Here is a 283,002-nt window from a genome sequence, read left to right on the forward strand (position 1 = left end):
GTCTCTGCCTCTCTCTGTGGGTCTCTCATGAATAAAAATCTTTAAAAAAAGCAAGTTCAGTAAGGAACAGTTTCCTTCTCAGGATGAGGCCAGACTTCCACCCACGAGGTGTGTGTGTGTGTGTGTGTACCACAATTGCTACACTAGTTCCTATATTTTGTGAGGGTAAGGCAGCAGTGTGTCAGGTTGATATAATCTCTGGATCGGTTCCGTCCCAGTTTCTGCCTTCAGCTCCAGTGGAACCCTCTGGACCCCATTCCCCAGGGAAACTGCTAGTAGCTCCAATCCTTCTGCCTGTGAAGAAATGCTTCTGGTCATTTCCTCCTGCACCCAGGCAGGTGGTGCCCTTCTTTTGACATCATTGTTGGACTCAGGGAAACAAAGAGGTGTCAAACAGAAGCAGAGATGGATGAAGACCACCTTTCCTTCCTACTCTCCCAGAGGGCGAGCCTGGAAGACTGTGGGAGCAAGCAGCCCTGCAGCTGTGTGACCTGACGAGAGCCCCCGCCCCCCCCCCCCCCCCCCCCCCGCTGAGCCTCAGAGGCTTTTCTGTAAGATGGGGGAAATAGGGAAACGCTCTCCCAAGGAGATGCACTGGGGAAAGGGGTCAGTTATTAATGCCATGCACAGTGGGATCCCCAGTTGGGAGATGCTGATCCCACCTCCTCCAAGGCTGACACCCAGGGTCACAGGCACCAGCATCAGTCTTTGGGGCCCTGGTTCCTCAGCCTTGGTTCTTGGCTGACCCCTTGGTGGCCCTGCCAGAGACCCTAAGCTGAGGCCCCCCTAAAAAGGAGGTTCCCTCCCCTGCTGGAACACTTATCTGCAGTCATTGCAGGATCCCAGACAGAAGAGAGAGGAGGGACAGGTATATTTGAGTTTCCCTTGGTTGTGCTTTTACTTCTAAAGTATTATCTTTCTTTTTTTTTTTTCTATGAACATTTTAATGAGTTGAACATAAGATAGAAAAATAATGTTCTGGTCAATTTTTTTTTTTTTAAGAGGCAGGCTTTTCTTGTGACTTTCATACAAGGCAATGGATGAGGAAAATCCTAAAGAAACTCCCAGAGAAAATGCATACTGAGCACAGAAAAAGGCACTTCTCCAAACACCATCGTGGTCACTGACAACTCCTGTCAGACTCTCATGGGCTGCTTGTTCGGTTTTCTTTGGGCTCAGTTTAGACTTAAGCCCTGCTCTTCTCAGAGGCTAGGGGACACCTGGGGACTGCCGTCAGTTACCCACAGTGACGCCTGGAGCAAGTGCTGCTCATGGAGATGAGGAGGGGTGCTGGAGGTAGGGTCCCAGTGCTTGCTTCTCCTCTGGTGGGGTGTGGGTGGCCAGAGGCCACTACCCCGGTGGGAGCCTTGCTCACTCTCCATGGAAGGAAAGGTGATCCAGGAGGTGGGCTGGGACCAGGCCCCTGTGACCACCTGACTCCCCATAATAGAATCCCTTTTCATCCACAGGCCCGTAGACCGTGACCACATCCCCTGCCCTCAGTGACAGCTTGCCCTTCACCCTGCCCCCTGCACACCCATCCTTGGGGTCATAGTCCAAAGCCGCCATCATAGTTGTTGGAGTCCACAGTGGTGACATCCTCGGGTTCCCTTGGGGTATAGGAAAGGAGCCCTGGGGGCTGGTGAGCTCCCCAAAGTCGTCGAGGTGGGCCACAGGTGGCAGGTACTCTTGCACTGGCAAATGCCATCTCCCATCAGTCTGCTCTGTGCCCACCTTCACCTCGGCCACCAGGTGGCCAGGTATGTTGCCCACTTGCCCATTGCATTCACCGTGGTAGAAGCCACAAGGGTCCTGAGAGCCCCACACTCTCAGCAACTGCCCTTTCTGGAAGGCCAGCTCGTCCTCTGCAACCTCGGGGTTGGCAGACATCACCAGAGGGTCATAATCAAAGAGGGCCACGAAGACCCTGACCAGAGTGTCCACCCCTGTCCCCAGTGGTGAGGGGGCACCCCTGGAAATCTTAATGACTTTGCTGGACGGAGCTGGACAAAGGGCTGGGCTGGACTTCGGGAGCTGGCACTCTCTCTTGCCCCCCAGAGCCTGACCTCTCCCATTCTGAGTCTTAAACTCCTTTCTCTGCTCTCGCCTCTCTGTGCCCCATAGACTGAAGCACACCGCCGCCTCCTCCTCCTTCTGCAAAATGTCATGGAAATCTGACACATATGGTTGGCTGGTGTCCAGTTGGGGAGGGATGAACACTTGGGGATCTTGCTTTTGCCTAAGGATCTTCTCAAGGGCAGGCTTTTCCGGATACAGTTCTTTTTTGAGCCTACACTCTGGAAACAGATGAATGACTCCAGAAGCAGGGCTTTGTCTGGTGCCCGTGTGCCAGTAGTGGTCTTCTTCTTTCCTAGACTGGCCACTGGGCAGAGGTGGTCTGTGGTTTGGGGAACTCTGCTGGAAGAGCAGGTCCTTTCTGCAGACCTCCTGGGCCTCTGTAAGCCCCTGGGCTTGGCTGGCAGACCCTGCACTTGCACATTCTCTTTCTGGACTCAGGCTGGGCCCTGGGGACTGCCTCTTTGGGGGCTCTTCAGTGAAAGCTTCTAGAAACTTGGCCTGGGGCTCCCCGCAGCTTCCAGGAGTATGGGAGCTGGTTTTGGCATTCACAGGAGCCAGCGCCAGCCTCTGAGAACAGACGGGGACAGTGACTCTGCAGATAGATGGGTCACCACAGGTGTAGTTAAAGGAAGAAGTCTCTGGCAGCTGGTGACAAGTGAAGCAGTCCTGAGGGATCTGGGCCGGCACTGAATCCAGGGACTCTCCCCAAAGTGACATGGTTCTCACAGAGACATTCTGGGACATCATGGGCAGCTGGACCTGGGAAAGTTCCAGCAGGATGCTCCCGGCAGTGGCATCAGCAACCTCCGCAACCTTGAGCCCGTCAGCATACACAGAGTAGCCAGTGACCTGGACGCCATTGGATGACCCAGCAGAGTCGATGGTTACGGGGAGCCAGCTGACCACCAGGAGGCCTGGTGAGGCATGGCGCTCCACCAGCACATCCAGGGGAGGGTCAGGGGGTCCTGCCAGGGGCGTGTTGAAGGTGATGGTAGAGGACATTGTTTCCCAGTGCACCTGCAGCAAGTCCCAAGGCAGCTGCACCTCCACCCGTGCCTCGTACCGCTCACCAGGACGCAGGCTGTGGAAGGTGTAGCAGCTCACACCTGCTGGGGTCAGGGCATGCTCCTGGTCATTGAGATACACCATGTGGATGTAGCTGCTGCTGCTGTGCACCCAGGTAATCTTGGCCGATGTGGCTGCAACACTTTGCAGGTGTAGTTGCGTGGGGGCCATGCAAAGAACCCCTCGGGGTCCCAGGAGGGGTCTGGAGAAGCCCTTCTCCTCCACACACCGCAGCAAGCCCAGCCAGCTGTCTTCTATCATGGCATCTGAGATCTCTGTTGCCACTTCTGCCTGGGAGCCTGCCCTCACCATCTGGCATGGCCCCTTGTCCATAGCCTCCTGGGCTTTCCAAGGCAATAAGCTGTGACCAGTGTCCTCCTTCAAACGCGTGCCCTGTCCAGGTGGGAGTCGAGTGGGGCCAAAGTCAGAGGATTTGGAGTGCAGGCAGCCCAGGATGTCACTGTCTGGAATCTGCTCCACCAGGTTGGAGGGCACCAGCCCCCGTTGGCCATCCTCAAGCTCCCCTTCATAAAAACCGTCTTCATCCATGTCCCCAAAGATATATACATAGTCCCCAGCTGTCAGGGGCAGCTCACTCTCTGGATGCTCATTAGGGCCCTTAAAAGGATTGTAGCTATACCGAGCCAGGAAGATCTTGAGCTTGGGAGCCAGGGGGGCCTCTGGGTCCCCCCTTTCCAAGGTGGAGGACACACTGTCAGGCTCGAGATCCTCCACCTCGCTGGCTGTGTCCATATCCAGAGTAGGACAAGATGGCACTGTGGCCCACACGGACTCCACCTCAGAGGAAGAGTTCGACTGGGAGCTAGCTTTCTTAGCCTGGGACCTGGAGTCCAGAGGTCGATTGGCTGGGACTTTGTCTGGCCCTTGAGGGTCACTGCCTGGCTCCCCGACGGCAACTGGGCTTTCCAGCGGAGAAGCTTCCAGACTCTCCCGCTTGTCTCTGCTGCGCTGTGAGGATGCTTGGTCTTCAGGCCCCGGCTGGAGCTCGGTCCTTCCGCTCTCTCTAACTTGAACCTCGGGGGCTTGCGGGGCCTCTGGGGCTTCCTGGAGAGGGCGCCCAGGCTGACCGTGAAGCGCTAGCATCTCCTCGCGAGCAGCCTGGAGATCGTGCAGGGCCTTCTGCAGGTCGTGCTGCAGCTGTTGCTGCCTGTCCTGCCCGCGCGCCGCCTGCTGCAGCAGCTGCTCCGCCAGCATGCCGGCGGCGTCGCGCTCCTGGCACGCGCGGCCCAGCTGCCCGCGCACGTCGTTGTTCTCGGCCGCCACCTTCCGCGTCCAGTCGGCCTGGGCCTGCAACCGCGCGTTCTCCTGGGCCAGCCGGGCCCCCTCGCGGAGCGCCGCCTGCAGCTGCGTCTCGGCCTCCTCGCTGCGCCGCCGCGCCGCTGCCGCCTGGGCGCCCAGCTCCTCACAGTCGCGCCGCCGCGCGCCCAGCTCCAGCTCCAGCGCCTGCACCTGGCGCCGCGCCTCCTCGCACGGTGCGCCCTGGCCGTCCGCCTCGGCTCGGGCGCTGCTGGTGGCCTGCTGCCGCGTCAACTGTCTCTGCAGGCGCAGCACCTCCCGCTGGGACTCGCGCTGCAGCCGGTCCAACTCGCTGATGTTGAGCCACTGGGCTTGGGCTTGGGCGGCACCCCCGCCAGGGCGCAGGCCACTGCCGAAGCCCGAGGCGACGCTTGCCTGCAGCAAGTGGCACTCCTGTCGCAGCTCTTCGATCTCCTTGTCCTTGGCCAGCAGCGCGCTCGCCTGCTCCGACAAGTCCCGGGCGCGCTGGCGGGAAAAGGCCTGGCACAGCTCCAGGCCAGCGAGGCTCTCGCCCGGCACCGGCGCGCTCACAGCCCGCAGGTTGGTTTCTTGCAGCTTTCGGGCTCGGTCCTCCAGGCGCCGCGCGAGGCCTGTAAGCTCCGCGTGCTTCACCTTGAGCCGCTTCACCTTGTCCGACTTGTCCTGGAAGCCTGCGCGCCGCAGCTGCGTGTTCTCCTCCCGCAGGCTGGAGCAGCGGCGTGCCAGCACCTGCAACGCCTCGGACAGCTCCGAGTTCCGCTTCAGCAGCTCCTGGTAGTCCAGGCCCGGCGGCGAGGGGGTCCCGGCTTCGCAGGGCTGGCTCCCGGAATCTTCTCCCGGCGGATCGCTAGGTCTCCTGTGCTCGGATGGCGGCGGCGGCGGCGGCGGCGGCGGACTCGGGGAGCCTACGATGGAGGCGCCTGGCGAGGAGGCCTGCTCCTCGGATTCCTTGGGGCAACTGAGGGTGCTGTCGAGAGAGCGGGAACGCGCTGGTGCCAAGGAATCCAGAGAGCCGGCGCGCGCGTGGAGCAGGCCGTCTGGGGAGGTGGAGCACCCGGCGGGCACCACGTCTAGGGAGCGGGAGCGCACGCGGACGCCAGAGCTCAGGCTGTCAGCATCCAGGGATTCGAGTCCACAGACGGACTTTGGGGGCCCGTGGGCGTCGCCGGCGGTATGGGGGGGCGACTCTTCCGAAGCGTGCGAGGCTTGCGGATCGTGGGAGCCGGGCAAAGCGGGATGCCAGCGGAAGTGCTCTAGGATGTACTTGAGGAAGAGCTGGCGCTCCACGTCCAGCGCCGCCTGCAGGTGTCGGATACGTGAAGCCTGCTCGCCGTCGGTGTCCCAGCGGAGCTGTGCCAGCACTTCCTGAAGGCGACAGCTGCACTGAGCAGCAGCGACCTCGGGCGCCCCCGCGCGGCCACAGTAGCCACGGTTCACCAACTCCTCGGCCAGCTGGCGCTGCAGCTCCCGGGCCTGGCGCAGGACGCCGTCGCGCTCGCGGTGCAGCAGCTGCCGCAGCTGCCGCATCTCGGCCTCTTTCCAGCGCAGCAGCTGCCGGATCTCGGCCTCGCGCTCCCGCAGCACGTCCTCCTGCAGCTGCCGCAGCTCCCGGCCGCGCTGAGCCTCCCACTTGGAGCGCAGATGGTCGACCAGCTGCTGCCGCTCCCGCTCGGCCGCCTCCCGCAGCTGGCGCGCCTGGGACGCGAAGCGCTGCCTCTCCGCCCGCCCGCGCGCCCGCTCGGCCTCCAGCTCCGCCCGCAGCTTCTCCAGCTCCCGCCTTTGCTCCTCCAGCACCGCCGCCGACGGACCCGGACTACTCGGCTTCTTGGGTGTCGCGCGGCCGCCGCCCGAAGGGCTGGGCGAGTCTTTGGTCATGGTGGCCACGGCCCGGCCAGACGCCTGACTTCGCCTGGCCCAGGCCGCCGCTAGCCAACGGCCACCGCCCCCGCTGCGGCCAACCGCCCCGCGCGCCCCTTCCGGCGCCCCTGGGGGTCTCCGCGCGCCCCTTCCGCCTCTGAGCGCGTTCCCCCACCCTCTGCTGCGGGGGTACTAGCCTGAGCTCCTCTCCTGGCTGCCCACGCGGGAGCTGGGCTCCAGACACCCTTGCTCAACGCAGCCCGTGTCCTTCTGGGAGGCACAGGGGTGGCTTTGATCCTAGGCCCTTCCGTGTTCCTGGTGTCATGTCCTTCGTGACCCGCTGGGGGATACTCTCCCAGGCACTGTACAATCCCTTTCAGGCCAACTTGCGACAGGGCAAGCGCTGGCCACTGCTCTGGGCCTGTAGGGAGGGGCTCCCTGTGTGGGTCAGGATCAGGATGGGGGGTGAGCAAATCCCGTCGGGCCCTGGCACGGTTCAGGTGGCCTGTTTGGCCTAAGTGGCTGGGAACCACAATAGAATACCCACCAAACCTTCTAGGGGAGGGTGCATCTGGTGCCTACCCTTCCGCGGACCCCTGAGGAGCTGGGCACTTGCATGCATTATCTATTTAAACTTACTATGCCCTTTTTACAGATGAGAAGTCTTGAGCACACAGTCTGGGCATGGTGCCCGCTGAGATAACAGAGGTAGCCTCCTTGGAGAACCAAAGTCTTGGGCTATGTTTTCTTGGTTCATTGTTAGGATCATCTTGCAAGGACACTCTGAGAAATAAGGACCTCTTTATGGTCACACCTCCTGGAAGTAGCTTAGTGGGGAGTCACACCTTGAAAATTCTTAAAAAAAAAAAAAGAAAATTCTTTTTTTTTTTTAAGATTTATTTATTTATTCATGAGACAGAGAAAGAGAAGCAGAAACGTAGGCAGAGGGAGAAGCAGGCTCCCCACAGGGAGCCCGATGCAGGTCACAATCCAGGATCCCAGGATCACACCCTGAGCCAAAGGCAGATGTTCAACCGCTGAGCCACCCAGGTGTCCCTCACTTGAAAGTTCTGCCTTCAGAGTCTATGGGCACTCTGAGTCCATCTGCCCTAACTCAGAGTTGCAGCTGAGAAGACCACTCCCCAGTCTTTCTCCCAGTGGGGGGTCTCACACTTTGTATCTTCAGGAGAGAAGATCAAGTAGAACCCAGAGTGGGGGGGCTGGCCAGGAAGGAAGGTTAGAGAATGAGGACCCCATGGGGGCCCAGCTCCCCCTTTGTCTGGCCCAGAAGTGCCCAGGGTTTCTTGCTTCTCCAAAAAGGTGAAGTCATAGACCGTTAGGAGCCCAGCTTGTTCCCTACACCACCTCCCTGGAGGCAGCAAGGCCTGAGAACTTTCTATTGGCTCTCCAAGGGGCAAGTGGTCAGATAGGGTTGGTGTGTCTTTGGAACCAAACAATCCTTCAGCTTCTTGTGCCACTTCCATGTCCTCATCTGTAAAATGGGCTAACAACGCAGCCTCTTTCTATGCTGTGGGACCCCCCCAGAGTACCCTGACCTCTCCGAACATCCATTTCTTCCGTTTGTGAGGTTTCGATAAAGTGAGGGCACACGGTGCCTACACCAGAGTAAGGCTCTGGTTGGCAGCTCCCTGATTTTAATCCCAGTCCCTTTTTTTTTGCAGCTAGAGAAACTGAGGTCTGCAAGCAGAGATTTGGCTGAGGCCAGTCAGGGCTGCTGTGATAGAGGCAACACAGGTAGCCTTTGTGCTCCCTGGGACTCACTCCGGATGACTCATGGCAGATGGGAAGCCTCAGAGACCTGGGTGTCCGTCCAGGCTCTGCCACTTTTTGGCTGAGTGACCATGGCTGGTTGCTTCACCTCTCCTGGCCTCTACACGATGGATGTATTGATAACCCCAGCCTTCCATGATTAGAGAGAGAGACACCAGGACTCTGTCAACTGATGGCCAGGTGTGCAATAGGAGCTGCATCGAGGTCTGTGTAAGTTCCCATATTCCCATCTAGGGCTTGGCCTAGACTCTCACAAGCTTCTTCCCGGGAATCTAAAAATCCTCCTTCCTCGAAGCCCTCTGAACCTTTGCATGTGTTGTTCCCCCTGCCTGGGATGCCTACCTTGCCCAACACAAAAATAACAATGCCCCCTGCAGACCAAGAACCTGCTATGTGCTGCGCTCAGTGCTAAATGCTTGCCATTCATTATTTACACCACCCATTTTACAGATGAGAAGTCTCAGGCCCCTGTGGAGCAAGAGTTTTTGTCCACTTAACTAGTGCTAACCTTGTCTTGTCCATTAGCCTCAGCTTAGCAGTTCCTCCTCCAAGAAGCCTTCCCTGATTCTCCAGGCTGGATCCGGGCCCCCTAGAACCCTAAAGCCCTGATTACTCTACCTGGCACCCCCTCCATTTGTTTTTTTTATTTTTTTTTATTTTTTATTTTTAAAGATTTTATTTATTTATTCATAGAGGCACAGAGAGAGAGAGAGAGACACAGAGACACAGGCAGAGGGAGAAGCAGGCTCCATGCAACAAGCCTGATGTGGGACTCGATCCCGGGTCTCCAGGACCACACCCTGGGCTGCAGGCGGCGCTAAACCGCTGCGCCACCAGAGCTGCCCCCCCCTCCATTTGGAATATGGATGTATCTGATATATATTAGTGTCCCTGCCTGGAGTGGTTTCAGAGAAGGAATAAGTGAAAATTCCCTCCCCAGAAAGGAGGGATTGGGCCCTAGGGATAGGCAGGCAGGAAGGGCACAGAGGTCCCTGTCCAACCTGGCCACTCAGCCTGCCTACTTCCCACACTCAGGTACCACCTGGCATCAACTGAAGCCCCTGGCTGAAGCTCCTGGCTTTGGGTTGCTGTAACAAGGCCTTGGACAGATGCCTTAGGGCTGGAGTGAGGGTCAGGCCTCATTAGAGATGTTGGCGAGGTCCAAAGCTGTGTAACACACATACATACACACGCTCATGGCCTCTCTAGGCCTGGCTGCCAGTGTGGCTGGGGAGCCCAGGAGTCTCCTTAAATCGGGCTCCTCCCTGTTTTTCCTGTCCAGCACTAAGTGGCTCCTGGCAGATGCAGATGGACATCCGATACCTTGCTATTTGCATCTAGACCTTCATGTTGTGGTCACATTAGAGACCCCTTTGCTTCTCTATCTGTGGTCTATGGCTTCTCTATGTTTCAGGCCCTCTCACTTACACAGTCACTTCCCTAGCCAGGTGGGCAGGTGACCTCAGCACCATCTCAGATGGGGAAACAGAGGCTCAGAGAAACACATGTTGTGTTCATTCAATATGTGACTCTATGGGCTCCACCCTTTCTACTGTATTCACGTTTTTCAAACCTGGTTCCCTTGAACCACTGGTGTGCCATGGGAGGTGGATGCCTTTGGGGCATGATGTGTAACAGGAACACAGGGAATTGTGGCTTCCCATGTTCTCTGGGAAAGGCGATGTGGATGTAGGGGGGTGGGGGTGATGCAGGAACGGCCTTAGCCTTGAGCTGGTGTTGGGCCACTGGATATGGTAGCCGCAGGCAGAGTATCTTCGTGGAATACTCATGTCAGCTCTATTCGACAGAGGAGAACCGGAGGCTTGGCAGGAGCAGGTGGCTTGCCAGGGCACTTGGGCGGCTGCGGCAGAAGTGGATTGTCACTTCAGGGCAGTGGGTGGGGCTCCAGAGCCTGGATGCCTGCTGCAGCCTCTAGAGGGACCTCCAGCCATCAGGTTGGGAGGGCAGGCTGCTGTCAAGGAAAAGGCCCCTGGGATGAGCCTCTGGGAACCCCACAGTCACCATCCAGCTGCCGCTTGGGCTGGCACTACCTGTGGCATGTCAGGGGCATTCTGCAACATGGTTGAGTGGATGTGCAAACCAGGGCTTCCCTCGTGCCAGGTTTCTTCCACTCCCACACTTATCACACTGTGCAGTGATTGTCAATGACCTGCCTGTCACCCCCATGTACTCTGAGCTCAGGGAGAGCATAGGCCATAGAGATGTGTTCTCTGGGTCTTGACTTACTTGCTTATGATATGGAAGATGGGTTACATGAGTAATTCTCAAACTGGGTTCCTTAAAGCCCCAGCGTTCCTGAGAAATATTGTAGGATTGTTGAGGGTCCGGGAATGTGCCTGGGGCTGAAAGGGAAACACTGCCCCAACCTGCTTCAACAGAGCATGTCCACCTGTTAGTGTCATTCTTTAGGTTCTTTTTTTTTTTTTCAAATATTTTATTTATTTATTCATGAGAGACACAGGGAGAGAGAGAAAGAGAGAGGCAGAGACACAGGCAGAGGGAGAAGCAGGCTCCACGCAGGAAGCCCGACGTGGGACTTGATCCCGGGACTCCAGGATCACGCCCTGGGCCGAAGGCAGGCGCCAAACCGCTGAGCCACCCAAGGATCCCCCATTCTTTAGGTTCTAAGGAAGACTCTGACTTAATAAAGAGGTATACTGCTAGAAGCAAGTTTGGAAACCTCTGGGTTAGAGACCCTCCTGTCTATTATGCACAAACCGACTTCTCCCTGACACTCAGAGATTCCACTGACCTGGAGAGAAGGCACCTGGGCCTCTCATGTCTTAGTTCACCCCACACCACCAAGCTTGTACTCCATGCTGCTTCTCCCCCCAGCACCAGTCTGTGACCTTCGGACCATGTGGTCATGGGATATGGGATCCTGGGCAATCTGGCTCAACCCTTCCTCTGCCAGTCTGGCCTGGTCCTGTCTCAGATCTGTCACCCATGCCTGGAACTTTGCAAAACTTGCCTGGTCTTAGTGAGATGTGAAGGCTCCGTCCAGAGAGCCCACTGAAGGGTTTTACCCTTCCAGACAGACCCCTGTAGCTCTGGTTTCCACTCCACATCCCTTATTTTTGCTCAACGTGTTTTCTTTTCTACTTTTTTTTTTTTTTTTTTACAAAGGGTTTTCTTTACCTTTTTTTGAAGTTTATTTTTTTTAGGTAATAAGTTTATTTATTTAAGTAATCTCTACACCCAACATGGGTCTCCAACTCATGACACTGAGATGAAGAGTTGCTTGCTTGGAGTGCCTGGGTGGCTCAGTCGGTTAAGCATCTGCCTTTGGCTCAGGTCATGATCCCAGGGATCAAGCCCCACATTGAGCTTCCTGCTGAGCAGGGAGCCTGCTTCTCCCTCTCCCCCTGCCTGCCCTTCCCCTGCTTGTGCTCTCTCTCTTTCTCTGTCAAATACATAAATAAAATCTTAAGAAACAACAAAAGAGGGATCCCTGGGTGGCGCAGCGGTTTGGCGCCTGCCTTTGGCCCAGGGCGCGATCCTGGAGACCCGGGATCAAATCCCACATCAGGCACCCGGTGCATGGAGCCTGCTTCTCCCTCTGCCTATGTCTCTGCCTCTCTCTCTCTCTCTCTCTCTGTGACTATCATAAATAAATAAAAATTAAAAAAAAAGAAAAGAAAAGAAACAACAAAAGAGAGTTGCATGCTCTTCCAACTGAACTAGCTGGGCATACCTGGGCCAATGTGTTTTCTATCTGTTCTCTGATGTGTCTGCTCAGCATCTAGAACAGTACCTAGCATGTAGTAGCTATTCAATAAATACATGACTGAGGAAGACAGAGGCATATAAGCCAGATGTGGTCTCTGTCCTCATGGAATTTTTTTTTTTTTTTTTTTTTGTCCTCATGGAATTTATTGTCCAAGGGAGGACACAGAGGTTAACCACAGACATGGCAAAGGAATATAATAAACTCGAATCATGGGCAGGGGTTGTGAGTGTGGGGTATGGTGCCGATGGAAGCGAATAGCCTTGTCAGAGCAGGTTTCCCTGAGAGCCAAAGCAGGCTAGGGCATGAGGGCTGCCCAGAGCTGAGATCAGATTTCAAGCAGCAAGACCTGCCAAGCCCCCAGCCCTCTGTGGCCTGGCTGTCTGCCGCCACTGGCTCCCATGCTCACCCCACCCAGGGCACACCCACCAGTGTCTGGCATTGATTCTTAGTGATTATATCCCAGTCCTCAGTTGCCTGAAGAGAAACTGGAGCTCAGAGAGGAAGAAGGTTCACTCAGCAGGGGCCTGACCAGGTCTTCTTCTTTTTTTTTTTTTAGATTTTATGTATTTATTCATGAGAGATGAGAGATGAGAGATGAGAGAGAGAGAGAGAGAGAGAGAGAGAGGAGAAGACACAGGCAGAGGGAGAAGCAGGCTCCATGCAGCGAACCTGATGTGGGACTCGATCCCGGGTCTCCAGGATCACGCCCTGGGCTGAAGGCGGCGCTAAACCATTGAGCCACCTGGGCTGCCCCTGACCAGGTCTTCTAAGTCATGGGTAGGCCTGGAACCCCCAGCACTGCTCCTTCCTGGATGGGGCTGGGCACCTGGAGAGAGCCATACTATTGTTTGTCTCTACCCCCCAGGCCCTGAGGCCGTGTCTGGCCTATTCCATGCCTTCTTGGGCAGGGAAGGACAAGTGTGTGCCAGCTTTTAGCTCTCTGCTAGAACTCCCCGGCCTGCTGGGCTGGCCTTTCACCCTGGCAACCCTGGCCCAGCTCATCAGGCAGATGCCCCTTTGGGTGGCACATTACAGGCCTTATCCTGGAATCCTCACTACAGCCAAGGAGGCTTGCTTTTTCTTCTCCAGAGAACCAAACTGCTCAGGGTCGCACAGGGACTGGTGCCCAGGCCTGTGTGACCCAAGTCTGGGCTCTGAACTGGTGCCAGTATAGCCTGGCCCACTGGCTCCGGCAGTCTGAGTGTAACTGTAATCCCCAAGTCTTCAGACAAATGACTGCACCTTCCTGAGGACCCTGCTGCTGTCGGAATCATCAGCGTTTTCAGCTATCCACTATTTCCAGGACAGACCTATCTTCCATCTTCTGGCATCTCCACTTCTTTCTCCTCTGGACCTATTCCATTTGCCCTCCTTCTTCTGCAGCCTGGAGCACAAGACCTGATCTACCTTCTTCTCATTAACACCAGTGGCAATACCTTTTCTCCAGTCTTTTTTTTTTTTTAATTTTTATTTATTTATGATAGTCACAGAGAGAGAGAGAGAGAGAGAGAGAGAGAGGCAGAGACATAGGCAGAGGGAGGAGCAGGCTCCATGCACCGGGAACCCGATGTAGGATTCGATCCCAGGTCTCCAGGATCGCACCCTGGGCCAAAGGCAGGCGCCAAACCGCTGCGCCACCCAGGGATCCCCTCTCCAGTCTTTTGGCCATTGGTCTAGGAGGTCAGGGACAGTCTTTCTTTCTTTCTTTCTTTCTTTCTTTCTTTCTTTCTTTCTTTCTTTTTTTTTTTTGACTTATTTATTTGAGAGAGAGAGTGTGAGAGCAGCAGGAGGGGCAGAGGGAGAAACGGAGTCTCAAGCAGACTCCCCACTGAACATGAAGCCTGATGCAGGGATCGATCTCATGACCCTGAGATCTTGACCTGAACTGAAGTCAAGAAGTGGACACACAACTGACTGAGCCACCAAGGTGCCTCTGTGGGTCAGTCCTTCACCAACTGTTTGTTGAGCACCCAATCTAGTCAGGGTAGGGTGGCCGGGCACCATGTGAATTTCCTCATTCACTAAACCCCCAATGGGATTTGTTGAAGGAAGAATGGAAGGAAAGAGGGATGTTCGGAGGGAGGATAGAAGGGAAAGAAGGAGCCCTTTAGGGCACGTGGCCTCCCAGACCTTGGTTTCCCCTCACAGTCGAGGAGCAGACTTGGGTTTGAGCCTTTGACCAGCTGGGTGGCTGAAAAGTTGATTGACCCCTTGAGCCTCAGTTTCTTCCTTTGTAAATGGGGTTGATAACAGTTCTGAGCTCAGAGGACCAGTGGGGGAGTCAACAGAACACTTTTGCATTTGCATTCATGGGAACCACACAGCACATAGCACATAGCAGGCTGTCAGTTCAACCAAGTGAGCCAGCGCAGTAAGCGGAGTCTTTAAGAATTATTAGCACTCAGGGCACCTGGGTGGCTCAGTTGGACTCTTGATCTCAGCTCAGGTCTTGATCTCTGGGTTGTGATTTCAAGACTGTGTTGGGCTTTATGCTGGGCATGGAGCCTACTTTAAAAAAAGGAGAAGGAGGAGGAGGAGAATTAGCATTTGCCAGATGGATAAGGTGGTGTCCACAGACAAAAAGAGCAGCAAGGACAGAGGCAGGGGGTGTGCTGTGGCAGGAGCACTGGACTTGGGAAAGGAGAGATGTAGGATGTGAGGCTTTGGGCCAGCAGAAGGAGGTTAGGCAGAGCTTTACCAGCATGAACCAGGTCAGGGTCTAAGTTCTGGAGCTCTCTTCCTAGCTGGGTGATGAAGGGCAAGTTACCACTTTCAGGGCCTCAGTTTCCTCACCTGCAGAATAGAACATTTTAACACTGCTCTGCGGTGCCACTGAAGTTGGTGGTGGGTGTAAATGTGCAGTGCCCAGTGCCAGGCACACAGTCACCCTACTGGGGAGCAACTTCCATCCCAGGTCCCTCCCTTGGCCACTGTCAGGCCTCTCTGGGCTCCCACACCTCACCAAACCATTGCCACATCCTGGCATTCTCCTTGGTGCCTTCTCAGGATGCTGCAAGCTGCTTGAGGGCAGGTGCCACCTTTGTAGCTCCTTCTCTGAACCTAGCAAGTGAGCACCCAGGTCACTGTGTGGACTGTGAGAAGAAGAAACACGTGGTAAGTTCTAGCCAAAGGGCCTGGATTCTAGGAGGAGGAGGAAGAGTGAAAGAAGAGGAGGAAGAGGCCACTTTTAACAGAAGGCTCAGGGAAGTGGCACACAACGGTCAGGTGCAAATGAACATGGTTTGTCTGAGTGGAAGGAGGATGGTGTAACCAGAAGCCAGGCTTGCCCTGGGGAGCAGTAAAAGTTTTAGAGCAGGAGAGGGGCTGCAGAGACCAGGGATCTTTTCTACTTGGACTGGGTACATTTTCTCTATGCTTGTCTAACAACGGGACTCTGCTGCTCAGAGCCTTTGTCCCTCATCTACAAGGATGCCATGTTGCAGGGTGATGGTAAGGGCATAGGAAGATGCCATGGCAAAGGCTGGTTCTTGGCACTTGGCCTCTTCTCACCTCACCTTCTATTTCTAGTTTCACGTGTCCAGGTTAAGGGTATGCGCTGTGCTTCCTCATTTGGTTTGGAATTCTTCAGGGCAGGGCTCCCTTTCCCTCTGTGGGTCTCTCTGTAGGGGGAGGCAGCTCTCAATAAAGCTGTGTTCTTTCTCTGACCTGGGCCTATGTAGCACCAGGTTCATGGTACATAGTATAGGAGCAGGGAAGCCAGTCTCTAGGCCAGACTTCCAAGTTCCCCATGCCTCTAGGGATCTAGCTAACAGAGTCCCTCACACATTTGCTGAATGTTTATTGAACACCTACTGCATGCCAGACCTGGGGGGGAGGAGATCAAGGGCAGATGGAACCTTGATTGCATGAGGCTTGTCATCTAGCTCTCCTCACAACCCATGTCAAGCCTGGGCTCCAGGACACTGTTTGGAAGGCCAGCCCCATTCCAGGCTATATAATCTCCAGTTCTCTTTTCTTCTTTCCTTTTGTAGGAAGCTCTCTTCTGTCAGGATGGAGAAGAACCCTTTCACGAGGCCTAAATGTGTTCTGAAGCTGTACTCTTCTCTTTGCCTGTACGGCTATGCAATGTCCAAACCACCATCAGTTTTGCCTGATTGGCTACAACTAGCTTCTGAATGGCCCCTATTCTCCTGCTTATCCCCCTCTACTCCCCAATCATAGTACTTTCCTTAAACATGCACATCTGACTATGCGGCTGCTACACACATCCATTGAAGGTCTCTCACTGAGTATAGAAAAAAAGCCAAATCCCTCCTGTTCTTCTTCTTTTTTTTTTTTTTTTTTAATAGATTTTATTTATTTACTGATGAGAGACACACAGAGAGGCAGAGACACAGGCAGAGTTGGAGAAGCAGGCTCGCCGCAGAGAGCCCCACTTGGGACTCCATCCCAGGACCTGGGGATCACCACCAGAGCCAAAGGCCGACGCTCAACCACTGAGCCAGCCACCCAGGTGCCCCAAACCTCTCCTGTTCTTCTAAGGCTTTCCCAGTCTGTCACTTACTTACTACCTCCCTTGCTCCCTCTAATACTTCTTACACCTTTCTGGCCATCCAGAAAGCCTCATGGCCTCATGGCCTTTGCCAGCATCTTTCTTCTTGTTTTGAAACAATCTCCCCTCAGCCTCCCAGCTGCTCCATCCCATCCTTCAGGTCCCAGAGTTGGCCCTGAAGCCAGCGGCTCAGTCTCTGTTCCCAGCTGGCTGCGTGAACTTGGGCAAATCATTGGCCTTCTCTGTGCTTCTGTTCGCTGTGAGATGGGCTATTGATGGTAGCCATCTCTTAGAGTGGTTTCAAAGATTAAAGAAAAAAAGAAAGATTAAGGAAAATAGGACACTGGAGGGGGGAGCTGGCCTCTGAGGTTCCAGTGTTAGCTGTTATTATAAAATGTCCTCAGTGAGGCTTCCCTGACTTGCCAATGAAAAGTAGGTCCCCGCAGTCACTTCCCCATCACCCACTTTTCTTTTCTTTACAGCACTTCTCAGCGTCCCAAATAATCTTGGTTATTCAATGATCTTATGCAACCAATATTTGTTGTGCACCTACTAAGTGCCGGGCACTCTGTAATCGCCGTCGAGGTGCACGTCCCGCAGAGGCAGGCCGTCTGCCGGGCCCGTGCATCCGAATCCGCCCGGCACGGAGCGGGCACATAGTAGGCGCTTCGCGCGGCGGCGAGCGCCCCGCCCGCCCCTCCCCCGCTCCAGGAAGTGCGGGGGCTCCAGCCGCCCGGCCGGCCGCGAAGCATTCTGGGAAAGCAGCAGCACCAGATCCAAGATGGCGGCCAGCAGGAGGCTGATGAAGGTAAAAGCCATTCTCCGGCGCCGGCCGGGCAGGGGGGGGCGGCGTCCCGGGCCCGGGGCCCCCGCGGCGGGCCGGGACTCCTCGGGGCGCCGCCGCTCGGTCTCCCGGCCCTGTGTGGCCCCACCGCTCCTCTGACCGCACGCGGGCTGAGGGAGGTAACGGGGCCGCCTAGGCCGCAGCCTGGGCGGGAGCGCCAGGCCGCGCTGGGAGCTGCCGCTGGCCCCTCCGCCCGGCCCGGGGCGTCCGCGCCGCCCTCTGCCCGGAACCGGGCCAGGTCTCCCTCGCGGCGGCCGCCTCCGGGGCCGGGGGCGGCGTCGATGTAGGGGCCCGACCGGGAGGTCCCAAACCGGGCGCCCGCGGCGAAGGCCCGAGCGCCGGAGCCCCGGCCGGGAGCCCGCGCCGCCGAGCCGCCCCGCCCTGGGCCGCAGCGCGCCGGGCTTAGAGCCCCGGAGGCCGGGAGGTTGGGAGGCTCGGGCTGGGGAAGGAAGGAGCAGGCCAGGCAACAAAAGTTAGGTCAGTTTGTTGGTGGGTCGTTTGGAATTGCTCTGGGTCCCAGCAAACTGTCGCCTTGTGACTGCAGAGTCACACAGCGGGCAAGTTCCAACTCCAGGAAGGCGTGGGGTCGGCCGCGTTCGCGGCGCTGTTCTCCTTCCCGGCCCCCTTTTCGACGTACCACTTAAAATCCTCCGGATCTCCTTTCCCTGCTGAAGCAAAAGTGCCATTATTGGGGGGTGGGGTGGGGGTTGGCTTCAGTCGTTCGAACCCAAACCGGCCAAAGTTTATAAAAATAACTTGGTACTTTGTATTTTGCATGCAGCGGGGGTGCCTTCTTGCTAAGTGGCTCCTTCGGCGAGGAATACAGATGCTAAACTGGCTCGGTTCTTTCCCGAGTATGTTTGCCGGCGGTCGCCGGAGCAGACCTGGCCCAAGATTTGTGAGTCCGCGCCCGGAGAGTGCTGCCGGGTTGCACCGGGCCGGAAATAAAAAGGCCCAGGAGCTGATTTCCTGAGAGGAGATAAAGAGCTGAGGTTCCTCTTGGGCAGAGAGCGGTGCTTGGTGGAACTAGACATTGAACTTGGGAGTCACGGCCTCTGGGCCCTCCCTCCCTCCCTGCGAACGTTTCCTTTCTTTTGTTCGCTAAGGGCTGGAGACGACATTTAACTTCATAAAACTGGATTGGAAGTGAGCACAAAAGAACAGTCAGCAGATTCCAGACATCTCTTCGTCTTTTTTCTGCCGGTGACACCACCATTCACCCACCAGTCATCTAGATGAGAGGACTGTTATTTACTTATTTCCGTACTCTGCTCCTCAAATGCAGTCACCCATCAAGACTTGTAGATTTTACTTTAGAGAGACTTCTTGAGTGTGCTTTCCTTCCTAGTCTTACTGAAATTACCGGAATCCGTACTCTCATCTCTCAGATGCCTTTGCAAGTTTTCCTTTTCTCTGATTCCCCTTTCTGGACACCAAAGTTCTTTTGCTAAAGCAACTATTTAATCCTTTGACTCCTGTTGAGACCTCTGTGATCTTATTGTCCTCAGCAGTTAATCCTAACTTATTTGGCATGCAAGACCTTTCTTAGGCTGATTGAAAGTAATCTGTTTAGCCTCATCTCCTTCCCCTTGTTTTCCCACTACCCTTGTAAATCATAGTAGCTGCTTTTTAAAAAAGCTGTTACTTTGAGCAGCCCAGTACTTCACATTCATGATCATGTTTAATCTTCCCTGAAAAGTAGACATTATTCCCATTTTGTAGGTGGGAAAACGGAATGCTGAGAGATTTGTTGGGTTGCCCTAGTTTTTCCTAACTAGGGAGAGTGGGATGTGATCTCACTCACTTCTATTTGACCCCAGAGTCCCCTGCTCTTACTCAGTTGCTATGTGGTCTTCCTTTCCACATGCTGTTTGATCTTCCAGAGAAAGGCTGCCTTCCCCTTTCCTCTCCTCAATTCTAATACCAGCTACTCTGTGAGGCCTTCACCCCCATCCTCCTTCAGAATAAGTTGTTTCCTCCTTTGTGTGACGACGGCATTTTATGTTTCTATTTGAGATTTTGTCTCAATCAGATTTGTGTTAGACTTGCCTTTCCTACTGGGTTTTGAGTTCCTTAAGGACAGGAATTTTGACCTAATTTATCCTTGTATGGTATCCCCTAGTCTACCCTAGGTGACCTAGTTTGGGGTTCCCAGACTTCCAGGGGTCTGAGAGGGGAGTTACTGTGGTTTTTAAATTATTAATTCTTTTTTTAATTTATTCATGAGAGACACACAGTAGAGAGGCAGAGACATAGCCAGAGAGAGAAGCAGGCTCCCTGTGGGGAGCCCCATGGGGGACTCCATCTGGGGACTCCAGGATCATGCCCCCGCTGAAGGCAGGCACTAAACCACTTATCCACCCTGGCATCCCTGGTTTTTAAATTGTTTTTGTGTTTCCAAAAATTGGACCTTAGAAAAATGTAACATTAACAGTATTTTTAAGTGCTAGGTCATTTGCATTAATTCTTTTCAATAAAACTTAGAGTTAGCATATTGCCATTGTTATTTTACGGATGAGAGAGAATTGTGAGGCTTAGATAGGTTGGATATTACCTAAGATGGGGTAGCAAGCAGACCAGCGTGGGGAGAGATAAGATGTTAAATCTCTCTAGCTTCAAATGCCAAGATCAAGTCCCCTTTTTTTACCTAAGGATGCTTGGAAGACTATGTATGTAGTTTCTTGAGTTGTGGTTGGAAATTCTTTCTTTTTTGGAAATTCTTTCAATTCAGTAGAGGAATCCTGATTACATGATGCAAATCCTTGGCTCTGAGAAATCAGAGTTTAAGCTGGTTAGTTTTAAAAAATAACATACTGGGGCAGCCCCGGTGGCGCAGCGGTTTAGCGCTGCCTGCAGCCCAGGGCATGATCCTGGAGACCCTGGATCGAGTCCCACATCAGGCTTTCTGCGTGGAGCCTGCTTCTCCCTCTGCCTGTGTCTCTGCCTCTCTCTCTGTGTTTCTCTCATGAATAAATAAATACAATCTTAAAAAAAAAAAAAATAACATACTGGAGGATCCCTGGGTGGCTCAGCGGCTTAGCTCCTGCCTTTGGCCCCAGGGACGTGATCCTGGAGCCCCGGTCGAGTCCGTGTTGGGCTCCTGGCATGGGGCCTGCTTCTCCCTCTGCCTGTCTCTCCCTCTCTCTCTCTCTCTATCATGAATGAATAAAAAAAATCTTAAAAAAAATAACATCCGAAATTATTGATGCATGTCGATCAATACATGGAGTGAAAATAATACAAGGTGTTGTGGATGATGAAAGAAACATGCTGAGGGGCACTTGGGTGGCTCACTTGATTGGCATCTGTCTTGGGCTCTGGAGTCCTGGGATCCAGCCCTGAGTGTCCACTTCTTCTGCCCCTCCCCTGCTTGTACGAAGCCCTTCCTCTGCTTGTATGCTCTGTCTCTCACATAAAATCTTAAAGAAACATGTTGAATAATCAAATGAATTACATCTCCTAAAGGACTTTCCATTTCCTCAAAAACTATTATCCAAGACACTCACAGTCAAAGATTTCTTTGTAACAATGGACTGTTTGCAGATAGCACAAGATACATTATTAGAAGTAGAGTGATTTGCATATACTGGGCTGAGAAGTTATTTTAGACAAAGTGAGTATGATAAAGTCTTTAATTTAAAAAACATTTGCCAAAAGGATTAGCCTTTTTCAGAACCCCTTTTAGGAATTACAATGTTAATAAAACGCTAAATACATTTTAATTTGCAGGCAGCAAATTCAGCATTGATGGCAACAATGCAAATGTAACCATTGCTTCTATCAGGAAGGGAAATAGCTACAAAAGTGAAACCTGTAGGTGTGGCTAAGGAAATTAACTGCAGTCTGATCATTTCTTTTCAGCCTCTAATTGTACACCTCTACACATCTCCCCTGAGGACCCTCCAGCTGAGTATCTTCCCAGAATGCCTTTTCCAAGTGGGGAAAATTGTGAATTTAAGGAGGTGGGGTGACATTTTATTAGTTGTTATGGTATAACTGTTGAGATAAGGAATTGAGATTTGTAGCAACCTTTTAATGCTGTGTTAATAATGTTCAGTCAGAGGGGCTCCCTGGGTGGCTCAGCGGTTTGGCGCCTGCCTTTGGCTCAGGGCGTGATCCTGGAGTCCCGGGATCAAGTCCCACGTCAGACTCCTTGCATGGAGCCTGTTTCTCCCTCTGCCTGTGTCTCTGCCTCTCTCTCTCTCTCTCTCTCTCTCTGTTTCTCTCATGAATAAATGAATAAAATCTTAAAAAAAAAATGTTCAGTCGAGGTGCCTGGGTTGCTCAGTCGCCATCCAAATAGTGATTTCGGCTCAGGTCGTGATCTCATGGGTCATGGGACTCAGCCCCTGTGGCAGCTCTGCCCTTAGCAGGGAGTTTGCTTGGGATGCTCTCCCCCTGCCCCTCCCCCACTCACACTTGTGCTTTTTTTTATAAAATAAGGAAATCTTTTTTTAAAAAATTATTTATTTATTCATGAGAGACACACACACAGAGAGGCAGAGACACACAAAGGGAAAAGCAGGCTCCATGCAGGGAGCCTGATGTGAGCCTCAATCCCAGGACTCCAGGATGACGCCCTGGGCTGAAGGTGGCGCTAAACCGCTGAACCACCTGGGGTGCCCTAAAATAAATATATCTAAAAAATAAATAAATAATGTTCAGACAAAACTCCATATTGTACTTTCTCACAGTCCATAATTACACATGAATAAGTAAAAGGAGTCACTAAATAACAGTTCTTTCCTTGGTTTGCAATAAACTGGTTTGCTTTTGAGTACCAGTTAATGTTCTCTGAAGTTGGGTGATTAACACAATAGAGCAGTGAGCATGTCTGGTAGATGTGTTGTGTGTGTCAGAAGGTGAGGGGAGTTTTCCAGATGATGTTATGCCAATATAAGTGTCCTGAATCCACTGAATTTTGGGGAATTCAGAAAAGCATTGTATTTTTTTAAAAATCCTAAATGTAAAATCCCAGTAAGTTGTGACTATTTCAGCCTCTCTTAATGACATTCATTGTAAATATTTCTCCATTAAAAGAAAATTGGGACAGGCCCTGGAAAAGAGTGTACTCAGTTGTTGCAGCATTTGTGACCTTTCTTAAGGTCTATACTAGAACAAAAACATTTGTTTCAGGGTGTTTGGGCCTATTCTGATTTTGTTACAACTCTATCAAGAATTTGTCAAATTAGCATTGTATTGTACCAAGTCACTTGGACGTATTCTGATTCCATTGAAAAGTATCACTAGGGATCCCTGGGTGGCACAGCGGTGTAGCGCCTGCCTTTGGCCCAGGGCGTGATCCTGGAGACCCGGGATCGAATCCCACGTCGGGCTCCCGGTGCATGGAGCCTGCTTCTCCCTCTGCCTATGTCTCTGCCTCTCTCTCTCTCTCTTTCTCTCTCTCTCCCCCTCTGTGACTATCATAAATTAAAAAAAAAAAAAAGAAAGAAAAGTATCACTAAATGTTCAAGACTTTTCTGTTTTCTTTCCTGTAATACTAAGGGATTAAACTTAGAGAACCCCAGGATATCTCTCAGGAGCCTAGACTTTGTATTTAACTACCTTAAGAGCTTCCCTTTGAATGGCACATAAACCTGTAGCTGTCCACGCACTTCCTGTGCCCCATGCCTCTCCTGTTTTACCTTCCTTAATGATCCATTAGTCTACTCAGTGACCCAAGGAAGAACCTGGGGAAGCCCTCCTTGCCCCATCATTCCACATCTAGCCACTTGCCAGGTACTGGTGAAGGAGGCCTTTATCTCTGGTCTCCGCAAGTTTTTTCTCCATACCCACTACCGCTCCCTTAGTTCAGGCCATCCATTGTGGTAGGACACCTGCATCGGATTCCTCAGTGGCTTCCTCTTATTCCTCACTAGTCTATCCTCAGTCCCACATGATTTCTAATCAGTAGTTCATCAGAGAGAAGTGCATATGCTCAGGGCTCAGGCCCTGTTCTCAGAGATTGGAACCAAAATCAGGAGGTCAGGACTGTTTTGTTGTTTTTTTTTTGTTTTGTTTTGTTTTTTTTAGGGCTGTGTATTTAAAAACCCACATTCCTTAGCATGTTCCTTCAAGGTCTGATCTCATCATTCTCTTTCCCTGCTTGCCCATGGGATTCCCCCCTAAACATGCTTTGCACTCCTGGGTCTCTTAGTGGACATCCCTGCCTCTTCTCTGCATCAGGGTAATTTTTTGTCCTTTAAGATTCAGCTCAGGGGGACGCTTGGGTGGCTCAGCAGTTGAGCAACGCCTTCGGCTCAGGGCGTGATCCTGGAGTCCCGGTATCGAGTCCCAAACTGGCCCCCTGCATGGAGCCTGCTTCTCCCTTTGCCTATATCTCTGCCTCTCTCTCTCTCTCTCTCTCTCTCTCTCTCTCTGTCTCTCATAAATAAATAAAATCTCTAAGAAGAAAAAAAAAAACTCGTCTCACAGGGCACCTCCTCTTGGCTCTGCACTCAAGAGCTCAGTGAGGGAGAAAGATGGCATATGTCTAGAACAAAGAAATCCTGGTCTGTCCACTGTATGCTGGATGTATGCCAGCTGAATAATGGAGTATAGGGGAGGGAAAGATCCTCTGACATTGAGAAGGTGGAACTTGGTCTGGCTCTTGAAGAATAAGCAAGGATTTGGGTTTTCGAAGAGAGGAGGGGCCCGGCAGGCAGTGAGGTTGAGTAGCTTTCATCCCTCAAAGTGGGTGTGGGCAGTGGCTACAAGAGATAACCTGAGGAACCCTGATGACAGTTCACCTACCTCCCAGTATGGCTACCTGCTTCTGACTTTGTGCTGTCCCTTTCTTAGGTTTTAGTTAGCTCAAGCCTGAGGAATTTTCTAGAAGCACTGGGTAAGTGGGCTGGTTTTACCCTAGGTTGGTATATCCAGTGCACCTCGCCCTCCAGAACTATGAGCCTTTCCTTCCTCCCTCTACCCTGGCAGGGCTAAGTTCTCTGGCTGTCTACTGGAAGTCTAGTCTCTCCATGAAGGGGTGTCTCGGAGAGTGACGCTGATTGGTTTAAGGACAGGTGGCAAAGAAATGCCTGGGCCTTTCAGTTGAGGGGGTCAGACATATCCTTAGCTTCAGGATCCAGGAGAAGCAGCAAGCTGCTCACATGTGAGAGCTTTTACCTCCAGGCTTCCTGTAGCCAGCCTTGCTCTGTCTGTTCTTAAGGGCATGGATAAACCTAATCTTCATCCCAATAAAAAGGGAGGAGGAAAGGGTCTTTCATTTAGGACAAAGCTTTTAGAGGGAGAATACAGTATACTGGTTAAGAGCTGGGGTTTTGGAACTTGCATGTCCTGGGCCTGCCACATCTTAGTTGGAAGAACTTGGGCAAGTTATACTCTATGCATTAGTATACTTCATCTGTATGTGAAGGTGAAATAAGTTAACATATATCACATGTTCTGGAGAGTGTTTAGCACATTCTCAGTGTGAGATATGTGTAGATTATTATTGTCATCTGGAGTCAACAAGACACGGCCCAGGGCAGTGAGGAGAGCAGCCTAGCAGGAGGGGAGGGCCTGGTGCTGAAATGTGGGTTGGGTCAGGTAGGGGCAACATTCCTGGACATGACCTCACTATAGGTAGAGCCCATTCTCTTTCCCTCCCTACTCTTCTGCCTCTCGAAATAACCTGTTTTTTAGGGTTAGCAAAAAATGTCTTAAGACAGTTGTGTGAATGTGTCTTTGTTTAAAAATATACACTTTTTCCCATCAATATTGAAAAGCTCTTGAAGGGACACCTGGGTGGCTCAGCAGTTGATTGTCTGCCTTTGACTCAGGGTGTGATCCCAGGGTCCAGAATCAAGTCCCACGTCAGGCTCCCCTCAGGAAGCCTGCTTCTCCCTCTGCCTATGTCTCTGCCTCTCTCTCTGTGTCTCTCATGAATAAATAAATAAAATCTTTTTTAAAAAAAGCTCTTGAATTCAAAATTTGTCTTCAGACTCTCCCTGTATTACATCTTTCAGTCCTGCATGGATTTGCAGTGCAGTGACTGTCACTGTGTCCAAAGATGAGGCCTGGGTGCTGTAGAAGGCACTGAAAGGTGCTGAGCTGGGAGTAGGAGGTAGGAATTTGAAGGGAACTTTTTTTTTTTTTTTTAAGAGTTTTTAATTTTTTTATTTAAGAGAGAACACACATAAATGCGCAAGAGAGGGAGAGAAAGGGAGAGAATCCCAGGCAGACTCGGCCCTGAGTGTAGAGCCCAACACTGGGCCGATCCCACAACCCTGAGATCATGACCTGAGTGGAAACCAAGAGTTGTATGCTCAGTCCACTGAGCTGCCCTGAAGGAAACTCTGGAAGTAGTTACAACCCCAGAAATAATACTATTGCTTTTTGTCTTCTTTTTCAGCCCAGAAGCACAAAGTTAAGAAAGGTTACTTCGGGTGGCGATTCCGTTTTTCCTCTTAGCCCTTGCCACAGTCTCTTTAGAATTCCGGAGCTGTGAGGAGCCGCCCCCTGACAGACGGGAGGCTGAGGCTTGGGGGGCACCTCCCACAGGCTTACAGTAGAGCCAGCCACACTCACTGCCCCGGCCCCCCTGCTCTCAGGGTCTCTCTCCTGCTCTTCACAGGCCGCTTTTGGCTTTTTAAGGAAGGACACAGTAGAGAGGAGGAGAATTCATTTCAGGTTAGGTGGTGGTTTGGGTTTTGTTCAGTTTTTAACATTTCCAGGTCTGTGTTGATTATAGTTTTCTGTACTTCATGATCTTGTCAGATTTTTTCCCCCAGTTCTTTACCAGCATAGTTAAACAGAGGAGTGAAATACTGTTTTGACAGCCCCTGGCCCAGCAGGCACGTGTGCAAGCAAAGCAATCAGTAATGTCCAATCCAGTGCTCATGGTGGTGCTGGCTTTCTGAGAAGGAGTGCTGCCTGATTCTATCACAGGAATGGAGAGTGGGTACAGCTCAGAAGTTGAACAGCCTGAGTCCTTTCTGACATGGTTTGTAAAATATCTCCTTCACACCAGTGTACCTCTTGTTAAGAAAACTCAGCACAGGAAAGCTAAGCTTACAGAAGGAGACCTGCCACATGTTTTACACATGGGAATCACATTCCAGTCACTCATGCTGGGGCGCTGGACCCTGGAGTATGTGATGTAGGTCAAGAATGCCAGACACAACCCTCTTCTGATGGGGACAGAAACATATTCCAGGGGCAAGGCCCACATCCAGAAGCTGACTGTGTGTGGAGCTGGCATGAGAGCCCACTTGGCTGGGGTCCGGGCCACACCTGCCCAAAGGTGTGTGGGCAATGCCTTTCTATAAGGCTGTTCTGAATCCTCTTCAGCCTTATCCTCTTAGATGACCTCTTGACAAGTGCTCACCACCCTGGAGCAATGTGCTGTGGTCGAATAACAGGGACTGGTGTTCAGATTGTAACCTCTGCTACGGACTTTGTGTTGTCACCTTGAGCCTCAGTGTCCTGATTCTGTAATGGGGTAATGAAACTACTTTGTAGAGTTATAATAGTAGTTAAGTGTATTAGTTGTGATAATAACTAAGGGTAAGATGGTATACTGATGACCCATGGAAGGGGTGATGTGTTATTGTGGGTTCTGCCCCCTTTGCTAAGTATTAATTGAAATAAGGGAACCATGTTTGGGGTGCTCTGAAACCTTATGTTTCGATGTATAGCATTTTGAATCATATTAAAGTCATGATTTGGTGTCATTGCCACTGGTTGTTTGTGCAAGCATGGAAAAGCACATTTCTGGGATGCCTGGGTGGCGTAGAGGTTGAGTGTCTGCCTTTGGCTCAGGGTGTGATCCTGGAGTCCCGGGATTGAGTCCTACATTGGGCTTCCCGCATGGAGCCTGCTTCTCCTTCTGCCTATGTCTCTGCCTCCCTCTCTCTGTGTCTCTCATGAATAAATAAATAAAATCTTTTTTTAAATTTTTTTATTATTTTTTAATAAAATCTTAAAAAAAAACAAAACCGTGCATTTCTGTCAAAATTAGTTACTTGGCTCCCGTCACACAAAAAAGTAGGAAGTAGCTTTTTCAAATGATTGATGGCCTACAAATTGTGTAGCTGGTACTTGAGAGTCATACTGTATTTAGATTTAAGGCAGGTTTGTGTAACTTTCCCATAGACATCTAGCTTCATCTGCTAGGTTTCATTTTGCCTGGACAAAGAAGAGCCTAGAAACATTCCTTGCACAACATAAACAGTTAATGACTGGCTGTGAACGGCTAGGGCAAATGCTGCATATGCTCATGCTTTTGTCAGTATGAATCTGGGGAAGTGCTATTCCACAGCAAGCTAAGCCTTCCCAAGGTCCTGCTCAGGAAATAGGAGCCCCTGTGCCGCCTGTTTCTAGGGGAAGTCTTCCCATGCTCACCTGCTGGTTTGTATGGCTGAGAGAGATTTTCCTTCTGTCTCTGGCCATACCCTGTAGAAGGTGACTTGGGCCTTTCTGAATTTCAGTTTTACCAGTTGTAAGGTGAAGCCAGTATGCCTGACCTGCCTGTCTCCAAGGGTGTCTTGAGCTTCAATCCTATTCTATGTGCTGTTGATTTTAAAAACTGCAGAGTGTTGTTGTAACCAACCACCTCTGACGCTTCTCTCAGGGTCTTGCTCTTGCTTTTCACAGGGCTACTTTGGGTGCATATCTCATGCATCAAAGGTACGTGCCTTCCCTAGCATCTTCATTTCTGGAGATTGCCTCCAGAAATAACTGGCTCTTTCCTAGAGGACCACCTCTTCCCTAGCATCTCTCCATTTTTGTGTGTTTTTTGTTTTGTTTTTCCATTTCTGTTTTTTTTTTTTTTTTTTTTTATGGGATTTTGAAGGTGATGACACTAATCCTTGCCCTCCAAAGGGGAGTGTGGTGGTGATGTATTCTTAGCAACTCCTCTGCCTTATGTTTGTCTTTCTTTCTTTGTTTCTTTCATTGAGATATAGTTGATCAGGTCATTTCTGGAAAAGCTTTGTGCCAAAAACTATAAACATTCATTTCTTTTTTTTAAACATGACAAGCTTTTTTTTTTTTTTTTTTTTAAGATTATTTATTTATTTGAGGATAGAGTGAGCGAGCACACAAGTGGGAGAGGGAGAAGCAGACTCCCTGCTGAGCAGGGAGCCTGGTGCTGGAGCTCAATCCCAGGACTCTGAGACCATGACCTAAGCTGAAGGCACATGCTTAACTGACTGAGCCACCCAAGCACCCCTATATTCATTTCTAATTTAAGGCCTTGTGAGTTCTGTTCATAGGCTGTGAACGCCATATCGTGGCTATTCCCTGTTATGTAGAGTAGGGAATATATGTTGGTGCCTTGACACTGTCTTGGATTTTAAGAACTATGGTGATACAATTACGGAAGGGAATGAAACTAACATTTATTTATTTATTTTTTTTTAATTTATTTTTATTTTATGATAGTCACAGAGAGAGAGAGAGAGGCAGAGACACAGGCAGAGGGAGAAGCAGGCTCCATGCACCGGGAGCCCGATGTGGGGATTCGATCCCGGGTCTCCAGGATCGCGCCCTGGGCCAAAGGCCGGCGTCAAACCGCTGCGCCACCCAGGGATCCCGAAACTAACATTTATTGAATATCTACGAGGGGTGCTAAGTGTTAAGCACTGTATAAAGTTTCTCGTAATTCTCAGTAGAGCCCTGTGAAGTTGGTTTCCTATTTTTCAGGTAAGACAGTAGACTTGGAGCTTCGGGTAGTATGAAGGGTGGGGCCTGGGTTTAAGCCCATGCCTGTTTGGCTCAAGAGGCCTCTGCTCTTTCTAGTTTCTAGCTTTCAAACTGACAGTTTGACAGCTGTTGAAGCAACCACTTGTCAAATCAGAACATTGTTTCTCTGTATAATATATAAAAGTAGTGTTGAAGAGAATGATTGGGGATTGCAATATAGTGATTGTTTGTCTATAGGAATCTTCAGAGCAGAGAACAGTAAAATAAAACAATGAGTCATAGTAAGCATTCATTTTTTTAAAAAAGTTCAGAACGATTTCCAGGTTTCTGTTACCACAGACTTGTTGCAGTAAAAAGGATTCCTTACTTGCTTCTGTGTGCCTGGCACAGTGGGAGGTGTTAGCTCTTTTAAGGAGCTTATTTCTAGTCATGGAAATGACACTGAATTAATCAGGGCCTCAGTATCTTCCTTTCTAAAAGACTGGATTGGATGAGCATAGTGGTTCTTAAGCAGGGGTGCACCTCACTGTCACTGGGGTGGGGATCCCCTGGCACAGGTGCCTAAGCCTTACTCTAGAGATTCTGATTCTGCAGGTCTAGAATGAGGCCTAGGCATGAGATAGGCTTTCTCCCTCAACCCTCCCTCTCTGCCCCACCTCTCTCTACATGAGTGTTGAATAACTCCCCTGGGGCCTTCGGGTGTACTCTCTGAGAGTCCTCCAACATTAGTTAACACTCCAGCCAAATTTGGCTCCCAGCTGCTTCCCAAAAACACCTGGTGATTTCTTCCTTCCACGGCTCTGCATACGTTTCTTACATGCGAGCACACCTGTTCTCTTCTCTCTTCTCTGCACTGGTTTGGCTTTTCCCCATCCTTCAAGGCCTGTCTGACCTCCTCTGTTCGTCTCTTCCGTGAACTGACTGCCCTCTGCTATTGCCTGCTGGGTCTCCCTTGCTCTGACCGCCATGTTCCTAGAGTAGTGCTTCTTTGCTCTTCTAATCTCCTCTCAGGAGCCAAGAAGATGGTGCTCAGCTTTACTTTCTGTGTTTCCTTTATAGGGGTACAGTGTGCTTTTTTCCATTCAACAAATGTAAAATTATAGGGTGCTATCAAATATGCTTTTTTAAATTATATAAGCACCCCCTACCTTGAGACTTGTCCATAGTGTTGATTTGACATCTGAAGCAGCCCTAGCTTCCACAACTGATTTTTCCTTTGTATATCTATCTGGATTTCTTAAAGAGGACCGTGGCCACAGGCTACTTAATCACGGGCTCCTGAAGGGTTCTTAGGCCCTGTGTGAGGCTTGTCTGGGAGATTTTGAACGGTTGCCTTTCTTTTTTTCAAAGAAGAAAAAAAGATTTTATTAAATACTTTGCCCAACCTCGGATGTATACACTGGTGTTGTGTAACAGAGAGCTCACTGTATATAGCTGTCTCCTGTTCTCTCAGGGATGAGGTAAGGCTTCCATGCAGGATGTGGAGCAATCCACTCCTGTTGGGGTCATGGCTGTCTCCTGTTATTGGGCAGCAATCTGTTTCTGGAACTTGCCACACTCTTGCCTGGCATGGTCATCAGGCTCTCTAGGCTGGAGCCTAGGCAGTGGGCTCCCCTCCCCCCCTTTTTAAACAATTTTATTTATTTATTTATTTATGAGAGACACAGAGAGACAGATACACAGGCAGAGGGAGAAGCAGGCTCTTGCAGGGAGCCCAATGTGGGGACTCCATCCTGGGACTCCAGGATCACGCCCTGGCACCCATGGATCCCTGGGCTTTCCCCTTTTGAAGAGCTGGGCAGCACACCCATGCTCTTTTGGGTTCCATCAATATACTGAGATCCACCTCTGGGCTCAGAAACAGACCTCATTTTGAGAAGCATTGCTGTCTTTCTCCCTCACTGCTTACCCTGGCTGGGAAGCCTGCTACCCCCCTGCCGGGAGAAGGAATGAGCTAGTTGGCTCCTTCTGCTTTCCCTCATGCTCTTCTTTTGATTTGTCAGTATGGCGCCATCAGCCTGGAGCAGCTGACCCAGGACAGCTTCTTGCTCTGAGCAGAACTGAAACAAACCTTTGTGGGCATATTTTGTAAGCTCCTGTCGTTCTTGGCTGTGGTCTTCCTGTGTTCTAGAGCTGGTCCACTCTCACAGTTTTCTTTTGTCAGGTCCCTCTTTTACCATCATTTTTAATAATATCCTTTTGAATTTGAACTCTGAATTTACATTGGTTTATTTTTATTTTTTAAAGATTTTATCTATTCATGAGAGAGAGAGAGAGAGAGATGCAGAGACATAGGCAGAGAGAGAAGCAGGCTCCATGCAAGGAGCCTGATGTGGGACTTGATCCTAGGACTCCAGGACCATGCCCTGGCCCGAAGGCAGGGACTAAACCACCGAGCCATCCAAGGATTCTCTACATTGGTTTCTTTAAATTCCATCCGCAGTTCTTCTCAGCATCATTCTGTTATAGGGGTGCACTTTTGCTTGAAGATTTGTCAAGCCTCTTGAGTCATCTTGCCTTTTCCAGTCTCAGACCTTCATATGAATCTGTCTTTTCTCTGAATGACTTGAATTCATCTTTTTTTTTTTTTTTTAAGATTTTATTTATTCATGATAGAGAGAGAGAGAGAGAGAGAGAGAGAGGCAGAGAGGCAGAGACCGGCAGAGGGAGAAGCAGGCTCCATGCAGAGAGCCCAATGCGGGACTCAATCCCGGGACTCCAGGATCACGCTCCGGGCCAAAGGCAGGCACTAAACCGCTGAGCCACCCAGGAATCCCCTGAATTCATCTTCTTCAGGCTCTCCTTGGTGGAAGGAAGTGTGATTGGCATTTTAGGCCAAAGAGTTCTTGACTGGAGGACCTGCTTGTGCAATGCAGGACTTTTAGTGTCCTAGCCCCTTATGGTGCCAGTGGTTCTTGGGAGCTGGGGCTCTAGAGGATGTTGGGAAATCAGGGTGGGGTGGTGTCACAATGCTTGGCATGTATTGGGCAGGGCTCAGGATGCTCAAGTGCAGAGTCCTGCCTGAATACCGGAGCCACCCTGTTGAGAAATGCTCTCCTAGGGCTGCCCAACATTCCCTGGAGATTATAGGGTTTGCTTGCTTGTTTGTTTATCTTGGTTTCTCTCACTTCTGCCTTATAATCACTTCTTCCTTGTTGGTTAGGATTATGCAAAGGAGTTTGCCTCTTCCGCTCTTTGGTGAGTTTAACTTGATGGCAAGGTAAGTTGAGAGTTTATCTGATGACTAGCAATTGATAACCGAACTTTGGAGTCCTTGAGGCTCCCAGTTCTGCCAACATTAGCGTCACACTTCTTCTCTGGTAGGTGTCAGGAGGGATGGCATTCTCTCCCACAGTCTGGCTTTTATCTCTGTGCATGTACCTCTCTCTTTCTCTCATAAGTCTCCATGCCCAGTGTGGGGCTTGAATTCATGAGCCCGAGATTGGGTTGTGTTTTCTACCAGCCGAGCCAGTCAGGGGCCCCAGTGTTCATGTATCTATCTCTTGATATCAGAGTACCAGTAGGTGCCCTCTCTGCACCTCTGCCCACAGTGCCCACTCCTTCCTTTTTCTTGAGCAAGATGCAGGTTTTCACTGTCATCTTACAGTTGAGTCTCATCTTGCCATATTTTTGCAACTCTTTTGAAATTTACATTCTTGTGTTTATTCCTAATACTTTCTATCATTAGTATGTGGATTTCTGAAGCCATATAGTATATGTACAGATTATTTTAAAATTCATTTCCTCCCATGAAAATTGAATATAATCTCATTGGTTGTCTAATTTCAAAGTTCTATCTGGAATTGTTTCCCTGTCCATATTTGGTTTAAAATATTTCTGATAGGGGGATGCCTGGGTGGCTCAGCGGTTTAGCACCTGCCTTTGGCCTGGGGTGTGATCGTGGAGCCCCAGGATTGAGTCCCACATTGGGCTCCCTGCATGGAGCCTGCTTCTCCCTCTGCCTGTGTGTCTGCCCCTCTCTCTGTGTCTCTCATGAATGAATAAATAAAATCTTTAAAAAATAAAATAGGGGATCCCTGGGTGGCGCAGCGGTTTAGCGCCTGCCTTTGGCCCAGGGCGCGATCCTGGAGACCCGGGATCGAATCCCATGTTGGGCTCCCGGTGCATGGAGCCTGCTTCTCCCTCTGCCTGTGTCTCTGCCTCTCTCTTTCTCTGTGTGACTATCATAAATAAAATAAAATAAAATAAATAAAATAAAATATTTCTGATAGCTTGGTAGGTTCAGCTCTTAAGTGACATCATATCTTCTGTCTCTAGCCAGGAATCTTAACACTAGTATCTTACAGCAGGGACCAGAAAATCAAATACATGGAGAGCCTTTCCTATCCCAGAGCCCTTTTTTTTCCCTCCCCAGTCCCCTGCCTCCCGTCCCTTCACTATCCTGACAATTAAGCAAGTATTTGAGCATGCCCATGAGCTCTGGGGGCTTTTAGATCCCTGCCCTTGAGCTTGCCCACATGGAACTTGTATGCTGTTTGGGGAGTGGGGCAGAGTGGTAGAATGAGATTTATTTATTCTCATCCTAAAGGCTTCATTGTCCCCAGGAGAGAGTTTCTGGTGAGTCCTGGGCATTAGCAGGAGGACCAGATGGCAGTTGGCAGGTTGAGTAGTCTCTCAGTTTCCATGCTGTTCCTTCTGCAGCCTCAGGAAGAGGGACCAGACCACCCCTTCCCCACTCCAGGGACCGCAAGCGTTGCAACTAGCTTCTTTATGGAAGCTGAGTGTTACTTAGAAGTGGAGCTCATCTCTCAGTGGCAGTGGCTCTCTCCTGTCACTGTGTAGCTTGTTAAAAATTCCCATTTCAGACTACCCCACAGTTGCTGGACCAGAATTTCCAGGGCCGGGGCCTAAGCCCAGATGGTTGTGGTGGGCAGCTAGGGTTGACAAGCAGCAGCACCCTGTGGGAAGAAACTCGGTCGGGGGTGTCGCCTGCCATGAAGCACCAGCATGTCCCAATGGCTTGTTTTGCATGTTCATTTGATACACTGTCCTTCTCAGCCCACTCCATGCCAGGCACACCACACATCCTCCAACTTAGAACCTGTAACACCGGCTCACCTCCTACTTCCTCTGGAATTGTTCCCCCAGGGGGCCTTGTAAACTTGGCCCTTGCCTATGCAATGGGAATGTGGGGGTACAAAGGATCTTTTGGGCTCGAAGTAGAGGCTGGTTTAGAGCCTCTGTGCCATTGTGAGCCACAGCACCACACAAAGAGGGGCTTCTCAGTTGCAAAAGGGTTCGTAGGCTGGACCAACAAGGAGGAAGCCAGGGCCATTGAGGAAGCTGTCCTCCCTGCTCAGCTGAGTGGTGTTCTGGTGATGCAGAAAAAGGTACCCAAGAGATGTGGAGGAAGCTTTTGTACCAAGACAAGAGAACAGGTTGGGACATTAGAGGGATTGTGTCACTGCAGGTATCTGAGAATGGAAGAATATTGGGAATGTGAGCAGGCCAGCACACATTGGGTCTTGGGTCATCATGCCTGTCAGGTGTTGACTTGAGTTGTTGGAGAAGCAGTGATGCACAATTGGAAAACCAGTGACCGTTGATTATAGACTAAAGACCTCTCAGGCAGGGCTCTGACGTAGTTAAGACACAGTGGTAATGCTTTCTGGACAAAATGACATTTGCCACATGGACTGTTTATATAGTAACCCTTCATTTGCAAAGGATTCTGTTGTGCACAATAGAGTTTCCCCTTTGCTTTGTTCAACTCTGGGTCTTACTGCCCCTGTTTTGAAGCCGAGGAAGTGGAGGCCCAGTGAAAGGCTCCTGTCCCCCAACCCATCCCAGACTGGAGAGTTGTTCTCTTCACTGAGTGTCCTTGCTGAGGCAGAGCTCTGAAATCAAGCTTACAGTCCTGGGTAGAAAATGTGGTGCGTACGTGTTTGCTCCTAGTCCCCAGTTTTATCTTCATATCCTCAGCATCTGGCCCACAGCTTAATAAACCTTGGTTGGGAGAAGTCAAATCTATAGTACCTTTCTTGTGCCCCTGCTGCATGGCTGCCCTGTGCAGGGGCCCGAGGGTGTATAAAGAGAGGTCTGGTGATTAGCCCAAAGAGGAGGTGATGTGCCTGCAGAAGGCAGTTGTTTGTTCCGCTGAGCTCTGAGGGGTCACCAAGGTGGGGGCTTATCTCGGTCTGGGGCACGGGTTGAAGGGACCACTGTGGCTCCAGGCCTCTTTACTGGACTGGGTGTGGTTTGGTCCACACTCTGAAATTTGGTCATCGGTGGTGTTGGCACTCGCTTTAATTTGAGGGAGTCAGGAGGGATCTTAATGTGTGGTGCTTTCCCCTGTTTGACACCCCTTTATGCTTTGTTAATCAACAGGAGCTTGAAGAAATCCGCAAATGTGGAATGAAAAACTTCCGTAACATCCAGGTTGATGAAGCTAATTTATTGACTTGGCAAGGGCTTATTGTTCCTGTGAGTATTGAACACTTCCACTTCTTACCAGATTATTCTTCAAGGTGATATGTGTGTTGGGCTTACCTCTCCACTCCCAAGTAGTCTGTTAGGTAAGAAATCAACAGACGCACCGAAGTGGGCTGTTACTCTAGGATATAATAAGGCAGGGACCTTAGCCTCGGGTGCCTGAGTAGAATCCCGTCTTTGCACTGGTTTTGTGACATTCTGGGGTGCCCGAGCTTTCCACATCTGTGGTTATTGCCTCAGGAAAGGAGTGTATGTTTGTGTTCCTGTCTTCCCCGACTTCTCTGTGCCTGGCCCTGTTTGTCCAGACGGGGCTGCCTTCTCTGACCTCTTGGGAGATGGTGGCCATTCCCATCTAGATCTTTTCTTTGCTTCCCTGCCTGGTTTTGCATCTGTGTGTCTAACCCTCTGGACACATGCATTCCGGGGCTTCATTCCTGGTAGCCTCCACTGTATGCTTTCTGTTGGTTTCCAGTCCCTTTACCTAATGGCCCACCTGGTGCCCTTACCCAGTGTCTTGTTTGGGGCTTCTGCCTCTACTCTGTGACACCCACAGCTCCTGCTCCCTCTGCCTCACAGACTTCTACCTTCAGATGGGCCCAGGCTTACTCTTACAACGGCCTTCTTGTGGCCTTCCTGTTCTCTTGATTTAGGGTCTCTCTTTCTCCATCCTTTCATCTCCTCACCCCTTGAGAGCCTCGTCCTGTACTAACTCATTCACAATCCCAGTTTCTTCTACCCTTCTGGAACTACCTCACACTGAGCCCCAGGTCTCTCCTCTGTCCTCAGGCCTCAAACTTGGCAGCCCTAGAACCCACTGGCCTCTTGAGCCTTTGGACCCTGTGCAGTGTCCCAGCCCCAGGTTCTGTGACCTTGTGCCACTCAGTCCTGTCTGCTGCTACTCCCCTGAGCTCTTAGGCATGGACCCTGTTTAGTTTCCTGCCCTTCTCTCACGCTGTTTCTTGGGGCCTCTGCTGCTGCCAGCATCCTAGATTACTAGATGATTGCTATAAGTGAAGGAGTCCTGTCCCTGTTTCTCTTCCTGCCCTTTCCCACAGAGCCATACCATGTGTCCATGCGGTGGCCTCACTTGGACACCGTGTGCTTCTAGTCTCCTTGGTTCACAACTGGGACTTCTCCATGAGTGCTCCCTTCCTCCCTGTTCTTCTGTACTCACTGCCTCCTCTTTTCATCCCCACTTTCCCTCTGAACCTCAGCCTGTCCATACTCTATATTATTGTGCAGAATCTTTCCTTAAGGGCAGATTGGCTACTTTGCCAAAGCAGAATACGGAACGTGCTTACTGTAGATGCTTTCTTCTTAATGCTGGTTATAGGTCGTGCCTTTTTTTTAAAAGTCCTTGCAACTTGAATAGCAGATACTGGATTCATGATTTATTTTCATGATCACTTGGATAATGAAGGAAAGATACACTTTTTTTTTTTAAGATTTATTTATTCATCTATGATAGGCATAGAGAGAGAGAGAGGCAGAGACACAGGAGGAGGGAGAAGCAGGCTCCATGCCGGGAGCCCGATGCGGGACTCGATCCTGGGACTCCAGAATCGCACCCTGGGCCAAAGGCAGGCGCTAAACCGCTGAGCCACTCAGGGATCCCCAGAAAGATACACTTTTGTAGTATTTCAGTACACATTGAAAAATTTTAAATCTGGGAGTATCCAGTCTGGTTTTGAGGATGAGTTATTGAGATTCCTCCAGGCTTGGAGATGGTAGGGCTCAGGGTACAGTGTGTAGATGATATGGGAGCCCTGACTGGGAAGGTTCAGCTGGTGACCCCAGGCCTTGCCTACTGAATTGTTAGGTGCTAAGTGGAAGGTTGGCCAGTACCATCTGGCCCTGTCCCTTTTCTTTCTTTCTTTTTTTCTTTTTTTAAAGATTTTATTTATTTATTCATGAGAGACACAGAGACAGAGATAGAGAGGCAGGGAGAAGCAGGCTCCATGCAGGGAGCCCGACGTGAGACTCGATCCCGGGTGTCCAAGATCACACCCTGGACTAAAGGCAGCGCCAAACCGCTGAGCCACCCGGGCTGCCCGCCTGTCCCTTTTCTAATTGAGGTTTTGTATACTACTGATAAAAGAAGTAAAGACTTATTCCATGGATCTTTTGAAAAATGATGAGAATGAATGGAATCAGTTTTGAGCAGTCAGGCTTGGGCAATCTATCCCATGTTCTCAGAGGCATGAGAATGCAGGCCAGCTCCAAGGCTAGGTAGCTGTCATCAGGCTTTGCCCAGAACATCCCCAAGGCCTCCCTCTGTCACATTGGTGGAACCCGTAGAATGGTCTGTGGTTTTATAAGTTCAAGGTGGAGACCAGCTGATAGAATGCAATGTACTTCAGTCAAGGCTCTGGGTGGGGAGTGTCCAGACCAAAGCCAAACCTTCCATTTAGGGGAAGCTGGGCCCAGAGACAGTAGGCCACAGCCGCTCTCTCCCCATTCCACTGCCTCTTCCTATTTCTCTTGTGTCCTTACTACAGTGACTGCCCAGGGCCCCTGGCTTGCTATGAGAAGCATTTCAAGGAAGCAGTGACAGTGCTTTTGGCAACTGACCCTTCCATGGTCCTCACTAGTACCCCACACCTGGAGCTGAGATCTTCCTGCACCATAGGGGCTGAGTCAGTGTGGGCACTCTCCTCCTCAGACTCACCTGGGGTCCACCCAGCTGGAATGAAAGCAGGCCCATGCTGATAAAGGCATAGTAGTCCAGAAGCATGCCTTGAGCACCTGGTACTGGCCCTCAGGGAGCAGCTTAGTAAATACGACCTCATTGTATGTAGGTCAGAGAAGGAGCAGACCCAGACTCTTCAGAGATGGAAGATGGGAGTGAACCAATGGGGTGCTTCCTTGAGACATTTCATTGTTACCATTGCACTTCAGGCTTATTTCCTTTAAACATTTTTTTTTTAAAGATTTATTTATTTATTTATTCATAGAGACACAGGCAGAGGGAGAAGCAGACTCCATGCAGGGATTCCGGGTCTCCGGGATCACACCCTGGACTGAAGGTGGCGCTAAACCGCTGAGCCACCCAGGCTGCCCGCCTTTAAACATTTTTATATAATTTTTTTCATTCAAAATTCAGAGGTGATAGTTATGGGAGAAAATGATCTCATAATCCTATCATGAAGAAAATCAGTATGTTTTTGGGCACCTGCCCTTCAGGAACTAGAGGATGGTGGTGAGCCTTCTCAAATTTCTCACCCAATGAACATGTTCATGTTTGCTCTTAACCGTTAGCATATTCCTCCCAGCCTTTTTACATGCAATTTTTAATGGACCATATGATACCTTCGTAATTATCACATGCTTTCATCATTTAGTCATTGTCTTGAAACTTTATGAATGTGATTTTTGATAACTGTACAGTATCCCATAATATTTGTGCTATCATTTATTCAGTCATTCCTTTAAGTTTGGCCATTTGGATTGTTGTTTTTCCATTTTTAAATAATTTATCCATGAACATCTGAATGTGAAAATCTTAGTGTATTAGTGTACCTCTTTGTTTATTTTAGGTTTGATTTTTTTTTAAGAATTTACTTAGTTTTGGGATCCCTGGGTGGCGCAGCGGTTTGGTGCCTGCCTTTGGCCCAGGGCGCGATCCTGGAGACCCGGGATCGAGTCCCACGTCGGGCTCCCGGTGCATGGAGCCTGCTTCTCCCTCTGCCTATGTCTCTGCCTTTCTCTCTCTCTCTCTCTCTGTGATTATCATAAATAAATAAAAAAATTAAAAAAAAAAGAATTTATTTAGTTTTAAAGATTTTATTTATTTATGCATGAAAGACACACAGAGAGAGGCAGAGACACAAGCAGAGGGAGAAGCAGGCTGGGAGGCTGATGTGTGACTTGATCCCAGGACCAGGATCATGCCCTGAGCCAAAGGCAGACGTTCAACCCCTGAGCCACTCGGGCATCCCAAGATTCTATTTATTTTTTTAAAGTATCTCCATATTCAACATGGGGCTTGAACTCTCAACCCTGAGATCAAGAGTCACACACTCTGATGACTGAGCCAACCAGGTGCCCCTATTTTAGGTTTGATCTTGAGCTACAGTAGTCTGATCAGGAGGATGACAGTTGTGCCAGCTTATACTCTTATGGGCACTGTCGGCACCATCCCTGCATATGTCCTTGTCAGTCATAGAAGCAGCTGGGTGTTATTAAAGGGGGTTCTGAATGGCAGTATTTCAGCATCCAGGCTGTGGGGGTACGTTTGCCCCAGGGTGAGAGAACCGTGGCCTTTCTTCAACTGGTTTGAGATCTCGGGCACATTAAGCAGCTTGTCTCGGTATCCTCACATATAAAAGGAGTACTCATCTCTCTGGTTGTTGTAAAAGTTCAGTAAGTGCATGTGTGTGAAGTTCTTAGGCTCGCTTTTATTATTAAAAGCCTTTGTGGGGCTCCACAAAATTATTTGGGAGTATGTAGCAAAGAGCCCATGAAACCAGCATACAGAAAGAAGTCATTGTTTCCAGTGTGATAGGTGCAAAAGTACTCAATTGGATTTAGTCCCATTCATCCATTCAGGCTGTTAATAACAAAATACCAGATACTGGTTAGTTTATAGCAACAGAAATTTATTTCTCGCTGTTCTGGAGGCTGGAAGTTGAAGATCAGAGTGCCAGTTCTGGGGATGGCCTTGTTCTTGGTCACAGTCTTCCCCTGTATCCTGATACAGCAGAAGGAGCAAGCTAGCTCTCTGGGGCCTGTTACAAGGCACTAATCTCATTCACGAGGGCTCTTCCCTAATGATCTAGTCACTTCCCAAAGATCCTACCTCATAACACTAATACTCTGGGCATTAAGTTTTCAATGTATGAATTTTGGGCCTGCACAAACATAGTAATGTGCATTTTTAATGTTATTTTAGTTGAAGGCTTTCTAAAATTTATTGACTGTTTATATTTCCGCAATATCAATCATAGTTTAAGTATGCTTCTTTGTTGAATTGTAGGAATTCTGTATATTAGTCCTTTGTGTTTGGGAAAAATATTTTTCAGCTGTTTTCTTTCTTTTTTTGTTTATTCAAGAATTGTTAACTTGAAAGTTTCTCTTAAAATTTAAAAATTGTTTTGCTTCATTAATTTTTATTGTAAAATACACTTAACATAAAATTTGCCATTTGTAAGCCTACAATTCAGTGACCTTAATTTTTTTTTAAATATTTTTTTTCTTTATTTATTTATGATAGTCACAGAGAGAGAGAGAGAGAGAGGCAGAGACACAGGCAGAGGGAGAAGCAGGCTCCATGCACCGGGAGCCCGACGTGGGATTCGATCCCGGGTCTCCAGGATCACGCCCTGGGCCAAAGGCAGGCGCCAAACTACTGCGCCACCCAGGGATCCCCATCAGTGACCTTAATTATGTTCAAAATGTTGAACAACCACCACTGTCTTATTTCCAAATTTTTTCATCACTCAAACAGAACCTGTGTATCCATTCAGTAACACCCTACTACCCCAAACCTCTCAACCCTTGGGAACCTCTAATCTACTGTCTTTATGAATTTACCTATTGTAGATATTTCATATAAATCATATAATATTTGTCTTTTTGATCTGGCTTATTTCACTTAGCATAATTTTTTTAGGGTTATCATCTATATGGTACCACAAACCAGAACATAATTCCTTTTAATGGATGAACAGTGTTCCATTTTGTTTTTATTTTTGTTTATCTACTCATCTCTTGATGGAAAGTAGGGTGGTTTTCACCTTCTGGCTATTGTGAACATTGGCATACAAATGCCTGCTTGAGTCCCTGGCCATTTTTTTTTTTTTTTTTTTGTTAAGATTTATTTATTCAGAGAGAGAGAGAGGCAGAAACACAGGCAGAGGGAGAAGCAGGCTCCACGCAGGAAGCCCGACGTGGGTCTCCAGGATCACACCCCGGGCTGCAGGCGGCGCTAAACCGCTGTGCCACCAGGGCTGCCTGAGTTCCTGGCCATTTGTATATTGTCTCTGAGGAAATGTTAATTCAAGCAAGGCCTCCTTTCCTTTCCTTTCCTTTCCTTTCCTTTCCTTTCCTTTCCTTTCCTTTCCTTTCCTTTCCTTTCCTTTCCTTTCCTTTTTCCTTCTTCCTTTTTCCTTTTTCCTTTTTCCTTTCCTTTTCATTTCAAGCTCAGTGTGGAGCCCAACAGGGGCTTAACCCTGAGATCAAGACCTGAGTTGAGATCAAGAGTCAGACACTTAACTGAGCCACTCAGGTGCACCAAGACTTAAGTTCTTTAGAGCAGTTTTAGGTTCACAGTAACATTAAGAGAAAGGGATAGAGATTTCTTACATACTCCCTAGCCCCACACATCTCTAACTTCCCCCATTATGGACATTCCCTACCAGAGTGGTGTATTTTTTACAATTGATGGACCTGCATTGACACATCATAATCACTAAACCCATTAGGGTTAATCCTTGGTAGCATATATTCTGTGAGTTTGGAAAAATGTATAACGGCACGTATCCATTATCATAATATCATATAGAGTATTTCCACTGCCCTGAGATCCTCTGTATTCTACTTTTGCAATCCACCCCCCCAACCCCCAACCCCTTACCTGCCCCCAGCAACCACTAACCTTTTTCCTGTCTTCATAGGTTGGCTTTTTCTAGAATGTCATTTAGTTGGAATCATACAGTATGTAGGGTTTTTTTTATTTTTTTTTCAGATTGGCTTCTTTTATTTTTTTTTATTTTTTATTTATTTTATTTTATTTATTTATGATAGTCACATAGAGAGAGAGAGAGAGAGGCAGAGACATAGGCAGAGGGAGAAGCAGGCTCCATGCACCGGGAGCCTGACGTGGGATTCGATCCGGGGTCTCCAGGATCGTGCCCTGGGCCAAAGGCAGGCGCCAAACCGCTGCGCCACCCAGGGATCCCCAGATTGGCTTCTTTTAGTTATAATAATATACATTTAAGTTTCCTCCATATTGCTTCATGGCTTGGTAGCTGCTTTCTTTTTAGCATTGAATACTGTTCCATTGTTTGGATAAACCACAGTTTAACTGTTCACCTAAAGGGCATCTTGTTTGCTTCCAAGTTTTGGCAATTATGAATAAGTGGCAATAAACTTTTTTTTTTTTTTTTTTGAGAGAGAGCGCAGAGCCAGAGAGAAAACACAAGGGGGGAGAGGGGACAGAGGGAAAAGAAGGGGGCTCCCTGCTCAAGGACACAGGGCTCCCAATGTGGGGCTTGATCCCAGGACCCTGGGATCATGACCTGAGCTGAAGGCAGATGCTTAACCGATTGAGCCACCCAGGTGCCCTGGCTATAAACTTTTTTTTTTTTAATTTTTATTTATTTATTTATGATAGTCACACACAGAGAGAGAGAGAGGCAGAGACACAGGCAGAGGGAGAAGCAGGCTCCATGCAGGGAGCCCGACGTGGGATTCGATCTCGGGTCTTCGGGATCGCGCCCTGGGCCAAAGGCAGGCGCCAAACCACTGCGCCACCCAGGGATCCCAAACTTTTTTTTTTTTTTTTAAAGATTTTATTTATTTATTCATGAGAGACACAGGCAGAGACACAGGCAGAGAGAGAAGCAGGCTCCATACAGGGAGCCTGATGTGGGACTCCATCCCAGGACTCAGGATCACACCCTGAGCCAAAGGCAGACGCTCAACCGCCGAGCCACCCAGGTGTCCCTATAAACATTTTTAGTTGGGTGTTTGTGTTCTCCTTGTCTTTGAGTTGTAGGAGTCCTTTATTTACTTATTTATATATATATATATATTTAAAGATTTTATTTATTTATTCATGAGAATACACAGAGAGGAGAGAGAGGCAGAGACACAGGCAGAGGGAGAAGCAGGCCCCATGCAGGGAGCCTGACGTGGAACTTGATCCAGGGTCTCCAGGATCACACCCTGGGCTGCAGGCGGCGCTAAACTGCTGAGCCACCGGGGCTGCCCTATATAAATATTTTTAAAGATTTTATTTATTCATGAGAGACACAGAGGAGAGAGAGGCAGAGACACAGGCAGAGGGAGAAGCAGGCCCCATGCAGGGAGCCTGACGTGGGACTCGATCTCGGGACTCCAAGACCATGCCCTGGGCCAAAGGCAGGCACTAAACCGCTGAGCCACCCAGGCTTCCCTATATTTTGTAGATATTAAGCCCTTATTAGATATATAATTTGCAAATACTTTGTCCCATTCTGTGGGCTGTACTTTCACGGTTTTTGGTAGTTAATTAAAAAAAAAATTCAGAGCAGCCCCGGTGGCGCAGCAGTTTAGCGCCACCTGCAGCCCGGAGTGTGATCCTGGAGACCCGGGATTGAGTCCCATGTCAGGCTGCCGCATGGAGCCTGCTTTTCCCTCTGCCTGTGTCTCTGCCTCTCTCTCTCTCTCTCTCTCTCTCTTTCTCTGAATAAATAAATAAGTAAATCTTTAAAAAATTTTTAAAAAGATTCATGTGTTGTTGACACACAATGTTACATTAGTCGGGTAGTGTTCTTTGATGCACAAAAGTTTTTAATTTTAGTGAAGTACATTTTATGCCTTTTTCTTTTGTGGCCTGTGCTTTTGGTAAGATATTTAAGAAACCATTGTCAAATCCAGATCATACAGGTCTTCCCCTGTTTTTGTTTTCTTTTTAAGTAAGCTCTACATCCATTGTGGGGCTCAGGCTCACAACCCTGAGAGCAAGAGCTACATTCTCTACGCAGCGCTCCAACCAGCCTCCACTCTTATTTTCTTCTAAGAATGTTTATAGGGATACCTGGGTGGCTCAGTTGGTTAGGCATCTACCTTTGGCACAGATAGTGATCCCAGGGTTCTGGGATTGAGTCCCATATCAGGCTCCCTGCTCAGTGGGGAGCCTGCTTCTCCCTCTCCTGCTCCCCCTGCTTGTGCTCTCTCTCCCCACACTCTGAAATTAATAAATAAGTAAAAATTAAGAAGAAAGAATGTTTATAGTTTAGCTCTTAAATTTTTGTCTTTGATGCATTTTTTAAAAAAGATTTATTCATTTATTCATGAGAGACAGAGAGAGAGAGGCAGAAACACAGGCAGAGGGAGAAGCAGGCTCCATGCAGGGAGCCAGATGTGGAACTCAATTACGGGACTTCAGGATCACGCCCTGAGCCGAAGGTAGGCAGCGCTAAACCGCTGAGCCACCAGGGCTGCCCTCTTGATCTATTTTAAGTAAATTTTTGTATATGGTGAAAGGAAAGGGTCCGTTTTTGTTATTTTGTGTGTGGATATCCAGTTTTCCCAGACCATTTGTTTAAGAGACTGCTCTTGATCTTGGCATCTTTCTCGAAAATCAGTTTAGTACCTATGTGGGGGGTTATTTCTGGGCTCTGAGTTCTATTTCATTGGTCCATATATCTGTCTTTTTGCCAGTCACACTGTTTTGGTTACTGTAGCTTTGTAATAAGTTTTATTTTATTTTATTTTTTTAAAGATTTTGTTTATTTATTCATGAGGGACACACACAGAGAGAAGCAGAGACACAGGTAAAGGGAGAAGCAGGCTCCATCCAGGGAGCCGGATGTGGGACTTGATCCCAGGACCCAGGATCACGCCCTGGGCCAAAGGCAGTGCTAAACCCCTGAGCCACCCAGGCTGCCCTTCACTTTTTTTAAAAAGTAAACTATACCTGCAGTGTGGGGCTCAAACTCACAAGCCGAAGATCAAGTTGCAAGCACTACCAACTGAGCCAGTCAGGTTCCCCTTTGATCTTCTTTTTCAAGATTGTTTTGGCTATTCAGAGTTCTTTGAGATACCATATGAATTTTAGGATGGGTTTTTCCGTTTTGCAAGGTTAACTACTTGGGATTTTAGTAGACCTAACATTGAATCTTGAGATCACTTTGGGTGGTATTATCATTAGACTATTAAGTCTTCCAAATCAAGAACCCAGGATGTCTTTTCATTTTTTTTTTTTTAAAGATTTTATTTATTTATTCATGATAGAGAGAGAGAGAGAGAGAGAGAGAGAGGCAGAGACACAGGCAGAGGGAGAAGCAGGCTCCATGCACCGGGAGCCCGACGTGGGATCCGATCCCGGGTCTCCAGGATCGTGCCCTGGGCCAAAGGCAGGCACCAAACCGCTGCGCCACCCAGGGATCCCAGGATGTCTTTTCATATATTTAGGTCTTTAATTTCTCTCAGCAGTGTTTTGTATTGTTCAGTGTGTAAGTCTTAGGCCTCTGTATTATTTAGCTCAGACTGCCATAATAAAACGCCATAGGGACACCTGGGTTGCTCAGTGGTTAAGTGTCTACCTTTGGTTCAGGGTGTTGATCCTGGGATGGGCAGATCAAGTCCTGTGTCAAGATCCCCACAGGGAGCCTGCTTCTCCCTCTGCCTATGTCTCTGCTTCTCTCTGTCTCTCTCATGAAAAAAAATAAAATCTAAAAAAACAAAAACAAAAAACAAAAAAACCCCACAACACCCAAAACCACCATAGACTAGGTGGCTTAAACAACATAAATTAATTTTTCATACTTCTAGAGGCTAGATGTCCTAGATCACAGTCTGGCAGGGTCACTTTCTGGTGAGAACTCTTCCTGGTTTGCAAATGGCTACCACATGGAGAAATGGGCAAAGGAGCTCTTCTTGTAAGTGTAGTAGGTCCTCCCCACCCCAATCCGTGGTTTCAGTTACCCTTAATCAACAATGATCCCAAAGCAGATGATCTTCCTTCCGACATATCTTCAGGTCAGGAGTAGCCTAATGCTACATTACCATGCCTACATGATTCACCTCACTTCATCTCATCACGTAGGCATTTTATTATCTCACATCATCACTAGAAGAAGGGTGAATACAGTGCCATAAGATATTTTGAGAGACCACATTCATTTAACTTTTATTACAGTATATTATAATTGTTCTATGTTTTATTTAAAAAATTTTTAAAGATTTTTTTTTTTAAGATTTTATTTATTCACGATAGACATAGAGAGAGAGAGGGGCAGAGACACAGGCAGAGGGAAAAGCAGGCTCCATGCTGGGAGCCTGACGCGGGACTCCATCCTGGGACTTCAGGATCGCGCCCTGGGCCAAAGGCAGGCGCTAAACCGCTGAGCCACCCAGGGATCCCCCGTGTTCTATTTTTTAATTGTCAATCTGTTGGTGTGCCTAATTTATAAATTAAACTTCGTCATAGGTATGTATGCATAGGAAAAAACATAGTGTATGTGGAGTTTGGTACTATCTGTGGTTTCAGATATCCACTGTGGATCTTAGAAAGTATACTGTGTTGATAAAGGGAGACTACTGTTCATTAATCCTATTGGATCAGGGCTCTCTACCTTATGACCTCATCTAACCTTAGTTGCTTGCTTACTCCAAATACAGTGATCCTGGGGATTGGGGCTTCAATAGCATATGAATTTGGAAGGAAAACATTGTCTGTAACAGCCTTCTTGGTTAAATTTGTTTCTAGGTATTTTATTCTTTTCAATGTTATTACTTTTTTAAGATTTTACTTTATTTATTCATGAAAAACACACAGAGAGGCAGAGACATAGGCAGAAGGAGAAAAGCAGGCTCTCTCCATGGGAGCCTGATGTGGGACTGAGATCTCAGGACCCCAGGATCACACCCTGAGCCAAGCCAGACGGACGCTCAACCGCTGAGCCACCCAGGCAGCCCTCATTTATTAGTTTTAACTGTATGTGTGTGTAATCTTTAAAGTTTTGTTTTGTTTTGTTTTAAGATTTTATTTATTTATTCATGAGAGACACACACAGAGAGGCAGAGACACAGGCAGAGGGAGAAGCAGGCTCCATGCAGGGAGCCCGACGTGGGACTCGATCCCTGGTCTCCAGGATCACACCCTGGGCCAAAGGCAGTGCTAAACTGCTGAGCCTCCCAGGCTGCCCTCTTTTTTAAGTTTTTCTATTTATAAGATCAAAGTCCTTTGAGTAGAAGTAGTTTTATGCCTTCATTCCAATTTGGATATCTTTTACTTCTTTTTCCTGCCTAATTGTCCTGGCTAGGAGCACCAATACTTTGTCAAATAGAAGTGGCAAAAGTAAGCATCGATGTCTTATTCCTGATTTTAGAGGAAAAACGTTTATACTTTCACCATTGAGTGTGATGTTGGTTGTAGCTTTTTCAAATACAGCTTTTGTGGTGTTCTCTACCTAGTTTATAAAGTGTTTTTATCATGAAAGTGTGTTAAGTTTGCATCACTTGAAATGATTGTTTTTTTCCTTTATTAATGTGGTATACTACAGTGATTTTTGTATATTTAGGCATCCTTGCATTCCTGGAATAAATCCCACTTGGTCATGGTGTATAATCATTTTAATATGCTTCTGAATTCATTTTGCTAGTGTTTTGTTGAAGATTTTGGCTCAAATCTCATAAGGGATTTTGTAAATTTTCATGTAGTGTCTTTGGGTTCAGTATTAGGGTGATGCTGGGCTCATAGAATGAGTTATGAAGTGTTTCCTCTTCAGAAGAGTTCTAGAAGAATCCGTGCCAATTCTTTACACAGTTGGTACAATTCATCAGTAAAACCATCTGATTCAGGACTCTTTTGTTAGGAGGTTTTTGATTGCTGATTCAACCTCCTTAGTCATTAGAGGTCTATTTCTCTTTTCTTTTTCTTGATTCAGTTTTAGTAGATTGAGTATTCCTGGGAGTTTGTGCATCTCCTCTAAGTTATCTAATTTGTTGATATACACAACTGTTTATAGTGCTCTCTTATGATCTGTTTTATTTCTGTAAAATTGGGAGTAATGCCTTCACTTTCATTTCTGATTTTAGTAATGTGTGAGTCTCTTCTCTTTTACTTAGTCAGCCTAGCCAAATGTTTATCAGTTTCGTTGATCTTTTAAAAGAACCAGCTTTTGGTTTCACTGCTGTATCTTTATTGTTTTTATACATTCTGTTTATCTCCTCTGTAATTGTTATTGATTTCTTTCTGCTAGCTTCAGGTTTAGTTTGCTTTTTCCTTCATTTCTTAAAGTGTCCTGTTAGGTTATTGACTAGAGATCTTTACTGTTATTGGTGTTTACAGCTGTAAATTTCCCTCTGAGCACTACTTCTGCCCCATCCCTAAAGGTTTGGTTTGTTGTGTTTTAATTTTCATTCATCTAAGGATGCCTGGGTGGCTCAACGGTCAGACCTCTGGTTGAGCCTCTGGTTGAACTTCTGCCTTCTGCTCAGGGTGTGATCCTGGGGTCCCCACATGGGGCTCTCCACAGGGAGCCTGCTTCCCCCTCTGCCTATGTCTCTGCCTCAGTGTCTCTCATGAATAAATAAATAAAATCTTTAAAAAATTTGTTTCATTCATCTAAAGATATTTCCTAATTTCCCTTGTGATTTTTTTCCTTGACCTGTTTTTTTAAGAATGTATTTAATTTCCACGCATTTGTGAGTTTTCCAGTTTTCTTTTCGTTATTGACTTCTAGTTGCATTCCACAATGGCCAGAAACTCTATTTTGTGTGATTTCAGTCTTTAAAAATTTATTTAAAGACTTCTTATGTGGCCTAACATGTGGTTTATTGTGGAGGATGTTTCATGAGCACTTGAGAAGAATGTATATTCTGCTACTTTCAGATAGAGTGTTCTGTATATGTTAGGTCTAACTGGTTGTTCAAGTACCGTATTTCCTTGTTGATTTTCTGTCTTGTTCTTTTATTAAAATCCCCAAAGATTATTTTATAACTTGTATTTCTTACCTTTCTACCTTTACTTCTGTCAATTTTGCTGTATGTATTTTGGTTCATATGTTTGTTGTGTTCAGGTTTATAATTATTATATCTTCTTGTTGAATTGAACTTTTGTTGATATATAATGTCCTTTGTTAAAATATTTTTTACTTAAAATCTATCTTGTCTGATAGTAATCTTGTAACTGGAGCTCTTTTTTGTTGTTGTTATAATTGCATGGAATATCTTTTTTCTATCTTTTTCTTCTGACTTCTTTATGTCTTTGTAAAGTGAGTCTCTTCAATCAGCATATAGATGGATGGCATCTTCTTATCCATTCTGGCAATCTCAGTCTTTTATTAAGTGGAGAGAGTATGCATTTACAATTCAAATAATTACTGATAAGAAAGGATTTACTCTGTTATTTATCTGTTTTCTGGGTGTCTTATGCATTTTGTTCCTAAATACCTCCATTATTGCCATATATATATATATATATATATATATATATATATAGTTGATTTTTTTGGTAGCATATAATTTTGATTCCCCTCTTTCCTTTTATATATACTTACAGTAATTTTCTTAGAGGTTACCTTGGGGATTACAGTCAACATCTTAATCTTTTAACAACTTAATTTGAATACTACTAACTTAATTTCAATAGTATTTAAATACTCTGCTCTTATATGTCTCCATTATCTACTACTTTTACATTGTTACCGTCACAAAGAGCAGTTACAAACCCAAAGTACACTAATCTATATACTAGCTTTTATATTTTTCTGTGTAGTTAAATTTATTATTCTTTGTATCTGTATATGCCTTTTAAGTTACTGTCCTTTCATTTAGCTTGTTGGACTCCTATTTGTATTTCTTATAGGGAAAGTGATGATTCAGTTTGTTTTGTTTTGTTTTTAATGATTTTATTTATTTATTCATAGAGACACACAGAGAGAGGGAGAGAGGCAGAGGCACAGGCAGAGGGAGAAGCAAGCTCCATGCAGGGAGCCTGATGTGGGACTCGATCCAGGGTCCTCAGGATCAAACCCCCGGCTGCAGGCGGCGCTAAACCGCTGCGCCACTGGGGCTGCCCAGTTTGTTTTTTTTTAATCTAGGAATTTAAGAAAAAAGATTTTATTTATTTATTCATGAGAGACAGAGAGAGAGAGAAGCAGAGACACAGGCAGAGGGAGAAGCAAGCTCCACGGAGGGAGCCTGATGTGGGACTCGATCCTGGGTGTCCAGAATCATGCCCTGGGCCAAAGGCAGGTGCCAAATTGCTGAGCCACCCAGGCGTCCCTAAATCTGGGAATATTTTATTTTATTTTATTTTATTTTATTTTATTTATGTATTTAAAGATTTTATTTATTTATTTGACAGAGAGAGAGAGAGCACGAGCAGTGGGGAGGAGCAGAGTGAAAAGCAGACTCTCCACTGAGCAGGGAGCCCAATGCAATGCAAGCCTTGATCCTATGGCCTTTGGGGAGACTTGATCCTTTGACCTTTGGGTCCTGACCTGATCTGAAGACAGATGCTTAACCAAGCCTGAGCTACCCAAGTTCCCATCTGGGAATATTTTGATTTCTCATTGATTTTGAGGAGATAGCTTTTGCTGATGTCTTTTTCTTTCAGCGCCTTGAATATGTCATTCTACTGCCTTCTGGCTTCCATGGTTTCTTTTTTTTTTTTTTTTTTTTAATTTTTATTTATTTATGATAGTCACAGAGAGAGAGAGAGAGAGAGAGAGAGAGAGAGGCAGAGACACAGGCAGAGGGAGAAGCAGGCTCCATGCACCGGGAGCCCGATGTGGGATTCGATCCCAGGTCTCCAGGATCGCGCCCTGGGCCAAAGGCAGGCGCCAAACTGCTGCGCCACCCAGGGATCCCTCTTCCATGGTTTCTAATGAGAAATCATTTGTCTTATTTTTTTTTTAAGATTTCATTCATTCATTCATTCATTCATTCATTCATGACAGACACACAGAAACAGGCAGGGAAAAACAGGCTCCTCACAGGGAGGCTGTTGTGGGACTCAATCCCTGAACCACGATCACGGCCTGAGCTGAAGGCAGACACTTAACTACTGAGCCACCCAGGCGTCCTGTTTTTGTCTTATTGAGGATCCCGAAAAATCACTTCTCTTTTATGGCTTTCAAGATTGTCTCTTTGGGATGCCTGGGTGGCTCAGCTGGTTCAGGGGATTCTTTCTGATTCTTCTGCTTGCTCAAACCTACTGTCAAACCACTCTACTGTGGTTTTCATTTCAGTTATTGTGTTTTTCAGCTCCAAAATTTGTTTCCTTTTTATGATTTCTGTCTATTGGTATTCTCATTTTGCTCAGAAATCATTTTCCTGGTTTCATTTAGGTCTTGGTCCATGATTTCCTTTATCTCTTTGAGCATGTTTAAGACTATGATTTTAGGAGTGGCCCAGTCAGAAGAGCATGTGACTCTTGATCTTGGAGTTGTGAGTTCAACCCTCATGTTTAGGGTGTAATAAAACTTTTTTTAAAAAGACCGTTAATTTTAATTCTTTGTCCAGTGAGACCACTGTTAAAACTTCCTTAGGGGGGGATCCCTGGGTGGCGCAGCGGTTTGGCGCCTGCCTTTGGCCCAGGGCGCGATCCTGGAGACCCGGGATCAAATCCACTTCGGGCTTCCGGTGCATGGAGCCTGCTTCTCCCTCTGCCTATGTCTCTGCCTCTCTCTCTCTCTCTCTGTGACTATCATGAATAAATAAATAAAATCTTAAAAAAAAAAAAAAAAAAAAAACTTCCTCAGGGATGGTTTCTGTTGATTTGTTTTATTCCTTTAAGTTAGTCATACTTCTCGGTTTCTTTTTTTTTTAATTTTTTAAATTTATTTATGATAGTCACAGAGAGAGAAAGAGAGAGAGGCAGAGACACAGGCAGAGAGAGAGGCAGGCTCCATGCACCGGGAGCCCGATGTGGGATTCGATCCCAGGTCTCCAGGATCGCGCCCTGGGCCAAAGGCAGGCGCCAAACCGCTGCGCCACCCAGGGATCCCTACTTCTCTTTTTCTTGCTTTCCTTTTTCTTTTTCCTTTTTTTTAAAGATTTCATTTTTGGGGTTAATTGTCTGACTTATTTTTTTAAGATTTTATTTATTTATTCATGAGAGACATACAGAGACACAGGCAGAGGGAGAAGCAGGCTCCCTATGGGGAGCCTGATGTGGGACTCGATCCCAGGACCCCAGGATCACAACCTGAACCAAAGGCAGACACTCAACCTCTGAGCCACCCAGGCATCCCAGTTGTCTGACTCTTGATCTCAGCTCAGGTCTTGATCTCAGGGTCATAGTTAAAGCCTTAAGTTGTGCTCCATGCTGGGCATGGAACCTACTTAAAATTTAAAAAAAAATTATTTAAAGATTGATTGATTGATTGATTGATTCATTCATTCATTCATTCGAGACTGGGCAGGGGGTGGGCAGAGACACAGGCAAGGGGAGAAGCAGGCTCCATGCAGGGTGCCCGATGTGGGACTCAATCCCAGGTCTGATCACACCCTGGAGTGAAGGCAGCACTAAACCGCTGAGCCACCCAGGCTGCCCTATTTATTTATTTTTAAAGATTTATTTATTTGAGGGAGAGAGCAGGGGCAGTAGTTTGGGGGAGAGGCAAAGGGAGAGGGGAAGCAGACTCCGTGCTGACAACCCTGAGCTCATGGCCCGGCCTGAAACCAGGAGTCGGACACTTAACTGACTGAGCCACCCAGGAGCCCTTGTTTTTTTAGTTTTTTAAAGATTTATTTATTTGAGAGAGAGAGAGAGCAAGCACACACATGGGCAGGGGGAGGGGCAGAGGGAGCGAGAGAATCTCTAGCATTCTCCCTCACACACACACTAAGTGTGGAGCCTGACCTGGGGCTCAATCTCACAACACTGAAATTGTGACCTGAGCCGAAATCAAGAGTCAGTCCTTCAACCAACAGAGCCACCCAGGTGTCCCAAGATTTTATTTTTATTTTTATTTATTTTTATTTATTTATTTTTTTTAAAGATTTATTTATTTATTTATGATAGACACAGAGAGAGAGAGAGAGAGGCAGAGACACAGGCAGAGGGAGAAGCAGGCTCCATGCCGGGAGCCCGATGCGGAACTCGATCCCGGGACTCCAGGATCACGCCCTGGGCCAAAGGCAGGCGCCAAACCGCTGAGCCACCCAGGGATTCCCCAAGATTTTATTTTTAAATTTCTGTACACCCAACATGGGGCTTAAACTTACAAATCCAAGGTTGCATCAGACTGAGCCAACCAGGCACCCCCCCTTTTCTTTGTGTGCTTTGTGATTTTTGTTGTTTTTGAAAACTGGACATTTGAATATTATGATGTGGAATCAGATTCTTCCCCCAGCTCAGGGTTTGCTGGGGTTTTTTGTTTTGTTTTAAGTAATCTCTACACCCAAGGTGGGGCTTGAACTCATAACAACAAGAGCAATAGTCACATGTTTTAGTGACTGAGCCAACCAGGTGCCCTGGGGTTTGCTGTTCTTGATTGTTAAGGCTTCACTTGTGTTCTACCAGTGTTTTGGCTGAAATATCCTCGAATGTCGGAAGCTTACGAAAAAAAAAGTCTCTCTCCGTCTGTGCACATTGACTCTGTACTGGGGTCCTACTTACTTAGTGCGTAGCCAGCCAGGTTGTTGCAGTTTTCCCATAGCCTTTACTTGTTGCTTGCATTTAGGCTATGGTTAGCCAGTGGTGAAAGGTTTAGGTGTTCACCACTCACTTTTCTGAGCACGTAGCCTGTCCTGGGCATATGCATGGCTTTCTCAGTTCCCCGGTATACTTGGGCACTTTTTTTTTTTAAATTTTTTTTTAATTTTTATTTATTTATGATAGTCACAGAGAGAGAGAGAGGCAGAGACACAGGCAGAGGGAGAAGCAGGCTCCAAGCACCGGGAGCCCGACGTGGGACTCGATCCCGGGTCTCCAGGATCGCGCCCTGGGCCAAAGGCAGGCGCCAAACCACTGCGCCACCCAGGGATCCCACTTGGGCACTTTTGAATGTTTAATTTCCCCAGGTTTGTCCTTGGCTTCTCCTCCTCTGCTTTAGAAAGTCTATTATATGTCTCAATTGCTATCTTTTTTTATTCCAGGCGGCTGTGGGCTTTTCATTGCCTGTTTTTGAGCAGTGCCTGCAATTTTCCACCCTTGTGTGCATTCTGAGTTAGGCAAAACCGAGACAAGCACCTCATGTCGGCCCCTCTGGTACCCCTAAGACAGGTTACAACAGACACACGCAGTAGCGATTCGCAAGTAAGGTCTGTTTTGCTCCCTCTGGGACCAGGGACCAGGGCCCCACACGAAATAGAGGCTGCTTTCTGCAGGACTGTGTGCTGCCCAGCCACGGAGGAGGTGGAATACGAGTGAAGAGAATTGCCACAAAGCTTTCCCGCCAGTTTTCAGTTGCCATTTTCTTGATTCTGCATTCATTTGGCTGCTCTTGGACTGTTTTCCTGATTTCATACAGAGTTCTGACAGTTTGTGGGATTTTTTTAAAATTTTGTTTTGTTTTATGTTTCTGTGGAGAGAGGAGTTTGGAGCTGCTTGCTTTGCCCTTTTGCTGATGTTGCTCTCTAAATCTTTAAATTTTAATCAGGAATGAGTGGATTTCGTTAAAGGGCCACATTACTGTCAATTAAATTTTATGATATGAGTTTTCAAAGTGGCCTGTTAATTAAACCTCTTTTCCCTTTCTGGATTAACCCTTCCTTCATCCTGGATTATTTAAAAATACTCCATTGTAGGAAAATCAGTTGAGCATTGACTCTTAATTTCAGCTTGGGTTGTGATCTTGGGTCCTGGATCGAGCCCTGTGTGGGGCCCCCGCTCATCTGGGAGTCTGTTTCTGCCCCTCTCCCCCACTTGTATGCGTGCATGGTTCTCTCTCTCTCTCATAAATAAATAGATCTTCAAAATGCCTTTTATTTTATTTTTTTAAATTGATTGATTGATTGATTATGACAGACACGGGGAGGGGGGGTGGCAGAGACACAGGCAGAGGGAGAAGCAGGCTCCATGCAGGGAGCCGGACATGGGACACGATCCTGGGTCTCCAGGATCACACCCCAGGCCGAAGGTGGCGCCAAACCGCTGGGCCACCAGGGCTGCCCTCAAAATGCTTTTTAAAAAAAATTAAAGTAAAAGGGATGCCTGGGTGGCTCAGCGGTTGAGCGTCTGCCTTTGGCTCAGATCATGATCTTTTTTTTTTTTTTCTTTCTTTCTGTCTTTAATATTTTATTTATTTAATCATAGAGACACAGAGAGAAAGAGAGAGGCAGAGATACAGGCAGAGGGAGAAGCAGGCTCCATGCAGGGAGCCCGACGTGGGACTCGATCCCGGGTCTCCAGGATCACACCCCAGGCTGCGGGCGACGCTAAACCGCTGCGCCACAATGGATCTTGGAGTCCCGGGATTGAGTCCCTCATCAGGCTTCCTACATGGAGCCTGCTTCTCCCTCTGCCTGTGTCCCTGCCTCTCTCTCTCTCTGTCTCTCGTGAATACATACAATTAAAAAAAAATTTAAATAAATTTAAAAAATACTAATAAATAAAGTAAAAAAATAATACTAATCTTCAGTGTTTTTGTCCCTGTTCATATGTGAGATTGGACTGTGTTTTCTCTGTGCTAGTGGATTTGGATACATGTTAGATTCATGTATCATGAAGAAACAATTTCAATCTTTTCCTGTGTTGTGAGTAGTAATTTCTGCTTTTATGTTATGAGGTCTTCCTTGGTGTTACTTTTTGTCCTTTTCTAATTTTGTGACTTGAGTGCTTCCTTCTTTATTATTATTAATATTATTTTTAAAGGTTTTATTTATTTATGAGACCCAGAAAGAGGCAGAGACATAGGCAGACGGAGAAACAGGCTCCCCAAGGGAAACCCAATGCGGGACTCTATCCCAGGACTCAGGAATCACACCCTGAGCCTAAGGCAGACACTTAACCACTGAGGCACCCAGGTGCCCCAAGCGCTTTCTTCTTTAAAGCAGGAATTCATTCCATCTTTATTATTTTTTTTTTCATCATTCCATCTTTAAAAAATAAAGGGGGAGGGGGGATCCCTGGGTGGAGCAGCGGTTTGGCGCCTGCCTTTGGCCCAGGGTGCGATCCTGGAGACCCGGGATCGAATCCCACTTTGGGCTCCCGGTGCATGGAGCCTGCTTCTCCCTCTGCCTATGTCTCTGCCTCTCTCTCTCTCTCTCTCTCTGTGTGACTATCATAAATAAATAAAAATAAAAATAAAAAAGATATCAATTATTTATTTATTTGAGAGAGAGAGGAAGAATGGAGGGAGGAGGAGCAGAGGGAGAGGGAGAAGTAGACTTTGACTTTGTACCAAGCAGGGAGACCCATATGGGGCTGATCTCACGATCATGACCTGAACTGGAAACCAAGAGTTGGATGCTCAACTGACAGTCACCCAGGCACCCCAGCAATTCATTCCATCTTGAGTTCCTTTCTTGCCTGGGGTACTCCTCGTCTCATTGTCACCCTGAACTTGTGGTGCTGCTGCTAATTTTACGTCTTATTGAGAAGGTAAAACATGCCCAAATGGAAACATTCCAACAATGACAATAAATCTTCCTTCAACCGCACGTCAGTTCCTCATTTGTAAAATGGAGTTAATAAGTGCCTGGCTCTCACAGTGGGCAGGGGACTAAATAAGTTGACAGTGCTCCTGGGCCAGGCACAGAGCAAGTGTTTACTTCAGCTAATGGTGTGGTTAATGCTCCAGTCAGCTGCCCTGGATGCCTTTGCCTTTGGGCTTCAGAATCACAGACTTGTGAGTCATCTTTGTATCCCTGAGGCCTTGTATATCAAGGCTGCCTCCAGAATTGTTTTTAAAATGAAATGAAGGCCCTCTGGAGAGCCCTTGTACTTCCTTGCAGTTCACCCCACCAGCTGTTTAGAGAGGTAGAGTCTCTGACACTGCATAGTTTCTCTGGCCTCCATACTGGCTCCTGGGCTCATGCTCTCCTTTCAGGGCCCACATACACCAGGTTCTGGTGAACCCCTCCAGAAATTGTTTGGGGATGGCCATTAGTTGCACTGATAATGTCATCTTTCAAAAACTGGAAGTACGTTTGTCTCTGTAGGCTTTTCCATTTCAGAAGTTCTTTGCAGCACCTCACAGGCTCATCATCAGATCTCCCCCACCTGGGCTGGATACCAATGTTTTTTTGTTTGTTTGTTAAGATTTTATTTATTTATTCATGAGAGATAGAGAGAGGCAGAGACACAGGCAGAGGGGAGAAGCAGGCTCCACACAAGGAACCCGATGTGGGACTCAGTCCCAGGACCCCACCATCACACCCTGAGCCCAACGCAGACAGACGCTCAACCACTGAGCCACCCAGGCGTCCCACCAACCTCCTTGGAATCTCTTTGCTCCCTTGTCACATGAGCTGCAGGTCAGTGCCCTCCACCAGCTGACTCTGAGTTGGACTGTGGCTAGGGTATTGAAAACTAGTTGTTGAGTGAAATTCCTAGTGATGAACTTTGAAGGAGAGACATCACATTTTCTCAGGAACACCTCTTCCTGCTCAGGAAACCACGCCTACCTTTTCTCCTTGGAACACCTCTCCTCCTCCTCCTGAGTCTTCTCTGAAACTCCTTATCCCCGAATCACACCCTTCTGTGTTTTCTCCAGTCACCATTCATAGTGGTGAGGTCACTTATGACTACAAGTAAGGAAACTCTCCAATTCAGCTTTGCTTCGAAAAGGGAAAGTTACTGCACCTGACAAAAAGTCCTGTGGGGGATCCCTGGGTGGTGCAGCGGTTTGGCGCCTGCCTTTGGCCCGGGGCGCGATCCTGGAGACCCGGGATCGAATCCCACGTTGGGCTCCCGGTGCATGGAGCCTGCTTCTCCCTCTGCCTGTGTCTCTGCCTCTCTCTCTCTCTCTCTTTCTCTGTGACTATCATGAATAAATAAAGATTAAAAAAAAAAAAAGTCCTGTGGTGGGCAGCCCAGGTGGCTCAGCGGTTTAGTGCCACCTTCAGCCTAGGGCCTGATCCTGGAGACCCGGGATTGAGCCCCACATCAGGCTCCCTGCATGGAGCCTGCTTCTCCCTCCGCCTGTGTCTCTGCCTCTCTCTCTGTCTCTCTGTCTCTCTCTGTCTCAGGGATAAATAAATAAAATCTTAAAAAAAAAAAAAAAAGTCCTGTGGTGTGTGCTCTGGGCTGGTTAATCCAGTGCTCAGTGATGTGAGCAAGGACCTAAAATTCTTCCTGTCGCTCTTTTCCCATCCTTGGGTCCATTCAGCCTGGTTTTCACCCGTCATCACATAGCTGCTGCAGTTCTGGAGTCTGCTGCAGGGCCCCAGTGGCCAGGGTAGGAAGAAGACCTTCTGTTCCTTTTACTTCTCCTCTGTCTCTTTGAACTGTTTGAGATAATCATAGATTCTCATGCAGTCTATTACAATAATATAGACAGATTGGCAGTACCCTTCACTTGTTGAAAATCAACAGTGATACAGTCCAATGACCTTATTCAGATTTTTCTAGTTTTAACATGTGTACGTTTATGTCTGTGCAGTTTTACCATATGTGTAGTTTGGTGTGACGAAGAACAAGGACACCTATCCCAGAAGCTGCACACAGGCTCCCACGTATCATTATCCAGAACCAGGATACAGGGCTTACCCCTGCCGCCACCCCTATCTATCACTGGCTGAGGTAGGGAAGTACACAATGGGTAGTGCCCTCCAATAGGGATATATGGTGAGCCACAACTGTGCTTTTAAGTTTTCTAGTAGTCCCACTGAAATTTAAAGAAATTCATTTTGGAGTTTACTTTATAAAATAGTTATGTAATGCAGTGTATTAAAAATCTTGCTCGGGGGATCCCTGGGTGGCGCCACGGTTTGGCGCCTGCCTTTGGCCCAGGGCGCGATCCTGGAGACCCGGGATCGAATCCCACGTTGGGCTCCCGGTGCATGGAGCCTGCTTCTCCCTCTGCCTGTGTCTCTGCGCCTCTCTCTCTCTCTCTGTGACTATCATAAATAAATAAAAATTAAAAAAATATTTAAAAATCTTGCTCGGGATCCCTGGGTGGCGCAATGGTTTGGCACCTGCCTTTGGCCCAGGGCGCGGTCCTGGAGACCCGGGATTGAATCCCACATCGGGCTCCCAGTGCATGGAGCCTGCTTCTCCCTCTGCCTGTGTCTCTGCCTCTCTCTCTTTCTCTCTCTGTGACTATCATAAATAAATTAAAAAAAAAAAAAAAAACTTGCTCAACGCATGTTCAATATCAGTAACAGTTATTGAAATATTTTACATTCTTTTTTTTTTTTTTTGTAAAGGGTCTCTAAAATCCAGGTGGTAGGGATCCCTGGGTGGCGCAACGGTTTAGCGCCTGCCTTTGGCCCAGGGCGCGATCCTGGAGACCCGGGATCGAATCCCATATCGGGCTCCTGGTGCATGGAGCCTGCTTCTCTCTCTGCCAATGTCTCCGCCTCTCTCTCTCTCTCTCTCTCTGTGACTATCATAAATAAATAAAAATTAAAAAAAAAAAAATCCAGGTGGTATTTTGCACTTGTAGCACATCTCAACTCAGAAGAGTAACATTTATTTTCTTTCTTTTTTTTTTTTTAATTTTTTTCTTAATTTTTATTTATTTATTCATGAGAGACAGAGAAAGAAGCAGAGACACAGGTAGAGGGAGAAGCAGGCTCCATGCAGGGAGCCGACATGGGACTTGATCCCAGGTCTCCAGGATCCCACCCTGGGCTGAAGGCAGTGCTAAACCGCTAAGCCACCGGGTCTGCCCAAGTATATTTTTTAAAGACTATTTTTTCATGAGAGAGGCAGAGATCTAGGCAGAGGGAGACGCAGGCTTCCCGCAAAGAGCCCAGTGAGGGACTCAATCTCAGGACCCCGGGATCATGCCTTGAGCTGAAGGCAGATGCTCAAACCCTGAGCCACTCAGGCGTCCCTCTTTTTTTTTTTAGTAGGCTCCACACCCTGTGTGGAGTCCATTGCGGGGCTTGAACTCATGACCCTGATATCAGGACCTGACCTGAGATCAAGAGTCACATGCTGAACTGACTGAACCACCCAGGCATCCCAGAAGAGTCACATTTCAAGTGTGCAATAGCCAACAGCTTGTGGCTGTTTTGTTGGACAGGTTTAGACCAGTCAGGATTTAACCCTGGGTCACAATGAGGGAGCATCGTAACCACATACAAAACTGGGGTTTTGCCAGCCCAGAAACGAGGAAATACTTGGTGGCTGGACAGCTAGTTGGGGTCTGGTGTGACCCACCCCCCATCATAGGGCCCCCTCTTTTTGGGCTCTTCTCACAGTGACTTTTGCTTTATTGTGATATGAATATTTATCTCAGTGAGTTCTGGGTCAGGTAGAGAAGCCTATGGCAGTTTCCCTTCCACTTCTTTTCCTTAGCACCTCACAGTTTGTAAATTGAATTTGTAATTATCCTAAAGCAGTATTTCTCAATGTGATTGTGTTGTAAACTGCACTTTGGTGTGTGCATGTGGATTATTTGTGTAGAATTTTCCTGTTTTTCATTCATTAGATACCAGTGGCTAACTTTATCATTGGGACATTGTAAGGACACCCTCAGGCATTTCTAAACCTGTGTGGGAGGGACAACACTGCCCTTGGTGGAGAACCACTGTTTCTGTGTTAGCTTTAATTTTTTAAAAATTATTATTATTATTATTATTATTATTTTTATTTATGATAGTCACAGAGAGAGAGAGAGAGAGGCAGAGACACAGGCAGAGGGAGAAGCAGGCTCCATGCACCGGGAGCCCGATGTGGGATTCCATCCTGGGTCTCCAGGATCGCGCCCTGGGCCAAAGGCAGGCGCCAAACTGCTGCACCACCCAGGGATTCCCTAATTTTTTTTTTAACTCTATTTATTTGAGGGAGAGTGAGACAGAGTGCACGTGCACACACGTGCACAAGCAGGGAAAGACAGAGGGAGAGAGAGAAAAAATCTCAAGCAGACTTCTGCCAAATGCAGAGTCTAGTGTAGGCCTTGGTCCCAGGACCCTGAGATCATGACCTGAGCCTAAACCAAGAGTTACTCAACCAGCTGAGCCACCCAAATGTCCTGACTTTTTTTAAACCTGTTTTATTGAGATTCACAAACCATGCATTTCATCCTTTTACTTATTTATTTATTTATATTTATTTATTCACGAGAGACACAGAGGCAGAGACACAGGCAGAGGGAGAAGCAGGCTCCATGCAGAAAGCCTGACATGGGACTCGATCCTGGATCTCCAGGATCAGGTCATGGGCCGAAGGCGGCACTTTAATTCTTGTTTGTTTGTTTGTTTAAAGATTTTATTTATTTATTCATGAGAGACACAGAGAAAGAGAGGCAGAGACACAGGCAGAGGTAGAAGCAGGCCCCATGCAGAAAGCCCGATGCGGGACTCGATCTGGGTCTCCAGGATCACACCCTGGGCTGAAGGCAGCGCTAAACTGCTGAGCCACCCGGGCTGCCCTAATTCTTTTTTTAAAAAAATATCTTATTTATTTATTCATGAGAGACTGGGTGGGGGGGAGGCAGAGATAGAGGGAGAAGCAAGCTCCCCACTGAGCAGGGAGCTTGATGTGGGGCTCAATCCCAGGACCCCAGGATCATATCCTGAGCAGAAGGCATAGACGTTTAACTGACGGAGTCACCCAGGTGCCTTTCTTTTTTTAAATTCAGTTGTAATTAGCTTAAAAAAAAAAAAAAAAGGCAGTAATATCAGTTTTTCTTTCCTAACAAGGACTTGTTTTATTTCGTGTGAATGACCTGGAATTGACTCTGCTTCCTAGATTGGCTGTGAGACTCTCATACTTCTGCTTTATTAGCTAGTGTAAGCTGTGACTGGTGCCTGGTGCCTGGAATATCCAGAGTTGTGGAAATGTTATCTGTGTACAGGTTCCAAGCTAGTTCTAGCTTCTGGGATCATTGTGTTTCAGGTATATTAAACCATTATTCTGAGATCCGACATTCCTGGCCATATTCAAAAGAATAACATAAACCCTAGCATTGACGATTTTATAACCAAGAAGAGAATCTGTGAGTTAGGCAATTCATTTAGGAAATATTTGAGGCTTCCTTCTGAGGCTATCTTGGGTCCCTGTCCTCAGGTATCTCCTAGACCAATGGGAAAGACAGGTCATCAAAGTGCAGCTATCCGAATGCTATAAGGAGCCCACCAGAACAGCAAGGCTCTTTGCCACCACTTCCTTCTCTCTTAGGTAAACCCAGAGTTCTTCCTTATATGAATACATCATTGGGGCACTGGAGTGGCTCAGTCAGTTAAGTGTCCGACTCTTGGTTTTGGCTCACGTCCTGACCTCAGGGCTGTGGGATTGAGCCCACCCCACCCCCTCCGTGCTTAACAGGGAGTCTGCTTCAGATTCTCTCCCTCTGCCCCTCCCTCCCATGAGTGTGCTCTCTCTCTCTCTCTCTAAAACAAATGAGTAAATATTTAAAAATATATTTTTGCTGATCCTATGGCTTTCCAGAGTGGGTGCTGCTACCATGTCCTCATGGCTCCTTGTATTCTTGACAGCTCTGCTTTCCTGTGTCAATCTGGGGCGCTGGCCAGTGGTTTTGGGAATTTGTGATGGCTTTGTTTTTTTTTTTTTTAATAAAAAAAAGTATGTTGGATCTTTAATACTCCCACAGACACTTGTTATCAGACACTATTGATATCATCTTTACAAATGAAATGGAGTTTGTGCCCTCCTGTGGGGTAGTGGTAAAGAAACTATGGTACATCTGGATGGTAGAATATGCTGCAACCATTACAAAGATTGAGGAGATAAAAAAAAAAAGATTGAGGAGATAAGTATGCGTGGATGATGAGGGTAATTAATGTCAGTAGCAAACTGCGAGGTAAATCAAAATAAAATTGGTTATGGTACTGTGCGCACAAATCCCCAGCATGGAGGATCCCTGGGTGGCGCAGCGGTTTGGCGCCTGCCTTTGGCCCAGGGCGCGATCCTGGAGACCCGGGATCGAATCCCACGTCGGGCTCCCGGTGCATGGAGCCTGCTTCTTCCTCTGCCTATGTCTCTGCCTCTCTCTCTCTGTGTGTGACTATCATAAATAAATTAAAAACAAACAAACAAATCCCCAGCATGTGAGAGTGTGTGTGCTAATATATATGTTCGCCTAAAATAAAAGGGGCAGGAGTGCCATCTGCCAGGGTGCTGGCCCCATTTCGCCGTCAGGGATGGGAGACTAGGGTTGTGTGTTTTCTACAACAAACACAGATTTCTGTCTCTGATAGTAATGATTTTTTTTTTTTTTTTAAGCCACTCTAGAGGCCAGATTGTAGAAAGCAGTGTGTGTTCGTTCTCGGCTTGCCTGCCCTCAGCCTGAGGGTCCCTCCTTCAACCTTGAGCTCTTCTCCTCTCCCTCCTGGGAGAAGTTAGCCACTCCTGGCCCGGCTCCCTCAGCCTCCACTGAAGCAAAAATAATTTATTGAACAAAGTTTTATTGCATCAATTTTCTGTTTGTTACTTAATGGATGCAGAGTGTTTGAAGGCAAAGGAAGTCTTGAAATTCGAGAGGCAGTTGTACAACATTATGAATTCACTAAATACCACCAAATCATATGTCCCAAAACAGTTAATTGTATGTTATGTGAATTTCGCCTTGATTAAAAAACTTCTCTTCCCACTTGTGACGAAACCTAAAATCTTGGGAAGCTAGTAGAGTATTTGGATATCTGTGACACAGGAACCCTTTCCTTCCTTTTTTCTTCTGTTGCCCTCTGGTGATTGGTATAGTGTCCGTTTGAGGCTTTGCTTTCCTTGTTTCACCTTTGTGTTGCTACATTTGTAGTTCCAGTCTCTCACCTTCCTTTCTGGGTTCTTACTCACGTTCTAGCCCATTTCACTGGAAAGCCTCACCTGCCAGACTCCTTCCTGCTGATTCTCCTGCAACTTCTTCTTTCCGACTTGCTGTAGCTGTAATGGTTGAAGCCAAATGAGGGGAGCCCTGGTTTCTGACCCAGAGCCATACACAAAATATAATTTTGTCACCAACCTCAGATTATACTGGGGATGTTTTTAGGGGGAAGAGCATGCTTTCACGTTGATGGGAACTGTTGAGCTCTTGTCAAAGCCAGCCACAGGCTTTGTGGACAAAAGCCATAGGGGCACTGCCCTCCACGGTCTCTTTAACACCGAGTGTTGCTCCTCCTGCAAGGTGCTATGGCCTAACAGAAGTGGGAAACATCTGGATTGCAGAGCAGAAGACAATGTATAGCAACATGAACAGAAGTACTAAAGAATATAGACAATATGATTCCAGTTTTATAAATACTTGTAAGTAATATGTGCAGATGTCCAAAATAAAAACGCCTTTATTTACACTATATATGCATAGAGAACATACCAGGGCCATGCATCAGGTGACTAACAGCTGTTATCCTGCAAGATGGAATGTTAAATACACTCTTTTTGGTACGAATGTTAGCTTATCTACTTCTACTTAAGGGGAAAGTGGATTATGGTGTGAGAAGTTTGAATGAATTCAGGGGAGAGAAAGTTCCCTTTTGAATTCAGTTAATGGAGATTGTGATTTTTAAAGTTAGATATAATTCAGAGGATAGTTTATTCGTAAGAGACTGTAAAATCAGTTCTAAAAATACTTACTCCTACTAATACTCTTAATATGATGGAATTCTGTAATGTCAGATATTCATTGACAAAGACCTATACTGTTAAAAGCCGTGCAAACCAAATGGTTGGAAATAATACAAATGACTCCTGTTCAGAAAGCAACATTAGCACAGATTGAGCAAAATTAGTGCAAAAACTGGGCAGATTTTGTGATTCAGGCAACCAGGAAGTGTATTTTCAGAATATATACAAAAGAATAAATACTTGACAATTTACAAAGGATAAGAAGACATCATCTGAGTTCAGAAGACCCATGAGCTTGTCTCAGCCTTTGACAAGATTCTAGAGTGGACCCTGAAGGCATTAGAGTAGGAAAGCTCCCCTTTAACAAAACAGTTCAACTCTGAGGGACAGGTGGCCAGTGGGGCAGGTCTGGGCTTAACAGCCTAGTGGTAGTGAATCTCGAGCTTTGTTAACTTGCTAGGTGAGGCGTAGGGAAAGGATGCTGCTGAGGAGTCCTCACCAAAGTGGACCGAAGTGGGTGCAATGTACAGGGCCTTTATTCTATCTGACTCTTAAAGAAGGGACAGTGTGTTCATTAGATCTAAACCAGGATCCTCCGTTTGCATCAAGTCAGCCATGAGTCCTGCATGTGGTGTCAGACAGTTAGCTGTGCACACACTATAGGGGCATGCCATGTGGCAGTAATCCGTATCAGGGAGTGGGAGGATGGGCCTGACTTCCTCTAGCTGCCAGAGTGCTATGTGGTGTCCTTATGCATCACAGAGAAAGAGTCACAGTGGTGACCCAAACTGACTTCTGTGGGATAATTGAAGGAATTGGTCTTCACTCGAGGAAGGGAAGACATGAAATGCAATGGAGTCTTGAGATTCTTGAAGGATTGCCTTGGGAAGAAAGATTAGGTTTGGCCACAGGGTTAGGACATGTGGGTAAAAGGTCCCAGGTGGTTTGGTGCCATGTGTGGAGGGGCTTCTTAGTCTCAGTTGCCACAGAATGGCTTTGTGCCTTGCAAAGCTGGTATCAAGAACTGTGGAGGATCTCAAGTTGTTACCCTCCTTGCAAGCTAACAAGGTAGCCTACCACAGCTTAGGGTGTCACCAGGAGACACAGACTTCTCATACAGAGACGGAGTTAATGACTCATGGCACAGCAGGCAGCGTGAGCCTCAGCACATTCTCTATCAATTCCCCTGGCCTGCAGGTCCCCCAGAAGTGATGAGAATGGGCCCAGATGGATGCCTGCAAATGCAGTGAATTGTGTTACAGGAGAGGAAGTCTGAGTTTAGGTTCTTCAGGTGATTGCTCAACTTCAACCTCACTTGTCTCATTTCCAGATGTGGGTGATGACAGCATCTGCCTGAGGTTACTGTTGGGGAAGGTAAATTGGAGATAAGACAGAAAAGCAGCTAGCATGTACTAAGTCCTTGGTAAAGAGTGGTCAAATCTTTACATGCATATATATCATGACTAGAAGCAAATGCAGAAAAGTGGATTCTTAGCACAAGAGCAGTACCAAAGTTATTTTTCTTTTTCCATTTCTCTTCATCCATACTGTTTATAAAATAAACAGTAAATACTTTAAAATCAGCCACTTATATACAGAGAGAGTGGATATATGTTGGCCTAATCACCTATAGTGTCTTCAAGAGAGAGAAAAAGAAATGTTCAAGTCTGTGCACTAAATTGAGAGTGTAAAATTATCAGAAGAAATTAATTTTACATCTAAAAACATTCCTTAGGGGATCCCTGGGTGGCGCAGCGGTTTAGCGCCTGCCTTTGGCCCAGGGTGCGATCCTGGAGACCCAGGATCGAATCCCACGTCGGGCTCCCGGTGCATGGAGCCTGCTTCTCCCTCTGCCTGTGTCTCTGCCTCTCTCTCTCTCTCTCTCTCTGTGACTACCATAAATAAATAAAAATTAAAAAAAAAATTAAAAACATTCCTTAGAAAAAATAAAAATAAAAACATTCCTTGGGACGCCTGGTGGCTTAGTGGTTGAGCATCTGCCTTTGGCTCAGGACGTGATCCTGGAGTCCCGGAAGCAAGTCCCACATCAGGATCCTTGTATGGAGCCTGCTTCTCCCTCTGCCTGTGTCTTTGTCTCTGTCTGTCTGTCTCTCTGTCTCTCTCTCTGTCTCTCATGAATAAATAAATAAAATCTTTTTAAAAATTAAAAAAAAAAACATTCCTTGAGGGGATGTTTTTCCTCATTCCTGGGTGGCTCAGTGGTTGAGCATCTGCCTTTGCTCAGGGAATGATCCCAAGGTCCAGGGATCGAGTTCCACATCGGGCTCCCTGCAAGGAGCCTGCTTCTCCCTTTACCTGTATCTCTGCCATTCTCTCTCTGTGTGTCTCATGAATAAATAAATAAAATATTTATTTATTTATTTAGAATTTTTATTTAATTTATTTTTTTAAGAAAAAAATTTAAGATTTTATTTATTTATTCATAAGAGACACAGAGACAGAGAGAGAGACAGAGACACAGGTAGAGAGAGAAGCAGGCTCCATTCAGGGAGCCTGATGCGGGACTCGATCCTGGGTCTCCAGGATCATGCCCTGGGCTGAAGGCGGCGCTAAACCACTGAACCACCTGGGCTGCCCATAAAACCTTTAAAAATAAATAAATAAATAAATAAATAAATAAATAAATAAATAAATAAATAAATAAAACATCCTTTGCCATAATCAAATGAGCTAAAGGGAATGCAAGGCATCCATAAAGGTGGGAATAACAGAAAAATATTGGTCAAAGTCATTCGTAAAGATAAAAATGCTGGAATCTTTGGTTAACTTGGTAATGAAATGGTGTAACAGCTTGAGGCAAATTCCTGGATAGTTGTGTAATATTTTTCTACAAAAAAAAAAAAAAAACGTGTTTTCTCATTAAGGTCCCTTATAGTTTCTGGGCTGCCTTCCATAGAGTAAGTTTAGCTCTGAAATGCCAAGAATTCTCATGTGGTGCTGTCGGGCTTTTATCCAGAACGTATATCCTTTGTTTTAATTTTTGCGTACCTTCTTCAGCAAAAATCACTGGGACAAGTGGACAGTCTGTGATTGGCACACACACAAGTCACTCCTTTGGTCATTCCCAGAGCCCCAGACAAGAACGGAGGCTCAGAGAAGTTAAGGTGAGCTTAGTCATGTTTCCCGGGTGGCAGTGAGAGGTATAGCCTGTCCTGCTTTCCTTGAGGTTTTGCCCAGGTGCCAGGCACGTTGGACATCTCTCTAACCTCATCATCAGTGCAGATTGCAGTTATACTTCCATTTTATGATGTTCGGGAACATCCCAGGCTCACCCAGCAAGCAGGAGGTAGAGCCGAGATTAGTACTGCTAACTGGAACTGACTCATTGTTGTCTCCCAGTTCCTAGTGCAGGGCCCAGCACCAGGTGAGGCACAGGGGTGGTTGATCAGTCTGGGGCAGTGAATGAATAAATCTGGCAGATAAGACCAGCCAAACAAAAGTTATATAGGAAAGCTCTTTTTATATGGCTTAAAGTGGTATAAGTGAACATGATTTTTACTCAGAAAATTTAAAGCTCTCTTAAAAACCAAAGGGAAAAAAATGCCACAAAAAACCCTTAAAAACCAAAATCAGGGATCCCTGGGTGGCGCAGCGGTTTAGCGCCTGCCTTTGGCCCAGGGCGCGATCCTGGAGACACGGGATCGAATCCCAAGTGGGGCTCCCGGTGCATGGAGCCTGCTTTTCCCTCTGCCTATGTCTCTGCCTCTCTCTCTCTCTCTCTCTCTCTCTGTGACTATCATAAATAAGTAAAAATAAAAAAAAAATAACCAAAATCGAAACCAAAAGCAATCTTCTCTGAGTTCCCCCATTTATAATTTGTACAAATTTGTACATTTGTAACAGTAAATAGAGGTGTCCTTGGTCATGAGTGACTCCTGGTGGGCAGACAGGACAAGGCCAGAGAAAGGACTGTTGCCACTTTAACTTCTCGACAGTATTCTAGAGAATTCTGTGTTCCTGAAGAAGGGATTAGGAAATGTTTTGTTGGGATAACAATGATTTTCCAGTTCTGTTTTCTTCTGACCTTGTGCAGGTCTGACTCCTCACACAGGCACCTAGCCTGTACTGTTTGCTGACATCTCCACCTTCTTCCAGACCCTGAGTCTCCAACTTCCTCACAAGCTTCCCCACAGATTATTCTTCTGACAGTGTATCCCATTGCTCAGAAGAGAGTTCAGAGCCCTAAACACAGACCTACCCTTTCCTCAGGAAGACCCCGTGCAGTCCCTCAGCCACACTGGCGGCTCCCAGTCTCTTGTCTTGCCCCAGACCTCCTCTTCCAAGCCCCACCATTCTAGTCCTTAGTCCCTCTACCTGGAAAGGTCTCCTTCACCCCTCAGCCTTTCCTAATTTTACCTGTCCCTGAAGCCCCCTGTACCATGCCTTCCTTCTTTGGGCAGGATTATAACTTGGGGCAGTGTGGAGTGGTGCATGCCAACCTTCTTCCCCAGCAGAGGAACTGTTTGCTGGAGGATGCCCAGCTGGTCTGGGGTTTAAAGAGGAAAGGCTGTGGTGTGGGGGCTGCCACCAGCATTCCTGGGCACTCTGAGAAGCTTAGCTTTCTTTGGGTTGGGTGTGACATGACAGGAGAACCAGAGTTGAAGGGTTTGCTCAACTTCCTGAAGATGGAGGGTGGAGAGAGGCTAGGTCTCTCTCTCTCTCTCTCTCTCTCTCTCTCTCTTTTTTTGTTAAGATTTTTTAGTTAATGAGAGACTCACACACACAGAGGCAGAGACACAGGCAGAGGGAGAAGCAGGCTCCCTGCATGGGACTCGATCCCGGGTCTCCAGGATTAGGCCCTGGGCTGAAGGCAGTGCTAAACTGCTGAGCCACCCAGGCCAACCAGAGGCTGGGGCTCTTTATCTTCAGTCATCTCTCAGAGGTGTCTGGGCCCATCAGGGTATCCAGACCCTGAGGTTTAGATCTTTGAGGCATTCTAGGAACAAGAAGATAGGGCACGGTTCTGGCCCTGTCTGGTTACAAGCTGGGGGCAACCTTGGCTCCCCAGAGTCTAGCCATCCAGCTGGATATTGGCTTTACTTTGAGGAGACCAAGCTGACCAGAATTTGGAGCCCTGGCCACCTGTTTGGCCTGTCACCACTCTTCATATTTTCTTTTTCTTTTTAATTTTTAAAGATTTATTTTTTAATTTAAGGTTTTTATTATTATTATATTTTTAGGGAGGGAGAGGGAGAGAGAATCTTCAGCAGACTCTGTGCTAAGCATGGAGCCTGACAGAGGACTTGATCTCACAACCCTGAGATCATGACTTGAGCTGAAACCAAGAGTTGGACACTTAACCAACTGTACCACCCAGGCACCCCAACTCTTTTTTACAAAGTACCTATCTGATAAAGGGCTGTTATCCAAAAATACACAAAAAATTCTTAAAACTCAATAATAATAAAAGAGTCTGATTATAAAATGGGCGAAGGGGGGCATCTGGGTAACTCAGTCAGTTGGGTGTCTGCCTTTGGCTTAGGTCATGGTCCCAGAGACCTGTGATTGAGCCCAAGTCAGGCTCCCTCCTTAGCGGAGACTCTGCTTCTCCTCCCGCCCCCCGCCCCACAGCTCATGTTCTTTTTCTCTCTCAAATAAATAAAATCTTTTTAAAAAATGATAAAACACTGTCAATAAATGCTAGGGAGGATGTCTCTTGGTGAGGAACTCTTAATTTGATGGTGGTGGGAATGAAAAATAGTGCAGCCACTTTGGAAGACAGTTAGTGATTTTTTTTTTTTTAACAAAACTAAACATACCCTTAACCTACAATCCAGAAATCATGCTCATTGGTATTTTTACAAAGGAGTTGGGAAGGTGTGTCCACACACAAACCTGCATACGGATGTGTAAGGTAGCTTTATTCATAGTTGTCAAACTTGGAAGAAACCAAGATGTCCTTCAGTGGATGAATGGATAAATAAGTGGTGCTAAATCCAAACAATGAAATATTCAGTGCTAAGAAGAAACGAGCTATTGTGCCATGAAAAAACTTGGCAGAACCTTAAATGCATGTTACTAAGTGAAAGAAGTCATCTGAAAAGGCTTTATATACTGTAGGATTCTTTTTTTTTTTTTTTTTTTAATTTTTTATTTATTTATGATAGTCACAGAGAGAGAGAGAGGCAGAGACACAGGCAGAGGGAGAAGCAGGCTCCATGCACCAGGAGCCCGACGTGGGATTCGATCCCGGGTCTCCAGGATCGCGCCCTGGGCCAAAGGCAGGCACCAAACCGCTGCGCCACCCAGGGATCCCTACTGTAGGATTCTAATTCTAACGTATGATACAGTGAAACCATAAAATGCATGATACCAAGAGTGAACCCTACTGTAACTGGACTGTGAGTGATAATGAGGTGTCAGTATAGGTTCATAGATTGTAACAAACATATCACTCTGGGGGGATGTTGATAGTGGGGGAGGCTATGTGTGGAGGAAGGGACATGCAGGAACTCAGCAGCTTTCCCCTGCTATCCAAAAGTAGAGCATTCTGGGGCACTGACTGGGTCATTCAGTGGAGCCTGTGACTCCTGATCTCAGGATTATGAGTTTGAGCCCCACATTGGGTGAGGGTATTACTTAAGAATAAAATCTTAAAAACCACACAAACAAAAGGGGGAGTGTTCCCAGGAAGCCTTCTGTAAGCTAAAATGGTGTAAAGCAAAGAAGCAGTTACCAATTATATGGAGAAAATGTTTAGTGTCCCCAGACCCCAAAAATAGTATCTCTTAGGCTTGTCTGATACTTTATTTTTTTTTATATTTTATTTATTTATTCATGAGAGACACACAGAGGAGAGGCACAAACACAGGCAGAAAGAGAAACAGGCTCCATGCAGGGAGCCCGATGTGGGACTCTATCCAGGACCCCAGGATCACACCCTGAGCCAAAGGCAGGTGCTTAACTGCTGAGCCACCCAGGCGTCCCTTTGTCTGATACTTTAGGACGCATCTTGCTAACAGATACACAAAATAAATCAAGGTAGGGGTGCCTGGGTGGCTCAGTCAGTTAAGTGTCTGCCTTCAGCTTGGGTCATGATCCCAGGTCCTAGGATTGAGCCTTGTGTTAGGCTCGCTGCTCAGCGGAGAGCCTGCTTCTCCCTTTTCCTCTGCTGCTCCCCCTGCTTGTGTGCTCTCTTGCTCTCTCTCTGTGTGTCAAATAAATGAAATCCTAAAAAAAAAAAAAAAAAAAAAAAAAAAAAAAAAAAGAAAGGCAGCTTGGGCAGTTCAGTGGTTTAGTGCCGCCTTCAGCCCACAGTGTGATCCTGGAGACCCAGGATCGAGTCCCACATCAGACTCCCTACATGGAGTCTGCTTTTCCTCTGCCTTTGTCTCTGCGCCTCTCTCTCTCTCTCTCTCCCCTGTGTGTCTCTCATGAATAAATGAATAAAATCTTTAAAAAAATGAATCAAGATAAAGCACAGATGCTCACAGGTACAGTTTCAAGCTCCAGTGGCTTGAGGCTGAGATGCTGGGTGTAATTCCCAGGAATGGCGCTGGGCGGTGCCTCTGTAAAGGATTGCAGCAAAACACTGCGTACTATTTTCACTTTTTTGCCTTTTTTGGTAAAAGCGAAAACCCTCTTCAGATTTCTTTCTGTTGGCTAGTAAAACAGGTACTAATGTAGGTCTTTCATGAAACTGAAGTGGTGTCACTCGAACTTTTGAAAAGTGAGGGATACTATTCTTCCCTCTTGGTGTTGCCATAAACCTAAAACTATGCAAACAAAATCTATTAAGGATACAATGAGAAAGAGACCACAACACCAATCTCAGATCTTTCTGGAACTTAGTAGACATCTTACTGTAGAAATACTGATCAATTGTTGGCTGCCCTGAAGGTGACATGGCTTCAATTGGTATACCACTTGAAATAAATTAAGTTTTCAAGTAAATAGAGCAGTCCTGTTTCAGTGACAGGTTTTTGAGCTGTAGCGTGTTCATTTTGATCTTTTCTTGTTCACTGCAGGACAACCCTCCATATGATAAGGGGGCCTTCAGAATCGAAATCAACTTTCCAGCAGAGTACCCATTCAAACCACCGAAGATCACATTTAAAACAAAGATCTATCATCCAAACATTGATGAAAAGGGGCAGGTCTGTCTGCCAGTAATTAGTGCTGAAAACTGGAAGCCAGCAACCAAAACCGACCAAGGTAAGGCATGCTGCTTGTGTCTTCTCGGGTGGCGCTGCCATGGGTCAAGGGCTCCTTAGTCCATTCTAATGCCATATCTCACAGAGTCCAGAGAAATCTTACCTGACAAACTCCAGTGTACGCAAAAGTGCTGCTGAGGTCCCATCATTCCTCATGGGCAGGGCACATCTCAGTTAAACCGTTGACCTGCATAGGTACTGGAGGAGGCCCTCCTGTGCTCACAGACCAGTGGGGACACATGTAGAGAGACTAGCCCACCATTGGCTCCCTGTGCGGTGAGGGGGTGCAGGCACTGTCCCTGCAAGTTTTCATGAACGGTTGCAGGGCTGCCCTGAGTGAGAAAGGGCAAGTGGTGACCTTACACAGCAGTTAACACATGAACTCAGACTTGAAGAAGTTGGGGAGGTTGGAGAGGTCCTGCCAGACTAAAAGAAAGATATAAGGCCAATCCACGTGGCAGGCAACATAATGCCAGTGGCTCAGAGCAGGTGGTATGGAAGGATGGGGCATGGTTGTAGGCTGGGTGCCCTGATGAAAGTACAAAGTTGGCTTTAGCAGGCCTGGAATTCTTTGTCATTGGATGTGTCCATGCATGGCCATGTGTACAGGTACCTCTGTGGGAATATACTTGTGCTTACTTTTCTGGGACAGGTACTTGATTTGTTATTATGGTTGGCCTTCCTCTTGTCCCATGGAAGTATCTGGATTTTGTTACAAACTGTGTCCAATTTTTGTTAACTGTAGAACTTTCTTTTTAATTTCCAATCTCATATTATTGGTGGCTTTCTTATGCGTAGCTACCCGAACCACTACATGGTCTTTTCAGATTAAAGGGATTAGATGAGTCTGGGATTTTTGAGGCCACAGAAGGTTTTTCAGTGACCAATATAGTCATTTTTCAGTGGAAAATGGAGGTAGGAGGTAGAAGGTTCTCCAGGTAGAAGATGGAGTAGAAGATGGAGTTGAAAACCTTTTGCACAGGAAGTTGAGCCTCCCTTATTTGAAATAATCACCATGAAAGATGTCTGTCAGGTTTCACAGCTGAATGGTAGGAAGGAGCGAGTTTAAATGTTGAGTCAGAAGAGAAAGATCTCTAGAGAATGTGGCATTCGGTCATGTACAAGTTGATGTTTATAAAAGCTTTTTTTTTTTTTTTTTTTTAATTTTTTTTTTAATTGGTGTTCAATTTACTAACATACAGAATAACACCCAGTGCCCGTCACCCATTCACTCCCACCCCCCGCCCTCCTCCCCTTCCACCACCCCTAGTTCGTTTCCCAGAGTTAGCAGTCTTTACGTTCTGTCTCCCTTTCTGATATTTCCCACACATTTCTTCCCCCTTCCCTTATATTCCCTTTCACTATTATTTATATTCCCCAAATGAATGAGAACATATAATGTTTGTCCTTCTCCGACTGACTTACTTCACTCAGCTGTTTATAAAAGCTTGATGAAGTGGGGATCCTTGGGTGGCTCAGCAGTTTGACGCCTGCCTTCAGCCCAGGGCGTGATCCTGGAGACCTGGGATCGAGTCCTACATCATACTCCCTGCATGGAGCCTGCTTCTCCCTCTGCCTGTGTCTCTGCCTCTCTCTTTCTCTGTGTCTCTCATGAATAAATAAATAAATAATCTTTAATTAATTAATTTTAAAAAGCTTGATGAAGTATGTTCTTAAATACACATCCATGGGTTTTTTCCTATACAAACTCTTACCTCTGTGGTGGAAGGCTGTAGCTCCATTCGTTCATGAAAGCCTTGTTAGCCCCTCACACAACCCTTGGAGCCCTTGCTGGCAAATGCATATTAAACACCATGCCTGGGGAAGAGGAAGTCCTTCCAGGCCTGGCTGTCTCACACCTCAGACTCCCAGACCTCAACGTTCCAAGATCTCCCTTACCTGAGAACTGGGCTGGAACCAATTGTATCGAGGCTTGGAAGTAAAAGTGCTTTGCCTCCTCTACCAGGGACTGGCTGCCCAGGAGGGGCAGATCCAGGTACATAGCCAAAATGCTGTGCTCCCCTCCCCCCCAATCAGATAATCAGATACCTGTCAGATACCTCAGAGAAGCTTTTTATTCTTTCTTTCTTTTTTTTTTTTTCTTTTTTTATCTTTGATAGTCACAGAGAGAGAGAGAGAGAGGCAGAGACACTGGCAGAGGGAGAAGCAGGCTCCATGCACCGGGAGCCCGACGTGGGATTCGATCCCGGGTCTCCAGGATCGCGCCCTGGGTCAAAGGCAGGCGCCAAACCGCTGCGCCACCCAGGGATCCCCTCTTTTTTTTTTTTTTTTAAGATTTTATTTATTTATTCATGAGAGACATACACAGAGAGAGGCAGAGACACAGGCAGTGGGAGGAGCAGGCTCTACACAGGGAGCCCGATGTGGGACTTGATCCCGGACCTCCGGGATCACACCCTGAGCCAAAGGCAAATGCTCAACTACTGAGCCACCTAGACATCCCTAGGAGCTTTTTATTCTTTTTATACTTGCTAACAGACTTTTTAAGATATAAATTTTGGTACAGGGTACTCTTCTATGTGCAGTGATAGGCAGATTTGCTATTTTGTGTTTTGGGACAGTTAGGGTTTCTTTCTGGAAAATCATTCTGTAGATTGTCTTCACATACATCAAGGGTGATGTTCCTGGCACTTGCTGCTATGTGCCCTTGCTTTTGCTATCTATGACTATATTATAAACTACCTAAAACTTCATGTCTTAAAATAACAAGGATTTGGTATTTCTCATCCTGTAGGTTGGCTGGGCCCTGCTGGGTGGTTGGTTCTGCAGCTGGTCGTCCCTGAGGTCACTCATGGCTCAGTATCTCTATGTAATTCAGCATTCATGGCAACTTTAGAGTACATAACTACTGCAAAAGAACTAAAATCGGCTGTACACAGAATGTCCAGAGTAGGCAAATCTACAGAGTGAGAAACAGATTAGTGTTTGTCAGGGCTGGGATGAGGGGATTAGGAAGTGACCAAGAGTGAATGTTGTTTTGGAATGACGAAAATGTTCTGGAGTGAAATGGTGGAATCACAATTTTCTGTATCTACTAGAAACAACTTAATTGTATACTTTTGAGAATTTTCCTTTTCTTAATATCTCAATTTTTAATTAGAAAGTAGGGAAGCATTAAAAATTGAGCAAAATGGGGGATCCCTGGGTGGCGCAGCGGTTTGGCGCCTGCCTTTGGCCCAGGGCGCGATCCTGGAGACCCGGGATCGAATCCCACGTCAGGCTCCCGGTGCATGGAGCCTGCTTCTCCCTCTGCCTATGTCTCTGCCTCTCTCTCTCTCTGTGTGTGTGACTATCATAAATAAATGAAAAAAAAAAAAAAAAATTGAGCAAAATGGGATCCCTGGGTGGCGCAGCGGTTTGGCACCTGCCTTTGGCCCAGGGCGCGATCCTGGAGACCCGGGATCGAATCCCACGTCGGGCTCCCGGTGCATGGAGCCTGCTTCTCCCTCTGCCTGTGTCTCTGCCTCTCTCTCTCTCTCTCTCTGTGACTATCATAAATAAATAAAAATTGAAAAAAAATATTTTAAAAAAAATAAATAAATAAATAAAAATTGAGCAAAAATAGCAGGAGAAAAGTCAAGAAACAAAGCAAAATTATCAAACAGAGAGGAAGTAGAAGTTGGCAATAACAACACCAGAAAAAATCTTGAAAACAAAGTTTTGTTCAGCAGTGTACCTGGTTTTAGTAGATGTCTTAACAGCAGAGCAAGGGCTTAGTTTGGTGGTCAAGTAAGATTTGCCCTATAGATTAGAGTCAGTAACAAAGCCAGCATAATATAGACTCTTTATGTACCAAACAACGGCAACAAAACTAAATAAAGAGAAAAATAATTCCTAAATTGAATGTTTCAGTCCCCCTTACATTATTATATTAAAACATCAGGTAGATAAAATTAGAAAAGAAGACTCAAGAAATCTAATAAATAGCAGAAAACTAATTAGCACATTCAGTGGAAGGCTGTTTATGCATTGCACACCCTCAGGGCTGGGAGGAAGTACCAATCATGTTTTACTCTGAGAATGGATCTCCTGTATCTCCCTGGAAGGGGGAGAGGTGGTGAATCTTGGGTATTATTTACACCTCCTATTACAAAGAAACTTATAAGAACAAAAATGAAGACATTTTATAGCCTTTTTTCTCTGATTGTATCTATTGAGAGCAGGAGGTAAAATTTGATATGTTGTTAAACCCTTACATTTTGGAGGGAAAATAAAAATACTTCTGAGGAGCATTGGGTTAAGGAAGGGCTAGACTATGTGCTGTTTTATATGTGAAAATGCTGGGATAGGGCCACAATTGTAGTCTGAAAAGCAGTCGTGGTTGCCAGTGTCCTCACTAGCAAAGCAAGCTCAGCTCAGCTGGATTTTATTAGTTTAGCTGAGGAGCCAGAAATGCACCCAAAGGAACAGAGAAAGAATGAAATACTCATCAGAACTACTAAATAAATTGGAAGATATTTCAACTTGATCAAATAAGCAATTGCACATTCTCAGAGAAGAATTAAATAATTCTAATTAAATAGATATAGCAAACTTGCAAAATTATTATCTTTTGAAAAACCAGCCTTAACAATGAACCAATAGCTTTATACCGCTACATTAGGTATTAAGATGATCATAGTGAAAAGCAGAGAGCCTACGTAGTTTAGCCTCATCACAGATGTTGAGCAGGAAGCCTTGAAAACTCCTCAGTGCCCTCCCCAGCCCCACCAAAGCACTCATCCAGGCAAGAGCCCCTTGAGGTGCCTGAAATGCTAATGAAGCAGCAGATCTACTATAGAACAATTTCTAATCAGGGCAGAAGACCGGAAGCCATCTGTTTATGTATTGAGTCACATGTGGTGCTGGTTTCCAACCTGAAGTCAAGAACAACAGAGGGATATGAGCAGTCTCACAGCTGAGCACAGGGTGGAGAATCTGGGAGCTTGCTAAAATAGGGCATGGCCTGGGGAGCTGGGGGAGCTTTTGCGAGAAGCCATGAAAGGTGCCCTCTGAAAGAGTTCTTGTCCCAGCATGGGTGCTTCCCCTGGCTGAACAGGAGGGGTGCTCATTTAATGTTTGTTGATGCATACCTTCTGTTTATGGCAAATGAAAGTGAGTTTCTCTTTTTTCCTTTTTTTTAAATTTTTTTTTTATTATTCATGAGTGACAGAAAGAGAGAGAGAGGCAGAGACACAGGCCAAGGGAGAAGCAGGCTCCATGCAGGGAGCCTGATGTGGGACTCCATCCTGGGTCTCCAGGATCACGCCCTGGGCTGAAGGTGGCGCTAAACTGCTGAGCCACCCAGGCTGCCCTGAAAGTGATTTTCCACTGGAGTTAAGAACATTTACTTTTTCCTTAAAAAATATTTATATTTTTAAAAATGAGATGATTTAGAGATATATATTAATAATCACTTAGGCTATATGTGGCAAACAGTGGGATACCAGAGACAGAAGTTGGGGAAATAGGGAACAAACAAAATAGCTTTATCATCATTCCTGCAGTTACACAGGAATCAAATATGAAAGGGATAAATCTTAAATAGACAAAATTATACTTCTAAAGCCTGCTTGCTCTTAGAGATATTTACAGGTAGGAGGCAATAATGCCTGCCTAATAATGCCTGGCCCTTGAGGGTGGCGTGGAGATTGGATTAGAAACTGCCTTAGCCTATTGAGGTGCTTCCAGACCTTCCCCTCCTGCTTGCTCTTCACTCCACCCTTCTTGCCCACCAGCCCCTCCTCCCTACTCAACCTGGACCCTGTCAGCCCTGCATGTACCACCCCTCTTCTCCTGTGCCCACCTGGTCATAGAAACCCTCAATTGCCCCATTTCACCTGGTAGCATTAATAGGCAGAGGTGAGGGCAGGTGGTCTTTGGATGCCTGGCCAGGAGTACTTGGTGCTGTTCTTCCCACTCAGTGGAGCTATTGGCTGGTTAGGCCTTTGTGCCTAGCATTAGCATTTAATCCATAACTTGTAATGCTGGGGTGAAAACATGGTCCCCAGCAAAGGAATCCATGGCATCAATAATCCAGAGGAGAAATGCCTCCTTATTAGGAGCGTGGCCGTGGGAACGAACACAGCATTCTGGGGGTGCTAGTCCTAATCAGGGCTGGGTGAGGAGAAGCGTGTGTGAGAAGGCAGTGTGGCTGCATGTACCCCGCTTCTGAGGTGAGGAGGCCTGGGGTTCTTGGACCTTCCATGCTTCCCACTTGATCTTCCTACCCACCCTCTGTTCCCTTGTGGCCCTTGTGGGCCTTGCAGTACATCTAGGACCTACTGTGCTTTGGGGAGAGCATTGTGGAGCCCACCCCAAGCTCTTGGTGTGATTTTTCCTTTTGGAAGAGAGCATAACACTGCTGAGGGTAATCTACCTTCTAGCAGTTAAGATAGGGTGTCAAGTAAACCTTTCTCAGCTAGTTCAGAAGCTCCTGGGAGCCTTCCGTAGTGGACTCATTATGCGTTTACACCATGCAGACCTGTCACGCACCCTTTGTTGTTATGCTGTCTCAGTATACTTCTATGGAAACTACCCTGAACTGATCGTAGTAATGGGACACATCACCCACTCCCTACTCTGGAGAAGCTCCAGCTGTGTGTGCAAGTGTGTGTATGTGAGAGGATGTCCTTGCTATGCCCGAGATCTCCAGAGTTCAGGAGAAGGGGGAGTGAGAATGACTGGGGGCTCCCCAGGGTATCGGTTCAGGAAGATTCCTGGAGGAGATGGAGGTGTCACTCTGAACAGTTAGGTACCCACTGTCATGTTAGCAGCTTGTGGCCTAGCACTTTCTCCCAACTACAGAGGAAAAATGGGTTGCGCCCTGGTAGTTAGAATTTTGGATAAATGGGAACCCGCTTGATCTTCAAAGCTCATTGCTGTAAATCAGAGTTGCAGTTAAAAGTTGCCCTTTCTGAGACTGTTCTAACCAGAGGTGCCTGATCCTTTTCTTGGCAGTAATCCAGTCCCTCATAGCACTGGTGAACGACCCCCAGCCCGAGCACCCACTTCGGGCTGACCTAGCTGAAGAATACTCTAAGGACCGTAAAAAATTCTGTAAGAACGCTGAAGAGTTTACAAAGAAATACGGGGAGAAGCGACCTGTGGACTAAACTCTGCCACCACCGATTCCAGCGAGCGTGAGCGGAGACCCCGAGCAGCGCATTCAGACCGCAAAGCAGGACTCTGTGGAAAATTGACACGTGCCGCCGCCTGGCGTTTGCTTGTGGCAGTTACTAACTTTCTACAGTTTTCTTAATCAAAAGTGGTCTAGGTAACCTGTAAAGAAAGGATTAAAAATTTAAGATGTTCTAGTTCTGCTTTCTTTGTTTTAAAAATCACTGCTTCAATCTACTTTAAAATAATGGTGTTTCTTTTCTTGTCCAAATTGATCCAAAACCTTCAATTTACACTTAGCCCTTAAGGTTAAAACAAACAAAAAGGTTGCAGTTACCTTTCTTCCCCTGCCCTTACAATTCCCACTTTCTTGCATTTGGTTTGTTTTTCACTTATTCACTTCTCCCAGACCCAGGGCTATCTATCTCTTCCGCAAAGGAGGAAAAAATGCTCCTGGCGATTCTGGTGGCTTCTCTACTCCCATGTTGCACTGCCCTGTGTGGGAGTTTGTTCAAATTCTCCTGGCTCCAATTTATAACATCCTTTTAAAAAATATTAAAAACAAGCAAACCACCACTCACCACCCCACCCCCACCCCCACCCCCACCAAAAAAAAAAAAAAGCAGCCGTGAAAAGGGAGGCCCAGTTCTTATGTAAAAATCTGGCCGGTATTAACCACAATAACGTTGATTAAATGGGCAAGCCCTGATGTCTGTGTGCCTGATTGAACTTCAGCCTGGCCTGGCCTGCTTGGGAAACCCAGGTCTGGGCCAACCCCAGAGGAGGGCCTGCCAACCAGAGGATGCTGTGCACTTGTGTGAGGAATTTCTTGCCAGAGAGGCTCCTGAGGCCAAAGGTTGATGCTCTTCCCTGCAGCCACTGTACAAGATGTGCTGGTCACTGCAGACAACACTGAAGCCAGGATGTCCATGTGAAATTCCACGCTCACCTGTTACTGAGCTCGCTCTCCCAGCTCCCCAGGGCAGCGCAGCCCCACCGCGACCCTCCCTCGGCACAGTTTGGCCCTTTGCGGGGTTGGAATTGGCGGGACTTGGCTGTAGCCAGCAGCAGTCTGGGGGTGCCGGCGCCCTGCTGGCCCCTTCCTTCGGAACAGCCGGCCAGCCCAGGAGCAAGACGGCCTTCCCTCTCCCTCTGGACTCACAGCCTTTGCAGAGTCAAGCTCCACTTGAAGCTCACTCAGTAATATCCTTTACATGTGTTTTATATTGTTTTGACTGCCTTTTTTTGTAGAAATAAAAATTGACCTTAGAATTTATCATCAGATGAACTTGTAAGGATTTGAATGTTAATGTCTTTTCAAAGCAAGTGGGACTGCCCCTGAAATCGAGAATGCGTGTCACTGACACCCGGAGGAAGCCGATGGTCCAAATGCCGCCGTGTGTCACCAACTCCTCTTCTGCCACTGGGCGGCTGTCCTTCTTGGTTCTCGGGGGGCGGGGGGAAACTAGATTCTGTGGAGAAGATGACGTAAAGAAACTTTGCTTTCTGTTTTTAGCTAACTCGGGATCTTTCCGGGGCTTACAGACCTGTAAGATGGTTTCACCTGTGCAGAGGTGGATGTGATGGGTAGGTTAGGCAGCATCACGTTGTTTAGTTGTCCAGGTGTGTGGCCCCTGCGGTGTGTCAATGAACTCAGCTCCTTTAGTCCCAGGTACGCCAGGGGCAGGTTCTGGAGACTCCTGTGTGCCCAGGAACGCAAGAGCACTGGGCCAGTGTTTCCAGATCTGTCTCTTCATCAGCAGAAAGGTGATGATGGACTTTATTTCACTCACATGCAGATTTGTAATAAAATGCCAAATTCTGTCAGAAGCTATCCAAATAAGCCACCATTTGTTCTCATTGCTTCTCTGAACCCAGAAATATTGCCATTCTTGGAAACTGTCCCATTGCTTCGTATCTCTACCAGCGTAGTTCTGCCCACTTGTCACCCTGTCACTTCTCTACTCATCAAGGGAGGATGCCTTTGTCAAAGCCGGCAGCCCCTCAGGGACTCTCAGCCCTGGCGTGGCACCCCGTGGTTTGCCCCATCGAGGCCTGGCCCTGGGAGAGCCAGGCAGTGGGTGGTCCCTCCCTCAGGCCTAGGCGTTTTGCCCCCTCCAGCCCAGCAGTCCCCGGCCCAGGCTTTGAGCACGCTGGCGGGCAGCCCTGGCTGCTCCACTACCAAACAGCTGGGTCCTCCGAAGAAGGGGAGAGCTGTTGAGCAGCCACCGCTGACCTGAGCCCACTCAGGAATTCACACGCGCCGGGTTCCTCGGAGTGCGCCGGGTCCTCCCCCTCCGCCCCGTCCCCCACCGCCACAGCCACGGCGGAGACTAGGCTTTCTAAGATGCTGCCATCCCAGTCTGCTGCCCTTAAAATAAAAATGCTCTCCTACACTGGTTTGGTCTTGTGGGTGTTTTCCTTACTGGGGGTGGTCAGAGCCAGGGGCCTATGTTCTTGTAGGTGGGGGGTGGGGGTGGCCAGGGCCCCCGCTGGCTCTTCTGCTTGCTCCTCTCTCCCTGTGGTCAGCTTTTCCAAAAGAGGTGCCCAGAGCTGTTTGGCCTTCCCAGGAGGGAAGCAAAGAAGGCTGGAGACCAAGACCATCAAGGCCTGCCGAGGGGCCCCCTGGGTGTTGGGAGGGGACGATGCCCTGTATATATGCCTCACCTCTGCTTGTCAGTCCCAAGAGAGTGATAACATCCACATTTACCAAAAGAGCAGACTGAGGCCCTGAGAAAGGTGGCTGTCTTGTTCAAGGTCACTGAACTCAGGAGGGTGTGCCCAAGTGTAGGGCTGGGCCATTTCTGGCTTGAATTATTCCAGCCAGAAACCTGCCTCCAAGTCCCAAGTCCCAATGGCCTTCTGTTGTAGTATTGACTCAGTGGTGACCTCCTGTTGTAGTGACTCAGCATGCGGCCATGATGCTTGGCTTTCATTTCCCTGTTTGGAATTTGATACCAGCTGAGACCAGACCTGCCCTGTCAGACAGGTGTACAGGTGTCCAGGAGGAACCCTCTGGGGATTCACCAAGAAGCAAGGGGCCAGTGTCCTCTGCTGTGTTCTAACACTTCATCCTCTTTGACCCTCAAGACAACCGCATGGACACCATTATCCCTATTTTTACAGGTTCAGTAATAGCCAAGGATACCAGGCCTGTGCTTTTACACAGTCTGTCTCCAGAGCCTGTTACATTCCACTGTTCTGGTTCCTTGGAGCCCAGACACAGCCACAGTACCCGACCCTTCCCAAATCCAGAACCCTACAGGACCTTCTCTCAACTTCCTCAACTCGGGAGCCAACATTTTCTTGCTTTCCTCCCTCTTAAATTGTTTAGCTCAAAATACACATCTATGTCACTCTGGTACCCACTGCAGCCTGGCTTCTTTCAACCCCTGGCTCCCTGAGACTTCTCTGGCAAGGGCCCCAGGACTTCCTCATTGCACAATTCTCAGACTGATGGCCTTTCAGCCCCACCTTCTCTCTCTCTCTCTCTTTTTTTTTTTTTTTTTTAGATTTTATTTCCCCATGATAGAGAGAGAGAGGCAGAGACACAGGCAGAGGGAGAAGCAGGCTCCACTCCGGGAGCCCGATGCGGGACTCGACCCTGGGACCCCAGTATCACTACCTGGGCCAAAGGCAGGCGCTGAACCGCTGAGCCACCCAGGGATTCCCCCCTCCGCCTCCTCCGCTCTCTTTCTTCAGCTGGCAGCACCTCTATGTCCCAGGGAGGCATGCACCCCAGGGCGGGGGTGACGGGCAGCCACCTAATCTAGTCTCAGGGCAAAGTCAGAGCTGGTCTTGGTTCTTCCTGCCATGTGCACTGGCTCTTCCTCTCCTCCCTGCTTCCCTCAAGCAACATGGGGCGATGACAGCACCCAGAGGAGGAGCAGAGCTGAAGGTGGCCTGGCTCAGGCAGTACTTGCTATACAGCTGTTTCTGGGTGATTGGAACATGTTCTTGCAGGAGGGCTCCTGGGGGCACCATACGTGCCTCAGAGGATCACAGTGGAAAGGATTGCCCAACAGCAGGCAGAGGCTGTAACGGAGACCCAGAGGAGGAAGTCATGTCTTCCGGAGAACATTCTCTGAGCATGCCCAGCTTCGTTAGGAACCCCCCTTTGGCCCCACACTCTGGTGTTCCTTCCCCCTTCCTCCCACTGCAGGCGGATCACACCAGCTGTCCCCGTGTTTGTCCCAGACTGTGAGCTCCTTGCAGGCTGGGCTGTCCCAGCACCCAGCCCTGGCCTGGCTCAGATTAGACCTTCCATACATGACTGATGAATGGGTGGAGAACAGTAAACCCCTTGCCTAAGCCACCCAGTGCACAGAAGGTTTGGCATAAGGAAGACCCCCATCTCCCTAGTGGGGTGCTAGTGACCAGCCCCGCACTGGGCCTTGTGCTGCCTACAGCCTTCTGCGTTATTGCTTTCCCTCCCCTTGTGAGGTGGACCTTGGTCTCCAGATTATTCTATCAGTCTGGCCATGGCCCCTCTCTTCTCTCCACTATTACATGCTTATGATCCCTAGGGCTGATCGGATCCTCATCTCTGCTCACTCCTCTCTCCCTGAGCAACAGTAGCCCACTCCACAGCTTCATCTAGCATCTGTGTAGACCCCAGGTCTCTCCTAGCCACCCACGCCTCTGTCCTGAGCCTCAGAGCCACACAGCCAGCTGCCTCCTCCTCTCAAAATAGAACCCCTTCTCCCCCTCAGAGGAGGTGCCTCTGTGCCAACAGGCTGCCTTCAGGCCACCCTTACCAGCTCAAGCCAGCAGCCTGCAGCAGGGTGGCCAGACCCCACTGGGCTGAGGCAAGGAGGTGAGGGCCAAGCACTAGGAGGGACTAAGTGATGCCAGTTTACAGCCATGGAGGAAAGGGCCTGTTGCTGAAAGTATCACGGTCTAGGGAAGGTTAGGTTGAAAGATGGAGCCAGAAAAGAGTGGGGTGAAGCCACAGTCAAGGGGGTAGAGGTGTAGGATGGGGGCAGCAGGAAGGAGGAGCAAGATCCCACCCTTACCCTTCAGAAAGCTGTACGTGGGCACCTGATTCCTTGTCTGACACGGTGCATGGTGAATAAAGGAACAGGTAGCTTCAAAGTCCTGCTCTATCACTCGTACTTCTTGGTCTGTAAGATGGGGATATTGGTCCCTGTGCATAGGGGATTATGTGAAATTAAATGAGACAGGAAAGATCATTGTTCCATCTGCCCTTCCACACTCCACAGTGGGGCAGACTCCTTGCTCCCAAGAACTCTCTACCACCTTCCCCATCTGCTGCTTGCACCTCCTGATCCAAGACACTTGAGCCCCAGTGACGGGGCATGCCCACATCACCAGGTCTAGTGAAGAGTCCTGTATCCCATTTCCACAGAAGACTGTTCCTCCTGGAAAATTTTAAATAGGTTTGTAGGACCTCCTCAGATCTGCCCCTAGGATGGCAAAGGGATGCTTGTTTAGAACAGGTGGCTTTTGGGGTGCCTAGGTAGCTCAGTCAGTTAAGCCTCCAACTCTTGATTTCAGCTAAGGTCTCGATCTCAGGGTCCTGAGCTCATGCCCCACATTAGGCTCCACTCTGGGTATGGAGTTGACTTAAAAAACAACAATCAGGTGACTTTTTAAATAAAATTTGAGATTATATTATCTTTCAAAAAGTAGCCTGGTGAGACATTCTTCTCCCAACCTCCCTCCCCCCAAAATAATAAACTTAAGCATGAACAAAGCCAGAACATGGAGTGTTTTGTGTATCTATTCTGTTATAATAACCAGGTTTGGGCCCTGAAGGAGTTGCCTTTGGTCTTTCTTGTGTCTGTAAACATTTTCTGGGCAGTGTTTAAAAACCACCCAAGTTTACAAGACATACTTTATTTATTTTTTTTATTTATGAGAGTCACACAGAGAGAGAGAGAGAGAGAGGCAGAGACATACGCAGAGGGAGAAGCAGGCTCCATGCACCGGGAGCCCGACGTGGGATTCGATCCCGGGTCTCCAGGATCGTGCCCTGGGCCAAAGGCAGGCGCCAAACCGCTGCGCCACCCAGGGATCCCTACAAGACATATTTTAATACAGTGGTCTCTCTCCACTACATCTGAATAAGGAAGATGGTTGGCAGGCCCCAGGCTCAGATGTCACAGGGCCAACCTGCCTGCAGCCAAGATGGGTTGCCAAAGCTCTGGCAGCCATTCTGAGCCACAAGGACCTAGACACAGAGGTGACAGGGGCCTGCCGAAGGGAGTATGTTACTGGACCCCCGCCCCGCCACCTGGTTCCTGGCTGTCCCAGGGCTTGACACTGGCCCCCTTTCTTTGCACTAAAGGACATTATGCTTGTCAGGGGCATGGTGGGGAGGGCTCCAGGAATGTTTCCAGAGTGGCTTCTCCAGGGATCCCTTCCCCATGACTCTTGGAGTCTAGGTCGTGCAGGGTGCAGAGCTGTACACCCTCCTGTGCAAGTCGGGTCCGAAGTGTGGGCGCGGTGAGGACACGCAGTTCATGCAGCCGCTCCCAAGAGCAGGAAAAGGCATCGGGGCCCTCGCCGCAGCCCCCAGCTGGAGGCACACTGGGGTAGCCGGGGTGGGCCATCAGCTCGGCTGTCAGGGTACGGCCGGTGGGTATGCCTTCCAGGGCCCGCGCTAGTGCTCCTGATACGCGGTGAGCAGACATGTGCCGGCCGCAGGTGCTCAAGCCCACGAAGGCATCCGTCCACCTGCGGGTATGGGTCATCAGCGGCAAGGACCAGCAGGGCTGTGATGGGCAGGGCTGGGGTTGGGGGGGCCACGCCAGTGGAGGCCTGAGGAACTGACACAGCTGTCAGGTGAACTGCCAGCAGGACCCACGGGGATATGGGCGGGACAGGGGCCTCACCGTAGGCCGTAGCGGGAGAAGGGGCCCATGGCGGCCCGGGCGTCGCGCTCCACCGCACAGGCGAAGGCACGCGCGGGGGCTTCGAGCCACGCGCAGCCGCCCACCCCGCGCTCCACCGGCAACCGCGTGAAGCGCACCCCGTTGGCCTGCAGCGCCTCTGCGAACACCTGGCACACGCCTGCGGGCGGGGAGGAGGCAGGATGCAGCACCGGGGGGGGGGGGGGGGGGGGGGGGGGGGGGGGGGGGGACGCTTAGGACCCGGGACCACCTCTCACCCGTAGCCCCCGCCAGGGAACAGTGTCCACCCCCACCAACCTGGGAGCACGTGCACGTGCTGGTGCCCGTCCACGTGAGTGGGGTCCCCGCCCAGGAGCTCCCGGAAGCGAATCAGCTGGGCCTCCAGCTCCTCCCGCACCTGGACAGAGGACAGACAACAGGCACCTTGGAAGTCAGGGAGCAGCGACGTAGGAGGCTCCCTCCAGGTGCCCCCGCGTGGCTGCTCCAGTCTGAGTCAGGAGAGCGTCCATCGCACGCCCCTGCCCCTAACGGCTTCACGGGACCCTCGGGGTGGAGCCGTGGAGGTCATCGCGAGCCCCTTCCGGCAGCCGCATCTCCGCACCTGGGGCAAGGCGACGCCTCCGGCCGCCACTGCCTCTCGAAATCCCATCTTGCCGAGGAAGAAGCCTTCGGGGCTGAGCAGCGTCGAGGCGCCGTGGCAGGCCGGGCCCACGGGGCGGCCCTCGGACAGGTTGGCGTGGAGGCCGGTGGGGATTCGGTACCTGCAGGCGGAGCGCGAGCCGGAGCCTGGGCTGCGGCCCGGCGGCGGCTCCCCAAGCCCGCCCGCCCCCGCAGGGTGCCGCCGCTCACCTGCCGGCCAGCTCCGCCGCGCTCTCTGCCGCTGCGCCGTTGACCAGCAGAGACACGCTGGTCACAGCCCCCGCCAGAAAGGCCTCTACGATGCCCTCATCGCGCCGCGGGCAGTAACCAAAGTCGTCCGCGGTGACCACCAGCCGCACTCGCGGGCGGGCCATGGCCACTCCCGCCGAGGCTGGGGACCCCAGAGCACCGGATCCAGGCCCCGCCCCCAGACGCAGCCCAGGCTCCGCCCCGCGCGCTCCCCGACGCGGCTGCTCGCGGCCTTTGTTCTCACCGCCCACCGCCCCGCGGTGGCCCCTGCGACGATGCCCTCCCACCCTGCGGGGCGCTGCCCTAACCCGACCGTGGCCGGTTTTATCCTAACGCGGGACTTTCAGGAACTGCAAAAAATGGTCTTAATGTGAAAAATACGAGGACGCCTGGGTGGCTCAGTTGGTTGAGCATCTGCCTTCGGATCAAGTCATAGTGTCAGGGCCCTGGCATCCAGCCCCGGGTTGGGCTCCCTGCTCAGCCTGGAGTCCGCTTCTCCCTCTCCCTCTGCCCCTCCCCCCTGCTCGTACTCGCGGGCTCGCTCTCTCTCTCTCAAATAAATAAAAAATTTAAAAGAAATGAAAAATACAGGAGGGAAAACCCTATTGGAAAAAAAAAAATCTCGGGATCCCTGGGTGGCGCAGCGGTTTGCCGCCTGCCTTTGGCCCAGGGCGCGATCCTGGAGACCCGGGATCGAATCCCACGTCGGGCTCCTGGTGCATGGAGCCTGCTTCTCCCTCTGCCTGTGTCTCTGCCTCTCTCTCTCTCTCACTGTGTGCCTATCATAAATAAATACAATTAAAAAAATAAACAAGAAAACTTGCATACCAATGGCTTTGTTTGAGAAAGCCTTAGTCCCTAATTCCACAACTTGAGCTCTGTGCCAGACTACAGTTTTACATTCATAATCTCATTTTTTTCTTCTTCTATGGTCCACAAAAACTTTCCTTGCTGATGACTCTACAAATAGTCACCATGGTTGACAGTGAGAGGTTTCATTGTGATGTGGCTGTTTTGATGCACCTGATGGAAAGTGCAGCATTTGTATCCAGCCCAGGGGATTGGTAATGTCTTTCTTGTTTTACAGAAGAGGAAACTGATGCTCAGAGGGGAGAAGTGTCTTGCCCAAAGTGACCCTTCCAGGAGTAGTGGAGCTGGGACTGGCCTCCAAAGCTCTGGGCCTACTCTGGTTGTCTACTTCCTACCTGTACCTTGGGTCAAGGGCAGAGAGGGCAAAGCTGAGCTTGAGCATAACAAATCATATGCTCCTCATGGGATGTTTTACAGATCAGAAGCCCCATATTGAGCTCTTCATCAGCCTCTTGGCATAAGGATTGTTGTGTTCAATTGTGATTATTGAATTGTTGGACTTCGACTATGTTTCTCCACTGGGATGCTGATCCTGGAAAGGCCAGAGGCCCTGATGGCAAGCAGATTGGAAAGAGGAAATTGACATTTATTCAATTAGAATAATTTTCTAATTTTAGAAATATTAGAGATGGGGGGGTGCCTCAGTTCCTTACCCCAAGGAGCACCATCTGGTAGACAAGTAGTAATGTGGTGTGGGAGAGTCTGGAATAGGGTTTTTGGTAATTCTGTTTTGGGTGGCACACCTTCTGGGAAGGCTTCTCAGAGGAGGGGACACCTGGGAGGGACATTAGGAGTTTACTAAGCCGAGGGGGAAAAGAGGGAAAGATACACAGGGCTTTTATTGGGCGCCGGGTGTGTTGCACGCAGTTTTGATTTAATCTCCATACTCCTGTATGAAGGATGCTCAACTATTTACAGAGGAGGAGCAAATGATCAGAGAGGTTGAGTCACGCTGGCAGGAAACAGCAGAGTTAGGAATTGAAGCTAGGTCTGTGACTTGGAACTGAGACTCTTACACTGCGCTCAGGGACACCGCGGAGGGGAGAGGGCTGAAGACATCCCCACCGGCGCTGGGGTCGTCCACACTGGGCAAGGGGAGAACCCTAGAAAGGAGCGGTCAGCAGGAAGCCCAGGACAAGGCAGCGACCGGAGTGCAGTTGAGGAAGGTGCTTGTGTCACTAGAGGAAGCCGTGGTTTTTACCCTTAGGGCTCCCCTCAGATGCAGAGCGCCGATCCGAGCTCCCGGTCCTCCGGCCTGGGTGAGCAGCCCCGAGCATCCACAGCGAATGTGGGCGGGGCGAAGACGGAGAGGCGGGGAGGGGCTTATCTGGGTCCCGCCCCCAGCCATTGTGCCGGGGGCTGGAAGGCCTTGCGAGCCAATCAGGACGCAGCATGTAAATAAGCAAGCGGGGCAGGTCCGGGTGACTCCAGAGCTCAGCGTCCGCACCCGGGAGAGGGTGCAGACTCCGCTAACTGGCACCCAGCGAGGCGCGGACTCTGGTGAGCAGGTTGGCTCTGGGCCAGGGGCAAACCCCAGGGAATTTGGGGTCTAAGAGAAGGGGAGGGTTGGACACACGCAGACCCAGACTTGGTCGGAGGCAGGATGCAGTCGTCCTTGGGGACCCCACCCCCGACGACTCTGGACACGGACAGTGCGCAGACGCCCAGGGGACCCCGAGCAGAGGAAGGGCCCGATGCGTGAAGGACGTGGGGTGAGGGGAGCGAGGGACCCGCAGACGCAGTGGCTGACAGACACGGGAGCGGTGGATCCATGGAGGCCTAGGCATACCCTCACGCCGTCCCCCGCTGGCGCAGAGAGGAATCCGTGGCTGTGCTCCGGCACCGGAGAGAAGAGGCGTATAGCTGGCCGGTCCACCCTCACCATGACCAGCTGCCACCACCATTCTGGATACTTGGCAGATGACGAGGCTGGCCACACCACCTACGTGGCCCGGGTACGTGTGTGCCGCAAGGCCCTGACTCCCAAGACCCCCAAAATGTTCCCTACCAGCTCCAGCACCCCAGATCACAGCCCCCCTTTCTCAGCATCTGTTGACCTCATCTCTGAGCCCCTTAGTCATCCTCATCACCTTAACCATTCCTCTGACATCCTGCTGGGCCCTGGTCACCCTCAACTTCATTCCCTGCATCCCCTCACCTCCAGCAGTTCTGAAGGAGTGTGGTAGATTGGTACCCAGAGCGCCGGAGCATGGAGTCTACTCAGGGCCCAAGGCTCAAAGCTTCAGAAGCAGCCATGAGGGGCCCAGGGGTCAGGACCACAGGTGGTCTGTACAGTGGAGGTAGGGCTGGTCTGCTCAGAGGACAAGTGAGGTGCCCAAGTAGAACTCAGAGGAGTTCGTGATTGCCCATTCCTGCCCTGTGTGAGGGCAAAGTGGGCTTTCAGACTCCCTGGCCACATCTCATATACATGAAATATATGTGGCAGGAGAGCATTGGGGTGATCCAAAATTGATCCCCACTTTGCAGAAGAGGAAATTGGACCTCAAGAGAGGCCATCATGCCCATGGTGTCACACCATGTGGCAGCAGAGCCAGGGTCCAGATCCAGGAACCTGCTGACTCCAAGACACACACCTTCTCCCATTACCCACTCCCACTCAACTCCTGGTGCCCTAGGAGGACTCCGAGGGACCCCTAGCCCTGTGGAACATCCCTGCCCTATGTGACATGCCTGTCTCCTCTGGTGCAGCCACCTAAGAAGCCACCCTTCCTGGAAATGGGGCAAGCCTACAAGTCGGGCCACATGCCACACCCACCATCAAGGTACACCCACGCAGACAGCTCGGGGCTCCGTGGCCACAGACGAAACCCAAGGGACCCTCGGCCCTTTGGTAGCTTCCTGGATTTTCTTGTCGAGGGTCAGGTGCTAGACAGCCTACAGACGGTGGTGGAGGAAGCAACTGAGCGCATGACCACCATGAAGACAGAGGCTGGGGTGCCGCTGGTGGAGGTGCAGGACCCAATAGAGGTGCCAAGGGGTGGGCAGCGGGTTCGTGCCCGGCCTAGCCTTAGTACTGTACACCGACACCGTGCCCGACCCAGCCTCTGCACTGGACGTCCCAACAACTACCCATCCTCCTCCAGCTCCATGTCCGACTCCCATAGCAGCTTCACAGCTGGCTGGCTGGGCTCCCACAGCCAGGACAGTGACCTGGGAGCCCGTGGCATGGGCTCACTGCCACCCATGAGGGACAAACTTTTGCTGGAGAAGAACCTCAAACGGCTGCTGAAGCTGGAGAACAGAGGGGTGAGATCTAGGGGCATGGCCCAGGGTGGGCAGGATGGACCCCAGCCCAGGGCCAGGCTTAGGCCTGGCTTGGCTGCTCTTGGATGCACCTGAAAGTCCCCCTTTCTCCGCAGAAAGGCATAGGTCGGTCCTGCTTCCAGACAGACTCCCTGCTGTGGGACTCACTGGGCAGCCAGGCCAGCAGCCAGCGGACCCAGGAGCCACCTCTGTCCTGGTTCTCAGGCCTGCTGGGCTCAAGCACTGGCACAGCCCAAACATCAGAGCTAGGGCCTGTAGAACGGGAACTGACTTTCCTCAAGCGAGAGCATTGTAAGGAGATCAAGTCCTTGTTGAACCAGCCAGCATCCTTTGACCTGCCTGGCTACTGTTCATTCCGTGAGCCCCATCGGACCCTGGACTTCCTGGCTGAGCACCACCTCTTCCCTGCCTTGCAGAGTGTGGTCCGCCAGGCCGTGGACAAGCTCAGTGGAGCCCGACGTCACGATGGCTGCCCTCTCTTCCCTTCAGAATGGGAGCCTGCAACAGAACCCAATTCTGACTCAGTGCAAGACTCCAAGCCAGAACCCAATTCTGACTCAGTGCAAGACTCCAAGCCAGCCACACCCACTGATGGGGAGGAGACTTACAATGTGCTTCCCATCAGAGTCTCCAGCTCCAAGATGATTCGAAGAAAGAGCACCAAGGGCAGAGGACAGGCCAAATCCAAGGAAGGTGGATCCCCTCTGTCTAGTGCCCAGGTGGCCAACAGATTAAGGGTTGAGGTGACACCCACAGAAGAACCCAAGGTTCCCTCACCCCATCCCAGTCAGGAAGCTCCTGGCAAGGACCCTAAACTACAGAGACCACCCATACCTTCTTCTGGGCCCCCAAACTCCAGCCAGAAGGCCAATCCCTGGCAGAGCCTATACCACCCTCTGCCTATCCCAGGGATCGTGGTGGAAGGGCCCTCCAGCCAGACCCAGTCCACAATCCAGGACATACCTCCTCTCACCTCCCCCTACCCTGGCTTCTCCCACCACCTTCCTTTGTTTTCACCACTTCCCTCCTCAGTGGTTAGAGGCATCTCCCCATCTGCTGTTTCACTGCGTCCAGAGATGACCTTAAGGGTGGAGCTAGGTGGGTTAGGGAAGGGTTTGCGTGGGAAGGGCTCCTTCAGCTACCACCCTTAGCAGCCACTGTCATGGCTATCTTGACCTGCACAGTGGAAACCACCTGGCCTAGTTACTGCCAGGTGTTGTCAAAGATTGAATAAAGCCTACGTTTCATTCTGAGTATTTTTTGTAATGTTTGCATGTGAATCTCAGAGGCCCTTCTATGTGGGCAGTGTCTTGTTCCTTGTGGACAGCAGCCTAAGTCAGAATGGGGCTCTGCATCCTAGGTCCAGCTCCCTCTGCTTCTACTACCTAGGACAGGACTCTTCAGCATGTCTGCTGAGAGGGAATTGCTCAGGAAGGGTATGGAGAAGACCTAGGTGGCTTCACCCTGGTAGTTCCCCAGCACAGTCCCTGCCTGACCCTTGTCTCACCTATGAAGACCCAGGCAGGCTTCCCTCCTCTGAACCTTGACCCAGGGGAGAACCTACCAGAGCCCAGGTTATCCAGGCTCCAGTTTGGCTAACATCCTGACTGACATCACCAGCCTTGCCACAGGCCTGACTGGTGTGGCTGGTGTGCGGCCCATGTGGTAAGTGTGAGGGTGTGGCTGACATGCAGGACCTGGGCTCAGCTGTTGATTGAGACAGCATAGCAGATGTGGCAAGGCCATACCCCTAGTGTGACAAGCGTGGCATTTGTGTGGGTGATGTGGAAGGTGCTCTGGGTATGAGGGGCATCCCAAGGCATCGGGAATGGCATGACGTGTCTCCCTTTCCCTCCCTGGCTGTTGCACAGAGCCCTAATTACAGGTTCGTGAAGAAGACACTACCCTCCATCTCATCCAAGTCCACCCTGTCCCACTTCCCCAACCCCGTGTACGAGGAGCTCGTCAGCTACTTAGTGGAGAAGGTTGTGTCCCTGGTCATCTACAAGTACAAGTTCGAGAAGAACCTCTCCAAGCAGCTGGGCTTCATCTCCTTCCCCGTCACCGAGACGCTCATGGACCTCTTCCTGGGCTTCAAGAAGGTGAAGGGCTCCCGCATCTGCCTGTCCTCAAAGATCAACTGGAACTGCCTGCTGCGCAAGCTGGAGGAGGCCGAGTGGGCCCGGCAGCTGTCGCGACAAGCCTCCCAGCATGACTCCGCCTCCCAGCGCAGCTCCCAACGCGGCCCCGCCCACCAGGGGGCGGGGCACAGCAGCACCGAGTCCCCCTCCACGGGGCCGGAGCCCGCCCCCCGCGCCGACCCGGCCGAGGCCGCCGAGCCCAGCCTCGACAGTGAGCTGCCGGACCTTCGGCTGCTCTGGGCTCAGGAGGATGCTGGAGCCGAGGAGCAGGGGCCCACGAGCGTGGGCGCTAATCAGAGCCAGGAATTAGTAGACGGGGACAGTCAGAGCAATGAGGAGGAAGATGAGGACCAGGGTGAGGACTTCCCAGACGAGGGCACGCCCCAGAGCTCTCCCCGAGCCTCAAGTGGAGGCGGACGTCAGCGACTCCACGAACACGAGTCACAGTGACCCTCCGTGAGGCCCCAGCTCCCCAGCACCCAGCGCTTGATTCCCTGCTCCTGCTCTTGCTCCAGTGGAGTGCTACCCCCCACCCCCACCCCCAGCCGGCTCCTGCCCCAAGCCGTCAGGGTGGGCTGAATGTCCACGAGGACCTCTGCTAGCCTGTCGGGGGAGCCAACAGGAGAAATAAAGCTTGTGTTGCTGGAGCAAGATGTTTTTGTCCAGAGTTCAGCTGCACTTCCACAGGCCTGAGCACCCGCCCTGGAGTGACACCTTGGCAGGCCTTCCTCAAAGCTGCCATGCCCTGACCCCCTGACCTCCCATGCTCTGCTTGAACACAAGTCGGCTTGTGGCTCTTCTCTGTTCCAGGGTGCTCCTTCCTGGCTTTTCAAGCCTCTTAGGACTCGTGGTCCCTTTTCCTAACAGCCCCTGAGCAACATCGTTCCTGCTGCCAGAGGACTCCTCCTCTGCCAGGGCAGCAACCTGCTCCCTTTGACATGCCACATCCTCACGTTCCTACGGGGAACCATGCATCCACCCTTTCCTGATGCCCCCAGAACTACCCGTCATTGTAATTTGTATTTCCCGGCTCCAATTCCTCAGTCTGGAGGGTCCAAGTAGGTCCCTAGGAGGCTGCCCCAGGCTGACCATGTGACTACCCTTTCAGCAGTGCCCCTGGGCCAGACAGCTCTCTGGAAGGCTCTGCAGACTTCGCTGGGGCCATGATTGGCAGGTCTCCTCTCCAAGTTTCTCCTGGGGCTTCTGGGCATCCTGTGCAGCCAGCTGAGCACCCTCCCTCTCTCCGCCTTTCCAGGGCAGCCATTCTGTGCCCCTATTTAGGCATCTTTTTTTTTTTTTTTTACTTTTTTTAAATTTTTATTTATTTATGATAGTCACAGAGAGAGAAAGAGAGAGAGGCAGAGACATAGGCAGAGGGCGAAGCAGGCTCCATGCACCGGGAGCCCGATGTGGGATTCGATCCTGGGTCTCCAGGATCGCACCCTGGGCCAAAGGCAGGTGCCAAACCGCTGCGCCACCCAGGGATCCCCCTATTTAGGTATCTTCACCCAGGGAGCCACTTGACCTCTCTCCACTATCCTGCAGCCCTTGTGGGCAAGAGAGAACCTGAAGGTGCTCCACTCTGCCTTGCCGTGTAGGCTGCCAATGCAGAGACTGGCAGGTGTCTCACATCTCCCCCTGGGTCCCTCCTGGGTGTACAGAGCCCAAGTCTGCTCAACCCAGCCTGACTGTGCTCAGTGGCCCACATGTGAGGATACAGCAATTATAGAGCTGCTCTGGAGCGGGGCAGAGAGGACCTTCCATACCACTTCCATGACCTGCAATTCGGGGAGAGAGACATTCTCTGCTCCCAGCCAGAGGGACCAATTCCTAAGGTGAGTGGGTCAGGAACCCATTTTTCCAGAAAGCTCTTGTGGCAAGGATCTTTTAGGGCATATGCTCAGCATAAGGCCCATTCTCTGAGGCCACCCACTGCCACCACCACCTTTTATGTCCTCCTTGCCATACCACTTGGCCACAGTCGATTAGTCTTCTTGACACATCCCTATTCCAGGTTACACCAGTCAGGTCTTTTCCCCAGGATCTTGCAACTGGGATGAACTGAGAGATTTTTTTTTTAAGTTTATTTTTAGTGATTTTTACACCTAATGTGGAGCTTGAACTCACAAGCCAGAGATCAAGAGTCGCATGCTCTTCCAACTAAGCCAGCCAGGCACCCCCAAGACAGACTGAGAGATTCTGGTGCAATTTGCACTGATTGCTAAAGACAAGTGTGGACAGTGTGGAGCAGCCATCTTCCACCCTTCTCCAGAGAGGCAAGAAATCCTGTCTGCAGAAAAGAGCCTGGAGGGGAGCCCTAGGGCTCTGAGACACACCAGCTGGCATGATACCGCCAACTTTCCAGGTCTCTCTGCCAAGTCCTCAAGGGGAAAAGAGAACATATCCCCACCCTGGCCTCCGAGGCACATGTCTAGAGAATGTCCCTGGAGTGGAACCAGCCTCTTTGGGAACTACCGGTACACTGTGCTAAAGGCATGTGACCTTAGCTCCTGTTTCAGGTATCCGTTGCTGTGTAACCACTCCAAGGCTTAAGTGGCTTCAAACACAGTCATCATTTTTCCCGATGCTGGAGCTTGGCAGGCTCAGCTGGCAGTGGTGTAGGCAGTCTCTTAAGTGTTGTGTCCAGCTGGGGGCATGACTGAGACCAGAACACCCCACGTGGCCTCTGCCCACCCAGTGTCTTTCCCCAAGGCTCCTGACCAATCATCTAGCCTGCACTTCCTTACAGCACAGGGCAGCAGCTGGCTTCCTAGAGAGAGGAAGCAAGAACCACTGGTCCTCTCACAGCTTGTGCTCAGAAGTCCCCAAACAGCATTTCTGTGCCATTCTCCTGGTCAAAGCGAATTCCCATGCCTGCCCAGATTCAATGTCTTGATGAGAGAGTCCGTGTCATGATGAGAGAAGCAGCTTACACTTACAGCGATGGGAGGAAATGTTAGTAGACATATTTGGAGAACTACCACCACCACATCACCACCACCATCACCCACCCCCACCCCCACCTCGTAGCTGATTGCACCTTGAACAGCAGTCCCTGGAACTGAGTTGAGCAGATGAGAATCTGAACCTGAAGACAAACTGGCTGGAAAGTGGAGGTCTGTGGAGAGAATATAATTCACCCTGAGCATCTGCTCATACAGTGAGCTGGGGGAGGTGGTCTGCAGGAGGAAGGTAGGGAAAGGGAACAGCAACGAGAAGGCATGAGGCCCTGAGAAAGTCGAGGGAGAACCATGTTGGCTTCTCCAATCCAGTTCGGAGTCTGTGCTGCCCTCAGAATCCTGTTTTTGCCTGTCGGGGAGATTGCCTGCTGCGTTCTCACCCTCTGGTTTTACATGCAACAGGAAGCTGTTGGCAGCTTTAAGCAGGTGCCTGGCATGATTTAATGTATGCTTTTTTTTTTTTTTTTAAGATTTTATTTTTAGGGACACCTGGATGTCTCAGTGGTTGAGCATCTACATTTGGCTTGGGGTGTGATTCCGGAGTCCCAGGATTGAGTCCCACGTCAGGCTCCCTGAATGTAGCCTGCTTCTCCCTCTGCCTGTGTCTCTGCCTCTCTCTCTCTCTGTCTTTCATGAATGAATGAATGAATGAATAAATAAATAAAATCATATATATATATATATTTATTAAGATTTTATTTTTAAGGGGATCCCTGGGTGGCTCAGCGATTTAGCGCCTGCCTTTGGCCCAGGGCGCGATCCTGGAGACCCAGGATCGAATCACACATCAGGCTCCCGGTGCATGGAGCCTGCTTCTCCCTCCTCCTGTGTCTCTGCCTCTCTCTCTCTCTTTCTCTCTCTATTATAAATAAATAAATAAATAAATAAATAAATAAATAAATAAATAAATAAATCTTTTTTTTGGTTTGTTTTTTTAAATAATAAAAACATATTTTATTTTTAAGTAATCTCTACAGCCATGTGGGGTGTGAACTCACAACCCTGAGATCAAGAGTTGCATATTCCACTGACTGAGTCAACCAGGCACCCCTGATTTAAAAAATTTTTTTATTATTTATTTTTTTTAGATAAGCTATTTGTTTTTTAAAGATTTTATTTATTTGTGAGATACACACACACACAGAGAAGGAAAGGCAGAGACACAAGGCAGAGGGAGAAGCAGGTTCCACGTAGCGAGCCCGACGTGGCACTTGATCCCGGGTCCCCAGGATCAGGCCCTGGGCTGAAGGCGGCACTAAACTGCTGAGCCACCCGGCTGCCTTAATTTTTTTCAAGTAGGCTCCCACACCCAATGTGGGGTATGAACTCACTACAACCCTTAGATCAAGAGTCATATGCTCTACTGACTGAGCCAGCCAGGTGCCACCTGATATATGCTTTCTAAGTATAAATCATTTTCCTTCATGGAGAATGACTTGGAGGGGCCTGAGCAGTGGAAGTACAGAAATTTGTTAGGAGACAATGGTCAATATCTGCAGAAGATGGAGTGGCTTGGATTAGGAAGCTGATAAGGAATGCAGGAGAGAAGCTTTATAATCTCTTTTGAAGTTAGAGCCATCAAGATATGTTGGGTGAGGTATGCCTGGGTGGCTCAGCTGTTGGCGTCTGCCTTTGACTCAGGGTGTGATCCCCGAGTTTCGGGATTGAGTCCCTCATTGGGCTCCCTGTGAGGAGCCTGCTTCTCCCTCTGCCTGTGTTTCTCCCTTCTCACTGTGTCTCTCATGAATAAATAAATAAAATAAGATTTTATTTTAGTTTATTAAGCCACCTGGGCTGCCCCAAATAAATAAAATCTTAAAAAAAAAAAAAAAAAGATATGTTTGGCAGCCCAGGTGCTTCAGCGGTTTAGTGCTGCCTTTGGCCCAGGTCGTGGTCCTGGAGTCCTGGGATCGAGTCCCACGTCAGGCTCCCTGCATGGAGCCTGCTTCTCCCTCTGCCTGTGTCTCTGCCTCTCTCTCCCTCTCTCTCTCTCTGTCTCTCATGAATAAATAAATGAAATTTAAAAAGAAAAGACATGTTGGGTGATATGTGCAAAATGTGGTAAAGAAGAATTAAAGATAAGTCCCAGTTTGGGGGCTGAAACAAGGCAAATGAAGGTGCCATTACTGAGACTCAGAATTCTGGGGGAAGGGAGAAAAGTTTGAGGGAGGAGACCAAGGATTCTGCTTGGGACATTTAATTAAGTCTGTGATGCTTGTTGGTATGTCCAAGAGGACATATCCATTCCTTCCCAGATTATACTCTAGCACCTCCACCATGGATTGGAGGCCCCTCAAGAGAGTGCTGGGTCTGTCAATGCCAGGGCAGGCCTTTAGCAATTCAGACACCCTAAATCCTGAAAAGATCAAACCTCTCCTCCTATATGTAATTAAAAATAGAAACTATTAAACATGAAAACCCTAAAATAACATGTTGCTGTAATTAAAATGGCTCTACTCTGGATTTTCTGAATGCAAAATTCTGAATGATTTAATTAAACACAAACTTTTCTCTCTGCTTTGTTGGTGCCCCAAGTGCATGGGTAGTCAGCCCATTGATTAATGTAGTCCAGAGCCAGTTCCCAGTGGCCCCCAGCACAGGGCCTGGAGTTAAGTCAACATAAGAATGTTTCACCAATGGGGCAGCCCTGGGTGGCTAGGCGGTTTGGCACCGCCTTCCGCCCAGGGCATGATTCTGGAGACCTGAGATGGAGTCCCATGTCGGGCTCCCTGCATGGAGCCTGCTTCTCCCTCTTCCTGTGTCTCTGCCTCTCTCTCTCTGTGTCTCTCGTGAATAAATAAACAAAATTTAAAAAAAAAAAAGGAAAGACTGTTTCACCAATGAATAAATAAACATTCGTATATACGTTTTCCGCCCTTGAAGACTGAGCAGAAAGCCCTCCGAGAAGGCACTGAGACAGCGACCCACTCACATCGGAAACCTGGCACACATGGTGACCTACCCTTAGTTCCCACAGTCACTTGGCTTCCCACAGTTCTGGTTTCCTAAGAAACTTTGGGGCTTTCTGGTGAAAACCTATCATTATCCTCAGCACCACAGATCCCTGCTGCCCTCTGCTGCCCGATGGCCGAGTGCATATAATTCGGCCCCGAGAAGAGTCAGTGAGTTGGCAGGGGGCTTTAAAAACTCCAGGATCCAGGGACCGAGGTGACCCATTCTCAGAAAGGAGGCAGTGACCGAATGACTAGGGAATTAACTAATCCTGAGATCTAGGGACTGAAGAACCAAGTGACCCAGTATCTGAGATCCACCGGCCTTGTGACCACAGAATCTAGGGGTTCAGCCACCCAGAAGCTGAGGACCCAGAGTCCGACAGGGAAGATCGGATTGAAGACCCGAGGATCCAAGATCAAGGAGTTTTGTGAACACGTGTCCGCAGGATCCGCAGGTCCCCAGCCAGGTGTGCGGGAGCTCAGCGGCCCCCGGATGCGGCGCCCGAACCTACAGCTCAGGTGGGCAGCGTCTCTCTTACCACTTGGCGCCGCTCCGGACTTCCCTTGGCGTTCATTGGTGAGGCCTCGGAAGCGTGGACCAATCAAAACTCTCCTCGTGTCTCCAGCCCCCTCCCAGTCGCCGCTCTGGAAAGCTGGGGGCGGATCCCCTCCACGCCGACCCAATGGCAATGCAGGCGGAGCGCCGTGCTGGCTGGCGATTGGCTACCTCCACTGGTTCTGTCAGAGCCGGATTGGCCGGTGGCGGAGACGGAAGCGTCCCGTGGGCCCGAGCTGCCGGAGCTCGGCCGGGGCGATGTGGAGCGCGGGCCGCGGCCGAGCTGCCGGACCGGCGCTTCTGGGACTGCTGCTGACGCTCTTGGTGCCGGGCAGCGGTGCCGCCAAGACCGGCGCAAGGCTCGTGACCTGCGGGTCGGTGCTGAAGCTGTTCAACACGCAGCACAGGGTGCGGCTGCACTCGCACGACATCAAATACGGATCCGGTGCGCGGGGCCCGGGGCATCGTCGGGGGGCGGAGCCCGGGCTGGGAGTCTGAAGGTGGGGTGGCAGCGGGGGGTCGTCGAGGAGCCGGGCTGGGGGGCTGGAGTTTCTGGGAGGGGCCATGGGGGCTAGGGCCGGACCGTCTTAAGGGGGGGGGTCCTCGGGATATCGGGGGCGAGGCGTCCAGGAGCTGCGGGCCAAGGGACTCGGGAGGTCAGCGGGGGGCCCAGGGCCGGAGCTGGGGGTTGGGAGTGAGCCGTTGTCCTGCGGAGTTTACGGCGTCCGGGCCAAGGGCAGCGGGTTCAGAGACTGACCGCGACCCCGGGGTGCGTGGGGGGGGGTGTCTCTCCTTAGGCAGCGGCCAACAATCGGTGACTGGCGTGGAGGCGTCTGACGACGCCAACAGCTACTGGCGGATCCGCGGCGGCTCGGAGGGCGGGTGCCCGCGCGGGTCCCCCGTGCGCTGCGGGCAGGCGGTTCGGCTCACGCACGTGCTCACCGGCAAGAACCTGCACACGCACCACTTTCCTTCGCCGCTGTCCAATAACCAGGTGAGGCTCCGTGTGTGTGTGTGTGTGTGTGTGTGTGTAGGGCCCGGGGACAGAATTTAGACTTCCTGTCAGTGGCTCTCAGCCTCAGCTTCCTCTGCGAAATGAGCATTTCAGCCCAGAAATGTTTACTGAGCACCGCCTCTGCGGGGGTGACTACAGGAAGGGAGATCCGGCTAGATAGCTCATGTCCTGGGGGGTGAGCTGGATCCTGGAAGGGGATCCACAAGGCCTTTGGGGTGGGGAATATGAAACCCAGCAGGGGAGCAGGAACTCCCAGCTGGGTCTGGAAGGCCGAGTAGGAGTTCTCCAGGCCACAGAGGGGAGACTAGGGCCTTGTGCTCCAACGGAATTCATTGGAACTGAGGGTTGGAGAGGTGGAGGGGTGGAGTTTGGGTGGGAGGGGCTTGAGGGGCTTGTGGGGTTAGGGAGGGAGTGGGTAGGAACAGAGGCTGCTTGGGGGACTTGTCAGAAGAAAGACTGAAATAGAGACCTGTCAGCCTGAGGGGCTGGACATCATGCTGTGTGAGGCTCAGAGAAGTTTGAAGGGAAACATGGAGGAGAAAGGAGACAGGAGGAGGAGGCCTTAGCTACTTGAGGGCCAAGGGTTACTGCCCAGACAGATGTGTCTGGTTTGGTAGGGTGTACATGTGTTTGAAGACACCCGTTTGGGAAGAGCCTACTGGGTGCTGGAGGTGGTGGCAGTAGTGTCCTATTTTTGCAGCTGTGGAAGCTGAGGCTCAGAAAGGTACAGGGAAGGAACCAAGGCCCCGTGCCCTGGGTGTGAGTGCTGCTGCCAAAGGGACCACAGGGGACCTAGTGTGCCCTCTGTGATGAGCACTGCCCTTCTACCCCCTGTACCTATAGGAAGTGAGCGCCTTTGGGGAAGACGGTGAGGGTGACGACCTGGATCTGTGGACCGTGCGCTGCTCAGGGCAGCACTGGGAGCGGGAGGCCGCTGTGCGCTTCCAGCACGTGGGCACCTCTGTGTTCCTGTCAGTCACTGGGGAGCAGTACGGCAGCCCCATCCGTGGGCAGCACGAAGTGCATGGCATGCCCAGCGCCAATACACACAATACGTGGAAGGCCATGGAAGGCATCTTCATCAAGCCCAGTGTGGATCCCTCTGCAGGTCATGATGAACTCTGAGTGCCACAGATGGGTGGGGCATCTGCAGGACCACTCTTGGTGGAGACTTTGGGTTTGTAGGGGTTCTCAAGTGCCTTTGTGATTAAAGAATGTTAGTCTGTGATTATATTTTGCTGTGAGTCTGGGGATGGGGGGGTACCAGGGGGTGCCAGCCCTCCTGACCTGGTTCACCATCTCTCCCTTAGTGCAAAACTTTTTGTCTCCAACACGGAATGACAGCTAAACCCATCCAAACGTTGATGCTCTTTTTCTTTTTCTTTCTTTCTTTCTTTCTTTCTTTCTTTCTTTCTTTCTTTCTTTCTTTCTTTCTTTTTTTTTGATTTTATTTATTTATTCATGACAGACAGAGAGAGAGAGAGGCAGAGACACAGGCAGAGGGAAAAGCAGGCTCCATGCAGGGAGCCTGACGTGGGACTGGATCCTGGGTCTCCAGGATCACACCCCTGGCTGAAGGCAGCGCTAAATCGCTAGGCCACCAGGGCTGCCCTTGATGCTCTTTCATGTACTCCCAACATCGTCATCACATCACCCCTCTCCGTCCTTGGTCATCTGATGGCAGATGACCCCAGTTCCCTAGCCCCTGAGCTTCATGAACCTTCCATGTTAAGGCCTCATACCCTCGCTGCCTGGGCATGTGCCATCTTAAGCCCCTGGTGCAACTTTCCAGGGTCCCAAGGAGATAACAAAACTTCAAGAGTATTGCCAGGGAAGGTAACCACAAAGAACTGCTACCTGCCGAGATTTGAGGTTTCTTGGAAGGAGAGGCACAATTCCCGCAGGCAAAGCATTGCAACTTAAAGGCAGGAACAGTAGGAGGGCCGCCCTAATAAAGGAAGGGAAGTTAGTTTTGCTGGTGTTTAGGTGACCTCTAGAGGTTATGGAAGGGACTACAGGCTTCCTGGACTTGCTAATTGCTCCCAGGGAGGCTGAATATGTATGTAGGAGGGGAGGGATTTAAAGCAGCTGCTGGGGGTACAGAGTGCTACTTTCCTGAATGAGAATTCAAGAGCCCAAGGAGAAGCTGGGGGGTAGCAAGGAAGGGGCTTGGAGGAGTGTGGGCAGAGCACTTTGCAGGTGAGAAATCAATTGGCCTTATGGGGGTGGGTGCAAAGCTCTAGCCAATTGTGAGACTTGATGGGAGGTGGGTCATACCTAGGCCCTGGACCATTACTTCCCCACCCTCTCAACCCATGAGTCCTGCTCTGGGCAAACACAGACCTCCTGAGCCCTCCACTGCCAAACCTCTCAAGCATTGTCTACAAGTTTAAGCTCCTCTCCCGTCACTCACCTGACCTTCGACAGTATTGCAGTACAACTAGATTAATAGCAGAATCAGTGTACAGCATGTAGGAATTCTTGGGGAGCCAAGGCTGGAGCTGTGGGAGCGTGTAAGATGGCTCCAGACAGAATGTAGGAGAAGACCAAAAATTAAATTGCAGCAGCAGCAGCAGCAGCAGCAGCAGCAGCAGCAGAACACTCATTTACTGAGCACTAAGTGTCAGGCACTTGGCCAACGATTTACACAGCATCTCATTTGCTCCTGGCAACAACTCTATGAAGCAGGTTCAATTGTCTTAATTTTTCAGAGGAGGTGGCAGGTTGGTAAAGATTGAAACCCAGCTCTATCTGCCTCAGAAATACTTGCTCTCAGCCATTGGGCTGAGAGAATAAAATGGGGGGGGGGGCGATGCACTGTAGCCTAAGCAGTCCTCCGGCCCCCCCCCCCCCCCCCCCCCCCCCCCCCCCCGGCCCCTACACTGCAGCTGTGAGCGCTGAACGGTGTATACATCCTTCTGGGTTATCAGCCCTGGGTACGCACTTACTCAATGCTTATCCACAAAGTGGGTAACATTCTGGGGGCCGGGGGGTGGGGTGGGGTGGGGAGACTCAAGCCGACATCCTCTTGCCTGTACCTCCCACAGATCCACAAGGCTTCACGGGCTCTAGGACCCGATCTCTGCAGCTCAGGCCTAACGGGGCAGCTTCAGGCAAATCCGAGCACTCGAGATGGGGTTAGGTGGGGAGCGGGGGTGCTACCCCGGCCGGGAAGCCCATTGCGGCCGAATATGTCGTCTGGGAGGCACGGGGAGCGCTGTCAGCGCACAAAGCGAAGCAGCCCGCGGCCCTGCTCCACAGAGGACGAGACTGGGGGTTCGGGCGTTTTCCTAGGCTCGCAGCCCTCTTCCCCGTGGGCTCAGCTGCGCGGACGGCGCCCCCCTCGGGGCTCCCAGGCGCTCTCGCCCGCGCCGCTGTTAAACTCGCGGAGACCGGAGCTGAGAAAAGGCGGGCAAAATTCCTTTTGATAAGTTATGAATGGGGAGACGGTGTTTGTAGTACTCATTGTTAAAACCACGGAGCCGGGGCCTCGGCCCGCCCGCGGCCAATCGGGGCCCGGAGGCTATTTTGAAATCGCTCCGCTTCCGGCCAATAGGCGCGCGGGAGGCGAAGCCCCGCGCCGGCTCCGGCCAATGAGCGCCGCGTTATGCTAAGGAGCCGGGGGCCGGGCCCGCCGACTGTCAGCGGGTTAAAGATGGAGCCGGCGAGCGAGAGGGCGCCACGAGGTGCGGGGTCGTCCTGCCGCGGGCGGCGGGGGCCAACAACCGCCGGGACCTTCCTCCCGCTAACCGCCCGCGCCCTGCCCCGGCCTGGTCCGGAGCGGGGGTCCCGCCGCGTGAGTAGCCGGGCCCGAGGAGGAGGGCACAGGCAGGGCGACCCGACTGGCGGGACCGTGCGGAGGGGCGCAGCCCGGACCCCCGGCGCCCTCCCCGGGCAGAGGGCTCCAGAAGGGCGGGGAGCCTCCCTGGTCCCCTTGCTCCGCTCTGGGCCGCCAGGCAGACTCGGGACTGAACGCGGAGCCCAAGTTGGGGGCCAGGGGCCAGGGATGGGGGCCTGAGCCAGCAGGGGCGCGTTCGTTAATGGGGCCACCGTCCTTCTCTCGGGGCCGCGGGCCCAGTGAGGGCGCAGGATCGTCGGGCTGGACCCACCCTCGCTTCGTGCGCGAGTGGGCTTCGGACTGCGGTGGAGCGCGGGCCCCTCTCCTTTGTGTGCGCGCCGCCTCCCCCGTCCGCTCCCGCTCCTGGGCTGGAGCTACCCCTCAGTCTGGGGTCTCTCCCGCACCGCAATGTGGAGCGCGCGGGGGAAGGTCTGGGACCTTCCGACGACCTCCAGGACCGCAGCCCTGCCGAAAGCCTCCTCCCCACCCTGGGGTCCAGGACCGGGCCTCTAGCCCCACCCACCCACGGTTGAGCTTCCCGCCCTGAGCTTATTGGGGGCCGCGGAGTCCCCCCTGCTGGCCCCAGGTGCTCTGACGAGGTTGCACTACTGTGCTCTGAGAAGCAGTGCAATGATATTGTCAAAGCATCGGGGACCAGCCTTGGGGACGCCCCCCATCCCCACACCACCAACTCCCTCTCCAGGCCGGGCCCCTTGGGCCTGCAGGCCCTCCCCTCCCCCTCCAGAGCCCGCTCCCTTCTCCATGGAAACTTGAGATCTCGGCCAGGCCTGGGCCTCTAGGGTCAGAGGGCACCCTTCCCCCAGGCAGAAGCCCCACCCCAGTGGGCCTGCATTCCAGGCCTCAGATCCTCGGACCACCACTGAGAGAGGCGCCGGCAGGCCTGCCTGACACTCTTTCCCTGTTGCACTACTGTGGGCCGCTGGGAAGCAGTGCAATGATGAAAGGGCATCGGTCAGGCCCACCCCACCACCCTTAGTCCCCGCATGGAGGGGAGGGAGTTTTGCTGCCTCACTCCACTTCCTAGCAGCTAGGAGTAGACTGGACCCTCCATCACAGGATTAGGTGAGTGCAGAGCTGGGGGATTGTCCCACAAATTCTCCTTCAGGGTTATGGCGGACAGGAGCAGGGACAGAGGCCCTGGATTCAGAAAAGCTCTGGTTTGAAGATCTTTGCACACCAACTCCCTGGGTAAGACTGGGGACTCCAGGTTTGGTCAGGGCCTTGTGGAGAAATGGAGACCCCCAGTGTTGCCTGACTTAGATCCAGCCCAACTTTGACCGTGTATAAGTGAACTACACCCAGCCCTCCTTGGAGGCTTGGGGAGGGTCAGGTTCTAGAGGAAACCTGGGTTCTTAGGAGCAGTACTATCTGGGGTGGGTGGATGGACTCGGGCTAAGAAGCCCATTAGGTGATTCCCATCAACCATGCCAGCTTGTTCTCTTACAGGGAGGTATGCCTGCCCTGAGACTGCAGGAGGGACCAAGAGGTGCCTAGGCATGCCCATCCTAACAGCTACAACCAGGGGGATTGCCAAGGAGCCAGGCCCTAGGCGTGCTTGCAAGGCCACCTCCTCCATCAGGACCTGCCCCAATGCAAAAAGCTTTTATGTGCCCAGTGACAGTCATCCAAGCCTGTCTCCTTTGAGAGGAGGCCTAGGTTTCCAGATGGGCATTTGGGAGTACCCCTCACCCCTGGCAGGGCACATCAAGATGTCAGCTTCACCCCCACCCATCCTGGGGGAAGGAAGACCAGGCATCGATGGCTGGAGGTGGGCATCCTTCCTTCTGTGTAGATTCTGTGCCCGCCGTCTGGAGACCCTCGTACAGCCGTCTCTGGCCCTTGCTGGTGGATGCTTGTGAACTCAGGGCTTTGCTCAAATGTTTCAAAGGAAAGCCTTTCCTGGGCTCCACAGCATCCAATATCCCTCCAGCAGAGCCTGTTAGATCGACCTTTCTCATTGTGTTTGAAGTCCTCATTAGACTGGGAGCCCTGAGGGCAGGGACATGTCGCTTTTTATATTTCTCTTGGCAGTGCCTGGCTCTGAGTTGGGGGCCAATACAACTTTAAAAAATACAACTAAGTACATACAGTGTGAAGTGTTATTAGCATAACCTGGGGGGGGGGGTGTTAGTTAGAGTCTGTTTGACTCCTGAGAGGATGCTTGTGCTGTATATAAAAGGGTCCATACTATGTATTTCAAAGTAAAGTCTTACTTTGAAAGTCACACAGGGTCAGGAAGTAGCATGAAGATTTGAACCCATGTGTACTAAGTCTGTTTGCACCTCTAGGCTAAAATTTGTTTCCTCCTTGGTTGTTTCCATCTTGCTCTCTGACCTCAAAGCAGGAGGAAGTGAGGGCCATCTCCTATGTTGTTGGGAACAGCAGAACCTAGAGGGTTGGTGGTTTGGCAGTGGAGGGTAAAAAGTCTCTTTAGCCTCAATGGATCTCAGGTTGAGGGGAGTGAAGGGCTGTGGAGGCGATGGAGAGGAAGCAATCCAGGGTGGACCCCCTCATCGGTGGCTGGGGTGAATGGTGCTGACAAGGCTGGCCAAGTAGGAGAGGGAGAAGAGAAGCAGATTCGGGATCGGGAGGGAAGAAGCTGTGTGCCCACCTGGATCTGTTCAGCGTGAGATGCCCCAGAAACGTCCCCAGAGGAAACTTGGATGTGGTCGCGGACCTCAAGGGAGGTCAGAGCCTGAGACGCAGGTTAGGGTTAAGTCAGCTCTGAGTTGGGACCAAGAAGTGGGGTAAGATCATCCGAGATGGTACCACAAAGACCTTGGGAACGCATAGGGAGCCCCTGGAGATGCTGGTGAAGAGGCAACCGCGAGTAGAGAGTGGTTGGTTATAGGGGGGAAGGGAGGATGGAAACTGGGGAGGGGTGGGTTTGACGTAGGAGAGAACCGGGAAGGACCGGCGACGCCTGGGGCCAGAGGCGTTAGGGGCGGAGTGAAGTCCTTGGGGTGCTGTCTACACACCGCGCGGAGGGAGGGAGGGCGAGCAGCCAGACTGGGGAGGGGGTTGGGCCCTGAGGGCGTTTGGAGGGTTCGGGCGCCGGCCATCTGTCTGCGTGGCAGTGGCCCGCTCCCCCATCGCGCCCTGCGGGAGCCCAGCGGGAGCCCCCCTCCCCCGCGCGGTTTGCCCCGTCGAAGGCGCCAGGGCGCATGCCCAGAGCGGTGGGCATTGTCACGTGCAGCCGCCTGGCGCGGATTGGCTCCCGGCTCGCGAGCTCCCGGGGGATTGGCCGCGGCGGGGGAGGCTGCGTCGGCGCGGCGGCTGTGGGGCCGACAGCAGGTGCGTCCCCGCGGCCCCCGCGGCCCCCGCGGCCCCCGCCCCCGGGGCCTGCCCCTCTCCCCGGCCCGAGGCGGGTGCGGGGCGGCGCGCCCGGAGCCCCGGAGGCCCCGCCCGACGGCCGCCCGGCCTGCCCGCAGCCCGCAGGGATGGAGGTCCTGGACGAGTTCGACCGCGAGTTCCCCCAGAGCGTGACCTTCTGCCGACTCATCTCCGAGGAGGACTTCGAGAGGCAGGCGGCCACCTGCACGGAGCGCGCGCTGCGCCGCCTCTTCCGCAGCATCGACCGCAACCCCGCGCTGGCCGAGAGGGTGGTGCGCAAGGCCAAGCTGGCCGAGTACGAGCGGCGCGGGCTCTTCTCCTTCTTCTGGGTGCGAGCCGGCGCGGGGCCCCGCCGCGCCCCGAGGATGGGCGATGGGGGTGGGGGGGCGGCAGGGCGCCTTGGGGACTAGCTGGAGCTGCACGGTCTTCCAGAAGCCCCAGGCGCCCCAGCTGGGGAGTGCAGCGGGCAGGCGGCTCACGCGCCGGGCTTCCTCCTGCCCTGCCTCTCCCCTGGTCGTAGGCAAAGTTCTTCTGTGCAGTGCAGGGGGAGCTGAACTGTTGCAACAGCATGGGTGCCCTGGAGATGCACCAGCGCCTGGAGCAGCTGAAGAGGAGCATCCACCGCGTGCATCTCTACTCCCAGGGTGAGGCTCAGCCTCTGCCGGGCTCCAGTAACCCCGCAAACCTGACCCATGTTCCCTTATCCCTGGTTCTGTGCTTGAAATCTATAAAAAAAAAAAAAAAAAAAAGCGTTTATTCTTAAAGTCTTTATTATGAAAACAAACATGCACAAAACTGCAGACTGCAGTGAACACTCGGGTACCTGTCAGCCTTCAGGTTAAGCAGCTATCCCCCATCTTGCTGTGCCTGCTTCACTCTTTATACCTGTACCCTCCTTTCCCTTTTCTTTTCTTTTCTTTTCTTTTCTTTTCTTTTCTTTTCTTTTCTTTTCTTTTCTTTTCTTTCTTTTTTCTCTTTTCTTTTCTTTTCTTTCTTTCTTTTTTTTTTTTTTTTTAAAGATTTTATTTATTCATGAGAGACAGAGAAAGAAAGTCAGAGGGAGAAGCAGGCTTCATGCAGGGAGTCTGACCTGGGACAGGGTCTCCAGGATCAGACCCTGGGCTGAAGGCGGCGCTAAACTGCTGAGTCCCCCAGGCTGCCTCTTTTATTTATTTTTTAAAGTATTTTATTTATTCATAAGAAACAGAGAGAGAGAGAGGCAGAGACACAGGCAGAGGGAGAAGCAGGCTCCATGCAGGGAGCCTGACGTGGGACTTGATCCCGGGTCTCCAGGATCAGGCCCTGGGCTGAAGGCGGCGCGAAACCACTTAGCCACCTGAGCTGCCCCCACTTTGCCTTTTCTGGAGCATTTTAGGGGGAGTCTCAGACACCCGTTGTATTCTTGGATACTTTAGAATACTTTTTTACATACTAAAAAATACTTTGTAATCACAATGTTCCCCAGATATAATTGACAATAATTTCTTAGCATAGCTGATACTCGGTTTGGTTGTTAGGTCCTCTGAGGTTCCTTTTCACTAGGATGGCCATATACTTTGTGTCCACGTTGGCACACTTGTGAGAGTGAAATGGCAGGGGCCACATTAGTGACCACATAGGGATGGCAGGTGATGGATGGCCATGTCTGTTGAAGTCCCTTTGAGGTAGGATGCCCTCACCTTACTCCTTCATGCTGTCAACTTGAAGAACTGTGTTGTTCTTTGGGGCATTCCACTTAGCGGATTTATATCTGTTGTTGGGGTCCACTGGTGCTGTCTTGTTCCTTTTTGCCTGTATTTCTTGGACAGTTGCTCTAAAGCCTTGATTAGATTTGGGTTCAGTTCTTTGTGTGTTTGTCTTCAGTGATACACTAGCTAGTGGCAGAGGGGCTTTCTTTGTTGTATTAGGAGGCCCTGCTCACCTGGGAAACCTACTTTCCCTGGTGCTGAGTGTGAATGCTCCACCATTTCTTCTGATGGACCCACAGCATATATAGCTCTTACTGCAGCCTCCTGAGGTAGTGTCAATGCTCTTTAACCTCATTTTACAGAAGAGACATAGAGGCCCAGGGAGGGTAGCCAGCTATGTGACAACAGTGTCACATAATAGAGTCTGGACTTGAACTCAGGTTTGGGTTGCCCTGGGGCTTGGGCTTTTAGCCTCCAGGTGCTCCCTGGTGGTGGTGATCCTCATTCTCAAAGAGCCCTTTTAATGGGCTGCATGAGGCACTTGTTTTTTTTGTTTTGTTTTGTTTTTTTATTTATGATAGTCACACAGAGAGAGAGAGGCAGAGACACAGGCAGAAGGAGAGGCAGAGACACAGGCAGAGGGAGAAGCAGGCTCCATGCACCAGGAGCCTGACGTGGGATTCGATCCCAGGTCTCCAGGATTGCGCCCTGGGCCAAAGGCAGGTGCTAAACCGCTGCGCCACCCGGGGATCCCGAGGCACTTGTTCATACCCACTTTGCTGGTGTCCTCTAGCTCTGAACAGTAGAATAGCCAGAGTTGTTGAATATAGGAAGAAAACCTAACGTGGAAAGAGGAGGGGGGCAGGTCCCAGAATCCTGCTACTCAAAGATTCCTTCCCTGAGCCCACCTCTGTAAGGCCTCCTATGTACGGGTTTCTTTACAGAGAAAGGAGCTTTGTAGAATCTCAGGATGGCCCTAGAGTTGGGTATAGTTGGGAACTCACTCCCTTGTCCGGGCCTGAACACCCCATGAAGGTGCTGGCAGACTCAGGAGCTTTCCACAATGCTTGGGGGTAGGTAGCAGACTCACCTGCCTGGGACAAGTCCTGCCCTCCTTGGTGGTGATACTCTGTTACTTCCCCTGAAATTCTGGCCTTGAAGTTAGATAGTCCGGGTATAGATCCCGCCTGTGGCTTGCACAGTTGGAGCTTCCAGTTCTTAGAAAGACAAAAGTACCCTTCCCTCATGAGGTGATATGGGGTCGGTGAGATAGTACATGTTGGTGCCTCTCAGTGGTGGCTCTCGACCTTCTTATGTGGTGCCCCTTGCGGGAAGAACCTTGTGAAGAACCTACACCATTGTTTGGCCTCCACTCTACCCTGTTTTGGCCATGGGGTAGACACTCATTGGTCTCTTTTGTCACAGATGCCAAGAAGAAGAGAAGAAAGCCAAAATTGAAATCAGAACCCATCCTCTTGCGAGATCGGTCAACCTCCCCATGCCTGGCACCAACCTTGCTGCCACCTCCACCACTGCTGTCACCCACCACCACCATGGCCTCTGCGGTGGCCCCATCACCCCCTGTCTACACTATGCCGAGGGCCTTTGGCCCCTTCCCTCCACTACCCAGCAAATCGGTCAGTGAGCTCATCTCCCATTCCACGTGGTCCTGAGAGGGGCAGAGGCTGAACCACCCTAGAGGCTCTCCCAGGCTCACAGCCAGCTAACTCTCAGAACTTTGTTTTTTTTTTTTTTTAGAACTTTGTTTTTAAGCAGAACTCTATCTGCAGGCAAAATCTTGGGTAGAACATGGATGGATAAAGCAGATAAAAGGGGCGGGGGAGATCTGCTCTGGTTGAAGGATTGGAGGCACAGAGGTTCACCTGCTTGGTCTCAGCTGAGCAAAGCAGCCACCAAAACACTGGGCAGAATCCTGGGGTGCCACCCCTGGACATCTCCAGCCCTGTGCCTGCCCCGCCTCATGGGTGGTGTTCTCCTTGCCACTCACTAAGTGCTTCTGCGTTGCTCTCCTAACGGTGCTCCTGCCTCTCCTGTCCCCTGCTTATCCCGCATCTCACTCCAGGCAGCCCCCATCCCATCCCCATGCCCCTAACACCAAGCTCAAGGTGGGTGCCTCAAGGATGATCCCAGTGTATTTGCTGGATGAATGACGGTCACATGGTTCCCCTAGTTCTTGTATAAGGGGGTTTCTGTTTCCAGTGAGGCCCCCAGACTTGTCCTAAGGTTTCCTTTGTTTCCTGCAGATGGAGAAGTTGGAGGTTGCAAGGTCAGAAGTGAAATTAAACTGGGCTGGCCTGTCATCGAACCCAAAGAGGTGGAAGGAATTGATTCTGAGTTTGGGGAAAATGAAAGGAGCATTTTAGGGAGCATGTTGTGTGCCACACTTGGTTCTCATTTTCCCCCCACCTTATTGTTAATCCTCATCACAATCCTGAGGGGCTGTTATTCCCATTTTACAGGGAAGGAGGCGAGGCTCTGGGTCTGCTTTGTGTGCGGGAGTCCCTGTGGGAGGGCCTGCCTGGGAGTAGCCCAGAGCTGATGTTCCCCTCTCTACCCTGTTTTGCAGCCACATGGTTGATCTGACTCCCTTGGTCCTCAACCCCGGAGGCTTCCATTTCTCATACCTGACTGGAAACAGTGCGCACAAGCTCCATTGCCCTGGCTTCCCCTGGTAAGCATGCCTCTGAGCCTCTGTGGGGCCAGACATCATCCTGGCTTATGTGGCTTGATGGCATCATAGCAGTGTGCACAAGGGCCAGAAAAATGTTCTTTGCATTTCATGAAAGGACCCTAATGTAATCAGGTACTGGAAAAGTCTCTCCCCCTTCATAGTGTTTGTAATGAGGAGAATTGGAGACAAGCAGCTCAGAGACTCACTAGAAAGGGAATAAGTCCATCAACTGTGGGCAGCCCTACGCTTTATATATATCTGTTTTACAAAGCAGGGATTTATTGAATATGTGGTTTGTTTGTTTTATTTTTTATTTTTAATTTTTATTTATTTATGATAGTCACACAGGGAGAGAGAGAGAGAGAGGCAGAGACATAGGCAGAGGGAGAAGCAGGCTCCATGCACCGGGAGCCTGACGTGGGATTAGATCTTGGGTCTCCAGGATCACGCCCTGGGCCAAAGGCAGGCGCCAAACCACTGCGCCACCCAGGGATCCCCGGTTTGTTTGTTTTAATCACCTGTTTTTTGCTACTTACGGAGTTGTCGAGCATTTCCATGGCATTCTATGGAGTGTTATTTCAAAGTGTATATTTATATTTAAACTGGCTGCTTCCTTGCATTAAATGACTTTCGTTTTTTTTAAATAGCTGTTATTTAGAGGAGTTTTAGATTCACAGCAAACTGAGAGTGTACTGAAAGTTCCTATATCCCCCTGCCCCTACACAGGCACAGACTCCCCCACTATCAGTATCCTCCACCTTACAATTAATGAACCTACATTGACACATCATTATCACCCAGAGTCCATACATTGGGGCTCACTCTTGGTGTTGTATGTTCTGTGGGTTCGGACAAACATATAATGACATGTATCCACTATTCTAGTGTCCTATGGAATAGTTTCATTGCCCTCAAAATCGTCTCTGCTCCAGCTGTTCATCCCTCCCTCTGCCCTAACCCTTGACGATCACTGATCTTTTTTACTGTCTCCATAATTTTACATTTCCCAGGAGGTTATTTGCTTGGAATCCTATATATATAGCCATTCCAGATTGGCTTCTTTCACTTACAGTCCCTCCATGTCTTTTCATGGCTGGATAGTTCCTTTCCAGCACTGAGTAACTGGATGTACTGCAGTTTATTTATCCATCCACCTACTGAAGGACGTCTTGGTTGCTTCCAAGTTTTGGTAATTATGAATAAAGCTGCTATAAACATCTACGTGCAGGTTTTGTGTGGACACACGTTTTCAACTCTCTTACCGAGGAGCAATGATTGCTGGATCATATGGTGATAATATGTTTAAAGAAACTACCAAAGTGGCTATACCATTATATATTCCCACTAGCAATGAGTGAGAATGCAAATGACTTCTTATGTAAGAAACCTACACAGTTCTATAAAGAGGATTCTAAATTTAGTTGATGGAAAATTTATCCACGAAGGCACCCAAAGTGTAAGCAAACCTTTAAAAATGTTTTTGGCTTCCTTAGTAGTGAAAGATGTACACATTAAGGTTGCTAGGATGTATGTTACATACCTATTAAAAAGCCCTAAGTAAAGAGGATCCTGTGCTAGCAAGGCTTTAGGAAGAGACTCATTTTTCCTGTGAAAATACTATAAATTGACTTTGTCCTTTTAAAAATTATTTTATTGAGATAATTTGCATATAGCATCATATGAACTCACCCTTTTAAAGTGTCCACTCTAGTGGCTTTTTATATATTAACATTTGTGCAATCATCACTACAATCCAATTTTATTTTTTAATTTTTTTGAAGATTTTATTTATTTATTTGTGGAGACACAGAGAGAGAGAGATAGGCAGAAGGAGAAGCAGGTTCCCTGTAGGGAGCCCAATGTGGGACTCAAACCCCGGGACTCAAGGATTACGCCTTGAGCCGAAGGCAGATGCTTAATCACTGAGCCACCCAGGCGTCCCACCAATCCAAATTTAAAACATTTCCATCATGTCAAAAAGAAGAGAGTGGAAAGACAATGGGAGAAAACATTTGTAAATCAACAAAAAAGAACCATTCCAAAAAAATGGAGAAAGGACTTGCATTTCTTCAAAGAAGGCATACAAATAGCCAGTAAACACAGGAAAAGATGCTCCACATCATTAGACATCAGGGAAATGCAAGTGAAAACCCACAGTGAAATACCACTTCACACCCACTAGGATGGCTGTCATCAAAAAGACAATGTTGATGAGCATGTAGAGAAATTGGACCTCAACTGTGTGGTTGGTGGGAGTGTAAAATGGTGCAGCCACCGTGGAAAAAACATTTTGGTTCCTCAAAATGTTAAACAGGATTACCATATGATCCAGTAATTCCACTCCCAGGTATACGCCTGTAAGAATTGTAGAGACTCAGATACTTGCACGTGAATGTTCATAGCACCAGTATCAGTATCACAGTGGCCAAAAGGAGAAAACAACATTAAGTATATCCAAGATGAACAAACTGTGATCTATCCATATAATAGAATGTTGAAACAAAAGAAGCCAGTGCAAAAGGCCAAGTTATTGTAGTTCTTGTTACATGAAATAAATAGGCAGAGGCCTAAAGACAAAATAGATGAAAGGTTTCCAGGGACTGGGAGAAGGAAATGAGTTGTTGCCTAATTGGTACTATAGTTCCTGTTTGGAGTGATGAAAAAGTTCTGGAAATAGATAAGTGGTGATGGTCACAGGACATTGATGAATGCCACTGAATTGTATACCTAGAAATGATTAAAATGGTAAATTTTATATATATTTTACTACAATTAAAAAAGAAACCTTAGCACCACTTAGCTATCACCCCCAATTCCTCCATCCCCCAGCCCTAGCAGCTATTAACTACTTTCTCTGTGGATATGCCTGTTCTGGTCATTTCATATAAATGAAACCATACAATAATATGGTATTTTGTGACTAGCTTCTTCCATTTAGTGTTTGCAAGGTTCATCCACATTGTGGCATGTGTCACTACTGAATCTGTTTTAGTTGGCAGGATAATTTATTTTTATTTATTTGTTTTTAAAGATTTTATTTATTTTGGAGAGAGAGAGAGAGCAAGTGCAGGAATGTGAGCAATGGGGGTGGGGACAGAGGGAGAGAGAGAATCTCAAGTAGACTCTTTTGGGCACGGAGCCTCACAACCCTGAGATCATGACCTGAGAGGAAACTAAGAGTCGGATGCTTAACTGACTGACCCACCCAGGCACCCCCAAGATAATATATTTTATTTTTTATTTAAAAAATATTTAAATTTGAGTTAGTTAACGTGAATTTCCTGTTTTTTTTTTTAATCTCTTTTTTAAGACTTAATTTTTTTTAGAGCAGTTTTAGGTTCACAGCAACATTGAAAGTACAGAGAGTTCCCATACACCCCCTGCCTGCACATGGCATCACTTCCCTTAACATCAACACCACCCACCAGAGTGATGCATGTGTTAACAACTGATGAATCTGTCCTGACACATCATAATCACCCAGAAGTCCATAGTTCACATCAGGGTTCCTTTCGGTGGTGCACATTCTATGGGTTGACTTTCTTTTTACGGTTGAACAGTATTCCATTGTATGGATATACCGCATTTTCTCTACACATTCGTGACTTGACGGACATTTGGGTTATTTCCATTTTTTGGCTCTTATGAATAATACCGTTAGAACATTTGTGGTCAAGTGTCTGCAAGGACCTAGTTTTCAGTTTTCTTGGGTATATCCTTAAGAGTGGAGTTGCTGGGTTGTATGGTAACTCTTGAGGAACTGCCAAAGACACAAGTCCCTTATCAGACATAGGATCTGCAAATATTTCCTCCCACTATGTAGGTTGTCTTCTCACTTTCTTTTTTTTTTTTTTTTTTTTTTTTTTTTTTTTTTTTTTTTTTTTTTTTTTTGTCTTCTCACTTTCTCAGGGGCATCTTTTGAAGCACAAAAGTATAAGGTTGGTTCTTTTGAAAGGCAGTGTATGAAAACATCAGGAGCCATTGATCTGGTATTTTTAGTCCTGGAAACTGGCCCCAAGGAGATGATTAAGGGAAAGAAAAAAGCAATTGTGTACAAAAATGTTTAGGGCAGTGTCATTTAAAAGGAGAAAAACTGGGAACAGCTTAAACGTGCATTTACCTAGAGGCACCTGGGTGGCTCCATTGGTTAAGTGTCTGCCTTTGGCTCAAGTCAAGATCCCAGGGTCAGGCTTCCTGCTCAGCAGGGAGTATGCTTCTCCCTCTCCCTTTGTCTACAGCTCTCCCTGCTTGTGCTCTCTCTTTCTGTCAAATAAATAAAAATTTAAAAAAAATTATTTATTTATTTATTCATGAGAGACACAGAGAGAGGGGCAGGCAGAGACACAGGCAGAGGGAGAAGCAGGCTCCATGCAGGGAGCCCGAAGTGGGACTCAATCCCGGGACCTCAGGATCATGCCCCAAGCCGAAGGCAGATGCTCAACCACTGAGCCACCCAGGTGTCCCCAAATAAATAAAATCTTTAAAAAATTTTTCATTCACCTAATTATGGAATATTATGTTGTGGACATAAAATTATAAACATGATTAAACCTGACCATGTAGGGATCCCTGGGTGGCGCAGCGGTTTGGTGCCTGCCTTTGGCCCAGGGCGCGATCCCGGAGACCTGGGATCGAATCCCACATCGGGCTCCCGGTGCATGGAGCCTGCTTCTCCCTCTGCCTGTGTCTCTGCCTCTCTCTCTCTCTCTGTGACTATCATAAATAAATAAAAATTAAAAAAAAAAAAACCTGACCATGTAGATTCATGAATTATGTCTAAGTGGAAGCAATAGGCTATCCAGTCAGATCAGAAGGAGGTGGGGTGGGGGTATTGGAAAGTGACTGCTGGGTGACAGAAGGGGTTGTCAGCAAACACATTGTGCAGTGTTGTCATGAAGCAAAATGTGAAAGTAAAGAGTTGTGGGGCCATGCACCAGGGCTGGACCATCATCAGGGCATTGCTGTTGAGATACCTTCTAGCTTTTTCTATTTTTAAAAAAGATTTTATTTATTTATTCATGACAGAGAGAGAGAGGCAGAGACATAGGCAGAGAGAGAAGCAGGCTCCATGCAGTAAGCCTGATGTGGGACTTGATCCTGGGACTCTGGGATCATGCCCTGGGCCAAAGGCAGACTTTCCTTTCCTGAAATGGAATTATAAGAAAAACAGTATGAACAGGTTTCAAAAAGACTCTCTTTTCTCAGATTGTAAAACAATATGTTTATTTAGACAATTTGGAAACTGCACACAAAAGAAAATACACGAAATCACTATTATCCCACTGCCAAAAATAACCACTATTAGCATACATTTGTCTTTTCCCCATGGAGAAACGTGCATATACACATATGGTAGTCTGTTACCTAATTGAGAGTGTCCTGTTAGACAGTGTTGTAGCCAGCTCTGGAATGTGTTTCTTTAGAAATATCCTTAAATTCGCCAATAGTAATAGATACAAAATGCTCCAGTGGATGGAATATTTCCTCAACCATTCTTGCTCATTGGAACATTGCACTGAGGGGCAGCCTGGGTGGCCCAGCGGTTTAGCGCCACCCTCAGCCCAGGGCCTGATCCTGGAGTCCCGGGATCAAGTCCCATGTCGGGCTCCCTGCATGGAGCCTGCTTCTCCCTCTGCCTGTGTCTCTGCCTCTCTCTCTCTCTCTCCTTCTCTCTCTCTCTGTGTCTCTCATGAATAAATAAATACAATCTTTAAGAAAAAAAAAGACATTGCACTGATGGGGACAGTTTTAGGCTCTTGTGAGATATTGCTTTGTGAGTGAGCTGTCTTCTCATGATGCTATCATCAAAAATGGGTTATTTTTAATTGGTTTTAAACAGTTTACAAAAGCAGGACATGTTCTATGGAAAAAGGTTCACAATAGAGAAATGAATATGTAAACTATAAGAGGCCCCTGATGCTAAGAGTTGCACATGTACGCTTCTAACACACACACACACACTCATACACTCACACACAAATACACTGGTTAATTTTGTAACCAAAGCAGGATAAGATTGCATACACTTCCTAGCAGCTTGCTTTTTCCCACTCCTGTACTATTGGGGCATCTTTATTTTCTGGGATATACAGACCTACCTCATTCCTTCAGCAGCTGCAGAACAGCCTGCTATGTGGCATCCACGGTCCCTTCCCTGAGGAACGTTTAGGTTGTTGCCAGGTTTTCACAATCCCAAACATTACTGCAGTGAACAGCCTGGAATAACCATGCACGGAAAAGAGTTCTGGAAGTAGCAGTGTACTGAGAGCCACCCCACAGCCCGAAGTTTTGTTGTATGTACTTCTGATGGCTTTCTGTGCTGGTATCCCACCTCACGGACATGTCTTGGTTGTCTCCTGCACAGGACCTCGGCTTGTAGTGGCTCCCCCAATACCGAGGAGACGCCACCTGCTCCTGTGAAGGCCTCCATCTTCACCCCACCTGTCTTGCTCAAGTTCCAGCCTGTGCCAAGACCCAAAGATGACTCTGAGAATGATCCTAGCAGCACAGAGTCTGTGCCCCAAAAGAGGGGCCCATAGCCTCTTCCCTACAGACCATGGCTAAAGGAATGAATAAAGTTCCCATGGAGGTGCCTTACTTGTGCTGGGCTCCCTAGAGGCTGTGCAATCCCATGGGCTTCCTCCAGCCCTGAAGAGGCTGTCAGGGGAGTGCAAGCCTGAGGCCCCCTCGGCCTGAGCCTGCATACAGTAATTGGTCAGGTCTGTGCTACTGTGAAGTCCCCTTGCTTGCACTCTACATGGGAATTCAGCCACAGCGCTTTGGTTTTTTGTTTTTGTTTTAAAGCTTTTATTTAGGTAGCCAGAGAGCATGAGTGGGGAGGAGCAGGGAGCCTGATATAGGGCTCTATCCCAGGACCCTGAGATCATGACCTGAGTGGCAGCTGGACACTTAACTGAGCCACCCAGGCGCCCCAACCACAGCACTTTGAAATGAGTGATGAGACTGCTGTCCTCCCCTACAGTGACTCTGTGGCCCCTTTGGGGCCTCAACTGACCGCACTGAGTTGCAAGTCTATTAGTTTTTCCTAGCTTAGGCCCCTAAACCAGGCCTTATCCAGGTGTGGGTGTAGAAAGAGTGATCTGTTCCCTCCCTTATTTTCCAATAAGCTGGTATGTTAGGTATGTTAGGGTTTTTTGTTTTTGTTTGTTTGGTTTTTTTTTTTTTTTTTTTTGGATTTATTTATTTGAGAGAGCACAGAGGGAGAGGGAGAAGCAGATTCCCTGCCTAGCAGGAAGCTGGATGCAGGGCTCAATCCTGGGACCCCAGGATCATGACCTGGGCCAAAGGCAGACGCTTAACTGACTGAGCCACCCAGGTGCTCCTGGTGTGTTAGTTTTCAACTAACAACCCTAGGGCACCCCCCTATGGAATTTCAGAGATGGGACCCATCTTACACACCAGCTATAGAATCAAACCTGCGTGTGAGAGGAGTCCTCACAAAATGCTTGATGACTGCTGGACAGTAGCAGATATTTGTTGAACCTCTGTGTATGCCCCACACCTTGCTTGGGAGATAATAAACCAAATGGTTGGGGTCCTTACTCTTAAGGAGCTTCCATCCTATCCTTGTGGATGTGTATCTAACCAGTGCACAGATCAAATTAGTAACAGGGTTAGAAGTTGTGGTAAGTCCAATGGGAGCTGAGTATGCAGACACGTATGCGTAGGTTGTCTGTCAGTGAAGGTCCCTCTGAGGAGGTGACATTTATATCGAAATCTAGAATATGAGGAGGCAGCTATGAGATGAGAAAGGGCAAGGACCACTGGCTTTGGGTGACTGGCTAGTGGTACAGTTGAGGAAACGGCGGGGGGGGGGGGGGGGGCTGTGAATGGGGTAAGGAGAATGCTATTTTGACCAGACATGTTAAATTTGAGATCTGTGGTACCTAAGTAGAGGCCAGGGGTCTGGAAGTGTGGACGTTTAGTGATAAGAATCAAGGGATACAAGTGGTATTTAAAGCCAGGAGCCTGGGCGAGATCACCCAGTGATCTAGGGCTCAGGCCTGGGCACACGGACACAGCGATCTGGTGGAGGGAAGGGTCCTTAGGAAGACACGGAAGAGAGCCGCGAGGGCGCTGGACCTTCAGGGCCACGTGCCCCCGAGCCGCCAAGGCGAGGGGCCCGGAGGCGGTGGGGGCTGGACGGGCGGGGATGCTGGGCACGCAAGGAAGCAGAGATGAGGCCGAGACTGGTGGGACTCGCGGTGCCAGGCCTGAGAGGCCGGGGCGGGCTCGAGCAGGGACGGACGGGGCCGCGGCTGGTGCGCACGTGGAGGGGTCCCGAGCCCGCCTCCCGCGGCCACCTGACCAGGACCCGAGCCCCAGGACCCACCGCACCCCGTGCCCATGCGCACTCGGCTCCAGACGCCGCGCTTCCGGTCCGCCCTGCGCCCGCTTCCGGGGCGGGGCCGCGGGACCCGGAAGTAATTAGGGAGCTCGGCGGACAAGTCGGAGTCTGAGTTGTTGACAGCCGTTTCTCTGCCCTCGCTGGTCCTGGCGCTGCCAGCGCCGCCGCCGCCGCCGCCGTCATGGGGAAGCGACAGCATCAGAAGGACAAGATGTGAGTTGAGCCGCTGGGCCTCCGTGCCCGCCCGGCCCGCCCCCCAGCTGGTTCCCAGAGCCACGCTCCGATGCCGCTGGGTCCGCAAAGCCTCCGCCCCCTCCCCGGTGGGCAGTGACCCCCCCCGGGCGCCGAGGTCTCCGGCTGCCGGTTCTGACCCGTCGTAGGTGCCCTCCTCCGAGCGCGGCCTTCCCGCCCGGTCTGCACTCGCGAGCGCGGCTCCTCAGTCAGCCCTTTGCCTTCTTGTGTCTCTTGAAATCACTCCAGGCAGGCTTTTCTCCCAAGGCCAACTCTTGTCAGAATCCCAGTAACTTACCTGTTGCTAAGTCTAGTGGTCAGCTCTCAATTCTCATTTTGTTGGGCTTCTCAACAGCATGTGACACAGTGACCACCTCGATCCTCCTGAAGCCCTTCTTCGGCATGTGGGACACCTTATGCTCTTGATTTTCCTTCTGCCTCAGCGGCCACTGTCTTCTCAGGCCCCTTCGCTGGATCCTTCTCCCTCTCCCACAGACTTGGTACATCCATGTCCTCCACGTTTTTTTCTCCTTTACATTCTCCCTTGTGGTATCCCCTCTTGGAGTAGTCAGCTGCTTACTCGGCATCTCCAGTTGGAGGTCTGATATCTCAAATTTATTTTTTATGAAGATTTTATTTATTTATTCATGAGACACACACACACAGAGGCAGAGACACAGGCAGAGGGAGAAGCGGACTCCATGCAGAGAGCCCGATGCGGGAACCGACCCCGGGTCTCCAGGATCACACCCCGGGCGGAGGTGGCGCTAAACCGCTGAGCCACCTGGGCTGCCCCATAGTAGGTGTTTAATAAGCATTTGCTGAATGAGTGAAATGATTGAGTCATCAGTTACTTCCAGAGACTCTGTTCTCTTTATAAAGGGAGATGGTAGTAAGATTCTCTCTCTCTCTTCTTCAGGTATATTACCTGTGCTGAATACACTCACTTCTATGGTGGCAAGAAACCAGGTAAGGCATGCAATCCTTCTGTTTTCCTTGGTGTGGATGTGTGTCATGGGGGAGGTTGTAATTAAGGGCGCTATCTTCACTAGACAATGAGACTGTAAAAATTAACAATGAGCAAGAACACAGAAAGTGTAGCAGATGGATGCGTTTAGAACGCAGATAATTTGCAAAGGAGAAATTCACTAAACATATCCAAGAAAAATGCTTAATCCTCTTGGTGGCGATTTTTTTTTTTTTTTAACAGAGCACGCGAGATCGAGCGAGGGCAGAGGGAGGGAGAATCTCAAGCTGACTCCATGCTGATGTGGAGCTCAATCTCATGACCCTGAGACCATGACCTCAGCTGAAATTAAGAGTCAGCTTAACCAACTGAGCCACCTAGGCACCCCAGTGATGATATTTTTGGACGTAGATTAAAATAACCTTCTTTCTTCTGTCAGGTTAATAAAAAATAAAAAGAATGATAATACCCAAAGCTGTCAAGGCTCCAGTAAAAAGAGTAAAAATTATTATACACTCAATAATTGCTGATGGAGGTAAAACCAACATAGTTGTCTTTGAAAGCCAAGCAAGGCCCTAAGCAGGGGTGTGAGGGTTGTGGGAGAAACCCAGCCGCAGTGGCTTAAGCAAGTATGTACTTTGGCCTCTAAGTTCTTTCTTGATGTCCTCCACGTGTTCTACCTATTAAAAGGTTTTTAAGCCACAGCAGTTTTTGCACTAGGTAATTTACACGAAGTTTTTCTTAACATGGTATTGAATTGTTGGTAGGAACACCTACATAAAGTTATTTATAGAATAAACTTTGTTTTATTTTCATCTTAAACAGATATCCCACAAGCAAATTTTCGTCGTTTACCTTTTGATCACTGCAGGTAAGAGTTGTTAGTGTTCATCTGTTCCTCTGAGCTGTTCTCTGATACTCATGATTTGACAGTGAATCTGATCCTTGGGGGATGCAGATGTGGTTTCTTTTTTTAAATTTTTAAAAAAAGATTTTATTTATTCATTCATGAGAGACACACAGAGAGAGAGGCAGAGACACAGGCAGAGAGAGAAGCAGGTTCCATGCAGGGAGCCCAATGCGAGACTTGATCCTGGAACCCCAGGATCATGCCCCAGGCTGAAGGGATGTGCCCAACCTGAGCCATCCAGGGGTCCCCAGATGTGGTTTCTACCTGTGTTCCCCCACCTAGATCTTCCTTAAACTGAGAGAAAGTGACCTCACAATGATAAGAACTAATACTTAGTGTGCTCATTCTTTGTATATTTATGCATTGTTTATTTTCTCCTCTTTCTTACCTTCCAAGGTCAGTAGACTCTGCTGTTAAGCCTATTTTAACTTGAGAGGATCAGTGTTTAGAAGTGGGAAGTCCTTCACCCAGGTGTCACATCCAGGAAGTGATGCCATTGAGGTTGGACTCCAGGCCCATGTCTTTCATGCTTTACTTTTAATACAGAGTCTAAGTAATAGCATTGATAATCAGTCATGATACTGTGAGCCCCTCCCCCCTTCCCTGGGAACACAGGTTACTGGTGGGGATGGGGAGAGACCCAGCTGCAGAGCCACTGAGATGCTTCCTCCCGCCGTGGCTGGTATGTGTATGAACAGAATGGGTCTGCTGGAGAAGTGGGGCTAGGATTAATGAACCTCAAGACATTGGAGGTTTGGGGATGGTCCGTTTGGGCCTGAGTTTCCCCAAACTCAAGCTTGATCATCCCTGTTGGACACCTACACCATGTGTGTGTGTCCCATTGGGTTCTGATTCCATAGATGACGATGAGCCTTGAGACCTGATAGAGCTCTCCTAGTGATCTCAGCCAGACCCCACAGGGCGGTAAGGGTATAGGAAGGGCCAGGGTAGCAGCTACTCGATTTGCCCCAGGAGACTCCCATGTAGCCCTGAATCAGGGCTTTTCCCTATTCATGGCACTTGCTCAGGGAGGGTCAGCAGGTGAGACCCAGGCATCATTGGCTAGATTTCTCCCCACCAAGTTTTGTCATCAGCCTCATGGGAATGTGATCTCATTCAGAGTGGGGATGAATGGAATTTTATTTTTTTAAGATTTATTTATTCATAGAGACAGAGAGAGGGAGAGGCAGAGACACAGGCAGAGGGAGAAGCAGGCTCCACGCAGGGAGCCCGACATGGGACTCGATCCCGGGTCTCCAGGATCACACCCTGGACTGAAGGCGGTGCTAAACCGTTGAGCCACCCGGGCTGCCCAAATGAATGGATTTTATGGAAGTACTTTCATCCTTGGCTCCCAGTTCCTCCAAGAGGTCTCTAAACTGGGTTTCAGCCACTTTATAACTAGCTGGAGTTCTGGGTAAAAATGTGCTTTGAGGATATGCCCTTCAGGGCCCGTTAGGGAGAAGATGCATGTACAGTGTCTTGTTGTTTGGAGCTTACTTTGGCGTTGGGTCCTGTTTCATCAGTCCCCCGCAGCAGGATCACCCCTGGGTTAAAGCAATAGGTTGGGTCAGAGAGGGAGGTGGCAAGGTGGCCCCTTGAGGACTTACTGCAGCAGCATCTGGGGAGGCGACCCTAGAGCTGCCTGGCTGTCCAGGTCCAGGGGGCTGGCCTGTCCAGACCGAAGTTAGAGATAACTGCTATACAGACAAGCCAGGTCAGCCAGGGCTCTTGATGGCTAGCTCTAAAAACCTCATGTGAGAAAAAAGGGTGTTAGCTCAAGGAAGTTCACCGGGTACAGTTTCCCTTCACCTGGAGGTTCTGCTTTTCCTAAGCCGACCCTCCACAAGGTAGCAAATGGCTTGTGGCAGCCCGGATCTCTACAGACTCCTCTACTCCCATGTCTGTGTATTAGGACTTATCCAGGGCTCCTAGGACACATGCCTGAGTCATGTGCCTACGCCCTGGAAATGTGGGGGGAACTGTGTGCACACTCTTAAGTCAGGAGCAAACAGGGCACCACCAGACCACAATAGCTCCACTAGAGTCTCTTGGGTTGAGAGGGCAGTTCTCAGTAGAAGGGTGTGGCCTGCCTGCTGTGTGCAGTTTTAGGGAGTGAAATCCAGTCCTGCCACCCCAAGGCTACCTCCAGGAACCTCTTTTGGGCTCAAACGTGAAGATACGTGTGTTATATGACACAGCAGAGAGCATGGGGACAACCAGGCTGCTGTCGTCCCAAGGCCCCTTCGGCACCTCCTGGACCCTTGCCTTGTATTTATTGCTTTGTGCAGGGAGCTTCTGAGGGGTGGGGGTGTGGGGGTCACCTCTGTACTGGCACCCCGAGGAGTCCCATAATTGGAGGGAAGAAGGGAGGAGCAAAGCAAGATGTCATGGGAGCTGCTGCATGACCTCAAGTGACTCTGTCCTTTCTCAGTCTCTCTCTGCAGCCCTTTGCCTACCCGGTCTGCACCCCTGAAGGCATCGTCTTTGACTTGCTGTGAGTTTTCCCTCGACTTTTGAGCTAACAAAAGGGGTGAGACTGTTGACACCCACAGGGGAAATGGGAATATGGGACCAGCTGGAGGGTTTGTGGCTTCAGGCTGTGCTAAGCCAGCCATGCTGCGGTCTTAGCAGCCTGGGTAGCCCCGGGTGGCCTCTTGGGGACCCAGGAGGGACTTGCAGAGCCTTAAGGATGAGGCCACAGTGTTGCTGTGTCCCCTGGGCAGGCGGCCTTGGTGGCAGGTGCTGCCGTCCCTGCCTGGGGTGCGTAGATCTCTCCCTACACCTGGGGGCCCTGCTGTTCTCATCGGCCTATCTATACCTTTTCAGAATGTTAACTGAGTACTTTTTACTTTATGAAAGCAGAGCCGTAATTTAGGTACATATTTTCCCAGGCTTTGTTTTGAAAGCCTGATGCAGTTTTATGTTCCAATTTAAACAAACTTCTGTAAGTTTTTATGTTTCAGTCTTTTTTTAGAAAATGTGGAAAGTACTTCAAAGTAAAAAGAAAAATTTACTGTAATCACACTATCCAGGATAGCTATTGTCAATATATATTTTTTAAGATTTATTTATTTATTCATGAGAGACACAGAGAGGGAGAGGGGCAGAGACACAGGCAGAGGGAGGAGCAGGCTCCATGCAGGGATCCCGACATAGGACTCGATCCCGGGACTCCAGGATCACGCCCTGGGCCGAAGGCAGGCGCTAAACTTCTGAGCCACCCAGGGATGCCCCTATTGCCAATATTTATGCTTCTCTTTTTCTGAGTTTAGTTTACCTTAACATGGTTAAGGTAATATTGCAAAGATAGTTCTCCATTTTTCACTTAGTTGTGTCATTCAGAATTTTCTGGAAGCCTAATTTTTTTAAAAAAGATTTTATTTATTCATGAGACACACAGAGAAAGGAGCAGAGACATAGGCAGGGGGAGAAACAGGCTCCCCTCGGGGAACCCAGTGTGGGACTCAATCCCAGGATCCAGTATAACCACCTGAGCCAAAGGCAGATGTTCAACCACTGAGCTACCCAGGTACCCCTGGAAGCCTAATTTTCTTTCTTTCTTTTTTTTTTTTTTTTTTAAGATTTTATTTATTTCTTCATGATAATACACAGAGAGGAGGGAGAGAGAGAGAGAGAGAGAGAGGGAGAGGGAGAAGCAGGCTCCATGCAGGGAGCCCAACGCGGGACTCGATCCTGGGTCTCCAGGCTCATGCCCTGGACTGAAGGCGGCGCTAAACCGCTGAGCCACCCGGGCTGCCCGAAGCCTAATTTTCAATGCTGGTTCAGTATCTCATTGTATGACCCTATCAGCATTTTCATGTATCTGGATATGTGGAAACCCATGTATCCAGAAACACTCCCTGACTTCTTTGGTCAAGATAAGGTGCTAACAGAAGTGAAGTGGAGCGAAGCCCATTTGCAGCTCTCGCCTGGACGCAGTCCTCCTGGACTGTTGCCTCATCCCCAGGCTGCACCTAACTCCCCTCCTGTCTTCTCTTCCCTTTAGTAACATCGTCCCTTGGCTTAAGAAGTATGGGACCAACCCCAGCAACGGAGAGGTAGGTAGCTGGGCGGGAGTTTGAGGGATGCCGGTGAATGCTATCTTCTCATCTGTCCTTTTGTTCTGTGGTTTTCTAGTATGCACGAGTGTGGTAGAGGGCTGTTCATAGGGCCTCATGAGCGGGACTGTCCTCCCCACTTACCCACACGGTTCCTTTCTGGAAATGTTCCCTACACGTACATGCATATGGGCAGATGTCCCTCTGCTTCCCTTGGGCCATGGATGCAGTCACACGCATGAACCCCTGTGTACCTTGCTTTCGTGCCCCACAGCATGTTGGAGATCTGAATGTCAGTGCATAGGGCCCTGCAGCATTCTGTGGTGGCTGCTGCAGTTTATTTGAAGTTACCTGCTGTTCCTGACAGTGGACAGGGAGCACCCTCGTGCACGTTTCTTTGGACACATGTATGAGTGTCCTCCTAGGACTGCTGGGTCACGGGGTGGGTGCGTTTTCAGTTTTGGTAGCTACTAGCAAATTGTCCTCCGGAGAAGTTTCCTGTTTCCCCCTACCTTCAACAACCCTGAGTACCAATTTTTTTGAAATTTTTATTCTTCGAGATGAAAGTGTTTTTTTTTTTTTTTTGAAAGTGTTTTTTAATCTTTTTTTTAAGATTTTATTTTTAATCTTTATACCCACAGGGTGTAGGCCTCGAACCCACAACCCTGAGATCAAAGTTGAATGTTCCACTAACTATGAGCCAGCCAAGCGCCTCTTAATTTGTATTATCGTGAGTGAGGTTAAGCAGCTTCTTATGTGTCACTCATACACCAGTGTCAGGAATTTTGTACCGCTTGGGAAGAGGGCCCCAGAGCCAAGTTCCAGCTAATTCACTTTTTCTGTCCCCACACTGTGTGCTCCATCATAAACCCGTGGTGCTGCTACATTTTCCACATTCTGGTGGTCCCTTTATTTCTCGGAGCCCTCTTGTTCTCTTGCACAGGCCCACGTCTTCAGTTATTCAATTGCATCTACTTACTCAGCGAGGTGTTAGCCTGCCCTGCATGCAGGGCCTGCGGGCGGTCAGCTCTGGGTAAGAGGCTCACCAACAGGGAACCTGGGGTGGAGGCCTTTGGGCACATCTGTGGAGCAGCGCCACTGAAGCTGAGACTGGAGATGGGGGGAGATGGTAGCAGATAGTCCAAGGCTATGTCAGGAGGTCCTCGAAGGCCCTGGGGGGAGCTCAGGTTTGTTCTGACGGTGCTGGAAGCCAGGCAGGGTTTTAGGCAGAAGCATCTTGTGATCTGGCCTGTATATTTATTTACTTATGATTTTATTCATTTATTTGACAGAGCACAAGCAGGCAGAGTGGCAGCAGGGGGAGAGGGAGAAGCAGACTCCATGCGGAGCAGGGAGCCCGATTCGGGGCTCGATCCCAGGACCCTGGGATCATGACCCGAGCTGAAGATAGACTGAGCTGACTGAGCCACCCAGGTGCCCTTGGCCTGTGTTTTAAAGGCTCATTTTGGCTGCAATGTGGGAAACGGGACTACAGGGATGCCAGGGTGGAGGGGGAAAGCAGCCAGGGGCTATGCCCTTTTCTGCATGAGAGGTGCTGTGCAAACTTGGATCAGGATGGAGGCAGACGGGGTGGCACAGAGAGGCTGACCCCAGATTGCTGTTACCTGTGGTCCTGTGGGCCTTGCTGGGCCATCACATCAGGCTCTGTGTTTCCGCAGGGCAGGGAAGAGCTCAGTAGGAGCTCAGTGGAGTCCCATCTTGTGAGGACTGGATCAGTTAGCATGGCCTGTGCCAGAGGTTCCAGGGAGACAGGTGGAACCAGGTGATCTGGCCTGTGTTTGGCATTCCAGGCCAGCAGGGCTTCAGTGGGAAAGCAGATCCCTCAGAATCAGAGCCCCAAGCGGGAGGGACTTACGTGCATGGAGTCAGATCAGGCAGTTGGGGCGGAGGTGGGATGAGGAGGGCCAGCACGGGCTCGATTCCCCCCATGCCCCACTTTTTAATGTTTTGTTTTTCTTAAATAGTCCTTCAGCAGAACACTAGGGGCACAGCTGTGTACTCACCACCCAGATGAAAAAATAATATTCATTTTTAACTTCAGATGTAATTGGTGGATCAGGGCTCCCATTAAAAATGTGTGAACACTGGAGAAGTATAAAACAGACCTCCATCCTTGGCCTCTAGCTGTGGGGTCGCCCCTGTGAGCGAGTCGATGTGCCACTCTGAGGATGGGGGTTCCACTGTGCAGCCCCTCTCCTCCACATTGCTGCTGGGTCCCTGGGGGCCCTCGGGGCAGCACCTCTTTTTTTTTTAATAATAAATTTATTTTTTATTGGTGTTCAATTTGCCAACATACAGAATAACACCCAGTGCTCATCCCATCAAGTGCCCCCCTCAGTGCCTGTCACCCATTCACCCCCACCCCCCGCCCTCCTCCCCTTCCATCACCCCTAGTTCGTTTCCCAGAGTTAGGAGTCTTTATGTTCTGTTTCCCTGTCTGATATTTCCCACACATTTCTTCTCCCTTCCCTTATATTCCCTTTCACTATTATTTATATTCCCCAAATGAATGAGAACATACAATGTTTGTCCTTCTCCGATTGACTTACTTCACTCAGCATAATACCCTCCAGGTCCATCCACGTTGAAGCAAATGGTGGGTATTTGTCGTTTCTAATGGCTGAGGAATATTCCATTGTATACATAGACCACATCTTCTTTATCCATTCATCTTTCGATGGACACCGAGGCTCCTTCCACAGTTTGGCTAGGGGCAGCACCTCTTGCCTGTAGCTATGAAGACTTGCAGGGTCGGAGACTTTTCCCATCTCTCTGCTTCACCTAGCCTCATAGGCTCTGCATTTCTTCACATCAGTCACTTATTTGTTATTAATAATTATTCTTTTTCCAGAAACTGGATGGGAGGTCCCTGATCAAGCTGAACTTTGCAAAGAACAAGGAAGGTGAGTGATCCCCCCCTTTTTTTTTTGTTTGTTTGTTTTTTGAGTGATCCCTTTTACAATCAATCGGAGACAGTGCCACAGACTCCAATGACCCTGCCTTTCACTGAGTTCTCTGCAGAATCCGTCATTCCTTTCTGATTAAGCCAGACACTTTAATTTTTCAAAGATGTAGGGGTGCCTTGGCTGGCTCCGTCAGTGGAGCACACAACTCTTGATCTCAGGGTTGTGAGTTCAAGCCCCACATTGGCAGTAAAGATTACTTAAATTAATAAAAATGGTTAAAGTGGCAAACGTTGTGTGTACTTTACCGCGATTAAAAAAAAATATATATATATAGTTAACATAATTTTTCCTTAAAGGTCCAGGTAGTTTAAAGCTGGGAGTAGGGTGGAGGATGAAGTGTTGAGTTTTGGTCCCAGAAGGGCAGTGGGGCCATGAGGGCTGCTCACAGCTGCATACAGCTGAGCCCTGTGGGCATGGACTCTGGCTGAAGTCCTGGTCCTCTCATTGCCAAGGGCAGGAGCTGCTCAGGCTGAGGCCCAGGGCAGGTGGGTGCGGTGGTGTGATGGATTTGCTGAACAGTTCTCTGGGTGGGCTTCTCCTCACTCACCTCTGGTTGTGAAGCCCCACCTTCACCCAGGGGTCCTGCTTTCTAGCCCCTGGCACCCTCTGGCCTTTTTATTTGTCAGATGCCAGAGCTGAGATGACCCCCACGGGCACCGACCTTGCTCTTGGCTCTTTGGAGGCCTGGCACAGTTCCCTCAGCCTGTGCAGATGCCAGGTTGAGGCTGTCTGCACTTGCTTGTGTGTGCATTCCGGGAAGGTGCTGAGGCACCTGAAGCTGGGGCCTGACACTCCTGTGTCACCCCAGAGCCTGGCCCACAGTGGGTGCCAGCTCACTGTAAATGAGAGAATGGCCTTGACAGACCAGAAGCACAGTGCTTTGTGGACAGTCCCTGGAGGTTGAGGAGCTCCACGTAGGTAGCCAAGCCCCATGGACCTTCTCTGAGATCAGTCAACTCAGGCCCACAGTGTGTCTCTCATTCAGCACATACTTACTGTTTCTCATGTGCAGAGAGCAAAACAGGTCATTTCCTGGAGTGAAAGGAAGCTTGCATTATGGTGAGGGAGGAAACTGGAAAACAGTTGACCATAGTGTGTCAGATGCTGCCTCTGCCAGCAACTGGATTTCAGGAGCAGGGGAGGAGAGAGTCCTAGCAAGACACGCTGACAGGGTTTGAGTGGGAATCCGATGAGGGAGGAGGCGTGAGATGTGGGGGGAAAGCATCCCACTGCAAAGGTCCTAAGGAGGCCTGTGTTGCTGAAACAGTGTGAGAGTGGAAGCAAGGGGTTGTGGTTGGAGGAGTCTGAGTTGGGGACGGTGCAGAGCAGTTAGTTGTGCAGGGGCCAGGCAACTACGGGTCTCTCAGATGCTGGCCAGAGAGGAGACATGAGATCTGACTATTCACCTGTGTTATTTTCTTTTTTTAAATAATTTTGACCAAAAAAATAGTAATAATTTTGACCAGCAAGCACCTTTTTTACCTTTTTTGTTTTGTTTTAAGTAGGCTCCACACCCAGCGTGGGGCCCCCTGCAGGGCTCACATTCCTAACCCTATGATTAAGACCTGAGTTGAGATCAAGAGTTGGACGCTTAACTGACTGAGTCACCCAGGAGCCCCTTTTGCCTTATTGTTATTTTAGAAGATGTGGGATCCCTGGGTGGCGCAGTGGTTTGGCGCCTGCCTTTGGCCCGGGGTGTGATCCTGGAGACCCGGGATCGAATCCCACGTCGGGCTCCTGGTGCATGGAGCCTGCTTCTCCCTCTGCCTGTGTCTTTGCCTTTCTCTCTCTCTCTCTCTCTCTGACTATCATAAAAAAAAAAAAAATTAGAAGATGTACTTATTTATTAGAGAGCGAGAGCATGGGTGTGTGCTTGCTTGTGAGGAGGAGAAGGGGCAGAGGGATAGGAGAGAGAATCCCCAAGTATACTCCACGCGGAGCATGGAGCCCGATGAGGGGCTCCATTCCAGGACCCTGAGATCATGACCTGAGCCGAAATCGAGAGTCAAGCGCTTAACTGACTGAGCCACCCAGGCAACTCCCTTTTTTTGTTTTTAATTGAAAACTTCAGATGCATGAAAGTAGAGAGACTTAGTACGGTGATCCCCTGCCCTGTAGCCATCACCCAGCTTCAGTTCCCATCCACTTAGGACTGTGTGATTTTACCTGTGCTCCCCTGTGGCACCTGCTTAGGTAATTTTGAAGCAGATGATCAGAAACGTGTCGTTTCATGCTTAAGTACTTCAGTGTATATCTCTAACAGATAAGGATTTAAAATACTTTTTTAAATATAGTACCGCCGTTCCATCTAAAAAGTTAACAGGAATTCCTTAGTGTCATCAAGTAACCCAGCCAGTGGTCAGAATCTGGAATACTTTCATGATCTTTTTTTTTATAGTTTTCAAATCAAGATTTTTAAAAAATCCACACAGTTTTGTGTGGTTGGTATCGCCTAAGTCTCTTAATCTGTAGATACTCTGCTGCTCTTTTTTCATAGTTTGTTAAGACTTACTTGAATGGGCTTTCTGGCTGCCTGGTGTGGAGTCGGCGGGCACGGGCAGGGAGGGCAGTGGGAGTTTGTTGCAATGACACAGCGAGGGAATGGGGGGGCGTATAGGAGGTTGGGGAATGTGGCAAGATCTGAGATGGAGGAGGGGTGGTGGTTGCTAGCAGCGTGTTGGGGGCTGATGGAGCAGACGACTCCAAGGAAGACCACGTAGGGTTTGGGTTTTGCGGGACAAGTAGGAGTTTCTCAGTGGGATTGGAACAGGAGGCTTGAGCAGCTGGCTGTCCCTCTGGGTCTTCGGAGGTTCAGGGCATGCTGACACAATGTCTCCTTTCTCTGGTCTCTTGGCGTGTGTCTTCTTTCTAGGAAAGTACCACTGCCCAGTGCTGTTCACCGTATTCACCAACAACACCCACATCGTAGCCATCAGGACCACCGGCAACGTGTACACCTATGAGGTGGGTTCTCAGGAGCTGCGGCACATATAGGTTCTTCAGGTATATGCCCCAGGTATATGCCTCAGCACCCAGGTGCTGAGGGTGCACCGGGCGCCGTGGGCACAGCCTGTCCCCGTGGAGCTTACGTGCTAGAGCCCTTCCTGTGGCCTCCTGACCTGAAACCTGGGAGGTTGTTTTATACTCGGGGGGTTGGCCCTGCAGTCTTCATCTTCGCTGACCAGGCCCTGGGAGGGAACCTGTGCTCTGATGGCAGGTCCAGGAGAGCGCTGAGCCCCCCCTCTGCCGCCTCCTGCTGGAGTCCCCAGGAGGAGCAGATGCAGGCTGGTGGGCACGCCTGGCGGTGGGCGGCCCCGATTTCCACCCGCATCCTGCTGCTCTGGGCCAGCAGAGAGTACAGCAGCAGTCGCGTGGGTGCTGTGTTGCAGGGAAGCCCTCTCTGAGCTGTTTTCCCACCTGTCCCTGGCTGTTGGCAGGGTCTGGATCTCCAACGCTGCCCTGTGGGGCCTGGGGGTCACTTTTGCCCAAAGTGTGCACAGATTTGGTTGGAGGGACTTGGTAGAGATGCACGGCCAGCGTTGTTGAGCCTGTTTGCTGATGTCAGATGTGTATCATTGGAGTGTCCTTCAGTGAGCTTTGCTGAGATGGCTGATTCGAGTGTCTGGGGCTCGGCAAGCTCCGTCCTCCATGGTGGGGCCACTGCTGTGAGCCCCCAAAGAGTACGTGGTCGTGCCATCCTTTTCTGCACCCCTGGAATGGCGCCAGCCCCTGGGTGGGCTCCAGGCTGCTGGTGCCAGGGTGGGGCAGGCACCATAACAGCGTGCTCCCTCCTGGCTGCAGGCAGTGGAGCAGCTAAATATCAAGGCCAAGAACTTCCGAGACCTGCTGACAGACGAGCCCTTCTCTCGGCAGGATATCATCACCCTCCAGGTGGGCGTCCCCTTGCCACTGCTGTTCCCAGGGAGGACTGGGGTGCCCCCTGCCAACCCCTCCTTCTCGCCCAGGCTCTGGGGCCTGCCTAGTTTTGGTTTCCCAGCTCCTGGGAGCACCCCCAGCTCCAGTGCCCCTGCTATCAGTCTAGGTCTTCACACGGCTGCTCTTCTCTGGTTCTCACACCTCTCCTAATGCCTGTCCTTGCTCTGTCACGGCCACTCATGTCTTCCATGAAAGCCATCTCCGAATCCAAGTGGGAGAGGATGGGCTGGTGTGTGCTCTACCCCAGGGTTGAGCATAGGACGTGCCTTGAGGTGCCAGACCTGAGTGGGTTCCTGAAAGGCCTGGACTTAGAAACTCTAGGGGTGGCCTTCGTGGGCCATTCCTGTCCATGGCTTGTCCCCTCCTCGTCAGAGGTCCATGCACACTCACTCCCATGGGGTTGCTTGCAGTCACCAGAGCCTGAGGACTGCAGGCTCTGTGTCTGGCAGCTGGGCTGGAGGGAGCTTGGGAGGGTGTGTCGGAGGCCTAAGGTGGATGCCCTGTGTCTCCCTACATCCCCATGATGAGGTCTGTCCATCCTGTGGCTGCCTAGCAGCAAAGGATGCTCGTCAGCCATGTGCTGAGGGGCAGGGGACAGAGTTTGGCGTGCAGACCAGCCATTTGTGCCACTGTCCCCACCCTGCCCCTGCTCGTGCCCTTGCCTAGGCGGAGCCCTCTCCTGGCCCCTGCTGCCCTCCATTCCCAGCTCGACACCCCATTCTCTGCTGCCGGCTCACTGTGCTGCACGTGTTCTCTTTGCTGCAGGACCCCACCAATTTGGACAAATTCAATGTCTCCAACTTCTTTCATGTTAAGAATAACATAAAAATAACAGATCCAGGTAGGTACAGCCACGGCTGCTCTGGGTGCCAGGGGTTTGGGTGAAATAGGTCAGTGCTTTCTGGGTGAAACCCTCACCTTGCTGGGGACCGGAGCACCAGGAGTCTAGCTCAAGCCCAGACTGGCCGATGCTTAGCTTCTGTGCTGAGGTTGGCAGCACCGCACCCGCCCACAGGGAGCCCGATGTGTGGAGTCCCAGCTGGGGCCCACATGCTTGATGCCTACAGCCTCATGCGCTGGTGGCCTTGCTGCTGCCTCCTCCCCACTCAAGACTCAGCCCAAGGACCCCCCTTGCTCCTTAGAGATTCTCTGTTCCCATTGTGGGGACAGGTGGTTCATGCAGGCTGCTGGGTCCCTCTGGCATGGAAGCAGGTCCCAGGAGGGGAGGTGACTGTGGCCCCTGCTCAGCTAGGTGGCTGCCGCCCCCAGCATCGAGTGGTTCCGGGCTGTGTCTCAGCCTCTGGGGCCAGAGCACAGCTGGGGCCAGAGCCCGGAGCCGACCACAGTGGAAACTGCGGGCGGGCTGACTTGCCACCCTTGTGGGCTCTTGCCTTGCTTTCTTCCTCCGCACCCCCCTTCCCTGCCTCGTGGCCACCAGGAGAGTGTTACCGTGTGGAGGCTTGGGTAGTCGGCCTCTGTCCTGTTCTGGGCTTCCGGTGTTGGAGCTGGCTGTGGCCCCCTGTCCCTGTCGTGCCTGTCTGCAGACATTGCTGGGGCCATGGTTGATCAGGGCCCCTGTGCTGTTTTGTAGATGAAGAGAAGGCAAAACAGGACCCGTCTTATTATTTGAAAAATACAAATGCCGAGACCCGAGAGACACTGCAGGAGCTCTACAAGGAGTTCAAAGGAGACGAGGTCCTGGCGGCCACCATGAGAGTCCCGGAGAAGAAGAAAGTAGACAAGCTGAACGCTGTGAGTGGGCAGAGGGCTACATGGCTGCCAGCACAGCCAGCCTGCCCATCTCAGCCCCTCAGAGGGTACTGGGGTACATGTGGAGGGCTGCACTGAGGCCGGGCCTCAGGAGGCCAGGGGTGGCAGATGGGCGTGCTGGGGGCCATGCACGGTCCGTATCTCACCCTAGCCCAAGCTCCGTAGTCTGGACTTGACATGTTGAGTGGACTGCTGCCTGGTTACCATGTGCCGCTGCAGCCTCAGGTCTGTGTGTCTGGGGACAGCAGAGAGGGCAGCCCGTGGGTGCAGCTCCTGCCTAGAGGAACCTCTGGGAGAGACTGCAGGGGTGTTTGAGGATGCCATGGTGCTGAGAGGAGAGGACAGCGGGTGCCCCCTGCCTGGGCCTCCTCCTGAGTGACACGTTTGCTTCTCGCAACACTCACCAGCCAGCCCTGTGGCCCCCATGTGCAGTGAGGGTGTTTGGAGTTGTGCCCCAACCCATCAGGCCCCAGAGCTGCCTGCCCCTTCCCCTCTTCAGGCAGGGCTGTGGGGGGATGGGGGATAGAGGTGGCTCTGAGGTGCCCTCAAAATTACCCAGGAAAACTTGCAAAAGACAGTTTGTTCACAATCCCACCTCTCTAAAACGACAGCACTTAGCATTTTGTCGTGCTTCCTACTGAGGGTAAGAAATCCCTTTTTTTCCATCACTGTCTCAGATAAAAATACAACCTAATGGGGCTTATTTTTCCCTGACTAAAAAAGCAGTGTGTTCACTGTAGAAGACTGGAGCCTTTAAAAAGGAATTAGTCCCTCACACTGTGAACCTCAGGGGTGACCGGTTTCTACTTATTTCCAGGGTTTCTGTTAACATGAGAGCCTTGGCCAGCTGGGCCTCAGCCTCCCGTGCAGGCAGGCCCCTCTGTGGTTGGTACCCCGGCTCAGTCCCCTCGTTCCCTGGGCCCTTAGAGTCGATGCAGGCCAGGCCAGGCCCCCCGGAAGTCCCTGCCAGGCTCTCCGGGCAGCGGCAAGGGACAGTTTTTTGGAGGAAGGGCACTGAGTGGGGCCAAGTGGCAGCATCCAGGCCCTCTGGCTTCCCGGGGCGCCACTCACGTGCCCCCTGGTTCCCTCTGCAGGCACACTATTCCACCGGGAAAGTCAGCGCCTCCTTCACGTCCACCGCCATGGTTCCAGAGACCACACATGAAGCAGGTAGCTGCCTTTGCCTGTCCATCCCCAGCAGTGCTGCCTGACAGTGGCTGAACACCAGGCGCCGGCCCCACTGAGCGTCGCTCCCCCGTGCTTGGCCTCCATGGGTGCTTAGGCAGCTTGGGCATGGTCAGGCAGCGATGGGCCCTTTCTCAAAGAGTGTCTGTGTCTAGGCGGGCAGTGGCTGCAGTGGGGGGCCCCCTGTCCCCTTCTACCCACCATCCTCCATATCCAGGCTTAAACGCTGAGCCCCTCCTCCTTCTCCCTCTGCCCGAGAACCTACCCTGTCCCGCGCCCAGGGCCCATGAGCCTGTGCTCAGCGGGGCAGACCCTCAGGCTCCTGGGCCCGGAGCCTGGCGGTGGGGTTGGAGGGGTGTTGCCCCAGCTGGAGGGCAGCGTGGAGCTCAGGCCTCTGTTTACAGCTGCCATTGATGAGGACGTGCTGCGCTACCAGTTTGTGAAGAAGAAGGGCTACGTGCGGCTTCACACCAACAAGGGCGACCTCAACCTGGAGCTGCACTGCGACATGGTACGTGTGGCTGCCGTTCCTGCCCCGAGCCCGTGCTCCGTGCCAGGGTCTAAATATGCAGCCGCACTTGGTACGTGTTGCAGTAGAATGTTCCACTTGGTCTCTGGAAGGCATGGTGCTCATACTTCCTCCCCGGAGGGGATGCTGTTCGCTGTACATCGTAGGCCCGTGCTCTGGGAGGGGCGTGCACACCCTGCCCCCACTTGCCTGAGTGTGTCTCTGTGGCCCTCGCTACAGGGTCACGGCAGATGCACGCATCTGGTCGTTGAGCTTCACGGGTCCTGTGTCATCTTGTTGGGCCCGGGCAGCTGACTGGCACCTCGCACAATTAAGGCCCTGGGTGGTGGTTGCAATCTGCCCGTCAGCTGCTCATCACCTCACAGAAGTATCTGGGCTCTTTTGTAGACGCCAAAGACCTGTGAGAACTTCATCAAGCTCTGCAAGAAGCAGTATTACGATGGCACCATCTTCCACAGATCCATCAGGAACTTTGTGGTGAGTGACAAGGGTCTGCACTGGCCACAGCCTTGCACCTCCAAAGGGGCTGTGTGACTCCTGTCCAGGTGTCCTGCGAGTCATAGCTGCAAACCCCTTCTCCTCGGGGGAGGGGGGAACCTGCGGCCTGACCCCTAAGAGTCCCTAGCCCAGCCATGCTGGGCTCGTGCAGAGCTGGCCTGGGAGGGCCCTGTCCTTGCTCTTGAGCCCACGTGGCAGGTAGGCAGTGGCCTGAGGGCCAGGCGGGGCCTTGGGGGCACAGCTTGCTGACTGGCTTTTTTGTTCTTACAGATCCAGGGGGGTGATCCCACCGGCACAGGGACAGGTAGGCACTGGTGCAGGGGCTTCCCTGGCAGCTTTGGCTGCTCTGTAGGCCGCGGTGGGGGTGGGGGCCGTGCCGAGAGGTCCAGATGTGGAATCTGATAGGCCAGCTACCAACCTGCTGTGTGACCTCAGGCACATCCCTCAGTTTTCTCATTTTGAGATGGATGCAAGGCCTAGCCAGTTGGGGAGAAGCAACAGGATGCCCTCTTGCTGCCCCTAGAGCCCCCTGGTGGCCTGTTGGCTCCCTGGGCCCAGGCTGTTCCCTCCCCCGCCGTGTGCTGTGAGCGGTAATGACCCATGGCTTTCACTCTTTAGTCCTTGTACTGGGGGTCCGGCTCCCCTGCGGGGCTCCCAGCGGGCTGGGTGGGACCTGTGGGGAGAGGGTGGTGAGGGTCCCTTGGGGCCAGGGCTGCCCTCTGAAGGACTCGGTAGTGCCCCTCAGGACTCGGACACATTTCTGGGGCTGGGCTGTGTCCCACTGGTTGCACTTGGCTGGGACCCAGTCGTTCTGGCTGCCAGCCACTCTGCTTCCTCTTCCAGGTGGGGAGTCGTACTGGGGAAAGCCCTTCAAAGACGAGTTCCGGCCCAATCTCTCGCACACGGGCCGGGGCGTCCTCAGCATGGCCAACTCGGGACCCAACGCCAACAAGTCTCAGTTGTGAGTCAGGGGGTGCCTGTTGTGGGGGGGTCCTCTCTCTCAGCTTTGTGGTTAAGGGGCAAAGAGCTCAACCTGAACCCCGCCCAGAAGGTGGGCAGTACCCTAGAAGAGACTCACGTGCCACCCCTCCCCCCACCCTGTGTGCGTGCCCTGCGGTGCGTGTCTGTGAAGGAATAACATGAATGGTTGCTCAGACACCCAGGGAGGCCAAGGCCGCAGGAAGCAGGTGCTGGCCCGGGTGGGGGTGGGGGGAAGCCTCGGACAGGCAGTGCCTTTGTAGAAACGGGGAGACTTAGTGAGGGCCCGAGGATTGTGCTCGAAGTACTGTGTCAGATGCCTGGGATACCTGGCCTGGTCAGCCGGGGCGGGGAGGAGAAAGGGCCAGGAGTACTGGCCTGGGCTGCCCGGGTCCTGACAGAAAGGCGGGGGGTTGGGGGTGGGTGAGGGCCCAGTGGGAGTGAGTGTGGGGAGGGGAGGGGCCAGACCCAGCCTGGCAGGGCAGGGGTGGCTGCAAGACAGTTTCCCGGAGGGCCCTCACCTGTGCACCGAGCAGGACGGGGGAGGTGGGTCTGTGCAGCGTGGAGGTCGGTGATGGTGCATTGGGGGTGGCAGCTTTCCTGCACGTTTGATGGGATTCCCTTGCAGAACCGTCCGGCTGGGTGGAATGGGGCAGCCCAGGCAGCCAGGGTTTCTCTTGGCCTGTGTGTCCTTCTTTCTCTGGAAACTGTAGGAGTTCACCTGCCTGCATTTAATTATTTTTGATTTTTAAAAATCTTTGGTTTCTGCTCGCTCTTTGCCAACTCTTTCCTTTTTGCTCACTTTTTATGAGGAGGTTTGTTATTTTTCTTCAGTGCTTTTAGTTAGGCATCTGTATTCAGGATATTTCTATTTAGAAAGATCCCACATAATATTTTAAAATATATTCCAGTATGTTTCTCGTATGGTTTTTAGTTGTACTGAAGGGAGTCTACCCTTAGTTCTTTGGTTTGTGGGATCTCCGGAAGTTTTGGAAGACTTTAGTTGTTTGAGGTAGGAAGGTTTTAATTTTTGTATTATATATTTATACACGGTTTCTGTACATGTGAGCCAACTATTTTGTTTTCCTCCAGTTGTGCTGGTATCACTAGAGAGTAACCCCTCCTTTTCCTGGTTTGGTTGCAGCCCCACAGCTGACTCACCTCTGCTGTGAGGTTGCCTGTCTGAGCGGTGGTCAAGTGTGACTACTCGGTCCTGGATACCACAGGCACAGGGGAGCAGGGTGGGGCTAGGACCGCCCGGACCCCAGGTGTCCTCTCTCGAGAGGGGTCCCCACAGAGTACAACACCTCCCTTTGGTACCCTGATGGTCCCCTAGCTTCAGTGACTCGTTGCAGGTGATTTTCCATAAATCCTTTACATCCTTTACGGAGTCCTTCCTACGGAGGAGGCGCTCCTCCTGGAGGTGTTCTGGGAGAGGCCTGGCTCCTTAGCCTCCTCTTCTCGGGCACATGTTACCTTCTTGTGTAAATCGGGGTCCCATTCCGGGTTCTCTTCTGCTCCACGGCCTGTTTGTTATTCCCACACCATCACACCTACTCAATCATACTTGCTGTCTATAGGAAGTTCTAGTAGGTGAGTCCACCCTCACTGTTCTACATTGTGTTTTGCCTTGATTTAGTTGTTTCCTCTTTAATATGAACTTTAAGATCATTTTTGTTTTTAAATATTTTATTTTACTTTAAAGATTTATTTATTTATTCATGAGAGACAGAGGCAGAGACATAGGCAGAGGGAGAAGCAGGTTCCTGTGGGGAGTCCGATGTGGGACTCAATCCCAGACCCTGGAATCACATCCTGAGCTGAAGGCAGACACTCAACTGCTGAGCCACCCAGGTGTCCCATTTAAAGATTTTATTTTATTATTTTTTAAAGATTTAAATTAATTTATATACTTTTAAGATTTGTATTTACTTACTTTTTTTTTTTAATATTTATTTATTTATGAGAGAGGGAGAGAGAGAAAGAGAGAGGGAGAGGGGCAGAGACACAGGAGGAGGGAGAAGCAGCCTCCATGCCGGGAGCCTGACGTGGGACTCGATCCCGGGACTCCAGGATTGCTCCCTGGGCCAAAGGCAGGCGCCAAACCGCTGAGCCACCCAGGGATCCCCAGATTTGTATTTATTTATTCATGAGAGACACAGAGAGAAAGAGAGAGAGGCAGAGACATAGGCAGAGGGAGAAGGAGGCTCCATGCAGGGAGCCGGATGTGGGACTCGATCCAGGGTCTCCAGGATCACGCCCTGGGCTGAAGGTGGCGCTTAACTGCTGAGCCACCCAGGTGTCCCAAAAGATTTTATTTTTTAAAGTAATCTCTACACCCAGGTTGGAGCTCAAACTTATGACCCCGAGATCAAGAGTGTGTGCTCCACCAGCTAAGCCACCCAGGCGCCCTGAACTTAGAGGTCATTTTATCTAGAGCAGAGTCTATGGGGATTCTAATTTGGAGTGATGGGACATTGATATTTTGAAAGGATAGACGTAGGACATCTTCCATCTAAGGATGTGGTTTGACTTTCCCTGAGGGTATATTTTTGGTCTTTTAGTATGGTTTTAGAGGGTTTTTCCACCCAAGGCTATTCTTTAAGGATTGTATACTTTGATATTTTTGTGATCAGAATTCTTTTCCAATTCTGTTGCTCAAATAGAGAAAGTCTGTTTTATATCTAACTACTTTATTAAATTCTCTTATAATTCAAATAGTTTTTATTAAGAGTGTCTTAGGTTTTCTAGATAGGTGGTGGTCCTCTCTCTGGTGTGAACACCAGTCCGCTCACATCAGGCCTGTAAGCAGAGGATGTGGACATCCTGCTCTCCACGTTATGTGCTGTTTTACCATCTGATCAAATTTATTATCGTGCTACTTTTTGGGAGAGGCTGTGGGATTTCCAGATGCTTTTCTCTCAGCATCTGTTCCTATGGTCAAGATGGTTTTCTTTTCCTTCTGGAATCTGTGGGTATTACCTCTGGGTTGAGCAGCCTTGCTGTCACAGTTTTGGCCTGGAGTAAACTGGGCCAGTCTTTGCCATGCTGGGAGGTCCGCCACATACTGCTGCCCTCACCCGGGACCCGGATCTGGCTGGGCGGGCCTGAGGCCCAGCACGCACAGCCCGCATGGTGAGCCTGTCCTCCTCGCTTTGTGGCCTGAGGTGGCTTAGCTTACAGTGGGCTCGGCTGCTTGGTAAGGTAGCTGGCCAAGGACAGCTTCTGCGGATCCTTCGTGCTCATTCCTTAGTTGCTTCCACTTCGTGGGCCACCTGGGGAGCTTTTCTTTTGCCAGAACATAACTGGTCCACCTCTAGATTTCCAGACTTGTTTCCGTGGCATCTCCCTTCCCGTCCCTCACTGCACCTGCCTGCCCGCTCTCCTTCATGGTTTGCGGAGGGCTTCTCTGGTTTTACTTTATGTAACTTGCGTCTGTTTCCATCTTCACTGGCTTCCTTCAGTGTTTCTCCCTTCTCAGGCTTCCGTCCAGCCCTCCACTGCTGTAGACCTCCGAGTCTCTGCCTGCTGACAGCTCGCGCTTCCCCTCCTCTGTCCTCTGAGGTCAAAGGACTAATCGTAGACTTGGCTCACTCCTGGCGTGTCTATCATTGTTTTTCTCTTCCCTTCTTTTTTCTTGAGGACTATTTCATTCCCTTTTAAGCTTCCCGACCTGTGTTAGAAACACCCGGCAGAGAGACCCACATGGTGGCCAGAGTCCAGGTGTGTGGTTGTGGGTGTGAACGTCTGTGGTGACTCGCCCACGGGCTGTGGCTGGTCAGGCCGGGTGGGCTCTGAAGGAGTGCTGTCCCTTGCCGATTGCTCGTGCCGTGGGCTGTGGGGATGTGGGCAGCAGCGCGTGAGGTCCCAGGAGGGCTGCCTGGCCCACGCCACTTCCTGGGGGTGGCTTCGTGCCCTGGGCCCCCCCAACTCCCCCCTGAATGCTTCTCTCCATCTTGTTAGATATGTTCTGTTCTTTTACTTGGAGCTTTCCAGATTTTTGAAGTTTGAGGACCTGCCTGTAATGGCACATGCCTAGACTTGGGGTTCCTTTAACTCAGCCTGGTGGTCTGAGGGACATACTTAACTTTCCAGTCAGTATCCGTATGTTCTATTATCCTAATTTAGATTTTCTGGGTACCCTTTTTAAAAAATATTTTTCATTTCTTCCTTTTCTTTCTCCTGATTTGGAAGTTCTGTGTCACTTCTGGTTTTAAGTAGATTTATTTAAAGTCTGCAGTTGGTCTGCCTCCTTCCGTCCCAGACCGACCCTGCCTGTGCCACCCCCCAGCCCACGTTACTAGAGTTGGGCATTTAAATGTCCTTTGTTTTTGCACCAAGTTAGGTGTGAAAATTGATTAGATCGGCATTTATGGATGTTGACCCACGTTCCTCGGTGTCTGCTCCTTTCCTGCCCGTCTTTCTTCCAGTTCATAGTGTCTGTTCCTTCAGAGGCTGTTGTGATGGGACTGGCTCAGGCGTCCAGTCTCCCTCTCCGGCCCTGGCAGCCTCTGCCTGCGGCTCTGGCGGGTCTGTCCGAGGGGAGGCTGGCAGCAGCTGAGGCTGGAGGCAGAGGCTCCCTGGCCTTTCCCGGGCTGCCGTGCCCTGAGCCACCCGGGGAGCTGGGGTCCCGGGCCCCTGGGTGGCAGGGTGTGGAGGCCACTCACACGGGTGAGCTCCGGCTCCCCAGAGCAGCTTTTGGAGGATGTGGATGCCTGGTGCATGCCTAGAAGTCTTGGGGGCCAAGCAGGCCAGGTGGGGAAGCTCGCGGGCTCTTCTGATTGCCCTCCCCTCCTCTCCCAGCTTTATCACCTTCCGCTCCTGCGCGTACCTCGACAAGAAGCACACCATCTTCGGGCGGTAAGAGAAGCTGCCGTGAGGTCCCGGGTGCTGGTGCAGGGGTGGGCTCCTTTCCAGGGGGACCTGCTCACTGCCTGTCCCCTGCGTCCAGCTCAGTGCCCGTCTGCCCACATGTGTCACTGCTGAGGTTCTGGCCGTGGAGAAGTGGGGACCTGGAGCATTTCTCTTGGCCAAGGGGATGTTTGGCTCAGCACCTGCCGGCGGCCCTGCCCAAACTCACCCCCCTCGGGTCCTCCTCTAGATGGTTCCAGATCTGTGGTCTGGGCCACATCCTTTCTGTGCTTTTGTTCTGTGAAGGCCCAGATGGTATTTCCAGCTTTGTGGCTTCGTGGTTGGTCACACCCCTTACTCGGCAGTCAGAAGGCACTGCAGCTAGTGTGGCAGCAGCGGGTGTGGCTGAGTCCCGATAAAACATTATGGACAGAGCCGGGTGGCCCGCTGGCCCTGCTCTTATTTCTCCCCCCAGCCCCTCCTCCCTAGGCCATGTGCCTCATCCCTACCCCTCTGCCTGCCAGGCCATGGGGACTTGGCTCTTGGGGGCACCCTGCCCTGGTGCACATTCAGAGGTACCCCCGTCCCTCTGCCACAGGGTTGTCGGGGGCTTTGACACACTGACAGCCATGGAGAATGTGGAGAGTGACCCCAAAACTGACCGCCCTAAGGTATGTGCCAAGGGAGAATGGAGGGACCGCCGTGTGGGCCTGGCACCAGCAGATGGGTTTGGAGGGTCTGCTGCCTCTTGGCGCTGGCTCACTGCCTCCGTCTGCTGCTAGGAGGAGATCCGCATCGACTCCACCACCGTGTTTGTGGACCCATATGAGGAGGCTGACGCTCAGGTGAGGCTGCCACCGGGGAAGGGGGGCGGGGGCCCCGGGGAACTGGCCTGGCCTGCGGGCTCAGGGCCACCTGTTTGCCCTGCTCCACCGCAGATTGCCGAGGAGCGGAAGAGGACACAGCTTGAGGAGGCAGCGGCCCCGGAAAGCACAGTGAAAACCCGCCAGCCCAAGCCGGGGAGCCAGGGGCCCCAGACGTACCGCCAGGGGGTGGGCAAGTACATCAACCCAGCAGCCACGTGAGTGCAGCGCGGGGCTGGCCGTTTGCACGGTGCTCTCCAGGCTTCCCAAGGCCCACAGGCCACAATGTGCCAGTGGCGGGGGAGCACCAGGCTTCGGGGCTGAGCAGTGAGCAGGTGTCCTGGGGGCCACCGTGCAGGCTGGAGATTGAGGACTTGGGTGGGGACTGCGTGGCTGTGACGTCACATGCAGCAGGTGCTGTGGGAGGGCGTGGGAGGGCGTGGGCGGGCGTGGGCCTCCAGCTCGAGGAACTGATCCTTCTCTTTCCAGGAAACGTGTAGCAGAGGAAGAGCCCTCAACCAGTACAGCTGTGCCTGTGGCCAAGAAGAAGCCCAGCCGAGGCTTTGGGGACTTCAGCTCATGGTAGCAGCAGGTCTGCCCCTCTGGATCCCCGGGGGGGACTGGGGGCCGGGGGCCTGTGTCCACAACCCCGTGTTTCCTGCCTCGTCACCTGCCCGTCTGACGACACCTCGCTAAAGCTCTTGCTTGTTGCCTGAGGCCCCCTTCCTGTGGCCCGCAGACCAGCCAGCAGTGTGGGCGAGGAGGGCCCCCGACTCTGGCTTTCCCACCCTCCCCCACCCCGGCTGTCGTCGTCTCAGGGACTGTACTCAGTGTATCACCTGGGACCTGGTTACACACACAGAATCGCAAACCCCGGACCTTCCGATCTGGGGACTCGGGGCAGGCTCTGCGCTCTGCTGACACACCTTGGGGGGCTCTCGCTGCCAGTGGCTTGAGGACCCTGCATGGGAGCCTTGCCATTAGTTTCTAAAACCTCTTCTGCTGCCTCTTGCCTGGACTCACTGGGGCCTGGCCACCCACCCAGCAGGGACTCTGGGTGGTCACAGCCATGTTCCCCGTGGGCCTGCTCTGGCCAGCCCAGGTGCGGGCTGCACCCAGGACTTCCTGCCTCTCTGCCTCAGGACAGGCACAGGAGCGCCCGTGGAGCAGCTCTCCGGTTCCTGCTGCTACTGATGGATGCGCCGAAGGCCCTGCCCAGCTGGCGTGACCCCCCTTCCACCCTCAGGGTCCCTCCTTGGCTCAAACACTTGACCCCTTGCCCTAGCACTAGGGCTTCCAGACCAGCCTCACCAGCGTTTCTGGACTTAAAAAATCCCTTCCCTTTTTATTTTTCTATGTCTTAAAAAAAAAACTTAGCACTTGCTTGCCTGCCCTTTCTCACTAACTGTTCATTCTGGAGCGTGTGCCTGCGTGGCTTCCACGTTCTCGACACTGACACCACTACCTCGGCCTTCCCAAAGCACCTCTACAGGAGCGTGGGGATAGCTGTCCACCCCTCACCCCCACTCCCAAGACCTAGTCCTCGAGTCAGCATAGGCCACAACCCCCTCCAGCTTGTCACACTATCGTTCTGAGGCTCTGTCCCCGGTTCTTCCCCTCGCCCAAACCTCAGATCCATCAGTGAGTGTCAGTAGTGGCTCCAGAATTTACCTGGGCTCTGCTTTTTCCCATCTTGGATGCTGAAACCCCAGACCCACGCCTTGTCTCACCTGCCTCTGTTCAAGTCCCTTGCACACACCCACACAGATGCCATCTGGGTCACCTTCCCAGAGCTCGTCAGCCTGTTGGCATTTTGCTTCCCAGCAGTCAGTGGCTCGCCTCCGTGTGAGAACAAGGTCTGTGCCCCCCACGCACCGTGCCCTCTGCATACCCTGCCTGTGAGTGCAGCCAGGGCCTGGGGCTCTACGGTGACCACTCAGCCCTCTGTGCCCATGGCCAGGCCTGGCCCTCTTCTTCACAACCTCATCACGACCCCTCCCGGCTACATCCAGACATCTGATAGCTGGTGAAACGCTTGTGTCCCAGTGTCTGTGCCCAAAATGCCTCCAAGATCCGGGTTCACCCAGGAGGAGAGGGCTGCGTGTGGTGACAGCCAAGTGAACACACTTGCAGGCCACCAAGTAGTTGCTGGTGGCTCTGGGTGCGGGCAGAGGCCCTGGAGAGGGGGTGTCCCAGAAGGCTTCCCCTGCAGCCTTTGGGGGAGGGGGAGCCCAGGTGACCAGACCAGAGCCACCACAGGAGCTCGGAGACCCTGACCCAACACTCCCAGCAGGAAGCCGGGGCTGTCGGCCGAGAGCAGAGTGCCCGGGACAGGACGTGCGACTGAGAAGGACAGGTCTGACATTGGAAGCTTTATTGTTCAACCTCACACAGACACAGAGGACGGAGGGCTGGACATGGAGGCTGAAGGAGGCTTGTGCACGTGAGCTTGGCAGTCCTGCTCAAAGGGGCAAACCTTCGGACTGCTGTCCATCTGTCCGTCCCTCCAGCTGCGCCCAGTGGCCACACTCACCTGGCCCCAGGCAGGCCCGGGCCACCCTGGCTGCAGATCCACCCAAGGGTCTTTGACAAACAAGGGTTTACATTTCTGTAGGTTGTTCTGGAATTTAGTTTTCTAGATATTAAAACCACTCAGATTTTGTAAGTACCTGGTGAGGTCACCAGGTAAATTAAAGGACTTTTGGAAAAATTCCCATGTCTGATCTCGCCTAGTATCTGACAGATGCCATCAAGAATAAGTGTTAAGGTACAAAAATACTATATATATATGTAGATATAAAACGGCAACAAAACTAAACCACGCTTCTAAAGCAGATGTGCTGCGCCAGAAAACACTACATAGTTTTAAGTTAAATGCATTTATGGTCCTGGCATCCCCTCCCCATTCTTCAAGGACAAAAATACTTTAAATAATTTAAATAAAAGACACAGGATGATATTTACTGTTTAGGGATTTAAAAGGGTGGAACATTCCAACACTCCACCAGCATATCTGGTTGTGGTCTCGAGAATGTCCTTCCCTGGAGCCAGCTCACGGTCTGTTCATTTGGTTTCGAAAGGAGCTTCGATTTTGATTTTTCGGAAGACCAACAACAAAAAAAGTGTTGAGTTTTCGTTGGTATCAGTTACCAAAAACAAAAAAAACCAAAAAGTACAAAAGAAGGCCTAAGACCACTGGTAAAAATGTTTCAATGCCATCACAAAAGACAATACAAAAACCAAAGTGCTCAAATCAGAGGAGCAGTAAACTTGCCCAGAACATACAAAAGCTTTAAATAGGAGTTCAGTATGTACACGGCTCGCTCAGAAGACCTCGGAGCGCCCTCGGTTTCCGGGAGGAGCCGGCGGGGCGTCGGGACGCGGCCCTGTCCCGCGGCGGGCGAGGAGCCGAGGCGGCGAAGGTGGGTTTAGGCGAGGTTTGCAGCGACGGGTACACGCTCCGCGGCGAAGGGGCGCTGAGGACGGAGGTGCTTGAGTGCCAGCTGGGGGGGACCCGCGCGGTGGCCGGAGCGCCCCCGAAGGCCGCGGCTCAGCGTGACCTTCGACACCGGGGCGCGGGCTGGGGAAGCTGTACCAGGACGGGCCGGGCGCTCGGGGGCTCGACGCTAAGCTGTCCCCGTCCGGCCGGCGCCGCATGGCCCCACCTGCCCGCCTTCCACCCGAGGCAGAGGCGCGGCCCACGGCGGCCTGGAAGGGGCGCTCCGCAGGGACCCGGGCGCCGCGGCCCTTCCCTCCCCGCCCCCCTGGGCCCTTTCCTGCCCCGGGCACTGCCCCCCGCACCGGGCTCTCCGGGCTCTCCCAGGCCCTGGGGCAGCAGGCCGGGCCCAGCGGCCGCAGTCAGGCCAGAACATCGAAAACCAAAACTTAACTGGGAACGGGTTTGGGCCTCTGTTCTCTGAAAATCGGCCAAAACCCTGCAGAGTGCCCTCCCCTTGCAGAGGCACAGGTGGGTTGGAACTTAAAGTACGTGGTGGAGACACAGGACGTAGGAGACGGCCCAGGTCCCCTCTGCGTCAGCTCAAGGGACAGAATCAGTGGGGCGCAGGAGACCCATTTCAACTTATAAAGTTTAACTGTTTTGGAAGTTTAACCTTTCCTGAAAAAATTTTAAAACCATCTCCCAAATCTCAAGTTTGGAAGCTCATCCCGCCGGTCTGGCCTCTTTCGTATGCAAGAGTAATTCTTTTTCTTCAAGTACATCAGAGTAGAAAAGGAGATCCGATCGGACTCGGTCCAGTGCATTAAACTCTGCGTGGACCACCCCGTCAGCGGCGGACACAGGAGCCCCGCTTCCAGAGCCCTGCCCGGCTGCAGCCCCCCGCACGTGTGCACCTGCGGCCCCCTGGAGCAGTCTCTGCTAACGCTCTCGCTTTCTAGCTAAGGAAGCTATTGGCTTAAATAAACAAGATGTTCCATCAGACATATTTCTCTATTTATAGCTTATTATCTAAAATGTGATCAATGGGGTCTTCTAGTTTTGAACAAGGCTTTAAAAAAAAAAAGGTCCCTTGGCTTTTTTTTTTTTTTTTTTTTGACTTGACTGTTTCTGGAAGATTCCTACATGAGCACTATGCTTTCACAGCTCATCTGCAAGCGGAATAACCCATCTGTAGTTTCACGAATTAAAAAAAAAAAAAAAAAAGTGGCCTATAGTATCCTCACTCCAAAAGAGGGGAGTGAACTCGCTCTGAAAAGCCCTTAACCCTGTGGTCCATGGAAATTCGGTTTGGTTTTCTATCAGACATGAAAGAGCGCAGCCAAACTCCATCTTAAAGGCATAGCTTAGAAGAAGGTATTAACTAGGCGGTTAAGTCATCAGTCGGTTAATTCTTTCTCTAGAACTTGAGAAGTTAGAAAAAGGTCACGGAAACATTTCAGAAACAGCCATGTACGTGAACAGGACGGAGGCTGGAGGGACACCTTACCACCGGATCGGCCGGGACAGGCCAGCCCGCAAGGTTCAAGTTCAAGAAATACTGTCATCCAGGATGCTCCTACGTCTCCGTTACATTTACAGTCTCTCACAAAATAGTATTCAGAAGAGAACAAAGTTTTCACTTTACTCCCAACCATTGTCTTTGATCATGTGGGCAAGCTCAATAATAAATTTTCCTTCTTTATATTTCTGACTGCTCTCAAAGGCATGTTCCTTGAAAAAGAAAAAAAGTAGAAAGAAGGTTTCAGGGCAGGATTGACTTCACTTTTCAACTTCATTACACTCTTGGCAAAGAAAATAAGCGTGTGGTATGAAGTCTCGCCAGGTGTCCCAGGGTGGAGGGGGGCGCTGTCTGGGTGACAAGCCCCCACGGGGCAGGGGCAGGGCAGTCCCCCGCCACGCGTCACTGCCTTACAGGTGAACTCACGGGGAAGGGTAGTGCCAGCTTGTTCCTGAGCGTCCACGTGCGCAGGGGAATCTGGGGGGAAGGAGGAGGAGCGAGGTACTCCCCGCAGGGGCTGCAGGTAGGAGGCAGGCGAAGGCAACTCTCCCGGGCGCCCTGGGGATGGTTCCAGATGCCCGGGGGGGGGGGGGGGGGGGGGAGAGAAGGCCCCCCCCCCCGGGGATGGGCAGTGAGGGAGGAAGGGAATGGGGCCGGGGGCGGCACGCAGGCCCCCTGGGCCCATCTCCACACTGGCGGCCGAGTCTCCTCATGTGTGATGGGCAATAGGGCAAGAAGAACCACCGGGAATTCCAGAAAGAGGGAGCACGGGTGGCCTTGCCCGGGCTGATCAGCGCGGCTGCCAAGGGCCACTGCGCCAAGGCGGCCACACCCACGCGGCCAGGGTGCCAGGGACAAATCTGAGGTCAGCAGGAGGGGTGGGGACAACGGGAGCAGGGCATGGGGTGGGGGCAGAAGCTGCCCTGGGGCTAAGCCCACTGTGGGGGTCGGTGGGGTGGGGGGGGGCAGGCCTCGGTGGGGGCCACACGGGGTCTGCGGTCGTCACTACCACAGAGTAAAGTCACCAGCCACCCTGGGCCCGGCCAGCCAGTGAGTGTCCTCTGCACGAGTGGGACACGGCCCCCATTCCAAGGGACCCTCAGAGGGCGGAGGTGTGCAGGGCGGGGTCGCCTGGCCCTCCCCGCCCCCATCCAGCCAGGCTGTCACCCCCCTGCCCCGGGTGCGCCCAGGTATGACATCATCTTTAACTGGCTCAAAAGAAATTCTATTTCAAGACACGGATTCTTTGAGGCTTCCAGTGGGAGGTCTTAACTCCTTTGCAAATTTTGTTTCCGTCTGTACCGTGTCTGGTTACCGCAGCGAAGTCCGTGCGGTCGCCGCGGGGCCGGGTACTCACGTATTTCCACCCGAGCGTGGTCTTGCAGTTTTCACAGTAGATGTCTGCGACCGCGTGCAGCCCAGTGAGAAGGACCCTCTCCTCCGCGGGGCCGCAGCCCACGTTCACCCTGCAGGGGAGAGGGCAGCGCTGGGGACGCGGTTACAGCCGCCGCCACCTCCAGCCCGGGTGGTTCTTCCTCCAGCAACCGGTCACCACAGGCACCAGAGCTCAATCCCCTGCCTCCCCGCCCCTGCCCACCCCCCTCCGTGAGAAGGAACAGCTGGATTTCCCCGCGGGCGGTGACCCCAGTTCTGCTGTGTGGAGCGCAGTTAAAATCAACACCCCCCCCCCGCCCCACAAATGGGTCAAGGCCACACTGCGTGCAAGAGCAGCCCTTCCCCGAACCCCGAAACCCTCGGACTGAGAGAGGAGAATTCCTTAAGATCATATGAAAACACTGGCTCGGGGCAGCCCGGAGTGGGGGGCGGGGGCCAGCAGGTTAGCGCCGCCTTCAGCCCAGGGCCTGATCCTGGAGTCCCAGGATCGAGCCCATGTCAGGCTCCCTGCATGGAGCCTGCTTCTCCCTCTGCCTGTGTCTCTGCCTCTCTCTCTCTCTGTCTCTCTCTCTCTCTGTCTCTCATGAATAAATAAAGAAAATCTTTAAAAAAAAAAAAATGGGGATCCCTGGGTGGCGCAGCGGTTTGGCGCCTGCCTTTGGCCCAGGGCACGATCCTGGAGACCCGGGATCGAATCCCACGTCGGGCTCCCGGTGCATGGAGCCTGCTTCTCCCTCTGCCTGTGTCTCTGCCTCTCTCTCTCTCTCTTTCTCTGTGACTATCATAAATAAATAAAAATTAAAAACAAAAAAACCAAAAAACCAAAAAATACTGGCTCATCCTAGCGCACCGGGGACTCTAGCCACACGCTCGGCTGAGTTGTTAAGCGCCCGAGCGTGGAAGCAGTACGTGACCTGACCATGAACACAGCACGCCTCAAGGCCATTGGCAGCAGTACTCACACAGAATTGAAGAGGTAGGCTCGTCCCTGACTTCCCTGAAAAGACTGCAAAGAAGAAAAAGTTGTAACAGATTTATTGTGGCAAAATGAAAAGTTCTGCACTTGGTGATGAAGGTGGCAAGACCGTTTCAGGTCACGGAACCCAACGCGAGTAGAGGGGCCGCCTCGTGGAGCAGTTCTGAGCAGTGCTCGGGGGGGGCAGTGACCACAGGCCTCTGGGACCCTGCACCCCACAAAGGATTTTCCTTTTAAGTGGCTTGCTGGAATTAGGAATATTACAGGGGCGCTTGGATGGCTCAGTGGGTTAAGTCTGCCTTCGGCTCAGGTCGTGATCTCAGGGTCCTGGGACCTGCACCGGGCTCCCTGCTCCACAGCGAGTCTGCCTCTCCCTCTGTGATCTCTCTGGCTCTTACTCTGTCTCTCAAATATATAAATAAAATATTTTTATAAAAAAAGAGATTTATGTATTTATTTATTCATGAGAGACACGCAGAGAGAGGCAGAGACACCGGCAGAGGGAGAAGCAGGCTCTGTGCAGGGAGCCCGATGCGGGACTCGATCCCCAGACCCCCCCAGACCCGGGATCACGCCCTGAGCTGGAGGCAGGTGCTCGGCCCTGAGCACCAGGCGCCCCGGGGCACTTAGGTTCTCAGCAGGACTTTCATCCTGAGGTGCTGGGTTAAGGTCAGGGCGATTTCCACCTAGCAGGCCTCTGCTCTTCAGGTAATTAGAAAACAGCTTAATGGCTTTCGAGGCTCGTTCAAAGAAGCATCTGGAATCCCTTTCGGCCCACCACATCACGGATCCTCGTGGGCTCGCTTCAGAACGAAGACCGTGGCGGCGCCCAAGGCCGACACCTGCTCAGGGAGGTCACCGAGCCACACGGCTGCGTCCGGGGGCCCCGAGCGGCTGTGCCTGCCGGGCCGCCCAGAGCCCGCCTCGGAAGGCAACCAAGAGAGCGGGTACCGTGAGCGGCAGGGGGGCCGGCAGCCGCGGGGGCGAGAGGCCCTGCCTGTGTCACCGAGTCCACTTTACATGATGAGCAGAAATGAGACAACCGCCACTATGACCTAGTCACAACCCAAGTGGAGGGGCGCCCGGGTGGCCCAGTGGTTTAGCTCCGCCTTCAGCCCAGGGCCTGATCCTGGAGGCCCGGGATCGAGTCCCCATCGGGCTCCCTGCACGGAGCCTGCTTCTCCCTCTGCCCATGTCTCTGCCTCTCTCTCTGTGTCTCTCATGAATAAATAAATAAGTCTTTAAAAAAAATAAAATATAGGGGATCCCTGGGTGGCTCAGTAGTTTGGCGCCTGCTTTTGGCCCAGGGCGTGATCCTGGAGTCCTGGGATCGAGTCCCATGCCAGGCTCCCTGCGTGGCAGCCTGCTTCTCCTTCTGCCTGTGTCTCTCTCTGTGTCTCTCATGAATAAATAAATAAATAAATCTTAAAAAAAAACTAAAACCCAAGTGGATAAGTGTTCTCCTGAGTAAAACAAGAAGCCAAAGCAGAGATTCCTGAAAAGGCACAACCTCCTGACAGACTTTGCGTCTGAAGGTGCGAGGGACCCACACAGCCCAGGAAGGCAGACCCGTGAGAATGGGGGGTTGGGGGGGGGCCGTCATGACCACGAGGGCGGGTGGGAGAGAGCTGTCCCCCTTTCCCGAGGGAATGCTCGCTCATCTACTGTGTTTGGATGGTCTTAGATGCTCACGGGAGGCTGATCACAGCCCCTCACATACCACCAAAAAAGGACGCAACTTAACAATCACGAATCGGGCTGTTCTTTTCACTCTGCGCAGGGTGCCCAGAGCCACTGTATGGCCCGGTCCACAGCAGCCCTCCCAGGGGTTCTTCTGAATGATCCAATTTTCCCCCAAACCCCCAAGATGGCCTGTTTTCTTCTTAGCCACTCTGAGCCTTTAACATTTTTTAATTTCCTCATTACCAAACTATTTCCACAGATTTTCTAGACCTCCTTGTGTTTTTCTAGACTTCAGTGTGTCTTGGCTTTACGCTGGCCTTGCTGCTCTGACGAGTAACCTACTCACCTTGCTTTTTGTGGTCTTCTGTCCCGGCTGCCTAGTCCTCCGAAACCCACCTCTGTGCAAATACCACGCCCAACATCACACCGAGATCACGGTGCAGTCACACTCAGTCACACACAAAACTGTCATCAGTGCGGCCCAGAAGGCTCTAGACTTCTAGGACACAACCAACCCAGGAAGGTTAAATGTCCACCTACTAATTAGGTACGATCATCGTTAAGCGGATGGCGTCATTTTCCAGACACAAACCACTTGCCTTGGAGATCAGCTCATCGTGGTTGGCCAGGTGGGCTCTGCAGTGGACACAGCTGTACGTTCGGTGACAGTTTGGCAGATAAGCTTGGAAAGTTTTGGATTTTGTCATCTTCACCATCTCGGCTGGGCACTCCTCGCTCAGCTCAGGGCTGGCCCTGGACGAATTGCGGCTCTGCTGGATTCTCTGACAAAAGAAACACTGAAATATGCACGCAAGAGCCGTTGTTGTTCGGAGGGCGTGTGGCACGGTCCACACAGCTGGGCCGAGAGAAAAACGTCACAACCTGTCAACGAATCAAGACAAAGCGGTGGGTTATGGAGGGAATGAAATACTTCAAGGAGGTGTATTTAGGATGTGTGGGTTTTGAGGAATAGGGCAGGGGGTGCAGAGCTAGAAGATCTAATTCTTTAATATTAGACATAAAAGAATCCTCCTCACTGTTCCACCATTCTCTTTTTTGTTCTTTTAAGATTTTACTTATTTATTCATGAGAGACACAGAGAAAGAGAGAGAGGCAGAGACGCAGGCAGAGGGAGAAGCAGGCTCCCCGCGGGGAGCCTGATGAGGGACTCGATCCCGGGACTCCAGGATCATGACCTGAGCCGAAGGCAGATGCTCAACTGCTGAGCCACCCAGGCACCCCTCCACCATTCTAATGGTAGTTGAGAGTGGCAAGTGGACTTCTTTCACATATAAATAATTTGAGAAAAACATCTGATTAAGTACATTTTATGCCACGTGTGGCTTCAGAAACATAAAGAAAAAGCAGCCAACAAGCCTGCCACCTGAGTGAGGCCCTAGCAGTGCTGCATACATCTTGTCCCAGATCATGGAATTAGTGACTCAAAGCACTATGACATTTATGAATATGCATGATGGATCCAGTTTAATTAATCATTAAGAAGTTAGATATCAATCCAGAAATAAACACTTTACAGGGTCAAATGATTCTCAAAAAGGGAACCAAGATGATTCAGTGGGGGAAAGGTCAGACCTTTCAAAAAACGGTGCTGGTGCTGTGACAACTGGATTTCCACAGGCAAAAAATGAAGTGGGACCATTATTTAACACCATATACAGAAATTAACTCAACATGGATCAAATACCACAATGTAAGAATGAAAACTATAACCTCCTAGATGAAAACATAGGGGAAAGTGTTCCTGACATGGATGTGGCTCGATTTCCTGCAAATGACAACAAAGGCCCGGACACGTATTTAGATTTACAGAAGGTAAAGGGAGACAAGAGCGGGGCAGGGCACCTGCAGAATACCAAAGAAAGAGAAATAAAAGTCTGAGAAGTATCCAGAAAGGGATACTTGCTTTCAACAGAGCAAGTTCCTAAGTAAGACAACAGAATCCAGAAGGCTGTCGGGAAAGGTACCTTTAAGATCCTGGAAGATATAATGGCTCTTCCAGAATTCTACATCCAGTGAAAATATCTATCAAGAACTCCGGAATGACATTTTCAGACAACTAAGTTTGACTTCAGTAAAATATCACTAAAGGAAGCACAAGGATGTGCTCCAGACAAAAGCAAAACACCACTATGTAAACATCAGAGGAAAAAAAAAGGAAGAGTGAGTAAAGAAGATGGTAAGTCCGTGGGTAAACAGGACAGCAGGATCTTGTAGCGCTTTAAAAAGATAGGACTGTGGGGATCCCTGGGTGGCGCAGCGGTTTGGCGCCTGCCTTTGGCCCAGGGCGCGATCCTGGAGACCCGGGATCGAATCCCACATCGGGCTCCCGGTGCATGGAGCCTGCTTCTCCCTCTGCCTGTGTCTCTGCCTCTCTCTCTCTCACTGTGTGCCTATCATAAATAAATTAAAAAAAAAATGTTTCAAAAAAAAAAAAAAAAAAAAAATAAAAAGATAGGACTGTGTGGCGCGCCTGGGGTGGCTCTGTCGGTTGTGTCCAGTTCCTTTTTTTTTTTTTTTTTTTTTTTTGAGTGTCCAGTTCTTGATTTCCACTCAGGTGGAATCTTAGAGTTGTATGACTGAGCCCCACCTCAGACTCTGCACTGGACATGAAGCCAAATCTGCTTAGGATTCTCTCTCTCTCTCTCTCTCCTTCTGCCTTTCCCTGAACCCTGAAAAAGAAAAGATATGACTGTACTACATGACCACGATAACACAGCTTTGATGAAAAATTTCTGGAGTCCTTGTATTAGTCAAAAAAGTAGATATAAGTATTGGTTAAGCTTCAGATTCTGGTAAAGTAGCGTTGTTTTTATAGAAGTTTTATCAAAATCACAACAAAACCTGTGTAACTTCCAGAACTACAAAGGAGTGTATCAGTGAATGATAAAATGTCAGTCTAAAAGGAGGCAAGAGGGATCCCTGGGTGGTTCAGTGGTTTGGTGCCTGCCTTTTGCCCAGGGCGTGATCCTGGAGTCCCGGGATCGAGTCCCACATCAGGCTCCCTGCATGGAGCCTGCTTCTCCCTCTGCCCATGTCTCTGCCTCTCTCTCTGTCTCTCATGAATGGATAAATAAAATAATTTAAAAAAATAAAAGGAGGTAAGAAAGGGGGCCTCTGGCTGGCTCAGTTGGTGGAGCATGCATCTTTTGATCTCAGTGTTGTGAGTTCAAGCCCCATTTAGGCATAGAGTTTACTTAAAAAAAAAAAAGGCAAGAAAGGAGAGGAAAAGAAATATGATATAAAGAAGAGGACAGAAAAAAAAAAGACGCACAAAGGAAGGACGATTTTTTTTTTAAGGAAGGACAATTTAAGCCCAAATATATCAATGCTTATATTAATTATAAACGGACTAAATCCAAGAGTTTAAGGTTTCTGGACTGGACAGAAGACAAAATCCACCTAGATATAATCTACAGGAGCCACACCTTAAAGTAAAGACAAAGAGTGGCTGAAAGAGAAGGCTAGAAACCTGGGTGGTGGCAATACAGAATATGGTTTATAATTATTTGCTAAAAATGTATTTGTTTTATGTATTTTTCATATGTATGCAATTCACAATAAAGAAGTTAAAGTAGTAAAAAGATTGGGAATCTGGCTGGTTCAGTCTGTAGAACATGTGATTCTTGATGTTAGGGTTGTGGGCTTAAAGCCCATGTTGGACGTAGAGATTACTCTAAAAAAAAAAGAGTAATAAAAGGATAGAAAAAGATATAATATGCAAATAATAAAAGAATAATCACATAAATATATTAACATTTTCCTTAAATAATATTTAAGAGAAGGCTTTACTAGATAGAAAAATGGGCTATTTTGTAATGATAAAAATAGCAGAGAGACAAATAGTAAATCTTACTACCTAATAATCAAAATATATAAATCAAACACTGACATAACTGCAAGGAGAAACAGATAAACCTTTAATCAGAATAAGGGGGATCCCTGGGTGGCGCAGCGGTTTGGCGCCTGCCTTCAGCCCAGGGCGCGATCCTGGAGACCCGGGATCGAATCCCACGTCGGGCTCCCGGTGCATGGAGCCTGCTTCTCCCTCTGCCTGTGTCTCTGCCTCATTCTCTCTCTCTCTGTGACTATCACAAATAAATAAAAATTAAAAAAAAAAAAAAAAAAAAAAAAAAAAAAAAAGAATAAGGTTACTGGGGGGGATCCCTGGGTGGCGCAGTGGTTTGGTGCCTGCCTTTGGCCCAGGGCGCGATCCTGGAGACCCGGGATCGAATCCCACATCGGGCTCCCGGTGCATGGAGCCTGCTTCTCCCTCTGCCTGTGTCTCTGCCTCTCTCTCTCTCTGTGACTATCATAAAAAAAAAAAAAAAAAAAAGAATAAGGTTACTGGGGATGCTCAGCTGGCTCAGTTGGTAGAGCATGTGACTCTTGATCTCAGGGTCATGAGTTCAAGCCCCATATTGGGCATAAAGCTCAATTTAAAAAAAGAATAGGGGGATCCCTGGGTGGCTCAGCGGTTTTGTGCCTGCCTTTGGCCCAGGGTGTGATCCGGAGTCCCGGGATCGAGTCCCATGTCGGGCTCCCTGCATGGAGCCTGCTTCTCCCTCTGCCTGTGTCTCTGCCTCTCTCTCTATGTCTATCATGAATAAATAAATAAAATCTTCAAAAAAAAAAGAATAGGATTACTGATTATAGCATATAAATAGGGTAGACATTACATATTTATAATAGACCTAAAATATAGCACAGTATAAATATATTTATATTTTATTATGCCTTTCAGTGACTGATAGAATGCAAATGATTACAGGCAGAGAGGATGTGCACAATGTGATGAACAAATTGGACCTAAAAGACATTGAGAAAACTCTATCTAAGAACTGCAGAATTCACATTCATTTAGAGCATGCAAACAGGGACGCCTGGGTGGCTCGGTGGTTGAGCGTCTGCCTTTGGCTCAGGTTGTGATCTCAAGGTCTAGGATTGAACCCTGCATCGGGCTCCCTGCATGGAGCCTGCTTCTCCCTCTGCCTGTGTCTCTGCTTCTCTGTGTCTCTCATGAATAAATAAATAAATCTTAAAAAAAAAGAAGCACACAAACATTTACAAAAGACAACCGTACAACAAGTCTCAACCAACTTCCAAGTATTGGAAACACAGTATAATCTCTGCCCACAATACACTTAAGTTAGAAATCAATAAGAAAAAAAAATCAATACGAAACCAAGAAAAAAATCTTCATATGCTTAGAAATTCAGAAATATACTTCCACACAAATAAATGGGAAGATAGTCTGTCCTCATGGATTTGAAGAATACTGTTAAAATACTCATACTAAAAGAAAAAAAATAATAAAATAAATAAATAAAATTCTCATACTACCCAAAGCAATCTATAGATTCAATGCAATCCCTAACAAAATACCAATGGCATTTTTATAGAACAAAGAATCCTAAAATTTGTATAAAATCCAAGAGACCCCAAATCGCCAAAGCAATCTTGAGAAAGAGGAACAAAGTTGGAGGTATCACAGTGCCTAATTTTAAACTGTACTACAAAGCTATAGTAATCAAAGCAGTATGGTACTGGTGCAAAAACGATCAATGGAATGAACAGAGTCCAGAACAAAACTCCTACAGGTTCGGTCAATCTAGGACAATGGAGGCAAGAATATATGATGAGTCTCTTCAATAAAGGGTCTTGGCAACAGTGGTTAGCTATATGCAAAAGAATGAAACTGGACCCGTCTTACATCATACACAAAAATAAATTCAAAATGGATTAAAGACTTGAATGTAAGACCCCAAACTGTCAAACTCAAAGAAACCATAGGCAGTAAGCTCTTTGATATCATTCTTAGCAATATGCTTCTTGGACCAGTCTCCTCAGACAAGGGCAACAGAAAATAAATGGGATTACATCAAACCAAAAAGTTTTGCCACAGCAGAAGAAACCATCAACAAAAGACCACCTATGTAATGCGAGAATATACTTGCAAATCACACATCTGATAAGCAGTTAATATCCAAAATATACAAAGGACTTAACGTAACTTTTTTTTTAATGTAACTTTTTTTTTAACGTAACTTTTTAAAAAAGATTTTATCTATTTATTTGACAGAGAGAGACAGAGAGCGAGAGCGCAAGTGCACACAAACAGGGGGAGAAGGGCAGGGTAAAGCAGCCTCCCCGCTGAGCTGGGAGGACTTGATCCCAGGACCCTGGGATCATGACCCAAGCCAAAGGCTCAACTGAGCCAAACAGATGCCCCAGGACTTAAAACACAACTTAAAAACAACCTGATTAAAAATGGGGGGTGCCTGGCTGGCTCCGTTGGTAGAGTGTGTGACTCTTGATCTTGGGGTCATGGGTTTGAGCCCCACGATGGGTATGGAGCCTACTTAAAAATACATGGGCAAGGACACCTGGGTGGCTCAGTGGTTAAGCACCTGCCTTTGGCCCAGGGTGTGATCCTCTAGTCCCGGGATCGAGTCCCACATTGGGCTCCCTGCATGGAGCCTGCTTCTCCCTCTGCCTGTGTCTCTGCCTCTTTCTCTCGTGTCTCTCATGAGTAAGTTAATAAAATCTTTAAAGAAAAATGGGCAGAGGACTTTACCAGACATTCTTCCAAAGAAGACATCCAGATGGTCAACAGACACAAGAGAAGATGGCTGACTCAACATCACTCATCATCTGGGGAATACAGATCAAAACTACAATGAGCTATTACCTCACACCTGTTAGATCGCCTATTATCAAAGAGACAAAAAATAACAAGCATTGGCAAGGGTGTGGAGAAAAGGGAAGCGATGCCCAAGGGTCCATCGATAGATGAATAAAGATGTGGTACATATATATAACCGAATACTATGCAGTCATAAAAAAGAATGAAATCTTACCATCTCACCATGAAATCATACATGGATCAGCATCAACAGTACTGCACTAGGTGAAATAAGTCAGAGAAAGATAAATACCATACAATCTCGCTTGTATGTAGAATCTAAGCAAAAAAAATGAAAAGAAAAAAAAAAAAAAACAGAAACAGACTCACAGATACAGAAAACAAATGGTTGGTTACCAGAGGGGGCAGGGGTTGGGAGATGGGCAAAATAGGCAAAGGGGATTACGAGGTATGAACTTCTAGTTATAAAAGAAGTCACAGGGATATAATGTACCCATAGAGAATATGGTCAGTAACTTTATAATAACTTTGTATGGGGGCAGAGGATAACTAGATTTGTGGTGGGGATCATTTCATAATGTATGAAACTATCCAATCAAGAAGATGTACAGTTGAAATTTTGTTTTAAAGATTTTATTCATTCATTCACAAGACACACACACACACAGAGAGGCAGAGACACAGGCAGAGGGAGAAGCAGGCTCCATGCAGGGAGCCTGAGATGGGTCTCGATCCCAGGACTCCAGGATCACGCCCTGCGCCGAAGGCAGGTGCTTAACTGCTGAGCCACCCAGGGATCCCTACAGCTGAAATTAATAGGATACTATCTGTCGATTATTCTCTGATTTTTAAAAAAGCATAGTCTGAGGAGAGAAAAGGAATGTACTTCTATATACACATGGGTCTAAGAATAATGGAAATTAAAAGATGTTTTTATTAATATTATGAACAATAATAAAATAATTACTTTCTAGTTCTTAAAAGGAAATGTAAAAAAATAAATAAAATTTAAAAAAAGGAAATGTATAATCTTATAGGATGTATATTAGAAAATATGACAGGTGGAATTAATGAGCTAAACACCCTTTTTAAAAAAGATTTATTTAAGATTTTATTTATTTCTTTTACAGAGAAAGAGCGCGTAAGCACAAGCACAGGCAGTGTCAGAGGGAGAGGGAGAAGCAGGCTTGGGAGCCCGATGTGGGGCTGAGCAGCGAGTCCAATGTAAGGCTTGATCCTAGGACCTTGGATCATGACCTGAGCTGAAGGCAGATGCTTAACTGACTGAGTCACCCAGGCATCTTAAAGATTTTATTATTTATTCATTTATTTGGGAGAGAGAGCAAGAAAGAGAGCCCAAGTTGGGGGGAGGAGGAGCGGCAGGAGAGGGAGAAAGATTCCAGACTGAGCAGGGAGCCTGAGGTGGGGCTCGATCCCAGGACCCCGGAATCATAACCTGAGCCAAAGGCAGACACTTAATCGACCGGGCCACCCAGGCGCCCTTAAATACTCCTCTTTATTTTTCATGTTCACAGCAGCTTTATTCATAATAGCCGGAAACAAGCCAGATGTCCACCAATATGTGAACAGTTCAACAAACAGTGGTACGTCCATACCCTGGAGTACCTACCACCCAGCTGTAAAAAGGAGCAAACTATTAACATACCCAACAACGTAAAGATTCCTTTAGGAATCTTCAGAGGCTTATGCTAAGTAAAAAGATAAAAATAAAAAAGCCAACCCCCAAAGGTGACGTACTACATTATTCCATTTATATAATATTCTTGAAGTGATAAAATCATGGAAATGGTGAACCGATTAGAGGATGCCAGGGTTAGGAAGTGGGCTGGAGGGCGGAGGAGCAAAGTGGGTGTGGATGCATAATGGCAACAAAGGGAATTTTGCTGGATGATTTTTTTTTAAGGTTGACTTTTTTCCCCCAGAGATTTTTTTTTAATTTAAAATCTATTAATTAACATATATTATTAGTTTCAGAGACAGAGGTCAGTGATTCATCAGTGTTATATAACATGCAGTGCTCATCACATCAGGTGCCTTCCTCAATGCCCATCACCCAGTTACCCCTTCCCTCCCCACATCCCCTCCAGCAATCCTCAGTTTGTTTCCTATGATTAAGAGCCTCTTAAAAAAAAAAAAAAAAAAAAAAGAGAGAGAGTCTCTTATGGTTATTCTCTCTCTCTGATTTCATCTTGTTTTATTTTTTCCCCTCTTCCTCTATGATCCTCTGTTATATTTCTTAGATTCCACATGCAAGTGAGATCATATGATAATTGTGTTTCTCTGACTTATTTCACTTAGCATAACACCCTCTAGTTCCATCCATGTCATTGTAAATGGCAAGATTTCCTTTTTTGATGGCTGAATAGTATTCCAGCGTGTGTGTGTGTGTGTGTGTATGTGTGTGTGTATGTGTGTGTGTACGTACACACCACATCTTTTTTATCCATTCATCTCTGGATGGACATCTGGGCTCTTTCCATAGTTTGGCTATTGTGGACATTGCTGCTATAAACACCGGGGTGCAGGTGCCCCTTCAGATCACTACAGTTTATTTTTGGGGTAAACAACTAGTAGTGCAATTGCTAAGTCGTAGGGTAGCTCTATTTTCAACTTTTGAGGAACCTCCATACGGTTTTCCGGAGTGGCTGCACCAGCTTGCACTCCCACCAACAGTAAACACCCATCTTTAGAAGTTAAAAAAGTAACAGAGGAACAACCCAAAGAAAATATGAGGAAGTAAATCAACAGGAAAAAATGTAATGCAGCAGACAAGAAAAACATGGATATACAAAAAGGATCAACAGAGCCAAAAGTTTGTTCTTGGAAAAGACTAATAAAATTGATAAAGTTTTGTTCCACTGATTGGGGACAGAGGGGGAGAAGAGGGATATAAGTAATAACCTGGCAGAAATGGAAATGGGATATCACTTTCTTTGGATGAGATTTATGGGTAAGAGGATGTTGTGATCAATTTAATATATTTTAAAATGTAAACCACACAAACAAATTCCTGGAAGAAAGATAAATGAAAAAGAGGACTCAGGAAGAAACAGCAAATCTGAGTGACCTGAAAAACATTAAAGAAATGGGAATGAACCAGCTAGTTTAACCTGAACCAAACCTTGATCAGGGCAGTGCAAAAATGAAATTCACTTTAATTTTCTTCTCATGCACCAAGATGCAAGTACCCTAAATCACTTCACCAAACAAAATCTAATACTATTTTAAAAGGATAATAAAATACAATTAGGTTTACATTATCACAGGAATACAAAATCATTTAATGCTAGGAAATGTAGTTAATAAAATGTGCCGCCTATTATTCTTTCAATCTGTTTATCTCAATAGATGCAGAGAAAGTATTTGACAAAATTAAACGTCCATTCACAATTTTAACAACCTTCCGTGCAGACTAAGAATAAAAGGGAACTTCCTTATCTGTTAGGAGACATCTATAAAAATGAAACTAACAACCCACAGTGAACATAATGCTTAACGATAAGACTCTGAAAACATTCTCTTTGAGAGCAGGAATGAATCTGGACACCACCGCCTTCCCGCAGCCCTAGAAGTACCAGCCATCTCAGCAAGGCAACAAGGCATTAAGATTAGAGTGGAAAACAGACACTTATATACAACAGTGTAACAACCCAAAGTATCTGAGAATAAATTCAGAGACCTGAAACACCTCTACAGAGAAGAGTGTAAAATTCTGAAAGACAATGAGGAATACCTGAATAAATGGAGACGTACCAAGATCAGGACCGGAAGACACTGTAAACATGTGAATTCTTCCCAAAGTAATTTTTAATTTTTTAATTTCATTTATTCGTTTTTAAAGATTTTTATTTATGAAAGCAAGCAGGGGGAGAGGCAGAGGGAGATGGGAGGGAGTGGGGGAGAGGGAGAGGGAGAGAAAGAGAATCTCAAGTAGACTCCATGCTGAGCATGGAGCCCAAAGTGGGATTGATCCCATAACCCAGAGATCATGATCTGAGCCAAAACCAAGAGTTGGATGCTTAACCAAATGACCCACTCAGGTGCCCCTAAATTTTATTTAAGTAATTTCTACACTCAACATGGGGCTCAAACTTGTGACTTCAAGATCAAGAGGAGAGCGCTCTACTGCCTGAGCCAGCCAGGCGTTCCCCCAAAGTAATTTTTAAATTAAACGTAATTCAAATCAAAATACAGAAAGATGTATTGGGGTGTGTGTGTGTGTGTGCGCGCACGCATATGCAAGTCAGGGAGCCAGTGAGAGGCAGAGGGATTGGATTCTCAAACTTATCCTGGAAGTGTCTACTTCCAGGAGGGACAAATTTTCCTCAACCCTCTGGGGGTCCCCGGCTGGGTCTGAAAACTAAATTGGCCAAGACAGATTAGCAGCAGCAGGACACACAGATTTTACTGAACGTTTACGTGTCCCTGGGGCCTTCACTAGAGAATGAAGACCCAAAGCAGCAGCAGCAGAGCAGGAAGCTTTCCTACCCTTTAGACAAAGACACTGTGAAGAACGGACAAGGTAGAGGGCTTTGGCCTAGGGGGCAGTCAGTCCATGGTGAAGAAGTAACTAGAAAGACAGGGTAGGTTTAACAAGGTTTGTGCAGAATTCTTGGCTCCAGACTCCCTGTCTCTGGTGCTCCCTCCTCCTGGTGTCTGAAGACCTGTGGCAGGAAGCGGGGGCAATGGGGAGGTCAAGGTGGCCCTCCTCTGTCATCTTCTCAACTGCCTCCAGCTTAAGGTATGCAATATGCCATGGTGACATCTTTTAGGGTGGTGCGTCCTGAGGCCCTTTGCATCAAAGGTCAAAACTCATGAGGACGCTCTTGGAGAGCGCCAAGGAAGCGTGTGCTCTACCCAAGTCCTGCCATTTGCCACTGGCATCGAGACAGAGCGGTGCTGGCACGGGCAGGGACACAGGGTGACGGGACCTGAAAGAGACCAGAAACAGGCCTATGCAGAGACAACACCAGGGCCAGCTCACTGGGAAGGAGAGGCTCCCCAAAATGGGGCTGGATGTTAGAGACGCCCAACGGTAGGACAAGAAAAAGCTGGATCCTATTTTATACCATAAACAAAAACTAATGGTTCGTCCCATTTCCCGACAGAGAAAATCAGCTAGTGAGAATACTGCAGAGGAAGATTCCCTACAAGGGACACCGCCCCCATCCCCACCCGCCCCGTCTACACATCCATCCTCCAAAATGAAGCGGTTTCTTTCCCCACTAAAGGTCTTCTCAACCGAGTAGTAAGGGACTTCTAAAGAAGTCTGAGTATATTAGACAGTCCCCATCAGGGATTCCCAGAACCTTTACCTTTTTTTTTTTTTCTTTTAAGATTTTATTTATTTGTTAGAAACGCAGAGAGAGAGAGAGAGGCAGAGACACAGGCAGGGGGAGAAGCAGGCCCCATGCAGGGAGCCCGACATGGGACTCGATCCCGGGACTCTAGGACGGCTGCCCCGAACCCTAACCTTTTAAGCCACCGTGAGGCCCACTGCGTTTCACCAGGGATTCTCTGTTGCCCCAAGCTGCTGGGCACTCTATGAAGTTGGACCCTGGTGCCCCTCCCATGCTGAGGGAGGTCGTGGAGGCAGCTCCTGGGGATGAGGGACCGTTTGGGTGATCCCCCCGGCAGGCCCCCACTTCCCAGCCCGACCCATGCTGGCCGCGCAGAAGTCGCAGTGCACACGTGTCCCCTGCCCCCCATCAGGGACGGCCCAGAAGGAAGCAAGGAACCTCGCCTTTTTTTTTTTTTAAACGGGCTCCACCCTTGAACTCCCAACCCTGAGATGGAGAGTCCCATGCTCCCCTGGCTGGGTGAGCCAGCCTCGGAGCAGGTGATCCCGGGGCGCCTGGCTGGCTCGGGCGGCAGGGCGTGGGACTCTTGATCTCGGGGTTGTGAGTTCGGGCCCTGCGCCGGGTGTTCAGATTACTTTAAAAAAGTAATCACTTTTTTAAATCACTTTTTTTAATCACGGGCTGCCTGGGTGGCTCAGCGGTTGAGCATCTTCTTTTGGCCCAGGGTGTGATCTTGGGATCCTGTGATCTTGGGATTGAGTGCTGCGTTGGGCTCCCTGCATGGAGACTGCTTCTCCCTCTGCCTCTGTCTCTCATGAATAAATAAATAAAATCTTTTTTTTTTTTTTTTAATTTTTTTTTTATTTATGATAGTCACAGAGAGAGAGGGAGGCAGAGACATAGGCAGAGGGAGAAGCAGGCTCCATGCATCGGGAGCCCGACGTGGGATTCGATCCCGGGTCTCCAGGATCGCACCCTGGGTCAGAGGCAGGCGTCAAACCACTGCGCCACCCAGGGATCCCAATAAATAAAATCTTTAAAAAAAAAAAAAAGTGAGGGGATCCCTGGGTGGCTCAGCGGTCTAGTGCCTGCCTTCGGCCCAAGGTGTGATCCTGAGGTCCCGGGATCGAGTGCCGCGTCAGGCTCCCTGCATGGAGCCTGCTTCTCCCTCTGCCTGTGTCTCTGCCTCTCTCTCTGTGTGTGTGTCTCTCAGGAATAAATAAAACATTTAAAAAATAAAAAAAAAAATTTTAAAAAGTGATTTCACTTTTATTCATAATAAGAACGGGGTACACCTCTCAGTTTTAGCTTGCACACAATTCTCTTTGTATGAGAAAATGCCTTTCAGAGTGGCAACCTGCCAAGGACTTTGGTTTTGAATTGCTCAGTGGCACGGATGCAGGCCCTTCCACCTCCTCAGGTGGCTCTTGCACCCCACCCCCCCGGTGTCCTCAGCCTGAGATGCCACCAGCATCCAGAAGGCCCTGCTTGTGGGCTCCTGGCACCTCTACCAAGCCTCATCTGTGCTCAGCCCTCATGGGCAACCCTTTGAAGGCAGAAGGGTGCCTCCCGCACACATGTCTCACCCACATGTCTCACCATCTCTGTCCTGACCTCCTCGCCTGTCACCACCCCGCCAAGGGGTTCCTGGCAGAGCCACGGCCAGGCCTGGATTCGTGGTCACTGAGAAGAGTGTCATGTTGTGTTTTCACTAGGCTTTTAAACTGGATATCCAGGGACACCTGGGTGGCTCAGGGGTTGAGCACCTGACTTCAGCTCAGGTCGTGATCCTGGAGTCCCGGGATCGAGTCCCACATTGGGCTCCCTGCATGGAGCCTGCTTCTCCCTCTGCCTGTATTTCTGCCTCTCTCATGAATAAATAAAATCTTAATTAAAAAAAAAAAACAAAAACCAAACACAACTGGGTATCCACTGTGGCGTTGGTGAAATCATGGCCAAGTTTTCAGGCAACCAGTGTGCAAAATAGGCTTTTACAACAAAATCTACTGGTAAGTTAGGGCCCGCTCTGAAGTAATTGAAAGGCAAATGGATCCAGTGAATCATGTTTACTACAGGACATCATCTTTCCCCTGGGTTTGGAGGGCAGCAACCATCCCCCCGCACCCCAGAAAATATTACTGGTGAGGTAATTTTTTGGAGCGAAAACAATATTCTGGATTCCAGAAATTTCTCTCCTAAAATAAACATGCACAATTATTTTAAGAGAACGTGAATCAGGCCCATGTCCATATGGTGCTGTTACCACACTTGTAAAGACAAAAACATTGAGAAATAAAGCCCCAAGCGAGCAGCTCTTACATTTCCCGGATGGAGTGGAGGCTGCCCGCGGGCTCTCTTCCCCGCAACCCGGGGACACCCGTTCCCTCTGCTCCCCATGCCACCCCGTCACCTCCCCGCACCGCCACTACCTGCAGGTAGGCTCCAGGCCCAGCCTCCTCTTCCCCTGAAGGAGGGAGGCACCAGGCACACAAAGTGTGCAGCCAGAGTTCACAGCAAAGGTGGAACCCCAGGTGGGTGCTCGGGCAGGGACATCCACATCCTCCGAGGAAGAGGGGGTGCAGTGACTCTGCAGGGAACACCCCCCCAACCCCAGGCCAGGCCAGCGCTATTCTAAGCCGCTGACCCCATGAGAACCAAATGAACTGGCTGCAACCCTAAGAGGTGGGGCTTCTTATTAATCCTACTGTGCAGACATGGAAACCGAGGCCCAGAGAGGTTACCCAATCCTCCAAGGTTGCACGGCTAGTAAAGCTGTGGATTCAAAGCCAGAGTCTACACCCTGGACCACGGTGTCTGCAGACACATGAACCAGTGTGAACTTCACTCCCTGATGCAAATTAAAGGCAGTCTGGTAGGTCTTACAACCTAGCAGGTGGGCAGAGATCTTTAAAAAGTGGCTATCGGGGATCCCTGGGTGGCTCAGCGGTTTGGCGCCTGCCTTTGGCTCCAGGATCCTGGAGTCCTGGGATCAAGTCCTGCGTCCGGCTCCTGGCGTGGAGCCTGCTTCTCCCTCTGCCTGTGTCTCTGCCTCTCTCTCTCTCCCTCCCTCTCTGTATATCATGAATAAATAAATAAAATAAATCTTTAAAAATAAATAAGTAAAAATAAAAAGTGGTTATCACCACTGGGGTGGGCTGGCTGACACGTAGCCATCTGGTGGCGCCTCTCAGCGCTCCTTGGGTGCACACCCCTGGACCCGGGGCGTTCACCTCTGGACCAGTGTGCACAGGTGCAGGGAACTGGACATAGCCAATAACCACAACCTATTAGAAACCATCTCGGGCAGCAGCCCCGGTGGCTCAGCAGGTTGGCGCCGCCTTCAGCCCAGGGCGGGATCCTGGAGCCCCAGGATCGAGTCCCTCGTCGGGCTCCCTGTATGGAGCCTGCTTCTCCTCTGCCTGTGTCTCTGCCTCTCTCTCTGTCTCTAATGAATAAATGAATAAAATCTTTAAAAAAAAAAGAAACCATCTCAAGTCTGAGCAAAGGAGACTGGCATTGCCCTGATAGACTTGGATCAGAAACACTTCCTAGGTGGGACCTCAGCCGGGGACCAGGGGAAGGGGCTTCCTCTTCTCTTCTGCTTTTTGGTAGCTTTAGGTTTTTGATACGGAAGGAATGTACTGACTGTGCACACACGCACGCACACAGCACGACACGGGAAGGCCTGGAAGGCCTCGCGTCAGAGGGCAAAGGCAGGGGCCTAGTTTGCCGTTGGCAGAACCAGCTTCCCTCACGCACAGTCCGCCTTCTTACTGGAATTACAGGATCAAACACTCTTCTCCACAGCTCAGGAACTGCAGGTTTGGTGCTCAGCCGACCCTCCCAGAGTGACAAGAGGATTCCTCAGTCCTGCCAACCGCTGGGGCTGCCCCAGATGAAGCCCCCCTCCCCGTGGCTGCCCACCCTGCCTCGCGGGCATCTGCCCTCCACGCCCCAGGCCTCGCCTCTCCCCCCTCCTGCCTCGGGTCCTGCCTCCACCGTCTCCCGTGAGACTAATGAGTAATGTGTTTGCACTGAGCCTCCTTTCCCAACGACCTGTAATGCGTTCTCTTTTATTTCTCCTACTAAGTAACAAAGCTCCCCAGAGTCGGGGCCTTGGGACACTTCCTGGCACAGGTTACTGGCTTGCGTGCTATCGACAGGGCGACAGACCAAGGCCCTACACGCCACTGCCCTTCTCACTTGAAAGGGTGGGCCCAGTCCCAGAAGGCTGATGGGAGCAGGGGGACAGAAGGTGGGAACCTTAACCTAGAATGATTTCATCACAGGCTAAAAAGAACATAATCAAACATTTGAAGCCCTGTGTTGGGGCAAGAGAAGGAAAAACCAGAGATGCAAAGAGCAATCAGGAGGGGGCCAGTGCTCAGGGGTGAGAGGGCCAACGCTGGGAAGCCAGGTGCGCCACGAGGGAGCCAGTAGGCGAGGCCTGGCGAGAGACAGGGTGCCGGGGTGCAGAGGACAAAGCTGCGAGAGGGCCTGACTCAAAACCTGTTCCTCATCTCTGGAGGCTGCGGAACCTCGGGCAAGCTGTTGCCTTATCTGTAAAATGTGGGTAAACTGCAATTCACAAGGTGGTCCAGACAATCACGCGAGAGGCCATGGCACTGTTACAACAGGACGGAGGGTTGGCAAGCACATCTCCACGCCTCACAGGCCCCACCAGGGATCCTGGCCCTGGGTCTGAGGCCCTTCAGGGGCCACATCAAGGGGCCCTTCCCTGGGTGGACGGTGGGATGGCTCCAGGATTTCCAGTTTACTATCACCAGCACACAGCTTGTCAGAGGGACCCCAGGGTCTCTATCACGGGAGGAATGGTGACTTCTTTCCTGAATCCAACTCACACTGTCCTCCCCAGAACCCTTAGCCCTCCAGGTCTTGGTTGTTCAGCATGTTCTCCAACGTCCCCCAAAATCTCCTGTCAAAATTTCCACTCCTTAGAGGTCTTGCTGATTAGCAGACCTCACTACTCTTCTACAAATGCAAAACCAAAGGAACCACAAATGAAGAGCATCAGAGAACGGTTTGAAAGCAGGAGGACTTCTGTTGCTCTTTTTATTTTTCAAAATTTTCATACTTTCGGGCAGCCCCAGTGGCTCAGCGGTTTAGCGCCGCCTTCAGCCCAGGGCATGATCCTGGAGTCCCAGGATCGAGTCCCACATCAGGCTCCCTGCATGGAGCCTGCTTCTCCCTCTGCCTGTGTCTCTGCCTCTCTCTGTCTCTCATGAATAAATAAACAAAATCTTTAAAAAATTTTTTTTCATACTTTCTACAAATGCAGGTTAAGTTGCTACTGAAGTTACGTCAGGTGCCTAGCTCTAACAGGACACATGGAAAAGGCAAAATCAAAGGCCCAGCAAGTAGAGAACAGATGTCATTCTGCAGTCCGTCGCGCCCTCATAAATTAAAGGGATAGCAATAAATAGGCAAAGTAGGCTGACTACTAGCTTAGTTAACAACAGGGCTTTCCTCGTTCCTTTGTTTGAATCAGGGCTCCAAGGTTAACAGGATCTGTGTTATTCCAGTTTAGCAAAGTAGCTTCCTGAAATGCCAATTTTATATCTTCCTGGCATTAAATCCACCCAGGCAGATTCTACTGGCAATTTGACCTCAGCATTTCAGGCATTCCCAGCAGCTGAGGATTGGTTTTGCCAGCTCCGCACGTCAGAACAGCCCCGTGAGGCTGAAGTGGTTATATGTGCTACCGAATAACTAAGAATACGGCTTCTGCATATTCTAAACTAGTTTCCATGTATCAGTCTCCCAGGGGAAAAAGACGTTAAAACTCTATGGCAGGGATCCCTGCGTGGCTCAGTGGTTGAGCGTCTGCCTTCAGCCCAGGGTGTGATCCTGGGGTCCTGGGATCGAGTACCCCATTGGGCTCCCTGCATGGAGCCTGTTTCTCCCTCTGCCTGTGTCTCTGCTTCTCTCTCTCTCTGTGTGTGTGTCTCTCATGAATAAATAAATAAAATCTTTAAAAAAGATTAAAAAAAAAAAAAAACTATGGCAGCCCCTCGCCCTCTCCACGGTCACCCCCACCCCTCGAAACTGGGTCTTCGTGAAACTTAGGGACAACAGGGAAGAATCAAGAACAGACTTTATAGGAACACTGCTTCCAGCTAAAGAGTTTTACACATTTCAGTGCTTCAAAGATGGTAAGGTTTAACGTCTGGATTTCAGCTACAAGAATATCTCCATGTCGGTTGTTCATTTTGGCAAACGCACCATGGCAATGTGCGACAGTAACAATGGGCAACGCTGGGCGTGGGGCATGTTGGGACTGCCTGTACTATCTTTGCAACTTTCATGGAAACCTAAAGTTATTCCAAAACAAGAAGTTCGTTTAAAGAGTGAAGGCTATTGAGGCGCCTGGCTGGCTCAGTCAGTGCAGCATGCGACTCTTATCTCGGGTCGTTTAAGCCCTATATCCGGTATAGAGATTACTTAAACATGAAATCTTTGCAAAAAAAAAAAAAAAAAAAAAAAAAAAAAAGGCAAAGGCTATTGCTCCGATTGGTAATTAAGATTATCCGGTTATTTTTTTTTCTTAAGGGTCCAGTAGAGACCAGACCCTGTGCTACAGGTCTGGGGCAGAACAGGACTTTGCTCTGCTCCTATCTCTGAGCGGTTCCTGCAAGTAGAAGACACTTTAACCCTGTGAGATGCAAGGGGAGGGAGCATAAGGTCCAGGAGAGCCTCAGTATCCGCATTCCTCAACTGTGCCACTACTGTCACCCACGAGCCCAGGGCCAGGGGTGGGGGGGATCCCGTGCACGGTTACAAAACTCAACCACCCCAGATTCCAGCACAGCTCCCGGCGCGGAGCAAGGCCTCAGCAAACACTTGTCACATCTACTAGAAGGGAGCAGGGGCTGGAGGGTGCTCAGGTGAAGCACCTGAAAGAGTTCTCTAGAGAAGGAAGCCTCCTCGCGAGGCTTGGGTAGGAGCTTAGGAGCGAGGTGGGTGGAAAGAATAACATTCTCGGCAAAGGAAACAACAGGTTAAAGTGTATGCTCTGGCTAGAAAAAGGAAGAAGAAATGCAACTGGACAAAAAAGCCTGGGGGTGGGGAAACTGAGGTCTGCCAAAGCCATTATCTCTCCAGCACGAAATTACAGCCTTTTTTTTTTTTTTTTTCCATCCTAGAACTCGGCACATTATCTGGACATCAAAGATGTCAATCAGAGGCAGGCCTGGGGGAGGGGGACCCTACTTAACAGGTTTCCCAAGCTAAGGCTTCTGCAAGCTGTGCTTTAATAAAAGCCTAGCGCCGCAAGCAGGGAACTGATACGGAAGACAATTCATTTTAGTCACGATCTTTATGTGGGCAACTTGAAAACATCCCCCCCCCCTTTTAATAGACATTCCTGGGAGCCCTCTTTTGTCCTCATTTCCCTCCCCGGTCCCAACATTCTTTTTTTTTTTTTTTTTTTTTTTTTTTAAAGAGGAGGAAAGCCTATTATCATCAGGCATCTCGTTCATTCTCTCGGTAGATTTTTCTCGTGGCTGAAGTAGGGAGGAGGCCGGGAAGGGAGGGAAGAAAGCGGGGCAAAGCCCCAGATTAGGCGTCGAGGTCCGCTCACCCCGGGGGGAGCCAGATAACGACACATCGAGAAACCGAACCAGAACAAACACGTCCACAGGTGCGGCCCGCTCGCGCCCCGCCCGCCGGCCCAACAGGTGCCCCGGGCCCCGCCCGCCGCCGCGGGAGCCTCGGGCCGCGGGGGCAGCCGCCCGCGCAGGTCAGGCCCGCCCGTACTCACGGCCGCTCGGCGGTCCGCGCCCCGGCCCGCAGCGCCCATCCGGCCCGGGCCCCGGTCAGCGCGGGCTCGGCTCTCAGGCGGCGCCGGCGCGGCCCGGGACGCGCTGCGGCCGTTGGCGCCTCCGCAGGGCGCGAGGCATCCTCCCGCCGCCGCCCCGCGGGCCGCCTGCCCTTTGTTTTGGAGCCGCGGCCCGGCCGCGCCGCCGTTAACGGCCTCGGAACGCGGCGCCGGCCAATCAGCGCGCCGCCCCGCCCCGCCCCCGCCCGCGCCCCGCCCGCGCCCCGCCCCGCCCGCGCGCGCCCGCCCCGCGCGCTCCGAGCCCGGGAGCTCCACCGGCTCGCGCTCCGCCGGGCTGGGCGGGGGCGCACGTGCCGCGGGGCGCGCCGCGCTCCCATTGGCCGGCCTGCCGCGCGCGGCCTCGGAGCCGACCTATGAGGGCTGGAGGGCGGGGGGCGGGGCCTCGCGGGGCGGGGCGGGCTCGACGAGGATCGCGGTGCGCAAGCGCGGGCGGGCCAGGGCCGGGGGAGCCGCGGGTCGCTCGCTCTCCCCGCGCGCGTGGATCGGCCGAACGACCGAGGTCCTGCGCGGGAGCCGGGCATCGGGCTGTCCTCTGCGCCAGAATCCCCACCTCAGGGACGCGCGGTGGCTCAGCGCTTTGGCGCCTGTCTCCGGCCCAGGACGTGATCCTGGAGACCGGGGATCGAGTCCCGCGTCGGGCTCCCGCATGGAGCCTGCTTCTCCCTCCTCCTGTGTCTCTGCCTCTCTCTCTCTCTTTCTCTGTGTCTCTCATGAATAAATAAATAAAATCTTAAAAAAAAAATCCCCACGTCGGACTTCGGGCGGCCCTCCCCCGCCCTGGGCAGCCCGCCCCATCCTGACACCCGCACTCTGTCCCCCACGGCTCTCGTGTCATTATTTTGTTGGTTCCCACACCTTTCCTCTATGGGTCGTTTTAAAAATTATATATATGTTTTAAAAACCATAGTATTGAAGTCACAATGTGTTCAACATTTTTATACATGTTAGCATCCTTTAGATCTTGTTTCTTTTTTGCATTACAGTGTATCTGTGAAGATCTGTCCGTGTCTTTGGAGGAGCCCGTGATTTATTACTGTGCTTATAAGGTCTCTGGATCCAGTCCGTTTGTCCAAACTTAGCCATTCTCCTGGCAATGTCTCCAGCTCCCCTCCTTTCACAAACCTGGCTGCAGGCTGGGACCTCATGATCCTTTTCTTTTAAGATTTTATTTATTTATTCATGAGAGAGACACAGAGAGAGGCAGAGACACAGGCAGAGGGAGAAGCAGGCTCCATGCAGGGAGCCCCACGTGGGACTCGATCCGGGGGCTCCAGGATCACGCCCTGGGCCAAAGGAGGCGCTAAGCCGCTGCGCCACCCAGGGATCCCCCATCATGATCCTCTTTTAAGATGTGTTTCTCAGAGGAGTGTTAACCATCTTCATGGATAGTTAACCCTTTCAAGATCTTCAGTTTCTGACTTTCAGGTGTTCAATTTCCAACTGGGGTAGGGGTGTTCCTTTCTCACAAATTTTCAAGATTCCTTAGATTGTCTTAAATATTAAGCTTTTGCTGTTTCTGCTACCGCAAATATCTTTTCTCGGCCAGTCCTCTGTTGAAAAAAAATCCTAATTTTTATGTGAGTTGATGTTTATATGATTTTGTATCCTGCTTTGAGAAGGGGGATTTTTCACCTATTGCATTTTGATGAAGGATTTTAGGGGCTGCAGAATATTGAACTTAACATACCCAAATAAATGTGTGATTTCTGCTCCATTTCTTTGGATTCCTTCATTCTTTGAAATTGTAGCACCATGCTGGCCTGGGTGGCTTAGTTAAGTGTCTGACTTTGGTTCAGGTCATGATCTTGGGGTGTTGGGATTGAGCCCTGCATCAGGCTCCTTGCTCACTGGGGAGTCTGCTTGTTCCTCTCCCTCTGCCTCTCCCCCAGCTCGTTCTCTCTCTCTCCCTCTCTCTCTCTCTCAGATAAATAAAAACTTTAAAAAAATGTTGGACCAGATTTCGATTTCCTATTGTTCTTTGCATTGTGGTTCCTAGCTTCAATTCCTAGAGATACAGCTTTCCTTTAAAATCAAGTGATTGATATATGTCAATCACAGAGGATCCTTCTGGTGCCCTTGCCTGTCAGCTCATTGTCATCTCTCCTACAAGGACCTTATCCTCTAGAGGCCTGACCCCAAATACGGACCCCCTTCCTGACCACTGACCAGTGCCTTTCAAATGTTTTAAACTCTACTCACAGTAAAGAATACATTTTACGAGTATAAAGTTTCTATATGGGGTGATAAAATTTGGAGGATAGTGGGGATGGCTGCACAATAACATAAATGTACTTAATGCCACTGAAGTATACACTTAAGAACAGTTAAAATGGCAAATTTTAAGCTTTATGTATATTACAATAAAAAAAGGGCAATTAGGGATCCCTGGGTGGCGCAGCGGTTTGGCGCCTGCCTTTGGCCCAGGGCGTGATCCTGGAGATCCGGGATCGAATCCCACGTCGGGCTCCCGGTGCATGGAGCCTGCTTCTCCCTCTGCCTGTGTCTCTGCCTCTCTCTCTCTCACTGTGTGCCTATCATGAATAAATAAAAATTAAAAAAAAAAAAAAAGGCAGCCTGGGTGGCTCAGCAGTTTAGCACCGCCTTCAGCCCAGGGCCTAATCCTGGAGACCTGGGATCGAGTCCCACGTCAGGCTCCCTGCATGGAGCCTGCTTCTCCCTCTGCCTGTGTCTCTGCCTCTCTCTCTCTCTCTCTCTCTCATCTCTCATGAATAAATAAATAAAATCTGAAAAAAAAGGCAAAACCTACATTTTGCATTATAATCCGGTACACATACATATGAGAAAAGTTTCATGATTTAACACATACTCTTGTGTAATGCCCTAATGTTGTCTATCCTTTTTTTTCCTTAAGATTTTACTTATTTATTCATGAGAGACACACACAGAGAGGCAGAGACATCACATCCTGAGCTGAAGCCAGATGCTCAACCACTGAGCCACCCAGGCGCCCCACATTGTCTATCCTTTTCAGTTTTATTTTTATTGATGACATCCTGCACATGACTCTCCCTGTGATTTCATGAGGCATCTATGAGCCACGGCCTGCAGCCTGCCCCCCTCCACAAGCTCAGTTTCAGAGGGCCCACTCTGGGACCCCACTGGGTCTCTGGCCCCCTCCTGTTAGCAGGACCACAGCTGCCTTCACCTGCACTAAGAGCCATACCTCACTGTCACCACCTACCTACCTGGTGGCTGTCCTCCTCCCTCTGTTCACTCTCCTTAAGCACCTTCCTCACATCACATACTTGTCCGGGGAACCCGGGTCCTGGGTAACGAGACGCTCTGCTATGGATGGAGAAATACTTTCCCTTGGGGAGACTAGTTTCTAGGGCAGAGCGATGCTCCTGGCAATCCTACACCTGCTCCACCTGTTGTGACCATTCAGATTCCCACCTTCCTGGAAGATGATCCTACACCTACACCGTCCCCTGCCCCGGAGCCTGCCCTGGCCGTGTGGCCTCCTTTGCTGAAGACGTGGACATCAACAGGAGAGCAGTCCTCACCGCTTCCGCACCAAACCTTCCACCGGCCCACCCCCACCGCCATGCATACATTGCTCTGTCCCTTAAGACCCGCGTGTCACTTGTGCATGTGCCCCCCCTCCATGCGTGCTGGCCGGTCTATTCAGTCACAGGGCCCTCTCTCTCTTGCATCCTCAGTCCCCGCTTTGCTGGGCTGTCCCATTGGGAGGGGAGACACGAAGTCATCCCAATATGCATTTTCTTTTTTTCTTTTTTAAAGATTTATTTATTTATTTATTTATTTATTTATTTATTTATTTATTCATGATAGACCCAGAGACAGAGACAGAGAGGCAGAGACACAGGCAGAGGGAGAAGCAGGCTCCATGCCGGGAGCCCGACGTGGGACTAGATCCCGGGACTCCAGGATCAGGCCCTGGGTCAAAGGCAGGTGCTAAACCGCTGAGTCACCCAGGGACCCCCCCACAATATGCACTTTCTTCCTCGCCACGCCTCTCTGCAATTCTTCAGAGCAAGACTGCTCAGGAGTAGCCGAGCCGGGCTCTGCACAGCACCCCACCCGTTCACCGCCAGAATTCACATGTGGCCTCAGCCACACTTGCGGGTGCGGCCCAGCGCAGACCCCAGCCTCGGCATCCCAGGCTTCCAAGTCCACCTGCCCACCCGAACCAGCCCCGGAGCGCTGGGGACACCTCAAAGCCAGCGTGCCCTACATCACGACAGGCCCCCACCCCGGCTCTCCCTACCCCGCCCTCCAGCAGGTGCCTCTCCTGCCGCCAGTGCCCCGCACCCGGGCCACTCTCCTGTCTCATGTTGGTGACCGCTACGGGTGAGCAGCAAAGCTCTGCCGCCTTTACTCTTCACACATGGACTCTGAGAACAAAAGCTAGATCTGTCCCTCCTCCAAAGCTCCCAGGAGCTTCCATTGCACTCAGACCACAAATCAGAGTCAAAAAACAAAAACAAGAAAACCCAGGGTCCTCCCAGGGCCCCCCAGGCCTTGGCACCTGCCTGTCCCTCCACTTTCCTATTTCCATCCTTGCATTTGGCCAACCATGACCAAAGGGGGCAGTCCACGCAGGACCACCTCCACCCCTGGCACCAACTTCGGATTTGGGCGCCCCCAGGATGGCCCTTAGGTGAGGCTGACAGTTTCCTGGAGGGCCGCCAGCTGTTACAGCTGCAGCGGAGGAAGGATGCGGGTTAAAACCAGCCGCAGGAAACACAGCCCGGGCGAGTCCAGGAGAGTGCCCGGCGTGAGCTGCCAGCTGTCTTCTGTCCCTGAGGCCACACGCAAGCCTCCTCTCGGGCACCCCGGAGTGACGGCTTGCACAGTGCTGCCAGCAGGAGAGTCCATCAGGACCGGACGCTCGGGGCTTTTATTTTTTATTTATTTATTTATTTTTATTGGAGTTCAATTTGCCAACATATAGCATAACACCCAGTGCTCATCCCATCAAGTGCCCCCCTCAGTGCCCGTCACCCAGTCACCCCCACCCCCCGCCCTCCTCCCCTTCCTCCCCCCCTAGTTCGTTTCCCAGAGTTAGGAGTCTTCATGTTCTGTCTCCCATTCTGATTTTTCCTACCCATTTCTTCTCCCTTCCCTTCTATTCCCTTACACTATTATTTATATTCCCCAAATAAATGAGACCATATAATGTTTGTCCTTCTCTGATTGACTTATTTCACTCAGCATAATACCCTCCAGTTCCATCCACGTGGAAGCAAATGGTGGGTATTTGTCGTTTCTAATGGCTGAGGAATATTCCATTGTATACATAGACCACATCTTCTTTATCCATCATCTTTCAATGGACACCGAGACTCCTTCCACAGTTTGGCTATTGTGGACTTTGCTGCTAGAAACATCGGGGTGCAGGTGTCCAGCTCGGGGCTTTTATTGGCCTTCCATCGCACAGGCGTGATGGACCGAGTGTCCTCCTTAATGACCTCAGTCTGAGACTCCCTCATCACAATTTTGGGCTTTCCCGTGTGCTCAGCTCCACCCTGAATATTACCTGGTGCGGTGTCCCCACTTTAAATCATGTTGTTAGGGGATCCCTGGGTGGCTCAGCGGTTTAGGGCCTGCCTTCGGCCCAGGGCGTGATCCTGGAGACCCGGGATGGAGTCCCACGTCGGGCTCCCTGCATGGAGCCTGCTTCTCCCTCCGCCGGTGTTTCTGCCTCTCTCTGTGTCTTTCATGAATAAATAAATAAAATCTTTTTAAAAATAAATAAATAAAAATAACTCACGTTGTTAGGCTATTGGAAGGCCCCCTGGGCACACAGGCACTCCTGTTAGAGCCTAGTAACCACCTCCCCAAAGCAGAAGGCAAATGCCATTCTTTGGGGGTGACATTAAGTTCTTTCCTACAACCTTCCCTTGCTTACTATCTTCAGCCCTTCAGACACACCTCCTCCTTGCTGCCCCTTCTTGGGGACTCTGTGCTTGCTGTCCCCTCCCCCGGAAGGCCCTTTCTTCAGGACTCTGCTCGAATGTGACCTCAGCAGAGAAGCTGTCTCATCCAGGCCCTGGGGACCAGTGGCCCTCGCCCACCACTCCCTCTTCCTCCTCTCCTGGCTTTGACTTTCCTCCTCACAACCCCCCTACCCCCCCTTCCCATACTACTGGTCTGCATTTTGTTCTATTTGGTTTATTGTCCGTCTCCCCTTGCCAGGACATGAGCCACCTGAGGGCAGGGACCTGGTCTGTCCTCTGCTGTATCTGCAATGCTTGGAACGTGTGCTGGATGAGCCCCTCCTGCAGGATGACCCAAGAGTGCCTGGGCCCCAAGACGCCCCGCTCTCTGCTCTGTGATGCCCAGGGTTCTGGGAGGAGCACCAAGGAGGAGAAGGGGTGGTGGAGTGCATGGGTGCACGATGGCATGGCACCTTGGGGTTCATCGGTGTCGGACAACAGCTGCCAGCAACCTGCCTGGCGATTATGGACTTGAGCCCAACACGGGTGGGTGGATCAGGCTACACACGTCAAAGGTGGACTGGAGGATGGAAGCCATGGCGTTGCAGTTGTCTCCGCGCCCAAGGGAGGCTCTGCAGCCCCGAGTGTGAACACGACGGTGCGTTAGCTGTCACGTGCTGGATCTGGGCCTGCACAGGCTCTCACGCACGCGGGGCACTGCCTGCCTTCCCAGAGGAGCCGGTCTGGCTGGTTGTTACGTGCTAAACTGTGTCCCTCCAGACGTGACTGTATTTGGAGAGAGTCTTCAAAGAGGTGATTAAGTCAAAATGAGGTCGCTAGGACAGGCCCTGATCCAGTCTAACTGGTGTCCTTACAGGAGGAGATTAGGATTCAGACACACACAGGGATGACCATGTGAGGACACAGGGAGAAGTGACTGTCATCTACACACCAAGGAGAGTGGCCTCAGGAGAGAGCAAACCTGCCGACACCTTGATCCTGGACTTTCAGCCTCTGGAACCGTGAGACAGTAATCTCTGTGTTTAAGCCGCCTGGCCTGTGTTTTGACAGCCCGAAGCGAGCAAATACTCTGGGTTTTGGGGGTAGAAAGACTCCTAAAGTGGGGTGCTTGGCTGGCTCAGTTGGTAAAGTATGTGACCCTTGATCTCAGGGTCATGAGTTCTAGCCTCATGTTGGGCATAAAGTTCAGTTTAAAAAAACTAATTAAGGGCAGCCCGGGTGGCTCAGCAGTTCAGTGCCACCTTCAGCCCAGGGCCAGATCCTGGAGGCCTGGGATCGAGTCCCACGTCGGGGTCCCTCCAAGGAGCCTGCTTCTCCCTCTGCCTGTCTCTCTCTCTCTCTCTCTCTCTCTCTCTGTGTCTCATGAATAAATGAATAAAATCTTTAAAAAAAATAATTTTTAAAAAGCCATTTAAAGCAAGTCTCCTAAGGGTCTTGTAGCCTGTCTTCTGTCCCCAAATCCTGCCTAAAACCCTTGGATTGGCCAGGCCGAGCAGCCTGCTGGGGTGTGACTTCAAAGCAGGCTGGCAGGTAGCCATGCAGCAGACAGGGAGCCTCACCAGCCCCAGGGCCATCCTCAGCCAAGGGAGGGGAGGAAGTCTCTCTGCGGCCCCTTGGGGTTAAAATTGTCTGATCTGCTGATAAGTTTCCTTTATGAGATTCAAGCCCATTAGGAAGCGTGCAGTTGCTGTCGGCATAGCAACCACAAGCCATCTTAGGTTCTTTCCAAATTAAAAAAATTCCCAGCTTCAGGACTGAGCAGAGAAAGATGTAAAAGTAGAGATGAAATGAAGTTACTGATGGAAGACGTTGCCATGGCACCATGCCGTCCTTGGAGCCGGCCAGCTGCCACTGTGATTTCTCCATGCTTTGTGCAAATGAAGGAGTCCAAGAGAAGATAAAGAGCAGCCTCCCACAGTGCGGGAGAAAAAGAAAGTATATGTTATGACTAGAAATAGTAACTAATGATGGGAATTTATATTTTAAGAGTAACTGTACATCCAACATAACAGGGTGTCTCAAAATGTAAACAAATCACCTGGGAATTTGTTAAAACGTGTCTGGCGAAATGCAGTACATCTGAGGTGGGTCCTGAGACTGTATTCGAATTAGTTTTTTTTAAAGATTTTTTAAATTAATTAATTAATTAATTAATTTTAAAGATTTTATTTATTTATTCATGAGAGACACACAGAGAGAGGCAGAGACACAGGCAGCGGGAGAAGCAGGCTCCATGCAGGGAGCCCGACGTGGGACTCGATCCCGGGTCTCCAGGATCACGCCCTGAGCCGAAGGCAGCGTTAAACCGCTGAGCCACCCAGGGATCCCCTGCATTCGCATTATTAATCATGGGAACATTTATATGTCATGAAGTTTACCCTCTTCAACCAGGGATTCCGCATTTCCAATAGGCTCCCAGTGATGGGGGTGCAGAGGACCTATGCCCCGTGTTATGCACCTTAGCCTTTTAGATCCTTTGTACCAGAGCCTGAAGTAGGTGGCAGGTGTACCAAGATGAGCAAGACACACAGGAACTTCCCAGCAAGTGGGCAAGAGAGGGGGCAATGTCGTTTCAGAGGAGTGGACATAAAACTGACTCACCAGTGTGGCTGGGATTCGCATGTTGGGAGACGAAAGCATGGGGGTGGGGGTAGGGACATGAAGACTTTAATTGTTGTATTGACTTGCAAGTTTGCTAGACCATTCCCTAAAGAAGGACATGGAGGCTATTTCCTTTCTTTTCATTTCCTTTCCTTTTTTTTTTTTTTTAAAGATTTTTTGACAATTTACTTTCTTTTTGGGATTTCAAATAGTGCTGGTACAAGCACTTTTGTCCATGTGGCTGTTCTCGCTTGGATTATTGTCTAGGGAAAAAAAATCTCCCCCAAAATCCCAGTAATGGAATTACTGAGTCAAAACACATCTGACTGGCTTGTCACATTTGCCAGATTTCAGTGTATTCATTTACGGCACTATTAGCAATGCCAAAGGACACATGTTTCCTTACAACTTCATAACATTTGGCTTTTGTAATTTTGCTTTTGCTAAATACAGATGAGCAAACAAACAACATAAGAAAGCCAGAAAGTAGAGTGTGCACAAACTGGCACTTCATCTTTTTTTTTCTTTTTTTTTTTTTTAAGGTATTTATTTGTGGAGGGAGGGCACTCATGAGATCACGCATCCAGGGAGGGGAGGGGCAGAGGGAGAGGGAGAAGCAGATTCCCTGCTGAGCAAGGAGCCTGATTTGGGGCTCACAATTCCAGGACCCTGGAACCATGACCTGAGCCAAAGGCGGATGCCCAACTGACAGAGCCACCCAGGTGTCCCAGCATTGCACTTCATCTTTAATTTGCATTTTTCTAGTTTCTAATGGTTTTTTCTTCATGTAAGCAGATAATAGTCGTTGATTGACTAACAGTTGGGAATGAGACAAGTTTTTTTTTTTGTATTTTTATGATTTTTCTTATATTTTGGAAAATAAATTTGATTATTGGTCACCCATAACAGAAGTGTCCCAGCTCCTGTGGCACTACCCCCCCTCACTGCTGTTCACATTGGTCTGTGTTAAAATCAGATGCAGAGATATTTCTTTTTTTTTTTTTTAAGATTTTATTTATTTATTCATGATAGTCACAGAGAGAGAGAGAGAGGCAGAGACACAGGCAGAGAGAGAAGCGGGCTCCATGCAGGGAGCCCGATGTGGGATTCGATCCCGGGTCTCCAGGATCGCACCCTGGGCCAAAGGCAGGCGCCAAACCGCTGCGCCACCCAGGGATCCCGCAGAGATATTTCTTAATAGTTTTCTCCAGCCACACCTGCTGAGTAAACACCCTTCTAGATGCACTTGTTAGAAAGGCACCAGGGAGCAAGCATAAAGATAAGGCCTTCAGGTTTAGCTTCAACACACAGAGAACTTGGAAGTCATCATTCCTGCCCTCAAAACAAGAAAAAAGCTGAAAAAAACCCTGAAAACCAAGGATTTTTCTTAGATCCATTAGAAAACTGGGATCCCAGGACAACAACAGCCCCTCCCCAAAACTGTAAAGATAGGCAAAGAGTATCCCGACTTACCAGCAGCAGAAGCCAGTGGAACCAGCAACTGGTAGGACCACCTACATGACCCCTTAAATGGTAATGTCGATGAAATGCTGAAGGCTGAGCAGGGACTAGCTTGAGAATTAAAAACTCACCCTAAGTGAAGCAGTCTAAGGAAGGGGCACATGTTTATGTTTTACCTCCAAGCAGCCCACCAGGTTCTCACGGTGAAGATTAGAGCAAAACATCTTTGTGTTTGACATAAGGAGGAGGGGACATGTAAGCATTTGAAATATGCCCAGATAGTTCATTCTCCACCAAAACAAACAAACCAAAGCAAAACAAAAAAGTAAAGGCCAGCCAGCAACAGAGACAACTTCCCCAGAGCCTCATCCAACATGGGGGAAGGGATCAACCTAACTCCAGTCCCCTGTAGCCTTTGTCTTACCTAAGGGGCAAAAAAGACCTGAGAAGCAGTACTTGTGAGGATCACAGGCCAGGCCACAGGCCCACAAGTAGACAGACCTAGGGGCACCTGGGTGGCTCAGTGGTTGAGTGTCTGCCTTTGGCTCAGGTCACGAACCCAGGGTCAGGGGATCGAGTCCTACATCAGGCTCCTTATGGGGAGCCGGCTTCTCCCTCTGTCTATGTCTCTGTCTCTCCCTGTGTCTCCCATGAATAAATAAATTAAATCTTAAAAAAAAAAAACAAAAGACAGACTGAATCATCTGATCCAAGGATGCCTTCCCGCCCCAATAGTAGGGCTCCTGTGTCCTAGAGGATTATAGCTGCAAGAGCTGCAAGGCTGATTCTTCATGAATCTGCATGTCATCCCCACACAGGGGTCATGCTAAACTTCTCTGTGTCATTCTTATCTTAACATATGTACTGCCAAAGCAAACACTGCTGTAAGGCTGACTCCACTGAAGAAGGAGTCTCTAGGGACACCCAAGGACAACAGGGGAAAAACAAGGAGACAAGAGGAAATCTCAGCCTTTGAGCCTACTTCCTGGCCAGAAAAACATACAAACCTCTCATTAAAGTGCTGTGTACCTCAGTTCTATTACCTAGTGTCTGTCTGACATTCAACAACAACAACAACAAATCACACAAAAAAGGTGCAATTTGAAGAGACAAGGCAAGCCTCAGAACCAGACTCAGCTATGGCAGAGATGTTGGCAGGACAGGGAATTCAAAGATTTTATTTTTAAAAAATCTTTTTTAAGGATTTGATTTATTTATTTGACACACACAAAGAGAGAGAGAGAACGCACAAGTAGGTGGAGCAGCAGGCAGAAAGAAGGGAGCCTGATGCAGGGATCATGACCTAAGCTGAAGGCAAGACACTTAACAAACTGAGCCACCTGAGCTCCTCTAAATTTTATTTTTTTAATTAATTTTTTAAAAAATATTTTATTTATTCATGAGAGACATACAGAGAGAGAGAGAGAGAGAGAGAGAGAGAAAGAGAGAGAGAGAGGCAGAGACACAGGCAGAAGGAGAAGCAGACTCCACACAGGGAGCCTGATGTAGGACTCGATCCCGGGTCCCCAGGATCATGCTCCAGGCCAAAGGTGGCGTTAAACCACTGAGCCACCTGGGCTGCCCTAAAGATTTTATTTTTTAAGTAATCTCTACACCCAACATGGGACTTGATCTCACAAGCCCAAGATTAAGAGTCACATGCTTTTCTGACTGAGACAGCTGGGTGCCCCCTTGGATGGGGAATTTAACACAACAATGGTTAATATGCCAAAGGCTCCTAATGAAAGAGTGGGCAACATGCAAGAATAAATGGGTAATGTGAGCAAAGAGATGGAAACTCTAAGAAAGCATCAAAAAGAAATACTGGAAATTAAAATAATTAACAGAAATGGAGAATGGCTTTGGTGGGTGCATGGGTGGGCTGTGCACATCTGAGAAAAGAATCAGTGAGCTTGAAGATATGTCACTAGAAACTTTCCAAACTAAAATGCAAAGAGGAAGAAAAGTAACAGAATGTCCAAGAACTGAAGGACAATTATAAAAGATGCTGCATTAGGGAACGCCTGGGTGGCTCAGCAGTTGAGTGTCTGCCTTCAGCTCAGGACGTGATCCCGGGCTCCCGGGATCAAGTCCCACGTCCCACATTGGGCTCCCTGCAGGAAGCCTGCTTCTCCCTCTGCCTGTGTCTCTGCCTCTCTCTCTGTGTCTTTCATGAATAAATAAAATCTTAAAAAAAAAAAAAAAGGATGTTGCCTATACAGAATGGGAATTCTGGAAGAAGACAGGAGCAGAAGGAACATTTAAAGTGATAATGGCTGGGACTCACTGCCCATGTCGTGCAGGGCCAGTGGTGGTGGATGTGTGGCTCAGAGGCCTGGGCACCTGCAGCAGCAGCTCTGGCCTGTGAGCACTCTGTTACTCTTGGGGATGGGGCCTGGATACCCAGCACCCCTTCACAGGCTGTGGCGTGTAGGTGAGCATCAGCCTTGGGGTGCCCATCAGTGCATCCAGGTGCCAGGCATTCTGGGCTTTAAAAAAAAAAGATTTTATTTATTTATTCATGAAAGACACAGAGACAGAGGCAGAGAAGCTGACTCCCTGTGGGGACCTTGATGTGGGACTCAATCTCAAGATCCCGGGATCATGCCCTGTGCCAAAGGCAGATACTCAACCATTGAGCCACCCAGGTGTCCTGGCATTCTGGGCCTTGTGGCTGAACCAGCATGAGCCCCAGAGATGTCCCCGAGCTCTGGAGGCATGACTGGTGTGCTCACAATTCATGGCCACCTTCTGAGTGGTGTCCACTGAGGCTATCCAGGAATGGGTGGCTAAACAGAATCTGACCTCATGTTCCAAGCTCACTGGGCATCCTGGGCCCCTTCTCTGCACAAGAACACACAGGAACAGCACACAGACAAAGGACAGATAGGTCCACAGAGGCTGAAGGTGGGAGCCTGTCCCTCCAGCCAGAGGTCAGCATGGCAGTCTAGCCAGCACCACTGGCCCCTAAGTGATGGTGAGTTCTTGTCCTCAGCACAGAAATGAGTTCTCCATAAGTGAGATAAGCCATTTACAAAGTGGTATTTGTGACCATCTCGTTTTTGCAATAAAATAAGTTCTGGGCGGGGTGCCTGGCTGGCTTCAGTTGGTGGAACATGTGACTCTTGATCTTAGCATTGTGAGTTTGAGCCTCTCCCCCCCACACTGTATACAGAGAATGCTTAAAAACATAATCTTAAAAAAAATAAGTGCTAAGAAAAATGGAGTAGGGCCCTGGTTAAAGATAAAATATCTTTTTAAAGGTAGTGTGTGTGCCTTGGTGTGACTCCATCGTGGAAAAAAACCAAAACACACACACAAGAAACCCCCAACGAAAACAAACCAAGAGTATTCCAAAGTTAATGACAGAAACCAAATCACAAATTCAGGGAATCCTAGACAACACCAAGCAGGGTAAATATAAAACACCGTCCATGTAGGCATAGGATATTCAAAGTGCAGAAAACCAAAGACAAAGGGACAACCCTGAAATAAGCCAGAAGAAAAAACAAAAACAAAAACCAGCTCACCTAGAGAGAAACAAGGGTGAAAGTCACCTGAGATTTCTTGTCTGAAACCATGCAAGCAAGGAGTGAGAGGGAATACTTAAAAGGATGGAGTGGTTCAGTCAGTTAGGTAATTAACCCTTGATTTTGGCTCAGGTGGTGATCTCAGGGCTGTGAGACTGAGCCCCGCGCTGGGTGTGGAGCCTGCTTGAGACTTGCACCCTGTCTCTCTCTGCTCCTCCTCCTGCACTCTCTCTCTCTCTAAAAAAAAAAAAAAAAAAAGGGTTTATGTAGATCTGAGATTCTGGCCTATATAATTTTCCTTTTCTCTGAAGAACTTAACATTTCTTGCAAAGTGGATCTACTGGCAACACAGTCTTTAAACTTTCTAAAAAAATTTGTTTTTAAGTAGTTTCTGTGCCCAATGTGGAGCTTACAACCCTGAGATCAAGAGTCACACACTCTATCAACTGAGTGAGCCAGGTGCCCTGAATTCTTTTCAGCTTTTGCCTAAGAAAGTATTTTTCTGTTTTGGAAGGATATGTTCACTGGATACAAAATCCTAGGTTGGTGTTTTTTTTTTTTTTTTTTTTTTTTTTTTTTTTTTTTTTTACTCTTTCAATATAATGTTTAACAGGAGTGGTGCAAGAGGACACCCCTGCCTTGTTCCTGACTTTGGGAAAACATGTAGCTTCTCAACACTAATAATGTTATCTGTAGGTTTTGTTGTTGTTATTGATCTTTTAATTGAAGTATAATTGACATGTACCTACAGGTTTTTTGCAGACATTCTTTGTTATGTTGGGAAAGGTCCCTTCTATTCCTACTTTGCTGCAATTTTTTTTTAAAGATTACATTTATTTATTCCTAAGAGACACAGAGAGAAAGAGAGGCAGAGACACAGGCAGAGGGAGAAGCAGGGTCCATGAAGGGAGCCCAACGTGGGACTCGATCCCAGGACCCCAGGATCACGCCCCGAGCTGAAGGCAGATGCTCAACCACTGAACCACCCAGGCGTCCCTTTGCTGCAATTTTATGATGACAGATGTTAGATTCTGTCAAATGCTTCCTCTGCATCTATTGATATGATCATGTGATTTTTCTTCTTTAGCTTGGTGATATGATGGATTGCATTAATTGACTCCCTAATGTTGAACCAGCATTGCATGCCTGAAATGAATCCCACCTGGGCATAGAGGGATTTGTTTATTTATTTTTTAAGATTTTATTTTTAAGTATCTCTACAGCCAATGTGGAGCTCAAACTTCCAGCCCAGAGATCAAGAGCCACATACTCCATTGACTAAGGCAGCCAGGTGCCCCTGTAATTCTTCTTATACATTGTCAGATTTGTAAAAAATTTGACTTTCTAATATTTTGTCGAACATTTCAGCACTTATGGCCATGAAAGATACTGTGATTTCTTTTCTTGCAGTCCCTTTATCTGATTTTGGAACACTAGGGTAATGCTGCCCTCATAAATCAGGTGTGTGCCCTCTATTTTCTGAAGAGACTGTAGAGAAACCATGTCATTTCTTCCTTTAAATACATGTGTTTGGTGCTGTCATGGACCACGGGGTAGGTGTTACCTGGAAAGAGTTGAAAACTTACATCCACACAAAAATGTGCACACGAAGGTTTAGAGCAGGTTTATACACAATTGGCCCAAATGGGAAACACCCGAGATGCCCTTCACAGGTGAATGGATAAACAAACTGTGGTGCATCCATACAGTGTAGTGTTATTTGGCGATGAACAGAAATGTGCTGTCGTAAACAGAGAGGAGAGTGTGCTTATCAAGGGCTGGGGGGTGGGGGACATGTGGAGATGCTGGTCGGAGGGTCCGAGCCTTCATGTATAGACGAATGAGTTCCAGGGATGTCATGCACAGCGTGGCGACTCTAGTTAATGATACTGTGTTGTGTTGTAGACTTGAAATTTGCCAAGAGTAGATCTTAAGGGTTCCCATTACCTACACACACACACACACACACACACACACACACACACACACACAAGAAAGGTAACTGTGGGAGGTGATAGATGTGTTAACCTGATACCGGTGATCATTCCACGAAGTAAATGTATTTTGAATTATCACATTGTACACCTTAAATACATACAATTTTATTTGTCAATTGTATCCCAATAAGGTTGGAGGAAAAATGAGCTGTCAAGCCATACACAGATACGTAGCGGCCTTAAGCACACATTGCTACACGGAAGAGGCCAATCTGAAAAGGCCACAGTCTGCGTATCTCCAATTACAGGACATTCTGGAAAAGGCAAAAGCTTAGCAGTGACAGAGCAAAAGGGTCTGTGGTCACCAGTGCTGAGGGGAGGGCCGGGGTCTCGGAGCCTGCACGCTAGCTGCTACTTACCCGTCAATCTTAAACTACTCAAAGGCAATGAAGTCTACTTAAAAAAAAAAGAAAAGAAAAGTAGGGACATGAGCAACAGGGACTGCACAGCTGGATTTGGTGGAGAGGAGCTCTTTGGGAGATGTGGGGGGTCAGGAACTGACCAAGCTGGTTTGAGAACCCCCAGTGAGAGAGAGGGCGCCTCATGATCCAAGAAGTAAAGGGTAAGTTAACTGCTTTCTGGACTTAATGCCCGAATTAGAGTGTTGGGGAGCAAAACGTACACAGCCCAAGATCTACTTTTTGTCCAGAGTAAACATAAGAAAGCAGCGATGGGAAAAAGTAAAATGATTCTGGGGAGAGAACCCCCTGGAATTCTCGCCCCGCCTGCAGCGGCCCCAGGCCCAGGTGCGGCAGCGTCCACGCCGCTGTCCTAGTCGGACGCCGGCCCTTCTCCAGCTGCCAGACTGGCACGAAGCCTGAAGCCTCCTGGCACGTGTCCCCTGCGTTTGAGGCCCTCCGTGTGCCCCGGGGCTGCCGTCTGAATCTGGGGGACAGGGGCCCGGCAGCCCACGTGGCGGGCTTCAGGGCGGCTTCGGGCCTGTGGTCCCAGGCCCTTCCTGCGTCCGCCCCGGGGTCCTGGGGCCGGGGTCCGCGGGCTGGAGCGGTGGGCGGGGTGTGGTGCCGAGGACCCGGGCGGCCCGGAGCCAGGGCGGGCCCGTACCTCCGGGAGGCACAACGCGAAGCCAAACCGCCGAGACGCAAAGGAGAAGGCCGGGGAGGGCGAGGGCGCTCGGCTCCCGGGCAGCAGGGCGGCGGGGCGGGGTGGGGGTGGGGGCGGGGTGGGGGTGGGGGGGGGGTGGGGGTTCCCCGCCTCGAGGTGCGGCGCCCACGCGAGCCCGCGGACCGGGAGACGGAGGGTCTGCGCGGTTCTCGCGGTCGGACCGAGTCCCGGGGGCGGACACCCCCGCCTCCCGCAGCGTCCTCACGCAGGTCGCCGGCGGCCCCCCCGGCCCCGGGGAGTGGAGGCGGACGGCGCGGGCCCTGGCCTCCGGCGAGGCGCACGGTGCCCGCGGGGGATCCCGGGCCTCCTGGGGAAACACGCTTGGGTCCCGGCTCTCGGCCCTCCGCCGCCTGCACGCCGCGCAGCGAGGGCAGCGGCGCCTCCGCCCCTCTCGGGCTCTCCCCCGCGCGCCCACGACGTCCGTCCGGCCACAGGCTCTGCTCCGGGCGCAGCGGCCCCGGCTTTGCTCCCGCGGCCTGGCGAGCGCCCCTGCCCCTCCGCGGGCCCGACTGTCCCGCACTCCCAAGCCGGGCGACCCTCCCGCACCCCGTCGCGGGGCCCTGCCGCGGGCTCGAGCGGCTGCTCCACCGGGCCGCGCGGGGCGGGGCGGGGCGGGGCGGTCACCCGGGGCCCCACTGCGGCCGGTCCCGGTCCCGGTCCCGGTCGGGGCTCCCGCCCTTCTCCGGGCCCCGACTCCTCTGGCGCCTGCGCGGGAGGCAGGGGAGGCGCGGCCGCCCGCCCTCGCCTATTCGCAGGCCAGTTTTACTGAACTCATCAAAGGGCTCTGGTGATGAAAACATTTTAAAATTGGGAGATCATTGCTGTGGGGGATGCGTGCGCCCAGCTGGGCCTCCAAAAGCAATTAAAGGGACCCCCAGGGGGGCTCGGCGGTTTAGCGCCGCCTTCGGCCCAGGCCGTGACCCCAGAGTCCTGGGATCGAGTCCCACGACGGGCTCCCCGCATGGGGCCTGCTTCTCCCTCTGCCTGGGTCTCTGCCTCTGTCTCTCAAGAATAAATAAAATATTTAAAAAACAAAAAAGCAATTAAAAACGCGATTCTTGGGATCCCTGGGTGGCGCAGCGGTTTGGCGCCTGCCTTTGGCCCAGGGCGCGATCCTAGAGACCCGGGACCGAATCCCACGTCGGGCTCCCTGCATGGAGCCTGCTTCTCCCTCTGCCTGTGTCTCTGCCTCTCTCTCCCTCTCTCTCTCTCTCTCTCTCTCGCTCTCTGATGACTATCATAAATAAATAAGTTAATTAAAAAAATTTATATTAAAAAAAAAAAACGCGATTCTTTACAAGAAGTCGGCACTGGCTCCTTGGAGCGGCTTCCCGCGTCCCCATCGCGCGCCTTGCGCCAGTGCTGTCCTCCCTCCTGGGCAGTTGGCCCAATCACAGAAAGCCCCCATTTTCTAGCCTCTATAGGGTCTGCTGGCTCCCCAGGAAATGGGGATGCTTTAGTGTGGAGTGCGCTTTGGGAAGGAAGTAAAGGCACTCTCCACGGTTTAGAAGGGGAAAAAAGGGGGGCGGGGGGCATCCAGACTTCTGGGAGTGGTAACGGACCACGGTCCCCGGCTCTCCAAGGTGGTTTCTGCCAGCCTGGTGACCCTCTGCAAGGAGACAGCCGGAGCTCATGCGCCCAGACCGCCAGTCTGAGACCTCCCGCCAGGCCCTGAAAGCTTTGGCCCCGGTGTCCCACGTGCCCCAGGCCACTGCACACCCCGCCTCTCGTTCCCACCACAGATGTGGCCTTCCAGTCTTACCATGTCCACAGCTGACAAGAGGCTTTGTTACTTTTTGATCTTACTGAAAGATGGGGCGATGGCTTCCCTGCTCCTGACCGAGAAATTAAAAGGGAAAAGCATCTCTACCCCCAACATGTAGAGGGAACCCCTGTCGCGTCACCTGTCTCCCCCAGCCTCCCTGGGCCTCTGCTCTGCCCAAGCCCGCCAATGCTGCTGACGGGAAGGACATGCAGGCCCCACGGGGCAGTACTTCACTAGACTCTCGGCACCACCTCAGTCAGGCTTCACAGCGACAGGCATTCCTGATTCCTCTTCTCACACTGGGTCATCCTTATTCTCGAAAGACTCTCCCACTTCACCCAAAAAACACCTGTCATGGGGCATAACTTCATTCCCTTTCCTCCTCTCTACCTTTTCTTCAAAGGACCTTTGTCTTCAGCTTCCCTTGGTGCCAGACTCCGAGAAAGAGCCCCTGTGCCATGCCCACCTTGACCCACCCCTTCGCTGGCCCTCAGCCCTGTGAAGCCCAGCAACATTGTCCCCACCGCACCCCCCGTTTCCCTCGTAAGACGTAAGTGTGGTCACCCATGAAAACCTTGCCTTCACTGCTCCCCTGTGGACACACCCAACCCCTCTCTCCCTCTTCCACACTTGGGGCTTCAGGGAGGTCTGCACCTGCCTCCACCTGGTCTGTAACCCCGTGACGTGGGCTTGGCTTCTGCACTTCCCAGAGAGCCACTCTGTGGCCACTGGTCAGCCCTGAGCGCTCTGGTTCTGATTAAATACAGAGAATCAACCAAGATGCAAATCTAGACTGCCAACTGGAATGGCTGCCCTACTGCTAAGACAAGGAGCTCATCATAATTAATGTGGAAAATAGAATTCCTTGTGCTGAATAAGGAAAATGACCATTATAATCGGTTTCTATAGGATCTAAACAGAGCTGATTTCTCAAAGGAAAGGGAAGGTGAAAATTCCATCAGCATTTCAAATACCCACCAATTGAGGAGAGATCAGCTCATTTCCCTGCAGAAAGTTTCAGACAGGTTTTTTTTTTTTTTTTCAGACAGGTTTTTTCCCCGTTCAGATTAACAGAAAGCAGGTAGTTCAGTTAGCAGACATCTTAGTGCTGCCTTACAACAAATAAACACAAAAGAAATAAAATAAATAAAGGATTTAGGATGATCTGCTATTTAGTGTTTGTTTTGAAGTAGTGGGCTAGAAACTTAAAAATATATTTGTATAATCTTTACGACACGCAAAATTCCAGTTTACGGTCAAAGGTCTGAATGTACACCACAAGGAGTGGCCCAAAGCCTGTGCTCTTTCTACATCACCAAACCAGAAAATTTCCCAATATTTTTGTCCTGCAAGTAAATCACTGCCTGATGCCCAATATAGAGATGAACCAAATGTTCAAGAGTCCCTAATACATTCATGACATCTTGGTCTGAAAAAAGGCCGCCGAGGACACCTTCCCTGGCAACAGAGCTGCTGCAGTTTAGCAAGGCAGAGGAGGAGACGCACATGGGCACTGTGTCAGGACTCCCAGCAATGACGACTTCTCCCATCTATTGCCACGCATCTGAAGAGCAATCTGGAAAACCTGATGGAGCACTAAAATCCCACTGGCCTTCAGAGCACCATCTTATGGTTCTATCACTGATTACTATAAGCAAAGTCAAATTACAAACACACTTATTTGGGAAGCATTGTAATAAAGGACTAGACCACTTCATATTTTCACATATGAAATTCCAATTAAGCTATACATGCACAGTACTATATTATTTTGGTAACACAGGGACACAATTTAATGATTCTAATTTTTTTTTGTAGTTTTTTTTTTTACAAGTCAGGTGCCATAAACATTCAAATAATCCATCTTTTAAAAAGTACGTTTACAACATCAAAAGAATTAAGATGAAATATAAACCTTTCTACTTACAATTTTTATACAGATTAACCAAATCACAAATACCACAAATAAATGTTAAATTGTAACAATATAATGAATAAACATTCAGATTCTTAATAAAATCTTCCTTTAACATTTTTTTTTAACTTACCATTATACTAAATAATCTATGCAGAGTTTTGGGGTACAATACCAAGAAGGCACCAACAGTACAAAGCAGATACAAAGCAGTTTCAGAACTTTCTCGAGTGCTCTACATGGATAAACAGCACAGAAAAGGCAACGAGCTTTAGGTAAACCTGGTGCAACCCCAGAGAATTTCCTCTGGATTCCTACTCATTCCCGATCCATGATGCCCAACTGGATTACAGTGAGAGAGACCACATATCTACTGTTACATGCTTCTCATCTGCACTATAGGAGTATCGTATTTCAAACACCAGCATGACAATTTTAAAGCACAACTGCTTTAAAAATGTATAAGCAAAAGGATTGCTCAGATTTTCAAAACCACTACATTTACAAAAATATTTCCCTTAAACTTGGGATTGCTCCAAAACATTGATTTACAAATATAAAAGTATTATGGAAGGACCCAAAGCATGTGTGCATATGTAGGTGTGTATTAACATACTGTTACCGTACTATATAAAAGTTACCAATTTAAAAACCGTATTAACATATAAGCAAATAAAGGTAAAACAGTCTCCTCTGAATGGTCTGAACATTATGTGGCATGTGGCGCAGGCAGCATATGTGTGTGACTCCTCACTCAGATACAACCACTGATGAGCCATGTGTGGCTCCAAACACTGACAGGACTCTGCATACCCATCGCCTATGCCTGCAGCAGAAGGACTGACCGTGAACACACCACGTACTGTGTACTGCACACTAACACAATGATACTTTCCTACCCATGCATCAAAATGGTCTGCGTGTCTCCATTATCTCTGAAGACTTGTGTCAGCACAGAGTCGTCATGAGTTCTCTCAAATCCATTCCACTGGCTTGGTTACGTATTTTGTTTCATACTAAATGAAAAGACTGGAATGTTTCAACAGGAATTTTTTGCTTTACGTTTTAGACACCAAAAAAGCCATTTATTGGTCTGAAAGTTTCTCTGAGCATACTAAGATGGAGGCATTCAGTATCACCAATAGGAATTTGGATGACCTAAGTGGATACATTTTTAGAGATATAAGAAGATCCAAATGACGAGCCTAGCACATAGAATAGCTAGTACTTTTCACAGGTACCTTGATTATGACAATTCTCTGACCTGTTAAACCAAGTTTGGCATGATTAATAAAAAGCACACAACTTACGGCTACAGTGATTCTAGAATGCAGTTAGTGGTTTCATGCTAATCTGACTCCACAGTACCAGTGAGGAGGGTGGGACAGCCCACAGTCCTCAGGTATTAGTAACCAAGGCTATGGCTTTCTATTTAGAGGACTGCAAATTAACCTCATAATAATACTAACATTCCATTAAAAAAAGAACAAAAGAAGAGTAAGAAAACTGTCACTGCTTCTTCGAAAATGAAAACTGACTCACCAATGTTATTAAGTAACAATCAAACTTCTATTCTGTCAATGCCGGATGCATTGACCTTGGCCTGGCAGCTCTGAGCATGGAGATGAATCACGTATTTTAGGGCAAGAATCTAGATGTGGTTCCGATCTCTGAGGCTGAGTTAGCCGTCCATCGTTAGCCCATGAGGTGTGAGCATCCACACCCTGACCCAGGTGGTATGGGCCAAGTGACACTGGGCAGCCCTTCCCAGCACCCCGCCATGCCCAGGAGCAGTTCTGGGGCACATAGGCAGGCCCTCTTTAGAAAGAACCAGAGAATCCAACCTGAGACGTTTGGGCTCTTCATCAGAGTTTGATATAGTATTTTAGACCTATGGTTTGAGTAAAGGAACATGTCAGAGTTGATCCTAGGAAACTAGGACCCTACAGAAATGCCTTCTAAATCATCCTGTGTAAACCAGTGTTGGGGCAGTGTCCGGGCGGGAAGGGGAGGCCCGTAAGCATTTCTGCTCCAAGCACAACTGAAGCTGACTGTCCATTTGGACACGCTGATCCAGAGGAAATTGACACTGAATCTTAACATGAATATGAAGATCGAAGATGTACATTTATTTTCATGAATTACAAGTGCATTTCTGTTCATATTAGCAGGCAGTCTTTATATAACCCATTCTCCATTGCTGTCAAAAATCAAACAAGAAAAAAAAAGGACAGCTGAGAAATGAAAAGCTAAAAATAGAATTATTTTTCCTAAGTGATCTGCTGGATAGCATTTCCGTGGAACACAAACTCAGAGGTAACAATAAATTTTTCGTTTCAATCATAGGCATGTGGCACTTGGACAGTCATCTCTGCACAGAAAGCTGTAACAGTCATGCGAGGGTACAGTAATTATTGAACAAGGCAAATTTCTCACCACAGAGAGCAGTGGGGGAGTCAAGAGGAGGCACCGCACTGGGACAGAACACCAAGTCAACGCCACAGTGTACAGTGGCAGGAACAAATACTTAAAGAGATCAGGAGAATATGGGATAGAGCTCCAAACATGACTTAGTGCTAGCTTTTTCTCATGGTCTTAGCTCAGCAGTATCAGAAACATTTGAGAGTACTTGACGACAGAACAGTGCTTCACGCCATGAGCTCATGAAGGCTTTATTACAAATTGTTATATCATAGGTTGAAAAATGAACTTGAGATGCTGACATGCTGTAGGAGGAAAAAGAATTGTACACTTTCTCATTTAAAGACGCAGGGCTCCTCTCTGCTAAATCCTGAGGCATTGCATGTGGTTACACTGAACGTGGCACACCATGTGAAGTAGCTCGGGGATATACGTACACCACCTGTGTGTGCAGCTCTGCCCCATGACAGCTGGGTGGCCTGCTGGCTGCTTCTCCAGACACTTTCTTTAGCACCCTGTTGTGACCTGTGTACATCTCTCACTAAATCCTGAGTGCAGCTGTCACTTTAAATCTTTTTGTGTAAGCCTTGCAAACAGTACTGCAGATGACACATCTGGGGCAAGTGTTATACCTCAATAAATGGTGTAAGAAACCACATAAATCTACAGAGTGAAGTTGCTGGATGCAGTACTTCTTTTATTTAGAAAAATGGTTGAGTATTCTAAAAGCTGGGCAAACAGCACAAACCTTAAATATGTTAGTGACTAACATGATATGAGAAAAGACACGGGCAAGTGCCCCTAAAGGTTCCCGAGATGGGAGCACTTGCCGCAGGCTGCAACGACATCCCAGTTGTTTCCAAACACTCCTGCTCCGGGGAAACGCTGATGGTGAAAAGGTGATGTGCAAATAAGGGGCTGTCACTGACTTAAAGTGCCCTAGGTAGTAGCCTTCCCTATCATAAAGTGAGAGGCCAGTGACGAGAGCCAATCTGGAAAGAACTATCTCTGATGTGACTGCATGGGTCAGCAGGGCGGTACATAGGGAGGATTCAGGAGAGGGAGGAACCACTGCATCTTTCAAACCAGAAAGCGATTAGTGACTAAAGCAACGGTAAGCAGTAGGTGCACTGAAAGTACATACTGCCACAGGTCACCGGTGGGTGACACACACAGGGATGCCAGGAACAGTTCTCTGGACTGAAGGAATTCTTTGAAAGCATAAAAGCCACAACTACCAGAAACCGCCCCTCCGAACGGCTCAAAGGAGTCAAGGTGGATTAAGCCGAGACGGGCTGGAGACAGGACCGGGGTCAAGAACTGGGAAGAACAACACCGATGTCTGAGCACGTCCAGTCCTCTGAGCCCTTGTCCTATTGAAAAACAAACAAACAAACCTATGAGTTAAAAAAGACCCACGCTGTGGCACCTGGGTAGCTCAGTGGTTAAACATCTGCCTTTGGCTCAGGTCGTGGTCCCAGGGTCCTGGGATTGAGTCCCGCATCGAGGCTGACATCGGGTTCCCTGTGGGGAGCCTGCTTCTCCCTGTCTCTGCCTCTGTGTGTCTCATGAATAAATTTTAAAAATATTAAAAAAAAATTTTTTTAAAAAAGGACCTACGTTAAAACAACATTAGCAGCAGCATTAGGAAAATGGAGAAGTGAAAAGAATGAACCAACATGACAGAAACTGGAAAGTGGGGAAAAAGAATAGGGTAAGAGAAAAGCCACTCCTGCAAAAAGGTCATTTTACCTGGAACCACTCAGGCCTACACATCACAAGGTAGCTCTGAAGGGGTGGGCTCTGCCTCTGGTCTATAGGCACCTCTTCTCGGACAACTCAGAGGAGGTTCTTGCTACACTCACAAGGAACACATGTGTGTGCACTCATAGCTTGGGGGGCTTCAGTGTTCTCAAGATGCCTTTTATTAACTACTGTACCCGCCACTCCAATGATCAAAACCAGAATCTGAAGGTCTTTGTAAAGAACATACATTTGGTGGGGTGCTTAAGTGGCTCAGTCAGTTGTCTGCCTTTGGCTCAGGTCATGATCTCAGGGTCCTGGGATGCAGCTCCATGTCCAGCTCCCTGGCTCAGCGGGGAGTCTGCTTCTCTCTCTCTCTCTCTCTCTCTCTCTCTCTCCCTCTACCACTCCCCCTGCTGGTACTCTCTCTCAAATAAAGCCTTAACACACACACTCGGGGCGCCTGGGTGGCTCAGTTGGTTAAGTGTCCAACTCCTGAGTTCGGGTCAGGCCATGATCTCAAGGGTTGTAAGATCAAGCCCCACATTGGGCTCCACACTGGGCACGGAGCTTGTTTAAGATTCTTTTTCTCCTCCTCCCCCTCCAAAAAAAAGAAGGGAAGGGGAAAAGGAAAGGGAAGGGGAAGGAAAAGGAAAGGAAACACATTTATGTAAAACATTTGTTTGCTCTGCCACCTCCTTTTTTTTTTATTTTTTTTTTTAATTTTTTTTTTTATTCATTTATGATAGTCACACAGAGAGAGAGAGAGGCAGAGACACAACACAGGCAGAGGGAGAAGCAGGCTCCATGCAGGGAGCCCGACGTGGGATTCGATCCCGGGTCTCCAGGATCGCGCCCTGGGCCAAAGGCAGGCGCTAAACCGCTGCGCCACCCAGGGATCCCGTCCTTTTTTTTTTTTTAAAGTAATCTCTACACCCACTGTAGGGTCAAACTCAGAACCCTGACATCAAGAGTCACATGCTTCACTGACTGAGCCATCCAGGCACTTATACTGCCTCCTATTCTTACCAAGCCTCTTTTTCTCTCTGGATGTCCAGTCAGGACAGAATCAACCACAGAGCGCCAAGCATGTTGTTGTAACACTCAAGTTTCCTGTAACTGCAACAAAGCAAGACAAGCAAACTGAAGCACTGGCTGAAGTGTGAAGTTGGTGGGCCTGGATTCTGGTGAGGCAGGGGACCATGGCAGGGTTCCCATGAGCAGGAGATGGTTCTTATGGCTCAGGTCAGAGGTGATCTGACAGCTATTTCCCCACCAGGCCTCCAGGACAGCACCTTGAAAGCAGGTGGCACCCCGAAGATACCCTTCGTTCATTTACTACACTTGACAGGGCCCACCTGGCTCTCCAGATGTCTGCATATGGGCCACCTGCAAGAGATCCCCAGTACAAATCAAATCTACTCTCTTTATAGGCTAGTAGTTCTCAAGGGTGAGCATCAGAATGCTCTGCAGAGCTTGTTAAAACACAGATTATTAGGGGGTAGGGCACAGATGGACCACACTTTTGAGAACCACTGCCTAGGGCATCCATATATAATGAATTAAGCTCATCCCTAGGTTTCTATTAGTTTTGTATCATCCTAGGGAGAAGTGAAACATTGCCACTCCAATCATGTTGTGTTCTTGATTCTGATGAGGAAACCTGCTTGAGATGGCTGGGAGGGCAACTAAATATGTCAAAATGCAAACAAAATAAATATTCTCTCTGGAGAGACTTGTGTTTTTTAAATATTTTATTTATTTGAGAGAGACAGTACAGAGTGAGAGAGAACAAGAGAGCATAAGAGAGAGCACAAGCAGGGGGAGGGGCAGAGGGAGAAGCAGACTGCACCGTAAGCAGGGAGCACAGATGTGGGGCTTAATCCCAGGATGCTGGGATCTTGATGCTTAACTGAATGAGCCATGCTGGCACCTGGAGAGACCCTTATTGCTATGAAATGTTTGCTAGTACGATCTAGCAGAATGTCACTTTGGTATTTCACAATACACTTTCAGGCAAGATGGCTTTCATCTACCACTCAAGAGTCAGGGCAGGAAGGATGGATATTATATCCCAATTCTGTGGCAAGGAGATAGACTCAGAGATGGGAAATGATCTCCTTCTAGGTCCCACTGTTCTGAACTGCAGCCAAACGTACTGGCGGGGAGAAATTAATCCATTTGAGAAAACTCACCAACAGGCAGATGAGGAAGGGAGTCAGGAGCCTGCCTTCACCTTCACCAGCCTCTTACAACATGAGGCTTGTCAAAAAGTTAACCATGAACACATTTTTAGACTTTTCAGTGGACAATCTGAATCTGGTCAGTGACCTGACCCACTTAAATAAAATATAATGAATATACTCTGATCTTTTAAGACCACTAAGGGCATCAGTAAAGCCTGTGATGAGGTAAGCAGAGGACACCTGGAGCTTCTTCTGGAGTATCTGCCATCCCCTCCCACAAAGGGGTCCCCATGGCTGTGCTCTGAGGTCCTGTGTGTGTATGTTTTCCAGTTCTTTCCTATGTAGCTGGACAGTTAACATCACCTTCCTCTAACGTCCCTGTATGTTCTAGCACCTGTATCTACCTGACTCTCCAGTTTGTAACTTCTAATCTTACTGTTGTAGGCTGGGAACTCAGTAACACTGCTGCATGGTATTGTGAAAGAGTTCCTCGACCCTTTCCAGAGCACAGAACTACTCCAAGGCAGTCTACAGAACTCATAAGAAAATGGGATTCTGGGTCCAGAAGACCCAGACCTATCTAACTTTGCCACCAGCATAATGCCTAAACACAGGCAATCTTCAGTTTCCTCAATCATAAACATGGGCTGTGTGCTGACTTCAGACAATGTTGCTGTGAGCATCAAAATGAAATGTTTGTGAAAGAACCTGGCCCAGAATTTAGCAAATGCCCCCAGCCCCCACCTTCCCATGGATTTAACTTTTATATTCTAGATGACTAAATTTTTAAGCTGGTCTAGATGTTGGCAACCTCCTTTGAAATGCACACAAAAGTAGTAAGATAGATTGACAAGTAGATGGAAGAACAGATGGACAGATATGTGAGAAAGCATGTATAGCAAAATGTTAATTATGTAATATAGATGGCGGGAATGTGGGTTTTTATTGTAAAACTCAACTCTTCAGAATAGCTGAAAATTGAAAAAACCACTGGAAGGAACTAGATCTATTGAGGTGATTATTTTGTGATGTATAAAAATCAAATCATTATGCTGTACACCTGAAGCTAGTATTATATGTCAATTATAATTCAGTAACAGAAAATAGGGAAAAAAAGGCTATAAGCACATACTGTGCCTTTTGCCCCCATGGAGAAAGTGAACTAAACAGAGAGTGAGGGTCTTTGCCACCCCTGTCCATGGTAACAAGCCATGGTCCCAGACTCTCAGAACTAGGGTGGACTCTGGCAGCTGCCTTGACCTCTGTCTGCTAACTCAGACTTCAGATGTCAGGCCCCAGGAGTTGCGCCCTGGATCCCCAGGAGCATGCTCGCCTTTGTCTTGTTCCTCTGTGGCTGCTGCACTGCCCTTCTCCTCCAGTAGCCTTGCCAGTGATCCCAAGGGTGCCCGTTCTCTGAGGTTGCCCAACATTCTTACTGCCCTAGCATCACGTACTCTGGTGCTTCAGGACCGGAAGATGCCTGGGAGGGAGAGGCGGGGCTCCTTGATAAGCCTGGACTTCAACCTCCCACTCGGACCTGACTCCCTGGCCCCGCACTGCCAAGCACCTCCCCAGACAACAGAATGCTCCCTTCCTGGCACATTCTTTTACACGAAAACTGTGCATGGCAGTTCTGCCTGTCTTTGTACTCTACTAGACCGTATGCTCCTTTGAGGCCAGTTTCAGAGTTGTTTGCTCTGCTCACTTAGGCAGTCTAACATGTGCTTATCACAGGCATGCAGTATGTGTCAGTTCGACAAGAAAAAGATGGGGAAAAACAAAATCCACTAACAGACTTCAGGAAAATGAGCTGCTAAAGGGATTGTGAAGAAGAAAAGCAACCGAAGTAGTTCAGCTCACTATTCTAGGCCAGGGGTCAGCAAACCTGTTCTCGTATAGGGCCAGATTAAACTTTATCTACAAAACCGCAGGCAGCTGATCTGACCTCCTGCAGTCACAGGAAGGGAGAGAGAGGACCCCTTCCACTGTGAGCACCAAGCAGAGGGACCAGAAAGGAGAACCGAAGGAGACTCAATATAAGGAGTGAAAATGGTTGGTCCTGGGGTCTGACCTGTCAGTAAATGATCTTGCAGATCACTGTACATAACAAATACTTTAAAAGACTATCACACCAAGAGGTATGAAAGGATAAATGAATCCAAGCCTTGCTAGACTCCTACTCAGCCTCCTAACACCTTCTGTCTCTCATTCAGACACTTCCCCAAAGGCTTGTTTATCAGTATTCTCCTAATGTCCTGTAAGCCTACACTTCTTCCACACTTTACATGCTTTGTCTTTTAGGACATGTTCAGTGTCAGGCTAAGATCTCCTGGCCCCCAGGTGCTAGGGTTAGGAAATTTGGAGTCTTTCAGACTTTGTGTTCCCTCCACTCTCCTGAACACAATGGTTCTCACCTCCACAGCCCTCATCCTAGCCTCTAGCCCTCTGGTCTGGAAGATTCATTTTGAGCTCATCTCCCATCCAGGCTTCTCCTCCAACCCTCCATACTTGGATACCAGACTTCTGAAAATTCCATTTTCTGTCCCATTAGTAGAGTAGCGGTACTCTAACCAGTTAGTACCACTAACTGGTAGTGGTATTCTCTACCAGTTAATAACCCAGCCTTACTCTGCCTGGCTTCCACAGCTCTCTGAAGCTGAGCTGGCCATGTCTGTTCTCAGATATCCTTTCTAGTTTTCCCCTGTCCTCTGTCCTTAATGACAGTGCTGGGAGCTTGTCACTGCACTGTTGGACTTCACTGGTGATTGGCTTCTGAGAGGTTCTGACAATGGCTGGCACATATAGGAAAAAACAGGTTTCCTTTTCTCTGCTTCTTACCGATACATGGTTTTTTAGGAGGGAGACTCCTGGTTTTAGGAGGAAGGATGGTAATGATGGCTTTAGGCTCCAGAGATCCCCCACATCAGTGGCAGCACAGGCTCTTGACCCCTTTTCAGCAATGGTGATAATCTAACAGCTGCAGTTACAGCAGCTGCCCAGCACCCTTGCTGTGTGATGATCAAGGACCCTGGAAAACAGTTTGACTTTTGTTCCTTTAGCTGGAGGCTAGGAACAGCTTCCTGCGGTTACATCTAATGACCTCTGACCATTTGTATGTCCTCCAAGTGAAACCCCAAGCAGTTTCTACTTGGAGCCTCAGTACTGCCCTCAGCCTGAACCATCATATGAAAATGCAATGGACAAAACAGGGAAGAGGGGAGCAGAGATATGGTTGTATTAGATGCATACTGCCACAGAACCCATTCCTCTCTTTCTGCTGTCAGGGAGCCTCCAGTTCCAAGGCAAGCGCAGCAGCTCCATGGACACTTGTGGGCACGCAGCACACAACACTGCTCCAGCCCCTGAGGCTGGTATGTCAAAGCATTTCTCCAGCAAATGCTTTGGCCCTTGCTTGTGATTCTCAACTTCACTGCTCATTTCTACAGAGTTGAACACAATTCTCACTCCCAAGTTCCCACACTATTCTCTCTCCTCTTTCTGTATGTTCTCTAAAATCAAGATCTGCATTTCCTTTTTCTTGAACACAATTTTTTGAAATCTTACCGATACCACAACATTGCTCACCACCCTTTAAAACTTAAGCAAAGGAAACTTCCATGTGGAACTCAAGGAAATATTTTGTAAATTTTATTTATTTATTTATTTATTATTTATTTATTTATTTATTTATTTATTTATTTATTTATTTAAGAGAGAGAGAGAGAGAGAGAGAGGGAGAGAGGGAGAGAGAGAGAGAGGCAGAGACATAGGCAGAGGGAAAAGCAGGCTTCTCGTGGGGAGCCCGATGGAGGACTTGACCCCGGAACCCTGGGATCATGTCCTGAGCCAAAGGCAGACACTCAACCACTGAGCCACCCAGGCTTCCCCTTTCTTTTTAATAACATTTAATTTATATTCTCTCTCCCTCACCAGGGTTTGTTGTGCGACTAAAACTCTAGGTACCTGATAAATTTAAGATCTGTATCCCGGCTGGAATCTAGCTGTCTCTTCGAAGATGAGCTCCTTGAGCTTTTCCTTGGGCAGGTCATCTAGCTCCATGTCAAACTTGAATGGCGCCTCAGCGATGGGCTGTAGGAGAGCAAAGAACATGGAGTAGACAAGAGTGATTGTGGTTGAGGTAGTCATGTACTGATTCATAATGTATGTGGATTCAACTCTGAAATGTATATAGTAGCACTGACATCTTTGGAAACCCAAAAGCTCTGAGAAGTATCTATGTACCCGTATTCCATCTACGTGATCCAAAAGGCACATTTTCTGTGAACATACAGTAAATGCACGGGGAGCAACTAAATCTATTTTGACCACTCTTCTGAATTTACCACTAATCCCAAAATCATTTTCAAAATTTTAAGGCACTGGGACACCGGGGTGGCTCAGTGGTTGAGCATCTGCCTTTGGCCCAGGGCATGATTCTGGGATCCATGATCGAGTCCCGCATCCGGCTCCTTGCGGGGAGCCTGCTTCTCCCTCTGCCTGTGTCTCTGCCTCTCTCTCTCTCTGTGTCTCTCATGAGTAAATAAATAAAATCTTAAAAAAAAAAAAAAAAAAAAAATTTTAAGGCACTAAGTATTGAAGTAACAGAAATTTGCTGTTGTGGGGATAGGTTTACACAATCAAAAGCCATGATACTCAAAATCAAATACTTGATTAAATACATTATACTATCTTCATATGAAAAATTACTATGGAGTCATTAAAAATGAAGCCGTAAGAAAGAATAATATTATGGGGAAATGTGCATGTTTGTGTTAAACAAAACCCTGTTTTTAAAAAAAGTTTAGATACAGAAATATTAGACTGAGAAGAAAATACTCCAAAATCTTAATATCTGTGTAACAAGACTACAACATGATCTGTCATAGTTTTCTGCAAGTTTTCATTTTTACTTTTCAGCACAACCTATGACTAATCAGAAGGCTATTTAATATTTAAGTACATATTTAAAATGACTATGTCAAAGAATTTCCATATATACAATGGTGAAAAAGAAAATCAGTCAATTGATATTATTTATATTTTGATTTTTAAGTACCTCCAAACTAACACAATGTTCTACAACTAATCTGATGAGGATTCCAGCTATCAATCAGTGGATGCCTAGTTACCAGGCACTCCTAGATTTTATCCATGTAATCCTCACACCAGGCCTTCAGGGTAAGGAAACATGGACACCAACTCTGCACTAAGCATTGGTTTTTTGAAAGGGGGAAAAGGATTCGTGTCCACAAGAGAAAAACAAGTAGTTAGCCCTCTTTGAAGGGCAGCTGTATGTGTGAGGTCACAATGGTGTCCCACATATGCCATCCTTCTGGTCCTCCCACCTGCTAACTGGATTTGGAGTACCACCTAGGCTTGTGATTAGGACACGGGGGGCTCATAGGGCTGGTCAGAGCTCCAAACTTTACACTCTCCCCTCCTTCCCTATTATTTATTATGTTGTAGGTATCTTTGTAAGCTGCCTCCATTATTTCTGAGGGTAGGGGACAGAGATGGAAGGGGGCTAATTAGGAAATACTTCCTCTTTTTGATTTCTTCTTTCTCTTTCATTTATCAGTTTTTAACTTTTATATCTTTTTCTTTTCCTCTTCCATTTTTCCTTTTAACACACTCCGCTTGGTTCTCTTATGAAAGCTTACTGTCTCTGCATGAGCCTCCACTAGAAAGATCCAAACTTTGGTTCATACTACATTTTTCTTCATTACCATCCAGAGAATAAAGCCCCAGAAGAATCCAAGAGGCTAAGGAACTGGGACTTTCTTAGAGATAAACATGACACACAGGATTTTTTTTTTTTTTTTTTTTTACACACAGGATCTTTACCTGGCTTTGGAGGCCTGCCACATCCACCTCTGGACGCATTTCTTACCACAAGAGGCTCTAGTATCCCCATACCTAAGGAGGCATACCAGGCACATACCAGGCATACCGCCCCCTTGCAATGCCCCTCTCCAAGCAGGCAGTTGGCCTCCTTTCCACCCTCAGACAGGCACTGTGATTGAGGTAGCTCTTCCTGCCACAGACCATGACAATGGTCTCTAGCCTTGGACTGCCTGTTTATTCGTGCTCCCCTTTACTCATCTATTTCCCCAGTCCCACCTCTGCTGCAGGTGCCCTGGAGGAAGCTTTCTGAGACAGAAGGGGTTTGGGGGGTGGGGTAGGGAGAGGTTTCAAGCTGTGCTGACAGTACTAGTCCTCAAGCAGACAATGCAGGCTGAGAGGACCAGGTGTGGCATCATACACTTCTCAGAACCAATCTAACGTGACATCTGGGCCCTTCCTGGTTGGGCCTACTGCTGCCTGATAGATATTCCTGAAGCAGCAGCCAGGGTATAGGTCTTACCTCATCACTTGGGTCATAATACTGCTCCAGATACGGATGGGCCAGAGCCTGTTCTACTTCAATCCTCTTGTGAGGGTTGAATGTCAACATTTTGTCCAGTAAATCCAGAGCTACAAAGAGAAAGGTTTTGCAGTGGTGAGAAGCCAAAGGAACATTTACTGATTACTTTCCATTTCCTGTTTAAATTGACTCATGAAACAATGGAACTAAGCATCACTATGGGGAGAAGAGCCAGCAGCACACTGGGTGCCTATTACCTCTCTGAGCTTCTCAAGACTGTGGCTAATCTAACAATTGCAGACCTAGACTCAGAAAGGTGATGTGATCAGCCAAAGGCTGAAAGTGGAAGCCTAGGGTTCAAACCCAACTCTTCCTACAAAACCTGGATTTTTTCCCCTAAACCATTCTTATGTTTTGCAGGCATCTGAAGGTAAAGTGTTATATATGTATTTCTCTGAAATCCAAAGTCCTCTCTGCAATGGTCAGTTTATCTTTCAACATATAAAGAAGGCCTCTAAGGTCACAGAAGACAATGGTCACTTGTCCTCCTGTGTGGTTTCCAGGTCCTGGCTGAGATCCATGTGTGAAGCACAGGCCCCCTGGCCCACTCTGCAGCTTGGCATCTTTCTCCAAGGCCCAAAACAAAAGTATGCTCTCTCTCTTTTTTTTTTTTTAAAGTTTATTAATTTATTTAAGTAATCCCTACACCCAACATGGGGCTCAAACCCATGACCTCTACATCAGTCACATGCTCTTCTGACTGAGCCAGCCAAGCAACCCCTAAGTATTCTCTTGATCTGGTCAGTAGTGAGCAGCTGAATATTTCTGTGTAGAGAGTACAGGAATAGGAAGCAAGTGTAGCATCAACCAGATCAAGATGGAGGGACAGCTAATGATTAGCTCACCCTGGTGGCCTCCATAGCTAGTGTCCAGGCACTACTTCAAGCCATGAGAAAAGCCAAAGGTCATGGCTGACAGTGGCTAGAACACGGGTTAAGGGAAACGTGACCGAACACTTCCTGCATTTAGTATCAGGCGCAGATTTCAATGAGAAAGAATACATGCTAGAAAAGACATTATCGCTCTGGTAAAGAAGCAGAAAGGGGGATCCCTGGGTGGCGCAGCGGTTTGGCGCCTGCCTTTGGCCCAGGGCGCGATCTTGGAGACCCAGGATCGAATCCCACGTCGGGCTCCCGGTGCATGGAGCCTGCTTCTCCCTCTGCCTGTGTCTCTGCCTCTCTCTCTCTCTCTCTGTGACTATCATAAATAAAATCTTAAAAAAAAAAAAAAAAAAAAGCAGCAGCAAAGGGAGCTTTTAAAAAAAGTGTCTGCTTTTACTTGACAATGCTTAGAACAGTGTTTCCACTTCATGTCCTTTCCAAAGCAGGTCCTTTTCTCAAATTCAAGGCTATTGACGGAGTAAGGAGCTATCCATCTTTTTTTTTTTTTTTAATTTTTATTTATTTATGATAGTCACAGAGAGAGAGAGAGAGAGAGAGAGGCAGAGACATAGGCAGAGGGAGAAGCAGGCTCCATGCACCGGCAGCCCGACGTGGGATTCGATCCCGGGTCTCCAGGATCGCGCCCTGGGCCAAAGGCAGGCGCCAAACCGCTGCGCCACCCAGGGATCCCGCTATCCATCTTTCTTAAGTCCTAGCTCACAGTTCTGAGGCACCCCTAAAAAATCCAAGGATTCCAAGAAACAAGTCTGATAATCCATTCCAAGTCTGAAAAACTACTAGGGAATAAAAAGAACATTCTTTTTTAAAGAACAGTGATCAAGGGGATCCCTGGGTGGCTCAGTGGTTTAGCGCCTGCCTTCGGCTCAGGGTGTGATCCTGGAGACCCAGGATCGAGTCCCATGTTGGGTTCCCTGCATGGAGCCTGCTTCTCCCTCTGCCTGCCTGTCTCTCTGCCTCTCTCATGAATAAATAAAGTTAAAAAAAAAAAGGGAATACTTAAAAAAAAAAAAAAAAAAAACAGAATGGTGATCAATAAAATAAAACCGGGGGATCCCTGGGTGGCTCAGTGGTTTGGCGCCTGCCTTTGGTCCAGGGCGCGATCCTGGAGTCCCGGGATCGAGTCCCACATGGGGCTCCCTGCGTGGAGCCTGCTTCTCCCTCTGCCTGTGTCTCTCTGCCTCTTTCTCTCTCTCTATCATGAATAAATAAAATCTTTAAAAAATAAAATAAAAACAAAAAATGAAAACATTGCCATCTACTCAATGAAGCCTTGGTTTATCAGTGATAACTTATGAGGTTGTCAACCTCATTCATCTGCAAATTAGCACATATCACTAAGTCCTGAGAGTAAAATGGTAAAGGAAAATCATTTTAATCATTTATTCACTAAAAGCTGTGTTCAACCCGTGAGAGCAGCCAGTATACAGTCAGAATCTTAAGTGACTGACCACTTGTGTGCTGGGAAGTCAATCTCTCTTTGGGAGTTCAAAGCAGCAATTTACTGCCTGAGGTGACTGAAAGCAGAGGCGTGAGAGGACATGTGTGCACATGTGTGAGCATGCCTCAGTGTGGATACTCAGCTCTGGCTCCCATCTGTGACTCCCCTTATTGCACGTCACTCATCCTTAATCTTCAAGACAACTATGAGATAATCTATGTGGTAAACCACATGCTGGATGTCATGAGAAATTCCACACAACACAGAACTTTTCTCATGTCCACAAGACAAACTGTAAAAAAGTTTTTTACATAATGCATTTCTACAAATAGTACATTTTAAAATTTATTTTTGCCTCTAACTATAATCTCTTCAATACACATGAATGTACTGTAGGAAATTCGGGAACAGTGACACTTTGCTTTATAGGCTTTATGAGGACTTTTCAGGAGAGGAAGGAAGCTCTTAGGAATCTAGAGTGGTGACTAAAGCAGTGTCTTGGGCAGGAAAGGTATTTATCCCTGCAGCCAGGACATGGGGGGTCTCAGGGGCCCATGAACAGGCTAGGTTTCAGAGGCAGCTCTCTCAAGAGTCTGGACAATGCAGTACAATGATGAACTCAGGTGCCTCTGGCCCCAATCTAAGTTTCATAGAACCCCTGGCAGATGTGTGAACACATGACATACCAGTTGCTGGGCATCAGTCTTACTATCTGTAACACAGATAATATTACCTGTAACACAGGTAATAAACCTACCCCTGTTCTCCTCTCTCCATAAAAGAACTCACAGACATTCCCCAAACTTTTTTTAAAGATTTTTATTTATTATAATTTGAGAGAGCATGTGTGTGTGCATGGAGTAGAGGGAGAGAATCCCAAGTAGACTCCACACTGAGCATAGAGCCTGACATGGGACTCAATCTCACAACCCTGAGATCATGACTTGAGCCTAAAGAGTCGGACACTAAAACAACTCAATTACTCAGACACTCCTCAAAAACTTTCTTGAGATTAGAAGCTATTGGCCTTTTGTCCAATTAGATACCCTCTGTCAGGAAAAATCCAGGAGAGTTTGGCCATAGTCAGATTGTAACATCATTGTTTCTAAGCTGCTGGGGGATACTTTTCCCCTCTAAATCTTGTTGGTACTAAGTTGGGAAGCACTTCAAAGCAGCTGGTATTTGGTAGCTTAAACAGCTTTAAAATAGACCTTTTAGTTCCTTCAAGTTAAATTCTAGGCCCTTAAACATACAGGCAAAAATTGCAAAGGAAGATAGCTTTTTTTTTTTTTCTGCTTGAAAAATAACTGGATCTCTAGCTTCCTTTTATTGCTAGTGCTATTTCTGCGTTATTCACAGCTACAGAAGGGAAAAAGGAGAGAAACGGAAGCAGCTGGCAGGTGCTGATCTCACAGTCAGAGTGCCTGGCCTCCCTCCTCCCACGCCACACAGCAATCCACTGGCATCACTCAGATGGCATGAATCACTCTGCCTGTGCGTATGCTTCCTTGGATACAGGCTTTATTTCCCCTAAAAGACTGGAAGTCCCTTTGAGGCTGGGATTACATCTAACCACAATCCTGGACTCTCCTTGGTATCTTCCTAGAACCTCACACCTTCTCTTTAACTTCAGTGGGTACAAAGCAACAAGACCCTGCCCTTCTGATCCATCAGCTATTTTTTCTTCCCATCTTAGCCCAGACTCTAGGGTAAGCCATAGGATTGGCTCTTCATAGCACCACAGCGGGTCCATCTCACCTATCCAGCAAAACTCTCCTCAGAGATCAAGGCTTCAACCTGTCACTCCCATCCTCAACCTGAATTTCTGAGCAGGGCCAGAGAAAAAGACCTAGCTGTTCAAACTGTGTCACTGCAACAATGCTTCTCAAACTTCCCGATCTTAGAACCCTACTCTTAAAACCTGTTGATGATTAATCTTAAAAACCAGTTAATTCAGACATAGTCCAACCTGTGTAAGCACTCCCACTGCATTCAGTATGTGTTCATGCTCTCGTTTTGTCACACAGAATGTGCAAAAGACATGTGAGAAGGGTGGGATTTAATAAAGTAAGGACTTTTCAGTGCTCTGTCAGGGACATTCTTATGTGCAGCTGGTACTGGTTTTTAGCTATGAGGACAGGGTACTGCCACTGCCTTGTCCTGGGTCGAGGTGCTGGCAGTCGTGCTCACCACTGCTTCTGCACCAAGAGAGCAGATGGCAGCACAGAGAAAGTGTGAGAATACCTTAAAACTATAAAAATAGTTTTAACCCTATAGACACCCTGAAAGAACCTGGGGGAACTCAGAGGTCTAAGAAGGATGCTATTGAGAACTATGTACCACAAAACCACAAGATTTTTAATCATATCAAGGATCTCCCCAAAGTTCTGGGAATTTTTCTGCTCAGCTGCCTCTGTATTCCAAGATTCAACTCAGACAGCTTGAATCATATCCTTCCTGCCATGTGAACTTCATTACTCTGTGCTACCGAGGAAACTGAGGTCCCCGGGAGCAACTCTCCGGGATGTCCCTCCATCAGATTCACACATATCCTTAACTGTGGAAAGAGGAGACCCTCTCCCTATTCAAAGCCAAACCTCCACAATGCTGTGGCCTGACCACAGCCAGCTCCCCTCATCTGGACCAGTTATTCCTGTCTGCACTTTCCAATTTGAACTTCCTGCTCATACTCACTGCTTCAACTACTTTTTTTTTTTTTTTTTTTTTTTAAGATTTATTTATTTGGGAGAGAAAGGGCACGCATAAGCTAGGGGGGAGGCAGAGGGAGAGAGAATCTCAAGCAGACTCTGAACTGAGTGAGGAGCCTGCTGTGGGGCTTGATCTCACAATCTTGAGATCATGACTTGACCCAAAACCAAGAAGTCCCACAGGGGTCCCTCAATTACTCTTATGTAGTCACCAATGACCCTTTAGTTGGAAGCCTCTCTGTTCCATGGAGGCTGCTGAGCATGTCCACTTTTCATGATGTCATCTATTGCTTCTGTGAAATATGCACTAGTTATTTTCTATGTCCATCATTCTAGTTTTTAAGAATTCCTACACCTATTACATTTTGGCCATTGAAGGTTCTTTAGGCACTACTAATATTAACTAGTCTAACAGCAATAAACTAGTAATTCATGGAAGTCCCCCACAATTACCCTATGAGGTGGGAAATGCAAGTTGTTCCAATTGAGATGAGGAAATTATGAAATAGAGAAGTTAAATACCTTGTTCAAAGTCAAAGATTTGAAGTGGTGGGGCCCATATGAATTCAGGCTGGTTCTAGAGCACATAGCCTAAACCATTGTGCTATGACGCCTTAACATCAATAGTTAGGATAGGGATCCTTCAAATGTTTTTCAATTTGAAACATTTTACACCTATTGCTCAGGTGTAAAATAGACCTGACCTATTTTAAGTTTTAAGCTTCTTTGTGAAATAAATAAATAAACTTTTATGTGATCAAATATAGCATTTTTATTTTATGTTTATCTTCTTGGTTTGTATGTTTTTAGAGCTTAGGAAGACAGTCTTTCTCCAATCAGAGATAAAAAAAACAACTGAATACTCTTAAATATCATTGGCTTTTAATGGCATGGTTTTTAAAAAAACATATCTAATTATCAATTCTTTCGGAATTCACTTTGAAGTGTGAGTAATGATTTAAACTGATTTTCTTCCAAATAGTTATTCAACTAGCCCAGTACCATCTGTTGAATAATAATCATTTCTTCCCCCTCACTAGAGTAATTTTGGAGAGAATCCTAAACTAAACTCCTTTGAAGAAAAATACACAATACTACTCTTCAAAGGACTCAGCAATCAGAAATTTCTAATAAATATCTGACATATATTCAATCTCAGGATTTGTTTTTCTTTTATTAAGTAAGCTCTATGCCCAATGTGGGGCTTGAACTCATGATCCTGAGATTAAGAGTCCATGCCCTACTGAGCGAGCCAGGTGCCCCGCCTCAGTTGAAAAAAAAAAAAATTAAAATGCCACTTCTCTCCTATTTGGTTGGCAGATCCAAAAGTTCAATACCCTAAGTTGCTGGGACAAAAAATGTGACAGAACTGCTAAACTGCCCTGCAGAGAGACTCAAACAATCTACAGGCCATCAGCTGTCTCTGAAAACATCCATCTTCCCCACAGCCTTGATCACATGGTGGATCATCAAACTTGGTGCGTTCTACTGGAGGCCGGGGGGGAGGGATTACTGATCTTTTCGATTTTTTTTTTTAATTTTTATTTATTTATGATAGTCACAGAGAGAGAGAGAGAGAGGCAGAGACATAGGCAGAGGGAGAAGCAGGGTCCATGCACCGGGAGCCTGATGTGGGATTCGATCCCGGGTCTCCAGGATCGCGCCCTGGGCCAAAGGCAGGCGCCAAACCGCTGCGCCACCCAGGGATCCCTGATCTTTCGATTTTCATATCCGAAATAATAATATCTTTTCCTATATTTGAGATATTTACATTTTCTTTTTTGTAAACTATCATTAACCAGACTTAAAACTGCCAGTGTTTCAGCTTGAAAGTTTTAGAGTTGTGAGTTCCCTGAAGTCTTCCACTCATTATTCACGTCATTTTTATACTAGTCCAGACTATTCGCTCCATGCAGGCAGGTAATCAATTTTATAGTTGTTCTATGTCCAGGGTCTTAGAAATCCGATGGCACAGAACACTCAGATCTATTTATTAAAATAAATGAAATTATGTACATTATAGTAAAAAACTAGAAACAATCTGGTGGCAGATTAAATATGGCCACAAATCCCTCCCAACAATGGTGAGTTTTTTTTTGTTTTTTTGTTTTTTTTCCAACACTTGAATCTTTGCTGACCTTGTCATTTGCTTTGACCAACAGATTGTGGCAGAAGTGTCTGCTATTCTCAGACCTTGCAGCTTCTGCTCTTTCTCTTTTGGAATATTTCTGCTGATGTCGTAAGTCACCCATTTGGGTCTACTGTAAGATGACAGGCAATGGCACAAAGGAAAAGCAACTGCAAGATGTGGTAAGGCTACTTTGGACCATGCAACTTGAGGAGACCTAAGCAGACCCACTTAGCTACGCCCAGGTCAACAGATTTATGAACAAATACGTGGTGGTCATTATAAGGCCCCAAACTGTGGAGTGGTTTGTTATGCAGCAATAGATAACTGAAGTGAACTTTAATGTCCAATATGAAACTAGTTAAAGACACTATGAGTCATCCTTATTAAGGACTACTACCTAGCATTCTTTATAACTAGGGATATGGAAAAGACCTCTGAGATATATAAATGAAAAAATTCAGTCTTGAGATCTCAGAATCTAGACCTACAAATTCCAATAGTCTGGACTTTTATACAACCTTGTTGCATGTACTATTACTAACTCTACTTTATAATCGGGAGGGGCGCCTCAGTTGGTTAGGACTCTGACTCTTGATTTTGGCTCAGGTCATGATCTCAGGGTCCTGGGATTGAGCCCCCATCTGGCTCTGAGTTCAATAGGGAGTCTTGTTTGAGATTCTTTCCCTCCCCTTCTGCCCCTCTCTTGGCTCACATGTGCTTACTCACTCCTCAAATAAATCAATCTTAAAAAATTCTAAATAAATAAATAAACAAACGGGAAAACCGAGACCCAAAGGGGTTAAGTAGTTTCTCTGAAGTTCACGCAGCTAGTAAGTGGCTTGGCTATGAACTGAAACCAGGAGGTCTGGCTGGAAAGCCTATGTTCCTAACATCATAATGCTATGTTGCTCACTCCAGCACTACCAACTCCCATTTTCCCACTTTCTTTATTCTATTTATAGTCCCCTCCCTGCTTCATTATTTTCATCCAAAGCCTATATTTCAAAATTAAATCTCTGGATTTTAGTAATTTTTAAAGATTTTAAAAAAATTTTATTCAGGAGAAACACACAGAGCGAGGCAGAGACACAGGCAGAAGAAGAAGTAGGTTCCCCATGGGGGGAGCCCAATGCGGGACTCCAAGATCACGCCCCAAGCTGAAGGCAGACACTCAACCACCCAGGCGTCCCTGGGTTTTAGTAATGTTAATTATTATCTAAATAAACCAATCTTAAAGTTCATAGCTTTAATTTAAAGATGATAATCTAAATACAAATCTCAACTAATTTGATACAAATCATAACAATAAAAGAGCGAGGAAACAAACAGGGGAAGCCTGGAGGTCTATTTATTATAAAGTTTTAATTATGCAGTTTTGTTGTGCATCCACCTCTTACAAAAGCAACTTAGGAAGTAAGATTTATGTAACATGCTTGGGACAACACAGAATACAAGCCCATCTAATCAGTAACATATGCAATGCATGCACAGGTATAATTTTTAAAAATCTTACAATTATAATACATTATGTAATTACAGAATTATAACTAAATAGGTTAAAGCTATGCACCCACTGGCATAGCAAAATGTTAAAGGTTACTTTGGGATTCTGGTAATTAAGTGTTTCTTTTACCTACTATTCTTTCTAGATTTCCAAACTGTCTCTCATGGTAACACACTACCTTCATTATCAGAGGATTTTGTTTGTTTGATTTATTTATTTATTTATTTATTTATTTATTTATTTATTTATTTATTATTTATTTATTTATTTATGATAGTCACACAGAGAGAGAGAGAGAGAGAGGCGGAGACACAGGCAGAGGGAGAAGCAGGCTCCATGCACCGGGAGCCCGATGTGGGACTCGATCCCGGGTCTCCAGGATCGCGCCCCGGGCCAAAGGCAGGCGCCAAACCGCTGTGCCACCCAGGGATCCCCATTATCAGAGGTTTTAAAAGATAGTTCCTTCTATATTCAAAAGAAATTCAATTTTAAACCACCAAGTGTTTCTGAACTTTGACTCAGGTTAGTACATTAAACAAATTCAACAGCTAAGCTGACAACTATTAAAGCAAAACAAAAACAGACATACACACAAAACAGTAAAAGGTAGAAAAAGCTTAATTTCCGAAAGACTAGATGAAATATTGTGGTTTTAAATAATGCTTTCGAAAGACTAGATGAAATATGTTGGGCATGGAGCCTGAGCTCATGGCCTTGACTGAGATTAAGAGTCTCATGCCCTGGGATCCCTGGGTGGCGCAGCGGTTTGGCGCCTGCCTTTGGCCCAGGGCGCGATCCTGGAGACCGGGATCGAATCCCACGTCGGGCTCCCAGTGCATGGCGCCTGCATCTCCCTCTGCCTGTGTCTCTGCCCCTCTCTCTCTCTCTCTCTGTGTGTGTGACTATCATAAATAAATAAAAAAAAAAAAAAAAAAAAGAGTCTCATGCCCTACCAACTGAGCCAACCAGGCTCCCCTGGATGAAATGTTTTTAAATCATTAAAGAAAAGCCAGATCCATGTACTAACATGGAAAGACACTCAGACACAATTCTATTAACGGTGACCTTAAGTATAAAGGAATTTCACTTTTTAAATTGAATATTCCTAAAACTTTTGAATTTTTACCAAATAAATTAGCTGACATAGTAATTATTTATAGAAAGGAAATTTTAGGTAAAAATATAGATCTGTATGAAGATAAAGCTATGAAAGAACAAGTACTAAGATGTTGGATGTTGGCAAGTTGCTCTCTCTCTGGTTTCCTTTTTTATTTAAAAAAATTTTTTTAAAGATTTTATTTATTTATTCATGAGACAGAGAGAGAGAGAGAGAGAGAGAGAGAGAGAGAGAGAGAGGCAGAGGCTCCATGCAGGGAGCCTGATGTGGGACTCGATCCCGGGGACTCCAGGACCACGCCCTGGGCTGAAGGTGGCGCTAAACCGCTGAGCCACTGGGGCTTCCCACTCTCTGGTTTCCTATTCTGATTTCTTCTTCCACTTTTAAGGACCCTTGTGATTATACTGGGCCCACTGAGATAGTGCACAACAATCTCCACCTTCTTAAAATCAGATGATAAGCAACCTTAATTCCTCTTTGCCATGTCACCTAATATATTCACAGATCCTGGGGATTAGGATGTGGACATCTTTGGGGATGTGGTCATTACTCTGCCTACCACAATTCTGTAATAAAGTTTTTAAAAACAGCCACCTATGAGAAAACAAAAAGCACAACCACCTAATATATTTAACAGATACATGCTAAATAGGCATAAAGGATAACTTAACTTAAAATTAAAGTTAACTTAAAATATAAAAGGGTAAAATGAAATCTATCATCTTTCTTTTATGGATGAATGCTCCTGCTATTTTATCTATGAAATCTTTGTCCAACCTAGGGTCATAAAGATTTTGTTCTGTCTTCCTGAAGTTTAATAGCTTTAGGCTATATTCCATTTTTAGGTTTTTATTGGGGGGAGGGGTGACATATAGAGATCTCCTGGTACCATCTGTTCAAGAGACTGATACAAGCAATAATGTTGACATATCTTGGGGCACCTGGGTGGCTCAGTTGGTTAAGCATCCAACTCTTGATTTTGGCTCAGGTCATGATCTCAGGGTCATGAGATCGAGCCCAGTGTGGAGTGTGCTTAAGATTCTCCCCGCCCCCCAAAAAGATTCTTTTTCCCTTTCCCTCTGCCCCTCCCTGTCCTGCACACATGCACACATATGTGCCTTCTCTCAAGAAATAAAGAAAGGAAAAAAGAAATATTGGTAACTCCCAAATGCATTACACTGAGTGGAAGAATCCAGACCTAAGAGGCTACATACTGCCTAATTAATTACAATTTCTATAACACACACACACAAAAAAAACCCCAAAAAAAAACAATTTCTATAACATTCTGGAAAAGGCAAAACTATAAACAAAGAAATGAGATCAGGGATTGCCAGGGACTAAGGAAGAGAAATGGGTACAAGGAGCAACTTTTGGGGTGATGAAAATAATCCATATCTTGATTTTGGTGGCAGTTATGTGACTATATACATTTGTTAAAAGTCAAAGACCACACAATTAAAAAGGATGAATTTTACTCTCCATAAGTTATTCTTCAAAAAAACATGACCTGATAAATTATGCAATAACAAGATGAAAATAGTGTAATTTATGTTGCAGGCTCCCAAACTTTCTGAATCCTAAAAATGTGAACTTAATCCAAGTTAAAAAGTAGGTGAAGAGGATTAAGAGGTACAAACTTCCAGTTCTAAAGTAAGTGCGTCACAGGGACAAAAAGCATGGTATAGGAAATATAGTCAATATTGTAATGCTTTTATCGTGGTGAGCATTTCATAATGTATGTAATTATGGAATAACTATGCTGTATACCTGAAACTAATTTATTATTGTATGTCAAGTACAATTAAAAAAAACATAACAAAACTTTTTTGAAAGGGAGCAAAGAGGGGTGCCTGGCTGGCTCAGTGGGTAAAGCATGTGACCCGTGATCTCGAGATTCTAAGTTCTCACTCCACACGGGGTGGGGGCCGGGGGGGGAAGGCTTGCGCATGCATACTTGAAAAAAAAAAAAAAGGAAGAATAAAATAAGGGATGCCTGGGTGGCTCAGTTGTTTAAGTGTCTTGACTCTTGATTTCAGCTCAGGTCATGATCTCAGTCAGAGTTGTGGAACTGAGCCCCACATCAGGCTCCATGCTCAATGTGAATATGCTTTCCCTCCCTTTGTTCCTTTCCCTGCTCATGTGCGCACACACTCTCTCTCAAATATATAAATTAAAAAAAGTCTTAAAAAAATAATAAAATACGGGGCGCGCCTGGGTGGCTCAGTGGTTGAGCATCTGCCTTCGGCTCAGGTTGTGATACTGGTGTCCTGGGATTGAGTCCCACATCAGGCTCCATGCAGGGAGCCTGCTTCTTCCTCTGCGTCTCTCATGAATAAAATAAAATCTTGAAAAAATAAAAAATAAAAAGAAGTATCTGTCTTTGAACAATGTAAACAGATACAGGCTCCTCCTGAAAAACTGGAACTTAAAAAAAATAATTTAAAAATAAAAACAAATTTAAAAAATGAAAAGCAATGGGGTGCCCAGGTGGCTTAGTTGGCTAAGTGTGTGCCTACGGCTTAGATCATGATCCTGGGGTCCTGGGATCAAGCCCTGTGTCAGGCTCCCTGCTTAGCGGAGAGCCTGCTTCTCCCTCTCTCTCTGCCCTTCCCCACCCTACCCCTGACTCATGTGGGCACTCTCTCTCAAATAAATAAAATCTTTAAAAAACAAATAAATAAAAAAGCAAAGAAACTATAAAGTGGAAAACTATACAGTCATTCCTAGATTCCCATACCCTATGCCACTGTTTGAAAAATGAAAGAGGAGAAAACAGAGTGACCACTAAATAAGGCATTATCCAACAGGCTAACTTTTCAAGCTAGTGACCTAACAATTTAACCAGTAAAACACACAAGCAAATAAACAGCTAAATCTAAGAAAAATTATCAATAAAATAACATTTACCTTTCGAGTCAGCATTTGGGAACAGCCTGTTCCATGGCACCTTATTTTTGTGTGGAAGAGAAAGCAAGTAGTTTCTAGCTTTTAAATTTATTATACAGTTCAGGTCTTCCTGTGATGGGGATCCAAGAATACCTATCAGATAAAATAATTAGCTGTTAATTATCCAGACCCAGGTAGACTGACCACACACTATTGGCTTCAGGGCACAATGGACCCTAATAGCTGTTTTCTCACCATCTCCCCATGCTTACCTTTCTTAACAAGTTTTTACAGGATCCTTAACATTTCGAATCAAGCAAGATTACAAACTCATAGGTTAAGAGGTTAAAGAGTTGTCAAAACTACTCTTAGTTTCATGAAGTGACTCTTAACATAAACTGTGGCAGGTGAACTAAGTAAATCTAGCCTCTACAATGTTTGGTAACCTTACCCAAAATGTGGTTCAGCTGGTCGAGATAATGCTTCCCCGGGAAGATGGGCCTGTTGGACAGCATCTCTGCCAGAATGCAGCCTACAGACCAAATATCAATGGACTTGGTATAGCCCTGTAGTGGGAAGGGAGAAGAGATTCAGAATGATATATAATGTTACAGAACACAGTGAGATCGCCCTACATGACAGGTACATGGCTGATAGCAATTTTACCTTCTCCATTGGCTCTATAAGTCAGAAATAAGACTGTGCGCAGAATAAATAATTTGGCTTTCTTATAAGTTGTTGGACAACCAAGATTACTTGATTTTATTTCTCTTTTCAAGGTTGACTGATATGGGTAGTCCAGGTAGCTCAGCGGTTTAGCGCTGCCTTCAGCCCAAGGCGTGATCCTGGAGACCTGGGATCAAGTCCCACGTCAGGCTCCCTGCATGGAGCCTGCTTCTCCCTCTGCCTGTATCTCTGCCTCTCTCTCTCCTCTCTGTGTTTCTCATGAATAAATAAAATCTTTTTAAAAAAAGTTTACTCACTTATTATTAAATGAGAATTTCCGAAGTATACCTCATTCCTTTTCTCAAATGATTTGAGAGAAAGAATCCTTATAAGCTGAAGATGGAAAAAGCAATAACATCCCTTGCTTTAGGACATCTGTGGCCCACTTATTCATTTTGAAAACGTGGAACCAACTCAAAAGAAGCAGCACTGCTATACTTCCAGAATATCTTTGCCCATTTTGCAAATCATTTCCAAAAAGATCAGGCTGAAAACCCTTGATCTTGGGGGTGGGGGTACACGGGACAATGATACACAGTGCCCAGGGTGTGCTGGCTCCATTACAGTTTACCAATCCATATTTCCTATCTTTTATTTCTATTCAATTTTCAGGTATGATTTTTTTCTTTTAAAGGACTTCTGTGAAAAGACTTGGAATAATTATCTAAATCATACAACAGTGTAAAAAAAGATAGCTCTCCAAGGAGGGTAAGTTAAGTTGAATTTTATGGAAAATGTTAGGTGATAAATAGTAATAGTGATAATACGAATAGAGGAAAAAAATTCAGCCAAATATTAAAGTTTAGAGAAACATAGTAAAAAAAATTCTGAAAATCAAACACAGAATGATCAGATCTGCAACTATGATAAAATGGGGTTTAATTTCAAGATAATTATTCCCAAAATTCTTGTAATCCAAAATAACTTTTGTTTTGAGCCAAAACTAAATAAAGAGGGACATTTAAAACACACACACAAAATAACTAAAAGGAACCAGGGCTCCCTGGAGAAATGGCTGCTCCAAGTCTGGGACAGGGAAAAGTACTATGAGCATCTAGTGCCAAAAAGTAAAGTAGCGCTCAACATTAGTGGGGACATGTCAAAGTGGCTCCTATTAGAAAGTCTGGGACAATGTCAACATCAAATACAGAATGGTAGCTATGGAACTGAAGCCACTGAATAAGATAACCAGGAGTTAATTAAGTGGAGAGAACTAAAACAAAGAAGGAATGATAGAGGTACAAAATCATCAATGCATGGTAAAAAGTAGTGGTTGAAAGTATAATGAAGAAGATAACTTACACAATCTTTTTTTTAATTTTTATTTATTTATGATAGTCACACAGAGAGAGAGGCAGAGACATAGGCAGAGGGAGAAGCAGGCTCCATGCACCGGGAGCCCGACGTGGGATTCGATCCCGGGTCTCCAGGATCGCGCCCTGGGCCAAAGGGAGGTGCTAAACCGCTGCGCCACCCCGGGATCCCTAACTTACACAATCTTAAAGTACTTCCTCACAAATTCCTACTCACCTAATAACAATTATTACCATAATTAACCATAATGATCACCATTACATGGCAGAGAATCAAAGGACACCATTTAACCAAAGTATCAACATGTTGTTCACCAATACAGACATAAACCAGCTATACCTCTTGACAGCATACTGAGAATAAAACATTGTTTTGTGGTACTCATGCCCAGAACACATGACACAAAATTGAGGTGCATTCTACAAAACAGCCACCTGTACCCTTCAAAAGGATCAAGGTCAAGAAAGGCCGAGGAATTATTTCAGATAATTCCTGTGCGAGCCTGGAGCAGGGAGAGAAAAGCTATAAAGATTATTGGGACAATACTTAAAATCTGAATATAAATGATGCATTAGACGTTGGATCAGTATTAAATTTCCCACTTTTCCTGCAAGCTGAAAATTCTATGAAAATAAAATGTTACAAATACAGCATGCTAGCCTGCCAAAATGGGGATATGAGTATAAAGATGATAATGGACAGCACATATTTCATGAGTCCGTAATAAATGTTTTTTTGTTTGTTTGTTTGTTTAAAGCTGGGATGGGTACCTGGGTGGCTCAGATGGACTCCTGGTTTTGGCTCAGGTCATGATCAAGCCTTGCACTGAGCTCCCCACTCAGCAGGGAGTCTGCTTCCTCTCTCCCTCTCCCCACACCCAGCTTGTGTACTCTTTCTAAAACGACTAAATCTTTTTTTTTTTTTAAAGATTTATTTATTTATTCATTCAGAGAGAGTGAGAGAGAGGCAGAGACACAACAGGCAGAGGGAGAAGCAGGCACCAAGCAGGAAGCCCGACGTGGGACTCAATCCCTGGGTCTCCAGGATCACACCCCAGGCTGCAGGCGGCGCTAAACCTGCTGCACCACCAGGGCTGCCCCTAAAACGACTAAATCTTAAACAAACAAACAAAGGTGGGAGACAGGAAGAGAAAAGAGAAAAAAAAGGAAGCTCTTCACAGAATAGCAGCGAATTAATGTAGAATGAATACATTTGGAAAATTCCCAATATAAGTGATAGGGGCAAGGGGTCATTGAGGGTTTAAACTGCTGAGAAACAGAAGCTGCTCCATATATGTGGTTCTAAGAATCCATGGGGTTCCTGCCAGAAGATTGTGACCTAAACCTAATCATAAGGAACTGATCTGTACTCTGCAAAGCATTCAATGTCATGAAGAAGACAGGAAGGGCGGGAGGACTGTTCTAGACTGAGCACAATGCATGAAACGTGATTAGATCACAGACTGAAAATAAAACAAACAGCTGTAAAGAACTTCTGGGCGGGATAACTAGGTTGTCACTGAATTAATGCTTACTGTCTCAATGCGCTAAGGGTACTACAGGTGTGGGGAAAGAACACCCCTCTGCCTTTAATGAGTATCAGTATGGCCCCAAGGGTCTAGGAGTAAAGTGGTATTTTATGTTGGTGAAGTGTCAGAAGGTTTGGCCAAAGGGAAGAGAGGAGGAGGCAGGGAGGGAGGCAGAGATAGCCACTGAAGGAGTAGTAAGATGTTAATAGCTTGTTAAACCTAGGGAAGGAAAAAAAAAAAAAAAAAAAAAACAAACTAGGGAAGGAGTGTATGGGTGTTCACTGTACTCTCAATTTTTCTATAGGTTTGAAAATGTTCTAAATTAATAAGAAAAAAATTAATACGGTGCTAGGAGTAACATTCTCAGGCTAGAGGTGCTGTAAATAAACGAATTTCCCATTCAGTTTTCATCAGTTAACTTTACAAGCAGGAGGCACTGGGCATCTTATAAAACACAGAGGCCATCCTTTTGGGTTACTTCCCCCCAGAAGGTGAAGACAGTGGAGTCGCCTCAAACTGTATTGGAGGCTGCAGGGCCACAAAGGCACCAGGGTAAAAAGCCCACTGCCAGCTCTCCGTTACAACCACCAGCACCACGCACACACGCAAATTCTTCTGGTTTGGAATGGCTGTCACATGGCCAGTCCAAAGAAAGAACCTGCTATTTGGGACTATGTGTAATACAGAATTATGAGAATCAACATGGCATTTTCTTCTTTGAAACATCTGTTACACTACATCCTTCTTTATAATGAAATTTATTTTAATGGAATTTTACTTTTATAACTAAACTAAACAAATGTTTATCTAGAATAACTAACTGCTTTTTTTTTTTTTTAACTAACTGCTTTAAACAAATTCCACTTCCTCATAAAATAACTTAGTGTTCATCTCAAGCTTTTCTATTTATAAAGGATGAAGAAAGAGAGTGAAGCTCATGGGCTAATGGATTCCCTTAAAGCTTCTTAGGTCAATTTCTGGTTCCTAGATCTGAGACACAAGGCCCAATGCCAGTTTTATTGCTTTTCTTCATATATCTTCACATTACATTAACAGTAGATGGCGCTGAAGAAGATGTGACCCTGGAGCTGGACCCAGGCAACAGGAAGCTCCTTACCCACTCCCCTGTCCTTGAACATACAGTCTGACCACTGCTTCCACAATGGGAGCCATTTTCAAGGATGTAGCCTAGAAAGAATAGGTATTTTGGAGGCCATCTGGACAGTATATGTGACTGAGCCCAGTTAAGGCCTCTATGTATACTTTTAAGGTCTGGCAGGTGAATACAGAAATTGACTGACTTTGCGGTTGCCCAAGACAAGCTTTGTAATAAGTATGTATTAAAATATGTAAAAAGGGCCACCCGGGTGGCTCAGCAGTTGGGCGCCTGCCTTCAGCTCGGATCCTGGATTGAGTCCCACATCGGGCTCCCTGGAGGGAGCCTGCTTCTCCTTCTGCCTGTGTCTCTGTCTCTCTCTGTGTATCTCTCATGAATAATAAATAAATCTTAAAAAAAAGATGTAAAAAAATTTATGTGCTAAAACTGCTTCTACCAATCTGGACCATGCTGCCTCTTCAGTTTCTCCTTGTCCACTTGGTATTGGGGGTACTTGGCAAACCAACAGATGGAATTAAGTGCAAATTTTGAGATATTAGGGATGCCCGGGTAGCTCAGCGGTGGAGCGTCTGCCTTCAGTTCAGCATGATCCCAGATTCTCAGGATCGAGTCCCACATCAGGTTCCTCGCAGGAAGCCTGCTTCTCCCTCTGCCTGTGTCTCTGCCTCTCTCATGAATACATAAATAAAATCTAAAAAAAATTTTTTGAGGGATCCCTGGGTGGCGCAGCGGTTTGGCGCCTGCCTTTGGCCCAGGGCGCGATCCTGGAGACCCGGGATCGAATCCCACGTCGGGCTCCCGGTGCATGGAGCCTGCTTCTCCCTCTGCCTGTGTCTCTGCCTCATTCTCTCTCTCTCTCTGTGACAATCACAAAGAAATAAAAATTAAAAAAAAAAAATTTTTTTTGAGATATTATAGAAGTATGTGGAGTTCATGCTTTTTCAAATTTGATACTTCACTTATATACTATTTGCAAATGATATATTAAAAAAACTGACTTCGGGACGACTGCGTGGCTCAGAGGTTAAATGCCTGCCTTCCACCCAGGGCATGGTCCTGGAGTCCTGGGATCGAGTCTCGCATTGGTCGCCCCGCATGGTGCCTGCTTCTCCTTCTGCCTGTGTCTCTGCCTGTCTCTCATGAATGAATAAAATCTTAAAACAAAACAAAACAAAACAAAACAAAAAAAAAACAAACTGACTTCAACTAGTTTGTCCAAAATAAACTTTGGAAAGAAAAAAAAATACTGAATCTCTCTTAAAAAAAAAAAAAAAAAAAATAGGGCAGCCCAGGTGGCGCAGCGGTTTAGCGCTGCCTGCAGCCTAGGGCGTGATCCTGGAGACCCTGGATCGAGTCCCACGTCAGGCTCTCTGCATGGAGCCTGCTTCTCCCTCTGCCTGTGTCTCTGCCTCTCTCTCTCTCTCTCTGTGTGTGTCTCTATGAATAAATAAATAATCTTAAAAAAGAAAAAGAAGAAGAATAAATAAATAAATAAATAAATAAATAAATAAATAAATAAATAAATAAATAAATAAGGCAGCCCAGGTGGCTCAGTGGTTTAGCGCTGCCTTCAGCTCAAGGCGTGATTCTGGAGGCCCAGGATCCAGTCCCACGTCGGGCTCCCTGCCTGAAGTCTGCCTGTGTGCGTGTGTGTGTGTGTGTGTGTGTGTGTGTGTGTCTGTCTCTCTCATGAATAAATAAAAAATCTTAAAAAAAAATCCTTGTGTACTTTTCTTTAAAAAAATATATTTATTTATTTGGCAGAGAGAGAGAGAGAGAGCGAGCACAAGTAGGCATAGGAGCAGAGGCAGAGGAAGAAGCAGGCTCCCCACTGAGCAGGGAGTCCACTGCAGGCTCTTGACCTGGGATCATGACCTGAGGTGAAGGCAGATACTTTTACCAACTGAGTCACCCAGGTGCCCCCAAAATACTGAATCTCAATCTCCACAGCAGCCCTCAATGTGTGCCACCTGGCTCATAAACCTAACAAAGATGTCATACTTCACTTTTTCTTGCCTTTATAAATTTATTCAATCATTTCTTATAACCAAGGCACAGATATTGTTAGAAATGATTGTCTTCCACCTGTATGCACTCTCCATAGACACTTTCAGATGCAGAGGTGCATTTGGAAGCAGGACCACCACATAATTTTGAAAGAACCCATAGTAGTTCCTGTTCTTTCCACACCTATGTTTTCTTCAAACTACAGTACAATTTTGCTGAAGAGACATTCTTCATTATCAGATAAATCTGACCTTTATAGAATAGTCCTGGCCCACCTTCAGAAAAATATGCACTTGGGATAACCTATAACAAGCCCAGCCTGTACTCAGCTGTGGCAGCAGAGATTGTAAAAGCTGCCGTAAGAAAGACTTCAGAAGAGCGAACCAACAGCCAGGACACAGACCATTTGTTTTAACAGTGACCAGACAGGCATACCCCCCAATTCTACAACACATCACCATTACTGCAGTGGAGGTAAAGAGGCCAAAACCCAGGGCCTGGAAGGTTCATGCTGGAGATTAAGCATGGTTCTGGCCACACAGGCCAAGCCTCAACCTAGGTAGACACAGACTTACTGAGAGGGAGACTTAGCAACACAGAGCCACAGTTCTTTTGCTTCTTGGTTTTCTTTTTATGCAAACCTTACCTTGGAATTCAACATAATTTCTGGAGCCCTGTACCAACGTGTGGCTACATACTCCGTCAGGAACCCTGTGTGATCATGATCCGGATCTGCAACACGGGCCAAGCCAAAGTCACAGATCTAGAAGAGAAAAAAAAAAAGGGACACCTCAGAGACTGTAATGAAATTAGTACCTCAGACTTACTTCCTGTCCTCCTTCCACCAGATTCATAAATGCAGGTACCTCCAAAGATTCTTCCCACTTCCTTCCCTTCCATGCAATCTATTCCCAAAGCCTTAGAAGAGGTTTCATATACTAAAGATGAAATTTTTTAAGGTAAATATCCAGACTCTAATTTTTGCTGACTCATAGAAGTGCCTGCTGGCTATCCATACTTTGGTGCTACTCCAACACATATAAAATTTAAATATAATACACAGTTGACTCTTGAAGAACATGGGTTTAAACTATGTAAGTCTGCTCAAATGTAGATTTTTTAAAAAAAGATTTTATTTATTTATTCGTAGAGAGACACACACAGAGAGAAAGACAGAGACATAGGCAGAGCGAGAAGCAGGGCTCCATGCAGAGAGCCTGATGTGGGACTCGATCCTGGGTCTCCAGGATCATGCCCTGAACTGAAGGCGGTGCTAAACCGCTGAGCCACCCAGGCTAATTTTTTTTTTTTCAATAAATATCTGGAGGGACGCCTGGGTGGCTCAGTGTCCTTCAAGACCACATGCTGCCACCAAGCTACCTTCCCGATCTCATGTCTCCCACTACCTTCTCTGCCCACATCTATTCTTACTGACTCCAGACTACACCTGCTTTTATAACCTAACTATACAATGACCTCTCCACTGAGTGCCCTAGCCATACCATTCCTTTACCCTAAACCCAGCTTGAAAGTTACCCCTTCTGAGAGGTATCCCAGCAATCAACAATATCCCCCAAGAACTGGTTGCTCACTTTTCTTTCTTTTCTTTAATTTAAAGATTTTGTTTATTATTCATTCAGAGACACAGGCAGAGGGAGAAGCAGGCTCCCTACAGGAAGCCCGACGTGGGACTCAATCCACGGTCTCCAGGATCACAGCCAGGCTGCAGGCGGCGCCAAACCGCTGCGCCACCAGGGCTGCCTGATTGCTTACTTTTCTAAACTCCTCTAATACTTTGTTAGACGCTTATTAAAGTACATCCCACAATCCATGATAGTTAGCTGTCCATATGCCCATCTCCCCAGCTAAAAGAGTATCAAGTCCCTAAAAAAGGCAACACTTGATTGACTTGTTATTCCTATGTGTGACACACATGGTGGGCACTTGACGTTTGGTGAACAAATGCCTTACTTTACATGTTTATAGGAAGCACAACTGGGGTGGATTAATTGGCACAGACCCTGGTACTGACCACTTTTTACAATATCTGAATTATTGATAATCTTTTTTTTTAAATTATTGATAATCTTAAAAAATAAAAGTGAAGGACACCTGAGTGGCTCAGTGGTTGAGCATCTGCCTTCGGCTCGGGACATGATCCTAGGGTCCTGGGATTGAGTCACAAGGAGCCTGCTTCTCTCTCTATGTCTCTGCCTCTCTCTGTGTCTCTCTCATGAATAAATAAAATCTCCAAAAAAAAAAAAAAAATCAGAGTATAGAATTACCGGGATTAAAACCTTACTTTAAATAATCGTTAAAAAAAAAAAAAATCGGGGATCCCTGGGTGGCGCAGCGGTTTGGCGCCTGCCTTTGGCCCAGGGCGTGATCCTGGAGACCCGGGATCGAATCCCACGTCGGGCTCCCGGTGCATGGAGCCTGCTTCTCCCTCTGCCTGTGTCTCTGCCTCTCTCTCTCTCTCACTCTCTCTGTGACTATCATAAATAAATAAAAATTTTAAAAAAATCGTTAGTAAAATTACAGCTTTCAAAAGTGGCAATACTGAGGAAGGAAAAATTAAAAACTGGAATTCCTAGTTTTCCTTTGCTAGGAAAGATGACATAACCTATCATACTGAATTCTGCAATACATCTATTTCCTTAAGATTAAAACTAAATGTGAAATTGCTCTTCCTCTTCCCCTCCCTATGAGAAATCTAGTCCAAAGGCCCTTAAGAAGAAAAAACAAAAAACAAACAAAAAAAGGCCCTTAAGAGGGAGATCATATGACATAAGGATCTCTGTGGGATTGGGAGAACTGCAGCAGCCCATGGGGGTATGAGACACCCAAGTGGAGGTAAGAGGGAGCTCCAGAGCAGGACGTAGACGTAGTCTATGTGTGAGGTGAAGCGAAAATTCATGGGGAGGCAGTGGCAGCCCACCTAGGGTCTGAGAGTCTGAGTGAAGAGAGCAGAGGATCCGTGGATTCTATGCTGTAAACCACATATTTCATTGAAGTTGCAAATGGTGGTTTTTTCTAGTTTTATTATTTGTTCGCATTTATTAGCTGGCATTCTAAAAAGATTAAGAGCCATTGTTCATCAACTGGAGCTGTTTATCCTGATGCACAAATCCTAATGGAAAGATAGGAAAGACATTTCATCCCTTTCTTTTATAGTGATCAATTTTCAAAATACTGAGTTGGTGTACCATGTTTTATATTTGTATCTACCACATCTAGCAAAGGACATAGAACCAGCAGGTTCTCAAAAAGTCATTGGTTACAATTTTAAAAATAAAGAGGGAGATGTAGAGTTCTGACTTCTAAAAGATTTTACCACTCTATTCACGGTTATCAATGAAAAGCTCCTATGATTAAAAACATACAAAACAGTAACATTACAACACTGAAGGCTAGCTAAACTTTTATGGCATTGTCCATTGTGGACAAGCAGGATATGGTACAAGAAACATAAAATGACCTCCAGCACTCCTACCTGGCTATTTTACAGCCTGTGTAAACTCAGATTTTCATTAAACAAAGGAAACCCCAAAGACTGGTTTCATTTCCCATTTTCCAGTCTTCTTTCCCAGGCACACTGAAAACCATAACCACTGTGATCCTAGCACCCTTGGGACTCCAACTGGGATTTCTGTGGGCTGTCTAGCAAACATTAAGGACACAAACTGCTAGAGACCTCATTTCCCTGGTAGTTCCACTAGTTCCACTAGAAATATGCTAGCAGAATCTCCAAATAGGATCTGTAACTCTTGTGTTTCTATGGCCCTGAGAAATAAAATGGGAGTCTCCAAGAGGGGCTCAGCTCCCAGAAGGGTTCTAAGAGGTCAACATCTACTTGTCTCAGAGCTTCAGATAACAAGTGCAAAGCATGTTTAATGAAACGAGAGAAATCTTACTGGTGCTGACCCTGACTAGTATGAGAGTCAAAAAGTTAACAGTTTAAAATACTAATAACAGCTGATATCCCAAGGGCTCAAGACTAAGAAATAGTTCAGTAACACAGAAGCCAATGGAAAAAGAAAGAAATGACAGGACTGTCTACTTGAAAATTCAAAAAAACCCTAAATAATAAGAGGTAAGATCACAGGCTACAATTTTCCAGGCACAAAGGCCTGTGGTACAGGTATCATGGTCACCCCCAAGCAGTGAAGACGTGATAGATATACAGTGACTTCAGAGGGCAAGCAGGGAAAGACCCTTTTCCCCACTGGTGCTCTCTCAACCATCATATATACACCTGAACTGCCACTATACCCTGACCTGCCTTTCGGACATGTTCACCATGACAAATCAGGGATGACATACCATACTCATCTTTACAATGAGATTCTCTCAATATTTATATGCCCATTGAATGAAGCATGCCCCATATGTATATTTCAAAATGTGGGTGAATTGTACTGCTGTAAATATCTAAATTATCCTATTGTGTTTCTGAGTCTGTTATACTGAGTTTTGAAAACAATACTTGGATTGTGCAGATGGCCAACAACACAGATATATCAAATATCAACGTGGGTGTAAATTTTGGTGAGTAAGAATAAAATGGCCCTAGGTAAAGACAAGCCCAGAAACAGAGAATAGACAACAAAGTAGCCTGGTTCTATTTGTTTTCTTCTTAAGGATGAGCATTTTCAAACAAAAGTTAAGAGTCAACTTTCCCCCAAAATATTACATACTGGAAATACTGATTGATAATGTCTCTCCAATCGGGCAGCCCGGGTGGCTCAGCAGTTTATCGCTTTCTTCAGTCCAGGGAGTGATCCCAGAGACCTGGGATCAAGTCCCTTGTCAGGCTCCCTGCATGGAGCCTGCTTCTCCCTCTGCCTGTGTCTCTGCCTCTCTCTCTCTCTCTGAATAAATAAAATCTTAAAAAAAAAAAAAAAAAAAAAGATAATGTCTCTCTAAAAACAAAAAGCAATCTGTCATAACAGAGTTATGGTAAAAAGAAGAGAAAATAGAAAAAAATTAGGAGACACAAAAATACCTAATTTTTCCAGAAAATCATGAAGAGCCAATGAAGTGTGGCCATTCCTACAAGCAGTTATATTCGTTTTGTGCCTCCCTGGCTTTTAGTTGCAGATTGGTGGGACAGGATCTGTTTACACCCTCATGTAAGACATGAATCTAACTCTGTAGGATCCCAAGAGGTGACAGAGTCTAACCTGTGTGTAATGTAAGAAGATACCTACCTTTTACCACATCTCACAGGATGTTGGTCACCCTGTTTTAAACACTAAATGATAGTGAGTAAGCTGAGTGACCACCTGGAAACAGAACTCACCGTTTTTTTTTGGTTTTGTTTTTTTTTTATATAGTTCCAGAAGATTCTCCATGACCTACCTCCAACTTTAGTGACAACGACTTCCAATTACTCCCAAAGCTGCAGCCACAAAAAGTGGGCCTCAGTGTTTATGCACTAATCCTTTAACTTCTTACCTTTCTTTCTGTTGTTCCTTTTGTCTACTATGATACCCTGTGCCCAACACAGTCACTCCCTCACCGAAAGCCTACCTGTCTTTAGAGGACCAGCATGGACACCACCTGCTTCCTGATGCTGCTTAAAGCCCCAGCTAGAACTAACCCACCTTTCTCCTTTGCATTTGTACATTATTCTTTTCAGTATCTCAGTCATAGTATATATTATTACAATCATCTATCATTTATCAGACTTCTGACCTATTGGTTTGGAGATTGCAAGGGCATACACTCCTCCCTCTCCCTTGCCAGGTATATTTTTATGGGCTTCTCACAGGAATGGCTGTTAAACTGCAATCCAAGAAATGATCATTGCTATATACCTAAATGTCCTTTTTAAATAACTTTGAGACATATACCATACAATTCATCCACATAAGGTATACAATTCAATGGTTTTGGTGTTATACTCACAAGGTACACAACTGTTACCACCTCCTAATTTTAAAGGATTTTTGTAACCACAAGAAGAAATCTTGTATCTATTAGCAGTCTCCTCATTTCCTCCACAATCCCTAGGATTTTTTTTAATCCATTTTCTGTTGCTACAGATTTGTATATTCTAGACACTTCATGTAAACAGAACCACACAATATGTAATCTTTTGTGACTGGCTTCTTTCACTTACAGAATAATTTTCTAAGATTTGCCAATGTTACAATGTAACATTGTAGCAAGTTACATCCATTCCCTTCTATTCCATTGTATGGATCTACCACATTTTATTTATTCATAGTCAAATACATTCAAATTGTTTCCACTTTTGGACTGTTATGCTACTTTAGATATTTGTATGCTAGTTTTTATGTGAACACATTCTCATTTTACTTAGGTATACACCAAGAGGTGGAATCCTCACCAATACATATTATCTGATTATACCATCATAGTGTGTATAAAGTGGTATCTCATTGTAGTTTTGACTTGCATTTCCCTGACTTATGATACCAAGCATTTTTTTATGTATTTATTGGCTGTCTGCATAACTTCTTTACAGAAATGTCCATTCAGATCCTTTGCCCAATATTAAGCTGGGCTATTTATCTTTTGTTGTTGAGTTTCAAGAGTTTTTCATATGTTCTAATATGTTTCTTATCAGTTACAGGATTTACAAATATTTTTTCTCTCATTTTGTGGGTTGTCTTTTCACTTTTTTTTTTCTTTTCACTTTCTTGATGGTTTAGTTTGTAACAGATTCCTAATCTAGATGAAATCCAATTTCTTTTCTTTTTGTTGCTTGTGTTTTTGGTGTCACGTCTAATAGGATCTGCCTAATGCAGTGTCATGTCTAATAGGATCCACCTAACACAGATTGCTAAGATTCACTCCTATGTTTTCCAAGTCTATTCTAGTTTAGCTCTTAAATTTACGTATTTAGGGGCACCTGGGTGGCACAGTTAAGCATCCAACTTTAGCTCAGGTCATGAGGTCCTGGGATTGGCTGGTAACTGGCTCCTGCTCTACACTCAGCAGGGAGTCTGCTTGTCTGTCTCCCTCCCCTTCTGCCCCTTCTCATGCTCACTCTATATACATTCTGTCTCTTTCAATAAATAAACTCTTATAAAATATTTTTCTTAGGTCTTTGATTTGTTTTGTGTTAATTTTTATATATGGTATGAGCATATATCCAGTTGTCCCAGCACTTTGATCATTCGTTGAAAAGAATGACCTTGGCACTCACACCAAAAATCAGTTATCATAAACATACAGGTTTATTTATTAACTCACAATTTTATTTCATTGATCTATATGCCCCACTCTTATGGCAATATCAGAATGTCTTGATTACTATAGTTTTGTAGTAAGTTTTGAAATCAAGAAGTGTAATAAGCCCTCCAATTTCTTTCCAAAGATTATTTTGACTATTTTGGGACTCTTGAATTTCCATATGCATTTCAGGACCAGCCTGTCCATTTCTGCAAAAAAAGCTACCTGGAGAGGGCACCTGAGTGGCTCAGGCAGTTAAGTGTCTACCTTCCGCTCAGGTCATGATCCAGAGTACTGGGATTAAGCCTTGCATAGGGCTCCCTACTCAATGGGGAGCCTGCGTGTCCCGCGCTCCCACTCCACCTGCTTACGCTCTGTCAACTAAATAAAAAAAAAAGAAAAAAAAAGCCACCTTGAGCTCTGACAGGGATCATCCTGACTCATTCAATATGGGAGAGCACTGCCTTCTAAACAGTATTAAGTCTTGCAATCCACAGACACTGGATATCTTTCCATTTATATATGTCTTCTTGGATTCACATGCATTTTTATCAGACTGAATCCACATCCCCTCTTATCTAATGCATCTGGAGATTTCCCACCTCTTTTAGCTCTGCTACTATTAAAATAAAAATATACATATGCCAACGCTGCTCATTTTTAAGAGACTTCTGAGGACTGTAAGGATCTAGGGTTTCCCTATTTATTGGGAATGTCTTAGTCAGGTACTAAAGTCATTAACATTGAGTCTTCTGTTTTCTGAGTGTTCTTTGTATAAAATTTATTGAAGAAAAAAGTTACCAATGAAATGGATGATTTTTTAACTTACACATAATGCATATGATCCTGCTTTTATATATATAAGCATAAATGTTCATATGTAAGTAAGAGCACAGCAAAAACTTTGAAAGAAGATATACCAATATGTTATAGTGGTTACCTTTGGAGAGGAAGGAACAATCAGATGGAGAACAGGAATAGCACTCTTTACTTGGATGGGTGGGTGTGGGGGGGTGAGGAGCTATAAAAATGTTTTCATGTATTTTTGGTGTGATTTTTTTTATTTTAAATATAATAATATAAATATGCCCCAGTGAAAGAGTTTTTCCAATATATATCACCCTGAGAGTAAATAACCTGGCTGACCTTGAGATCGCAGGTGGTATTGAGCAGCAGGTTGGAAGGTTTGAGGTCACGGTGCAGTACATTAGCTGAATGGATATATTTTAACCCTCTGAGGATCTGGTAAAGAAAATAGCAGATATGGTCGTTGCTGAGGTGTTGCGTCTTCAAGAGCTTGTAAAGATCTGTTTCCATGAGGTCTTGTACTATATATCTGTTTAGACAGGTTAAGGTAACCAAGTATCTGGCTGGTTACACTTAGCAAAGCACTAAAAACAAAATGAACCCTCTCCACAAACAGCCCACTATTATATCATGAGGACTGCAAGGAAAATGAGAAATGATGAAAACTTGGTTTATCTACTGAAGAAATCGGAAATAGAGAACCACTTCTTAGGTCCTGTGAAACAACAGGCATTTATGTATGACTGATGTGACCAATAATGGGCCTAGAGTGAGCTGAGACAGGCTGTTACAGAAATACTGGCCAATCTTCAAGTCTGAATCTCCTAGTCCTACAAATTGTCCAGCATCAACAAACCCTCTCCCAGGATTACTGGAAAGGGCTGGAAGAGGGTGGTGGCCAGCAGGCATCATACATCCCATCCTCTCTTTGGCCCAGCAACAACTTATAATGTCACTGTTCTTTTACCCCCTGTCAAGTCACCCCCTTCTTGTCCTTAAGAATCAACCATAAAACCAATGGAAATAGGACCTAGAACACATCTCTACTAAATTCAGCCTTCTGTGTGCTTGACCCTTCAACTAATATTAAGATCCTAAATAAAGAGAGTCCTGGGAAATCATGCTCATTTTGTTGCCTGGTTAAAGACTGCATTTGAAAGATAGAAGCGTTAAGTATACTGAAGAGGATCTGCCAGAAAAAAAGTTACTGTTTGGGCTAGTACAGCATTCCTACCAGGAGCTCATTTTACTCCTCTTGCTTTCTTGCATATCCATGTATCTAAGCCACCTAGAACTTTATCTTTGGTTGATTTCTTCCTTACAGAAATTGAATTATAAAACTCTAGCTTTCACTAGCAGTGTTTTTACATATTCACTTCTGTGAAAATATTTTATGTCCCCTACAGATTCATGCTAGATAAGACACTGGGATTCAGAGGAAACATGATTTGAAAACTTACCATCTTGAGGGGTGCCTGATTAGCTCAGTCAGTTAAGAGTCTGCCTTTAGCTCAGGTCATGATCCTGGGGCCCTGGAATCAAGCCTCACGTAGGTTTGGGCTCCTTGCTCAGTGGGGAGCCTGCTTCTCCCTCTCCCTCTGCCTGCCACTCCCCATGCTTGTGCTGTCAAATAAATAAATAAAATCTTTTCTAAAAATTAAAAAATAGGGCAGCCCTGGTGGCCCAGCGGTTTAGCGCCGCCTTCAGCCTAGGGTGTGATCCTGGAGATCCGGCATCGAGTCCCACACAACGGGCTCTCTGCATGGAGTCTGCTTCTCCCTCTGCCTGTGTCTCTGCCTCTCACTCTCTGTGTGTCTGTCATGAATAAATAAATACAATCTTTTTTAAAAAATTAAAAAATAAAACTAATCATCTTCAAAGAGACTGGATTTTCCTAGTAAAAGGTAAAGAAGGACAACAGGTGGCAGCAGCAGGAGACATTTTACTTAAAATAACACAATAACTTCATTACAGAGCTGCTTGAAAATGGAAAGGAAACAGTGAGTTGCTTGTCCTTGGGGGGTGGGGGCGCAGAATGCAAACTAGGAAAACTGGTAGGAATGCTGTACTAGCCCAAACAGTAACTTTTTTTCTGGCAGATCCTCTTCAGTATACTTAACGCTTCTATCTTTCAAATGCAGTCTTTAACCAGGCAACAACCTCTGGACCTACTTAGTCCAGATTTCTAAATGTTGCTTATAGTTAAAAGCAGAATTTCAGAGCTAAGTCAGCTTTAAAAGGTCATGAAAGCTAGTGCCTTAATACTAAAGACGGGAAAACAGACCTAGAGGCAAATGACACCGTCTAAGATCAGGACAGTCTGGATTTGACCAGGTGATATGCAGGGCACCCTCTTTCTTAGTCTACTGTTCATTCCTTCTCTTTCTACCATAAAAAATCATACCTTGAATGGAAAAAAACATGACTGGAAGCGGTGTTAAGATTTTCCATAACTACACTTAAAATCTTTACTAAAACAGAGAAAATATTGGATTTGCCAAGACACGAAAAATAGTTGACAACGGATAAATCAAAGAGAAAAAATCACACAAGTCTTCTAGTAAATAGCCAGCAGATTACAATTTCCCCTTTAATGTGCTTTGTGTACTTTTTCTTTACTCTGGTAAGTTCAAGTATTTCAGGTTACATTTCCTCAACAAGGTGACCAATCACAGGAGTCAGCTGTCTGAAAAGGATACACATCTTTCATTTGCTCGATGGTTGGTGCTCGAATAATATCATTGATTCCAATGATGTTCTCATGTCTGAAGCGCAGTAAGATTTTTATCTCCCTCAGGGTTCTCTGGCAGTAGGTCTGGTGCTCAAAAGGACTGATTTTCTTGATGGCTACTCGAACTTTGTTGACATTATCATAAGCAGAGCTAAAAAAAAAAAAATAGGGGAGGGGAGAGATGGCATTTAAAATAGTTTCAGAACATCTTGGCAGGAAAAATAAAGATCAGTAACGTATTAAATATTTAGCACTCTGGGTAAATACTTAGTTCATATACATGAAGGTACCCTGTATATTATCCACAAAAAGCCTCAAGCCAGGAAAGATGCAGCTGGCACAATGCAGCACATACTGAATATCAAACTTAACTAAGGGCCCAGTCCTGGTAAATATGTCGATGCCCACTGTCATAAACCCAGGAACATGGTTTTAGGCCACACATGCATGCATAAAACATTTTCCCATTGTTTTTAGTAGCAACTGCATTTTGTTGAGAGTAATCATTTCTGTCTCCAAAACAACTTCCTATTGTTGTATCAGATTCCTCTGACTCAGCAGAAACATTCAAAAGACCATCAACCACATCTTTATCCCTAACAAAAATGGACCCAGAGGACACGCCTCAATTGCTTGCATCCACTCTGTCTTACTTGCAAAATGATATGACTCTTTCTTCTTTTTTTTTTTTTAACTGTTCCAAGTAATCAATTTATGTACACTCAGTTGCAGGAATGACCTTCATATAAATGATAAGCAAACTATTCTTGGTGAGGAAAAATGATGGTTCTATGTATATTAAAGTAGTTTTTAGGGATGCCTGGGGTGGTTCAGTGGTTGAGGGTCTGCCTTCAGCTCAGGTTGTGATCCCGGGATTGAGTCCCACATCCAGCTCCTGTGAAGAGTCTGCTTCTCTCTCTGCCTATGTCTCTGCCTCTGTGTGTGTGTGTGTGTGTGTGTGTGTGTGTGTCTCATGAATAAACAAGTCTTTTTAAAAACATAAAATAAAGTAGTCTTTAGGGGCACCTGGGTGGCTTAGTCCATTGGGCTTCTGCCTTCAGCTCAGGTCATGATCCCACAGTCCTGGGATGAAGCCCCGGGTCAGGCTCCCTCCCTGTTCAGTGGTAACTCTGTTTCTCCCTCTCCCTCTCCCTCTGCCCCTCTGCCTGCTTGTGCTCCCTCTCAATAAATAAATAAATAAACAAACAAACAAACTTTTTAAAGAAATGGTTTTTAATCATAAAACACAAAAGCCATAAGGAAAAAAAATCACACTTTAAGATAGTATTGATAAATACTACATAATTTTGAAACTTATTATAACACATTAAAAAAAACCCTCTTCATACACATAATTGCATTTTGTCTTCACAATAGTTTTAAAAGTAAGGGACAGCAGTGTTCTTATGTACATTGTCCAGGTAAGATTCCCTTAGTTATAGAGAGGATAATTCACTTACCCAAAAAGTTAATCTCCCTAGGCCCTCTTTATCAAAAGTACCTTAGGCTTACATCCTTTTCTCAGGAAGTTTTCTTTTTATCTCACTCTCTCTGGGACAACAGAGCAAGGATAGGTTGCCATTAATGGATGAGCCCCCCAGCTCAACTAAAGTGCTGCTCAAATTGTGGTCCTCAGACCCCTGCATCAGGATCACGTGACATTCTTGTTAAAAATGCTAGTTTCAGGGTGCCTGGGTGGCTTAGTTAAGCATCTGACCTTTCATTTCAGCTCAGGTCATGATCTTGAGGTCCTGGGACTGAGCCCTGCATGGGGCTCTGCACTCAGCAGGCTGTCCACCTAAGATTCTCTCTTCCTCCGCCCCTCCCCCCACTCACATGCACTTTCTCCAATAAATCAATAAATCTTTAAAAAAAAAAAAAAAAAAAACAAAGCTAGATTCTGTGCCTCATCCTAGGCCTTCCTTTCTGGAAAAAAGTTTTTTTTTTAATTCTAGTATAATTAATGTACTGTTATATTAGTTTCAAGTGTGTGATTCAGCAATTCTATATATTACTCAGTGCTCATCATGGTAGGTGCCCCTTCACCTATTTCATCCATCCCCTCATCCATTTCCCCTGTGGTAACATTTGTTCTCTATATTTAAGGGGGTAGGAGGAAGAGTCTATTTTTCTGTTTTCTTTGTTAATTTCTTTTGTTTCTTAAATTCCACATATGAGTGAAATCATATATTTATCTTCTCTATTTCACTTAGCATAATACTCTCTAGATCCATCCATGTCACGGCAAATGGCAAAATTTCATTCTTTTTTAATGACTACTCGAGTAATATTCCTGTGTGTGTGTATATATGTACACCACATTTTCACCCATTCATCTATCAGTGGACACTTGGGTTGCTTCCATGTTAGCTATTATAAATAATATTCCAATAAGCACATGGGTGCCCATATCTTTTCAAATTAATGTTTTAATATTCTTTGGGTAAATAGTAGTGGAATTACTGGATCATATGGTAATTCTATTTTTAATACTTTGAGGAATCTCCATATTGCTTTCCATAGGGGCTCTTTCTTTTTTTTCCCAAGTATTTAACCAAAGTATTTGGGTAATCATATAACAAAACCTATAAAGTATTCTTCAAAAAGAGTTCCAGGAGTGCCTGGCTGGCTCAGTGGGAAAGTGTGCAACTCGATCTTGGGGTCGTGAATTTGAGCCCCACACTGGGTGTAGAGATCACTAAAAAGAATAAATAAACTTAAAAAAAAGAGAGAGAGAGAGTTCCATAGCTCTTATACAGAGCTCAGTTCTTTCCAAGTTGACCTCAAGGTTTGACTTAACAGAATTCCAAGCAGAAACAGTAATAATTATGCTTCAATTTCGTGATGAATTTATTTTAGAGAAAGTGAGCAAAAGAGCACAGAGAGGGGCAGAGGGACAGAATCTTGAAGTAGACTCCCCACTGAGTGCAGAGTCTTACTTGGGGCTTGATCTCCTGACCCTGAGGATCATGACCTGAACCAAAACCAGGAACAGAAAAAAAAAAAAAAAAAAAAAAAAAAAAAAAAAACCAGGAACAGGATGTTCAACTGACTGCCACCCCGGCACCCCATGGTGATGAATTTTAATCTTGAATGTTACTACTATCTTTATGATCAATATTCCATTTAATCTTTTCTATAAGAGCTTTTCATCTTAATAAATATCAATATCTGGGGATCCCTGGGTGGCTCGGCGGTTTAGCGCCTGCCTTTGGCCCAGGGCGCCGTCCTGGAGTCCCGGGATCAAGTCCCATGTCGGGCTCCTGACATGGAGCTTGCTTCTCCCTCTGCCTGTGTCTCTGCCTCTCTCTCTCTTTCTGTGTCTATCATGAATAAATCAATAAAATCTTTAAAAAATAATTAGTATCTGGTCCACTGACTGAAGCAATAACACTGACAGGCAATAAGACACTGCTTCTTGTTTCCTCAAGTAAGTGCCAGAAATAGAAAAAAGCCAAGTAAGTTTATTCTCAAGTTTGTGCTTCTATATGGTATTTGTCAGTTTGCTTATTTTGAGTATTACTGATACATTTGTCTGTCTCCATCGCAAAACTATACTGTAGGAGGCACCTTACCTTATTCGACTTCAATTCTCCCACACTACCATTAATATATTGCACTTAGATGCCCCCAATACTTTGAAATGAAATGTATTTATTTCCTTAAGTAAAAGAATCACTACTCAAATCTTATTTTGCTTAGGTTTGCTGCATGAATGCCTAAAACCACTGATTTTCAGGTAGGCAGGCAGAGGGACATGTCATTCAAACAACTTTATCCAATATTGATAATATTTTTATAATTTAAAACTTTTGGGGCAATTAAAATCATAGAGCATGAGTCCGATAAAAGAGAACACAGTTTAATACACTGGTTTAATATTAACATTTTAAATTTCTAGTTTTACTAAAACAGGGTAGTCAAACAAGGCCAAAAATTTGCTTCTAAGCCAAGATTGTTGGGGGGAAGGGGTTATGGTGAACATACCCCTCCAGCTGTATCAACACTTAGGTGATGAAATAACCAACTGCCCCCTTTTAAGTGCGAAGGCATGAAATCCTCCTCGTTGGCTCCTACTTGAAAAGAAAGTATGATCCTGTCCATGGAGTTGGGTTATTTCCTATTGTTTTATACAATCTGCCATAGGACTGATCACAAACAGTTTGTTTTACACTCTTCCACAATTCTTTATTTGCTCATTTCTTCTTGGATTTCTCAGTTTTGTTTTATGTATTTTATTTTGCTATATCTTTTACTGTGGAGTTTGTGTTAGCTTTTGTTTTATTTTTTTAATCTTTTTTTAAAGATTTATTTATTTATGATAGACACAGGTAGAGAGAGGCAGAGACACAGGCAGAGGGAGAAGCAGGCTCCATGCCGGGAGCCCAATGCGGAACTTGATCCCGGGACTCCAGGATCGCGCCCTGGGCCAAAAGCAGGCGCTGAACCACTGAGCCACCTAGGGATCCCCTAGCTTTTGTTTTAAAATCACTTTGGCACTGGGTTGCCTGGGTGTCTCAGAGGTTGAGCATCTGCCTTCAGCTCAGAGCATGATCCTGGTCGGAGGATTGAGTCCCACATCGGGCTCTCTGAGAGAAGCCTGCTTCTCCCTCTGCCTATGTCTTTGCCTCTATGTCTCTCATGAATAAATAAAAATCTAAAAAAAAAAAAAAAAAAAAAATTAGGGACTCCTGGGTGGCTCAGAGGTTGAGCGTCTGCCTTCGGCTCAGGGCGTGATCCTAGAGTTCTGGGATCAAGTCCCACATCGGGCTCCTGCAGGAAGCCTGCTTCTCCCTCTGTCTCTGCCTCTCTCTCTGTGTTTCTCATGAATAAATAAATAAATAAATAAATATTTTTAAAATTATAAAATCACTTTGGCATTTTCAACTTTTCCCTTTTAAGAATTTGATTTTTGCTCATCTCCATTTCCCCCACAACTAACACCATGCTGCAACTTTTGCTTTAAGGGTCTCTCTGTAAACAACTTATGGGTGTGGCTTAGGATCTCAATCTAGTATGTGATTATATAGTCTTTGAATGAGTTAATTTTAGATACTCGTATTTTTTTCTTTGAACTGATAAACTTGCTCTTTTCAAAAACAAAATTTAAACAAATTGTTCAACATTAAGGGAAATCTTCCTAACTCATCTCTATAAGGTAAATAATCTTTTTTTTAAAAAAAGATTTTATTTATTCATGAAAGAAACACACAGAGAGGCAGAGATACAGGCAGAGGGAGAAGCAGGCTCTCTGCAGGGAGCCTGATGTGGGACCCTAGGACCACGGCCTGAGCCAAAGGTATGATACTCAGCCCTTGAGCCACCCAGGAGCCCCTAATATAAGTAATCTTTAAAAATAAATAAAAAGTGATGATGATGAGAAAGAACTAAAGCCAAAACTAAAGACCAGGGGTGCCTGGGTGACTCAGTCGGTTGAGCATTTGACTCTTGATTTAGGCTCAAGTCATGATCTCAGGGTTGTGAAATCAAGCCCCTTGTCAGGCTCTGCATCCAGCAGAGTCTGCTTGTCCTTTTTCCCTCTGCAACTCCTCCTGCTCTATCAAAAAAAAAAAAAAAAAAAAAAAAAAAAAAAGGCCCCAGAACTTGTGCAAAAAGAGCAAACACCCCTACAACAAACAAAAAGACCTATCTCTTTTATAAGCACAGGCTTGAAAATCAACAAAAAATGAGTAAGTATAATTCAACAACACATTAAAAATCCATTATGTGCAAGTAGTACTTAATCTTGGGAATTTAAGAATGGTTCAATTAAAAATAAGATGACATATGCTCACTCCCGCAGCACATATACTAAGAAACAAGATATCACGTCAAATAGACATTTCTCCAAACAAGATACATAAATGGCCAACAAGGATCTAAAAAGTTAGGGAGGGACACCTGGGTGGCTCAGGGGTTAGTTAAGTATCTATCTTTGGCTCAGGGTGTGATCCCCAGGTCCCAGGATCGAGTCCCACATCAGGCTTCCTGTGGGGAGCCTGCTTCTCCCTCTGCCTATGTCTCTGGCTCTATCATGAGAAGGAAGGAAGGAAGGAAGGAGGGAAGGAAGGAAGGAATGGTGGGAGGGAGGGAGGGAAAGAAAAGAAAGAAAAGAAAAAAAAGAAAAGAAAGAAAAGAAAAGAAAAGAGAAGAGACTGAAAGACTGAATGAAAAACTGCAACAAGTTATCATCTCATACCCATCATGATTGCCAATACATATACAAACAAACACCTCCCCACTTTGTTGGTAATGTAACATGATACAGCCACTATGGAAAACGGTATGAAAGTTTCTAAATAAATAAATAAATATAGAATTACCATATGGTCCAGCAATTTCACCTCTGGGTATACATCCAAAAGAATCTAAATAGGATCTTGAAGATATATTGGCACATTTATGTTCACTATAGCATTATTCATAATAGCCAATTTGGAAGCAACATAAATGTCCACGGATGGATGAATGGATAAAGAAAATGTGATACATACATACACGGAAATATTATTGTCTTAAAAAAGGAAATTCTATCATATGCTATAACATGGATAAACTTTGAAGACATTAACAAATAAGCCAGCCACAAAGTACTGTGTATGATTCCACTCATAGGTAGTATCTAAAGTTGTTAAATTCATAAAAATCAGAATGTAGAATAGTGGTTACCAAGGGCTTGGGGGAGGGAGGAAATGAGGAGGTGGTGTGCAAAGGTACAGTTTCAGTTTTGCAAGATGAAAAAGTTCTTGAGATCTGTTGCACAATAATGTGAATATACTTAACATCACTGAACTGTATACTTAAGAATGGTTAAAATGTTAAATTTTACATTAGTTATTTATTTGTTTGTTTGTTTATAAGATGTATTTATTCATGAGACACACAGACTGAAAGAAGAGAGGCAGAGACATAAGCGGAAGGAGAAGCAGGCTCCTCGCAGGGAGTCCAATGTGGGACTCGATCCCAGATCCCAGGATCATGACCTGAGCTGAAGGCAGGCGCCCAACTGCTGAGCCATCCAGTTATCCCCTTTTTTTAAATTTTAAAAAGGTGCAACCATCTGGAAAACAGTACGAAGGTTCCTCAAAAAATTAAAAATAGAACTACCATACGATCTAGCAATTCCACTCTAGGTAGCTATCTAAAGAAAATTAAAACACGAATTCAAAAGGATATATGCACCCTCTTCTCTTCTTTCGCTGCCGCCCGGTCTTGGAGCCGCCGACGCCATGGGTTTCGGAGACCTGAAAAGCCCCGCCGGCCTCCAGGTGCTCAAGGACTACCTAGCGGACAAGAGCTACATCGAGGGGTACATGCCGTCACAAGCGGACATGGCAGTGTTTGAAGCAGTCTCCAGTCCCCGGCTCGCCAACTTGTATCATGCCCTGCGTTGGTACAATCACATCAAGTCTTACGAGAAGGAAAAGGCCAGCCTTCCAGGAGTGAAGAAAGCTTTGGGCAAGTATGGTCCTGCTAATGTGGAAGACACCACAGGAAGTGGAGCTACAGATAGTAAAGATGATGATGATATTGATCTCTTCGGATCTAATGACGAGGAGGAAAGTGAAAAAGTAAAGAGGCTAAGAGAGGAACGCTTTGCACAGTATGAGTCAAAGAAAGCCAAAAAACCTGCACTTGTTGCCAAGTCTTCCATATTACTAGATGTGAAACCTTGGGACGATGAGACAGATATGGCAAAATTAGAGGAGTGCGTCCGAAGCATTCAGGCAGATGGCTTGGTCTGGGGCTCTTCTAAACTAGTTCCAGTGGGATATGGAATTAAAAAACTTCAAATACAGCGTGTAGTGGAAGATGATAAAGTTGGAACAGATATGCTGGGGGAACGGATCACTGCTTTTGAGGACTATGTGAAGTCCATGGACGTGGCTGCTCTTAATAAGATCTAAAATCTACATCATAGGGGATCCCTGGGTAAATAAATAAATCTTGAAAAATAAAAATAAAAATAAAATAAAATAAAATCTACATCGTAGATCATTGCCCTTAAATAAAAGCTTAAAAGAAAGAAAAAAAAGAATATATGCACCCCATTGTTCACTGCAGCATTATTTTTTTTTAAGATTTATTTTTATTTATTTATGATAGACATAGGGGGAGAGAGAGAGAGAGAGAGGCAGAGACACAGGCAGAGGGATAAGCAGGCTCCATGCCGGGAGCCCGACGCGGGACTTGATCCCGGGACGCCAGGATTGCGCCCTGGGCCAAAGGCAGGCGCGAAACCACTGAGCCACCCAGGGATCCCCTCACTGCAGCATTATTTACGATAGTGAAGATATAGAAACAACCTAAGTGTCTGCAGATGAATGGATAGATGATCTGGGGTGTGTGTGTGTGTGTATTTGTATACACACATTTCACTTGTAAGTGCAATCTAAACAACAAAATACAACAAAATCCAGACTCATAGATACTGAGTGCTGGTTATCAGAGGGGAAAGAGTTGCAGAAAGGGTGAAATGGGTGAAGAGGATCAAGAGATACAAACTTCCAGGGATCCCTGGGTGGCGCAGCGGTTTGGTGCCTGCCTTTGGCCCAGGGCGCGATCCTGGAGACCCGGGATCGAATCCCACGTCGGGCTCCCGGTGCATGGAGCCTGCTTCTCCCTCTGCCTGTGTCTCTGCCTCTCTCTCTCTCTGTGTGTGACTATCATAGATAAATAAAAATTAAGGGGATCCCTGGGTGGCGCAGCGGTTTGGCGCCTGCCTTTGGCCCAGGGCGCGATCCTGGAGACCCGGGATCGAATCCCACGTCGGGCTCCCGGTGCATGGAGCCTGCTTTTCCCTCTGCCTGTGTCTCTGCCTCTCTCCCTCTCTCTTGGTGACTATCATAAATAAATAAAAATTAAAAAAAATTAAAAAAAAATACAAACTTCCAGTGATAAAATAAGTAAGTCATGTTGATATAATGCACAGCATGGGGAATACAGTCAATAATACTGTATTAACTTTGCATGGTAACACATGATAACTAGACCTACTATGGTAATCAGTTAGCAATGTATACAAATGTTGAATCACTATGGTATATACATGAAATAGAATACTACCGGGGCACCTAAGTGGCTCAGCCGGTTAAGTGTCTGACTTTGGCTCAGGTCATGGTCTCAGGGACCTAGAATTGAGACCCGAGTGGGGCTCCCCACTCTGAAGAGTCTGTTTGTCCTTCTTCCTCTGCCCCTCTTCCCACTCATGCATGTGTTCTCTCCCAAAAAAATAAAAAGGAAACAATAATGTCAATTATACTTTAAAATAAAATTTTTAAAAGAGTTTATTTATTCATGAGAGACAGAGAGAGAGACAGAGACATAGGCAGAGGGAGAAGCAGGCTCACTGCAGGGAGCCTGATTCAGGACTCAATCCCAGGACCCTGGGATCATGACCTGAGCCAAAGGCAGATGCTCGACCACCGAACCTCCAGGCTCCCTCAACTTAAAATTTTTTAAGCAGTGCCTGGGTGGGCTCAGTCAGTTAAGCATCTGACTCTTGATCTCAGCTCAAGCCTTGATCTCCGGGAGGTAAATTCAATCCCTGTATTGTGCTCCATGCTGGGTATGAAGCCTACATAAAAATTTAAAAAATTTTTAATTTAAGGGGAAAAAAAACCATGTTAACAAGGAAAAATTAAACATTTCAAGAAAGGTCAAAAAAGAATGGTAGTGGTTTATGAACCTACATATGGAATAAAAATGCACAGAAAACACACACACACACACACACAGGGATGATATACAGTTAGCGATATATGAATGAGCTCTATAGATTCTATCAATGTCAGTCTCCCAGCTATGGTACTGTGTGCTGTAACGTAACATATACTGTAATGTATAATAAAAACACAAGATGTTACCAAGAAACTGGGACCTCTCTGTATTATTTCTTACAACTGCATGTGATTCTACAATTATCTCAAAATAAAAAGTTTAATTAAAAAAGCATCCAACAGGGGAGTAGTTATCCATACAGTGAAATACTATGTAGCTAAGAAAATGCATGATGCAAGATCTGTTAAGTGGGATAAAAACAAAGCCTAGCAGTGGATAACAAGCTATCTTTTTCTAATAAATAATAAAAGATAATATATATATTAACATTTGCTTATGTTTGCATAAAGGAAGTCTGAAGGATATACAAGGAAGTAAAGGAGTGGTGGTGTAGGGACAGAATGCCAGGCTGGAGTGGGAGACATAGGAAAACAAAACTTTTTTTACTGTATAACTTGATTGAAGAGCCATGTAAACCTCTTCCAAAAAAAAAAAAAAATCTTATTAGGGAAAAAATGTACTGGAGAAATACTACTGCAATATTGGAATATCCCTTAAAGGAGGAAGAACAATTACTTTGAATTCCTGACCAATACAAAAATACTTGAAAAGTAATACTGGAAAGAGGTGCAAAATTAATTAGCCTTGTTCCTACCTGAGAGAATAGCTTGCTCTAATGAATAAATAAAATCTTTTAAGAAAAATTAGATTGGGTATATTATTTATACTCTTACACACACACACACACACACACACACACACACACACACCCCTGAATAAAGGGGGAACTTTTATCCAGTCTTGGGTTACTATTTTTTCTTAAAGATTTTATTTATTTATTCATGAGAGACACAAATAGAGAGAGAGAGAGAGAGAGAGAGATGCATAGACACAGACAGAGGGAGAAGGAGGCTCCATGCAGGGAGACTCGATCCTGGGTCTCCAGGATCACACTCTGGGCTGCAGGCGGCGCTAAACTGCTGCGCTACCGGGGCTGCCCTTGGGTTACTATTTGCCTTGTACCAAAGACTATTTTAACAGTTACAAAGATTACAAATAGTACTCTGTCCTTGAGAAACTCCAGCTACTGACAGAGCCAGTCATCTTACATAAATGTAGCCTCAAGTTCCAGATGAATCCTGAGATCCATTAATTGTGGGGAATGGGCATGGTCAAGGCTGGAGGTGAGTATCTCAATATTCAAAACAAATTCCTACTATTCAGCAATCAAAGGGAATGAACTTGATATAAACAGCACATAGGAATCTCAAAATAATTATGCTGAGTAAAGCCAGACCACCAGAAAAGTACTTCTACTCATATAAAATGAAAACTAATCTTTGAGGACAGAGAGCTGATCATATGGTTGCTGGCGGCTAGTGAGGAAGGGGGCTGGTGGGATGAAGGACTACACAAATGGAAACCAAACAACTTTGGAGGTGATGAATATTTTCATTACCTTGGCTGTGCTGACAGACATGGGTGTATATCAAAATATAAACTGTATACTTTAAATATGTGCAGTATATTGTTTATCAAATTGCTTCTCAAGAGAGCAGTTCCTTAAAAAAAAAAAAAAAAAAGAACCAAGGTTCAGTTCCTGGGCCAACGTGGATGGAACAGATACATTCCAGAAACATATTTGATCAGCAAATGTGGAAGTAAAAGCCTACAAAATTCTGGAGTAGGTTATTTAACAGATGTTTTGTGATCACCTAGGGAAGAAAAGGGAACCAGTGTGAGTCAATTATGAACAAGTCATGCTAAACTAACTTCATTTCCTGTTTTGATAGGGTTACCACAACAACATGAGAATGACGCCAGACCTGTGGTGGACTCAAGCCGCACTTGACAAGTACTTCCCATTTGTGAGACTTCATGTTAAGGACTGGTGACAAAAACAAATAATGGTCTTGCCCTTAAGAAGCTAAGAAACTTGCAATTTAGTAAGGGAAGGAGACAGGATCAGACAACATACACTGCCTTTACATAGTAAAGCACTTCTGAAACCCAAAGCAAACCTAGATTTGGATCAAGTCCAAATAGGGGTATTAGAAGAGGATTAAAACATGATGAGACCTATAGAAACCATATCCCAAAGGATGAGCAGGCTCTTGAAAGAGGAGCAAGGGCATTAAGAAAGGCAAGAGGTAATACTTGGCAGAGGAAAACGAGCAGAACACCTATGGGGATCACTGCCCTCACCCAGTCAGGCCCTTCTCCATAAGGAGGTGTTCATGGGGTCTGGAGAACATGTCTATCAGGAGCTCCAGAATTCCTGTTGCCTGAGTCTCCTCCTTCCAAGGCTGTGCAGGCCTCTTACACAGCAGCTTTGCTGAGAGGAGAATATTCCTCCAGTTTCTATGCCCCAAAGAATGGCCAAAGGGCAGCTGTTTGCAGGGTGTGCACTGCACCTGGACTGTCATGTCAAGCTGGTATCCCATTCATGAGACACACACAAGCTCAAGCTCACAGCAGAGCCCAGCTCTGGGGGAAGAGAAGAGGGGTATGCTAGAGGTCTGCTTTTCTGGAACTGCTAGTACCAAACTCTAATAAGCCTAAGAATTTTCAATTTTTTAAAAAATGATTTTATTTATTTATTCATGAGAGACACGGAGAGAGAGAGAGGCAGAGAGAGAAGCAGGCTCCATGCAGGGAGCCCGACGTGGGACTCGATCCTGGGTCTCTAGGATCACACCCTGGGCCACAGGCAGGCGCTAAACCACTGAGCCACCCAGGGATCCCGGAATTTTCAATTTGAAGCTGATCTTACAGGTCTTTAAGAAGGTTTATCTCTGTGGTAGGAGGAAAGACTATATTTTATTTATTATTATTTTTTTAATTTAAGGTTTCTTAATTTGAGGCTCCGTTTTTTTTTGTTTTTTTTAATTTTTATTTATTTATGATAGTCAGAGAGAGAGAGAGAGAGAGAGAGAGAGAGGCAGAGACAAAGGCAGAGGGAGAAGCAGGCTCCATGCACCGGGAGCCCGACGTGGGATTCGATCCCGGGTCTCCAGGATCGCGCCCTGGGCCAAAGGCAGGCGCCAAACCGCTGTGCCACCCAGGGATCCCCCCCATTTGTTTTGTTGTTTTGTATTTTGGAACACAAGCCTTGAAACATATTCTTGACACAGGCCTTGCACACATTAGAGCTAGGTTTTAGAAGTACAAAATGAAGAAGGGGGGGTTGGAGAGGATAAGGATCGTCTTGAACTTCCTGATTTAAAGGATCTAAGGATGCTTGTAGGTGATTCAGATGGAGGAAACGAAGGTTTTCTTCTTCCAAGAGCATTAAGGAGAGATCAAGGTTGCAAATAAGATATAGGAATCTTTAACAGAAACCAAGTGGGTAGGGGCACCTGGGTGGTTTAGTGGGTTAAGCATCCAACTCTGGTTTTCAGCTCAGGTCATGATTTTAGGGATGTGAGATGTCATGAGATCAAGCCTTGCATCAGGCTCCACATTTACCAAAGAGTCAGTTTGAGATTTTTCTCTCTCCCTCTCCTCCTCCCTTTTCTCATGCACACATACTCTCTCTCTCAAATAAATTAAAAAAAAATTTTTTTTAAAGCCAACTGGGCAGTACTGCTGAGGAGAGATGATGTCATGAAAAGAGGCCTGAGGATAAAATTCAGAAACAGAGGAAGAGGAACTGGCTAAAGAGAGAAAGTAGTAGAAGTAATAATGGAATGAGAACCCTTGTTGTCCAATTCCAAAGCCACATGCTAAGCCACATACAAGAACCAGGAGGGGGTGGTGTTTCCGAAGCCAAGGAAGGAAACACAGAAGACTAAGAAAGGTAAAAACTGCAAAGCAGTCACTGAATCTGCAATGAGATGATTTGTGGTAATGTGGGTGTAAATAAGTAAATGGAGTGGAATAGCGACAGCAGTGGAAAAAATGCTGCGGACTGTTTTTTAAAGGAGGCAAGGAGGAGAACAACTAGCAAATCCAGGTGAACAACTGAGAGGGACAGGGTATTATGCAAGAAGTGGGTGGTCAGAGGCTGGAGGACCAGGTGGGGTGAAAGAAAAGGCTCCCTAAAGCTAGCCAGGGGGATGAGAGAGTGTCTATTTCAAGCAAAGCGGATACAAAGGTGCAGAGGCCTGAGGAAACCTGGGGCAATGGTGTGCAGGGGCAAGGGGGAGGGTATCACGCTGAGGCTGGAGGCAGAAGACTAAAATGGAATTTGTTAAGGGAGGAACAGTAACTTTATAGTGTCGAAATCCAGCAGATACCACCTCAACCAAGTAATCGCAGTTCATACTCTCAGTGATAACACGTAAATATTGTGAATCCATTGACACGAGACAAAAAGGGCATTTCACCTCTGTGATATTCTTTCCCAATACCTGTAACTCCAGTCTAATAAACCCAAATTGAGGGACATTATACAAAACACTTAAGTAGTACTCCTTAAAACCATCAAAGTCATGAAAAGAAAGTATGAGAAACAGACCGGAGGAGATGAAGCCGACATGACAACTAAATGTATGTGGTATCTTGGGAACAGAAAAAGCAGAAAAATGAAATCTGAATAAAATCTGGAGTTCAGCTATAACATACTAACGTTGGTTTCTTAGTTTTGACAAGCTTACTACAGAAATATAAGAGGTCAACATCAGAAGAAACAAAGTGGGTGGGCGTACACAGGAACCCTTTGTCCTATCTTTGCAACTTCTTTGTAAACCTAAAATTATTCCAACATAAAAGTTTATCTGAGGGGTGCCTGGGTGGCTCAACTGGTTAAGCATCTGCTTTTGCTCAGGTTATGATCCCAGAGTCCTGGGATCGAACTCCATGTCAAGCCCCACACCTGGCTACCTCCTCAGTGGGGAGTCTTGCTTCTTTCTCTGCCTCTCCCCTAGCTTGTGCTCTCTCTCTCTAATAAAATCTTTTTTTAAAAACGGCTATTTTAATTTCCCATGAAAGTGAATGTTTGAGGGGATCCCTGGGTGGCTCAGCGGTTTAGTGCCAGCCTTCGGCCCAGAGTGTAGTCCTGGAGTCGCAGGATCAAGTCCCACATCGGGCTCCCTGCATGGAGCCTGCTTCTGCCTGTGTCTCTGCCCCCCAACCCCCCCCATGTCTCTCATGAATAAATAAATAAAATGTTTTTTAAAAAAGTGAATGTTTGATGGAATAAAAATATTCTTAAAAAGGTAACTGAAAATGTTATCTAATTGAACTTTATAAGTTAAATTCCACCTCAATCATTTGATAAACATTTACTAATAAATACCTAACATAGCCTAAATATTCATTGTAAAGCAAAATAAATAAAACATCTCATCTGTCTTTCTCCCTCTGAGCATCCTTAAGAATAGGGATAATAGGGCAGCCCCGGTGGCGCAGCAGTTTAGCGCCGCCTGCAGCCCGGGGTGTGATCCTGGAGACCCCGGATCGAGTCCCGCATCGGGCTTCCTGCATGAAGCCTGCTTCTCCCTCTGCCTGTGTCTCTGCCTCTCTCTCGCTCTCTCTGAATGAATAAATAAATAAATCTTAAAAAAAAAAAAGAATAGGGATAATAATGAAGATATATATACTGAAGCACTACCTTACAAAGCTTGTATTGCCAAATATAAGGATTACTACATTATAGAATGTTAATTTAACAGGTCATTGTGCAGCCATTTAATTGAGTATGAATAATAAATTAACTAAAGATAAGATTGAAAATAAAACCAAAGGGACGCCTAGGTGGCTCAACGGTTGAGTGTCTGCCTTCGGCTCAGGGCGTGATCCCGGGATCCAGGATCCAGTCCCGCATCGGGCTCCCTGCATGGAGCCTGCTTCTCCCTCTGCCTGTGTCTCTGCCTCTCTCTCTCTGTGTCTCTCATGAATAAATAAATAAAATCTTAAAAAAAGAAAAAAAGAAAACCAAAGACTGAAGCTTAAAAATAATATCTAGAGGAGGCAATTTACAAAACAAGCTAAGATGATGGGATCATGAGTGATTTAAGACATAATTTATCTTTTGTCTCACCATTTCTGTCTAATCCACTGGGAGGAAAAAAAACAACCAATAAAGTGTAGGTTATATACAACAAGACAGCTTAAAATAAGGCAATAACCTGAGATTAAAAGAAGTTCCCAAAGTTCTATTTTCTTTTTTAAAGATTTTATTTATTCATTCATGATAGGCAGAGACTCAGGCAGAGGGAGAAGCAGGCTCCATGTGGGGAGCCCGATGTGGGACTTGATCCCAGGTCTCCAGAATCACGCTCTGGGCCAAAGGTGGTGCTAAACCACTGAGCCACCCAGGAATCCCCTAAGAAGTTCCCAAAGTTCTAAATACCTTCACAGGCTTTTGCTTCTAACCATGACAAAAGAACACAGTCTGATTTACTCTCCAACCTTAACCAATGAAAAAAAAAATCCAGACAATATGTATGTGAAACTAATTTTTGGACATCCAACAATGGTCAACACAGGATAGTGAAGTTAGTCCTATGACTGCCCCAGCTTACTGCCTGGAGTCTCCAGACTGTAATGCAGAAAAGAGGAACTCAAATGGAGCCTGGTTGTCACCATGAGTCAAGGACAGAATTCAAATTTGTAGAGTTAAGTAAGAATTTGCCAGGCAGAGTACAGGACAGGAGAGAACTTCAGAGAAGGTTGAGATCAGTAGATGGGTTCCCTTCAAGTCTTCAGCTGAGTAATAATCAGAAGCACATGCACAATGAAATTTCCAAGGCTGGGGAAGGAGCCACCAAAATCCAAAAAAGCTTAAAAGTAATAAGCTTTGAAAGAACTGAACTGTACCTTAGCTGCATCCCAGATAAAAAGCCCTCAAATATTTAAAGGAATGCCAAAAAAAGAAAAAAAAAAATCTTAGCACTTAGTAATGTAAATTCCATTATGTCTTATATCTAATCAAACCTTACCAATATATTTTTTTAAGATTTTATTTATTTATTCATGAGAGACAGAGAGACAGAGAGAGAGAGGGAGAGAGAGGCAGAGACCCACAGGCAGAGGGAGAAGCAGGCTCCATGCAGGGAGCCCAACGTGGGACTCGACCCCAGGTCTCCAGGATCGTGACCTGGGCTGAAGGCAGTGCTAAACCACTGAGCCACCCGGGCTGCCCACCAATATTTTAAAAAGCAAGAAAATACAATCCATAATGAGGAGAAAGCCAATGATAAAAAAAAAAGACCCAGGGGGCACCTAGGTGGCTCAGTTGGCCTTCAGCTCAGGTCATGATCTCAGGGTCCTGGGATGGAGCCCCATATCGGGGTCCCTGCTCAACTGGAAGCCTGCTTCTCTCTCTCCCTACTGCTCCCCCTGCTTGTGTGTGCTCCCTCTATCAAATAAGTAAATAAAATCTTTTAAAAAAGATCTAGAGGGCAGCCCGGGTGGCTCAGCGGTTTAGCGCAGGCCTTCGGCCCAGGGTGTGATCCTAGAGGCCCGGGATCGAGTCCCACGTCGGGCTCCCTGCATGGAGCCCGCTTCTCCCTCTGCTTGTATCTGTGCCTCTCTCTGTCTCTCATGCATAAATAAATAAAATCTTAAAAAAAAAAAAAAGATCTAGAAATTAGAAATGATAGATAAGAATGTTAAAACAATTATAAGTTTAAAAAAAGAAAGTACAGCATGACAAAGAGAAATGGACGTTATAAAAAAAGACTTGAATTTCTAGAGATGAAAAAAATTACAATGGTTGGGAATTAGGAACAGATTACACACTGAAAAAAAAAACCTGGTGACTTAGCAGACACAGCAATAGAAACTAGTCAAAATGTAATACAAGGAGAAAAAAGACTGGGCATGGGGAGTGGGTAACAGCATGAGTGAGCTATGGGACAAGATCAAGTGGTTCCACATACATTTTATTGTAATCTAACACCTTCATATGTACAAAATCTGAGAGAAACTAAATACCTGTTTCTATAAAAGTGCTGGAAAAAAAGAAACATACAAGTCCTCTCTCAACACTGGTTTTAAAACCAAGTTATAAGCACTAGCTAAAAGAGGAAAGACACTGTCATTACTACAGAGTGAAATGTATTCTAATGTCCAAGTAAAAGCCTGAGTGGTTACAGTTGTTGGATGCTTAAAATATTTGTCTCTTAGACTATAAAAGGAAGCAATTATTTACAGGTTCCCACTTGGACATACAGGAATACTTTTATATATTCTGGACTCTGAGAAACAAAAGAACCATTTCAAACCTGCTGTTTGCCAACTAGAACTGGCAGCAACAGTCTTCTGGGGGTGGAGTGAGGGGGAAGCAACCGGCCTTCTCCAAATTGTGATATGAAAACTGTACCTTTCATACTTTAGAAAGGCATTACTTTAAAATTTCAGATTTCTAGGGGTGCCTGGGTGACTCAGTCAGTTAAGCATCTGACTTGATTTCAGCTTAGGTCATAATCTTAGGGTCATGGGATTGAGCTCCATGTAGGGCTCCATGCTCAGCAAAGAGTCTCCTTGAAATACTCCCTCTCCTTCTGTCCCTCCCGCTCTCTCATATAAATAAGTAAATCTTTAAAATATTTTCAGATTTCTGGGGCTCCTGGGTGGTTCAGTGGTCGAGCCTTTGGTTCAACTCTGATCCCACGGTCCTGGAATCTAGTCCCACGTTGGACTCCCCGCAGGGAGTCTCCCCCCTCTGCTTATTTCTCTGCCTCTCATGAATAAATAAAATCTTTTAAAAAAATATTTTCAGATTTCTAATTATTTGGTTCTTAGAGTTTGGGAACTAAATTTTATTCCTAAAACTTTTTGAAAAGCTTTACTTTTGTAGTATAGGTACTTTCAGTGAGAGTATTTCTTTGATTGTTTCTCTTAACATTAGTATCCCCCTCCTTGCTATCTTGAACATACTTGCTTTTTTCTAGATGCATTTGGGTCTATCCATGGGCCTGAAGGGAGGGCGCTCCACAATATTACCATTCTCTCTCCAGTGCTAGTAGTGCCCACATAGCAGTGAGTCAACTTGATTCCTACAGCTACACTTCCAAAACCGCTCTGCATTCTTATATAAGCTGTCTAGGCTTTGAAATACTCCACACTGCTGGCTTATACTGGGAAACTTTTCATACTATCTACTTCTGATCACATCTCCCGTCCTTTCTAGGTCATATTTACTATGGTGTAAAAAGCAACAACAGTTAACGTGGTTGGTATAGTACTTTCAACTCTTGCTTGCCCCATGTCAAGACTTCTTTTTCATGTACGTTATGTACTGAGCAGCAATTAAAGCATATTAAAAGTGTGAAAAAAATAGAATTCTTAAAAACTTGATGGCTTTGTTTTATAAAAAATGACTGGGGATGCCTGGGATGGCTAGGTTGGTTGGGTATCTGATTCTTGATCTCAGCCTAGGTCTTGATCTCAGGGTCGTGAGTTCAAGCCTTGTGTTAGGTTCCCCGCTGGACATGGAGCCTACTTAAAAAAAAAAAAAAAAAAAAAAAAAAAAAATCATTGAGAGTACTCTAAATCTACCATACCGGGGATCCCTGGGTGGCTCAGCAGTTTAGTGCCTGCCTTCGGCCCAGGGCGTGATCCTGGAGTCCCAGGATCAAGTCCTGCGTGGGCTCCCTGCAAGGAGACTGCTTCTCCCTCTGCCTGTGTCTCTGCCTCTCTCTCTCTGTCTTTCATGAATAAATAGATAGAATCTTAAAAAATATATATATATAAAAATAAATAAACCTACCATACCTGTAAGGATTCCTAGTGGGTTTTGGGGGGACCAAGTATAAAAGATAAGATATATCTATTAAGGGCAGCCAGGGTGGCTCAGTGGTCTAGCACCGCCTTCAGCCCAGGGCCTGATCCTGGAGACCCAGGATCGAGTCCCAAGTTAGGCTCCTGCATGGAGCCTGCTTCTCCCTCTGCCTGTGTCTCTGCCCCCTCCCCCTCTGTGTATCTCTCATGAATAAATAAATAAAATCTTTTTTAAAAAAAGATATATCTATTAAATAATTTTCTCATTGCATTCTGATGTAAAACTGATAACCATTCAAACCAAGATCAAAACAAAATTCTAAGTATTAATCATTTATGCACTCACCTTACATTATGCTTGCTTACACTTACTGACCTATTGATTTGCCTTATTTCCAATATGTACGTCACTCAAATGTTTATAGTTTACTTATGAGGAACTAAATAGTGGTGATAATGAAAAGTTATGTGAACAATTCTTTTTTTAATAATAGCTACAATTTATTGAGTGCTTATTATGTGTCAGGCACTGCTCTGTTACTATCTGTAGATCTCTTTCAGAAGGTGGTATTTTTTTTTAAAAAGCAGGCAAAATTGGGATCCCTGGGTGGCGCAGCGGTTTGGCGCCTGCCATTGGCCCAGGGCGCGATCCTGGAGACCTGGGATCGAATCCCACATCAGGCTCCCGGTGCATGGTGCCTGCTTCTCCCTCTGCCTGTGTCTCTGCCTCTCTCTCTCTCTCTGTGACTATCATAAAAAAAAAAAAAAAAAAAATTAAAAAAAAAAAAGCAGGCAAAATTTAAAAATAGGCAATATATGAGAAGGGCTTGTAGGTGGATGGAGCTGCAGGAGCTAAAGCATGGAAGGCTAAGTACAAGTGCTGAGTCGTTCCATATGGCTGGAGTTTTAGAACCCATCTAGGGAAAGAGAGAAAGGTGATGTAAGATGAGAAAACTGAAAAATCTAGGCTTTCTTCTTCTAAAATATTCTTCAAGACCTAAGAGTGACACTATCAGAAAAACGGGTATAAAGCTGATGAAGGAGGCTAACTAGAAACAGGAAGACCAGTGAGAAGACTACAACTGTAATTCTCAAAATACTTATAATACTTATACTCCTCACTAACTTGAAATTACAGTAGTCATGAGACCTGCTGCCTGATCTTGTTATTTACGGCATTAATAACAAGCACATATATCAGAATTAAGAGTACACTTATCATGATGAGCACTGAATAACGGATAGAACTGCTGAATCAGGGATCCCTGGGTGGCGCAGCGGTTTGGCGCCTGCCTTTGGCTCGGGGCGTGATCCTGGAGACCCGGGATCGAATCCCACATCGGGCTCCCGGAGCATGGAGCCTGCTTCTCCCTCTGCCTGTGTCTCTGCCTCTCTCTCTCTGTGACTATCATAAATAAATAAAAATTAAAAAAAAAAAAAAGAACTGCTGAATCACTATACTGTACACCTGAAATGAATAACACCGTATGTTAACTATATTGGAACTAAAATGAAATCTTACAGTTTGTTTCACTAACGGTCTAAAAGATCCAGAGCACAAAAAGATTAAAAGCCTTGTTACTGGCAATTTATAGATTCACTATAAGTGACAGAGATAGAAAACTAATATAGAAGTTTATATTCAAAGAAAGGACAATTTAGGATCTTGAAGGAGGTGCACTGTTGAATGTTAAAAACATTCACTTGTTAAAATTCGAATGTTAAGGTCAATTTTATTTTTTAGTCAAATATCTATTAACCATCCACACTGCACTGAATGCTAAGGAAAGAGCAGAGAAAATAGAAAGCTCCCTGTTCTTATTAACTTTATATAATATGGGGGCAGCCCCGGTGGTTCAGCGGTTTAGCGCCTGCCTTCAGCCCAGGGCGTGATCCTGGAGACCCGGGATCGAGTCCCATGTCGGGCTCCCTGTAGGGAGCCTGCTTCTGTCTCTGCCCCGCCCCCCCCGTCATGAATAAATAAATAAAATCTTTAGGAAAAAAAAATGTTATACAATATGAGGAAAGCATAGAGACACATATTAACATATATTTATATATAATAGAATATATGACTATATAAATTATGATGGATGCCAAGGAAAAATGCAAATGGTATCATCAATGTCGTCACGGATAACTAGACAACTTGGTTTAAACGGTTTAGAGGTTTTTCCTCTCTAAGGAAGTAGCATTTAAAACAGACTTGAGGACACCCCTCAAGTGTGGGGGCTCAGCAGTTTAGCGCCAACTTCGGCCCAGGGCATGATCCTGGTAGACCCGGGATCGAGTCCCACATCGGGCTCCCTGCATGGAGCCTGCTTCTCCCACTGCCTGTGCCTCTGCCTCTCTCTGTGTGTCTCTCATGAATAAATAAAATCATAAAATAAAATAAAATAAAATAAAATAAAATAAAATAAAATAAAATAAAATAAATAAAATAAAATAAAATAATAAAATAATAAAATAAAATAATAAAATAAAATAAAAATAAAAATAAAAATAAAAATAAAAATAAGGGATCCCTGGGTGGCGCAGCGGTTTGGCGCCTGCCTTTGGCCCAGGGCGCGATCCTGGAGACCCGGGATCGAATCCCACATCGGGCTCCCGGTGCATGGAGCCTGCTTCTCCCTCTGCCTGTGTCTCTGCCTCTCTCTCTCTAGCTGTGTCTCTATGAATAAATAAATAAAATCTTTAAAAAATAAAATAAAAAAATAAAATAAAATAAAATAAAATAAAATAACCAGAAAGATGAGCAGGAATTAGGCAAGTTGAAGAAGGACAGGGACACGTATGGAGGAGTTAGGCTGGAGGATTTCTGGGCTCAAAAGGTTTCCAGGGTGGCTGAAGCACACCAAGCAGACAGTGTTAAGGGTGATACTGAAGAAATAGGCAGTTCTGCTAAAGAATTAAGATAAGTGTTCTTCCACTATAAGCTGAGAACTAAAAGTGCCAAATTTATATTTTTAAATAATCTCTCCAGCTATAATACGCAGAATGAATTTTAAAAAGGAAAAAGTAAAAAAAAAAAAGAAAAAGAAAAAAAGGAAAGAAACCATTTGAAGCACTCCAGTGGTACCAGTGAGAGAAGACAGCACCTTGGACTAAGCAACAAGCACAAGTGGCACTTTACGGAAGTCAGTTACTGTGTGAAACTGCGCAATCTACTGCAGGACGTTTAGCATCCCAGGCCAAAGAGCTCTATGAACCAGAAGCATATTCAATTCAGGAAAATAATTTTAAAAAGAAAAAAAAAAAACCACCACACCTCTGAGGGGAGTGGTAAAGCCCCTGGAATATACAAGAGCAACAGCAGGGAGACAGGAGGAAGAGCAAGGCAATGAGATGGGTGAGCCAATGAGATGGATGAGCCAGTCGGGAGCCTGACGTGGGATTCGATCCCGAGTCTCCAGGATCGCGCCCTGGGCCAAAGGCAGGCGCCAAACCGCTGCGCCACCCAGGGATCCCTGTTTGTAGGAGTTTTATGCACAGCAGCCACAAACTTGGAACAACCTAGTGTCCATCAAAACAAGAAAAGGGTGGTACGCCTGGGTAGCTCAGTGGTTGAACATCTGCCTTTGGCTCAGGTTGTGGTCCTGGGGTCCTGGGATCGAGTCCCACTTCAGGCTCCCCACTGAGGGCCTGCTTCTCCTTCTGCCTATGCCTGTTTCTGTTTCTGTAACGAATAAATAAAATCTTAAAAAAAAAAAAAAAGGAACGGTAAACAAACTGCGCCATCTCCATACAATGGAAGAATACTCAGCAACAGAAAAGAAACAACTACAGCCCTGATACATGGAACACCAAAGATGAATCTGAAATACACTATGTCAAGTGACAGAACCAGGCACAAAAAGTACAGACTGTTTTTTTTTTTTTTTTTTTGAGAGGGAGACAGAGAAGGCAGGGAGCAGAGGGAGGGAGAGGGAGAGAGAATCCCAAGCAGGGTCCACGTCCAGCACAAAGCCTGCCGAGCTCCATCTCACAACCCTGAAGATCATGACCTGAGCTGAAATCAAGAGCCACTGAACTACCCAGGCACCCCAAAAGCACAACTTTCAAACTCCATTTACATGAACTTCTAGAAAAATTGAAGCTGAGCAATAGTTATAGAAAACTGATCTGTGACAGCCTGAGGTGAAGACTGATTGTAAAGGGATACAAGGGTGCCTTTCTAGGGTTAAGTAACATTCTATATCTTTGTGGTGGTGGTTACACAAGTATATCCACTTGCCAAGATTCACTAAACTGTACACATAGAGAAGGTGCATTTTACTATATATATATTACACCTCAAAGGTGATTAAGAAAATTGAGCTGTGCTATAAATTATAGGGTTGGTTTTCTTTTATGGTTCATATACTTATATTGAAGGCAATTCCAAAAGAAACGTTCAAACAGGTTTTGAGCAATGGCAGGATCATCAGAATAAACGCCCAAATTTCCACCATTATTGCTGAGGCTTTAATATAATTATAAAATTTCTGGTATGTTCCAGTTTTCTCATCCTTCCCAATCCCCTGTCATTATAATCATTTCTTAGCAAAAGCTCAATAATTTTTGTGGATAATAAAGAATGTCTAAATAAAGTAGGTATCTTATCTTGCACAAGCACACAGATTGTACACGCTGTTAAGCAACTAAAATGCTACCTATCAACTGTGAATGAGATATTTTTAGAGAAAGCTATTAAGCTGTTCTCCAAGCTACCCATTTTGATGAACTTTAATTATCTGAACAAAACTACAGTACTTCATTTTACAGATAAAAATTAACTTGTCTTCAGATGCTAATAAGTAAGTTAGACTGATCCAAATTAATGTTCCAAAAATAAGAAGACAGATAATACAAATGACTGCTTTAAAAGAAAATGTATTCCTTACCTCAGCTTGATTCTCTCATAATTTACTAACCAAGAAAGCCAGTGCAAAGGGTTTTGTAAGAGGATGCAAACCATTCGGTGAGCAAAAAATAGCTTGTCTAAAGCCATTTCGACTCTAAAACCATCATTTTAAGAATCACAGCTTTATGGGACACCTGGGTGGCTCAGCGGTTAAGCGCCTCCCTTCGGCTCAGGTCGTGATCCCAGGATCCAGAATCAAGTCTTGCACCCGGCTCCCTGCGAGCAACCTGCTTCTCCCTCTGCCTGTGTCTCTGCCTCTCTCCCTCAGCCTGTATCTTTCATGAATAAATAATCTTAAAAAAAAAAAAAAAAAAAGATCACAGGTCCAGGGGCACCTGGGTGGGTGAGCTGGTTAAGCATATGACTCTTGATTTTGGCTCGGGTCATAATCTCAAGAGTCAGGCTCTGTGCTAAGCATGGAACCTGCTTAAGATTCTCTCTCTCCCCCTTCCTCTGCCCCTCCCCACCTCTTTCCCCCTCTCTTTAGGAAAAAAAAAAATCAGGGCAGCCCCAGTGGCCCAGGGGTTTAGCATCGCCTTCAGCCTGGGGTATGATCCTGGAGACCCGGGATCAAGTCCCACATCAGGCTCCCCGCATGGAGCCTGCTTCTCCCTCTGCCTGTGTCTCTGCCTCTCTCTCTGTGTCTGTCATGAATAAATAAATAAAATATTTTTTAAAAAAAGGTAAAAAAAAAATCAGTGCTCCAATATAATATCACAGCTTAAGATCTGATGTCATTGATACATACACAACCTCTCAAGAAAAGGTGCTCTGGACAGTCCAGAGCTTAAAAAAAGTTTGGCTGTCCATATGTGCATATTTCAATCTCTTCAGTAATAAAACAGGAGCCAAGAGTAAAAGACTTCCAACTCTATCCCTTCCTGAGACATCACTGAGTTACCTAACAAGGATCTCTGAACAATCGTTTGCTTGGATCAAAAATGAGGAAAGCCCAAAGTTTGTAAAGATTGCAGAAATAGGGGGATCCCTGGGTGGCGCAGCGGTTTGGCGCCTGCCTTTGGCCCAGGGCGCAATCCTGGAGACCCGGGATTGAATCCCACGTCGGGCTGCCGGTGCATGGAGCCTGCTTCTCTCTCTGCCTGTGTCTTTGCCTCTCTCTCTCTCTCTCTCTCTCTGTGTGACTATCATAAATAAATTTAAAAGAATTAAAAAAAAAAGATTGCAGAAATAGCTGATGCAAAGCCAAAAAGAAATCAGGCTTTCCCCCCAAAATGGCAGCAATTCTTATTGTTTTATTATATTATTCACTATATTCATTAATCTTAAAAAGGATAATAACATTAGGAAAGAACACCATGGGGCACCTGGGTGGCTCAGTCTGTTAAGTATCTGCCCTCAGCTCAGGTCATGATCCCAGAGTCCCAAAACTGAGTCCTGCACTGGGCTCCCAGTTCAGTGGGGAGTCTGTTTCTCCTTCTTGTGCTCTCACTCTCTCTCAAATAAATAAATATTTATTTATTTATTTTTAAATAAATATTAAAAAAAAAAAAAAAGGGAAAGAAAACACCAGACTTCAAATTAGGAGGGTCTGAGTTTTAGTCCTAGCTTTTGCTATGCCCTACATGTCTGCTCTGACAGTGTTGGCCAGTTACCAAAGAAGAGAAGACTCTAATATTCTGTGTTCAGGCTTCTTCTAAACATAGCCAAGCGAAAAAAAACTAATATGCATACACGACAATGAAAAAGATACCTACACCTAATACTGTATATACACGTGTGCATAGATATAAAAAGATGGAGACTTGTAGTGGCTTATATTTTGTAAACGTTCCTCAAATTTTTGATGGATTAAAGAATACAAATTATGGGGGGCCTGGGTGGCTCTGACTGTTGGTTTCAGCGCAGGTCATGATCTCAGGGTCCTGGGATCAAGCCCTGTGCTGGGCTCCATGCTAGCGGAGAATCTGAGGATTCTCTCTCTTGCAAATAAATAAACCTTAAAAAAAAGTATACAAATTATTGGAAGAATATGAAAAACTAACATTCCTTGCCTCTTGAATAGGAGAAATGAGTCTATGCTATTAGATCTAAGATATCATAACAGGATTTGGTACCCTATCATCATCCTAAAAATCCACAACCAGTAAATCTTGTTTAAGTTGAAGCATGTTCGGGTAACAACACAAAATCAGTATTCTTTGTAACAGATACTCTAATCCAAAGCTGTGCTATTTAGAAGTGATCTTTGGGGTGCCTGGGTGGCTTAGTCAGTTAAGCGTCCAACTCTTGATCTTGGCTCAGGTCTTGTCCCAGGGTTGTGAGTTCAAGCCCCACGCTGAACTTAAAAAAAAAAAAAAAGTGATCTCTGTAATTCCACTGTGCTCTGAACTTGTCATGACGAAGAGACAGAAACCTTGATGAAGCAGATGGGCCACTCACTTTTCGCTTATTGCCTTACATTTCCTTCCTTGGTTATTCCCTCCCACCTTCACTGGGCAGGAATTTTGTAAGGGTCAGGTCAGGCTGGTTAGTAGTGTGCTATAATGACAGCTAGAAGTCATCAACAACAAAGACTAAGAGCATCAGGTCTCTTCCAACGCCAAGCTTCAATGGTAGCACAGGCACCTCTGTGTGCCTCTGCACTTGGAAGTAGACTAAGAAAATGAAAAAGGACCTCTCTATTCATTATGACCATAGTGTCCCAAGCACTTGGCACAGTGCTAAGAGCTTTAAAAAAAAAAAAAAACCTTTAAAAAAAATATTTTATTTATTTATTCATGAGAGACACAGAAAGAAAGGCAGAGACATAGGCAGGGGAAGAAGCAGGCTCCATGCAGGGAGCCAGCTGTGCAACTCGATCCCAGGACCGCGGGATCACACCCTGAGCCAAAGGTAGATGGCTCAACCACTGAGCCACCCAGGCATCCCTAAAAAAAATCCTTACATACTGTCTTTACCATAACCCTATGAAGTAACCCATTTTGTGGATGATGAAACTCAGGCAGATGGGAAGAGTCAAGTAAGCTGTCTGTGAATACTTAACCAACAGCTAACAGAACTGGTACTTAAACCCACATGTGCTGACCTCCCACATTCTCAGCCAGTACACCAAATGAGGACCCACAGTCCTCTACTAGCCATGCCCTCTTGGTAGTGGTGATAAACCAAAACTAGGCCCATAACTGAGCCACATTTTGATAGGTAACTGGAAGAAGAAGAAGAAGAAAAAAAAAGGCAGACAATGAAGACAAGAAAAAATGATCATGATTTTTTACAGATATGTTCTGCTTTCCAAAGCAGCCTATCTGTTTTGTTGGTTCTGGCTATTTAGATGTTCTTCAGGATGAGCCAAAATTCATCTCCCCGAAACAACAGACAAAAATAAATGCTGAAGGGCAGCCCCGGTGGCGCAGCGGTTGAGCACCGCCTGCAGCCCGGGGTGTGATCCTGGAGACCCTGGATCGAGTCCTACGTCAGGCTCCCTGCATGGAGCCTGCTTCTCCCTCTGCCTGTGCCTCTGCCCCTCTCTCTCTGTGTCTCTATGAATAAATAAATAAAATCTTAAAAACAAACAAATATATGCTGAAAATGAGGTGTGATTGGGGTGCCTGGTGGCTCAGGTCATGTTCCCAGGGTCCTGGGATTGAGCCCTGCATCAGACTTTTGCTCAGTGGGGAGCCTGCCATTCTCGTTCTGCCTGCCACTCCCTCTGCTTATAGTCTCTCTCTCTCTCTCTCTCTCTCAAATAAATAAAATCTTTTAAAAAAGAAAGAAAGAGAGAGAGAATATGAGGAGGGGGAGTGGGAGAGTATACTTGAAGGCACAAGACAGAAAGCCAAACCAGATACAAGGGAGGTGAGAAAGGGACCTGAATGGAGACAAGCAAAAAGATCACGGTGAAAAGCTGAAGAGGGACACACCTGGGTAGCTCAGCAGTTGGGCATCTGCCTTCAGCTCAGCTCATAATCCTGGAGACCCAGGATCGAGTCCCACATCAGGCTTCCTGCAAGGAGCTTGGTTCTCTTTCTGCCTAGGTCTCTTCTGCCTCTCTCTGCCTCTCATGAATGAATTTTAAAAACTTTTTTTTTTTTAAGATTTTTATTTATTTATTCATGAGTGACACAGACAGAGAGAGAGAGGTAGAGACACAGGCAGAGGGAGAAGCAGGCTCCATGCAGGGAGCCCGATGTACTCCATCCCGGGTCTCCAGGATCACACCCTGGACTGAAGGCAGGTGCTAAACCACTGAGCCACCCAGGGATCCCTAAATTTAAAAATCTTAAAAAGAAAAGAAAACCTGAAGAAATTAGAATCCAGAGATTTTCAGTGGCACTAATTATGACACTTAAGTGATTTGTCTCCAGCATCTATCATAACCCTGAGCAAGATCAGGGTGGATTCTTGTAAAATGGGAGTGGAAAGATAAGTTGAGCATCTGGTCAGAGGAGAGGTCAACAGCCAGAATCCAGACCAATGCCAGATCAGACTAATATACTGGGAAAGCCAGAGAAATCTCAAGCCAAAGGGCACAGGGCAAAAGAAAGAAGGGACAACATAGAGCTTTGGTTTCTAAGAGGATGACCTACTTCATGAGTTTGACCCTTGCACACCTTCGTAAGCTAAACCCTGATGAGTCAAGTCAAAGAAAGAGCACCTGAGGGACACCTGGGTAGCTCAGCAATTGAGCATCTACCTTTGGCTCAGGGTGTGATCCCGCGGTCCCAGGATCAAGTCCCACATTGGGCTCCCTGTGGGAAGCCTGCTTCTCCCTCTGCCTATGTCTCTGCCTCTCTCTGTGTGTGTCTCTCATGAATAAATAAATAAAATCTTTAAAAATAAAAAGAAAGAGCAACTCAGAGGACTGTCCCCATCACTGAAACATAAAGTAGTTGTTACCCTTAAAAATAAAACTGAGTGGGACCCCTGGGTGGCTCAGCGGTTTAGCACCTGCCTTTGGCCCAGGGCATGATCCTTGAGTCCCAAGATCGAGTCCCATGTCAGGTTCCCTGCATGGAGCCTGCTTCTCTCTGCCTATGTCTCTGCCTCTCTCTCTCTGTCTCTCATTAATAAATAAAATCTTTTTTAAAAATTAAAAAAAAACTGAATTATTTTACCACTAAAAATGGGTTTATTCAGGAATAACAGAGAGTTATAATTTGGGACACACAAACTACAGTAAGACCACAGGCAAATCCAACAAAAGAGAGAAATTTCATTTTATGGAGCAGTAAGTTGGAAGGGGTTGTTTTGAACAAAAGTCCACTGGAGGGACACCTGGCTGGCTCAGTGGTTGAGCATCTGCCTTCAGCTCAGGGCATGATCCTGGGGTCCTGAGGAGTCCCACATCCGGCTCCCCACAGGGAGCCTGCTTCTCCCTCAGCCTGTGTCTCTGCCTCTCTGTCTCCCATGAATAAATAAAAGTCTAAAAAAAAAAAAAAAAAGTCCACTGGAGAAAAGCAAAAGTTCAGGGTGAGGATGGTTTCTCATTGGCTGAATTGTAGAGGCAGTTAATTTCTTTTTCTTTCTTTTCTTTTCTTTCTTTTCCTTCTTTCTTTTTCTTTCTTTCTTTCCTTTCTTCTTTCTCTTCCTTTTCCCTTCCCTTTCCCTTCCCTTTCCCTTCCCTTTCCCTTCCCTTCCCTTCCCTTCCCTTTCCTTTCTTTTTTCTTTTTTTGAGGCAGTTAATTTCTTATAGGAGATAAAATGTATCTCTCCCTACTGGGGCCTCCAAGCATTTTTTCCTGTTGACATTCTTTTGTTAGGTTCTATAATTGACATCCAGCAGTAAAGTCCTGCTCTAGGCTCCCAACTCCATTTTAGCAAGGTTTCACTTTATTAATTTTCAGTGTCTAGAAATCCAAGTGTCTTATGAACTGTCACTGTCAGAAATATCAAACACCTGCCTCAGACATGTGGAAAATGACTAAGATGGGGGGGGGAAATGACTAAGATGGGGAAAATGTTTAAGCTTGAAGTATACAGTATTATTACCTAAACTGAAAAGAGCTGCCTGCACAATTAAGCAGGTGGTGAGATGTTATATAACAGATGCTAAACTAGGTAAAGTAGAAAACTGTAACATATAATTATAACTAAAATGCCAGTAAGAAAATCTCCAGTCAGCTCTGGAAAACTAATTTACTTCTTCCCATTAAAAAAGTTTCTGCAGGGGAGCCCTGGTGGCCCGGGATCAGGTCCCACATCGGGCTCCCTGCACGGAGCCTGCTTCTCCCTCTACCTGTGTCTCTGCCTGTGAGTAAATAAATCTTAAAAAAAAAAAAAAAAAAAAAAAAAAAGTTTCTGCAGTTAAAAGTTTTCGGGTTTTTTGCACAACCCATCATGACAGAAGCAGCAGATAAGGAAAGAATATCCTGAGCAAAATTTGATAATCTCTTACATGTATGTCAAGTTATAAAATGTAAGCAATTAACTCTCATATATTGCTGATGGGAATGCAAACTGTATTAATTTCTGGAGAGGAATTTGGCAATACTCACAAAATTATTTATCTACATCTATCTTTTGATTCAGCAATCCCACTCCTAATAATCTGCCCTGGAGATACACCTCCAATAATAGGAAAGTATAGATGTGCAATGTTATTTGTGGCAGCATTATTTATAGTTATTAGTTTCATAATACTGGAAATAATCTAACTACCCCTATATACTGGAGGGAGGCTGAATAAATTATGGTACACCCACACAAAGGAGTACTATACAACTGTAAAAAATAAGATCCCTAGCAAACTGATAATACAGGGTGACTCACTGGTTGAGCATCTGCCTTCGGCTCAGGGTGTGATCCTGGGTTCCTGGGATCAAGTCCCACGTTGGGCTCCCCAGAGGGAGCCTGCTTCTCCCTTTGCCTGCATCTCTGCCTCTCTCTGTATCTCTCATGAATAAATAAATAAAATCTTTGTAAAAAAAAAAAAAAAAAAAAAAAAGAACTGATAATAGAATGGTTTCCAAGATACAGTGTTTAAAAAAAAAAAAGGCAAGTACAAAAGCAGTTTATACTATGCTATTTTTTAAAGATTTTATAACATGTATTTTATATACATACACACTGCTTATTTGTACAAGAAATATAAGGATAAACCAGAAACCGACAGGATACCTATAGCAGGGTGAGTGGGAAAATGACAAAGCAGAGAATGAGAGCAGGATGACACAGATGAGGAAGGAATAAGATACTTCTCTCTGGGAAAAAAGAAAAAAAAGAAAAAGATACTTCTCTCTGGAGCATACCTTTTGTGTAAGTCTAACTCTTAGAACCATAGCAATGTATCACATACTCAAAACTATCAAGCAAACAAAACCAGGATGCAGGAAGAAGCCAAAAATGGAACACAACTAGTAACAAATGAACCTAACTATATTACAAATATATAATATCACATTGAAGGGCATGAGGAAGAAACCAAGTAGCCTCAATAACTTTGGAAAACAGTATTTTAACTGGATGCTCTAAAGCTAAAATCAGAACCGTACACAAATCCTGTAATCTAGTTTGTAAATTTATTTCTCACAAGGATATGGGTTAGCAATTCTGAAATTACTTTATGTATATAGAGAATGGATCTGAACAAATAAACAAATGGAAAATAATGAGCCAGATGGCAAAGAATGACAAGAGGGAAGGCTAAAATAAATTAAATAGTGCTGGTTTCAGAATCAAAAGGTATCAGTATGAACCCACAGTTTTTAATATATACACAACAAATAGATACAGAAATACAGATGTGTGTATAAATGTGGACTGGTATATGTACACGTTTTCCGAGATGTTTGCTGAGAAGACCTCAAAACACCACCACCTCAGTAGCAATGATCAAACTTTGCACCTAAGAGGAACCCAAAAAAGGGGAAGGTTTATTGAAAGGATCTGGGAGTCAATCTGAAGGAACAAACAAAGGTCAAAGTTGCAACAATTTCAACAACAAAATAATGACAGTATAGGATTATAACCCAAGGAATAAAACAAATATCCATGAGTTCATACTGAAATAACAAATAGAGACAGAACATGAAGACTCCTAACTCTGGGAAATGAACTAGGGGTGGTGGAAGGGGAGGAGTGAAGGGGGTGGGGGTGAATGGGTGACAGGCACTGAAGGGGGCACTTGACGGGATGAGCACTGGGTGTTATTCTGTATGCTGGCAAATTGAACACCAATAAAAAATAAATTTATTATAAAAAATAAATAAATAAAATGAAACAACAAATAGAAAAGATAGCTGTTTCCTACAGAAGCATTTCAATTAATACATTTAGAAAGAATAAGGGAGGCAGAGAAATCATCATTAGGCAAATACCACAATAATATTTTTTTTGAGGAGTGGCTGGCTGGCTCAGTTGGTAGAGCATGTGACTCTTGATATCAGGGTCATGAGTTCAAGCTCCATCTTGGGGGTAAAGATTACTTTACAAAATTATTAAAGTTACCATCTCCAAGAATAAGACAAAAAACATCATGAATGGGATCCTTGGGTGGCACAGCAGTTTGGCGCCTGCCTCTGGCCCAGGGCGCGATCCCAGAGACCCGGGATTGAATCCCACATCGGGTTCCCAGTGCATGGAGCCTGCTTCTCCCTCTGCCTGTGTCTCTGCCTCTCTCTATCATAAATAAATAAAAATTAAAAAAAAAATCATGAACTCTCAAACATGCTTTCAGAAGGACACATCACTTTTTTCGCTTTTTTTGCCAAAAGTGTATAATCTCATTCCCCTCATAAGAAAACATCTAAAATAAACTGAGGGACAGTCTACAAAATAATCCAGTAGTCTGCAAATGTGTCATGGTCATGAAAGACAGGGAAAGACTAAAATGGCATAGAAGAGACTTAAAGAAAAGTGACAATTAAATGCAACATGGGATCCTAGAAGAAGAAAAATGACTTTAGTGGGAATATGGGGAAATCTGAATGAAATCTGCGTCTGGTTATTAATAGCACTGTACCAGTTTTAATTTCCTGGTTTTCATAATTCTCCTATATGATACAAAAGATGTTACATTAGGAAAAGGTGAGTGCATGGAAACTATGAGGGCTATTTTTGCTACTTCTTCTATTAACAGAAATAGACTAATATAATCTATTATGTACCTTATAATAATCTATTACCTCAATATAAAAAGTCTAAAACAGTATACGCTTATATTAAAAATCACGTTTGTGTAACAAATATTTTTAAAAAACAAACAGAAAAAGAAGGAAGAATATGAAAATAAACGGTAACTAGACTTGAAAGGAATAAAGTAAAAAAAAAAGAAGGAATAGTTATTAACTGGTGAGAAAAAAGAGCTAACAGACACAATATGGAAGAATAAATTAAATAAAGGACTTAATAGTTCCTGGCCCAAAATAAACATTCAATAAATGTTTTGATTCATATATTTCAAAGAGAAAAGAAATAAAAAGGGCAATGGCAGAGCCATCATGGCAAATTTCCTGTTGCACTGGCCCACTGGTTCTCAACCTTGGCTGCATGTTGAAATCAAACACGGAATTTTTTTCTTTAATGCCTGGTCTCACATCCAGAAATTGACTGACTTGATCTAGGGTACAGTTCTGGGCACAGGATTTTTCTGTTTTTAAAGGCCCTCAATGAGTCTAATGTATAATTAAGGTTTAGAATCATTGCTCCAACCTTTCCTTCTAAGCCCACTTTGTCCTGGGCAGGTATCTCACAGTTTTAGGTTGCTGTGGGAGATACCTCCCTATAGAACAGAAATAAGGCCAGAGAACACAAGATCTTCCAGTTATCCCTTTCTCTCTATTTTCACTTTGTATTGAATGGTTGTTGTATAGCCACAAGCAATCACTGGTTCCAGCCATGAGACAGATGAAGATGATCGCAGCATCTCTGTAAAAATTTACATATACATGAAACCTCTTCCAAGAGTATCTCAATTCTTTGAGCACATCAATGATTAACCACAAACCAAAATTTCATGTACACTCATGCAAAAACAACTTAGGGGTTTCTGGATCACTTACAGTTCCTTCTTCAGATCTTATTTGTAAGACCTGCTAAGCAGGAAGCCTGATGCAGTGCTCAATTCCGGGACCCTAGCTAGAATCATGACCTGAATCGAAGGCAGCCACTTAACCTACTGAACCACTGAGGTGCCCTCATTTTTTTTTTTTTTTTTTTTTTAGATTTAAATTCAAGTTATTTAACATACAGTGTAGAGGGTGTCTGGGTAGCTCAGTTGGTTAAGCATCTGCCTTCATTCAGCTCAGGTCATGATCCCAGAGTCCTGGGATAGAGTCCCACATTGATGTCCCTGCTCAGCAGGGAACCTGCTTCTCCCTCCCTCTGCCCATCCCTGCTACTTGGGTGCACTCTCATAAATAAAATCTTCAAAAAAAATCATGTAGTATTGGTTTCAGGAGTAGAATCGAATGATTCATCACTTAAATATAACACCTAGTGCTCATTACACTATCTCTTTCTTCCCCAACCTACCAGTATTAATGTCTTTCAGATTATGCTCATAAGGGAAAATGCATTTAAATAATAAGTACCAAAAATTGACATTACTTTTCAGATGAGAAAACTGGCCACAGAAAAACCTTCTGGCCCTCATTATCTTCAATTTTTTTTTTTTTTTAATGAGGGGTCTTTTGTTTTGTTTGTTTTGTTTTTGTTTTTTTTTGAGGGGTCTTTTGGATTTTATTTTCTTTTATGATTTATTTATTTGAGTGACAGAGAGACACAGTGCACAAGCAGGGGTAGGGGCAGAAAGTGAGGGACAGAGAACTTCTAGCAGGCTTCCCACTGAGTGCAGAGCCCAACTCAGGGCTCAATCACAGGACCTAAGTCCAAATCAAGTCAGAAGCTTAACCCACTAAGCCACCCAGGCACCCCAGGTTTTGTTTTCTAATTGATTGTTCCCATCCCTGTCTTTATCTACCCGGATCCCATAAACGTTTTGAGTTTTCTGTTTATCCTTCCATTATTTCCTTATGCAAATACATACTGATTTATTTATGTATATTGGAATAAACTGATTTCCAAACCTAAGTAGGCCACTAGAGTCAACCAGGGAGGTTTTTTTTTTAAGATTATATTTATTTGAGAGAGACAGAGAACAAAAGGAGAAGCAGATTCCCTGCTGAGTAGAGAGCCAGATGTGGGGCTCAATCCCAGGATCCTGGGATCATAATCTGAGCCAAAATCAGACACTTAATGGATTGAGCCAACCAAGTGCCCCATCCAGAGAGTTTTTTAAAGTGTGGGCACCCAGTTTTTATCCTATACCTATTGCTTGAACAAAAATGTCTGGGAAGTGGATGTCTGGGAAGTGGAGCCTAGAAACTCTTTGCACAAAGTTCCCCCATGTGACTCTCTGTGAAACATCTTTTAGGGTACCTGGCCAGCCCACATTCCCCTCACCCAACGAAATTTGCCCCATTGCCATGACTGATAAAGTAATACCCAGTATACAAGAAACCATCCAAAGGCTAAACTGGACCAACTAGCTTTTCTTCCGAGAAAATGTGTGTTTGGAGGGTGGAGAATGCTGGGATGGGCCACGCATACTCACACTTCATTCTGCAGAGAGAGGAGTATGAAGCAGACAGAGCTAGAGAAAGGGCCTGCTGCTCCAGAGAGATGACAAGACCACTGCGCCTTGATCCCTAATGACTTTCCAATTCCTCCATCTAGTCCTCCATCCCTCAGGTCCTAGCCTCAGTTTGTTTCAATAATCTGAGAGCATACACACACAGAGTCCCCTGAGGATTTCAGAGACCGACTAGAATTCTGTAGGATACTGGTCAGTAGAATTACCAACTTTGTGAAACTACTCAGATTCTTCATTGCTCAAGTTACTGTGGAAATCTTATTTCTGAAATAATTTCCTTTTTTTCTCCATATATTACCTCCTCATTTTCACCTCTGAGCCATAAATATATCTGTGCCCAAACACAATCAAAGATTAAGAAAGGGAAATACTGCGAGAGTGGCTACCCCCAGATAACTCACAATACTGACCCACAGCACAAAGTAATTGATCTCCAGGACAACTGCTGAAACTCCTGCCTTTACGCACTTCAGAAAACCTACTGACATGATAGAGTAGCACGTGTTATAAGAACTAACCTTAAAACTTCTCAAGTTTTATTTTGGGTCTTGTTACAAATGCTGGTCTTGGAAATACTGAAATCTAATTCAAGATCTTGCACTGTCACAACTCTATGCTTGTAACATTGGCCATGTCTCTTAACCTTGCTGAACCGCAGTATCTTCCCCTGAAAAATCACCTCCCACATATTGTATAGTTATTTGGAGGAATAAGTATCTGTGAACTACATACATTCAGTACATATGCAAACAATACTGCCACCTAAAAACAATTTTTATGAGTCCCAGCCCCAACAATCTGTTATTTTATTATTATTTAAAAAGAACCATTAAATCACTTAATAATACTCATTTTCTTTTGACCATTGTAAACTCTGTGTATTTTAATTTCCCTCATATTTTCATTAAACGTAAAAAATACGCTTATTTTTAAGAACATGATAATAATATAGAACTTTAAAAAAAAAAAAAAAAGAACTTTAGAAGAATTCCTGGGACACCTGGGTGGCTCAGCAGTTGAGCATCTGCCTTTGGCTCAGGGCATGATCCCAAAGTCCTGGGATGGAGTCTCACATCGGGATCCCTGCAGAGAGCCTGCTTCTCCCTCTGCCTGTCTCTCTTCCTGTGTCTCTCCCTTTCTTTGTGTCTTTCTTGAATAAATAAATCAAATCTTAAAAAAAAAAAAAAATCCTATCATAGAGTATAAATGACTTAATCAAAGCTATCCAATGAGAGGGCTACTTGGGTCTTTCTTCTGAATTCTGCGTTCTTTCCATCATACAAGAATGTGCTCAGAAAGACTTACACAACAGAACTTTGGGAAGTGTTAAGTGAGAAATGGTACAGAATGCCTCCTTCAAAACCCAACAAAATAAACAAACATGTTACAAACAAAGAACAAAGATGAAACTCAGATGAAGGAACACAGCAAGCATATTTTAAAGGGCAACCCAGGAGCAGGGAGTGGTAACTAAGTACAAACCATAAAGGCCCAGGAGAAAAGGAACAGGATTGGCAGTCTAGTCTACAAGAATGGACATAAATAAAAAACAGAATGGGGGATCCCTGGGTGGCGCAGCGGTTTGGCGCCTGCCTTTGGCCCAGGGCGCGATCCTGGAGACCCGGAATCAAATCCCACGTCGGGCTCCCGGTGCATGGAGCCTGCTTCTCCCTCTGCCTGTGTCTCTGCCTCTCTCTCTCTGTGTGTGTGTGTGACTATCATAAATAAATAAATAAAATAAAAAAAAAAAAACCAGAATGGGGTTCACTAACATTTAAAGTATTACACATAGGAGGATGCTAAATAAAAATAGGCCACAATATATATTGTAGAACTATGACATATTACAAATGAATTTAAAACACTTCAGAAGGCAGAATGAGATTGAAACTAAAAAATAGGGGATCCCTGGGTGGCTCAGCAGTTTAGCGTCTGCCTTTGGCCCAGGGCGTGATCCTGGAGTCCCGGGATCGAGTCCCACATCAGGCTCCCTGCATGGAGCCTGCTTCTCCCTCTGCCTGTCTCTCTGTCCCTCTCTCTCTCTCTCTCTCTCTCTCTCATGAATAAATTAAAAAAAATTTTTTTTAAAGTGTGATGATTATTCTCAAGTAAATTTTATGGAGTCACTGACAAATAGTAACTAATGACTCTGAAAAGTAAATCCTGACAAGGCAACAAAAAAGTAAAATGCATGTGGAAAGATAAAGCAGAAGAGTGCAAAAGGATACATAGTATACTCAAAGAGCTTCACAGCAGCACAGCAAGCTCTACACTATTAAGGAAACGGGTTGGCTGCTAGGGGAGAAATGGGGAGTAACCACTAACCATAACAGGTACAGGATTTTAGGAAGTAATGAAAATTTTGATATTAGATATCTCCTCCCACCCCATGGTCACATGTTATAAAAAATTCTTTTTTCAGGGGGCACTTTTTTCAGGGGCGCTCAGTGGGTTAAGCGTCTGCCTTCAGCTCAGATCATGATCCAGGGGTCTTGGGTTCAAACCTTGCATCAGGCTCCCTGCTCAGCAGGGAGTTTGCTTTTTCCCTCTACCTCTGAACCTCCCCCTGCTTGTGCTCTTGGGTTCTCTCTCTCTCTCTAACGAATAAATAAAAAAAAAAACAAAACTTTTTTTTTAATAGACATCTGGGAAAAATGAGAGTAAAAACCCTTATAATAATGCCAGGTATAGGGCAGCCCGGGTGGCTCAGTGGTTTAGCACCGCCTTCAGCCCAGGGTGTGATCCTGGAGACCCGGGATCAAGCCCGGTGTTGGGCTCCCTGCATGGAGCCTGCTTCTCCCTCTGCCTGTGTCTCTGCCCACAACTACCCCCCCCCCCGCCATGAATAAATAAATAAAATCTTTAGAAAAAAAAAAATCTACAGTATAAGCTTTAAAAAAAAAAAAAAAAGGGACCGTGCTGAGAACAGATCTAGCAGAGCAGAGGGAGCTGAAACCCAATGTGGGAAGGAGGACAGAACAGGAGGCAGGACCTGGAGAAGAGAGAAGCATGGCAGTGCTTGAAAGGGTACTGGGAGTTTGGTACTCCCTCACCTTTTTTTTTTTTTTTTTTTAAGGAGTGGAGTCATCAATACATAGCAATTTGGATGAAGTCACCCAGACAGATTGTATGAACATGTGACAGCCCAATAACTAAGAACAAAGGGTCAAAGACTAAAAAACAGATGTATTTCAGCAAAGAGTGAAGGTAACTTTTTAAAAAGGAAATGGGGGATCCCTGGGTGGCGCAGCAGTTTGGCGCCTGCCTTTGGCCCAGGGCGCGATCCTGGAGACCCGGGATCAAATCCCACATCGGGCTCCCGGTGCATGGAGCCTGCTTCTCCCTCTGCCTGTGCCTCTGCCTCTCTCTCTCTCACTGTGTGCCTATCATAAATAAATAAAAAAAAATTAAAAAAAAAAAAAAAAAAAAAAAAAAAAAGGAAATGGTTTACAACATCACCTCTCCAGAAAGATCAAAATCCTGGCAGGAGGATTTGGGGACCATGGCGAAAAACTGCCAAATCCAGAAGGATTAAAATTGAAAAAGACTACACATTTCTTAATGTACACAGCCTCAGTTCTGACTGAAGTGCTAGGTCTGAAGTCTGACTGCAGTGAGCACAAGAAGCTTAGAACACATAGAAAGAAATAGACCATTCCTGAGAGAATCTGAGTATAACAAGAACAAAAGGGATGCCTTGGTGGCTCAGCGGTGAAAAAAATTTTAAAAATAAATTTTTTAAATAATAAAACAATGAAAAAGTACTAGATAGAATAACAAAAACAGGTATTTTCAATATATGTTTTACACCAAAAGATTTATTTCACTGACTTAAATTTTTTTTCCACCATAAAACTGGCTAAACCTTCAGATAAAGAGTATAATTTAGGGGATCCCTGGGTGGCTCAGCGGTTTGGCGCCTGCCTTTGGCGCAGGGCACAATCCTGGAGTCCCGGGATGGAGTCCCACATCGGGCTCCTGGCATGGAGCCTGCTTCTCCCTCCTCCTGTGTCTCTGCCTCTCTCTCTCTCTCTCTATGTCTATCATAAATAAATAAATCTTTTAAAAAATAAAAAAATATATATATAATTTAAAAATAATTTTTATTGGGATCCCTGGGTGGAGCAGCGGTTTGGCGCCTGCCTTTGGCCCAGGGCGCGATCCTGGAGACCCGGGATCGAATCCCACATCGGGCTCCCGGTGCATGGAGCCTGCTTCTCCCTCTGCCTGTGTCTCTGCCTCTCTCTCTCTAACTGCCATAAATAAATAAAAATTAAAAAAATAATAATTTTTATTACCTTAAATAAAAAAGAAATATTGTACAAACCCCTAGTCACTTAGAAGGCTTCTAAGATCAGGAACAAGAGGATGTTAGGGGCACCTGGCTGGCTCAATTGGAAAAGCATACAATTTTTGATCTCATGGTTATGAGTTTGAGTCCCATGCCAGGTGTAGAGATTACTTAAGTGCAAGAGTCTAGGGATCCCTGGGTGGCGCAGCGGTTTGGCGCCTGCCTTTGGCCCAGGGCGCAATCCTGGAGACCCAGGATCGAGTCCCACGTCGGGCTCCCGGTGCATGGAGCCTGCTTCTCCCTCTGCCTGTGTCTCTGCCTCTCTCTCTCTCTCTGTGTATGTGACTATCATAAATAAATAAAAATTAAAAAAAAAAAAAAAAAAGTGCAAGAGTCTAATTCTCCCCCCCCCCGCCCATCCCCCACAACTCACTACACACTCTCTAAAATAAATGAATAGGGACGCCTGGGTGGCTCAGCGGTTGGGGGCCTGCCTTGGGCTCAAGTCGGGATTCCGGTACTCAGGATCGAGTCCCACATCGGGCTCCCTGTGAGGAGCCTGCTTCTCACTCTGCCTATGTCTCTGCCGCTCTCTCAGTCTGTGTCTCTCATGAATAAATGAATAAAATCTTAAAAAAAAAAAAAAAAAAAAAGACCTACAGACTCAATGCAATCTCTATCTGAATCCCAGCTAGCTTCTTTGTAGAAGCTGACAAGGTGATTCTAAAATTATATGGATGGAGATCCCTGGGTGGCCTGGAGGGTTGGCGCCTGCCTTCGGCCGAGGGAGTTGTCCTAGAGTCCCGGGATGGAGTCCCACGTCGGGCTCCCTGCGTGGAGCCTGCTTCTCCCTCTGCCTCTGCCTCTATCTCTGCCTCTCTCACTCTCTCTCTCTCTCTGTCTCTCGTGAATAGATAAAATCTTAAAAAATAATAATAAAATAAAATTATATGGAAACTCAAGGGAGCCAAAATAACCAAAAGAATCTCACAAAGGAAGAACAAATTTTCAGGACTTATACTGCCTAATTTCAAAACTTATTAAAGAGTAATCAAGAGGTTCGGTACTAGGCAAATGAACAGAGACCAAAAGAACAGAATGGTGTGGAAATAAACTCATTTGTCTATGGTCAACTAATATTTTTTTTAAGTATTTATTTGAGAGAGTGAGAGCACTTGAGTGAGGGGCAGAGAGAGAGAATCTTTTTTTTTTTTTTTTTTAAATACATTTATTCATGAGAGACACAGAAAGAGAGAGGCAGAGACACAGGCAGAGGGAGAAGCAGGCTCCATGCAGGGAGCCCAACACCGGACTCAATCCCTGGTCTCCAGGATCAGGCCCTGGGCTAAAGGTGGCGCCAAACTGCCTGAGCCACCCGGGCTGCCCGAGAGAGAGAGAGAGAGAGAGAGAGAGAGAGAGAGAGAGAGAGAGAGAGAGAATGAGAATCTTAAGCAGGCTCCACACCCAGCACAAAGTCCAAAGTGGGGCTCATCTCATGATCTTAAGATCATGACCTGAGCCAAAACCAAGAGTTGGACACACGTAACCAGACTGCACCACCAAGGCGCCCCTATGGTCAACTGATTTTCAACAAGAGTGGCAAGACCACTCAGTGGAGGAAGGAAAGTCTTTCCCACAAATTATGCTAGGGAAATGGCATAGCTACATGCAAAAGAATGAAGTTGGACCCTAACCTCACATCATATACAAAAATCAACTCAAAATAAATTAAAAGACATAGGGGTCCCTGGCTGGTTCAGTTGGTACAGCATATGACTCTTGATCTTGGGGTTGTAGGTTTGAGCCCCATGTTGGTTGGGTATAGGGAATATTTAAAAATAAGTCTTAAAGACAAACAAAAATAGATTAAAGACCTAAATCTAAGAGCTAAAATTGTAAAACTCTTAAAATGAAACAGAGGTTGTCTTAATCGTTGGGCTGATAAAATACCAGACTGGGTAGCTTATAAAAAGAAAATTACTTCTTACAGTTCCGGAAGCTTGAAGTTTGAGATCAGAGTGAGGGCACTCTTGCTGGTTTGCAGAGTTCTCATTATATCCTTGCATGGTAGAGGGGACTAGGGAGCTCTGTGGAGTCTCTTTTATAAGAGGACTAATCCCACTCATGAGAGCTCAGGGCTCCATCCTCATGACCTAACCACCTCCCAAAGGCCCTACCTCTGAATACCATTACAGTTGTCATTAGGATTTCAGCAAATAAATTTGGGTTGGGGGTGGGGGGCGGGTACACAAAAATTCAGACAATAGTAAGAGTAAATCTTCATGACTCTAGACTTAGCAATAAATTCTTAGATATGCCACCAAAAGCACAAGCAACAGAAGAAAAAACCAGTAAATGTGACTTGGTCAAAATTAAAAGCCTTTCTGCTTCAAAGGATACTATCAAGAAAGTAAAAAGGTAGGAGCACTTGGCTGGCTCAGTCAGTAGATCACATAATTCTTGATTTTGGGGTCCTGAGTTTGAGCTCCATTTTGAGGGTAGAATTTACTTAAAGATAAATAAATGTAAAAAAGCAATTCACAGAATGGAAGAGAACATTTGCAAATCATGTATCTGATAAGGAATGTGTATCTAGAATATATAAGTAACTCTTAGAAGTCAATAATAAAAAGATAAATACTCCAATTTAAAAATGGGCAAAGGATCTAAATAAATAGATGGTTCTCACTGCCTAAAAATTTGAAAAGCCAATAAACACATGAAAAGATGTTCAACATCATTAGTCATTAGAGAAATACAAAACAAAACCACAATGAGATACCACTTCACACCCACTAGGACAACTATTTAAAAAAAAAAAAAAAAGGAAAATAAGTGTTAGTGAAGATATGAAGAAATTGGGACCTATACAATAGGGACTTTAGCTAATGTATTAGTATTGATTCTTTAATCGTGACAAATGTACCACACAAATGTGAAATGTTAATAAAAGGGGGAACTGAGTGCTGTGGAGTATATGGGAAAATTCTGTACTATCTTTGTAATTTTTCTGTATTATCTAAAACTATTTTTTAAAAGATTTATTTATTTATTCAGAGAGAGAGAGAGGCAGAGACACAGGCAGAGGGAGAAGAAGGCTCCATGCAGGGAGCCTGATGTGGGACTCGATCCCAGGTCTCCAAGATCACACCTCGGGCTGCAGGCGGCGCTAAACCGCTGCGCTACCAGGGCTGCCCTAAAACTATTTTTTTAAAGCCCTTTTATTCTAGTATTTAAATACATTGCTTTGCAATGCATGAATGATATGGGTGGGTTTTTTTTTTAAGATTTTATTTATTTATTTATTTATTTATTTATTTATTTATTTGAGAGGGAGGGAGGCGCGCAGACACACCAGCCCTTTTATTCTAGTATTTAAATACATTGCTTTGCAATGCATGAATGATATGGGTAGGGGTTTTAAGATTTTATTTATTTATTTATTTATTTATTTATTTATTTATTTGAGGGGGGGGGAAGGAGGGAGGGAGGGAGGGTTACACACACACACACACACACACACACACGCACGCGCGCAGACACACCAGCAGAGGGGAGAAGCAGGCTCCATGCAGGAAGCCAGATGCAAGACTTGATCCCGGGACCCCAGGATCACGCCCTGGGCCGAAGGCAGATGCCCAACCACTGGTGCCACCCAGGCCCCCATGAATGACATGGTTTTAATATTTTGACTGTTTTCAACGAATGTTTAGTGGCTCAGAAAATACATCATGTTAGATGAAAGAATCAGGACACCAAACTATATACAACTGACCCTTGAACAACATGGGTTTGAACTTCATGAGTCCATTTACACATGGGTTTTATTTTATATGCAGTACAGTATTGTACGTGTATTTTCTTTTCTCTAGCTTACTTTAAGAATACAGTATATAATACATAGAACATACAAAATATGTGTTAACTGTTTATGTTATTGGCAATGTTGACAGTAAGACTACCAGTAGTTAAGTTTGGAGGAATAAAAAATAAGATGGATATTTGAATGTGTAAGAGGTTGGGACCCTGAGCCCCATGTCATTCAAAAATTCACTGTAAAAAAAAAAAAAAAAAAAATTTCACTGTAATGTAACCTCAATTTTATTAGGAAAAAAATGTGCCAAGATGTTGACAGTAGATATCCCTGGCTACTAGCATTACAGGTGAAATTGTTAGGGTGTGTGTGCCTTTATTACCAGATTCTCTATAATAAAAAGCTGACACAATTCTCAAATCATATCATTTACTTGGACATTACAAACTACCAAGTTCAAAAAAAAAAAAAAAAAAAAAAACAACAAACTACCAAGTTCAGAAGGAGTACACATTCATTAGTTCTTAGCTAAAGCCCTTGAAATCAGAGGGGTTTCAGAATTCAATACTTTTCAGATTTTACAAAGATAATAGAGTGCATATAAATGCAGCATACAACATCTCTGGCAAGATCTCAAGACACATCCAACAATCCAATACTAGTATTTCTGCAGCAAATTATATGAACAATTACACTGAATGGGAAAAATAAAGGCTATAAATAGCCACATGGTAGTTCAGGTTAGGTTTTTTTTTTTTTTTGCCATTTTATTATTTTTTAATTTAAATTCAATTAATTAACATACAATGTATCATTAGTTTCAGAAATAGAAGTCAGTGATTCATCAGTCTTATATAATAATACCCAGTGCTCATTACATCACGGTTTTGCCCTGAAGGAGTTACAAAAGAATCCAAAAAGGCCTGAGACTTTGAATTTGAACTGTATGAATAAGGACAGTGGACCTGTAGGCAGAGGCTTCTGGTCTGTAGGAGGACTTCCAACCCACAGAACCAATTCCAGCAATAACAGCCCCTCCTTCATGGGTTTGCTGAAACAAGAACTCAGTAGTTTCAAGTGTAAGTGTATAGATCCTATTCGGAGAAGATGAGACAGAAAGGGGCAAAGAGAATGCACTTCAGCAAAGGGCAAGGCAGAGCTCTCTTGTCAGAGGGAAGAGCACAGGGGCCACCACGCAGCTCAGAGGATCATCATTATCTCATCTAATGCAATCGGGACTGTAGTTTTGATACGTCTGATATTTTACTTGAGTTGTGTCATTTTACAGCTCTGCTGAGCCTTGGATATCTACCAGAATGCAGGTGTATTTTAAAAATTTAGATGTACGGGCGGGGGGGGGGGGGGGAATCCCCAGGTGGCTCGGCGGTTTGACGCCTGCCTTCGGCCCAGGGTGTGATCCTGAAGACCTGGGATCAAGTCCCACATCAGGCTCCCTGCATGGAGCCTGCTCCTCTCTCCTATGTGTCCCTGCCTCTCTCTCTCTCTCTCTCTCTCTCTCTCTCTCTCTCTCTCTCCCCCCCTGTCTCTCATGAATAAATAAATCTAAAAAAATTTAAAAAATAAAAAATAAATAAAGATGTGCGGACACCTATATTAAATCCTAAGAATTATTAGCATTTTTAAGAACAAGTGAGATTTATGTAAACATAGCACTCAAATGGTTACAGAAGACAGAAACACTTTAAGTTCCAGTGTATACTTAACCCCCTTCATAGTGTTGATATTTATAGACAGAGAACGTAAATAAAATAT

General features: G+C 47.2%; 9 protein-coding genes, 4 non-coding genes and 1 pseudogene across 24 annotated transcripts in view; 9 read left to right on the forward strand and 5 right to left on the reverse strand.

The window, feature by feature from the left end:
* Positions 1-858: 858 nt before the first annotated feature.
* Positions 859-6,386, reverse strand: LOC486445 (RIMS-binding protein 3A-like). Its single transcript, XM_038575981.1, has one exon. It carries the CDS (start codon positions 6,313-6,315, stop codon positions 1,372-1,374), a length of 4,944 nt encoding a protein of 1,647 aa, XP_038431909.1. The 5' UTR covers positions 6,316-6,386; the 3' UTR covers positions 859-1,371.
* Positions 6,387-17,091: 10,705 nt separating this feature from the next.
* UBE2L3 (ubiquitin conjugating enzyme E2 L3) lies at positions 17,092-81,714 on the forward strand. 2 transcript variants are annotated; one of them, XM_038575984.1, is made up of 4 exons: positions 17,092-17,160; positions 35,191-35,286; positions 72,583-72,769; positions 79,729-81,714. In XM_038575984.1, the coding sequence occupies exons 1-4, from the start codon at positions 17,134-17,136 to the stop codon at positions 79,881-79,883; spliced, it is 465 nt and encodes a 154-aa protein (XP_038431912.1). In that variant the 5' UTR covers positions 17,092-17,133; the 3' UTR covers positions 79,884-81,714. The 2 variants fall into 2 exon arrangements, with proteins under 2 accessions (XP_038431912.1, XP_038431913.1); XM_038575985.1 differs by lacking the exon at positions 35,191-35,286 and having other exon boundaries at positions 17,096-17,160.
* Positions 81,715-85,930: 4,216 nt separating this feature from the next.
* Positions 85,931-87,847, reverse strand: YDJC (YdjC chitooligosaccharide deacetylase homolog). Of its 2 annotated transcripts, XM_038575982.1 has the most exons (5): positions 87,612-87,847; positions 87,364-87,523; positions 87,060-87,159; positions 86,745-86,922; positions 85,931-86,586 (listed from the first exon to the last, which is right to left on the reverse strand). In XM_038575982.1, the coding sequence occupies exons 1-5, from the start codon at positions 87,773-87,775 to the stop codon at positions 86,211-86,213; spliced, it is 978 nt and encodes a 325-aa protein (XP_038431910.1). In that variant the 5' UTR covers positions 87,776-87,847; the 3' UTR covers positions 85,931-86,210. The 2 variants fall into 2 exon arrangements, with proteins under 2 accessions (XP_038431910.1, XP_038431911.1); XM_038575983.1 differs by lacking the exon at positions 86,745-86,922 and having other exon boundaries at positions 86,418-86,586.
* Positions 87,848-88,714: 867 nt separating this feature from the next.
* Positions 88,715-94,604, forward strand: CCDC116 (coiled-coil domain containing 116). 4 transcript variants are annotated; one of them, XM_038575986.1, is made up of 5 exons: positions 88,733-90,020; positions 90,336-90,475; positions 91,230-91,787; positions 91,901-92,494; positions 93,677-94,598. In XM_038575986.1, exons 1-5 carry the CDS (start codon positions 89,807-89,809, stop codon positions 94,394-94,396), a joined length of 2,226 nt encoding a protein of 741 aa, XP_038431914.1. In that variant the 5' UTR covers positions 88,733-89,806; the 3' UTR covers positions 94,397-94,598. The 4 variants fall into 4 exon arrangements, with proteins under 4 accessions (XP_038431917.1, XP_038431914.1, XP_038431915.1 ...); XM_038575988.1 differs by having other exon boundaries at positions 89,910-90,028; XM_038575987.1 differs by lacking the exon at positions 93,677-94,598 and having other exon boundaries at positions 88,737-90,020; positions 91,901-93,061.
* Positions 94,605-100,619: 6,015 nt separating this feature from the next.
* On the forward strand, positions 100,620-102,662 carry SDF2L1 (stromal cell derived factor 2 like 1). The gene is made up of 3 exons (XM_038575990.1): positions 100,620-100,861; positions 101,214-101,410; positions 102,275-102,662. The coding sequence occupies exons 1-3, from the start codon at positions 100,675-100,677 to the stop codon at positions 102,554-102,556; spliced, it is 666 nt and encodes a 221-aa protein (XP_038431918.1). The 5' UTR covers positions 100,620-100,674; the 3' UTR covers positions 102,557-102,662.
* Positions 102,663-105,850: 3,188 nt separating this feature from the next.
* Positions 105,851-105,926, forward strand: MIR301B (microRNA mir-301b). The gene has a single exon (NR_049442.1). It is a non-coding gene; the product is annotated as a microRNA mir-301b (primary transcript).
* A 253-nt stretch (positions 105,927-106,179) lies between these two features.
* On the forward strand, positions 106,180-106,239 carry MIR130B (microRNA mir-130b). Its single transcript, NR_049292.1, has one exon. It is a non-coding gene; the product is annotated as a microRNA mir-130b (primary transcript).
* Positions 106,240-108,459: 2,220 nt separating this feature from the next.
* LOC608641 lies at positions 108,460-119,600 on the forward strand. The gene is made up of 7 exons (XM_038575991.1): positions 108,460-108,584; positions 108,722-108,952; positions 109,144-109,267; positions 111,737-111,948; positions 112,576-112,646; positions 112,899-113,003; positions 119,368-119,600. The coding sequence occupies exons 2-7, from the start codon at positions 108,731-108,733 to the stop codon at positions 119,540-119,542; spliced, it is 909 nt and encodes a 302-aa protein (XP_038431919.1). The 5' UTR covers positions 108,460-108,584; positions 108,722-108,730; the 3' UTR covers positions 119,543-119,600.
* A 1,822-nt stretch (positions 119,601-121,422) lies between these two features.
* On the forward strand, positions 121,423-147,850 carry PPIL2 (peptidylprolyl isomerase like 2). 3 transcript variants are annotated; one of them, XM_038575994.1, is made up of 21 exons: positions 121,423-121,584; positions 122,522-122,571; positions 123,395-123,440; positions 125,914-125,976; positions 127,489-127,540; positions 130,413-130,464; positions 133,400-133,491; positions 134,329-134,418; positions 135,229-135,304; positions 136,055-136,215; positions 137,328-137,403; positions 137,823-137,929; positions 138,335-138,424; positions 138,716-138,749; positions 139,289-139,406; positions 144,227-144,283; positions 144,873-144,945; positions 145,057-145,119; positions 145,213-145,355; positions 145,466-145,472; positions 145,638-147,850. In XM_038575994.1, the coding sequence occupies exons 1-21, from the start codon at positions 121,553-121,555 to the stop codon at positions 145,851-145,853; spliced, it is 1,698 nt and encodes a 565-aa protein (XP_038431922.1). In that variant the 5' UTR covers positions 121,423-121,552; the 3' UTR covers positions 145,854-147,850. The 3 variants fall into 3 exon arrangements, with proteins under 3 accessions (XP_038431922.1, XP_038431921.1, XP_038431920.1); XM_038575993.1 differs by lacking the exon at positions 145,466-145,472 and having other exon boundaries at positions 145,627-145,729; positions 146,280-147,850; XM_038575992.1 differs by lacking the exon at positions 145,466-145,472 and having other exon boundaries at positions 145,627-147,850.
* On the reverse strand, positions 147,495-174,080 carry YPEL1 (yippee like 1). Of its 5 annotated transcripts, none has more exons than XM_038575997.1 (6): positions 173,915-174,072; positions 154,749-155,031; positions 152,453-152,496; positions 151,453-151,561; positions 150,522-150,572; positions 147,495-150,307 (listed from the first exon to the last, which is right to left on the reverse strand). In XM_038575997.1, exons 2-6 carry the CDS (start codon positions 154,863-154,865, stop codon positions 150,218-150,220), a joined length of 411 nt encoding a protein of 136 aa, XP_038431925.1. In that variant the 5' UTR covers positions 154,866-155,031; positions 173,915-174,072; the 3' UTR covers positions 147,495-150,217. The 5 variants fall into 5 exon arrangements, with proteins under 5 accessions (XP_038431925.1, XP_038431923.1, XP_038431924.1 ...); XM_038575995.1 differs by having other exon boundaries at positions 150,522-150,653; XM_038575996.1 differs by lacking the exon at positions 173,915-174,072 and adding an exon at positions 173,735-173,845 and having other exon boundaries at positions 150,522-150,653.
* TRNAK-CUU lies at positions 158,523-158,595 on the forward strand. The gene has a single exon. It is a non-coding gene; the product is annotated as a tRNA-Lys (tRNA).
* Positions 174,081-184,769: 10,689 nt separating the features above from the next.
* LOC119866278 lies at positions 184,770-184,876 on the reverse strand. The gene has a single exon (XR_005379600.1). It is a non-coding gene; the product is annotated as a U6 spliceosomal RNA (small nuclear RNA).
* A 10,837-nt stretch (positions 184,877-195,713) lies between these two features.
* MAPK1 (mitogen-activated protein kinase 1) overlaps positions 195,714-283,002 on the reverse strand; it is a 119,954-nt gene continuing 32,665 nt past the window's right edge. Inside the window, 8 exon segments of the mRNA NM_001110800.1 lie at positions 195,714-198,119; positions 204,639-204,764; positions 207,040-207,149; positions 219,810-219,941; positions 220,240-220,354; positions 227,127-227,243; positions 234,830-235,019; positions 237,190-237,372. Of these exon segments, the coding sequence (NP_001104270.1) occupies positions 204,648-204,764; positions 207,040-207,149; positions 219,810-219,941; positions 220,240-220,354; positions 227,127-227,243; positions 234,830-235,019; positions 237,190-237,372 (964 nt within the window). The 3' untranslated portion in view covers positions 195,714-198,119; positions 204,639-204,647.
* On the forward strand, positions 244,436-245,128 carry LOC608240 (annotated as a pseudogene).

The sequence above is a fragment of the Canis lupus genome, chromosome 26 (assembly GCF_011100685.1).
Source record: "Canis lupus familiaris isolate Mischka breed German Shepherd chromosome 26, alternate assembly UU_Cfam_GSD_1.0, whole genome shotgun sequence".
NCBI lineage: Eukaryota > Metazoa > Chordata > Mammalia > Carnivora > Canidae > Canis > Canis lupus.

Coding starts and splice junctions, on each gene's coding strand:
- LOC486445 (XM_038575981.1), bottom strand. CDS start 6,315: ATGACCAAAGACTCGCCCAGCCCTTCGGGCGGCGGCCGCGCGACACCC.
- UBE2L3 (XM_038575984.1), top strand. CDS start 17,134: ATGGCGGCCAGCAGGAGGCTGATGAAG. Junction 35,287..72,582: donor GGCAAGGGCTTATTGTTCCT/GTGAGTATTGAA, acceptor TGTTCACTGCAG/GACAACCCTCCATATGATAA. Junction 72,770..79,728: donor AGCAACCAAAACCGACCAAG/GTAAGGCATGCT, acceptor TTTTCTTGGCAG/TAATCCAGTCCCTCATAGCA.
- YDJC (XM_038575982.1), bottom strand. CDS start 87,775: ATGGCCCGCCCGCGAGTGCGGCTGGTGGTCACCGCGGACGACTTTGGT. Junction 87,524..87,611: donor GCGGCGGAGCTGGCCGGCAG/GTGAGCGGCGGC, acceptor CTCCGCCTGCAG/GTACCGAATCCCCACCGGCC. Junction 86,587..86,744: donor TTCTCCCGCTACGGCCTACG/GTGAGGCCCCTG, acceptor CCATACCCGCAG/GTGGACGGATGCCTTCGTGG.
- CCDC116 (XM_038575986.1), top strand. CDS start 89,807: ATGTGGGCGGGGCGAAGACGGAGAGGCGGGGAGGGGCTTATCTGGGTC. Junction 91,788..91,900: donor TGAAGCTGGAGAACAGAGGG/GTGAGATCTAGG, acceptor CTTTCTCCGCAG/AAAGGCATAGGTCGGTCCTG. Junction 92,495..93,676: donor GAGGACAGGCCAAATCCAAG/GAAGGTGGATCC, acceptor GCTGTTGCACAG/AGCCCTAATTACAGGTTCGT.
- SDF2L1 (XM_038575990.1), top strand. CDS start 100,675: ATGTGGAGCGCGGGCCGCGGCCGAGCTGCCGGACCGGCGCTTCTGGGA. Junction 100,862..101,213: donor CGACATCAAATACGGATCCG/GTGCGCGGGGCC, acceptor GTCTCTCCTTAG/GCAGCGGCCAACAATCGGTG. Junction 101,411..102,274: donor CGCCGCTGTCCAATAACCAG/GTGAGGCTCCGT, acceptor CTGTACCTATAG/GAAGTGAGCGCCTTTGGGGA.
- LOC608641 (XM_038575991.1), top strand. CDS start 108,731: ATGGAGGTCCTGGACGAGTTCGACCGCGAGTTCCCCCAGAGCGTGACC. Junction 111,949..112,575: donor CTCCACTACCCAGCAAATCG/GTCAGTGAGCTC, acceptor TGTTTCCTGCAG/ATGGAGAAGTTGGAGGTTGC. Junction 112,647..112,898: donor CTGTCATCGAACCCAAAGAG/GTGGAAGGAATT, acceptor CCTGTTTTGCAG/CCACATGGTTGATCTGACTC.
- PPIL2 (XM_038575994.1), top strand. CDS start 121,553: ATGGGGAAGCGACAGCATCAGAAGGACAAGAT. Junction 122,572..123,394: donor CTATGGTGGCAAGAAACCAG/GTAAGGCATGCA, acceptor CATCTTAAACAG/ATATCCCACAAGCAAATTTT. Junction 144,946..145,056: donor CCAAAACTGACCGCCCTAAG/GTATGTGCCAAG, acceptor GTCTGCTGCTAG/GAGGAGATCCGCATCGACTC.
- YPEL1 (XM_038575995.1), bottom strand. CDS start 154,865: ATGGTGAAGATGACAAAATCCAAAACTTTCCAAGCTTATCTGCCAAAC. Junction 150,654..151,452: donor CCACGCTCGGGTGGAAATAC/GTGAGTACCCGG, acceptor AACCATCCCCAG/GGCGCCCGGGAGAGTTGCCT. Junction 150,308..150,521: donor AGCTGGCACTACCCTTCCCC/GTGAGTTCACCT, acceptor TTCTTTTTCAAG/GAACATGCCTTTGAGAGCAG.